Raw genomic sequence first — 231,397 nt, forward strand, 5'->3', positions numbered from 1 at the left:
CCATCCATTTTATCTTCAGCTGGCTCAAGAGATAGCCTCTCCACCCCCAAAGGATACCTGAGAGAAACTGGAACAAAGGACAGTAACCACAGGGGTCTGAGTGATTGCTGAACCCAGACTAGAAGGAGGCTAGTCTGTAAAAGCAGCTTACTGGAACATCTCTGAGGGTGAGATTTCATCTATAATCACTTTCTTACTGTATTAGGTTTAGAGTTGTGTGTTTTATTTTATTTTGCTTGGTAATTCACTTTGTTCTGTCTGTTATTACTTGGAATCACTTAAATCCTACTTTTTGTATGTAATACAATCACTTTTTACTTATTAATTAACCCAGAGTATGTATTAATACCTGGGGGGATGGGGGGCAACAGCTGTGCATATCTCTCTGTATAAGCTTTATACAGGGTAAAACAGATTTATTTGGGGTTTAGACCCCATTGGGAGTTTGGCATCTGAGGCTGTGGCTACACTTACACTTCAAAGCGCTGCCGCGGTAGCGCTGCCGCGGCAGCACTTTGAAGCGCTAAGTGTAGTCAAAGCACCAGCGCTGGGAGAAAGCTCTCCCAGCGCTGTCCGTACTCCACCTCCCTGTGGGGAATAACGGACAGCGCTGGGAGCCGCGCTCCCAGCGCTGGGGCTTTGACCACACTGGCGCTTTGCAGCGCCGCAATTTGCAGCGTTGGAGAGGGTGTGTTTTCACACCCTGCTGCAGCACTGCAAATTTGTAAGTGTAGCCAAGCCCTGAGTGTTAGAGACAGGAGCACTTCTTAAGCTGTTAGGGGACATGGTTCAGACCTTGGTCTGGGTTTGTAGCAAGCTAGCGTGTCTGGCTCAAACTGGCAGGGTTCTGGAGTCCCAAGCTAGCAAGGAAAACGGGTTAGAAGTAGTCTGAGCACATCAGTTGGCAGCCCCAAGGGGGTTTCTGTGACCCAACCCATCACACTTATCATTTTAAAACTAGGAAATGTCTCCCCCGACCCCAAACCTCCATTCCTTTGAAATCTGAACCTCTGCCACTTGGGAGTTCACCCTGAAGAATCTGATTGTTTCAGATTTTCCAGACACATTCACCGGGAGGAGTCCAAACACATGAGGCTTCATCACAAAAGGACATTTGTTTCGAAGGGTCAAAGAAAGTGCAAATGCTGACGTCCAACGGGAGATTGCCATGCTCTCCCTCCTGCCCCACTTCAGAGATCGGGAGACTTTAAGACAGAAGGGACCATGATGGTCATCTCACCTGCAGAACACAGATTATACAATGTCGCCCAGAGACCTGCACCAAGCCCATACGTTCTGGTTGAGCTCAAGCAGATCTTTCAGAAAGAGACACCCAGTCTTCATGTAAAGACTCCAAGTGATTGTTCCAATGGTTAGTTACCCTCCCTGCTACAAATCTGCGTCTTATTTCTAGTCTGAATTTATCTAGCTTCATCTCCCAACCACTGGCCTTTGATGATCAGGGATCTCTACCCCATGTGGCACTGTTCTGGGGGGAATTCTACTCCCCATTGTCTCCAAGTTCACACAGCTGACATGGGTGGACATTTTGTACTGAGCATGTGCCAAGATTAATTTTTAATTGCTTTTAATTTTGTTATTTTTCAAGTGTGCCTAGGCAGGTTCCCTCCAGACAGGCAAACTCCAAAGGAGCCAAATTGACATAAACCAACTGGAAACTGATACAAGCTGGTCCATGCAGGCGTTTGCAAGGGTTTAACTGAAGGGTTTTTAAACCATGCCCAAGACCCAGCTGCAAACAGATTGCACAGGCCAAGAGTCTGTTGATGGTTTGTGGAAAGCAGAGACTCAACCACAGCTCAATGCATTTTCTGTAACTTGATAAAGTATCAACATAGCCCACCACAAACATTCAAAAATCATGAGTCAGGCCCAAAAAATCATGAGATTGACTTAAAAATTATGTGCTCTTTAAAAATAATAAATTCTGGATTAATTTCCTTTGCTTCCTGGTTTCCAAACCTTTAGGTTGCTCTGGGGTCGTGTTTCCCAGCTTTTCTGCAACCATGAGGGCTGGAAATGTACTTTAAAAAGGCAAGCGGAGATTCTCACCTGACTCCAGGATCTGAGACTGTAAGAAAAACACCAAATGTTATGAAACTGGTGACGAAACCACAAGAGTTGGCAACACTGAAATCTCCACCTTTTAGCTGTTCCGGAGCCGGCAAGAGTCTGCCCAAAGGGAGACCTGGCCGAAAGGTACCAGCAGTGGCAGCCAGAGTCCTGTGAGCGGCAGCCAGGTGCACAGTACTCTGAAATGAAGCGAGCGAACGGACAGAGGGAACGCCAGCGAGTGTGGGCAGAGCCTGCCCTTGCTGCCAGTTAGGGCCGGATGTTGCGGGCTGCCCTGATGTGGGAGCACGCACCCAACGGAGGTGAGGAAAGACTCGAGAAGGGGAGTCCTCAAAGGCTGAGAAGGAGAAAGGTTCCCAGCCATCAATGGGAGAAGGAAGCTGGCCCTGAGGGAAGCTGGCACTGCCGTCACTCGCACGGGGACGGAGGCAGCCTGCAACCCCAGCTAAATGCTGCTGTGGTTCTGGCTTCCCGCTCCTGGGCAGCACCGAGCCTGGGGGAGCCCAGCCCAGCCATAATGGCCGTAATGAGACAAAGGCCAACTGAATGGGTGGGGACCAGGCCATAGAAGGTGATTCTGCTCTGAACAGTGACTGTATCTGTCTAGCTCTGGTGCAGGGCTGGCCCCATTACCACAGCACCTGAGCAGCTCACACCCCTTAACAGGTTGATCCCCTCAACCCCCCTGTATGGCAGGGCAGTGCCTGTACAGATGGGAACAGAGACTAAGTGACTTGGCCAAGGTCGCGCAGGGAGTTTGTAGCAGAGCAGGGATTAATGCTAGTCTCACGCGTCCCAGGCTGGGCCATCCTTCCTGTGAAAAGGCTCCTGTAAAATGCCCTAGCAGGGGTCCATGGTCATTTTGCTTCAGCGATTGCAGCTCACATGGGGTTTTCTCAGGGGCAGCCAAGTCCCATTGAAATGCCGATCTGCAGTGACACTGTCGTGCACAGAGGGTTCCTGACCGATGCCACAGAGCCACGCTCTGTGATCCTGGACTGAGCAAAGCTCCCACTGCAGGCAATAGCTCTGCTTGACCAAGGGCCACAGCATGCGAGCCAGAGGAAGCCGCTCAGCTTTTGCTTTTTGCATTCGGAATCATTCAGGTTTGTTCCACAAGGGTCCACCTGGTAACACCCTCCCCGGTCCCTGCAGCATCCTTCCCACAGCACCAACGTTCTCACTTGTCAGAGAATTTCTGTGCGGGGGGAACGTGTTGGAGGAGAGGTTAGATGGACAAGAATTCTATGACAGGCCATTGCACTGGGAGCAGGGAGACTATTGCTGATCTAGGGATACAAAGTAAAGGCAACAGTCTATCTATTCGCTCCAGGGTATTTCCTCTCCTGCGCTGCTGCTGCTGCGTGGAGCTGGGGTAGGAGGTCAGGTGCTAGGTACAATTGGCTGCTGCCCCTGGAGCAGGCGACCGGCGTCTGGTTCAGGAGTAAAGTCCCAGGGGCCCTCTGTAAGTCCTGAGACCATCCCAACCTCGTACTGAGCAAGCAAATATTTATTAAAATGGCAAACTGTCACCTTTGACAGTTATTTTTGTCACTGACACCAAAGTCCAAGGGCATGTGAGCTGCAGTGCCACATGCGGCACAGAAATCGCTCCAGCACGAGAGGGATTCACAATAAATGAAACACAACAACAAGAATGAACAATCCTAGTGGCCCCAGAAGAGCTGGAGATGTGGGGAGGAGCAGGTGGGCTGGTGCATGAGCCTTGTTCCTCTGGAGACCTCACTTCACAGCCTCTTTCACACCACAAGAGGAAAAGTGTCTGTTGGTCTCACCCAGTCCCCCCTTTGGGCACATTGTGACGCGAGCACAGAGCCTGGCACCTCTCTTCCTAAGGAAGGCCCGGGGCTATAACAGCAGATCAGCTTAAGACCAGGGTTCCCTGGCAAATCAGCAAGGGGACCCAACGCTGGAACAAAAGCAGGGTGTGCTTGTAGGTCAGGACTGAGACGTGTTGGCAGAGCTCTGCGGGCAGATTTACACAATCACAGAAACCATAGAACTGGAAGGGCCCTCGAGAGGTCATCTAGCCCCGTACCCTGCACTGAGGCAGGACTAAGTGTCACCTAGACCATCCCTGACAGGGGTTTGTCCAACCTGCTCTTAAAAACCACCAGTGATGGAGATTCCACAACCTCCCTAGGCAATTTAGTCCAGTGCTTAACCACCCTGACAGTTGAGAAGTTTTTCTTAATGTCCAACTAAATCTGCCTAGCTCCAGTTTAAACCCCTTTCTTCTTGTCCTGTCCTCAGTGGTTAAGGAGAACAATTTGTCACCCTCCTCTTTATAACAACCTTGTATGTATTTGAACTGTTATCATGTCCCCTCCATCGTCTCTTCTCTAGACTAACCAAACTCAGTTTTTTCAATCTCCCCTCGTAGGGGCAGGAAGAGGCAGGGTGGGGGCGGGGGCTTGGGGGAAGGAGTGGAGGTGGGGTCAAAGCAGGGGTGGGACGAGGCAGGGCAGGGGCTCAGGGGGAGGGGGTGAGTGGGGGCGGGGCCTGGGATGGAGGGGCGGGGGTTGTCCCAGGCCCCGCAGCCCCCTAGGGACGGCCCTGGTTGGGGCCATTCCAATAAAATGCATTTGAATAGCGCCAATGACACAGTTATAGAACTAGGAGCAAGGAGCACCGGCCGCAGCTACCGAACGGGTCACTGTCTCCGGGACGCCGAAGGATTTAGGGCCACAGCAACAAGCAGCTGAACACGAGCTCCCAGTGCGACGCTGTGGTGAAAAGGGCTGGTGCAACCCTTGGCTGGACAAACAGGAGAGAAGTGAGGACGTGATTTGACCTTTGTCTACGGCGTTAGTGAGACGAGCCTGGGCACTGCAGCCAGTTCTGGATCCACCTTTTTAAAATAATGTTGAAAAATTGGAGAGAGAGAAGAGAAGAGGCTCAAAAATGATTTGGGGGCCGAAGAAAATGCCTGACTGTGACAGACTGGCAGAGCTCAGGTCTGTTTAGCTGAGAGGTGACTTGATTAGAGTGTCTGAGTCGGAGGTAGTCAATAGGCGGCCCACAGTCCAAATCCGGACCGCAAGAGCCTTTTCTGCGGAGCGCAAGGCTCACGGGGGCTCAGGGCTCCAGCCTGCAGGAGGTGCTTCAGTCCTGAGGTGCTTCCCGTGGGGCTGAAGCTCAGATTCCTGGCGGCGGAAGCCCCACGGGACACCCACTGGGACTCAGGGCTCCAGCCTGCTGGAGGTGTGCGGGGCTTACGGCTTCACGTCCGCAGGGGTGCTTCAGTCCCAGCGCGAAGCTATGAAGCCCTGAGTCTGGGATGCTTCCTGCTGGGCTGAAGCCCCAAGCAAATGGTATTTGGTGGGATCAAGCAAAAGCACCTTTCCAGATGTTGAAAAAGCAACACTCCAGCTGGAGCTTACTGATTTACAAGTGGATGATGTGCTTAAAATGCAGCACTGAAACTACGTCTGAAACTTTCTGGACAACCCTTGTGCTGGACTCCACGTAGCCACACTCGAGGAAGGCGGCATTTACCATTTTGGCTGTGTTTGGCGCGACACGTGTGTGAGTCGCATTCGCAACACTGAACAACATTAAATCTTGTAATCGCTCTGTTCTGACTGATCGTCATCTGTGCAGTCACCTCTGTCTTGCCTGGACTGAACTCACTCCAAACTTCAAGGCCCTTGTCCAGCAGAGGAGCTGTCACTTTTCCCACTGCTGGCGAGCACTACAGACGCTCCCCGACTTACACAAGTGTTCCGTCCCGGAACGCCTTGCATAACTCGAATGTTGCATAAGTCGGAAACGTATACCCGACAATTGAGCAAAAAACAAAAAACCCCTCCTATTTCTAGCTTACGGAACTTTTTCCATAAGTGCAGATTTGCGTAAGTCGGGTTTGCGTAAAGTCATTATACATTATTCACACCTATTTCATTTTAAATTTGTGTTGCTGTATAAAATTACATTTTCAATAGTGATACTACAGTTTAATAGGTATTTCACAGTAATTCATGATTATTTTGCTTAATAAACATGTAGGTGGGTGTGTATTTGTTATTGGAATGATTTGAACCATAAAAGAGAAAGAGTTCATGTGTACAAAGTGTTATTTTCTTTCAAACTCTGATACTTATGTTAAATAAACCACAAATGGCTGAAAAGTTTTGAATATGTTTATCTATCTATATGTAGATATGTCTACATTACAATAATTGTATTTGACAAAACTTATTCACAACTTGAAACAGTTGTCTGAAAGTGTCAGAGGGGAGCCGTGTTAGTCTGGATCTGTAAAAGCAGCAAAGAGTCCTGTGGCACCTTATAGACTAACAGACATATTGGAGCATGAGCTTTCGTGGGTGAATACCCACTTCGTCGGATGCATCCAAAGCTCATGCTCCAATACGTCTGTTAGTCTATAAGGTGCCACAGGACTCTTTGCTGCTTTTACAGTTGTCTGAAAGTGTTTTTAATGCTAATATTTGCATCTGTTTGACATTTTATCTAAGTACTTTCTCAAAGTCTCAGATAAATTACATCTTTCTTGGAGGTTATTTTTATTTTTATACAGTGATTTTATTTTATTTTTCATTGAATGCAGTAAAAATATAAGCAATATAGGCCCTGGGTATATTTCACAGCATTTTATGTGTTCATTGAACACTTGTGGTGTTTCTCCAGAGTCCAGACCTTGACTATATCTTGACCAAGAAATTTGGATCTTGACAAAAAAATAATTGACTATCCCTGCTCTAAGTGTCTTCTTCATGGGGAGAAAACCCTGGGCACTAAAAGGCTCTGGAACAAGAACAAGAACAAATGGCTGGAAGAGGGATATAATAGAGGTATATAAAATCATGAGTGATGTGGAGAAAGTGAATAAGGAAAAGTTATTTACTTGTTCCTATACTATAAGAACTAGGGGCCACCAAATGAAATTAATGGGCAGCAGATTTAAAACAAATAAAAGGAAGTTCTTCTTCATGCAGCGCACAGTCAACCTGTGGAACTCCTTGCCTGAGGAGGTTGTGAAGGCTAGGACTATAACAGCGTTTAAAAGAGAACTGGATAAATTCATGGTGGTTAAGTCCATCAATGGCTATTAGCCAGGATGGGTAAGAATGGTGTCCCTAGCCTCTGTTTGTCAGAGGATGGAGATGGATGGCAGGAGAGACAGCAAAGAATCCTGTGGCACCTTATAGACTAACAGACGTCTTGCAGCATGAGCTTGCATCCGAAGAAGTGGGTATTCACCCACGAAAGCTCATGCTGCAAAACGTCTGTTAGTCTATAAGGTGCCACAGGATTCTTTGCTGCTTCTACAGAACCAGACTAACACGGCTACCCCTCTGATACTTGGCAGGAGAGAGATCACTTGATCATTACCTGTTAGGTTCACTCCCTCTGGGGCACCTGGCATTGGCCACTGTCGGCAGACAGGATACTGGGCTGGATGGACCTTTGGTCTGACCCCATACGGTGATTCTTATGTTCTTATGTTAAGAGGCCAGACAAACTCCAACTGGAAATAAAGTACATTATTAATAGTGCGGGTGACTAACCATTGGAACAAACTCCCAAGAGAAATGGTGGATTCTCCATCTCTTGATGTCTTCAGATCAAGGCCTGTCCAGAAGATGCTTTAGCCAAACACCAATTATTGGGCTCAAGCCAGGGGTAACTGGATGAAGTGTAATGGCCTGTGATATACAGGTCAAATGGGATGATCTAATTCATAGAAGTGGAAGGGACCTCGAGAAGTTAAACATTTACACCTGGGCCAGGTGCAGAGGAAGGCAGGCATCGGGGGGCTGGGGGGGCAGGAGAGGGGGGGGAAGTGGGCATAGATGGGGAGGGAGGTGCAGGGGTCAGGGTTGGGAAAGGTGATTGGGAGCCATGTCTTGGGCCCAGTCTATATGCACAGAAATGTTACATGCAGTCCATATTTCAGCATCACTGCCAAGGCAAATTGCAAAGAGGAGCCTTCTTGCAGATCAAGTGCCACTCGGATCAATCTCTAGCCAGGTCCTTAAGATGGTCTGGCTGGACGCTCAGACTGTGTCCATCACGGGTAATCTTATTGCGCCAGTGTGGCTTTTGGCACCCAGCTGATTGCCCCCGTGAAGCAGCATTCCCTGGCCAACGAGCTTGTAATTCATTGATCTTCCATCTTAATAGCATGTCCAGACCAAGAAAGCCATTGGCACCAGACCAGGGCCGATGGAGGCTTTGAATGTCCCCATTGCGGATCTTGTCCTGTCACTTACTAGAAAGCAGCTGATGAGTCTGATGAGCATAAGAAATGTCAGTCTGTTGTTCTTCAGCCTTCCTCGGTGCCCAGGTTTCACTGCCACAGGACAAAGCTGGTATCACGGGGTTCTCTAGATCTGCACCTTCGTGCAAGCTTGATGTCCTGACATCTCCACTGAGGTGACGAAGGGCCCGGAATAGGGCACGGCTACTGCCGTGTGAGTATCCACGTCTTCTGAACATTCTCCAGCTCCATCTGTGATGCTGCCCAAGTGTTTGATGATTGCCACCTGCTCAATGTCCTGTCCAGACTGGTTAATACTGAGCTGGTTGTAATCTGGAACTGGAGGCTTCTTGCTGATGATAGGGGCCGGGGACTTCGTTTGTATTATACATATATAAGCCCGGACCGAAGAGCAGTCACTGCTGGCTTCATGCCTCCTGCCCCACATGTCTGGCTGTATGGCCTGGTCTCACGTGCCACCTGGTCCCCTGCAGCCTCTGCCATCCCACCCTGCTACTGGACACCCCCATCCCTGTGCACCATTATTCTGCCCCCAAACCACAGCTCACCCCATCTCTGGTATCACAGAGCATTGCTCTACAGTCCGTTCTCCATGTGCACACCTGCCATTCTGAGCAGTGCACCCTGGCTTTGTGCCACCCGTCATCCCCCTCCCAGCCTCCTGCACCAGTCTTGCTCCTGCTCCCCCACCCCCAGCACTTCCCAGTTCTTTGCACCCCCCATTTCCCAGGGGTCAGGGGTTCATACAGCTCTTCTAGGCCAGCGCCTTCCCCTAGGCCATGCCAGCTGGGTCAGTCTTGGCCAGCCCTGTGGGTGAAGTGTTTCCCCACCCTCCACTCCACCCCAACAGGCTCTCTCCACTCAGCCCCATGTTGGCCTGCAGTACTTCGGGGCAACCCCAGTCTGCACTCACCATGCATGTGTATGAAGAGGTTGCGGGGGGCGGGAGGGATGTCACCCCAGCCTCTGGACACATGAGCAGAGCCCAGCTGCTTGCCCTGGGGGTGCTTGCTCAGCGACATTCCAGCATCTAGGGGATACACACTCATTGCCCATGGAAAGGAATGGGCAAAATCCTGGTGCCTTTAAAGCCAATTAACGACTCCCACTGAGTCCCTGGAGCCAGGATTTTAGCCCATGTGCCCAGATCCCAAAGGGTGCTGCAAAATCCCACCTCTGAACTGTGGGATCATGAGGAGTAAGTTGTTCCAAGAGGCTGAGGCTGGGGGCTGCTGGGAGGAGTTTTGTGTAGCCTGGGGAGCTGGGTAACCTTGTAAGCAGCACCTGAGCCCCTCTGATTTTCAGTGGTGGCTTCCGTCACTGACGTTCATCTCTTCCAAGGTAGTTAGGCCCCTGCCTCCCCTGAGCTCAGCTGACACCCCTCGGAGGGCCTATGCAAACGTCACCCTTAGCGCTTATGTTGCTGTTTAAACAGGTTAACTAACCCTCCAGGGGACAGGTCAGCGTTTCCACCCCTTCTCCACGCAGGGAAGATCTGGGAGAGAGTCAGGATCCCCAAAGCCAGGGCCCACTTGGCCGCTGTGTGGCCTGACTTTGTGATTCATTCAGGGCTAAGCATGTTGCTGGCATTTAACACTAACTAGGCAGTGATTCGTCCTGTCCCCACAGGGGCTGACCTCCCCCTCCTGCCCCAGCTCCGGCAATGCTAATGGGCAGCGCCTCGCAATGGATTGTTATTTATTTGTGCTGCAGCAGGATCTAGCAGCCCAACCAATCCCCCAGGGCCCCAGCATACCAGGCACTGTGCAGCCACAGAACAGAAAGCTGCTTCAGCGATTGCAAGGCCAGAAGGGAGCACTGTGAGCTCAGGCTGACCCCCTGCAGAACTCGGGCCAGAGAACGGCCATTAAGTAATTTTTGTTTGAACTAGAGCCAGGCTTGATTTCAAAATGGTCAGTGATGGAGAATCCACCACGCCCCTTGGTAAATTGTCCCGATGGTTAATTACTCTCAATGTTAAAAATGTACAACTTGTTTCCAGCCTGAATTCGTCTTGCTTCCACTTCCTGCCATTGGCTTGTGTGAGACCTTTCCCTGCTAGACTGACGAGCCCATTCATAAATATTTGTTCTTCATGTTGCTAATTACAGACGGTGAGCAAGTCGCACCTTAATCTTCCCGGATGGAGGCAGGAGCGAGATCACTTGTTAGGTTCACTCCCTCTGGGGCACCTGGCACTGGCCACTGTCAGTAGACAGATACTGGGCTGGATGCAGGGGCGGCTCTAGGCATTTTGCCACCCCAAGCACGGCAGGTAGGCTGCCTTCGGGGCCCGCAGCACCGGCAGAGCACCCCCAGTGGCTTGCTGCCCCAAGCACGCGCTTGGCGTGCTGATGCCTGGAGCCGCCCCTGGCTAGATGGACCTTTGGTTTGACCCGGTACAGCCGTTCTTATGTTCTGTTCCCTGCCCTGCTCAGTCGTTGAAGCTGAGTTTCTGTCTCCAACAAAGCAAGACTTGATTTCCTTAGCCTGATACAGGGAGCACTTTCTGCCTCAACCCAACGGAGGACACAGAATTGACTCGGTGGAACCAGTGCCGGTTGGGAATGTTACTAGCTGAATTAATGGGGATGGGGCAGGGCGGTTGTAACTGGTGTTACAGGTAAAGTCAGGAAATCTAGTTGAGCAAATGGGTTCCAGACCTCTTGGAAAGACATGTCACATCTTAAACTAGGGCCTGGGTGGGGGAGGATTTTGCTGCATTCCTTTCTGTGCTACTGACTGATTGGCTTTATTTTCTCTTGGTCCCTTAGCTGGTTCAGCTGAAAAAGTCACTGCTGAGATGAGTAACTCCTGTGTGGACCGGTGGGTGGAGGGATGAGCTGTCAGTGCAGATTTATGCAGGGTGAGAGGAGGCACGTGTGCGGGATGGCTGAACGCTGCTGCTGTCTCTGGAAAGGCAACATTCCAGCCCTGGGGATATGAGTCTGCATCCAGCTGGCTTCCTGCGGCTTTACCAGGCGTCTCGCAGGGAGTGACCCACTGCTAGGGATCTGAACAACACACGGTGGCAGGTGCTTCCAGCCCCCTTTGGGCACCACGCGGGGGTCCCTCCCCTGCACCAGACACTTGGGACCACTCCCTGCCTGTTCTGAACTGAGGTTTTGCAGCTCACGCCATTGGCCTAACACCAGTGCAGCTCCCGTAGTGTTAGCAAGGGCAGGCCAGGGGCGATCTCACGGCAGGAGCAGGCATCTTACCCCTCCCTGGGTCCCCTAGACCAGTAGGTCTCAACCTTGGTGGTCTCAGGACCCATCTGTAAATGGTTATAGCAGTAAATAGTCTGGGGGTGGAGGCCCTGGGCTGGTTTGGGTCAGGTCCTGCCCCATGGGGGGGTTGGGTCCTGCCCGACACTCACCCCACAGTGGTGGCTCCTGCAGCCCTTGTGCTGTGGGGCTGGCTGGGCTTGGCTCTCGGCTCCAGGCGTTGCAACCCCCAGGGTGGCAGCGCTGCTCAAGTTTAGCCCCACCCCCGTGACTGGACCAAACTCAGGGTGTGAGTGGAGCTATGCCCTGGCTCATGGGGTGGCAGTGCCACCCACTGAGATTTGCCCTACCCGGGCTCCCATCGTCATGATGACTTGGCCACCCCAGAGTGGCACTGGGACATCAGAGGTTGCAGTGCCTGCACCAGGGAGGCGAGCCCAGCCAGCCCCACGGGACCGGAGCTGCCATGTGACCCTCAGAAACAGTCTGGTGACCCACGGGCTGAGAACTCTGTTCTGAGCAGGGCAGAGCGACATGGTGATGGGGATGACGTTCCGGTTGCACTAATGCTACAGCCAAGGCCAGAGCTTCATGGGCACAGAGCTGGCTGGATGGGGATTTCTGGGCATGGGAATTTCCTGCTTCTGTTTTTTCCTGCTGTGTTCAGGAAAGCAGGGCCTTGTGCACCACAGAAATACCTGACGCGGGTCACTATCTTCCCCTCCTAATGGCAACAGCCCTGCAAGGACATTGCTAACGGGGCAGCGCTACCATACAGATCTCCTGGATGCAGTCGCTACAGGACGTGCTGTGTGTCAGGTCTGCAAAGAGCAGCTCTCGTCTAATATTTATTATGGGTCTGAGCGTTTCCTGTGCGCTCTCCCTGCAGTTTCACTTGAGAGCTCAGGGAAGATTTGAATTTGCTAAATGGCCAAAAAAAGGCTTTTCAGCAGCACATTTGATCACAAAGTCACTTATCTCGTGAGATCTCCAAGGGGAGATTTCAGGGGCAGCTCCAGGCGATGCAACCTCCAAACACTGTGAACCAGGTTGCTGGTGTAAATACTCATGGTTTGACCGTCAGACTTCACCTGCCTATCCTGGAACAGTTGCAGGAAAGTCACTGTTTCAGGGCAGAATTGCTGGCTAGAATATTCATGGAAAGGGAATGAGACAGGACTCTGAACACAGGCAATGCAAATCCAGCCTTGATCACAGGGAATATTTGCCAGACATTGTTAGAGGGATTTACCCACCCTCTCCAGTGAATGCTCTGAAAAGAAGAGGCAGTTCTGTTGTGCTTTTTCCTAATCTTTAAAAGCAATTCCCACTCTGGTCAAATCGCTCAATGTCTATTATTTGCTTAAGGAAATGGTGCAATTTCCCATTAGTACGAAACGCAGCTGCGATGGTGCTGAGAGCCATACAAATGCCTGGCGAGGGAGAGAGAGCACAAGGTGGTTATGTTACAGGTTTCTATTTTATGTCCTCCTGCTGCTAAAATCATCCAATCTCCTCCTTTCCTTAGGTGATCAGCTTTTATTGAGCTGCTGTCTGCACATGGGCAAATGCATAGTGGTGACTGGCATTTTGTCGGCTCTTCGTCAGCAGAAAGGGCCTGTGCTTTACCTGGCGGATCGGACATGAACCACACTTGAGACTGGTTCGGGGTTTTGCACTTCCTGAGCGTTACACTTAACACTCCCTTCTGGGTAGAGCCCTCCCCTCAGACGCTCAAGAGATGAGCAACGGCTCCCCTTCAGCCCAAGATGTTGGTGCTGAGCCTTGATTAACGGCGCTCAGTTGGTTTAGCCTAAAAGAAATCCCACTGAAGTCATCTTGCAGGGCTAAGTGGTTGCAGACAGGACTGTGATTTCAGCTGAGGCAGTTCCTTTCAACGGGGCTGGTTCCTGCTGCTCTTGCTTGATCCTTACAGTGCATGTGGCCCAAATGGCCTAGACACGGGTATGGGCCCTGCCAAGTGGAAGACGTATGTGACACTGAAGACACCTGCCTAGGTGAGATATTCAGGAGCAGAGGCCTAGGGATGTGATTTCTATAGTCTGGCGTGTGCGATTTCCATTAATATTAATCAGCGTGTGTGAATAGCTCCTGTTCTCGCTGCACCGGATTGTGTCCTTCTGGTGGGTGGGGTGGGCAGGGGCAAAGGGACTCGTCTGTCAGCTCATGGGCTGCCCTCGCACACGTCTCCGAAGCCTGGCTCAGAACTGCGAGGCCTCACGCCAGCCTGCGTCTGGAAGTGGAGTGCTAGGCTGTGAGTCAGCCTCGGGGGATCACAACCTCCCATCCAGGACGTGCACTCATTCACATCCGTGTCGGGAACGAGCGCCCGTGCTGTCAGGCATTACCAGGCTGTCGGCTCCCGTGTGCTGGGGCATGTTAGCACAACGCTGCAGGAGCGGGTGCCTCACTGGCCTCCAGTGCACTGGACCAGAAGTGACCTCACAGGACTCGTCTGTCTCCAGTTGCTGGGGCTCCACAAAAGCCATAATGCACTAGCCACTCAGCCAGGAACACCCAGCGCCCTCTGCTAACCCAGCATCCCTGCGCCAGCAGCCGCTCACGGCTCCATACTCAGTCATTCACACTGAGGCCTGGCCATCGACCCGTCTTCATCCCTTGCCTGACCACAGCCAGAATGTGTGGGATGCAGCACGTTTAAGGCAGCAGAATGGTTTCTGGTTACAGCTCAATTCTGGCTCCTTGCTGAATTCCACGTACAGTCAGCTGAGCTCGGACGCCGTTTTGCCAGGTCAGTGGCCAGCGAGGACTACACTACAGTCTGAACAAGGGACTCCCAATGTACAGTCCCCCCAGATTACCTGCTTTTAAATTTCCAGCACTTGGGTAACACTTTGTGTGTCTGTGAGCACAGACAGAGAACAAACATGGGCCCAGCGCCACATGCCACTGACTGATATTGCTACGGTGGGAGGTGGGAGACAACTTTATTAAGGATCAACTCACTCCCACATGCAGATAGACGTAGGGCACCATGCGGGCTTCAGCCCCATTGACAGGAAGAGGACGGGCACCAAGTCTGCATAGGGGATAATTCAGAAGTTGGTGCCTTTTGTCATGTTTTCATGAGACAGAGAAAAAAATCCCCCCAAAATCAACAGAGTTGCAATGCAAGTGCTGGCAGTGCTGGGAGAGAGGCAGGCCCGGCGTGCACCCACACATTAGTCTACTGCCAGTTGTGTGCCTGGTAACCATGTGTGTAACCATGCCAAGGTCCCCGCCCTGCAATGGGATCTGCATGGATGGACCTTGTGCCTGCCCAGAGCCCCACTGGCATCCCCGGTGGGCCGCCAGGGGTCTGACTGAAGAATGGTTCTTTCTTAATATGTCAGTGAAGATGAATATATGACAAAACCATGGAGCAGCTCCAAGACACAGATTCAGTGGCTGGCAGGGTCAGGGCCGAAGGGGATCACCCCAGGCTTTAATCTACTTTCCCATCATTACAATCCGCCGCCGGGCAAAGTCCCACAGACTGAAAAATCTATTTACAATTAAGAAGAGCAGTGCAATTCTTTTTCCAAGAAATGTAAAATAAACAAAACGCTTCTAATTTTTAGAGCATGTCCTGCTAGTGCAGCTTTATTACCTAACGCTACCTCTCTCCGCTGGGCACATTCCTTTATTAACAAGTATTGATAGGAAAGTAACGCACAGGCTCCAGTCAGGATTGAGGGCCTATTGTGCAAGGTGCTGTACAAGCTAGAACAAGTCAGTCCATGCCCTGGAGGACTTGGCGTCTGAACTGTGTGTCTGATGACATGGTGAGCTACAACCAAAGAAGCTACAAAATGGGACCATGTTGACCGCTAGCACCTGAGAAATAGAACAGGGGAAATCAGCGTTTGCCAATGGAAAAAGTGGAGAGAGCTGGGCGGAGGGTGCAATTTTCAGAGGATGTTTATCCACTCAGGAGAGAAACTATAAGCGCTGTGATGCCCTCAGACTGGGTACTCCCGGGTTATGCCCGAGCCCTGGGCGACTGGGAGTTTGTGAACTCACTCAGCTGGAAAGGAATCAGTGAGATTCGATAGAACATTGGTGTCAGTGTTTATACCAAGCTGTGCCATGAACCTGGTTCAGAGACAATTTGCCCAGCCTACAGGAGATGATGTCACAGGCTGAACCATTCTAAAATCAGTAACTGATAAAGAAAACAAAGGGAGGAATGTCTGTCCAGTCTGCTCGACAAGTCACCCAGAAACGGGCACATTCCCGGGGCCAGCTCAGCACCATTGTCAGGGTCCCTGCATGGCCATTACTGCAGCTCCCACAAAACTATTCGAGTCTGTTCGGCTCAGGTTCTTATCTCACCCTCGTCACCAGCACCTCCTCAGCACCTTCCACGGATGCAGCAGAGGCCGTGACTAACAGCTGTCGTGTGGTTTGTTTCCTCTCTCATTCTCTCTCCTCCAGGGTGAACAGTGTGAAGTGCCGTGTTTTGTTTTGGTAGGATTGTGTTTAAATATGTCCAGGCTGCTCAGTGATGCAAGGCCAGTCGGAGGAGCGCACTTGGCACTTGGAGCAGAAGGCAGGAGGTTTGGGATGATCCTTAGCTCCCAGGCAAGTTCATTCCACAGACAGACTCAGCCCAGCCCCACGAAAGCTCTGTCCTCTGCACAAGCACAGCTCGTGACTGCATTTCATGGCCTCCTAAGCCAAAGTGTTTCAGATTTATCAACCTCTCCATGTAGTTTAGCCACTCAGTGGGGACAAAGAGCCAGGCTGTGCTGCACTGGGTTGGCATGGGTCACTCAAGGTTAGCGAGGAGTCCAGCTGGACCCAGAGTCTGCGAGGGATGGAGGCAGATGGCTTTGCTGGGAGGGAAGGTCAGTGCCTCAGCTAGTTCTCCAAACAGCTCCCCCTTCCCACCAGCATCACCTTGAATCTGCCCCATTGCTGGACTCCCCCTGGCATTGGGACATCCTGGTGGTGGCACTGGCTGCATCTGTGGGAAGTGAGACACCCAGCAGGGCCTCAGGGGAGGATTGCTGGTGGAGAAGCCTGTCACCCTCCCACCTCCCCTAGCGATTTTGTGTAGATACTATAGAGAACAAGTCTTGCAGACCTCCCCAGGTGAGGGCCCTGTGCGGGGCAGGGGGTGGGGGTGTGCTCTGGGTTCTGCTGGAAAGGAATGACTGGAGCGCAGGCCCAGCTATTCCAGCTATGGCATGTAGGCATGTTAGCAGCCCTTGTGTGACAGTTTTGACAGCTGTAGAGAGGTCAGGTCACAGGAGCGTGAAGACGTGGCCATGAGGAGGTCAGCCTGGAGTGCTAGGGGGGCAGCCCCTGTGACTGCAAAGAACCCAGGATGTTGGCAGATGCCACAGCATGATGGAGCCTGGCCGTCTCTGCTTCTGCAGTTAGAGCTAGCGGGGTCCATGGAGCAGGAGCGTAATGCGCCCCATGCAGCAGGCCCCAAGGAAGGTCTGTCTGCACCAGCTCGAGGAGAGCTGCCCTGCTTGAGCTGGGGCGCTGACAATGGAGGGAAGCTGTGGCACCACGAGTCAATCCCGTCTGACATGCTCGTTGCATGTGTGGGGCGGCTAGCCCCTCCCCGTGCCTGCCTTGCCATGGCTGGACCCGAACCCATCAGAGCTAGTGCAGGCACGACTCCTCGAGTCCCAAGGGCAGGCAGAGCCTGTGGGGACCTCTACACTTCAAAGGCGGCAGTGGTGCAGCTGGAGACGGGCGAGCTCTGTCTGACCTAGCGCTGTCCACAGGGGGTATCACTATGTCCCCCCAGAGCGACGCAGTGATGCTGGAAGAGGTCTGTCGAGCAGACCAGACCTCAGTGGTTTTCAGTGGGTCTGTGTGCAGAGTGAGATCTAACTCAGTGCAAGCAAGAGGGGGTCGGCTCAGGCCCTGGGGGCACAGATACATTCTGCAAGCAGTGCCCAAGTTCGGCTCAGGCAGAGCATGTTTTAACATCCCTTCTGGTGGTGCGCGAGGCCTGGCCAGCTGTAGTGAGACAGGAAAGGTCACCCCCTCCTAGCCAGCTCTGGCTGGAAAAAACTTCTGCTGCTACTGGACGCATTTCAGGCTCTCACAGGGGCCTCCTTGCACCAACCTGACAGACCCAGGAGGAGACACAAACAGGGCACTGGCTTCCACCAGCTCACTCTCCTGCATGCCCCCAGCGTGGCCAGGCACTGGCAAAGCAAAGGGACTGCAATGCCCACGCGCGATGAAACGGGGACCTAGCGTGAGGTTCTGCAGGGTGTGGACAGGGACCCCTGCACGCAGCCACCCCACACGGGCTGTCCGTATGGTCACACAGACACTCCACAGGCAGGGCCACCTCGCAAGGCCGGCCCGACAGTTCCCCTCCTGGCCCCGGACTGGTCAGGTGCCCGAGAACAGGGAGTTCCAGGAAGTGTCTATGAAATAAGGGGACTCCCCTGCCAGCTGTCATGACAGACCTGCCTCGCGCATCACTCCTGGACTCCTGACCCCACTCTGACCCTTGGCTCTGACTCCGGCTCTGCTCTGGCCTCTCCAACCACTAGGCCTGACTACCCAAGTCCCTGCCATGACACCTAGAAGTGAGCTTCCCCAGCCACACTGGCAGGCCTGCAACTCACAGCCACCAGAGGGGAGAGGCCCTGCATGGGACAGCCTGGACAGCAAACGAGCAGCTGTCCATGACAGGCCCTGGAATCTGTCAAAGAAGAAAAGGCAGAGTCCCCCTTCCCTGAGGGCAGAACCCACCTGACCTGCAGGGGTGACGGCTGCTGGCAGATCTGTAACTATTAGCATGGTCAGGGGACCTTTAGCCATTCTCAGAGGAGCTCACTGACCAACAGACCCAGTTCTATAGCTACAGCAGCAGAATGAAAGGGACCAAGAAGCCAGGGCTCCTTTGCTATGACTCTCCCAGGCGCCCGCCCTGAAAAAGGCAGGTCAGAGGCTAAGAGGCGACTGGGCAAGACTGTCAGCATTAAGAGTTGGATTCCTGCGCATGGGCCCGGGAGGGCCACTTCCCTTCCACGCAGTCAGCAATCATTCCAGGGAGACCGACTACGAAGTCAAGGGCGCGCTGGCCAGAGCTACAAACGTTGTCTCAGGTCATGGGTTTACCCTGGCGTGTGTGAAGGTGACATGAGGCAAACGGACATTTAGGAGACACTGTATCGCTTGTCAGGGACAAAAGATGCCATGAGCAGAGCAGACAATGCAATATTCTCCTCTAGAGAAATCTGCGACCCGTCTGAGTCCATCTTTCTCTAGGGGCAGAGCACAACTGAGCCCTGACCTGAGCCTGGAAAAATGATAGCCCCAGCATGACACTTGGATCCCCAACCACCCACTCGCCAAGCCAGACCGAATGCAAAGTGCAGAGAATCCTCACCGAGCATCTGTCTGAGCTCTAGGAACATATCGTGTATGGAGGTGCGATACAGACTGAAGTGGTGTCAACCCAGACTACTCTAAAGTTCTACAGACTTTCCAACAGGGAAGCAGTTTAGGGAAAGCATTTCTTTCAAAGAAAGATTCACCCAGAAAGGTACCAGGTCCGCCTGGCTCCTGGAATCCTGTTTACCCCAGAAGTACAGAACTTTCTCTTTCCCCTCTGTTCTGCTTGGAATTAATTACAAGTCCTTCTCAGTTGCAACAACAGATTTGGTGGAGAAGAAGTCAAAGTTATGGAAGGGCTGACCATGCACTTCTAGGGTGGCACTCGCCAACGCTTGCAGAATACAATTGTTTCCTTTCAAAAATCAGCCGACAAACAGAGCATAGAGTGGCATCTAATTCAGTTCTGTATGTAGAGTCTCCAAAATAAACTGAGGGTTGGGGATTCAGATGTGGAACTTCCTCCTTGGGAGGCCTTGAGATCTCTCCATCAATGAACTATGGTCTCCAGCTCAGCAGGAGCCAGTAATTTGAAACGCATGTTGTCTAAATTGAAAGATGATTGTAAAAATAAGGGACTAAATTCTCAAGCTGCCAAGCCTCCCACGTTCACTGAAGACCTGTTTTTCTGTCTTCCGGCTAAACATGACCTTTTACACAGTAACCTTAGAGTCCCAAAGTGAGTCCAAAGAAGAGAGGGCAGGAAGAATAAAGGGTAGCAAAGAACTGCATAACTTCCATTCAATCCAAAGAAGGAAATAAGGGTGAGTTGGGTAAATGGCACTTCTCCATAGCTTTTATGTAGGCTCTCAGCTTCTGCTACATAAACTAGGATTCTAGTTTCAGGTTATTGTCAAGAGAACTTATTGTGTGTTGCTAGAAGAATGTCCTTGTCAATATGTTGCTGCCTGGCAAAGTGTGTGTTCACCACATCTATCCTCCCATGACCCCTAGGAGAAAAGCAGAGTCTGGATTATAAAAAGGTGCAGTTGCATGGCCCTGGGAACTGATCTCTGACAGCCCAGCAGGTACAGTAGGCACAGAGCAGACTCTGGGATGACAAACAGGTTTGCTTGATGGGTGGGGTGCCTCTAAGCAGCACAATACTTGAGGGCCTGAGTCTCACTTACCCTGAGGCTCTTTTATGCCTCTCTGGCATATGGTCACTTATCGACCCGGTACACTGCCAGGGTGGTGTAAAGGAGCCTCAATGTAAGCGAGAATCAGGCCCTTGAGAATTGACCATCCGGCCTGCATGTGCTGGTATTCACGGAGATGGGAAAGCTGGGAAGGAGCCAGCCTTTCCCAATCAGCCCAGGTCAATGACAGCTTTGAACACTGGCGGGCGAGAAATCAGCCCAGTAACAGGCGAGGTGCAAGGATGGGCTAGTGGTTTGGATGCACAGAGACCTGGCTCCAATTCCTGCTCCACCATAGGCTTCCGGTGCGACTTGGGGCTAGTCAGTGAAGGTCAAATTTCAAAAGCACTTAAATCACTTAGGAACATGTTTCATTGAAAATCACTGGGACCTAGGCTCTGAAGTGCCTAAATCCCCTCTGACAATGAGACTTGGCTCCTAAGTTGGTTCTGTGCTTTGGAAAGTTTTATCCTTAGTCTCTCTGTGCCTCAGTTCCTTTTTGTCCAGTGGGGGTCACAGCACCTCCCTGCTGTGGGCGGGGACGGGAGGAAGAGGAGGGGCTCAGACAGGACAGTAATGGTACCAAACCCGATAGATAGAAATGGCCTCCTACCCCCGGGCCTGTGCAGATCAGGCAGCAGACTAGGGATGGGAACTTGGACTTAAGCAGCTGCAAAGCAAAACAGAGCTGACTCCCCCAAGAGTCAGCAGCTAAGTAAGTCGAGCAGGCAGCTAATGGAATTCCCTTCCTCCGCTCTAGGTTTATGCATAATTTGCAAAGGAAAACAGCAAAACATCAGCCCACAGTATTGGAATAGCAGTGGGTGAGAAAACCTTGGCGTTATGCTCATTATGCCTCAGGCTGTGTGAAGTGTGGAAGTGGGAGTGCACCAGGGTGGAAATGAGAATCTGGCTTTACCCTGACGGGGGCCATGGACTCACCTACGCTGTTTAGAAGCATGTGTGGCCCCCTGTTTACAAACGTTCTGCCCCGTGCACACTCGCCCAGGAACAAGAGCCCAAGTCGGTTTGAGCTCTGTCCGTATTGCTGTTGCTAGGTGTTTGCCGAGCGCTTTCCAGCAACAGCTGTCTCATCTGGTTTATTCTCTGGACGTTGAAACAAAACATTTTAATTGACCTGAATCATTTTGGTTTTTTGTTTTGGGGGGATTGTTTTGGTTTGCAAAAGTTTCTACAATTTTGATTTTATTTATTATTATTGTTATTGTGTGTTGGTCCCAAACCAGGAAAGGAAAAAAAATTGGAAACCTTGATAACTTTTGCAGGATGGGAAAACTGCTTCCTGCCCTGCTCTAGTGGGGAGGTTTGGGATAGGTGTTCGTTCCTGGGGGACTCCAGTCCCCCTTGGGCCCCCACGCTCGTTGCCTGAGCTGGAGGAGACAGCCCAGCCCGCTCTAGGATCAAGTGAGGAGACCCCAAAGAGGGATCAGATAACAACAGCTTCCAATCCCTGCTAACCTGGGCTAGATTTGAACCACGGCCTGAGAGGTTTGTCTACACACAAAAGTTGCACCACTTTAACACCACAGTCTAAAGTGCTATAATTCCCTAGTGTGGACACAGTTATACTGGTATAAAGGTGCTTATATCAATATCACTTATTCCTGTCTGTGCAGGAGAATAAATGGCCTCAGAATAAGGTACCTTTGTTCCAGTATAACTGTGCCCACAGGACCGGCCTTAGGCAGGTGTGAAAGTTCATGGTCCAGCTACAAACAGGTGCCTCCAGAGCAGGGGTGCCCGTCCCCCCGCTGGCATCTGCAGCCCCATGGCTCCTGCCCCCTGCCTTGGAGCCGCCCCTGGCCAGCTGCAGGGCCGGCTTTAGGCCAATTCAACCAATTCCCCCAAATCGGGCCCGCGCCTAAGAGGGCCCCGCACCCAAACCCTGCCAGTGCACTGTACCCGGGGTGGCCCAGCTTCCCCAGGGGCAATTTAAAAGGCCTGGGGCTCCCAGCAGGGACTGGAGTCTCAGGCCCTTTAAATTGCCACCACTGCTGGAGCCCTGGGGGCTATTTAAAAAGTCTGGGGCTCCCCTTGCTTCTACAGCCCCAGCCCTTTAAATAGCCCCTGGAACCCCGCTGCTTCCCAGGGCTCCTGTGGCTATTTAATGGGCCGGGGTGGTAGAAGCAGGGGAGCCCCGGGCCCTTTAAATAACCCCCAGAGTCCTGGGGTAGCGGGGGGCTCCAGCTGCCTCTGCTGCCCCGGTCCTTTAAATAGCCCCCGGAGCCCTGCCGCTTCCCCAGGGCTCCTGTGGCTATTTAAAGGGCTGGGGCGGTGGAAGCAGGGGAGCCCCAGGCCCTTTAAATAACCCCCAGAGCCCTGCCGCTTCCCCAGGGCTCCCATGGCTATTTAAAGGGCTGGGGCGGTGGAAGCAGGGGAGCCATGGGCCCTTTAAATAGCCCCCGAGCCCCGGGCTGCTGCTGCTATCCTGGTGGGGGAGGGAGGAGGAGGAGGCACTCACCGTACAGGGTGGGCTGTACCCCCTGTACCCGCACCCCCTGCCTGCACCCAGCCCCTGCCCGCAGCCAGCCCCGCACTCCCTGCCCTGCCTGCAGCCCGCCCCTGCCCGCACCAGCCCCGCACCTCCTGCCCTGTCTCCAGACAACCCCTGCTGCACCCCCCTGCCTGAAGCCAGCCAGTCCAGCACTCCTCTGTCTCCAGGCCTGCCGCCAACCCTTGCCGCACCCCCCTGTGGCCCTGCCTGAAGCCAGCCAGCCCACCCCACATCCCCCTGTCTCCAGCCAGCCCCACACCCCTTGCCCTGCTTGCAGCCAGACCCTACCTCCAGTCAGCCCCTGCTCTGCCTCCAGCCAGCCCCATGTCCACTGGTGCCCTGCAGTTCCCAGGGCAGTAATCCTGCACACCTGCTTCAATGAGAGGGGCAGGGAACAGCTTGGACCCACACCTGTGCACACCCTAGGGTGACCAGACAGCAAGTGTGAAAAATTGGAACAGGGGTGGGGGGGTAGTAGGATCCTATATAAGAAAAAGACCCCCAAATCGGGACTGTCCCTATAAAATCTGGACATCTGGTCACCCTAGCACACCCCCAGGGAGTGGTGGGGACTCACACATGTGAAACAGAGCTCATTTCTAGTTCAGGCTCATCTTTTTAAAAAAGAACTTTAGGTAGGGTTAACGTACATTCGTATTTTCCCAGACATGTCCAGCTTTTTGCTTCTTAAATCGCCATCCGGGAGGAATTTTTAAAAATACGGACGTATGGTAACCCTATTGGTGCAAAAAATACATACTGTGGCACATCCCTTAAAGCAGAACTTTTTACAGGGAACCGGTTGCTAAGAAATGAAAGGCTTTTTTTTTACGTTTTTTTTTTTTTTTAAGTCATTCCTGCCGGGGCCCCGCCGAAAATGTTCGAATTGGGCCCCGCACTTCCTAAAGCCGGCCCTGGCCAGCTGCTCCTGGGAGCTTCCTGTCTGCTGTGGGGGAGGAGGGGCTCTGATGTCAGGGTGTCCCCTGCCCCCCCCCAGGTACCCCATCTCCACAGAGCAGGGTGTGTGTGAGGACAGGGCTCACCAAGAGAGGAAGGGAGCTGCTGGTGGCTGCTGCAGTGTCTGAAGGAGCTTTCCTTCAACTGCTGAGTGCTGCTCTCTTAAAGGGGCAGTGCATGGTCTCTCTCACACTCCCCCAGCTCTCACACACTGTCTCTTTCACACTCACTCCCCAACACATACTTATATTGGTGGTGGTGGTACTTGTTGGTACTTCCTGCAATGTGTATATGTTCTCCGTAATTTTATTCTTTCAAAGTGCTGTTATTTTAGTTTTTTGACTGGTCTGTGCATTTCGTAATTTTATTTCTCTCTCATGCTTACACTGAATTCTTTGAGTAGTGAGTTCTAAAGTGCCTAACCTGTCCTGGCTGGAGTAATTATCATTATTACTGTTATTATCATATTGTGCTTTGTCATTCATTATCTAAAGTGGTACAATCAAATAACAGTATCCTTCTAGAATGTAACTTTAGCTTGTACTCACCTTAGCAGTGTCAGTTTAAAAAACATTAGCTAAACGCATAATTTTAGACCCTGGGCAGATGAAAGTTGCTTATTTTCAAATTGTATTTTTAATTATATCTGTAAAATAACTATTTTATTTGCATGAAAATAACTGCAGTTCCAACTCTGATACCAACTGCAATGATGGAGTCAAATGTTAGTGAGTCACATACATGATTGCGATCGGTAAACATAAATGCCAAAATAATTAGAAAAATTAATTCCCTTTCTTAATAAAAGAGAAAAAATGTAATCACATATGTTAAAATTATGTTTTAAGTGAAAAACAATTGACTAAAATAGAGGAGATAATGGCAGTAACACAGTGTGTCTGTTAGAGAAAGTAAGCAGTATTTATTCATTTTTATTTATCTCTACTAAAGATAGTGTAAAAGGTATCAAATGTGTGTGTGCTGCATGGCCAGAAAGGGTTAAACAGCTTGCAGACTGACTGACCCACACCCCACCTTTAAGGGCATGTTAGAAAGGCATGTGAACGATAATTAGGGCCAGTCACGCTAAATAGGCTGAACTCTGAAATGCAAACCAGCTCTGTTAGAAGTAACTCGAATTGTGTGTAGCTTAGATGCTACCCGCAAACAGACAGTTCCTGTCTTTCACTTTCGATTGGGTAAAATAAGGTCATTGTCTATATGTCTCTGAAGTTTGCAATAGGCTGCCTAATGGATACATTGCCCTGTATCAATTTGTGTAACTAATTACGGGTGGTGGTTAGAAAGCAAAAGGTTCCATCAAAAGCCTATTGTTTAACCAGGACTGTGTGGTCAAGTGGATACTAGAACACTGTATAAAAAGACCCTTGGGCCCTTTTCTGTCACCTCAGATCTGCTTAGGCTTCATCGGGGGAAGTTTGAGTCACAAGACTGAGGTCCCAGTTATGCTGGTACGCCCTGAATATGAGATTTGGACATCAGACTATAAACTCAGCTGCCACCCCCCCTCCCTTTGCTTCTCTGTCACTTTTGAAAGGGAAGCAAAGAAATCTGCAGGGATCTGTTTTCATTCCCCCAGGAGTACCCCACACAGAACCCCCACTGCCCAGACCCACTGCCCCACGCCCTTCCTGCCCCCAGCCACACTCACCGGGCGGCCTGCTGGAAGTGACTGTGTCCATGCATGGGCTGATCCCGCAGCACTTCTGGGGTTGGTCAGGGATCCCTCTGGCCCCTCGGAAGCGGCACAACCAGCCAGGCCAGAGCGGGAGCCCAGTCTGCCCCGGCCAGGCTCCCTCAGGACCCACATGCCTGGAGGGGCCCAGCCCACCACTCACGCCCCAGGGAGCCTGGGAACGATGGGGGTGGAGGGGCCGCAAAATACAAGTTTTCCCAGGGTGGCAATTTCCCTCAGGCCGGCCGTGTGTGTCCATTCCAGGGTTTGTACCAGTCTAGCTATAGTGGTAAAAATCACACCCGTAACCAAAAAAACCTGTGTGTAGAGCAGGCCCCTGCCTGGGCTCCTGTGGGGGCTGGCCTTGGAGGTGGTTTGGAAGCATCCCCGACCCCCAATTCGGAGCAGTTACACGAAACCTGTGCTCCAGGCTGACATAACTTCACTGCATCGGGGATATTTGTTCTTTGGGAAGATCCGAATTTATCTTCCAAACCTAAAATGCCCTGTTCCCCTCTTTATTTGAGTCTTCTCTGTTCCGCGGCAGCATGCCTGTTGCTAACAATAAAGCAGACTTTTGATTAGCCTTCCTGGAAATCAGCAAGTTTCCCATCTTACTCAATGACGTGAGTAACCAGTCACCAGGCTCAGCAGCTGCAGGCATTCATTCAAGTTCAGATCATGCTGAACTTTTACACAATAACCTCCAGGGTCAGCATGGGAAGGAACAGTATGGAGAAAAGATCAGAACAACGACAATAACCACAAACCTCTCCTCCTGCCCTCCACTGAGCACCGCCAGAACCCAGCTCTGCCGAGGGAGACCTACGACAAGATAGCCATGTGTGCAAGAGGGTGCCAGTGTTGTGTAAAACGGGCTGGCTGGCCCTGGCTGTTAGGTGTATTCTAGCAGCACTCACGCTGGGCTAGGTGCTGGCCGAGCTTGTAGGAGGGACGGCCCTGCCCTGAGGAACACATCTGGACAGACCATGCTGGAAGAAGTAAAATGAGAATCCCTAGCTGGAAAACGAAAGCTGGACTCTGAGAGAGAGACACGAAATGTTCCGTGCCTGCCAGGCCACGGCCAGCAGGGGAAATTCAGGGAAACGCTGGCAAAGCAATACAGGGCAGAAAAACCAGCCTCCCCGCCTGCTTGGGGAAGCGGAAGGGGGAGGTGTCAGCGCAGGGCGAAAAGCAGAACTCGGCCCATCCTGGGCCTGCCCTGCAGCCCTCAGGCTGGATTCGCTTTTGATTTTTTTGCCGTTTAATCATTACGGGCCGATCACCCCCTAGCGCCGCATGTGGAGCAGACCCTTCATGCTCCGATCTGCCCCTCTCCTCTCAGAAGGAGGGGCTGAGCCACTGCCTCCTGCCATCACCGCATGCTGCACGGGCGGCTCTGGGTGGCCCAGGGCAGGTGCAGAAGCAGAGAGGAGACAGGGCAGGTCCAAAGGAGGAGTGGGCAGGTCAGGGGCATGGCCAGGGTTGCACATCGTTATTCCCCTGAATCCCCTTCCCCTCCCCACCCCAGTCAAGACATTGTCAGCAGAAAGTATCACAGCCCGGAGTCTCTGGCCTGTGGTGAGGGGGTGGGATTCTTGGCCCTCTTGGAGTCAGGAAACCCCAAGAGATGGTGCCGGGGACCAGCACCAACGCAGAGGCACTTGGCCGCTGCCAGGAGAGTGCCGGCTGCAGGAGAATCTCAGGGGCCCCCTTGGCTCTTGGTCTCCACCACAAGGCCAAGCCAGGACAGTGGGATGGGGGAGAACCTTGCTGGTGATCTCCTCCCCCAGGGACTGGAGGGCCAAGCCCCAGGATCCTTCCCCCCCGACTCGCATGGAGCAGAACCCGACTCCAGGGGTAGCTCTGGGTGAGGGAGGCAGCTGCGCTGTCCTAGCCACAATTCCCTGTTCTTTTGGGGCAGCGGCGGGCAGCCCCCCGCACGTCAGTTCACAAGGCGGGTGGGTCCCAGAGGCTTCCACGGCCCAGGGCAGGCAGAAGAGCAGCAGGGTCTGTTCTGGCACAACTCCTCCAGGAGCACACGATGAGGCGCCGACGTGGGGAAGGAGGTGGGAGGTGCAGGGCTGGCTCCAGTGTTTTTGCCGCCCCGGGCGGCAGGGAAAAAAAAAAAAGAGCTGCGATCGGCAGCAGCTCGACCGCCGCCGCTTCGTTCTTCGGCGGCAATTCGGCAGAAGGTGCTTCCCTCCGAGAGGGACTGAGGGACCCGCTGCCGAATTGCCGCCGAAGAGCCTGACATGCCTCCCCTTCCCATTGGCCGCCCCAAGCACCGGCTTGCTGCGCTGGGGCCTGGAACCGGCCCTGGGGAGGAGGAAGCAAGGTCACAGCTTCTGGGGCAGGACCAGCCAGCACCATCCAGAGAGGTGTGTGGGCCGGGAATGGGGATGTGCCCCTGGGTACTGGAAAGATCTAGGACAGGGGTAGGCAAACTTTTTTGACCGAGAGCCACATCTGGGAATAGAAATTGTATGATGGGCCATGAATGCTCAGAAAATTGGAGTTGTGGTGCAGGAGGTGGTGAGGGCTTGGCTTGGGGGCGCAGGCTCCAGGATGGGGCCAGCAATGAGGAGTTCAGGGTGCAGGAGGGGGCTCCGGGCTAGGGCAGGGGATGGGATGAGGGCTCCCGCTGGGGATGCAGGCTCTGGGGATGAGGAGTTTGGGCTGTAGGAGGGGGCTCTGGGCTGGGATCGAGGGGTTGGGAGGGCGGGAGGGGGATCAGGGCTGGGGCAGGAGGTTGGGGCGTGGGGAGAGGCTCAGGAGTGCAGGCTCCAGGCAGTGCTTACCTCAAGCGGCTCCCAGAAGCGGCAGCATGTCCCCGCTCCAGCTCCTATGTGGAGCTGCAGCCAGGTGGCTCTGTGCGCTGCCCCATCCACAGTCGCCCCTGCAGCTCCCATTGGCTGCAGTTCCCGGCCAATGGGAGCTGCAGGGGCAGCGCTTGGGGCGGGAGCAGTGTGCAGAGCAGAGCCCCCTGGCTGCCCCTACATGTAGGAGCCAGAGCGGGGCCATGCCACTGCCTCTGGGAGCCATGTGGAGCGGACCCCGACCCTGCTCCCCAGCTGGAGCTCCAGAGTGGGGCAAGCCCCAGACCCCGCTCCCCAGCGGGAGCTCGAGGGCCGCTTAAAATGGCTGATGGGCCGAATGCGGCCTGCAGGCCGTAATTTGCCCACCCCTGCTCTAGGAGATGTGGGGCAGCAGGGCTCCATGGCTCCCCTTGGTGCTGGCCCGGCACAGTGCAGCTCTAAGTGATCCCATACTCGAGTTATTGATACGCTTGGAACATCCTTCATCCGCTGGGTGAGAAGAGACCGATGGACCGACCCGTCCCAGACACGTCACTCAGGCACCTTTTCTGCTGGGCTTTCCCGTCCTTCTTTTGTGACAGTCGCTGTTAGGGTTGGGGGTGAGCACCAGGGGGCATTGCTCTGTATATCGTAACCACGGCTTACACACCTGCCTGCTGAGGAATGACACATTGTCATTGCGTGCTTCTGAGGCACCTTTGAGCTGGGGAGCTCAGAGCATTCACAGACATCAATTGCTTGGGCTACAGAGGAAGTGAAGACAGATCCGCCCATTTCTAAGAGCAGAGTGAATTTAGAGGCAGACCACAGCTGCCAGGGCTAGAGTTTGGGGCTAACACTGAAAAGCACCTAGGGCTCTTTAATGACCCCCAGGGGTCAGGCCCTCCATTGTACAGCTCCTCTGAAAGGCAGGACCCCCGCAGCACAGCCATACACTGGTGCAGTTATTCAGTACAGACTCCCAGCTCCATTCTTTCCTTCAGCATCTGAGTGCTTCTCGGGGAGCTCCTTCCCACGCAGAGGATCACAGCTCAGGTGGCTGCAAGACAGGTTGAGCCCTGCAATTTCAGCTGTGACTGTTTATTCCTCTGTCAAAGCTAATCACAGTGACTCAGCCAGTGATGGTGAAAGAATGGATAAGAAACCAGCCCTGGACTGGACAGCCGGGTTAAAGCCGACAACCATACGTAAGCAGAGACCCACAGCTGAGCAGAATAAGGAGCTATGTTTACTCAAAGCTCAGAGTCCGAAATTTCATTCCCACTCAGATCGTGGGCAGAGCCATAACCAAAGGGCAGAATCTGGCAGGTGTTTCACTGGAGCTCAGAGATTGTAGAATTATGCACATTTCTCTACAAAAGGGCAGAAGTGAAGCGGACTCCGAGAAACCTTGGATCCTAGAGAAATACATTGAAAAATAGAACAGGTTCTGATGCATCCTGCTAAGTGTATCTGACTTTACCAAGATCAGAGAGCCACAAACCCCAGTGGTTTACAGCACTAAGTAACTCAGAGCTTTGGGGGATTTTCCATTTTTGTTTATTAAAAATTAATATTTCCCTTCTTGGCATATCAGAGATTTTTCAATAGTAAAATACACATAAAGTAAAATGCAGAACTTTTGTGCTTTCTAAACAGTGTTTTGCATCTTCCATTATATCTCCCTCATTTCAGTTCAAGCACTAAAAATACAGAAAAAAAATGCAGGGGAAAAGTTAGTGTGAATAACTATATGGACCAAATTCATCCATTCATCCTCCGGTGAGGTCGATGGAGTTACACCAGGGATTCATTGCCTCCATGTCATTGACCTAGACAAATGAGCCACTTTAAAGAGAGTTTCTTTCTTTGTCCCAATGACCCACAAGTGTTCTCTGATTCCTGTTTTAGAGAGCTCTGAAGAGCTTGTTGACCCTCAAAGTGCGCTGTGCGATTGCACGCTCCGGAGGAGCTCACTTCTCCATGCTGGTGCCCATTCTCAGGAACACTGGGAACCTGAGGAAAGGATGAAAAGGAAGAACAATTTCCACATTTTTTGGGGGGGAGGGAAGTTGGAGGGAATTTCTCCATGTGTCTTGCTGTTAGCTGGGCCTTTTGCATCAGACCTGGCGTCTAGCGGCAGAACCAACGGGAATCTTCAGGACGTGTGAACAGACACAGCCCAGCTCTACAAAAGGACAATGAGTGTTGTTAGTGATTACAGCCAGGTAAAAGGTTTTGAATGAAAAGGGTTCTCCCCCCTTTTCTTCACAATCAAACAGAGCCAGGGAGAGCAGTGAACTTCACCACGTTTTACCATTTTTTCCCCACCCTTTTTTCATCATATTCATCATTTCTTTTCATTTGGGGTTTTCTCTTCTTTGCCTTCAGCTTCTGGGCCATTTTCAAAAGTAGAAAATCCCACCCACCCCCTCCCAAAAAGTGACTGATGGTAAAAAGAGAGAGGAGGAAGGAGAGAGAGCGAAAAGGTGGAGCAAAGGGGGGGGTTGGGGTAGGGCTCTTCAGTGGGGAATTTTGGGGGGATGAGGGTTGTTTGATGGAAGGGGGACTGGTGGGGGACGGGGCTGCTGGGGTGAGGGTTGTTGGGGGAGGGGAGGGGATACAGAAGGCCCAGTCGGGGTTTTGCTCCCCCTCCCACAGGCCAGGACATCTCCCTGATTTCTCCTTCTTGCCCCATTTCTGGGTCCCTGAGCCAGCCCTTTCCCCCTGTGGTTGGGTGTTGGCAGCGGTGGGGGTGGGGCAGACAAGGTGGCTCTGGAGCATTTGTTTCTTGCTCTTTTCCTTCTGCTGTCTCCTCTCTTTTCCCACCTTCTCCCTTTGTCCCCTGCCCAGCCCTCCTCTCTCCTCCGAGTCTTCCAGAGATCTGGAGAGGCCCTGCTCCCGGCCGCCGCCTCGGGCTCTGAGGGCTGGCTACACGACAGACCTTATCCTGTTGGCACACACAGGGTGCAGGGTGCAGTCTGCTGACATGACTGACCGACAGCCCCGACCTGGGCACATCGCCCTTAGGAGCAGGTCAGTGAATGTGACTCCCGCCGTCTACAACCCCCGGGATATGGAACGAGCCTGGCGGGGGACAGGAGGCTCCTGGTCTTCATGGGGAAATCTGGGGAGGGAAAAATCTAGTGCAGACCAGGCCAGAGCAACTCGAGGTGCCTCTCCCCTCACCTCACTGCATAGTGGCCCCCCAGAACTCAGTTGAGGACAGGGGGGCTGAGGATTTCAAGGCAGCCACCCCACGGACATACCCAAGTGCCGGGGACTGGAGAGTGAAGGCAGCAGCCACTCTTCTGGGAGATGCCTTTGGGAAATCAAACAGTCCCAGAGGTTAAACAATATATATTTCAAAAAATCTTCACAACCCCCTGTTGATAAAATGACCCCTGGGCTCTGTGACCAGCACCGGCTCCTCCTCCATGCAGAGACAGGGCAGGCACAGAGCAAGGATCCAGAAGGGAGCAGGCTGCAGGGGGCTGCTGGGGGGAGGTGGACCAGACAGGCCCGAGAGAGAGGGATGGAATGGGGGCACAGGAGGAGAGAAGGCCTGGGAGATGACGAAGAACGCAGACCAAGGGAGGCAGAGGGGAAGGGAAGGCTGGAGCAGCAGCTTTCTGCCTGGTCATTCCAGCCCATGACCCCTTGTGACAACAGAAAACAGTTGGTTAGGCCCCTCCATTTAGTCATGGGGAGCTGTGACCCCAGCTGGGGGTAGAAATGGGGCTCGCATCCACTCCCCTCCTCTGCTTGGACACTAGAGCCATCCTGTACGGCTATTCAGCCTGAGACCTCAGCTTTTCCCAGCATTACCTCGAACCATTGCCCTGTCACTGGCTGAGCGTTGTTGGAATGGATGGGCTTTGGCATTTATTGGTCAAAGCTGACCCAAGGCACTAACCACCTGATAGAAAATAGGAATTAGGCCAACACAAGGGAAGTGGGAGATTATTGCTGAGCAAACATTAGGGATTGTGCAATGCGCAGCCTCTTATAAAACCCAGACAATTATATCCCGCTCTCATTTGTGTATTATTTGTGAATAATCACTTCCCCCATTGCAAAATCTGACTGGCACTAACGCCCTGTGATGGAGGGGAGAGAGTGGTGAAGCCTTCCCTTTGTGGGACATTGTGCTGCCGGGCCCTGCCTGTGCCCTGATTTCTGATGGCAGAAGATAACCTACAGCAGACACTATGGCCCAGGCCACATGTTCATTGGGGGAAAACAACGACTTTCAGTTAAACTCGGCACCTGCAGCTTCCCCAGCAACAGTCATTTCTCATCACCCCCAACTTCTGTTCTCACCAACAATCACCTGCACCTGGCTGTACTATACTAATACAGAACCAACCAACCCCCTTACCCAAGAATAGGGCAGAACCACTCAATGCCCTCTGGGAACAATGCAGAACCACCAAAAACCCATCAAGAATGGAACAGAACCACCCAACCCCCCCAAACACACCCAAGGACAGGCCAGAACCACCAAGACCCATAAAGAATGGGACAGAACCATCCACTTCCCCCAAGAATGGGATAAAACCGCCCAACCCCACTGATAATGGGACACAACCACCAAAACGCATCAAGAATGAGGCAGATTCACCCAAGCCCTTAAGAATAGGGGGAAAGTGTTCAATAAATATTTCTGTTCTGCGTTTAGAAAGAAGCAGGATGATATGTGTATCTCATGACGACGATGAAGTACTTTCTAATCCATTAGTAACTGAAAAGTGTGTTAAACAACATCTACTTGAGAGAGAAACCTTTTTAAATCAGTAGGCCTGATAACAGTCCTTACAGAACTGGCTAAGGAGATCTCTGGCCCACGTAGGTTCATTTTTACTAAACCTTGGAATGCCAGGGAAATTCCAGAAGACTGAAGAGTGCTAATGTTGTTCCAATATTCAGAGCGAGCAAGTGGGGTGACCTGGGTGACTATAGGCCTGTTAGCCCGACATCAATCCCAGGCAAAACAACAGAAAGGCTGATATGGGATTCAACTGATAAAGAATTAAAGGATGGGAATATAATTAATGCCAGGCAACATGGAAAACTGGTTTTGTCAAACCAACCTGATTTTATTATTTCATAAAATTACAAGCATTAGGCTGGAAGGTGTTAATGGCCCCATCAATCCCAGACATGGTTTAAGCTGATAGATGTGGTAACTCCCCCTCTCCCCCCTTCATTCAGGCTAAGTGGAAGGAACAATTAGTCCCCCTTTACGTGGTGATAGCTGAAACAATAAAAGCCACCACCCAAGGCACTGGGCCACATGGCAATGACGGAGCAAGAATTAACCCAGCAAGAATAAGAAGGGTTTCCTGGGGCTGCTGGCAAAATGCAGGCCTAGGGGATGTATTGGTTGAGAGAGAGAGAGCGAGAGAGAGACAGACAGACAGACAGACAAAGGAAAGCAAGAGAAGCTGTGAGTGTGGCCCTGGGGGAAGCAGAGTGAGAAAGAATTTATTCGGGGCACAGGACTCATAGAATCATAGAATATCAGGCCTGGAAGGGACCTCAGGAGGTATCTAGTCCAATCCCCTGCCCTGCTCAAAGCAGGACCAACACCAACTAAATCATCGCAGCCAAGGCTTTGTCACTGTGGAGGCCAACTGTAACCACGGAAACTGTTACTACTGTTAGTTCCTATTGTGGACAGGGAAACAGGACTGTGTGGACATCCTTTGTAAACAAACAGGACCACACCAAAGCAACGCCTGACTCATCAACTTCTCCTCCTAACAGAAACCACCAAGCAATGCCCTCAGTACTGGCTAACTTAGCGGTTTTCAAACTTTTTGAGCTGAGCCCCTCCACCCTGCCCTCTTTGAGTCAGAATTTTTGGTTGCTCTCCCCGAACCAGACAAAAATAGACACAATACCTGCTCCCCTCAGCTCGGGTTTTCTGGGTGGGGGAAGGCGATGGTCTCTGGGGGAGGAGCCAGTGCTGGGCACAGAGGCTGCTGGGAGTGGATGTTCACACTGAACCACAGGCTGGGTGGCCTGCTGAGGTGAGTCGGGGTGGAGGTGGCAGAGCTCCCTCCCCGAGCCCCATTGCATGGGGCTGGTCCAAGCTGCCTGGCATCGCCGCTCACCCCCGCAAAGGTTCCTCCATGCCCCCCTAGGGCAGAGCTTAAGGGTCATGCCCCACAGTTTGAAAACCACTGGGCTACCTGACCACAAGTTTGATTGAAGAAGATAACTGCGTTGATGTGACAGACTTAGACTTACCTAAGGCATTTAGCTTAGTACTGCACAACATTTTAATTAAAAAACTAGCTCTGTACCACTTCAACAGCGCACACATTACATGGCTTAAGAACTGGCTGACTGACAGGTCTCAGAAAAGTAGTAGTCAATGGGGAATCATTGAACAGAGGTGAGTCTAGTGGGGTTCTGCCTGGACCAGGACTTTAGATGTATTCAGTGTTTTTAGCAGTGATCTGGAAATAAATGTAAAATTGCTGCTCATAGCTTTCGACGATGACCCAAGGAGTGGCGGAGTGGTAACTACCAACCAGGGCAGGGCAGTTATACAGAGTGATCTGGGAAGCTGAGGCCCATTCAAACGAGATGTTTTTTAATACAGCCACATGCACAGTAATGCAACTAAGAACAAGAAGTGTTGGCCACACCTACAGAATGGTTCGCTGTCTGGAAAGCAGGGACTCCAAAGGATTTAGGAGTCATAGTACCAAGCAACTCAAAAGGAGCTCGCAGCGTGATGCTGTGGCAAAAAAGGCTAATGCAATCCTGCAATGTATAAATGGGAGAGTAGGTGTAGGGAACCCATTTTACCCCTGTGTACAGCACTGTGAGACAATACTGTAATACGGCATCTAGGTCTGGGGTCCACGTTTTAGAAAGGATGTTGAAAAATTGGAGAAGATGCAGAAAGGAGGCACAAAAATTATTTGAGGATTGGAGAAATGCCGGACGATGAGAGATTTAAAGAGCTCAGTCTACTTAGTTTATCCAAAAAATCATTGGGTGATGACTTGATTACAGTATAAGTATCTTCTCTGGTAGAAAACAGAGGGTATTAAGGGTTCCTTAATCTAGCAGAGAAAGGCAGAATAAGAACAAGTGGCTGAAAGCTGAAGCCAGACAAATTCACATCAGAAATTGGGCACCAATTTTGAACAGGGAGGGTGATCAACCGTCAGAACAAACTACCAAGGGAAGGGTGGATTCTCCATCTCCTGAGGTTTTCAAATGCAGCCTGATGCCTTTCTGGAAGATGCTTTAGCCAAACACAAATTATCAGATCAATCCAGGGGTAACTGGCCCACCCAGACCACCAGAGGACAGGGCAAACCTCCTCATACCCCCAAGAATGAGACAGAACCATCTAAACCCACTAGTACCAAGGCAGAGGCAGGCACCCAAACTCATTAAAACAGAGAGCTGGCTAGACAGTGCCACATGCTGCCCCCCGGGCAGCGCTGTGCCCATCCGTGGAGTGCCCCAGTCAGCACTGCCCCCAGCATGCCCCCCGCAGCCAGTCCCTGGGCCAAAAACAGAGAATCTAGCAGGGAACTGAGAAGGCACAAGGCCTTATCCCTGCACAAAGCATCCAGATTGAGCCCTAGGGCACCCCCTCCTCTCCGGGTAGGTCCAGGCCAGGGGAGGCTCCAGGCACCAGCAAGCCAAGCGCGTACCTGGGGCGGCAAGCCACGGGGGGCGCTCTGCTGGTCGCCGCAAGGGCGGCAGGCAGGCTGCCTTCGGCGGCATGCCTGAGGAGGGTCCGCTGGTCCTGCGGCTCCGGTGGACCTCCCGCAGGAGTGCCGCCGAATCCATGGGACCGGGGATCTCCCGCAGGCGTGCCACCGAATCCACGGGACCAGGGACCTCCCTCAGTCGCCGCCGAATCCGCGGGACCAGGGACCTCCCGCAGGCTGCCGCCGAATCCGCGGGACCAGGGACCTCCCGCAGGCTGCCGCCGAATCCGCGGGACCAGGGACCTCCCGCAGTCGCCGCCGAATCCGCGGGACCAGGGACCTCCCGCAGTCGCCGCCGAATCCGCGGGACCAGGGACCTCCAGCAGGCAAGCTGCCAAGGGCAGCCTGCCTGCCATGCTGGGGGCAGCAAAATACCTAGAGCCGCCCCTGGTCCAGGCCTGCAGCTGATGGGGCTTTTGCTTCACAGTGGAGGTGACATTGTCAGTGGCACCCAGGTGTGCCCATGGGCTGGATGAGAGCAGCCCAGCCAGGCTCCCCCCAGGCCCAGGGGTCTTGCTGGTGGTTTGCTCTAAGGGGGATGGGACTCAGCCAGGGCACGAGATGTTTTTGTTGCGATTAGCGATTAGCGCAGGCAAAGGTGCTGTCCCCTGGGTTGTGTCTGGGAGGCGGGCTCGGTACGTCCTTCTCGGGAGGAAACCCACAGCGGCCGGCGCCCCTGGGTGCAGCATGGTCCTTAGCGGGCTCCTAGGGAGCAGCGGGGGGCGGGGAGGGCAGGTCTCCGCTGCTCCCCCCGAGAAGCTCTGCTCCCCCTCAGCCCCTCCCACCGCGCAGGGACCGGGGACTCCCCGCTTTTTCCAACTCCGCTCGCCAAGCAGGGCCCGGCCCCGGGAGCTCCTGCGTGCCCAGGAGACCGCAGCTCCGGCCTGGCGGGAGACACGCGGGCAAGGGCGGCTGGCTGCACGCCTGGAGCTGGGCTCAGCCTCAGCCCCCCTCGCCGTGCCAGGCTGGGCTGGGCTGGGCTGGGCTGCGCAGGGAGGCAGGAGGAGAAACCGGAGCCTCCCTGGCCGCTCCCCAGGGCACTCCCCCGCCATTATGCAAAGCAGAGTGGCGAGGTGCGCGGGGAGGCTATAAAAGGGGAGCGGCCGCGGCCGGGTGTTTACTGCGCTTCGGCTGAGCCGGCTGCTGCACCGGGCCGGCTGCGCTGCGCTCCCACGCGCCAGGTACCCAGGCAGCGCTGCGCTCCCACGCCAGGTACCCGCGCTGCGCTCTGCACCGGGCCGGCTGCGCTGCGCTCCCACGCGCCAGGTACCCAGGCTGCGCTGCGCTCCCACGCCAGGTACCCGCGCTGCGCTCTGCACCGGGCACCATGCGGCTGGCGGGGGCAGCCCTGATGCTGTGCGCGGCGGCGTGGCTGGGCCCCCGGGCGGGCGGCTTCCCGGCCGGCAGCAAGGAGCGGAAGGTGCATTTCGCCTCCTGGGACGAGGTGAACGTGATCGCGCACGGGCTGCTGCAGCTGGGCCACGGGCTCAAGGAGCACGTGGACAAGACCAAGGGGCAGCTGCGGGAGCTGGGCGGCCGGCTGAGCGCCCACAACGGCTCGCTGGGGCTGCTGCTGCGCCAGGCCCGCGAGGCGCAGGAGCAGGGCGGGCAGCTGCGGGCCGCCGTGCGGGAGCTGCAGGGCCGGGACCAGCAGCTCTTCGGGCTCTCCGAGGCGCTGCGCGAGAAGCTGCAGCAGATGGCCGGGGACAAGGCGGAGATCCAGGGCCGGCTGGAGCAGCTCGAGGGCAAGATCCGGCAGGTGCTGCAGGGGCGGCCCTCGGAGAACCAGAGCGCCAAGGAGCTGGGCACGCTGCAGGTGAGTCCGCTCCCGGCTGCCCGGGGGTCCCCCCGCCGCCGCGCTCCCTGCCCCTGCTCCGGGGGGTCCCCCCGCCGCCGCGCTCCCTGCCCCTGCTCCCGGGGGTCCCCCCGCCGCTGCGCTGCCCCTGCCCCGGGGGTCCCCCCGCCGCTGCGCTGCCCCTGCAGGGGGCTCTCCGGAGGGCTGCGTCCGTTCAAGCAACCCCCGTGTCAGCCAGGGGCGCGCACAGGCGCCCGGCCGCTCGCTGCTCTCCCGGGGACAGCGGTCTGGCGAGTCCCCGAGTCCCCTCCCCTCTCCCAATGCCTAGGCAGTGCGGCTCCGGGGGGCTGCTGCCGGGAAGCGGAGGCAGCGCTGGGGCCAGCGGGCTGCGCTGTCAGCTGAGGGCTTCATGCGCTACGTGCCGGACAAGCCTAGAGGCAGGAATCCTAGAGGCAGCGAACGTAGCCTGGGAAATTCCCAGCCTTGGTCTCGGAGCTCGGCAAACGCGGGGCAGAGCAGGGCTCGCCCGCCCCCGAGTGACCCTCGCCCGGCCGTGGGGACAGGGGTGTGCGGAGCTCATCCTTTCCTTTGTGTTTTAGTCCCTAATGGATGCTCAGAACGCGAGAATCGAGGAGCTTTTGCAGAAGGTCAAACAGCAGCAGTACAAACTGGACAAGCAGAACCTGCAGATTAAAAGCCTGCAGAGCAAAGTAAGTTCCGCGGGGGCTTTTCCTGAATCCTAATAGCAGTGGGAATAGGGAGCAGGCTGGGAGCTTCTCGAGAGCCTAATTTAATAATTCAGGACCCAGCCTAGGGGCTTGGCTGCCATGGGACGGTGGAAGGAATCCGAGCCTCTGTGTCATTTAGCTTCACAGGGCTTTAAAGGTGCTTGTTGTGTTGGCACAAAATATTGTGTGTGTCTGACCCAGAGGCTCAAAGGCCACAAGTTGGAACCATTTATCCAAGCCCCGGCATGCTCTGAAACGGGGGGAGGTTCAGCTAGATTGGACCTGGACCTGGACCCGAGGTGCTCGGCTCTGCCACCTCTTTCTTTGTTTGCACAATAAACCCCTGGCTGACAGGGTTGTACAAAACCACAGCCACTCAGAGCACCAGATCTGTTGTATAATCTGCCCAGGGGAGTTCAGCCATGCTAGGGGCTGATCCTGGAGCAGGCAGGCAGTGTCACCACTAACTGCTCTGGGAGCCGTTAGACCAGCTCTCCTATGGATCAAGTCTGCTCTGAGTCGCTAACTCATCCATGTTTTTGGCACAGGTCAATCTGTTGATCCCTCTGCATCTTAAGGACAACAAAACTCAGAGTCTAAAGTGGAGGATAAACCTGAAGAAAAGCATCAGACACACCAACCAAAGCCAAAACGCCAGTGTGGAACCTGCACAGCCACAGAGTGAGTATCTGTCACCTCCCTCCCACCCCGTTAGCCGAGTCCTCCTGTCAGCAGTTCCAGCTACAGCCCAGAAACAAAAGGTTCAATTGTCCTGATTCAGGATGTGAAATTGGCTTTCACCGGAGTTGAGTGGAACTGGAAGGATCTGCTGTGTGGGCAGGATCTAGCCTCCAGGATCTAGCAGGGATCCAGGATCCAGTCTGGCAGGGATTTAAGGATTTTACATGAGTGTTTCAGCCTCATATGGAGAATGCCTGTGGGAAGCAGATGAATTCTGCCTGAAGGTATGTAGCTAAATGGGTGAAGTGGCTGAATGAGGCTGGCAGGCCATGGTGGTAGCACTTGGTCATTGGTTTTGTGCAGAGGAGTCTTGTTCTATCTGGAGGTTGAAATGCAGCTGAGGAGTCTTCCCATATCCTGTATCCCTCGGGGTGGGGGTGGGGTTCATCTGCCACCAGCGAAGGACAGGAATTAGATGGGAAGCTGTGAGTCTATGTACCTGCGTCACTGTGGGGTCTGAGCACCTCACCCCCACGACCAGGGAAGTACTGGGGCTGTCCCCATGGTACAGAGGGAGAGTGAGGTGCAAGGAGCCAGAGGCTAACCTGGGAAGCCTGTGGCTGAGCAGGGTTTTGAATCCCAGTCTCCGGAGTCCCAGGTTAGTGCCTTGAGTGCTGGACAATTCCCTGCACGTTTGCGCACACACACTTTCATTGGGCCTGTGACCTTTAGAGCGACCTCCTTCAGGCCACACAAAGAGCCTGGCTCTGCTTCCATCACACAGAAAACTCCCACTGAGTTCAGTGGAAGCAGGACCAGGGCGAGTGGCTTAGTGGCTTGTTGGGCCATGTACTGCAGGCTGCTCCCCAGACAGGAGCTCTGTGCAGACTAGGGAAATGCCTACGCTCTCCAGCTGGCTGTGTAAAGGGTCTGACCCAAATAGGAACAATTTAGAAGGCAAATGGGTTTTCCCTCTGTGTCAAGCACAGGAAGCTCTCCAGGCAGAAAGGCTGCAGAGGGGGGTAGTTAGTTAGCACATGGGAAGACTGAAAGCAGAAAGTGCTGTTACCCGGCTGCTGCTGCCCCTGCAAGAACAAAACAAAGCGCCAGGGGCTAGGCAGAGAACAAAGAGCATAGGAGATGAATGCAGACAGGGAGAGGCCAAAATATAGCGCGCCACACCTGGGGGACTTCCAGCCAGCTTTCAGTTGAGCTGGGTTAGCCCTCGGTCACACTGGGTTCTTGGGACCAGAGTCCTCTATATTAGGACAATGGGGAGCAAACTAGAGCACCACATTCCTGAAAACCTTTCCCGAGTCCCCCTCTGCCCTTGCCCCACATGGCTGGCATGAGACTGGGCAGGGAGGGAGTCCCTAGCCTCTGTTTGCCAGAAGCTGGGAATGGGTGACAGGGGATGGATCACTTCTTGACAATTGCCCTGTTCTGTTCATTCCCTCTGGGACACCTGGCATTGGCCACTGTTGAAAGACAGGATACTGGGCTAGATGGACCTTTGGTCTGAGCGTTCTTATGCTCTTATGAGGGCAGCATCTCCCCACACCCTGTCTCTACACTGGGGCACACGGAGTGCTAGAGGAGGTGGCAAAGACTGGTCAGGATGACCAAGAGTGACAGAACCTTAGGTCTTTTTCACTGTGGAGCAGGCCATGATTCTTCTGTTGATGGCAGTGGTGGTTCCACTCAAGAGAAGGTTCCCCTTTTAGGTCAAACCTTGAGTTCCTCTTCATTTGCCTGATCACTTTTGTTGACTGGCAACTGCAATTCAATTTCCTCCCTGATTAGCAAGGAGAAGGAGCCTTCCGGCAAGTACTGGCCCCAGTGTCCTCCCCGGGCTGTTTGCCCCCTGCATTCCTAGCAGCCAATCACTCAGAAGGTTGGTGCTCAGGGCTGCTCCCTGCCTATGGAGAGCCAGTCCCCCAATGCTGCTGCATTGGGGGTCGTGTGGGCAATGAGCCCCGTAAGCAACTTCTTCAGAATGGCCCTTTTATGTACATCCAGCGAACACAAGTTAACAGACTAAGCATGGCACTCGGCCAACTGTGCAAAAGTTGAAGATTTGAAACAACCTCAAGAGCAAGAGGTTTAATCACTTGCAGAAGGTAGAGCATGTCTTCAGGCGCTGCATACGCTCTCCTCCCTGGCAGCTCGCCAAGTAGGCAAAAGTTAAACCCTATCTCCCAGCAGTGCTGGGATTCCAAAATAATTTGGTTGGGGAAGGCGGGGTGGGGGAAAGCAAAGCAAACAGTTCCTAGTGGGAGTAAAAGAAACACTTGAACAACTGAGCCTGGAATGCAATCCTGTGTTCAAGGAACAGTGTTTACTCTCTGCTTGACGGTGGTGACCTTCGCGTTCCATAAATACATGGCAATCCAAGGGGTAATTCTGCTGGGCCTTGTTGTTTTAACGTTCCTTGATGGGTTTATTTTTTTAAACAAACACTTCACTCTTCATTTTTACTAGCCCATGGGCTCATGCTCTTCCACCGGGGATTTAAAGCGGCACAGCTAACAATGCTAAAAACTAAAGTCAGAGCTACCTGTAGTATTTTTCTAAAGCAAAATGAGCTGAGGTTATGGAGCCAGCTGCAGTTAGTGGGAACATTGCTGCTCCGGTAGGGGAAACAAAGCAGCTGAGCAGTGCAGTATGTCCGGCAAAGCCCAGCAAGGAGGTAACTGTTCAACAGGAGCTGCTCAGAGATTCTTGGCCCCAGCAACCAGCAATCTCTTTGGGGCAGCGTGGTGTGATCTGCCTGACTTATGGATTGGCAAGAGATCCAGGCATCCTTTCTGCAGATAGTTAGGACAGATTAGAGAAGGAAGCAATGAGTAGTCCTGAGAAAATGCAGGATATGATCTCTTCTGGCCACTGGGTCTATGTCCTAGACTGGGAAGCAAGCCCACCCTGCTGTAATTTCTGCTGCCTCACCTGTGTCTGGCCCTGTGTGACACGTCCACCACCCTGCTGGTCAAAAGCTTTAGGATGACAGTCAATCAGTGCCTGCACCCAGCCCCATGGCAAACTAAAGTAATGGATAACTCTAACAATCCCAGCCCCCTCCTCAGCCCTCTCTCCAGACCCTGTTTGCTAGGCCCAGCAGAGGGAGTTGGTGCAGGATCTGGGATGAGGGTAGGTGAGTGAGTTAAGGGTGGTTTGTGGTTTGGTGCCATTTGTCACAGCCCTGACCTGACTAAACAGCCCCTCTGGTAGCTCGCTCCTGGCTCGGAGTGGCCTGGTTCGGTCTGGTCTTGTCTATGAATGACTTGGTGGGACTCAGCAGTGATGGCCTAGCCCAAGTGCTGACGCTAATCGAGAGGCCAGTGCGTGAACGGTCGCCTGTTCTAATGCTGGCGCTGGCGTCCTTGCAGGCTTGAGCCGTTTGCATGGGGAGAGGTTACCCTGCTGCACCTCCTTGGTGAATGGTGATTTCAGCTCTCAACCCACCCCCTCGCCTGTGCTCCGGGCATCTGGTTTCATGGTGTTATGGGGGAGGGAGGAGGAGTAATGTGCCCAAAGAGTCAACTAGGTAAAAGTTCAGACCTTAGCAAGAAAATAGCTCTTATGACGAAGTCAGGGTGCAACCCACACTGGTTGGGGAAGGGGAGCATGGCTGATCAGAAAGGCAGCACGGTGATTGGCTGGAAGGAAATTGGGTGAAAGTTAAGTCCTTTCTAACCATCCCTCCCCCTTCCCCGGGAGCAGGCTTGCTTCATTGTTTTGGGAAGAAACCCCTCCCCCAGCGCGTTCCCAGGCTGGGCTCACCTTTCCCCTACTTCAGACTCAGACGCTGATGTCAGAGCAGGGAGGGGTGGGTGCAAGGAGGCTGCGGGGAGCCCTTGTCCTGGCGTCAGCCTTTCCTGGAGAGTGGTATTGAAAGCCTGGCCAGGGGTTTCCATCCCTGCAGCATCTTGGTGTCACTTGCTTTATCTTAAAAACAACCCCACAGTGCTCAGCGGAGGTCAGGAAGGGCTCTTTTGTCTGCTGGCCTGGACACATGGAGAGTGCTGGCACCGAGTGCCACTCCTTGCGCTTCCCATTGGGCCTGCTGCCCAGACACTACGGTGAGAGAGGCCTTAGTGATACTCTGGGTAGCATTCAGCTTGAGCTCTGACAGCATGAGCCCAGCATGGCTCGGGGCCAGCGTGGGGATCAAATGGACACTCGGGGGGCAGGGGGGCGATCCCTGAAACCTCGCTCCTGTGGGGGCAGCAACAGAACCTTCTCATCAGCACCTCAAGAGATGGGAATGGAGGGGGGACCCCCATATCCCACCCAGCCCCAATTGTTGGGGGGGAGCACCATCCTTCCCTCCCAGCTGGGGCCAGCCCCCTCCTGCTTGCCTCCCTTCCGCAGCAGCTGGAGGGGGTGAGTGGCTGGGCTGTGCTGAATGGGGGTGTGAGGCTGAAGTGAAGGTTTGCTGAGAGCATGCTCACTTGCAGTCCCGCCGTTTCCAGAGCCCTCTGCACCAAACCCGACAGATAGCTCCAGCGTGCGCTGGAGAACAGTGGAGCCAGTTCAGAGCCCGGTCCGGTGCCACCCCCGGTGCTGTCTGAGCTGGAGCCCAGCGAGTTCTCGGAGCCCTCAGTGCAAGGCTAGCTTCCCGCTGCAACCCAATATCGTGTGTGAAGTGCTGCACGTCCCGCACCAGAGCTCAGCTCCTCTGCATGACGCAAGACATACTGTACCTTGCTTTACAGTAAAACTCCTGCAGGCCCAGGAGCTCCGTGCTGAGAACGAGGTCCCTGCGCTCCCCAGTGGAGGAACAAGGCATAGGAAGTGGGGGAAAGTTCATGTTTACTCTCAGGTCCCTGCAGTCCCTCTTGAACTCGCACTCATGGCAGCTGCACAAGAATCCAAGCTCCAGTTAGCCAAACCCAAAGGAGGGGGCTGTCTTCATTTACAGACATAGATTTATTTTGTCCTTGCAGCTCAAGGGAACAAAGACAATATGTTTTAAAGCTGAATGCAAAGGGCACCGTCCCAGCTTCCCTCAGGCAGCTACGTTAGGAACAGACCTCGCTTTGTTTGGGGAGATGCCGGGAAAGGGGCTCTTGCCACCTGTTGCAGGCAGACAAAGAGCGGTTTGATTTTGTGGCTGTTCCTCGATGCTCTGCAAAGCTGGATAAAGTCCCTGCGTGTCCTGACACCTTCCTGTCCTTTCGACTCAGGTTTTATAACTGGATTCTTCTTAGGCCTGTTGGACTTTTACCAGTTCTGTTGAAATGGTGCTTTGCTGGCAGTTACAGTAAAGCCGAGGCCAAAGTCCAGGCATCTGGGGACAGGAGGAGCAGAACTTCTCTTCGCTTTACAATTAGTCTTGCTGATGCTTTGCAGGGAATGGTCAGAGCCTCTGGCCAGCGGCCTTATGGCAGCTGTGGGTTGGTGACTTCTTATGGGCCCTGGCAGGGCAACCCCTCAGTGTCTGAACCAGCAGTGGCGGCTCCACGTCCAGCACCAGCGCTCCAAGCATGTGCCTGGGGCGGCAAGCCGCGGGGGGCACCCTGCCGATCCCTGTGAGGGCAGCAGTCAGGCAGCCTTTGGCGGCAATTCAGCAGCGGGTACGCCGAAGCCGCGGGACCGGGGACCTCCCACGGGCAAGCCGCCGAAGGCTGCCTGACTGCCGTGCTTGGGGCAGCAAAAAAGCTAGAGCTGCCCCTGTGAGCCAGTCTTGGCCTGCAGCTGGGAGTCCCACAGGGTTGTGCCTGGTCCCTCACTTCCCCCCATTCATTGCTTATGGGGGGCTTATGAGGGCTCTGGGCAAAAGGGTCACCATATGCTGATGGTCTCTGCTCCGCACCTGCTCCAGTGTCAGCCAGCAAGCAGTGCACCAGGCCGTCCGGCAGCAGGTCCTCACTAATGCTGTGCGTAACTGGCTCAGCCTACGGCTAAAGTCCCATTTGAGAGCCAGGTGGAACTTGCAAGTGGTTCGTGCATTAGTGGTAGTCGGGGTGAGTTAGAACAATATTCTGCACCTATTGCCCTCTGCAAGGCATTACCCCTTCCTACCATCTGCCCTCCTCGTGTCCTGACTGAGCTCCCCCAGAGATGTCTGGAAGCCGCACAGTGCTGCTGCCTCTGGTCTGCAGACTCTGCACAGCTCATGTGACCTGTCTCACCAGCCCCTCCTCCTGAGTTACACACTTGGCCCAGTTCTCTGGGAGGCTGTAGCTGTCTGTTTTCCTGGGCCCTCTGAGTCCAGTATTAACTTCTGTACAAAATGAAACAGAAGCCCAAGGGCCTAGAGAGAGCTGCCTTGGAAAATGTTAGGGCTTTTTATTACTTCTTTATATTGCCACAGTGCCTAGGAGCCCTGGTCATGGGCCAGGCCCCATTGTGCTAGGTGCTGTACAAACAGTCTCTAGCTTTAGCATTCAAACTGGTGATTAAGCTGGGTTCATCTGTAGATGTGTGTAGCCGCTAGGACTGTGGTGTGAACAAACCTGTTTGAGAGTAGCATGCTGAGACGGCTTCTTCTAAATTCTCTCTCTGTCCATTTGCAGAGCTCCCGCTGGACTGCCAGCAGCTCTTCCTGGCAGGGGAGAGAAGCAGTGATGTGTTTCAGATCCAGCCCTTGGGATCTCAGCCTTTTAAAGTCTACTGTGACATGACTGCTGGTAAGTGAGGGGAGCACCTCGGGCTATTCTGAATTCTGCAAACAGGTCTTGCAAATAACAGAACTGAAATAAGTGAACAATCTCTTCCACCTGCAGAAGGTGGCTGGACGGTGATCCAGAGGCGTCTGGATGGCTCCGTGGACTTCGACCAGCTTTGGGAAGCCTACAAGAATGGCTTTGGAGACCTTAGCGGTAAGCAGATGGTGGAAGACTTTTATTCTTTTTATTCTAGCTTTCCCTGATCAGAAAGCAAATTCCATCCCCACACTGCCCCAGAGGTGGACCAAAGATCTCCACCCAGCATAATACCCGGCTGGACGAGTGGGCACAGCTGGCTGAGAATGGGTTGAGGAAGTTCACCACACAAGGGTGCATGCACCCACTGACCTCCCTAGGCACTTTGTGCACTCCAGAGAATCTCCTAGCACTGCATGCTAACATCTTCCTTGATTTGCATAGCGCTTGTGTGTGATGCCAACTAATGCAAAGTTTCTTGTGTTTCAGGTGATTTCTGGTTGGGCCTGGAGAAAATATACCACATTGTCCAAGAGGGAAGGTACAATCTCTCGATTGAGCTGCAAGACTGGGAAGGAAACTCTCAGCTTATTCAGTTCCTCTTTAGCCTGGGTGGAGAGAACACAGCCTACACACTCAGTCTCCTCGGACCTGTGTCAGGAGAACTGGAAAATGCCCTTGGGGACTTCAGACAGCTGCCCTTCTCCACTCGAGATCAGGACAACGATTTCAAAGCTGACACTAACTGTGCCAAGCACCTGTCAGGTCAGTACTGGCAAAGGCAAGGTGCTGTGTTCCTAAGCAAGAGTCTGGTCTTTCTCGGTGGGGATGTAGGCGGCAGCAGTCTTCCTGCATCTGCCCCAAGCTGCTTGAAGCCCAGCTCTCCTTTTCCAGTGTAAGACCCGCCTTGTTTCGGTGCTATGCAAACACAACTCTGCTTCCGACAGCTTGGGGCAGATGGCACTGGTGAAAAACGGCCATTTGGGTATTTTGACTCTGACCTTGTCCCCTGCTTCACCCTCCTCCTTCTCCACAGGGATGGGACCAAGTGATCCGCAAGGGGAAGCGGTGTGAGCAACTCTAATCAAACCTGAAACCAGGTGATATTCTCATGGTTCCAGGTTCTGTTACAAAGTCAGAACTTGGCCCAGCTTGTTCCCTGTGACTCAAACTGTCCAGGCAAAGAAGGAGCCAGTTCATGGGTTCAACAGAGGAATTCACCCATGTCAGAATGTTTGGCTTGTTTGAACTGTAAATTGAATACAAATGAAACAGACAACCTGTGTGAAGCAAAACCGTGGCATTTCCCACAAGGCTAGCTCTGCTAGCGGTGTAACATCCATCCAGAGTCTACTCCTTTCTCTTGGCCTACCTGTGGCTCCCAGCTGCTACAACAGTTCCACTTTTGCACCCTCTAGTGGCCAGAGATTGCACACATGGGGCGTGTGCTCGCAGATGGGAGTGGAATGGTCTTGAGCCACAGCGCTGAACTGGGACATCTGGTGTCAGTTCCGAGTGCACATGCGCACACACGCCCCGTGTCTCTCTCCCCGTCCACCCCATGCTGGGTGACACTGGGCAAGTTGCTGCAATTCAGCCTCCAGTCCCTAACTGCAAAATGGAGCTAATAACAAGTCCTATCACATCAATGGGTCTGCCCCACCACCTAGGGCTCCGTATGACTGGGATGGGGCTAGAGAAGTATTTGCATTCATTTGGCCTCTTTGATGGTCATGCAGGCCTAGCTGCCTGCGTGGCTTGATCCCCTTCAGACCTGGAAGTAGTGCTGGAGTTCCCTGGAGCATGGGACCCTCTGAAACCCCTGTCACGTACACACTTCAGGTCTTTTAACCTTCCAGAGCTCTGAGGGGGGTGGTGAGCAGACTGTGCTTGGAAGGGAAAGTGCAGCAATAGCTCTGAATCTGGGGTGATCTTCTTATCCTGTTATGGGACTTTTTAGCTGTGAAAATTCCCATTGGCTGAAATCTGTCCCTTCCTTCCTTCTAGGAGGCTGGTGGTTCAGCACTTGTGGCCATGCCAACCTCAACGGAAAGTACTTCCGCTCCATCCCCCGCCAACGGCATGAGCGGAAACAGGGCATCTTCTGGAAGACATGGAAGGGGAGGTATTACCCACTGAAATCTACCACCCTGAAAATCCGACCCACAGAGCTGGAAACAGAATCCTAACCTAGCTGCCACTTGAAAGACTCAAAGGAGCGCAGATTTGCAGCTCCGTCACTTGGTGTTTACAGAAACCAGAAATGCAGCCCTCACAATGACAGTTCAGAGGGGAACCTTTCCTCACATTAGCAGCTGTTTAGCTGGCAGAGTCTAGCACGGAGCAATGCAGCAAAGGCTCTTCCTGTAGGTATAACCACTTAGTGTTACTGGGGTCCAATGAACTCAAAGGATGGGAGCTCCCAGAATGGGCAAGAAGCCCTGAACAGGGTCACTGTGGAACGCACAAGCTGAGAGAGCAGTCACAGACCAGCTCTGCTGCTGCCCAAGTCAATGATGTACAAAGCTTTGTCCTAAGTCTTGGTTGATCAGTTACCTTTGCAGTTAAAGCCACTATGCTTTCAAGGGGCTCGCTTGGTCCCAGCACTGAAGCTGGGGAGAGGTGAGATGAATGGGGTCCTCTTACATCATAGATAGAACAGCTGCACCCTGGGCCCATGTGCCACTTTAATCCTCTCCTCTCACTGGGATTCCCACCTGGCTCATGGGGGCTTTGTGAGCCTCCTCCAAGAGGCTGCTGATACTGTCGGGCTTTTCTTCGCAGAGCTCAGCAGGGAGCTAGCCTAGGTTTGGAGCCGCAGTAAAGTGCTGCTGCCAAGAACCCCCCCCATCCCCCCCAGACCCTCCTCGTCTGCCCCACCTCCAGCCATGGCTGGTCAGTTACACAGCAGCAGCATTAGAGGCAGCAGCAAATGTAACTCAGGTCTGACACCTTGTTTCTCATGACTCCCGCCCAGCTGCCCCCCTGTCTCCTCAGTTACTTAAACACCATTTGACTGTTTCCTCCAAGGGGAAGGTTCTGGGGGCCCCTCTTGAGGAATGGGGACTGAGGTCCATCCAGCTTTCTTCACCCTCAAAGATTATATGCAACTCCTCCTTCCTGGCCTCCCCACCTGGGAAGAACAGTTTCCTCCTTAGGAATTCTCCCAGTAATTCCTCCAATTGCCTGTTACCAGGAGGCCAGACTAGATCATAGACGTCCCTTTTGGCTCTGTGAATCCTGAGCTTCAGAGAGAGCCTACCGGTGCTGCTCTGAGTCAGCTAGAGCAGCCTCTAGAATGGCATGAGGTGCAGTCTGCCCTTGCGGTCCTTTGGGCCTGGGCCCAACCCTGAATTCACAGCAAGGGATGTGCTTCCCCTCCATCGCCTTACCCTGGAGGTTTAGTTTCTCCTTGCAAGATTCCAAAATCCCAGTGTGGAGAAGACCCTGTCCCCTGGCTGTGACCTGAAATTGAAACAATCTCCCTGAAAGGTGAGGTACAGTAGGGTTCCCCCAAGATGCTGGGAGCAGCATCAGTCGCACATGGTGTCTGCCCTAAACACTGCACATATTATTCTGGTGTCTTCAGTGACTGGATTTGAGGATTTCCCAGAGTGTCTTAGAGGCAGGGAGCAGGTGTTGTGGGATGCATCTGATCTTTGGGGAGACCCTAGGTCAAGTGATAATCACTGAAACTGTTACAGGCCAAGTTTCCCTCTTGGGTGTTCCCAAGTATCCTGTTCTGTTTGAGTCATATTGACTGACTTGCTAGAGCTCTTAGCTGCTGGATACTGTAAATAGTCATTTGTAGAATGCTGGATCTTTTTAATGAATTTACTGTTTAATTTGTTTCTGTATTTAAATGCAGTGTTAATAACAATGTGGTGTAATTTATAAATGTTGGGTTTGAAAAAGATCATCAGTAGTTTGTGTATTTTCAGCTCTAACCCTTTTATACTAAAATCTGACTTTCTGCAGATGTCTTTTAATAAAACCCCCACCAAACCGATCGATATCGCACATGTGTTCTGAGTTCTGTCATATGACTGCCAATGAGGTGGTGGAGGCCACCTGGTGCACTGCTGTGTAAGGGACTCACCTCTTGGTCCCAACTATGCTAGGTCAGTTCTGGTGTTCACATGTTAAAGGATGTCAGGCAAAACTGGGGAGAGCTCAGAAGAGCTACAAGAATGATGCAGTCTGGAAAACAGGCCTTACAATAAAACGAAAGAAGCTCAATCTGTTTAGCTTATTGGAGAGAACATTAAGTGCCAACGCAATCCCCCCATAATTACCTATGCAGGGAGGAGATCGCTCATATCAGAGGGCTGTTTCTTCTAGCAGCCAAAGGAAAAATAAGATCAAATGGCTAGAAGCTGAAGCTAGACAAATTGGAAGGGTCAAACTTGACCATTGCTTCTAGTGGAGCACCCTTTCAAGAGCTGCGTTGGATTCTCCGTCACTTGGTGTCTGAGACATCCAATCTCTATTTAAAAGGATAAACTAAGTCAACAAATGATTGGACTCAACACAGGAATTGCTGTGTGAAATTCTCTACTAGCGTGGAAGTGCTCATACAAACCATGCAACGTACACCTCCCCACACACCTTATCTGTGTCCCCTTGTGTTCTGAAATAGTACCTTGGTGGATAGATACAGGGGACAAATGGAGTTAGTTTCATTCAAAACTAAATTGGTCCCAGCATGTGTTAAGATGTCAGAGGCCCTGTGTGCTATGTTCATTGAAGTAAGATGCTCCTACAAATCCTACAAAGAGCAGTGAAATAGCCACACCCTTATCTGTTCATTTCTGGATTTTCATTCTATGGCAGTTGGAATAAATTTTCCAGCTTTACTCTCCAATGATACTCAACCTTTATTTCCAGCACCAGCCAGAAATAGTTCCTGTTCTGAGCTACTGGCACGGGGGGCCTAATGTGCAGAAATTGGCTTTCTGCAAGTCTCCAGCCAGAAGAACAAAGCTAATAGACCATCCAACCTCTCACAAAAGACTAGCACCAGGAAGCTTGCAAGCTAGCCAGAAGAGCTGACCCTGACCAGCTGGAGAACTATCCCGGCTGTTCTCACTTATTCCTTGGTCCTGATCTACCCAATTCCACTTCTTGCCGTGAGGGATGAGGCCCTCTAGGCAGAGACCATTCACAAATTAAGAGTGTTACTGGGCCTTCTGTCTCTGGGAAATTCCACTCTTGTGACAGACATTAACAAGGACGGGGAAGTACTTGGACTCTTAACTGGAATTCCCTCTGAATCCTCCCTCATCTATTTTCCAATGCATGCTTTGAATTCTGATTTCAGTTTGATCTTCAGGTCCAAATGAAAGATGAGGGCTCCCTCTGGTGATGAGAGAAATGACACCACATGCAGTGCTAACGAGGAAAGGGCAGTTTCAAATATTCCTGTTCATCTGTGGATGTGAAACGCCCCCTTCCCAGGAAACAGGCCAGCACCAAGTTACTGGTTGTAACGTGATATCTGATGCTGTGGCCTTATAACAATTAAGAAGAAGAAGCATTTATGTAGCAGCTTCCATCTAAGGACTGCAGCGAGTTTATTTGTGCAGCACAAGAGTGTCCTGAATTCTAGCGCCCAGTGGGGCAGAAAGCTCCACGGCCTTGCTGGAAATAGTTGCCCTTTTTCCTCACCCATCCTACCTGTGAATGAACTGTTCCCTTGGAATAGGTTCTCTGCCTTGGAGAGAGAAGGGTTTAGCTGAATGGCAGCTATGCTTAAAAACCCCACAAGAATTTAAAAGTGGTAACAGACTCTAAGTCCAGGCTTTAAAATGAATAATAGTGTATATCTGAAAATCAGTTCTCCTTCACTCACTGCCATGACCTCTGTTCAGGTTCCTCCATGTCCCCTGGCTGTAGAGCAGTGCCCAGGCGGTTCTATGATAGAGAGGTGGAGCATGTGGCAAGGGGAGGTCCTTTGTGGGGATGACCACATAGAGGCCTCAATGAGTCCTGAGGGGATGTGATCTCATGCAGCACACTGGTGATTAAAAGTGCAGTGAGAGGTGGGCAGATGGGAATGATGTGGGGCTGATAACTAGAACCTGTGCAGGTCAAGAACGGTGTGGGCCTCAGAGTCAGGGCTGCCAGGAGTCAATCGGCTGGCTTGGAGCCAGTGGCCACAGACAGATCCAGGGTGACACCGGAGTGGTGTGTGCCAGACTACGGATGGATCAGTGCTGATGCCCTGGTGTGGCTCAGCAATGCAGCTGGGCTGGGAGTCAGGAGCTCATTGGACTGGGAGTGGCATGAGACTGATGAGCTCTCCCAGCACACTATTAAATTGGGAGGATTTGACATAGCCCCAAGGGCCTCTGGGTAGGAAATGTGGTTTGCTTATATACCACACACTAGCTCCTGACAGTGAAAATACCCCACATAGCATGGGAGGGCTCTTGGATTAGCTCTCACACCATAGTAACTTCTTTGGCAAGAGTGAATCAGAATCTCAGGGTTGGAAGGGACCTCAGGAGGTATCTAGTCCAACCCCCTGCTCAAAGCAGGACCAACCCCAACTAAATCATCCCAGCCTGACCTTAAAAACCTTTAAAGGAGATTCCAGCACCTCCCTAGGTAACCCTATACCCATGATAGGGCCATGCTGTAGCCTAGAGAAATAGCTGCAAAGGAAACAACTGTTGAATCAGAGAAACGACTGCTGGGATCTACATATAAAGCTGAACAGGTTTAATTCAAAGTGTGATGTTAAATCAGGGGTAGGCATCCTATGGCACACGAGCTGATTTTCAGGGGCACTCACACTGCCCAGGTCCTGGCCACCGGTCCCGGGGGGCTCTGCATTTTAATTTAATTTTAAATGAAGCTTCTTAAACATTTTAAAAACCTTATTTACTTTACATACAACAATAGCTTAGTTATATATTATAGACTTATAGAAAGAGACTTTCTAAAAATGTTAAAATGTATTACTGGCATACGAAACCTTAAATCAGAGTGAATCGATGAAGACTCGGCACATCACTTCTGAAAGATTGCCGACCCCTGCGTTAAACCAACTAAACCAGTGCAACTTTGTGTGTGGATGCTCTCATTCCGCTACCTGTAGCTAAACCAATATAAACCAGGTTTAATCCAAAGTAAGAGTGACCGCACGAAAAGCTGCACCAGTTTAACTAGGTCAGTTTAACTGTTGCTCCTTTAGTTAAACTGGTGCAATTCTGTATATGGATGAGCCCTGGCTCCCTGCTAGTCATGAGAATGCAGCTAAAACACAGGAGGTTTGTGAAGATCCTGCTCAGAGGACCATGTGTCAACCAGGCAAGGTACTAACAAACTTCAACAGGACTTTATTTTTAAAGTGGAAACCTCTTTACCAAGCTGCTGCTGCACCCTCTGTAACTCTCACTCTGCCTCCTCAACTCCTCCCCCCTCCCCCTTGTTTCCTGTCCCTTCAGACTCCCAACAGCCAGTTCTAATAATTACAAGCAACATCTAAACACCACACATGTGTATGCTGGAGCAGTCATGCCAAGCAGCCATGATAACTGCAAGCCCAAAGACTTGCTCTCCACGGGAAAGGGCCAGCCCAGAACCAGGGACGGTAGAACATCCTGTTACAGAGAAACTGACAAGTTGAATCTGACTCTGGTGTGAATCCTGGAGAAACTGGCCAATTGCACAATAACAGTTAAGTTCTCCACAACTCCACCCCTTCCAAGGAGCCCTGACAGCCCTCCCCAGCCCATTACAGCCAGACCCATTGCCAATCACCACAAACACCAACATTTTCAAAAGTGGCCTTTTGTTGTGTGTGAGACTGTTTTTGGGTGATCAGCCTGAAACACTTGAAGCCTGATTGTCAGAGGTGCTGAGCACCTGCGACTCCCATTGACTTCAGCTGCCATTGTGGTGCTTAGCACTCATGGAAGAAAGGCCTTCGACATCTCAGGGTGCGCACCCAAAGGCAGTAGCTACTTTGTAAAACTGTGGCCTAAATGTCTTCTGGTGAGCTGCTCTGTGGCCTGGAAGGCCCCTCCCCTTCCTAACTCATTTTGGAGGAGTCCGGGGGCAGCTCCTCCCTTTTGCAAGGCCTGCTCCCCACCCCAACCCCCTCACCTAAGCTAGAAAAGTCATTATTATGGTGCCACACAACGGGTCTGCCCTCTCATTCTGCATTGGTGGACCAAGAAGTAGTCTGTGCCCCATGGCTTCTTCTGCAGAACCAAGAACAGGCCATAGAGCCTGAGACATTGCAGATCTCCTTGCAGCAAGGGGTAGAGACTGACCCATTACTGTGAAAACCGGGAAGCTTGGAGCTGATGTGTAACTCTCCATGTCATCAGATGGTGCTGCAAAGTAGTTTTCCTTCAGGATAAGGTTACCGTTTTCACACATGGTACCTAAAGTTAAGCACCTAAAGCCACTGGTTTCTCAGAGATGCTGAGCACTCACAAAACCCACTGAAGTCCAGGGATCTGTGGGTGCTCAGCACCAGTACAAATCAGGCCTTTTTAGAGTACATTCCTAAATATAGATTTAGGTGCCTAACCTTAGGACTCTGCTTTTGTAAATGGTGGTGGTGACCCGTAATCGCCTCAGTATCCCTGTCTGTGAAATAGGAATAACTCTACTTACCTCCTTCCCAGTGATGTGATGACACTTGTAACACACTTTGAGATACTTGAACAGAAGGTGTATTCCCAAAGAAAGATTTTATGTGCTCATTGTTCAGGTTCCTAAGTGCAGTTCAAGACAAGACAAACCACTATAAGTATCACTAAACAAAAACAGAGAGCCATTAACATCCATAGAAATCACAAGCTGTAACTGCATAAACAATTCTGATACCACCTGTTCACACACAGAACAACTCTCACCGAGCAGGCCCAAACACCGATACCAGGTCCCCTCGACTGCAGCATCTGAACACCTCCCCAGCGAACTACTATCACAATTTTACAGGTGGGGAAATGGGGCAGTAAGAGACTAAGTGACTTGCCGAAGGTCAGACAGGAAGCCCATGGCAGAACAGGGAACTGAATCCAGATCTTCAATATCCCAGCCTAGCACCTAACTACTGGACCATCCTACCTTTCACAAGGGTTCACAAAACCAAGTCAAATTAAATCTCTCTTCCCCTCCCAACTGCTCAACCTTCAGTCTCAGATGATATCAAAATCCCTCTAATTCTTCAGCCAACTGTATAATACTCCAGCAGAAGCAGAGTAGGGAAGACCTGATATTTCTAATACAAAACACAAGCCAAAAAAGATATTTTAAAAACAGTGAGACAGGACTTCCTTGTACATCATAAAGAGCAGGGAAGGGGGCATTGGAATCTAGACCTAGACAAATTGGAGGATTGGGCCAAAAGAAATCTGATGAGGTTCAACAAGGACAAGTGCAGAGTTCTGCACTTAGGAAGGAAGAATCCCATGCACCACTACAGGCTGGGGACTAACTGGCTAAGCAGCAGTTCTGCAGAAAAGGACCTGGGGTTACAATGGATGAGCTGGATATGAGTCAGCAGTGTGCCCTTGTTGCCAAGAAGGCCAACAGCATATTGGGCTGTATTAGTAGGAGCATTGCCAGCTTTTACCTTAAGAATCAATTTGCTTGCTTAGACAGAGCTGGGTGGTACCTTGGAGAGTGAAATACAGGTGCAGTTACCCTGAAACTATGACAGGAACTAAACTCTGCTAGATCCATCCTCAAAAATCTTGTTTGAGGGCAGGAGGTTTCTTCTCCCAGTTTAGACGGGATCTGAGAGGAAAGATGTGCTGTTAGGGGCTATGTTTGCTTGGTCCTTGGGGAGGGGAGGCAGATGTACAGCAGACGGGTGAATTCGTCATTGTGTTTCCTTATTTCCCTCTTAAATGGTACCCTACTTGTATCTCAATACAGCTGACTCCTTTTACATCTCCCCTTGGCAAAACACCTCCTCATGTTGCAGCGTCTGAGTCCCTGGGATGGAGGTGCCAGACACTTCCTCCCATTAGCTTCACTTTCACGCCAAACAGTCATTTGTTATTTACGGAACTGTCGCTTCCTTCACGCGACAGCCCTTCCCCGGGGCTAGTGCTGACACAGGTGTACGGAGGTCCCTCTCAGAGAGAAGATTAACAGGCAGGTGGTGATATTCCTGGCTAGCAAGCCTGACTTTAGGACTTTTGAGTCCCCATCAGAGTTGTTCTTGGAAGGTGGCATTCTCTCAATACCTGTCCTTCACCCACAGCAAATACCCCCAGTTTCTTCTCCCTTGTTTCCTTCCACCCTGCATTGGCAATGGTTAAGAGAAAGCTTGCAGGACACTGGGTGACGAACACGCACAGCTGCAGAAAGGAACAAAAAGGGTTGCAGGGCTATAGTGGGGGGAGCCAAATGAGGGGGGACCCTGGGTGGAACAGGGGCAACACCCCTGAGGAAAGGGCAGAAAGGGGTCGGGCTGTGTGCAGGGCCACAGGCAGAAGGGGTGGAACTGGGGCATGGCCACAGGTGGAACACATGGGGAGGGGACCCCCACTTGCTCTGGCCCAGGGCCCCACAAAACCTTAATCTGCCTCTGGTCCTGAGAGCATGTGGCCAGAGCAAAGGGTGTGTGGCCAGGATGCCTCTACACTTTGCGGATCCCTGGTTGCCATATGATCTCCTTGGAGACATTGGCAGCTGGCACAAATCAAAGTAACCTTCAGACAGCTCTAACTTACATCAAGGAACCACCCTAGCTCACAACCACCTTTCCCCCTGCTTCAGAGTTGCATTGCCTGCTCCTCAGCTGCAGCTGAGTATCTGGTCCATTACCTTTATGCACCACATTGGTGCTAATCATGTCGTGTACAGAGCTGGACAGAGTGCATCACTTATTGGTTTTGCCAAGAGCAGAGTAGTGTCCATCTTGACAGAAAAACATTCATTCAAGGAGCCATCCCCCACTCTCTCTGTGAAGCAGCGATGGCTGCTCTCCTTCCTGGCACTCCTGTGAGATTGCTCCTCTGACCACATCTGAGGAGATCTCTGCAGGAAGGAGAAGGGATTCCTGAAGGAGGTTAACTCACTGGAACCGAGAGAGCCTTGTTGAGGTGTAAGAGGGAGGCAAAAGCCATACGTCTGCTTCCCTTAGCACCACTCCTCCTTGATCAGATGGTGACATGCTGAGTGGCACCATTGGTGGGCTGTGTTCTATGCTGTCTGCCAGTCCCCAAATACTGAGGCTCTCTGCCTAGGCCCCCCAGCTTATCAATTACTGAAGTCAAAGAATCATCAGGAAAATATTATTCTGGAAAAATGCAGCGTGTGTTCTCTGAAAAGAAGACAATCCCTGGAGTATGTCTGTATTGTTAATGCTGAGTCCCTCCTATTATCTTTCTCCTCCATGTCCTGGTCTTCCCTCCCACGACCTTCATGCCCATCTTTCTGCACAGGAGTGACTGCATTATGTTAGCATCATCTCTTCCAGAAAAGAACTCTCTGCCATGAGTCATCCTCAGACGACTCTTCCTCTACAGATACCCGACCACTTCTGCACCATCCTGTGACTGTACCACACACCCTCTACTTGCATAAGGGGCCACCAATCCATGGCTGCTTAGTTTTCCCAGTCAAAGCATGGACAATAGACTGGTACTGCCTGTCACAGAGTTCACTCACTGCTAGGGCACCTCCTGGCTCCTCCGGGGATTAGCTCCTACCAGATCCGATGCCCCCTTCTGTCACTCGTTCATGTGCCCTGCCACCTCTCTCTCTCTCTCTCTCTCTCTCTCTCTCTCTCTGTGACTCAGGGTGCTCTCTCTTCGTGGCTTGGCCCTCTGGCCAGGACACTGTGTGCTTTCCCCTTTTGGGGGTTATCAAAGTCTCTTCATCCAAAATGGCAGTCTTCTTCCTCACTGCCCAGACTGTGTCACTTCCCCAGTGGTTGGTATGGAAATCTGGGCCTGTCTCTTCTCCAGGTTGCAGCTCAGGGACCTTCTAATTAACAGCCAAGGTCTGCAGTGTCCTACCTTGATGCCATTTCACGGAGCCTTTTCCCACTCTGTCTCTCTCAGGCTTTTGCTCTGCCACACTTCTGGATAAACCCTTCCCTAGGGCCTGGATTCCCTGGGGGTTTCTACTCTCCCCCCTGGGTTTCCTTCCTTCCCTCTTTAACATCCCGAGAGTGGATGCAGGCTCCCGCACTGCAGCCTTTTCTGCTGCCAACTTCCTGGCTTTATACCAGCCATGCCTGTTTCTTCTCAGATGGGGTTACTTAGGCCACCTAATTCCCTTCAGGTGTGGCCTATCCATTTAATTGGCCTCTTCTCAGCCTCATTAACTTTTCCTAGGCTATTGTGGGGTGAAACACCCCATCACACTACCATGCTGTATACTGCAGTATGCTGTCACTGGCACAAGTGTCAAGGGAATAGGGGTTAGCAGAGCGGGAAAATGAGAGGGGTAGGAAACTGTAGAAGATAAGAGAAAACATGTTTTGGAACCAAAACTGCTTCAGCCTTACTGAAGCTATCAAAATGAGTCCTATCTGATTTTGCAGAGCTCTCTGGGAAGGAATGGGATCAGTGGATAGATGTATAGTAGACCCCGTCTACAAGATTAGGAAGGCATCAGACACGGCACCTGGGCTCACGCACCCCTGGAACAGAAGACCTTGTTGTTTTGTGTTGCAAACAGGTCCACTCAAGAATAACCTCAGTCCAAAAAGATGTTCTGGAGGATGGATTTCCCACTTGTGGTTTGAAGAGAAGTGTCTACTCAAATGGCCTGCTATGCTGTTTTGCAGACCAGGTAAGAGTACCGCAGAGTGAGAGATCTGGTGCTTGATGCACCAGATACACAACCTGACTGCTTCTTGACAGAAAGGGGAGGATTTTGCCTGTCCACTTGTTGATATAAAATATGGTCGTTGTATTGTCTGTCATTATATGGACAGTCTGACCCATAGGTTTTGTGGACTGCTCTGAAGTCTAAGAGGCTGAAGTGCATTTGTGCTTCTCAAGGCACCCACAGGCCCTGTCTCTGTAGACCATCTATGTGTGTTCTCCATCCCCAAAGTGAGGCATCTTTCATCTTAATTCTGAATGGGAGGGGAGGAGGTGTAAAGGGAACTCCTCTGCAGGCTTTTTAGGGTCCTTCCACCATTTCAGGTTGACAAAACTATTAGAGGCATACAGAGGGCCATATCCAGATGATATTTGATGGGTGTACACCAATCTCAGCCAGACTTGCATGCATTAGAGTCATAGTCTGCCATGAGACATCTTGAAGGTACACGAAGCCATGTGTCTGGAAAGAGTGAAGCAAGTTCTCACTATGGTGTCTGGATACTTGAATAATAAGAATATAGCAGTAGGAATATACTGCTAACCACCTGACCAGGATGATAACCAGCAATTGTGAAATGTTCAGGGAGATTAAAGAGGTTACAAAAACAGAAAACCAAATAATAATGGGATTTCAACTCCCCCCATGTTGACCTGGTATATGTCATCTCAGGATGGGATGCAAAGATTAAATTTCTAGACACAATTAATGGCTGTTTCTTGGAGCAGTTAGTCCTGAAACTAGGAATTCGTGATTTAGTCCTAAGTGGCACACAGGATCTGGTCTAAGAAGTGAATATAGCTGAACCACTTAGTAATAGCAATTATAATGTAATTAAATTTAACATCCCTGTAGGGGGCAAAATACCAAAGAAACCCACCATAGTGGCATTTAACTTAAAAAAGGGGAGCTACACAAAAATGAGGAAGTCAAACCATGGACTTATTTGAATCTAAAATTGCTCCGATGAATTTGATTCTCTGGATCGGAGTCAGATGGGCTTTTGAACATTGACTTTCAGATGCAGGTTCTAGAACAAACTGAGTATGTAACTAATGGCTTCTGAGATGTGTTGAGGAGATCGTCCCTGTACCAGCCAACCATCCAGGTAAGGATACACCAAAATATTCCTCCTTCTTAAATGTGCTGCCATGACTGCTAGCACCGTGGTAAGTATCAGAGGGGTAGCCGTGTTAGTCTGGTTCTGTAGAAGCAGCAAAGAATCCTGTGGCACCTTATAGACTAACAGACGTTTTGCAGCATGAGCTTTCGTGGGTGAATACCCACTTCTTCGGATGCAAGTGTGGTAAATACTCTTGGTGCGTTCAATAGACCAAAGGGTAACACTTGATATTGATAGTATATGTGTCCTATCATGAATCTCATGTACTTCCTGTGTGATAGTATTATTGCTATGTGGAAGTACACCTCCTGAATATCAAGAGATGTGAACCAATCCCCTGGACTAGATACCTCCTGAGGTCCCTTCCAACCCTGAGATTCTATGATTCTATGCAGAGTAGGAATTATGGAGGTGAGTGTGATGGGTTCCCCCCAGGGTGCTACCTGGAACTGGGGTACAATTGAGCTCTCTGACACACTAATCTGGGTTCCCTCTCACACTGTGCTGCTGTAACAAACTGCAGACTCACTCCGGGTCCTACACTTCCTCCAGCATTCACACATGTAGGGACACACCCAGCTGCAGTTACATGCAGGCTCTCTGACCAGCCACTGCATAAACCAACAATAGAGAAGCTACGGTCAAAATAACCACCAGCTTCCCAGACAAGGACTCCAGAGCCCTAGTACAATCCTGCCCTGGTCCAAACCCCAACCAGTATGAATTTATTATCTAGTTTGCCTCCCCCTCAATGTGGAGTGGAAATGCAACAAGTCTGTGTTAAACCAAACTGAGATTTTTCCCCAGACACTTCACTTAAAGGCACACTGGGTTTAAATTAAAACATAAAACAACTTTATTAACTACAAAAGATAGATTTTAGGTGATTATAAGGGATAGCAAACCGATCAAAGAAGATTACCCAGCAAATAAACAAAAATGCAAACTAAGCTTAATATACTAGATAGATTAGATATGAATTAGCAGTTTCTTACCCTAAGAGATGGTACAAGCAGGCTTGCAGATTCTTAAGAGATAAGCTGCATTTGCTTTGCAGCTTGGGATCCCCAGGTTTTCATACACAGGCTAGAAATCCCTTTAGCCTGGGTCTGGCACTTCCCCCAGTTCGATCTTTGTTCCTCAGGTGTTTCCAGGAGTTTTCTTGTGTGGGGAATGAAGAACAACAGACGATGTCACTCCCTGCCTTATATAGCTTTAGCGTATGGCAGGAACCCTTTGTTCCAAAACCAGTTCCCAGACCAGTGTGTGGAAAAATACAGATATCTCAAAGTAGAATTCAGAGTCATGTGGCCTTTGCTTACCTTGCTGAGTCATAGCAGGCATTACTTATAGGCTGTCTGGAACGTTTACAGGAAGGTTAAGTTCTTCCAGGATCCATTGTCTTTGCTGATGGTCCAACAGCACTGTTTGGCCTCTTCATTGTTGTACCTGAAAGGCTAGTTGTGGGTGTCACCCAGAGTAAGCACATTATAAATTCAGATACATAGTTAATATTCATAACTTTAGATACAAAAATGATACCTGCATACAAATAGGATAATCATATTCAGCAAATCATAACTTTTTGGATGACATCTTACATTCCCTAATCTTGTACAAAATGTATCGTAACTATGCCATAATTATAATATCACTATGGAGAATATGAGGTGCGGTGTCACAGTGAGGGTAACCGTTCTGAACTTCAATTTGTATATGAATGAATTCAGCTTTCTTAAGTCCAAGATGGGTTACCATCCTCCTTTCTTATTTGGGATTTGCTGTAGAACCTTTTTCCCCCAGTATTGAGGTGGGACCTTTTCTATCATTCCAAAAGAGAGGAGTGAGAGGACCTCCTGTTATAAAAGATCCTTGTGAGAAGAGTCCCTGGAAAACGAAGGGTAAGGGGCTTTGGAGGTAAGTGTTACGCTATACAAAGCACACAGGATTTTTTATAGAGGAGAAGGCAAAAACGTTGCATTTATTGAGAATACAGCAGTTAGCATATGCTTTTTAGTCATACTCATGCACACACAGATACCTACACACACAGAGTCCTGCCAGCTGATGTTTATAGTTATCAGTCCAGAGTTTGGATTAATCTAGTGGCCAGCCAGACTGGTCGCAGAGGGGAGCTGGGCTCTGTCGGTCGCAATCTGATGCTCCTGGAGTATAGCAAGACGAACCCAAACCCCATGGCAAAGTACCCTGTTCTTATAGTTGTTCTTCTCTGTTGAAGTTTATGGATTTTGCTGTGTCAATTTCTGACCGGTTACTTTTTAATTAGTGTAAACATTTTAATACACCTCCAAGAGGATCATCCTGTCCTGGTTTAGATTTAATCAATTGTCCTTACGGGTACCAGCCTTCACCTCAGGGTCGTTAATCTGCCCTTTCTTTATTATGGATGCACATTGATGGTGTCGTTAAGTCTCTTCACTCCTTTTTCCTTAACCATTTGGCTATAATAATGGCCTTCACACCTTATCTCTTCCTGATGCATACATTCCTCATTCACACAGTTTTTTACAGTTAAAGGTATACAGCAGTTTTTATGTTGAGCAAGAAAAGGCATCGTAAATTAAGCCTTCCTAAATCTTATAATTAAAACAATTTACATTGGGGCCCAGGCCTTTAATGTTCCTCTAATCTCCTTAACATAGACACAATATGAGATCTTGTCTCTACTTTCTAAACTTTAAAACAAAGAAATGTATATTTAACTAGAGTGCCTAATTTGTGATACATATAGGAAACCATAGTAGACATTATAACTTATCCTAAAACAAAAGGGTGACCATAATCAGTCATAAGGATTGTTCTGGTCTGTCATTCCTTTCTGCTATTCAAAAAGGGTGGCTGACAGGATAAAATCAAATTATACATTAATTCTCATAGTACAATTATAAAATCCTGCTCCTACATAGGCACAGTGAGAAATCAGGTGGTATAGGCTGATATGCCCATAAACCCCTGGTTTGTGGTGACAGAGGACCACAAGTCCCTGAAGAGGGTTAGGTGATTCCCAAAAGACAGGATTGGTTCTAGATCTGAAGAGGTGGGTTCATAGCTCTCAACAGTCCCACCAAAATTAATGCTTCTGTTCTGTGATGCTGGTAGTGACGGGCGGGTTGCTGAGTGTGTCAATGAATATGTCCTTTTTAGAGGCCCCGTGGACCTCTAATGGAAGAAGGGTGGCGGAGCATGAGATTGCTGTCTAAAATGCTCCATTTTCGGGGCCAGAGTGTAGACAGAGATCACAGAGTTGCTCTTCTTCAAGGTGTGAAGAGCCTCATCTCTTCTTGCACTAAAGAACACTGAACCTTTGAATGGTATGTCCTCAATGGTGGATTGTATTTCCCAAGGGGAGCCAGAGCCTTTCAACTTTGAGGTGTCCTCATGACCATCACTATGACCACTGATCAGGAGGCCCTGTCTGCAGCATCCAGCGAAGTCTGGAGACTGGACTTTGCCATGAATTGGCCTTTGTTGATTAAAGAGAAGAGCTCTTCTCTGGTCTCTGGGTGGCTGTCTGTAATGGCTGCCAACTTTTTCAAGGCTTGGAAGTCATATCTGGCCATTAGAGCATGATAGTTGGCACCCAAAATTATAGTCTTGCTGAGGAATATGGTCAAATAAATCAATTCATATTGGTACTCAGTCTTTTGGTGTGGCTTTGTTTTGCTGTGACTTCTTGTGTGCAGAAGTCACGACCAGTAAAGATGGCACAAGGTGAGTATAGAAGAATTCAGCTCCATTAGGAGGACTTGGTACTTTTTGTCCACCTTGCAGGAAGTTAGTGCTGCTGTGGGTGGTGTTTGCTGGGTCCATGTAGAATGTCCATTAATTTGTGGATTGGCCTCCTGGATCTCTTCTATAGGAATCTGTAATGCTGTTGTGATTCTCCTAAGTAGGTCCTGAACCCCTTGAAGTTGGGAAGGACAATGGCCTTGTCAGGGGAGAATGAGAATGAGGATAATATCAGCAGCAGTGGGTGCAACCTCTTCTGGTACCCCCTCAGGAACAAGTGAAGGCTGATCTGGTGAAGGTTCCAGAGCAGCCAGGGTGGCCAAGACTGTGGATGGAAGTGTCCTAGTACACAAGGTCTGAGGTTAATTATTCCTCTTTTTTGCTGACCGAGGCCCCCAGTACAGCCACACTGGCATTGAGAGTTATGGACCAGTGGCCATGGTATTGGGATCCACATTCCACATTCTATGACCTGATTGATGGATGTCCCAGTGCCTGTCTGCAGAAAAGTCTCTAGACCATCTGTAAGAGACTGAAGCTCTAGGGAAGTACATGTGCTGCAACCTCTCCGAGTTGTGACTGTCATCTCAGGCCATTGAGGAAGAGTATGTCAGCTCTGTAAGTGGTGTTGTCAATCTTGGTGGGGTAAGTAGAGTCACTGAGGTAGTTAGTGCCACGGTTGCTGAATGTTTTGGCACCAGCAGGGAAACTGATGTAGACAATAGAGGTGATTCAGGCTCCTATCTGCCAGTGCTGTAAATCTCTCTGATGCCATCTGGTGCTGTAGACAGTCTACATGGTGCTGTGGTCTCTTCAAGTAGCAATGTCATCCCAAACTGCTGGGATTGCTGTGCCTGATGTAGCAATACCACAGAAACTTTTGGTGGTGCCAAATGTGACATCAAGAAGGAAGAGCCCCTGACTGGAGGCAGCTTCATCAGTGACAATTGTGATGATTCCTCAGTGTGCCACTTTGGTGGGAACCACATTAGGCCACAAAATCTCGGTGGAAGAGTGGTTTGGGGGAGGAGATCTCCTTTTGGATTAGCTCTTTGTAGGGGATCTGCCCCTGGAACTCCCTGAGCCATAAGGGAACTCTGAAGTTCTTTTATTGGGCTTAGTCACTGATGCTGAAAAGGGAGCCCCATGAGTCAGTGAACCCATGCTCATGCCAGAGGCGCCGTCTTTCTAAGTTGCCGGTAGGTGCTTGACCCCCACTCCGCCCCAAGCCCCACCCCCCTTGCCCCCTGACCCAAGCTTCCCCCCACCCAAGCATGCCCTGCCCTTGCTCTGTGCCTCCTCCCCAGCACCTCCTGCACGCTGCTGAACACGGTGTGTGGGAGGCACTGGGAGGGGGGGAGAGGAGCTGATGAGGGGCGGCTGGTGGGTGCTCTGGACTTGGAATTGGGAGCCAAGCAGGGCCTGGCCCGGGTGGGGGTTGGGCAGCACTGAACCCAGCCGGGTGCCCTCGGGGCTTGCCAGGGCGGGCTGGGCAGCCGGTGCCGGCTAGAGCGCGCCTGCAGGTCAGCACGTGACGTAATTCAATTAAAACTTTATTGGTCAGGGCCGGCGTGGGCAGTGGCCACGGGCCGTGTCCGCGCCCTGCTCGGGGTGGGGGGCTGCAGCAGGGACCCCCCCCCCCTCACATCACAGCGCGCCTGCCCTGCTCAGCTAGGCCCCGCCCCGCCCCCACCGTCCTGAACTGATTGGTTGGGCCGCCTGTCAGCCATCTTGACGCAGCCGCCCATTGGGTGGTGTCTGCGGAGGTCGCGATGTGCCCACCCTCCGGCGTCCCTGGCGGCCGCTGATAGGCGGCAGCGGGAGCGGTTCTCCCCACCCGCACCGCACCGCGTCGGTGCCTGGCAGCCAGAGGATCGGCCCCGCCGCCATCGCCATGGGCACCCGGGACGACGAGTACGACTATCTCTTCAAAGGTACCGCGGGCGCCCCCCCCCCCCCTCCCCGGCCCAGGGGCCGCCGCCGGGCTCGCGGCGCTGCCTTGGCCCGTCGGCCGCCATGGCCGCCAGGCAGCGGGTCGGGGCGGCTGGGCCCGGAGGAGGCGCAGGCCGCTGGGCATGTTCGGAGGGGCCGGGCGGGCAGCGGGGCGGCGTGTCCCGGGCCGAGGGACGGTGCCCGCCAGGCTTGGCAGCCCGCGGGGAGTGCGGGGCGGTGTGTGGGCTCTGCCGCTGGGAACCGAGCAGCGCTCCGCGTCTGGCGCCGCCCGTCCCGCCTGCCCCCCTCGGCCGGGGCCCCCAGCACGTCCGCTTTGTTCCCCAGAAGTCGGGGGGCTGGTGGCGGTGCTGGCTCGATGCACAGCGCACCCATGTCACTCCCGTAGGTGTGTTCAAGCACCTTCGAAAACCCAGTATTGTTAATCTAGTGAAGAACATGTTCCCCAGTAAGCGCTTGGAAGTAGAGGAAAAAGGTGTGAACACAATTTTGTTCTGTTCTTGGACTCTGGCTGCCCCTCTCTCTGTTTTTTAAGCACTTAAAAATGTGTGTTTAATGCTTGGCTACCTAAGGCTGTCTACACTACACAGCTCTCAGCGACACGGCTGTGCCGCTGCATCTGTGCCACTGAACGTCGGGCAGTGTAGCTGCTGTTTTGTTGGCTCTCCTGAGGGCCAAGAACTTCCACCCCCAACAAGCGCACCTGCCAACAACACGCTCTTCACATTGGTGCTTGTCGTGGCAAAACTGTTGTTGTTCTGGGGATGGGAGGTGTTAACACCTCTGAAAGACAAAGGTTTTGTCCTTCACTTGCCAGTGTAGACATAGCCTTAGAAACAACAGGTTAGCATTAATTTAAATTTTCCAAAAAACTACCTTTGAGTTGAGACAAAGGGCAAGAAACTTCAGCTCAAATGTTGCTCAAAAATTGCTAAATGAAAATGGGGGTTAGAGTAGAAAACTCTTATCCACCTTAACTCTAGGACTCTTTGTCGCTTAACTCTAGAGTTGCTGTAATAAGCAGAAATTCCTTTATTGCTATCCCAATAGCGCTGCAACTTTCTAACTACTGGGCAGCTTTAAACTGAGATTGCTCAGTATATATTTAATGCCCACATGACATTAACTTCATAAAATTCTCTGAAGCCAGTTGCTGAACCTCTGCAGAAGTTTTTCGTATTGGCAATTTCTCTTTAGAGACTGAAATGACTTTGTGCTCTCATCCAAAAAAATATTGGTGGTGGATGCTCTGGAGTTTTAAGGGAGTGTCTGTGAACACAAATATCTCATTGTCACAACTTCACTGGCAGTAGCAATGATGGTTGCACTAGTGCAGACTGACTGCTGGCCCCAGCTCTGAGCAGGTCTGTGACACTGGCAATAACAGCACTCTCACTGTTGCTACCACCAGTTGAGTTGCAGCAGTGTGATATTCTAGGACAGGGGTTGGCAACCTTTCAGAAGTGGTGTGCTGAGTCTTCATTTATTCACTCTGATTTAAGGTTTCACGTGCCAGTCATACATTTTAACATTTTTAGAAGGTCTTTTTCTATAAGTCTCTCTAATATATAACTAAACTATTGTTGTATGTAAAGTAAATAAGGTTCATTTAAAATTAATTAAAATGCAGAGCTCCCCGGACTGGTGGCCAGGACCCGGGCAGTGTGTGTGCCACTGAAAATCAGCTCACGTGCCGCCTTCAGCGTGCCATAGGTTGCCTACCCCTGTTCTAGGAAAACAAGCTGTGGATTGATGACATCTAGGTGTGTAGTTGATTTTGGAACTGGAGTAGGATGTGTGTGTTTTCTCTGATGAAAACCTTCCTGAGGATTTGAAGTTGATGTGTATTGAAGTATTGCTATTTGCAACTGTCCTACAAGTGGTACTCCAGGACACACTTTACACTGTAACACAGTGGTCCCCAACCTTTTTCGTCTGGTGGGCGCCAGATGAAGGACCATGGTGGCGGCTGAGCATCTGCCAAAATGCCACCGAATTTCGGCGGATGCTCGACTGCCGGCCAGGACGCGGGTGCCGCGTTGGGGACCCCTGCTGTAACAGTGTCCTCACAGTGAGTTAGTGTGCTGTAGATTAACACGCTGTCTTGCCATGCTGGAACTTGCTATATAGACAAGCACTTGTTCTTTTCATTGGTGTCCATGCATAAATATTTTGCTTGCCAGGGGAAAATTGAGGGGGTTTTTTGGTTATGTTTTTTTTTCCCATTAGAAGCAGTTTACTCTGTCTCTTATTTTCATGTATAGTTAATATGTATTGCACTATATGACCCACTCATTTTAAGAGCTGCCAAACAGTTGGAAAAACTTTTTTCTTTTTCCCCTCCTCCCTTAAAGCACAATTGATTAACTTCCAGAGTATGCTAAATTGCCAGGCCTGGTACTAAATCCCATCAGCTTTCTAAATGACTCAATATCCAAAGACTTTAAAGCTTGACAACTGTCTTATTCTTTTCCCCCTCAAAAATAATTTGATACGTAGATGAAAGTACACAACATTACATGGATCTTGTTTAAAAAAAATCTACACTGAGAAATAGTTGAACTTAAATTAGACTTTATATTTTCAGGGAAGAACTTGGTTTTGTATTTGTATTGTAAAGTACTTTCTAACATTGTTTAGTGAGGGGGAACCCTGTTCTATGTGGCTGAGAGCCTAAATTCCTTAGGGTGGGGACCAGGTCTTCTATGTGCCAAATGGTGCTGGAAATGCACTGATGTTGCTTAGATGATATTTTTTATTATTTATCTCTTGGCCCAGCAGTAAAAATCTGTTGTGCTGTTCCCCTTCTAGCTATGGGATCATTGATACCAGAGAAGGAATAATATAGTGGCTTATGAGTCTCACCTGGAAAGAGATGGGGCTGCTGCCCAGGCTGTGCCCCCAAAAGTAATAAAAAACAATGGGTAAGACCAACTTCAATCCCCACTGCCTTGTGAAACTATATATCATGTGTTGTGCAGGCATTGAAGAAATAACTGGTGTCTGAGTGAATTTTTTGCTGGTATTCTGACCTGCCCTTATTTTTATCTGTGCACTGGCTTTTTGAGTTGTTTCTACCTCTGTTCCAGCGACCATATATATGGTGGTCTGAGCAGGAAGGAGATGATTGCATTTCAGGAAGGATTTCTGATTTTTACTTTCTGTGTTAAGGGGACAGAATACGCTAACCACTTTTTCTGAAAGAGACCTGGTATTTATCTCCTGGTGCATCTTTAGGGTACAATTTAACGCTAATTTTAGTTTTACAGACACATTTTGCTAGCAAAAGATATGTACTAATCATCCTCCCGATTTACATATTGGAGTGGCTTAGTAGACCTAAAGAGGCTTAAAAATGTCAGGTTTTAGAGGGGTAGCCATGTTAGTCTGTATCAGCAAAAACGAGGAGTCCTTGTGGCACCTTAGAGACTAACACATTTATTTGGGCATAAGCTTTCGTGGGCTATAACCCACTTCATTGGATGCATGGAGTGAAAAATACAATAAGCAGGTATAAATATAGCATTAAAAAAATGGGAGTTGTCTTACCAAGTGGGGGTGTGTGTCAGTGCTAATGAGGCCAATTCAGTTAGGGTGGATGTGGCCCATTCCCAACAGTTGACAAGAAGGGGTGAGTATCAACAGAGGGAAAACTATTTTTCGTAGTGACCCAGCCACTCCCAGTCTTTTCAGGCCTAATTTGATGGTGTCAAGTTTGCAAATTAATTCCAAGTCTGCAGTTTCTTGTTGAAGTCTGGTTTTGAAGTTTTTTTATTGAAGAATGGCCACTTTTAAGTTTGTTGTTGAGTGTCCAGGGAGATTCAAGTGCTCTTCTACTGGTTTTTGAATGTTACAATTCTTAATGTCTGATTTGTGTCCGTTTTATTCTTTTGCACAGAGACTGTTCGGTTTGGCCATAGTACATGGCAGAGGGGCATTGCTGGCACATGATGGCATATATCACATTGGTAGATGTTCAGGTGAGCCGAGCCCCTGATGGTGTGGCTGGGTCACTACAAAAAATAATTTTCCCTCTGATACTCACACCTTCTTGTCAACTGTTGGGAATGGGCCACATTCACTATGATTGAATTGGCCTCATTAGCACTGACCCCCGCCCCACTTGGTAAGACAACTCTCATCTTTTCATGTGCTGTATATTTTATACCTGCTTATTGTATTTTTCACTCCATGCATCTGATGAAGTGGGTTATAGCCCACAAAGCTTATAACTAAGATTTATTTAGTTCTTTTCTTTTAAAAAAAAAAAGCTTCAGAATCACACTTCAACTGTTATAATATTTACTGCTCTAGAACTTCCTTTATGAAATTTTGACTTCAGTAACTTTTTTTTGTTTGCAAAAATGGTATTCAGCAAAGTTTTATATGAAATTATTGCGTAAACTGACTGTTCAGAATTTGAAAATGGCTGAGAAACTAGAGCATGAGCTGTTGTTACAGCCAGCTCACTGTTTTGGTGTTCCCTCACGCAAGAATTGGCTGTCTTCTGTATGCGGGAGTGGCTGTTCTTTAATATGACTGTAGTAGATATGGAAAGATGGCTGAAGTCTGGCCTCAGGTAATCTGTTGTTTTTGTACTTAGAGGGTGAAAGTGTGGTTATGGTCAGAGAGCTGCTCTGGAGGACTAGCCATTCTTAGAGTATATCTGTACAATAATCTTTAGTGTCATGTTTGTGCATCTTCACTCAAATCTGTTTTTTTGTTGTATTTTTTTTTTATTGATCAAAATGAAACTTTGCCCGTTGTCTGCACTGCCCTAGCTTTGTCTGTTATGCTCTAGCTGGGGAAGAACAAGCTGATGTCTGCATGTGGCAGAACAGAACTAAAATTGCCAGTGAAGGACTTTGAAGTAAGTCTCTTGTTGGTGAATAATACACAAAGCTGAAACTTTGGATTTTTCTATTAGCAAATTAGCTTGCAGTGTGAACATTTTAAAAAGCAGAAACCTTTTGCTTTGAGTTATAAATGGAACATATAGCAGGTGGGTTCACTGGTCTATTTAGAGCAGGGGTGGGCAAACTTTTTGGCCTGAGGGCCACATTGGGGTGCAAAACTGTATGGAGGGCTGGATAGGGAAGGCTGTGCCTCCCCCAAACAGCCTGGCCCCCACACCCATCCGCCCCCCGGACCCCACCCCTGTCTAACCCCCCTGACCCCTAACTGCCCTGACCCCATCCACACCCCTGCCCCCCCAACCTCTGCCCCATCCAACCGCCCCCCTGCCCCATATCCAACGCCCCAGCCCCCTTACCATGCTGCTCAGAGCAGCATGTCTGGAGCTGCCCTCTCGGCTGGAGCCAGACACACTGCTGTGCTGCCCTGCATAAGTGCGCAGCCCTGCCACCCAGAGCACTGCCCATGCAGCAGCATGGCTGCAGGGGAGGTGGGACAGCAGGGGAGGGGCCAGGGATAGCCTCTCTGGCCAGGAGCTCAGGGGCCGGGCAGGCGGTCCCATGGGCTGGATGTGGCCTGCGGACTGTAGTTTGTGCACCTCTGGTTTAGAGTCAAATACATTAATAGTTGTCCTTCAGTGTTTTATAATAGCCCCAAAATGGTCTTTGAGGTGATTCACTGTACCTGTAAAACTGCAAACGCTGTCTGTTGTATTCTAACAAGAAAATCAGTTTTTATAGAAAAGTTCACTCTTAAATAAAAATGTTGAAGGCTGCAGGAAGGAAAAATTGCTGACCTTTAAGAAACTGTATCTAGAGGTAGAGAAATATTTGCCTCCAGCTTTTTTGGAAGTATGGCCGGTATAACTGAAGCTTTAGTAGTAGGAGCAGTAGTAGTAAAGGTAGGTTTGTTCATAATAAACCACTTTAAAAAATGCACAAAGATTTGGCATCCTTATATGTTAAATTATTTGTAACAAGTCTTATTTCTGCAAGCCTTAATGGGAAATGTGCTCTGATATTGTTTAGAGCAGGGGTAGGCAACCTATGGCACGCGTGCTGAAGGCGGCACATGAGCTGATTTTTCAGGGGCACTCACACTGCCTGGGTCCTGGCCACAGGTCCGGGGGGCTCTGCATTTTAATTTAATTTTAAATGACGCTTCTTAAACATTTTAAATGTATTTGCTTTACATACAACAATAGTTTAGTTATATATTATAGACTTGGAGAGAGAGACCTTCTAAAAACTAAAATGTATTACTGGCATGCGAAACCTTAAGTTAGAGTGAATAAACGAAGACTGGCACACCACTTCTGAAAGGTTGCCAGCCCCTGGTTTAGAGTGTTCAAAATACCACAGGCAAAAAATTAAAAGATGCTAACAAAAAATTTATTGATGGATTCCAAAGCCAGAAGGGATCACTGTGATTGTCTAGTCTGAATGTCTGTATTACTAGGGTCCTACCATCTTCACGGCCATGGAAAACATGTCACGGACCATGGAATCTGGTCTTTTGTGTGCTTTTACCCTATACTACACAGTTTTCACCGGGGAGATCAGTGTTTCTCAAATTGGGGGTCCTGACCCAAAGGGGAGTTGCAGGGGGCCACAAGATTATTTTAGGGGGGGTTGCGGTATTGTCCCCTTACTGCTGTTCTGCCTTCAGAGCTGGGCAGCTCGAGACAGCTATGAAGGCAGTGCCCCACCAGCAGCAGCGCGGAACTAAGGGTGGCAATACCATACTGTGCCATCCTTATTTCTGGGCTGCTGCTGGACCAGAGTGCTGCCCAGCCAGCAGCTGCTGCTTTCCAGCTGCCCAGCTCTGAAGGCAGCACCACCGCTAGCAGCAGCGCAGAAGTAAGAGTAGTAGTACTGCAACCTCCCCCCCCCCCCCCATATCTCCATTTTGGGTCAGGACCCCTACAGTTACACATGAAATTTCAGATTTAAATAGCTGAAATCATGACATTTATTTATTTATTTTTAAAGCGGCAAAGAATTCTGTGGTACATTATAGACTAACAAACGTATTGGAGCATGAGCTTTCGTGAGTGAATACCCACTTCGTCAGATGCATTCACCCACGAAAGCTCATGCTCCAATACGTTTGTTAGTCTATAAGGTGCCACAGAACTCTTTTTTTTTTTTTTTTTTTTTTTGCTGCTTTTACAGATCCAGACTAACATGGCTACCCCTCTGACACTCTTTTTAAAAATCCTGTGACTGTGAAATTGACCAAAATGGACCTTCTCATGGCCAGTGATTGGTTAGCCTCAAAAAGCTCAATATATTTAGCTTATCACTATAAGGCATGTTTTCAAATACTTTACTCATTCTTGTGGCTCTTCTCTGAGCCTGCTCCAGTTTATCAATATCCTTCTTGAATTGTGTGCACCAGAACTGAACACAGTATTCCAGTAGCGGTCACACCAGTGAAATAACATCTCTCCTCCTGTTCTGGATTCCTCTTTTATAAATCCCAGGATTGCATTAGCTGTTTTGGTCGCAGCAGCACACTGGAAGCCTACCCCTAAATCTTTCTCAGATTCAGTGCTTCCCAGATAGTCCCCCATCCTGTAAGTATGGTCTATGTTCTTTGTTCCTGAATAGATAACTGATATTTAACCATGTTAAAACTACAGCTGTCAAGCGATTTTAAAAAAAGTTAATCACAATTAATTGTGCTGTTAAATACTTAATAAATGGTATTCTCATTATTTTTGACGTTCTCCACATTTTCAAATGTATTATTTCAGTTACAAAACAGAATACGAAGTGTACAGTGCTCACTTTATATTTTATTACAAATATTTGCACTATAAAAAAGAAACAAAAGACACAGTATGTCAGTTCACCTAATACAAGTACTATAGTGCAGTCTTTATAGCAGTAAAGTTGACCTTACAAATGTAGTTATGTACCAAAAAAAAATGCACTCAAAAATAAAACAATAGAAAACTTCAGAGATTACAGGTCCACTCACTCCTACTTCTTGTACAGCCAATCGCTCAGTCCAGGGGTCGGCAACCTGGGGCTCCAGAGCCCCATGTGGCTCTTTGGCTGCCCCCTTGTGGGCAACCGTTTTTTGAGGGGGTGCAAGGTGGAGGCTCTGGCTGGGAGGTGCTTACCACAGGCGGCTCCCAGCTGGCAGTGCAGCAGGGCTTAGCAGGCTGGCTGCCTGCCCTGGCCCAAGCCACTCCAGGAAGCAGCTGGCTGCTGGCATATCTCTGCACGCCCCTTGGTGGGAGGGGGGACAGCGGGTCTTCATGCGCTGCCTGTGCCCACAGGCACTGCCCTTTCAGCTCCCATTGGCTGGTTCCCTCCCCCCCTGCACCCCAATCCCCCTGCTTTGTAATCAAGGAAGACTGGCACTCAGCGGAAGAGGTGGGAGGTTTGCATGCAGGGGCTTTGGAGGTTCACGTACGCACTGCAGCATGGGTGTTGTCTCAGGTACGCAATGCTTCTGGCACCCCATGATTCAGAAGGGCAGAGACCACTCAGTCTCCAGGGAGCGCATTACTGTGACCCCCCCTGCCCTTATTCAGAGCCTCACTTGAGGGACTGTCAGGTCACTTGCAGGCCCTGTAGCGATGCATTTTAACAAACCCAAATGTGAATGCAAGTATTTGCAGGAGAGATGGGTCCAAACTTGTTTGTATATCAGTAACGTCAGTAGGCCCCAACTGAGATCAGGTCTCCATTGTGCTAGGTGCTGTACAAATGCAGGGGGTGTGCCTACATTGCAATCACGCTCCTGATTGCAGCTCTGCTAGCTTTAATTTAGCTACCCTGGCTAAAGATATCTGTGAAGATGCAACGGCCTGGACCCAGCATGGTTTAACACTGCGGCCACATACCCAGGCTGTGGGCAGTCTGGTACAGTCCTTGCTGAAGCACCTCGATTCTAGCTGCATTAAAAGTATTGGCGAGTAGTAATAACTTGAAAATGTTCAATTATTATTAGTTGATACATTCTAACTCTAGTAGCTTTGGGTGTGATGCAGCTCTCGAAATATTTTGGTCAAAGACAAAAACAAAAAAATGACTTCTTTGAAAGTTGCCAACCCCTGGCTCAGACAAACAAATTTGTTTACATTTGCAGGAGGTTATGCTGCCTGCTTCTTGTTTATAATGTCACCTGGAAGTGAGAATAGGCATTCGCATGTCACTGTCACAAGATATTTACATGCCAGATGCACTAAAGATTCATATGTCCCTTCATGGTTTGACCCCCATACCAAAAGGACATGCGTCCATGCTGATGATGGTTCTGCTCAATAATGATACAAAGCGGTGTGGACTGATGCATGCTCATTTTCATTATCTCAGTCAGATGCTACCAGCAGAAGGTTGATTTTTTTTTTTTTCTTTTTTGGTGGTTCGGGTTCTGTAGTTTCTGCATTGGAGTGTTGCTCTTTTAAGACTTTTGAAAGCATGCGCCACACCTCGTCCCTCTCAGATTTTGGAAGGCACTTCAGAGTCTTAAACCTTGAGTGCTGTAGCTCTCTTTAGAAATCTCACATTGGTACTTTCTTTGCGTTTTGTGAAATTTGCAGTGTAAGTGTTCTTAAAGCAAACAACATGTGCTGGGTCATCATCCGAGTCTGCTATAACATGAAATATATGGCAGAATGCAGGTAAAACAGATCAGGAGACATACAGTTCTCCCCCAAGGAGTTAGTCACAAATTTAACACATTTTTTTTTATGAGTGTCATTAGCATGGAAGCATGTCCTCTGGAATGGTAGTCAAAGGATGAAGGAGCATATAAATACCTTGCAGTGACAGCTACAAAAGTGCCGTGTGAACACCTGTTCTCACTTTCAGGTGATCTTGTAAATAAGAAGCAGGCCGTATTATGTCCCATAAATGTAAACAAACTTGTTTGTCTTAGTGACTGGCTGAACAAGATGTAGGATTAAGTGGACTTGTAGGCTCTGAAGTTTTACATTGTTTTGTTTGAGTGCAGTTAGGTAACAAAAAAAAATCTACATTTGTAAGTTGCGCTTTCATGACAAAGAGTGCACTATGGTACTTGTATGAGGTGAATTGAAAAATACTGTTTCTTTTGTTTATCATTTTTACTGTTCAGATATTTGTAATAAAAAATATACACTTTGATTTCAACTACAACACAGAATACAATATGTCAACATAGGAAAAACATCCAAAATATTTAATAAATTTCAATTGGCATTCTATTGTTTAACAGTGCGATTAAAACTGCAATTAATCACAATTTAATTTTTGAGTTAATCACAAGTTAACAGCGATTAATTGACAGTCCTAGTTAAAATGCATTTTGTTTTCTTGGGCCTAGCTTACCAAGCAACCTACTTCACACTGTATCAGTGACCAATCCTCTTTATGTACTACTCCTCCAATTTTGTCATCCTCAGATTTGAGTGGTGGTTTTGTTTTCTTCCAGGTCATTACTACAATTGTTAAATAGTGCAGGGCCAAGAACCGATCACTGTGGGTCCCCGCTGGACACATACCCGCTTGATGATGAGTCTCTGCTCTCAAGTACACTTTGAGATCTATCAGTTAGCCAGTTTTTAATCCATTTAATGTGTGCCATATTAATTTTAAATCATTCTAGTTTTTCAATCAAAATGTCTTGTGGTACCAAGTCAAATGCCTTACAGAAGTAAAAGTAATTGTGTTCATATAATGTACTTGGATCAGCCAAACTTGTAAAATCATTTAATATAGCAAGTTAATTTGACAGGATTATTTTCCAAAAATCCCTGTTGATTTGCATTAATTTCCTTTAATACTTATTAATCAATTCCCATGTCAACTGCTCCATTATATTGCCTGGGATTGGTCAGCTGACCAACCTATAATTACCCTGGTCATCCTGTTTACCTGTTTTTAAAAACTGACACAACGTTAATTTTCTTCCATCTTCTGGAACTTTCCCAGTGTTCCAAGACTTACTGAATGTCAGCATTAATGGTCCAGCAAGCTCCTCAACTTGCATCCAAGAGTTTTAAAAGAGCTATTTTGACCTGCTGATAAGTTTACCTTTAGTGGCTGCTGTTTTCCACTCTACAGTGGAATAAAAATTGTTAATCACCATGTGATGAGTCTGTATAGTCTGTATTTTCCCAAATACAGAACTGAAATAATTGAAAATTTCTGCTTTTTCTGCATTATTTCTGATGCTTCTACAAATGATAATGGACCAGATCCTCACATTGGTATCTTTTTTTGTTCCTAGTATATTTTAAAAAATTCTCCCTTATTGGCCTTAACTCTGCTGGCCAGAGATTTCCCCTTGTGCTCCTTTGCATCCCTTAGGAATTGTAGAAAATTAATAACTACTGATTTTATATTAATTACTATCAACCTCCCCCCCCCCCTTTTTTTTTTAAATATCTGCCTTCACTTCCCATCTAACCAGCAAAGCCTTCTTCCTCAATTGTGGCTTTTTGGGCATCTAGTAAGGTGCTCTTAAATAATCCCAATTATCATTCACATTCTTCTGATTGGTTGCAACACTTCTTGAGTTAGGAGACTGTCCTCCTATATATTTTAGAAATTCCAGGGATGATCTAATACTGGCAGCATGATACCTCCAGCATATGTCACTGCAATTGAAGTCATGTCTCCCTGCTCTTCTCTCTTCTCTCCCCCCCCCCCCCCCCCCCCAATGATCACCCAGAACTTTTTCCTGCACATTCTAGATAGGTACCTAAGGAGGTAGTCATCATGTTCCCTAGTGTGATATGATGGTCTATAGCAGGGGTCAGCAACCTCTAATTTAAGGTTTCACATGCCAGTAATGCATTTAATGTTTTTAGAAGGTCTCTTTCTAAGTCTATAATATACAACTAAACTAATGTTGTATGTAAAGTAAATAAGGTTTTTTAAATGTTTAAGAAGCTTCATTTAAAATTAAATTAAAATGCACAGCTCCCCAGACCCGGGCAGTGTGAGTGCCCTTGAAAATCAGCTCACGTGCTGCCTTGAGCACGCATGCCATAGGTTGCCTACCCCTGGTCTATAGAAGACACCAACTAATACCCCATCTTGTGCTTTATCTGTTAAGACATTGATCTGTAAGTATTAAGGATCATTTTCTTCTGAGTTATCAGTGACTCTGAAACCGGTAATGCCGTTTTTGACAGTGCCACTCCCTCTCCCCTTTTGCCCACTTGATCCTTCCTAACTAGGTTATAACCATTGATGTTAACATTACAGTTGTGCAAATCATTCCAGTGGGCTTCAGTAATACCAGCTAGACTGAATTTGTGCATAAATGAGCAATTCCAGTTCTTGTTTGTTACCCAGACACCTAGCATTGGTGCATAGGCAATTCAAGGCTAGTGAATGTCTCCATGTCCTTTGGTTCCTTGGTTAATTATTTTCTCCACATCTCAATTTTTGTGCTGAGCACTCATATCTTCCCTTTTATTAGCTTAACCCCATCCTGACTACTCGAGCCAGCCTGTCCCAAGGAGATTGGTCCCGCTTCTACTGAGGCAGAGGTCAACCAAACTATATAGTCCCTTCTCCCCATAGAAGGTGGACCAATGTTCCACAAAACCAAAACCCTCCATCATGCAACACTTACCTATCCAGCGGCTGACTTCCTCAATCTTCTGTCTTCCTTTGCTTGTGGGACAGGAAGGATCTCAGAGAAGATTACTTGGGTGTTTATCTTCAACATGCTTCTGAGTTTCCTGAAGTTATCTACTATCTGAGATATTCCATGACAGTGTCATTAGCGTCAATTTAAGCTGCACAACTGTAAGAAAATCAACTTTTGTCTTTGTGCTCAATTTTTTTTTAAATCCGGTCTTCCGTCTTTACTGCTCTAGCTCTGCTATGAGATGTGTATTTTTAAAGTCAGGATGTCTATTTTTGGTTCTTACTGGCTGAACTTCGCCATTGGTACTTCAGTTATCTGGAATTCAGTATGAGACTTGAATCTTCTTTTTGTGAGCTAGGTAGTGTTAGTAATGTTTCTTGCACCTCCAGATAGGCAGAAGGCTTCAACCACTTCTCTGGAATGAGGACCTAGCAACAATAATGCATTAATTCATTACTTCTAGACTAACGCACAACAGTTCCCTCTACACAATGCACCTTCAAGACCAGTCTGCAGTTCCGGCTTGTCCAGCACACAGCAGCTTGCCTTCTGGGTGGGACAAGCTGGGGTGTGTGTAATATAAAAATACATCTCTTCTACACCCTCAACTCTGTCCAATTCAGGGTCCTTATCGTAGATTTTTAAATGCCTTTAATGACCTGGGAACAGACTATTTCAGCAACCAGTTTACCATTTGTGCCCCCTTCTTTCTTTTGCTCACTTACTGTACTATGTGTGTTTACAGAGCACCCATTACTACAAGTACCAAACAAAGTAAACTGATGGCAGCGTGTAGCTAGGAGAGAGAAGGAAGTACAGGAAAGAGGTAAGCATCACTGTAGTTGAGGATGCAAGCTTGGGTTAAACTGATTTTTACATGCACTTTAACCAGTGCAAATCCCTAATGTAACTAAATTAAAAATCTATCTAGTTAGATCAGTGCAACTTTTTTAGTACTTTTAAAGCCCATTCATGCTACTGTGGTTTGGTATGTTCCAGTGTAGGAGCATTTGAAAGTGATGTATAATTTTGCAAAAAAACCAACACCTAGAACTCAGTCATAGACCAGGTTCCCATTGTGCTAGGCCCTGTAGAAACACAGGACAAACTGTCCCTACTCCAAAGAGTCTTTACAATTTGAGTTTTGCCCTACTTATTTCATGTTAATTTATTATTAAAAATAATAATAAAAAAAGCTTCACACCACATCCAAAACAAATTTTATCATTTTACTCCACCAGAAAGCTCTGCTGATAGAAGTAGAGCAAACATTGTCTACTGAATTGTTCCTGATGCTAGGAACCTCCTGAATTCTAAACTCATGTCTGACTTTGACATGTTGTGTGACTTGCTCAAAGGTCACACTTCAACCTTTGTCTTCTGCTTCCCCTTGCTTAACTCACAAGGTTATTATGCGGATTGATGTTTGTAAAGTACTTGGAGACCTTTGGATGAAAAGTAGTATAAATACTAACTAGTACTTACCCAAATTATATAATGACTGATAAAACAAACTTGATATTTGCAAATCGACCCTTTTCTAACCAAAATGTCATTCAAAACACAGAATATCCTTGTGACGGGTTGGATCACAGAAACCCCCTTGGGGCTGCTAACTGATGTGCCAAGACTACTTCTGCCCCTGCTTTTCCTGCCTTGTTGAGCCAGACATGCCAGTCTGCTCCAACGCTGACCCAGCGTCTGAACCACATGCCTCAAAGCTGCAGACTTAACTGAAAGCAACTTAAGAAGTGTTCCTGTCTTAACACCCAGATGCTCAACTCCCAATGGGGTCCAAACTCCAAATAAATCCATTTTAACCCTGCATAAAGCTTATACAGGGTAAACTCATAAACACTGATAGAGAGAGATGCACAGCTGTTTTCTCCTCTCCCCCCCCCCCCCCCCCGTATTAATACATACTCTGGGTTAGTTAATAAGTAAAATGAGATTTTATTAAATACAGACAGTAGGATTTAATTGGTTCCAAATAGTGACAGACAGAACAAAGTGAATTACCAAGGAAAACAAAATGAAACATGCAAGTCTAAGCCTAATACAGTAATATTACAGATAAAATCTCACCCTCAGAGGTGTTTCATAAGTTTCTTTCACAGACTGGACGCCTTCCTAGTCTGGGCACAATCCTTTCCCCTGGTACAGCCCTTGTTCCAGCTCAGGGGGTAGCTAGGGGGTTTGTTATGATGGCCACCCCCTTTGTTCAGGTCCACCCACTTGTATCTCTTTTGCATAAGGCAGGAATCATTTGTCCCTCTAGGCTCCCACCCCTCCTTCTCAATGGAAGAGCACCAGGTTACAGATGGATTCCAGTTCAGGTGACATGATCACATGTCACGGTAAGACCCCCAAGCCTTCAGGAAGGCCTGTCTGCAAACAGAGCGATCAACGGTCAGTTGTCCTGGTTGGTGGGAGCCATCAAGATGCCAAACCACCATTAATGGCCCACACTTTGCAGAATTACAATAGGCTCTCAGAGTTATATTTCATATTTCTAGTTTCAGATACAAGAGTAATACATTTATACAAATAGGATGACCACACTCAGATTATAAGCTTGGTAATGATACGCTTCATGCAAAAGGTCTCTTGTAAGGTATTTTAGTTACATTATATTCACTCATCAGCATACTTTCATAAATTCATATAGAGTGCAATGACACAATCTTGATACAGGTGAAATGCCACTCCCTCTTAGCAGGATTATGGCAAGACTAGGGAACTAAGAATTTTAGGAGGTCCCTGAATTCGCTTGTCATGGGATGGATGCAATGACCCCTTCCTCCCCCCCTTCTCCATTTGTCTATGAATCTGATAATCAAAAATACTGAACATATGTCTAGATCAGGGTGTTAATCTCACCCTAGGGATAGGGCAAACTCCATTTATGGTCTGTGGAAATTTAAGATTGCTTACCCCCAAAATCCAGAGTGTAACTCCCCTTGGAATCAGTGGGAGGTGGGCCATTGTGTAGTAACTAGCCTTCAAGGGCTGCATGAAGCTGACTCAGGGCATGGCTACACTTCCAGATGTAGAGCACTGAGTTAAACCCGCCTTCGGAGAGTGCAGTAGGGAAAGTGTTGCAGTCTGTCCACACTGACAGCTGCTTGTGCACTGGCGTGGCCACATTTGCGGCACTTGCAGCAGCATTGGGAGCAGTGCATTATGGGCAGCTATCCCACAGAGCACCTCTTTCCATTCTGGCACTGTGGCTTGTGGGAAGGGGGTGGGGGGGTGCAGGGCATTCTGGGTCCTGTCCCAAACCCTGTGATGCATCAGTTCGCATCCTAGCATTCCCTGTGCTTCTGTCCACATTTGGTGCCATTTTTCAATGTTTTTTGTACTGTACGCTCTGTCTTCCCTTTCGGTCTACGGGAATGGAGCCCAAACTGCTGAGTATGCTGCCGAGTCTCGCCAGGGTTTGGTGGTCGAGTTATTCCTTAGGATCCAAAGTGATAGTGAGGGTTCCGACGACGATATCGACTCGAGTAATGCATACAATACGAGTTTGCTTGTGGCATTCATGGACATGCTCACCACCGTAGAACGCCACTTTTGGGCTCAGGAAACAAGCACTGAGTGGTGGGATCACATCGTCATGCAAGTCTCGGATCATGAGCAGTGGCTGCAGAACTTTTGGGTGAGAAAAGCCACTTTCATAGGACTGTGTAAGGAGCTTGCCTCCACCCTGCAGCACAAGGACACGAGATTGAGATCTACCTTGATGGTGGAGAAGCGGATGGCTATTGCAGTCTGGAAGCTGGCAACTCCAGACAGCTGTCGCTAAACAGTTTGGAGTGAGAAAGTCGACCGTTGGAATTGTGTTTGATGCAAGTTTGCAGGGCCATTAATTGCATCCTGCTCAGAAGAACGGTGACTCTGGGTAATGTGCAGGACGTTGTGGACAGCTTTGCACAAATGGGTTTCCATAACTGCGAAGGGGCGATAGATGGCACACACATTGCAAGTCTGGCACAGCCCACTTAGCCCTGAGTATGTTAATCGGAAGGGGTATTTCTCTACGGTTCTCCAAGCGCTTGTGGATCACTGTATCAGAGGGGTAGCCGTGTTAGTCTGGTTCTGTAGAAGCAGCAAAGAGTCCTGTGGCACCTTATAGACTAACAGACGTTTTGCAGCATGAGCTTTCGTGGGTGAATACCCACTTCTTCGGATGCAAGTGGGTATTCACTTGCATCCGAAGAAGTGGGTATTCACCCACGAAAGCTCATGCTGCAAAACGTCTGTTAGTCTATAAGGTGCCACAGGATTCTTTGCTGCTTCTTGTGGATCACTGTGGACATTTCATTGACATTAATGCAGGCTGGCCTGGAAAGGTGCATGACACACATCTTTTGGAACACTGGCCTGTTCAAGAAGCTGCAGGCTGGGACTTCTTTCCCAAACCAGAAGATCACCAGAGGGGAATTTGAAATGCCCATTATGATCCTTGAAGACGCTGCTTACCCTTTAATGCCGTGGCTCATGAAACCCTACACAGGGAGCCTTGACAACAGCAAGGAGCGGCTCAACAGGCTGAGCCGGTGCAGAATGACCGTGGAGTGTGCTTTTGGCTGTGTAAAGGACCGCTGGCGCTCTCTGTATGGGAAGCTGGACCTGGCAAATGACCACATCCCTGCGGTTATATCCGCGTGCTGTACCCTCCATAACATTTGTGAAGGGGAAGGTGAAAGATTCACTCAGGCATGGAACTCGGAGGTTCAACACCTGGAGGCTGAATTTGAACAGCCAGAGAACAGGGCTATTTGAGGGGCCCAGCGTCGGGCTGCAAGGATTAGGAATGCCTTGAGGGAGCAATTTGAGGCCAAAAGCCACCAGTAATGTCTGGTGTATAGTATGTTGATGTTAAATAAAAAATAATTCAAGCAGTACATGTTTACTGCTGAAGTTTTAAAGAGAGTCAAATCACTGAACTGGTGGCAGTCACAGTTAAGCACCTGGAACATGCAGAAGAATATTTTCTTTTATTTCAGTTCATTCAAAGCTGTAAAAGCAGGAAAGCTTATTTTCTGCTTCCAATCTCTGAATTAAAGAGGTCTGTGATGATGAAATAAAATTTTTCGTTCTAAAATCTTCAAGGCTATGGGGACCAGAAACAGTTCAATTCACTGGCTACAGATAATACGTCCTTTTAATAAATTAAATTATAAAATGTTCTCAAACTTCTTATGTATCCAGAAATATTTGCATAACCTAATAAAACATTTTTTTAAATGTCTTGTGTATTTTTAATTGAATTTAAATTACCATCCAAATGCAGTTTAACATAGATCATGAGTAGAGAAATTAATAATCTAATAAATAAAAAATCCTATTTTCTAACCATACAAAAATTTAAAAATTAAGACTCTTCAATTATATTGCTTAATATACATTTCTTAAATGTGTATGGATATGGTGTATGCTCCTGGCTAGCAGGCAGAAGTACCACGTTTAGTGAAGGGAAGTCTGTGAGGCGACCTGCGACCCACACATTATAATTCACCCTTGTTATTGCAATAACGGGATGTCCCACCTGCAGTCTGTCTGTCTCTGTGCCTCTTTGACCCACCTTCAACTTCAGTAACCTCTTTTGGAAAAGGGGCGAATGATGCTCATATTCTTTGCTGTGATTGGTAAGGGTGGCTTTTGTTGATTTGACCATGAGTTTCCATTTATTGCTTGCTAACTTGTGCACTCCCTAATGTAGGGATTTAAAAAAAAAAAAAAAGAGAGAGTAGTCCTTGTACCTATAATTTCCCCTCATGGTCCCACAAGAGCCTCAACTCTAGGCTCCTCAGCCATCACCTCTCTTGGATGGAGACCTTTTTGTCTTTGTCCCTCCTAACCAGGGTTTTTCCGGTCTTCGTAGTTCCTTGCCTGCACTGAGAGTTGCTCCAGGAAGGCAGACTGCCGAACAGGCCTATTTCTGCACTTTGCTACCTCCGCAGGCTCTAAACAGTGTAATTGCCGCAGTTGAGTTACCACACAGCTCTTTCTAAGCAAGTACATTTATTCTTAAGGTAAAAGCATTAGAACATTAAAAAAAATAAACAGGCTTGCATGGATACCAATAAGCTTAACAGAGATCATCTCTCCAAGAGCTCCAGTTGGTGTCAGTCCTTTCAACCATTCCCTAAGGATTGGGGCCCTCCCCTTTGACAAATCTGATCCTGTCTGTTTTGCTAGATCAGAACAAAGACTGAGTAAGTTTAAACTTAGACTCTCTAGTCCTTCCTTTTGTCCATTGGCCTCTGGAGAATCCATTTTGAACTAATAAAAGGGAACCTCCTCAGGGGGTGGTACCTCGCTCTGGAGGTGTTACAATGTGAGGGAATTTGCCGAATTACCCCCTGCTGTTCGTAGTTCCTAAAAGGATGTGTTTACCCTCCCCCATGGAATTATATATAATCCCTGTCCCATAATGATGCATAAACTTAATATGGTAGGATCTCACAAAGAGATTGACAGACATTTTAGGCAATTACCTACAAAGTCCCTGTAATGTTCTGTTAAAGAAACTTTTGTGTGACAAATCTGGTTGAGAAAATAAGTTGTTGATTTGGGGGAGAGGGGATTGTATCTGGAGGTCATCAACTGACCAAAGAATAAAGGAGCAACCTGTTTATCTCAGAGTGTGAGTACAGGTGCAAGCCAGGACTGGGTTTACTCTGAATACATGTAATGTTAACTGTGGCTGGTCCCAGATTTAGGAAACGGCATTGGGATCTGGCATTAATTTAATTTTAATCTAATTGCAAGTATTTTTGTAAAATTGATCTGTTTTGTAGTAAAGATCTCTTCAGTGCTGTTTATACCAGTGGTTTGCAACCTATTTACCACTGTGATAAGTGTTTTATATGGGCCTGTACGACCCATATGGCCCTGAGGATGTCACATGGACTGCAGCTGTGTGCTGACTGGCCCGCAGGTTAAGAACTGCTGGTTTATACCATTTCTCTACAACGTTTAGTTGGAACCTTGCCACGTTCAGGTGGAGACTTTCGAATGGTCATTTACCAACAAAGAGGTAACCTACTAGAAACTGGCTGCTGGATGAATTACAGTTTTACACTATGAAACATGAGTTTCTTTCAGATCTTGCTCACAGTGGTAAGTGTCTGACTATCTTAGGCTCTCCTTATGCCTAAGGATCAGAAACTTCTTAGAATGAAACCTGTACTGAAGGGATTGCAAATAATTGTTTTAGGGGTTTTGTACTCCACATCTGGGCAAGCAGTGAGTGGCCTGATAACTGTGTTGATTGGGGACTCTGGCGTGGGGAAGAGTAATCTTGGGTCACGTTTCACATGGATTGAGTTGAAGTTTCCCAAGTCATAAAATATTATCATTAATTCCTCCCTCAAATATCAAGATAAACGATTAATTTTGATTTCTTCCAGTTGTGTTGATTGGGGACTCTGGAGTAGGGAAGAGTAATCTTCTGTCACGCTTCACTCGCAATGAGTTCAACCTTGAGAGTAAGAGCACCATCGGGGTGGAATTTGCCACCAGAAGCATCCAAGTGGATGGGAAGACGATAAAAGCTCAGATCTGGGACACTGCAGGGCAGGAACGATATCGTGCCATAACCTCAGCGTGAGTATTACCCAGCAGCAGCTCTCTTCTGCTCCACTTCTGCTGTTGGTGGAAACGCATGAGAAGGAACAAAACCAGTTTTACTTTCTACTCCCAGGGTTAATCTGCACACTAAATCTGCAGTCAGTGAGGCTCAGTAGAGCAGTGGTTCTCAACCTTTCCAGACCACTGTACCCCTTTCAGGAGTCCGATTCATCTTGCACACCCCAAGTTTCACCTCACTTTAAAATTACTTGCTTACAAAATCAGACTTAAAAATACAAAAGTCGCAGCATACCTATTGAAAAATTGCTTGCTTTCTCATTTTGTGTATGACATTTTAGTTTGTACTGATTTCACTAGTGCTTTTTATGTAGCCTGTTGTAAAACCTTGCAAATATCTAGATGAGTTGATGTACTGCCTGGAAGACCTCGGCATATCCCCAGGGGTATGCATATCCCTAGCTGAGAACACTGCAGTAGAGAACCACCACAACGCTACTTGTACAGTCTCTTTTCAGAGTACACAAACACTATAAAAAGAATGACTGGGGGTGGGATGGGGAGGAGTCTAGATGAATATGGTGGAAAGTATTGCTCAGTTGGAATGACACTGTATTTAAAGTAGACTAGGCCATTTTGGGATGTAAGAGTTTAACCAGTTAACCAATAGTGTTGATGCTTATCAGTTTCTGTTAATAATTAAACTCCGTCCAGGGTCCCTGTTGGCTGCTGGCCATGGGTGCCTGGGGAGCCCTGGGCGTGAGGGTGGCAGCAGGGAGCCCCGTGTAAAATATGAGGGTGCTGCAGCACCCTGTCGCCCCTAGTTCCCCAGGTGAGTGTTTAATTGTGTAACTGAATTTTAATGGGTTACACGGTTACTGTTTTTACATGTTTATATCCCTAATGCCATTAGGTAACCCCGAAAGTTCTGTCTGATTCTCTTGCTGCCTAAAACGTACTACCTTCGTGAGGGGTTTCAGTCGCATTAATAGTCTCTATTAATCAATGGGCATTATTTGATCCTTTAGTCCAGGCATGCAGGCCCAAAAAAATTCAAACGTGTCCACTGACTTGGTTTCCAATCTGAGACACCTGGGACTTAGTTTTCAGAGGTGCCAACCATCACAGATTCATTTGAAGTCAGTAGGAGCTGTGGGCGCCCTATACCTCTGGAGTCACTGAGTTAAGCACCCAAAAACTGGAAGCCAGTTTGGATAATGTTGGCTGCTAAGCATTGGGCATGTCTCTCTAGACACCTAGTTCTGAGATCCTTTCAAATAAGAGGCCTTCTCAAAAGTGAAGGATGTCTTGATGATATCTGCTGGCTTTGCTGCAGGTTGCACACTGAGATAAGTGCGTGGTTTGTCCATTCATATTAATTTACATATTTGTATTGCAATAGCTCCTAGGACCCCAAATCTGTAGGCCTCGCTATAGAAACTAGATCCTGACTACTGCAGAGAATGCTGCGCCTTGGTGGAGTGTAGGTGTATGTTACTGTTTTGAAATGGAGCGTGAGAGAAACAAGTAAACAACCTAAAGATTTAAACTTGAGTCTAATTTGGGGGGGGGATGTTCTGTTTAAAAAAGTAGACTGTTCAGATCCCAATTTCAATTTGCCTGTCACATACAGGCAGAATGCTGGCATCCCAAAACACAGGACTTTCCTCTTTTAGAGGAAGACAACTAATGTGGTTGGGAGGTGGGTTATCCAAAGCCACATTCTGATGAGCTGATTGGACCTTTCTGATGTCATCAATGGACTTTGTCACTGAATTGTGGACAAAAAGCATCCATGTCCATTGTGTTACATTGGATGGGGGTGTGGCTGAAATGTTGACTTTTGGGGTTTTGGTATTCTTTGGGGATAGGTGTGAAGAGAGGAAGTTGCAGGAGCAAAGAGCCCCTGACTAAAGGAGGGAGTGATTATTTTAAACTACCCCATCTCCCACCTCAACTGCTGTGTGTGTTTGTTTTTTTGTTTTTTCCAGCCCTATGTTGTCCCTTTTAGCCACTCAATTCACTTGCCCTGTAGAAGTCAAATGTTAAAGAAATTGAGTTGAAATTGGCTGCTGTGAAAAACTTGTTGAAAGGACAGCTCAGGTTCTGGGATAATGGGCCAAGGGGGAAAGGGTCCAAATACCCCAGAGAATCTCTTAAATTTAAAGAGAGAGAGAGATGGGGAGGGGTTAGTCAAATGTCCATATTGGTCTTTTTTTTCCTAGTAATTTATTTTCATAGTGGAAAGATCGATTACATAAACTCAGCAAAACCTTTTGAACAGAAGTCTCCTGTCTATCTTATTCTTTGAAATGATAGTGAGTTTCCCTTTATCCTGCTAATATGTCCTGCTTAAAATAGCCTTCAGATTCTTCAGTGTTTTGTTAAATACATTTCAGTTTTCTGAAAATCCCATTTTTAAAGTTGAAACTTCTTTTTATCTTTTTAAAGAAAAAACCAAACCCGTAGTGCCCTTTTTTTTTAAAATAAACATTTAAAATAGGAAAACTAACTGTAAAATGAACAGGAGTACTTGTGGCACCTTAGAGACTAACCAATTTATTTGAGCACAAGCTTTCATGGGCTAAAACCCACTTCATCGGTTGCATTCAGTGGAAAATACAGTGCGCGCACACACACGCACACACACACACACACACACACACAAAACAATGGGTGTTACCAAACACACTATAACGAGTGATCAGTTAAGGTGAACTGTAAAATGTCTGTGTAGATCCCTGAGCTGAATTCCTTCTAACGCAGTGTATTCTTCATGGTTTCAGCTATTACCGTGGTGCGGTTGGGGCCCTCCTTGTCTATGACATTGCCAAACATCTCACCTATGAGAATGTCGAGCGTTGGTTAAAGGAGCTCCGGGATCATGCAGACAACAATATTGTCATCATGCTGGTGGGAAACAAGAGTGACCTGCGCCATCTGAGAGCTGTGCCCACCGACGAGGCCCGGGCTTTTGCAGGTTTGTGGACGGTGTGTTTTATCTGTTAAGCTGGTGTTTTAACTTCAGCGTGTGGTGTGTGGCAGACTCCAGTACTGCATCTCGGACAAGGGGCAGCCTTCCATTTCAAAGTTCTGATGTGAGGGGTGATGTATTTTAAAAAAAACTACCTGGCAATGGAAAAAGTGCACTTAAAGGTCAAACAGTGTTTGGCTGAACTCTTTTGAGACCCAGAGCTAGGAAGATGTCTGGCAAACCAGTGATGATCCTGTTCCTGGGCTGCCTGATTCTTGAAGCACAGACTCTTACTCTCCCCAGGCTGACAAGGAAATAGGAACAAAGATCTGGATGGTTTTTATCAGCAGCATTTTTCAATCTTAAAGGCTCTTGAGGGATGAATAAAGAAGAACATAAAACACCAAAAAACTAAACGTTCTCTGAGTATTACATTCAGTAAAGAGCGAAATATTTGTGTTGAACAGAGACTTACCTTTGGCTGTGGAAATGGTTTAAAACCCTCCCTGCCTTGGTGTTGGCTAACACAATGTAACGGAGCAAGTCACAAATCTCAGAGACTAAATGAGTCTTTCCCCTGCGTGTCCTACTGAAACCCAGTGCAATATGGAATGAGAGGCTGCAGCTCCTACCTCGGCTGTTCCGTCATAGTTAATGATGGGGGCGGGGGCTGCAATGCAAACTTCCAATTTAAGGTCTCACATTTTGGCAGGCAGGACTGTAACATCGTATGTGCAGCATTTAAACGTTGATGGTGGCAGTGGTACATGATCTCTGTGGAGGGAAGGCACTCCCAAGGGCGGCAAGTTGTATGGGCCCGTGGTCCCCAGGCTCCAGCAAATTCAGGGCCTGGAGGGGCCCAGCTCCACCAATGTAAGGGGCCGGGTCTCTCTCCCCCAGCCCCACCTGCCGCCCCTGCACGCCTTCGCCAAGTGTCCCTGCCTGCCCTGGGCAGCTGCCCTGCCACTCCACGCTGCGCTCCCTCGCCTGCCGCTGCCGGCTACAAGGGAGTGGTGCCGGGGGCAGGCTGAGGCGGCTGCTGCACCTGTGGAGGGAGGAGGTGCATGGCACATGCCTCTTGAGGCAACTCTGGGGGTGTAGGGGGTTGGGCGTATCCTGGCTGGACTTCCTGAGCAGCAGCCTGGGTGGGGCTTGGGTGAGTGTCATGCCAGGGAGGGGCCCCCCCCTTCCCTAGAGCGCGCTGCTGCCAGTGGGGAGAGGGCTGGAGCAGCCTGCCTGCTGCACCCCAAACTCCTTATCCCAGCTCCACACCCGCTCCTGCATCCCAACCCCTGTCTCAGCCTAGAGCCAGCACCCCTCCTGCAACCACCCCCTGAGCCATACTCCATACCCCCTCCTGCACCCCAATCCCCTATCCTAGCCCAGACCCCTCCTGCACCCAGACTCCCTCCCAGAGCCTTAGGGGAGTGCGGGGTGGTGGCACTTGGACCCATTCTGGGTACCACCAAAAATTATACAAACCTGCTGCCCCGGGCACTCCTGTTTCGTTGTTTCCTGCCCTTGCTAGTGTGGTGTCTCCAGGGAATTATTGGATGTGGGGTCACAGAAGTCCTGCTTTTTCCAAGTCAGTCTCTCTGGGAGTGGAGTGAGGATGAATCTTGCAGTTACCCATCTACATGACTGTGCCTGTGCTATTGCTCAGAGGTACTTCTGTGTTGCTGGGAGCTGCAGCACACTGGTACACCTCTACCCCAATACAACGCGACCCGATATAACACGGTAAAGCAGTGCTCCAAGGGGCGGGGCTGCGCACTCCGGTGGATCAAAGCAAGTTCGATATAACACGGTTTCACCTATAACACGGTAAGATCTTATGGCTCCCGAGGACAGCGTTGTATCGGGGTAGAGGTGTAGTTCCAAACTGCTGTTGGCAACTGTAGAGCAATAATAAATAATGTGCAGGGCAGGGACCCTGTTGCCTGGCAGAAGAGGGACTGAAAGGAGGGAGATGTGCTCAGACTCTTGGGACTGGGGTGCCAGATCCATTTGAGCTAGTAGTGGAGCTTCTCCTGTCACACAGAAAACAAGACGGGGGTCCAGGCCGGCTATACCAAGAAATCTAAGCCAAGGTCTATAATTCAAAAGTGCTGCTAAAGTCTTTAACTGAATGATCTGTTTCTTTTTACAGAAAAAAATAACTTATCTTTTATTGAAACTTCGGCCCTGGATTCCACAAATGTAGAAGAAGCCTTCAAGAACATCCTCACAGGTATGGCTTTGCTTTTTGGCTTGCGTGTCTGCAGTATGACAGTATGTGGGAAAAGCTCATGAGAACCTCTAAGAAAGGCACCTATCAGCTGGGTACAAGGCTGGAGTCTTACATGATGATGGGTACAGTGGAGACAGACCATTAGGGACAGCAGTTCAACTTCTGAAGCCCTTTTGCTGGTTTATAATGCCAAGGTGACCTGGCAGGGATTTGTGTCCTTGCAGTTGCTGCCGATGGATACTAGTGAACAGAAAGGTTCTCATATTTTTAAATCCGGGCACTAAGGGCTGGATTTGGTTTTGCTTGAACTCGGGTATGCGATGTTTTCTTGGCACTGATCACCAAACTCTCTTAAAGGGACCCACCAACTGCATTTTCTCCTCTGGGGGCCCACCTTTTTATAGATATACTGAGTGTGCCGGTGCATACACATGCCACTGTCTTTAAATTTAATCTGAATTTAATTGAATCTTTCTTAATGTTTTTTAATTCAAACATGAAAGAAAACGACAATTCTGTGCTAGCCGCACTAGCACTGTACATGCTGTCATACAGGGCTGCGGAGCTCCATTTAAAAGGGGGAGTGGGGCGGCCTCTAACTTGGACTTGTCCCCGCTCAGCTCCTCCCAGCCCCCTTGCTCTTGCTCTCTCAGCACCGCCCTCTCTTGTGAATAGAGGACTCTATTAGGGCTTGTGCTCCCTGTAGTCTAAGGTCATCGCTGCTTTCTTTACGGGGGCGTGGAGGGCAGGCTACATACAACAAAACAAAGGAACACACACAACATCCTGCAGGCTGTCCTTTTCCTGGGAGAGAATTAGCCTCTCAAGATCCTTTAATGCTTGGGGGACCCAACTGAAACAGACACCAAACACGGATCCCCTCCCAGCAAGGATGGGGGCACACAGGGCCAGTCTGCTTGGGCATCAAGGCGAGAACACTCCTGCTGCCCTGCTCCCAGACCCTCTGCTTGGCTCCCCCAACCCTTTGCTCTTGTTCTCCCAGCTCTGTCCCTTTCTGCAGCTCCAGTCAGCACCTGTGTGTCTGTGGCTGGGCCATGATCACTGCTGACTGGCCACTTGCTGGCTTTGGCTGTGTGCTCCAAACTGCTGCTGCTGCCTGAATCCCGGCTCCCAGGCGGAGTGAGAGTGGGCTCCAGATGATCGCAGCAGCCAGAGCCATCTACCAGACAGCCAGCAGTCTGTGCATGCCCTGGAGGCACTTCCTCTGTGCTGTGGCTGCTGCCATCCAGATCCCACTCCTTGCGCTGCTGCCCGCTGGCCAGGGGAAGTGAGAGTGCAGCGGGGGAGTGCCTCTGGGGCACATACAACCCACCTAGACCCCTCCTGCAACCCACTGGTGGGTTGGGAAACACTGCAGTAGTGAAACAGTGGAAGTGTTGAATCTTAGACCAGTCTGCACTAGAAAAGATTTTCTAAATATAGCTATACCAGCAAACCGCCTCAGTGGAGATGCAGCAAAGGGCTCTTGCTGGTGTAGTTCACCACATGAAATCAGCTATACTGGCAGAAGCACTTCTCTGCCAGTATACATGCATCTACACTAGGGCTTTTGCTGGTATAAAAAGCCAGTAAAATATCACACCCTAACCACTGTTGTTACACAGGCTAAAGTTTCTAATGTTTAGGGCCAGGTCTACAGGAGGTGATTAATGCAGTTTAAGATGAGATTTTTAACAAAAGCACCTTCCCAATCACTTTTCACTCCCATTTTAGGATAATTCTACCGGTTCTGTAATTCAGCGTAGTTGACAAGACTTGAATTTCTAACAACAATGTTTTCATTAAAAGCATTTTGGAAAGGCGGGACAGGCCCAATTCTGTTTTCCTCGGCTGTGCTGGTGACTTTTAGGACCCCCTGCACTCTATAAAATGTCAACATTCCTGCACATTCACAAAATATTTCATGCTCTCAAGTGCTCCAGTTCCATACCAAACTGGGATTCAGGTTTGCTTTTGTAATTGGGAAGCTGGTGAAGATCCATGTCTGGGACATGAGACGTATGAAAGGGAAGCCAGAAGCAGGAATGCTAGTAAAACAATGTGAAGCTGTCCTTTACATATAAAAAGCTGTCCCTCCTTTTAATTATAAAAAACAAATATATTTGGTAGGGCTTTACCTACCATTTATTTACCTTGCTGCAATTGCAAAGCACAAATTACTCCTGGGGGAATTCTGCACAATGCAGAATTTATGCAAAATTAATGTTCTGTGCAGAATTTCACTTCCCCCGCAGAGAATTTGTGCTGTGGAGCTGCTGGATGCCACTAGGGGCTGCTGGACCCTGCAGAGCCTGGCTCCCCAGCTTGCAAATAGAGGCCACTGCGGGGGGTGGGGACTAGAGGGTTCCCAGCAGCTGCAGTTCCCAGCATACCCTGAAAGAAGGAGGTGGTGTGTGGGCCACAGCCCTGCAGTGAGTGGAGCACCCAGCCTGGCCAGGGTGGAGGCCCTGTGGAGTGTCAGCCCTGCACATCCCAATGCTGAAATTGCTACAGGGTACCCCATACAAGTCCTATCTGAGCAGCATCAGGCTGTTTCTCCCTCTGGATCTCTGGGGGTGGAGGGGGTACAGGTGTCTGGGTCAGGGTGGGGGGCACCCTGCAGCTGGATCTCTGCAGGGGGAAGGGTATGGGGGTATGGGCTGGGGGGTGTCCCATGCAGCCCCCTCCAGTATCCCCCAAATACCCCCTCTCCCAATACTCAGAGCCCTTTAGGTGTGGTGTCGTGTGTCGTCCCCCCGTCCCCTCCCCCCAAGCAGTGTCCTCTATTTGGGAACCTTTATATGGCAACACTACATGTGCAGGGTGAAAAAATGAGACTAGACTAAAAGACTGGAGGGGCAGAGTTTTCTCCCAAGATGTGCCCAGCTGGCGCATGTGATAGACCCAGACTGAGGCACCTGACAAAAGCATAACCGAGAAACAGGAACTGGGTTGTCATAGGGGTTTCTTTAACTCACTACTCCAGGGGAATCTCTTTCGTTGTCTGTATTGTTACAGACATACTTGCTGGGTGGTATTTTGAAATGAATAACCAAAATAAGTGAAACAGGGGTGATTACAGTGTTGTCTTTCACAAATAAAACCTGCTGAATTTTAAAATATTGTGTGCAGAAATTTAATTTTTTTTGGTACAAAATTCACCCAGGAGTAAAGGCCCCAAGGGACTAAGTGTGTGTAGCAGAAAGACAGTAAGGAGACAAAGGGAGTCTTGTACTAGAAGTTGCTCACCAGTGACCAGGCCTTCCTGGTTCCCATCTCTGGATCAAAGGGGTAAACATGAGAGAAGGAAATACAAACTTAAAAAAAAAAAAAATTCTACCGATCTGCACAAACTTGCCTATATTCTGGGCAGTACCATCTCTATGCAAGGGCAGGTTAGTGGGTGACCAGAGCTGGCTGAAGGCAGTGAGAACAACCTGGACAAGCCTCCACCACTGTGCCACAAAGAGTAGTGTCGGGATCTGGCTTCGTGGAACAGATATGTGGATCCTCAGCCAGGACAGTCAATAGGGAACAAACTTTGTACTAAACCCTTTGGGCTACAAGCCAAACTGTAGGAAACCTCACACACATTGATGAAAGATCATACACCAGGGGATGAAGGGCGTCTGCCATATGTTAGAATATAGTCCCCTGTCATTAAAGGAAGGACTCTAATAACCACAAGTCCTTTTCAATCATGATTCCCAAACTCTCTTTCGCCATAGCATCACACTGGGCTAATGTGATCCTTGTATGTATAAAGAAGGAAATAGCAAGCGGGTGTAGAGTCGCTCCCTATAGTCTGTTTCAACAATCGCTACCGCAAGATCTGAATCTGGTTCTAACAAAGCTGATGGGGAGCCCCCATTCAGACTATCAGACTCGTATCGCTACCATATCTTCTTCCCATTGTAACATCACCCTGGAGAGCAAGTGAGGTCCAAAACCTTACAGATTCTCTCTTCCCCCACGCTTCCAACATTAACCTTCTGGAATGCAAAGTGTGTTTGTGTCCTGCCCCAGACTCTTGTCTAAAGTAGCCTCTGACTTGTTAGTCAGGTCTGCCTCTGTCTTCCAGGCTCATTCATATCCACAGATTGTCAGGGTCCGTACATTGGTTAACAAGGCCCTTAGCTGTTACCCAAATAGGACCAAACAGTGCACAAATCTGTCTTTGTTCTGTGAGGCATCTGAGTATAAGACCACTAGTCAGCCCCTCTTTGGACAGTGGTGTCCTTCATTAGCCTATCTTCCAGAAGAGGGAAGACCTGCACCCCCAGGCTGTGCAGAAGCAGGCAGTGGTGACATCTCCTGCTGTGTTTCATGAAAACATGCTGAGCCAACATCAGCCCCAACAACAAGATGAAATGAGATGATGCTTGAATGTGAGATACTTTTACTGTGAGTGCCTGAGCATCAGCAAGGCCTAAAAGTCACCCTCCTCTAGAAAAGGCAAGATTGATCCCCAGGCTGGCTGTCTTAAGCTTTTCTTTGACCAGCTCTACTGATGCAGATCACTAAGATGGGCCTGAGCTCTAGGACCTTGTGCTATTTGATGCTAATGCTTTCCTTCCCTGGTGTCAGATGTCTAGAGGGACTGGTTTTGTGGCATCTTTCCCTAATATATAGGTGCTTCAAGGTATTGCAAGGGAATGGGCCTGAGATGTAATCTGGTGGGTTTTTAAAACCTGAATTTCTGTAGCCTTATTGAATTACACTCGGGAGCTGTGAGTAGAAGCTGATGGGCCATTTGGATGGGTTCAAGGTTCCCAGTATATCCAGCATAGACCCTGGTGGGCTGCATGTTCTAGAGCCTTTCAAAAACTCAGCAAGTTTTGATGGTCCATGGACCACAGCTTGAGAACCTCTGGCACAGAGAGTACACTTATAACGTTTGCGAATGATACCAAGCTGGGAGGGGTTGCAAATGCCTTGGAGGGTAGGATTGTAATTCAAAATGACCTGTACAAACTGGAGAAATGGTCTGAAGTAAATACGATGAAATTCAATAAGGACAAATACAAAGTCCTCCACTTAGGAAGGAACAATCAGTTGCACACATACAAAATGGGCAATGACTGCCTAGGAAGGAGTACTGCAGAAAGGGATCTGGGGGTCAGAGTGGACCACAAGCTAAATCTGAGTGAACAGTGTAATGCTGTTGCTTTTTGTTCTTTGGGTGTGTGGTTTTTTTGTTTGTTTGTTTGTTTTGCAAACATCATTCTGGGATGTATTAGCAGGAGTGTTGTAAGAAAGACACGAGAAGTAATTCTTCCACTCTACTCTGCTGATTAGGCTTCAACTGGAGTATTGTGTCCAGTTCTGGGTGCTACGTTTCAGGAAAGATGCAGACAAATTGGAGAGAGTCTGGAGAAGAGCAACAAAAATGATTAATGGTCTAGAACAGGGGTCCCCAACGCCCGGTCCGCGGCCCGGTACCGGTCTGCGGCCTCTTACAAACCGGGCCGCGAACCGACCCAGTGGCCTGCGGGAGGTCTACCCGAGCCGCGGGACGAGCGCTCCCTCCGCAGTCATGCCTGCGGGAGGTCCGCTGCTCCCGGGGCTCCGGTGGACCTCCCGCAGGCATGACTGCGGACGGTTCGCTGGTCGCGCGGCTCAGCTGGACCGCCCGCCGGCACGCCTGCGGGAGGTCCACCGGCTCCGGTTGAGTTGCCGCAGGCATGCCTGCGGGCGGTCCAGCTGAGCCGCGCGACCAGCGAACCGTCCGCAGTCATGCCTGCGGCAGCTCAACCGGAGCCGGTGGACCTCCCGCAGGCACGCCTGCGGGAGGTCTACCCGAGCCGCGGGACGAGCGCTCCCTCCGCAGGCATGACCGGTCCCTGGTCCTGAAAAGGTTGGGGACCCCTGGTCTAGAAAACCTGACCTATGAAGGAAGTTTGAAAAAACTGGGTTTGTTTAGTTCGGAGAAGACTGAGGGGACACAATAAGTTTTAAAGTGCATAAAAGGTTGTTACAATGAGGAGGGAGAAAAATTGTTCTCTTTAACCTCTGAGGATAGGACAAGATGCAATGGGCTTAAATTGCAGCAAGGACGGTTTAGGTTGGACATTAAGGAAAAACTTCTTAACTGTCAGGGTGGTTAAGCACTAGAATAAACTACGGAGGGAGGTTGTGGAATCTCCATCATTGGAGATTTTTAAGAGCACCTTAGACAAACGCCTGTCAAGGATGGTCTAGAACAGGGGTCTCAAACACGCAGCCTGCAGAGTTATTTCCTGTGGCCTGCCACAGCTCTCCTCATCTCTCTGCCCCTCAGAGCATGCCCCATCCCCGCTCCTCTGCCTACCTCACAGTGCTTCCCACCGCCAAACAGCTGTTTGGCAGTGCTTAGGACTTTCCATGAGGGAGGGGGAAGGAGCGGGAACATGGCACACTCAGGGGAGGAGGCAGGGACTTTGGGTAAGGGGTTGGAATAGAGTGGGAAGAGGTGGGGCAGAGGGTGGGGCCTCGGAAGGAGTGGAGTGGGGGTGGGGCCGGGGGCAGAGTGTGGGGGGCTTTTGTATCTTTGTCCTCATGTGGCCCTCGTGGTCATTTGAGTTTGAGACCCCTGGTCTAGAAGATAACCCCATGAGTGCAGGGGACTGGACTAGATGATCTGTGTCCCTTCCAGTCCTACAATTCTATGAATCTATAATAACACAAACAAACAAGCTTATTGCTGAAAAAGCTTTTAACCTGACTATGTTCCGTCTGAAGTGTTACAAGGCCATTAATCCTCCTGCTTCAGGGCAGAATTGATTAGTTTTGAATCAGAAAGAAATTACTTTACTTTATGATCTAGTACTGCATTATGGGACTCATTGGCTTCCACTGACCTGTGTGTTTAGATCACCGGGGGGGACAATGGCTGTTACGGCACAGCGATAACAGCGTTCTGATATTATTGTACCATTTGACCAAAGTAGAAGTGTGCAGTGACCACTGGAAAGAGTTGCTGAAGCATAAGTAGAAGTTTAACAAACATCCTGTTTAACAATAATGCTTCTAGATGGTGTGACCTTTTCTCTTTTATATAGGACATGCCCTTGAAAATAGTATCTCTGTTTAGGGAATTAATCTCCTCTTTCTGCTTATACCCCCACTAAAGGCCTATCAGCCATAGCCTCTGCAAATTGGTGTCAAGCAGCAGTTTGGAGGAGGAGTTGGCAGCAAGAGCAGATTACTTCGCTAAACAAAGATCTAGTTTTCATGATGTCCTTATTAACAGAGCATGGGCAGAAGAATACAGCTATACAACTGATGAGGAAGCTGTTAAAAAAAATAATGGCTTTCAGAGGTGTCAGTGGGTATTAACGTTCTGCCCTGTATTGGACGAAGCAAAACCAGAATTTATGACTAAACTAGAAGAGATTTGGGATTAGCTAGATAACACTGTATAAACCGTTTTGGCAAGGTAAACAGCCTCCTTTTTGGGCCAAAAGGGTCTGCTGTGGGTAAGCACCGGGGCTGGTCAGACTAGATTACCCTTGAAACTCTTCAGTACCACATTCTACAATGTCCTTTCTGTGGAATGTGCAAATACCTTGTTGAAGCAAATGTGTTTGTCTAGGCTCTCGCTAATGAGTCTGTTCTCATGTACAGAAATCTACCGCATCGTCTCACAGAAGCAGATTGCAGATCGATCTGCACACGATGAGTCTCCCGGCAACAATGTAGTTGATATCAGCGTCCCGCCAACCACCGATGGACAGAAATCCAACAAACTCCAGTGCTGTCAGAACCTGTGACCTGTAGATGCTGTTTGTGTGCCCCTCACATCTTCTGTGCTTCAGTTAGAAACTTGTGTGGGCTTCTTTCAAATATTTCCTGTGATTCAGTGACTCCCTGTGTTCCTCTTCTCCACACCCCTCCCCAGCCCCCTTCTGTCATCTTAGAGCTTTAATTGTAGGGCTAACATTCCCTTGCCTCTGAAATTCCCTTTTGAATGTGATGACGTTTGGGCTTGAAATGTAGGCACTGATCTGGTAGACATACTTGTTGTGGAACATCTGCTGCTGGATGTTATCCCGTGAAGCACTCTCCTCAAATGTATATTTTTATTTTTGTGTGGGAGAGGAGGCATGGGGACTTGGTTAGAATGGCTGAAGAAATAACTACATTTAGGTTTTCATTTGTCTCGTAGTCAGACTTTTTCACAGCCCCTTATGTTTCTGTAAACTAGAAGATACCTAGTCTACCAAATGTTCTGTTTTCTGTCCAGCTGAAGTATCACAGTGAGGTTTTTAGTGGCCGCACACACGAGTGGTGTTGAAAATAACCTTACTTATTATGTAATTCCCCTGAATGCAGAGTTAGTCCGGCTGTGCAGTTTACTGTTTCCTGCCTGGGAAATCTTCTCTACTCTTAATTTGTTTTATTTGGGATCAATGAAGTATGTCTGCATTGCATTATTTGCCACGATGGATGCCTGTTCAGCTCTGGGCAGGCACTATGAAGTGGCTTAATATTTATTCTTGGCTTTGTTAATTAACATTAATGTACAGTAAGTGCCAGCATATTAATTTTAAGGTCCTTTTGCAAGCTGTAGAACTAGGTTCATTTTATACTGTAGATCAGTGTCTGGAGGAGAAATCATCTCTAGTCCCAGAATTTTTTTGCATGCTGCTTTCTCACTAGGTCTATCCCTAAATCCGTTTGAGTGAGAGTAAAGCACTATTTTTCATGTCATGTCCATACCTGCACTTGTAAGGTTTTTTGGTTGTTGTAGAGAAACCCAATACTTTATACATTTTGTAAAGCTTATGCAGAACCATAGCATCTTGGATTTTCTTTCCATTATCGTTCACTATTGACCTGGTGCTTAATTTTTTTTCTTGACCTCTACTAAACTGTATAAAATTCCACATAATACACACTGTCCTGCTACTTCACTCTTAGCCTGTTTTCTGAATTGCAGCTTGTAACTTCCAAATGACTAATTCACATGAAATGACTGATTATCTGTCATCAGTAGGGCTAACAACTATTAAACTTGTTAAATAGGAATAATTTTATCACAAACTTGTCAGTCGCTTGCTTGCTTGTGAAAATCCTCTGTAGGGAAGGGTTCATCGGTCACCAGTTCTGGTACTGTGCATCTTAGCAGTAAACAGTGTTGTGTTGAAAGAGTACCAGGTGAAATGATCAAAACGAGGCGTTGGGAGCACCCGCTGTTCTTGGGAGGCTAACTAAAGCAACTTGCTTCCAAATTCTGAGTTCAGGCCTCACTTGACGCATCCTACCTTGCATGTCAGTGAGTTGTTGATTTTTATGTTACAAAGTGAATCTGAAACTGTACATTGTGTGCTTGGGGTGGGGGGTGGGGTGGGGGGAGTTGACATTCCAGTCTCAACTGTTTTGTATCTGGTTATGTAATAAAATTAAGGGCAGTGAACTCTGATGGCTTTTCTTTATAAGATGTCCAGCCAAATGCATTAAATTTTACAAATAGAAGGCCAGAGTTTTAAGCTAAGCAGTCACATGGTCTCAGTACTTCATAGTTTAACATAAATTATTTAAACTTAACCAGTTTTCTAGTACATTCACCACAGTCATTGGCCAGGGTTCATTTCAGGCTGAGGGACTATGCTCTAGGACATTGAACGATCCTCATCTCCTGGGGAAGGTATTTATCTCTCCTGGGAAGTGGTGGGGTGCTGTCCCTGCAAACTCCCAGTGCTAGAAGCACTCTCAGCACATGACACTAGCACTAATAACATCCTGAGAACAGGACTCCTAGCAAGCCTGAACTGGAACCTTCTCCTTCTGGTGCGTCTGAGACATTGTGTGACTTGCAGTTGGTATTTGGAGGCTGGCAGGGGAAGCACATCATGCATAATATATTGAAAACAGTCTCACAAAGGTTTGAAAATATTCCTTTCAAGAGCAGGCAGCCACTCTTGGAGCTGGAGTCTTTTTTTGTTTTGTTTTGTTCTTTTTAAAAAGCTCTTTCAACAGAACACTTGATGTAAGGAGAGAGGAGCATCCCTGAGTACTTTGATGGCATGAGGAAGAATTGTGCTGTTAAGAGGCCTTAGTCTGGGGTAATTTACTAATACGGCGATTACCCTGCAAAGCCTTTGTTTCTAATGGTGAACTTCACCTGCCTCTTCTCTCGTTAGCAGGTGAGGGGTTTTCTGGCTAGTTTCAGAAGAGTTGAGAGAAGCAGGAGGGGTCAGAATTGGTTAAATTCCTAGGCTCTGGCATGGAAACACTTTTACTCCTGGGATTTGTACAGCGCTCTGGAATTTGGCTCAGAGCCCTAATAAATCCTTGTCCAGGGCTCAAAAACAACCAAGCATCCTGCTTACTGAAGAGATCCTGTGCTAATTCCACCTGTCCTGAGGTCCTGGCATAACGAGCTGCTCAGTTGTGCTCTCCCCCAGTGATGAAGCGTGACTGCACTGCCCACGTCACCGTGCTGTAACATGGGCAGTGTAGACATATACCCTTAGTTTTCTGGTTGCACTCCAGCCCATACTTGACATGAAGTTGTTTTTGTCTGAATTGGTCGGTTGCTTCATTAGCCTAGTTCTGGACTGTTTCCCACAGGCTGTTCTGCAATTGTTTGCAAAGTCAGCAGAGCACAAAACTCTTCCCCCTCCTGTGAGGATGAGATGATTTTGCCCAAGGTATGCCAGAGGCCGTTAGCACTAGAGAACGGGCACTTACTGTAGTCTTAAGTCTTAATAGCTCTTAGATGTCTTCCCTGCCTCTTCTCTCGTTAGGAAACCTTACAGCTAGGAAACCTTAATGGGGTTACCGTGTAATCTAAAGTATCTTGATTCTCCCCCATGCCAATCCCTTACACTTCTGAAATTTAGTGTGATTAGAAAGCACTGCAGGTGCCTGCTCTTGGAGTGCTAGACAAAGGAATTCAAAGGCAGCTTTCTGATACTCAGACCTGGAGCAGCTAGAACAAACCTTTAAATAAGCTGTACAGTAGTGCGGGCTATTACTACACTTTCTTGACATGAAAAAATTGAGCTCAGCTTAGCTGCAGCATAACTCCCTAGGAGTCCCTGGCATAACCTCATTAGCTCCATATCCCAAAATTGTAGTGCAAGGAAAAACAAGAAGGGGTACACTTCTGTCACTTGTCTGCAGTGGGGGCATTTGCATGTCAGTGAGAGCAAAATTTGTCTCATAAATTAAAACTCCTTTTTACAGAAAGCTGCCTGTTCAAGGAAGCAAACAGGTTCTGTGGGAGTTAAAGTTAAATCTTCACAAAGCTTGTTCTCCAAGTCCCTACTTCACCCAGACACTGCAAACAGTGTTAGCTTTCAAAACTTAGCTAAAACTAACTTCAAAAACAACTTCCACCATCAAATGTGGATGGTCTGGTTGTTGTGTCCATTTTGAAGGTCCCTGCTGACTTTAAATTTATTTCTGTCTTGGATGGTGCCATGATAGCAGCATCTTTTACTAATTAAATAACTAGCTAATCGCTGTCTATTGAAGCTGTTTTGGAGAGGAGGCAGAAGACCAAAATTAACCAACACCCAATGTTTGTCATTGAACACATGCACAGTGGAACCTCATTACATTGGCTCATCCTATTCTGATCAGGGTTTTCTCGTTAAATCTTGCATTCATTTCTGTCACATGGGGAAGTCTCAGTAACTGCCTACATGTCTGAGTTCAGTGACAGATAGGAGCTCAGCCGGTCTTTATGGAGTTCATCTCTGATGTGCAAAGCAAGCAAGTGTGGTCCAGGGGAAAGTTTAAATCACTAAAATTGTTATTGCAAAACTCCACAATGACTCTGCTCTAATTGTTGAATTCCTTTATTAAAAGGACTCTGTGTGTGTCTGCTGTAGAAGTGTTTGCTGAGGGGAAAGGAATATGATTTCCTTTCTTTCCACCCCCCACAGCTCATCAGAGCTATATCAGAGGGAGCTGACTATATGTGGTGCCTCTACAGAACCCCCAGCCTGTGGGAAAAGACCTAGTATCTTTGTCCATTTTAAAAAAAAAAAGAGCAAAGTGGGAAATGCATATGAATCAAGAGGTATCTTCACACTGCAAGACAACTGGAATTGTTAGGCTGCTGTCTGATTTTGAGGACAGGTCCATGCCTTTGCTATTTGAATAGGTCACTCATTAAAAGAAGCCAACTTGCTTTGAAAAATCTGCTTCTCTGTTTGGCCAGTAATATTTTGATTTCTGTGTGCTAGCCCTGTGGGCACAGAGTGCTGTCATGGCCTTGATCTATCAGTGGTGTGAAACGGAGCCCATCTGTGATAGGAGAGTCTCCATTCTGAGCGTCAAGGAAGAATACCTTCCTTAGACATTTTGATCTCAGTAGAAAAATACAAACCTAATAAGGTATTTCATAGGCACCTACTGAGGCCTTCGTGCCCCAGTAAAGGAATTTACACTAATTAAGGACCTTGCTCTTTTTAAAGAGGCAAAAATCAGGCAATTTGGAGTGAAGGCTGAAATTGTCCTTCTCTGGTCTCCAGCCTGTTAGGGCTGAGCTTGGATTCTCATGGCTTCTAGAGCAGACCTTTAACAGGACTGTAATGTAGAATTTTGTAGTTCAGAATGATGATCAGTGGGGTATTTCCAAATGTGATTCCAAGGCTGCTTCATTACAGTTATTTACACTATCATCAGTTTTTGGTAGAGTGTAGTCTGTCGGGCTTTGTGGGCTACCACACTGGACCTTTATGCAACTGGGAAGAGGTTCCTGTCACTTACTTTTATTCATGGTTAATGTGTTCAGTTAAGTGCAATTCACTTTGTAAATATATATATGCATCACTTGATTTTTGTGCATGGTTATTATGTATTGTGGCTATAAAGATTGCCAAACCAAATTGTGTGTGTAAATTATTTTGTTCTTAGAATAAGATGGGAATCTGTTGTCTTTGGAACTGGCAGGGTAACAGGACTGAACTACCAGAATTGAGGTTAACAGATATCACATTGGAGGGGATGTCTGATTAGTCGGTGGTGCGGAGTCAAGGGGAGTTCACAGCACAGAGCTATTCAGGACATTCCTCGAGAAGCCATTGGACTGACCCTTATCCCTTGGAGCAGTGGGAGCCCACCACTCCCCTTCCAGCTGAGCCTTTGGAACCTCTTATGATCCCTTCTCACTCAGCCTGCCCAGTGGGGCTGCTGAACAATACCAGACACTCCAGCTCAGTGAGGAACTGAGCATGTTAACATCCAGTGGGGACCTGGTGTGGGTAAGGGGGAATCCAGCTAGAAGTGGGCAGAGCCATGAAGTCACCGGGAAGGTGTTCTCTGTCCTTTGAATTACTGGAGCTGAACAAGTGTAATCTTCTTGTGGTTACTTTTTAGTTGGTTCTGCAGCAGCAGCAATGATTTCACACACACTGTGTGTATTTTATACAGAGCTATTGTAATGTCATTGAGAATCTGCCTTGAACAGGGCCTGCCTGGGGATTTTATGCTCTTTTCTACCCCCTGCACTTTTTTTTTTTTTTTTGAGGGCCTGAAAGCTTAGAGCCTTTTTGGGCTTGTTTTGAGCGAGGGTATTGTCACACACACATTGATCCTAGCCCTTTGCTTCTCCAAAATCTGTGTGTGTCAACGTCTTGTGGCCAAAACCAGACCTTTAGCTTATCCAAATCTGGGCAGGTCTTTATGAAGTGCTGCCTGATGTAGTGGAGGGCTCCCAGTTTGTCCTCAAAATGCCAGTTAATGAATTCTCTGCTCCTGCCCTCTACCCAGCCTCATTCCCCAGTATGCACATCAATTAGCTTTGTCCTTCCACCCCTCTCATTTGCCCCAGACCGTCACCAAGGGTACTCACCCAGTCCCATGTCAACTTTGTCTGCATATACAGCCCTGATATGGAACCTGTTGCCCTCAAGCACACCTGTAGGCTTCCAGCAGCTGTGAAGATGCTTCACCCCCTGGGAGGGTGGGGGCAGTCTCAGGGTTCTTTGTGCAGGTCTCCCAGATCTGAGGGGGTGGTCAGCTCTAACAGGGGGCTGTGGCTTCAGCCTCCCAGGCCTGGTCCCATGCAGTGAGGGAAGAGAGCTGCCAGCTCCTAGTGGTTACTGCTTCCCCTTTCTGAAAGTGGCTTTGGCTGGGCTTTCCCCTCCCCTATACCAAATTTCTGTGGGCCCCTGACGGGGCATGCTCTATCAGGCTCAGGCAGTAGCTGCCACTGGTTGCTCTTCCTCCGGAAGTAGGGAAAACAGCCCCTCGAGGTGGTTCCCCCGGGGCAAGTCTGAAAGCTGCAGGAAGGGCTGGAGCTCTATGAGGCACAAGACAGACTGTAGTAGGGGCCAAAATCACAAGAGTTAATGATAAAGAATTCCATATCTTGCTGCATTCTGAATGCACAAAGTCCCTTTAACTGCCAGTCTTCCTTCCTGGTTTTAAGACCAAAGTAATTTGAATTTCCTTGAGTGTCTTTCCTTTTCCAGTTCCATTGTTATAACAAAAATGGAAACTCAGAAGTTGGATAGTCCCCCTGTTAATAAAAAGATTGCTTCTATCATTTTGTCGTGAGCTAATTTCTTAGCAAAACTTGTGGTCATCTTGCATATGGTTAAGTGAAATCTTACATTAGGAATGTGTAATTTAAAAACTAAAGGTCAGGGCAGCAGAGAGATTAGCAGTAGCTATAGTCGGATCTTAGTTGGGGCAGGGGACCAGGGAGCCATAACCTCATCACTTTTAAAAGGGGGGGCTATGCCCTCACACTTTTTACCATCCGTAAAGGCGAGCGATGGGGGGGAAGGGGGTGAAGAGGAGCAAGTGGGGGCAGGGCCTCAGGGGAAGGGGTGGTGCAGGGGTACAGGGCCATGGTGCAGGCACTGATGACCTCCCCACTTTTAGGGAGCTTCCATTGCTCCTGATCTGAGTTGCATGGCTGGCTAATGTAGCAACAGTCAGCCATAGCATGCGAGCTGCCCAGGGCTGTTCTGATGGGTGTAGAGACAAAGCTATGTTCAGTTCCAACTGATCCGAACAAGGTTCATAAATCCCTGCCTTGCCACTTGCCCTGTACTAGAAATGCCCCCTTATGCATCCATCCTGTGCCCCGAATGAGGCAGTGGGGTGCAGGGGGAAGTATGTGATCATGTAACTGCAGGACTGTATCACAATGCAACACACAATGGGGCAAAACATATGTAATTTCCTACTTCTCCTCATCCCACCCTTCTTTTAAAGGAGAAAGGTAAAATCATGCAATTGTAACTGTCCCTGCCTTCAAGTATATGTCCTACCATAGGCTGTGTATGTGCCCCTGTGCTCTCAATTGGAGATTGTAAACAGCAGCATCCATGCCTCTGTAGAGCAGCACCTTATGCTCCCATGCAAGAACATATAAGCAGCATGGAGCTTCTGCCCCTCCAGTTCCTTCTCAACCAGCTGTGGCTCAAGATGGAACAACTGCATTGTCTGCTGCTGTGATCCTCAAAGCACCCCAATATCAGCTGGCACACAGTTGTCTTGCTATTACATGCCACCTTTTGGGTATATATCACTGGAAAACTAATAACTCACTGATAATTAATATTTTCTCATGATGTAAATATGGTAACTCAAAGGACCTAAATATATGCTGGAAATGTTATCAAAATATATTTGGCAAGCAGCCCCCAGGACATCCCTGTTCCTGACAAAGGAGTGTAGTTCCACCTGCTTGAATGTGTTTCTGATATAAATTAAGAAAGGTGTGACAAAGAAAAGCACATTTACATGCAGGAGAAACAAAGTCATCAGGAGAGCAAGTGGGGAAAGATGACCACTTAACAATCTTGATAGGGGATGGAAACTCCACCCCGAGGAAGCCTTGCTGCCCCTGGATGCAGAGTCAATGATTTTGGAAAGATACAAGGGGGGGGGGGGAGCAATTGTAGCCTTCACCAGAGGAGACAAAGGCACCCAGCACTCAGAGCTCTGTGGAGGGTCAGGGCCAGAGTCTAGTCAGCCAGGCTGGAAAGGAAACTTAGTGAGAAACATCTTTGAGCAGTCAGGGTTTAGGCTTAGCGGTGTATTTTTACTTCCGTTTTCTTGTCACCCTTTCTATCTTCATTCCTTATACCTGGTATCAGTTAAACCTCTCACTTTTTGTTTAATAAATTTGTTTTACTTCTACTATAAATCAGTTCAGTACTTTGATTAAAAGAATGTGTGTTAATGCCACTTAAGGTAATAAGCTGCTAGGTACTGTCTCTTTAAGGGAACAACAAATGAATAACTTCTGTAAGCATTCAGCAATAGAGCTGAACTCTACTGGGCAGAAGATTTGGGGGAAATTTGGGACTGGGAGGTTGTGACGTTCCCCTCTGGTGTTATCTGGACCGGTGATCTGCTAGGTCATTCCAATCCTTGACTCAGAGCCAGCCTTACCCTGGTCTGCTGTGAGAACCCCGCTCCTGGGCTGTTCACGCACAGCCTCTGGCATGTAAGCTGCTCCCAGGTATTTGCAACTGAATGACACTAGCCAATATCTCCGGCCTCAGACGCAACCCTCGGAATGTCCATCTTGCAGTGTCCAGTTATGCCTGGCACTCTAGTTGTCTCCGTTGTCTGAAACACTCACGTCCCATTGAAGTGTAAAGTCTGTGTGGAGTTCAAAGGCAGGTCTTGTTAGAGAGGTTAGGCTGAAGCTCCTCTTAGTGGAACACTCCCTAGTCCAATAGGGGCCACTCACTTGCACCCCCGAACATTGGCCTCAATCTCTCAGGCTACTCTGCTGACTTCTGGAGCCTCAGAGGTGGTTCCAGAGATGAAGATCTCTAAAAGGAAGAAGCCCATCTCATCTACCAGAGACTCTAGAAAGTGGGATATGTCACCTCATCAAGCTGACTCTTGGGAGACCTCACATCCCATAATGGGTCCCACTGAGGCTCCAGCTGATGCCAGTACCAAAGCTTTTGTACCATCTAAGAAGTCCTAATCAGAAAAGCCTTCAGCTAAGCAGCACCAAGAAGCCCCTATCTCAGTAGCATCTCATCTTTTGGCACCAAGATGCATCTAAAACTGGAGACCATCCAGATTGGCACTTGGCTATTCCCCCCACCCCCAGTACCATCTTTGGAGCATCAATGCACCTGAACACATGCTGCTGGCTGTGCATGCTCTGCTAATCAGCTGGGTAGCATTTGAATCTCTCCTGGGCAGCCACGCAAGCACACAGCTTACAGGGAACACAGCCCCGACCCAGCAGCCTGGGCTCCCAAAGCCTCCAGCCAGCACTTTCACCAGCATACATATAGGTAGGGACACACCCAGCTGCAGTTACATGCAGGCTCTCTGACTAGCCTCTGCATAGGAAGGCTACAGCCAAGACAACTCCCAGCTCCCCAGGTACACACCCCCTCCGGAGTATAACCCCAAAATGATACCCTCTTGCACTGCACAGGGAACTGTACAGCATAAGGTCATGAAGTTCGTCCCCTCCCTCAATGTGGAGAGGAATATGCAATAGCCTTTGCCCCTTGAGTTATGATTCCCATATACTTCACTTCAACTCACTGGTTTAGATAAAGCAAAAAAAAAAGTTTATTAACTACAAAAGATAGATTTTAAGTGATTATAAGTGCCAGCAAGCTGTCGTGTTGTCGGTGAGGACGGACACGCAGCGACCTTGGAGTTGGGAGCAAAAGGTCTGGCACGCCAAGCGAACCGCTCGCTGGCAGGCCGAGCACGGCTTAAATCCTGGTGCCTTGGGCATGAGCCCGCACCGGGTTGGGAAAAAGAATCATGATTTGGAGCATTCAACAGCAGAGTCAAAGGAGAGAATTAGTTCAGGAGTGGGTGGATCGGCTTATGTGGCCTGCATCTTGCAGGAGGTCAGACTAGATGATCATACTGGTCCCTTCTGATCTTGAATTCTATGATTCTACATCAACAAGCAGGTCAGAGCATGTTCCTCCCAGCTTTGCACGGAAGCGATGCAACTGTGGGACTTTTGCATAGCCCACTCCATCCATCTAGTAGCATCGTTTCTCCCGGGAGTGCAGAACACACTGGCAGACCGCCTCAGCAGGTCTTTCCTCTCCCACGAGTGGTCGTTTCGTCCCGATGTGGTGCACACAACTTTCCAGAGGTGGGGTTTTCCCCGGATAGACCTTTTTGCCTCCAGAGAGAACAGGAAATGCCATCTGTTCTGCTCTTACCAGGGCACCTCCCAGGGCTCCCTCTCGGATGCATTCCTCCTCCCATGGAAGGATCGCCTGCTGTATGCCTTCCCTCCCTTCCCCCTCATACACCGGGTACTGCTCAAGCTCCGGAGGGACAGGGCCCACCTCATTCTCATTGCTCCGGCGTGGCCGAGACAGCACTGGTACACCCTGCTGTTCGACCTCTCAGTAGCGGATCCTATTCCCCTCCCGCTATGGCCGGACCTCATAACGCAGGACTTCGGCAGGCTTCGCCACCCGGACCTGCAGTCCCTCCACCTGATGGCTTGGCTCCTGCATGGCTAACCAGAGCAGAGCGGAACTGTTCCGCTGTAGTGCAGCAGGTGCTGCTAGAGAGCAGAAAACCTTCCACTCGGTCGACCTACCTCGCTAAGTGGAAGCGTTTCACGCTCTGGTGCAGTCAGAAAGGTCTCAACCCTCTCCTGATCCCTATTCCCAAGATCCTGGACTATCTCTGGTCCCTCAAAGAGCAAGGCCTCGCGATCTCCTCCTTGAAAGTGCACCTGGCGGCAATTTCCGCCTTTAGGCCCAGCATAGGGGAACGTTCCATCTTCTCCAATCACATGGCTTCCCGTTTTCTAAAGGGGCTAGAACGCTTATACCCTCTGGTACGGCGCTCAACTCCTACCTGGGATTTGAACTTGGTCTTAGCCAAGCTTATGGGAGCCCCCTTTGAGCCCTTGGCCACGTGTTCCCTTCTCTACTTGTCCTGGAAAATGGCCTTCCTCGTCGCTATTACTTCGGCGAGACGAGTCTCTGAGCTTCGTGCCCAAACGGCTGACCCGCCGTATACTATCTTCCATAAGGACAAAGTGCAGCTTCGGCCACATCCCACCTTCCTGCCTAAGGTGGTGTCGGCTTTCCATGTGAACCAGGACATCTTCCTCCCGGTCGTCTTCCCGAAGCCGCACGCATCCCGTAGGGAACAACAGCTTCATAGCCTCGACGTGCGTAGGGCCCTTGCTTTTTACATAGACCGAACGAAGCCTTTCCGCCGTTCGCCCCAGCTCTTTGTGGTGGTAGCAGATCGCATGAAGGGCATGCCAGTCTCTTCCCAGCGGATTTCGGCCTGGGTGATGTCATGTATCAAGACATGCTACGACCTCGCTCAGGTTCCAGCTGGTTATCTCTCCGCTCACTCTACAAGAGCGCAAGCCTCTTCTGCCGCCTTCCTGGCCCATGTCCCCATTCAGGACATCTGTCGGGCAGCAACCTGGTCTTCCGTTCACACCTTTGCTTCCCACTACGCATTGGTGCAACAGTCCAGAGACGATGCAGCCTTTGGCTCAGCAGTCTTACACTCTGCCATGTCTCACTCCGACCCCACCGCCTAGGTAAGGCTTGGGAATCACCTAACTGGAATGCATTGGAGCAATCACTCGAAGAAGAAAAGACGGTTACTCACCGTAGTAACTGTTGTTCTTCGAGATGTGTTGCTCCTATCCATTCCAGACCCGCCCTCCTTCCCCACTGTCGGAGTAGCCGGCAAGAAGGAACTGAGGAGCGGACGGGTCGGCTGGGGTATATATCTAGCGCTATAGCGGTGCCACTCCAGGGGGCGCCCAGCTGACCCACCGAGTGTTGCTAGGGTAAAAATCTTCCGACGAGCCGTGCACGCGGCGCGCACACACCTAACTGGAATGGATAGGAGCAACACATCTCGAAGAACAACAGTTACAACGGTGAGTAACCGTCTTTTATTGCCTGCATGCACTTCATGATAACCAACTGCCACTATTTCACCCACTTGCAAGTGGGCAGATAAAAATTGTTACATTCCGGCCAAGGTAATGGAGTACTACTTTTCCTATCCCAGCCCCAACTCCCTGGTTATGGACACAATCAATGAAAGGAATCGTCAAGCATGCTCCAGATCCTCTCTGTTCAACAGAGAGTCCAGATGCCTAGATCTCCTGGGTAGGAACTGTTATGTGTTGTTGGCTCTTCAATTTTGAGTCATAAATTACCAGGGCTTGATAGCAAAATATGATTTTAATAGCTGTTCATTGTTCACTTATTTTATTGAACATTTGCCAGAAGACCAAAACAAATATTTTCAGCCTCTCATTTTGGAGGGTCCCTTAATCACCAAAGCTACCCTACAGGTCGCTCTTGATGCTGCTGACATGGCTTCTTGTCCTTAGCCACCACAGTGGTTATGCAGTGAGAATACTGGATCTAGAGCTCTGGCCTCCTGAAGGAGGTGTAAAACACTGAGAGGACTTCTCCTTTGAAGGGCCCAAATTCTTCAGCAGTGACATGGATTCCTGGCCCCACTCCCTTAAAATCTCAAGGGCAACATTGTGGTTCCTGGGAATATATGTGCTTCCAACAAAGAGACATTTCAGCAAATCTGAAAGAGGTACAGTAGTCTGGAAAGGTTGAGAGCCACTGCTCTAAGAGACCATTTTGATAATCTCATCAAGGGCCTTAAACAGCCTCTACTGCACAATTCTGCTGTCTCCCCCCCTTTTGGAGACTGCCTGTCCCACTTACTACCTACCTGGGAATATATCACCTCAGACAAGTACATGCTGGAGGTGGTCACTAGGGGATACTCCATTCATTCCCACTCTATTCTCCCCTCCCAACTCCCTCACTGTCCCTCATCAGGGACCCTTCTCATGAGGATCTCCTAAAGCAGGAAGTCTAGTCCTTCTTGCATTTTGGGGTGATGGAGCTGGTTCCCCCCAAATTGTCCAAAGATGGTTCTGTTCCAAATGCTTCCTGATTCACAAAAGAAAGAGCAGCTGAAGGCTGATATATGATCTCAGAAATTTGAACACCTATGTCTTATTGCAGTACTTCAGGATGGTAACACTAGCCACCATAATCTCATCCCTAGATCCAGGGGACTGGTTTGTCTCCTTTGACCTTCAGGACATCTACTTTCATATTGCTAGTGTCCTCTCCCACAAACACTTTCTATGCTTTAGAATTGAGAACTTTCTATTACACCAATATCGTGTCCTCCCCTTTGGGCGCTCTGCAGTGAGGGTTTTCAGCAGTAGTGGCTCACTTGCATCAGTGGGGCATCACAGTCTTTCCATATCTGGATGGCTCACTTCTCTGGGGCTGCTCCACCCAAGAGACTCAGTCTCTATTTCAGTCCCTGGGCTTTTGCATCAATCTAAGGAAGTCTACACTATCATAGAATATCAGGGTTGGAAGGGACCTCAGGAGGGCATCCAGTTCAACCCCTTGATCAAAGCAGGACCAATCCCCAGACAGATTTTTACCGCAGTTCCCTAAATGGCCCCCTCAAGGATTGAACTCTCAACGCTAGGTTTAGCAGGCCAATGCTCAAACCACTGAGCTATCCCTCCTCCTCCCTAAAACAAGTTGGGGAAGCTACATGGGTAATAGAAACCAGTGCTTCAGGTAGGGCTTGAACTCATAACCCCAGCAGTATTCCCCTGTGCACTAACCAGTTGCACCACTGTCCAGTGGCTAGACTTCATCAGAGCCACCCTAGTCTCCCCATCCACCAGGCTTATCTCCCCAAGGAAAGATTCTTCACTATGACCAGCCTGATCTCTACTCTAAAGCACAGCCTCATACAACTGCAAGGGCCTGCCTAGAACTCCTGGGCCATATGTTGTCATCCATATTTGTTACACCGCATGTGAGACTGCGCCTCAGACGTCGTCAGGCTGGGGCAAGGACTATGTAGACCCCAAATAGGCAGGGTCTTTCCAAACTAATCACAGAGCCTGGGCTGGTGCTAGACTCTCTCAGGTGGTGGAAAGACCCACTGAAGGTTTGTGGGGGAGCCCATTTTCACATCCTCCACCTTCAAAAATTCTCATGACAGATGCCTCTCTCCAGGGTGGATGGGCCAATCTACAAGAAGTCACAGCAGAGGGCAAATGGTCCCCCAAGAGATTGTTCCCTAACAGCATCCTAGAACTAAGGGCAGTCCACTATACCTGTCAGCACTTCCTTCATGACATACAGGGCCACTCTTGCTGGACAACGAAGAAACTATATAAACCATCAAAAGGGAGCAAGATCTCTCAGTCCTTATGCACAGAGTCACTGAGACTATAGAACTCATGCATCCCTCATCACATTGATCATCTACTCAGCCTTCAGAACACAATTACAGATTGCAAGAGCAGGCATTTCCATCAGGACCATGAGTGGGAGCTCAATGACTGTCTTCCAGAGCATTTACCAAACCCGGAGCCTCACACATGTATACCTCTTTGCAACATCAACCAGTGAGAAATAGTTAAACTATTCTGCTAACATTCAGTCACTTCTCTGCTCCCTCAGAGGATGTGGCTGCAACTCCTTGGGAGATGTTCTGCTAATATGCTGGCCCCGCTCTACACGTACCCACCTAGACCTCTCATCTTCAAAACTTTGCTTAGACTGAGACAAGGAGCGAGTGTTAACCTCATAGCACCTTAATGGCCAAAAAAGTGCAGTACCTGGACCTCCTTCACCTCTGTGTGGCAACCCCTCTCAGTCATCCCTTCAGGCACCCTGAACCATCCCGACCCCCCGACCGGCTCCCCAGAGGTTCTCGGGCACAGAGTTAAACGTTCAGTCCGTTCTCTTGTCCAGACAGGAATGTTCCGTGGTGGGTAAGTTTTGCGACCCCAAACCGTCCCTGGGTTTGGGTTTGGGTTCGGGGGCTGGCGGAGGCAGAGGCCGCGGTGGAGGTGACGGCTCAGCCCCAGCTGGTCCGCATTGCCTGGGCCTCAAGCCCGGCCTGGCTGCAGCCCGAGGGCCCCGGCGTGGGCCTAGCCAGGGCCCCCAGACCCAGCTCCGACCGGCCTCCCCAGGGCTCCCCGAGGCAGCCCCTCCCCCAGCAGTGGGGGCGGGGCTAGGGGGCGGAGGAGAGGGAGGGGTTCACGCCCTGCCCCAGCTCTAGGCCCCGCCTCCTCCAGCCCGGTACGGGGCCGAGCCTGACCTGTCCCCGCCACTCGGCAGCCTGCGCGTCCGTGGCCACATTACGCCCTTCCCCAGGCTGCTAGTAGCTGGTGGCTATGTCCATCAAGGTAATACCATGACGTCTAGAGTCGGTTCTGGCAGACGATTGGGCGAGATGTCTATCCGTCTGTGTAATCCCGTGCGCTGATTGGCTGGTAATGGTGTGGGCGGGGCTATCCGCGTGCGCTGCTCCATCCGCCGTGACAGCGGGAGGGAGGCAGTAGGCGGCGCCCGGCGGCCGCTGGAGCCGGGATATGGGGCGGGCCAGGCCCCGCTGAGACTCAGCCCGGGGCGCCGGGACCGGCGGGTGTCGTGCGATAGGCCCGGGCGGGTGCTGCTGGGACGGTGAGGGGGGCGCTCCAGGCGGGCGGTGCGTGGCTGCGATGGGCGGGGGGAGCCCGGGGAGGGGTGACGGGGCTGAGGGGGACCTGGCGTTGCTGGGGAGCGGAGGGGATTCGGGGGAGCAGCGGCAGGAGCGGAGGGAAGCCGGGGGCACAGGGGAAGCGGGGTGGGGTTGAGCGGGATCTGGGGGCTGGCGGCCTAGGGAGCTAACAGCTGCCCTCAGAGGATGGGGGCTTGATCGGGACCATCTTCCCTGCGTAGGCGGGGAATGCTGGGGGCGAGGGCTGGCTGGGGGCGGGCTGCCCCGGGGGGCTCTGGACTGGTGCTGGAGAAGCGGCTCCCATTCCCCCCACTGCCCGAGGTGCTGCGCCGGCCCAGGGGAGCTGGGAGGGACAGTGTCAAGTCAGTTAGTGTCTAAGCTGGATACTTCTTGCCCTGAACCCCCCTAGGCTGGGGCAGGTGCTCTGGGGCAAGGGACAGGAGCTGGTGCCTCACATTGCCCTGAGGTTGCTAGGCTGTCAGTCTGTCTAGTTGCCCAGTGAAATTTGGGATTCCTATCTGCCTCTTAGAGTGTCTAATTGTTTCTTTCTAGCTGTAGTTGTTCCCCCATCCATTTCAGGGTCTGGTCTTTTGTCTTTAATGCTGACAGTGGTACTTGGTCTGATTTTAACGTGCCCACCTTTGCCAGGCTGGATAAGCTTTCACACCTCTCCTCTTCCAAGCATCTACAAAGTAAATAGTGAGATGTCTTAAGTATATTTAGTTCCATGATTAAAATATGTAATATAATAATGCTTAGCTCTTAATTTCCTTTTTCATTAGCTCTCAAAGCACTTCACAGTCCTTAATGTATTTCTCCTGCCAATATCCTTGTGAGGTAGGGAAGTAAAAGCCATAGGTTTCTCCAAGATTAACATTTAGATTAGACCTTTTGATTTCTGTCATCCAGTGTTGTGTTGTCTTTCTGTTTTTTTGTTTGTTTGTTTTTATTCTAGGACAGTTGGGGGGGAGGGGGTAGGACCTTGTTTTCTTAGTACTCAAGTGAGCTCCAGCATAGTCAGAATTCAATTGAGTGCTCTCACAAACTTCTCTGGGGTTCTGTCCCCAAATACAGTAAGATTCATCTTGAGTTCTCCATAGTGGACTCTGCTCTTCAGCTCTAGTCTGGGATCAGTGTGAGCAAGCCTCCCTTTGTCCAGGTGTTGATTTCACATAGGCAGTGTGACACCTGGTGGTGTCCAGTCAATACAGTTTGCTGAGGAGATGCAAGGCTGGGTGGTTTTGGTATGTTGTTGGCAATTGAGCCTATGTTACTTGCAACTTATCCATGAAACTTATCATATTGAAGGGGAAAGAGGCAGGAGCAGCACTGATTTCTGCAGATCTGTGCATGTGAATGCTCTTGGGGATGGGGAGCAGCTATGCTCTCGGGCCAGTTCAGGAGGAATTATTGCATCAGTGACAATGCTGCACCATCCGCTCAGGATAGGTCTTGTAAGGTCAGCAGCATCTTGTAATTGACTGCCTTGAACACTGCAAAGAGACTGAATAGTATCAGTGTTGAGGTTTTTTCTCTTTCAGTTGCCATAAAGAGGTTGTTGACTAGATTTTAGGGCTTGTCTCTGTGTCGCATCATGGGTTGAAACCTGATTGTGGAGAGTCCATGTCAGCATGGCTCAATGGGGAAGGTTGGAGACAAGATTGGCTTTTTAAGACCTGGTGGACTGTTGCATTCTCCAGGTTGCCTTCTCTCAAGGAGTTGTAATTTCCATTGTATGGCTCCATTGTTGTTCACTGACTTTCTCTACTTGGAAGAGGCAAGGATCTGTTTCAGAAATAGTGTCCAGATGTGTTTCAGAGCACCCTAAGGCATGTATATGTATAGTGGTACTGAGTTCATTCAGAATTGTCAGGATGGATATTGCTCTATATTCTGGTCTGATCCTCTTATCTTGTCCTCCAAGATCTCAGATTTTAAAAATCTAACACCCCGAGCGAAGACCTTATCTACACTAGCACTTTTGTCAGCAAAACTTTTGTTGGCCAGGGGTGTGAAAAAACACACCCCTGACTGACAAGTTTCACGACAAAAGTGCCGGTGTGGACCAGCAAGTTTCCAGTTTAGAACTAGCCCTTGTGCCACAAGGGGGTGGCATTTAGGAGATACCATCCCACTTTTCCACCCCCATTCAAGAAGGAACTAAATCCAAGGGGCCAGCAATGCGCATGGGTGTATTGAAGCCTGGCCAAAGGAGAATCCAGTTTAAGGAGTCCAGGGGAGCTCAGAGAGCAGCACAGTCATATTTTAGTATTTGCTCACTTTATATTGAGTGGTGTCTTATTTTGGCATCTCGGATGGGCAGAGCTTGGAAGAAGACTGCCACACTTTAACTTACGTTGCTCATGGGTGTGGAATTTTCACTCCCTGAGAGACCTAGCTAAGCCAATGTAACTTTTCTCTGTAGCCCACCACTTTTCTAAAATAAAATCTGAGATTCTGGAGGACAATTTAATATTAGGGGGGACATAACAGTTTTCAAGTATATAAAAGGTTGTTACAAGAAGGAGGGTGAAAATTTTTTCCCCTTAACCTCTGAGGATAGGACAGGAAGCAGTGGTCTTAAATTGCAGCAAGGGAGGTTTAGGTTGGATGGTAGGAAAAACTTCCTAACTGTCAGGGGAGTTAAGCACTGGAACAAATGGTCGAGGGAGGTTGTGGAATCTCTGTCATGGGAGGCTTTTAAGATCAGATTAAACAAACTCATGTCAGGAATGGTCTAGTTATTACTTAGTCCTGCCTTGAGTGTAGGGGATTGGACTAGATGATCTGTTGAGGTCCTTTCCAGTCCTACACTTCTGTGATTCTGTGCTTGTTGTAATGAGGATTTTATTGAAAATAAACATTGGGACCTCTTGTGTTGTAGACCACATACTAGAAGACTTATCTGCTAGAAAAGACAGTTGAGCCCGCAGAGGTGTGTAGTCTAGCAATCTGAACAGAGCTGGAAATCCTGGTGTTCTGTCACCGACTTAGCCCTCTGTGGCTCAGTCTTCTCATCTGCAAAAAAAGGTCATCTACCACTTGGGCTGTTCAGAGACTTAATGTTTGTGGTCTTCAGAAGAGTGATACAAGTGCAAAGTATTGTGACTGACGGTAATCTACTACTTGTTAGTACAACTGTGTAGTCAGGCAACCTCAATATCCCTTCCTTAAGCTTTAACAATGAATCAAGTGGACTCTTCCCCCCCCCCCCCAAATCTTTCATGTAAACATCCTACAGAGAGGCGCTTATGACCTAATGGTGTTAGCCTCTTGTAGGGAAATGGAGATTACATATTACATGTTGAAAATGTAGCTTTTCCAGAATTAACATAATTCTAACAATTTCTATCCCCTCCTAGGAAGCCTTATGTTCCACTTCTTCAGCAGTGTATGAACTCTTAAAATCTGGGCCATCATGCACGACATGTTTAACACGAGGTTAATTAGCTTTTGAAAACAAGAATCAAATATTTTGTATCCGACACTATATTTTAAGGAGTAGGCCCTAGATATGCTTAAAAAGTGTTGAGAATCTTCAGTTCCCATTGAAGTCAGTGGGAGTTGAGGGTGCTCATCTCTTTCCGGGAGGCTTTCAACCCATTACACAAGTGGGCTCTTAATGATTTAATGTTGATACTGTATGTAACAAAGGTTTTGGAAGATAGTATAACATCCTCCTCTTCTCTTTCAGTCTGGTGTCACTGCATCATACTCATTTTTTGAACAAAGAAAGAACTTGGAAACTCATTCTTTGTTCTTTAATTTATGCAGACATAAATATTATGTTTGTATTTGAAAGGATTTTTCTTATAATTGGTTTTGTATGCCTGTTGTCTCCTCCTGTCTCTGTGGACTCATACTGAATCTCATTTGTCAGACTGTGTTGCTGTTGACTAATTGGTCAAGCTTACGAAAGTACAGAAACACATATGATTGTTTGTAGAACTACCTGTCACGGCTCAGTTTCGCCTTCCTCTGCAACATAGGACATGGTCACTTGCAGGTTTAGACTAGAGTAAATGGCTGGTTTTCTGTAACTTGAAGTCTTTAAACCATGATTTGAGGACTTTAGTAACTCAGACAGAGGTTTTAGGTCTATTACAGGAGTGGGCGGGTGAGGTTCTGTGCTTTGCAATGTGCAGGAGGTCAGACTAGATCAGTGGTCCCCAACGCGGTGTCCGCGGGCGCCATGGCATCTTAATGCGCCTGCATCCTGGACCCTGGAAGAGCACCCGCCGAAATGCTGCCGAATTTCAGCGGCATTTCGGCGGGGACGCCACTTGATGACGACACTTGTCTCCAACAACTGATGTCATCGAGAGGCGTCACCCCCGAATTTCGGCGGGGACGTCTCTCGATGACGCCGCTTGCCGTCGACAAGTGACGTCATCGAGAGGTGTTGCAGCCGAAATTCGGTGGCATTTCGGCGGGTGCTCCACTGCCGCAGTGGCGCCAGACGAAAAGGTTGGGGACCACTGGACTATATGATCATGATGGTTCCTTCTGACCTTAAAGTCTGAGTACAATTGCACCTATGTTCCCCCTCTTGTGGTCCCTTGAGGGCTCCCAGCTTCTCAGCCATCACCTCTCTCGGGCAGAGGCATCTCTCTCTCTCTCCTGACTAAGGTATTTCCAGTCTGCACAGTTCTCTGCCTAGATAGTAATTTCCCCAGCAAGCCAGACTGCTTAAACAGACCAGCATCTGTGCCTTGCTTTCTATCTGAAGGTTATGATCAGCTTTAGCTGCCAGCATCACAAGTTACCACACAGCTCTTTGTAGGCAAGCACATTTATTCTTAAGATGAAAGCATTGCAGTGAAAACCTATTAAAAACAATAAAAGAACCTACACCGATGTTAATAAGTTTACCAGAGATTATCCCCCAACTCCATCAAGGGCTCTGTTAGGAGTCAGTCCTTCAGGCCTGTGATGGGGTATACAAACCCCACACTGGGACAGAAGGGGTTAAAGAACAGTACTGGGCCTCATTAGCCTTGCTCCTCCAACTGTGCAGAGCACAGTCCAGCTGCAGACAGGGTTGAAAAGCCACCTCAGAAAGCTCTGGAGGCTGGGGAGGAGTACAGACCTACTCGGAAGGTCCCTGCCAAAAGGGTTGGAGATGCCTCCTTGAAGTACCTGGACTGTATGCTGAGCCTGGCTGGGACTGACTGTTTGGTTTCCTCTTCATTTTTCTATTTCCTATTTGCGACCAGAAGCGGAGAGACTCAGGGAGGGTAACTTAGAGGGTGTTCCTGGAGGTCGAATGCTGCCGACCCTCCTAAGGCCCTGGTTTGGAGTCCAGTGGAGTGGGTGGGCCTGGGCTCCCCTACCACTGCTCCACAACTGACTGGACGCTAACCACTAGGCATCCCAGCCCACCAACAATCCTATTACAAGTTCCTGCAAAGGGCTTTTTCTGTGATCACAAGTTCATAACAGCTCTAGCTCAGAACCAGTACAATCATGAATAGTTAAGTCTTCCCTTTATACATCTGATTGTTCATACACTTGGAATCTGTAAATCCATGTTGTAAGATTAGCAAGTACTCCATCCCAAGAGAACTTGTTTAGTATTGCTTTCCATCACCACTGTCCTCTGCTCCTTCTCCTCTTCTGTGTCCATTGCTCCAATGACAAACTTACAGCTGGATGATGGGTTTGTGACATCAGAGGCACTTCTTCCTCACAGGACAGCTCATTGGGTGGGGAGACTGGTTATTGGGTGGGTAGACTGCGAGATAAGAGGATTGCAACTGTTTTTTGAGGCCTGTTAGTCTGAACAGCTCTCCAACAACTCTTCTTATACACTTACGGGTTATGGACTTTCTAATGACTACCAGAGCAGAAAACCACTTTACCAGAATTTTATTAATTCAGACACATGTGACATGCAGACTCTACAGTATAGATACCATAGTAGAGATGTGATGGATTCTTCTCCCCCAGACTCCTCTGATCTTGTGTCCACTGGATACAGTGGACTGAACTGGAATGACACAGGAGAGATGGGGTCGTGGCTGTCAAAGGGAGCCACAGCAGGTACAAATGATGAAAGGAGTCTCTGATTCCTGTAGGTGCAGGAGACGGCTAAGCCATCTTTAGGATACATGCCATGTATGTGTATCCTAATCCAGATGTCACAGCATGCATGTACATGCTTGGGTAACTGTGTGGCTAAGCTTTTTTTTAAAAAGTATACACTTAAGGGGCTTTCCTGTTTTGTAAAGAATCAGTGTGCTCCTTGGCTGAACAAGCTCAGAGAATGAGATTGGCTGTTACTCAGTTCATGAGAGCATCCTCAGATTAATTAAATGCAAAACAAACCTGTTAATGAACACTAGTGTTGCACAGTTCAGAACTCATTTCAGGAAGTGCTAATGTTAAGGTTGAACATGAAACTGTAGCCTTCTGTTGTAACATTGTAACAATCTTCAGTTGCATGATCTCATGTTCTATCTTTATACTATCATATATGTGTATCGAAGTTCGTAGAAAAGATGCCACAGATCAAATCGGGTTCCCCTTGCTGGCAGCCCTCCAGATTGCTGTGAAGGGATCTACCATTGAATACTCATGTGTTTTTTAGCATCTGGAGTCTGAACAGAGCCCAGGCATTGTCCCTGTCTTGGGTCTCGGGGCACACACTTGGGATGCAGATCCCTTGTCTAGCGCCCCCATTCGGATAGCTTAGACCATGCGGTTCCTCGGTCCAGTCCCTGGAACCAGTGCTGATGCCTCAGACTTCTGGGAGAGGCTATGTTTAAGCTACAGGAGAACACCACCCAAAGGTGTGAGCCTTCTGTCTCTCTCCTCTTCAGGGGGGCTGGTGGTAGGTGTAACACTTAACATGCACAAAATTCTGTATAAAAGTGTCTAACACCATTGCTCTTTAATTAACAAATAAAGCATAAGAGAGTACAGATAATCTAGAAAACCTCAAACATCCTAAATGCAGTGCCCCTGGCTAGCTCATCCTTCCCTTGGGAGTCCTTGGAAGTCCTCTTTATTCAGAGGAGCAGCCTTCCGCTTTGGGCCCTACATGCAGCTCTTCTCTTCAGCCGTTTTCACAAGCTAAAGCTGAAGGAGCGTCCTGCCCTTTTTAACCTTCCAGGCCCTTTGTCAGGTGACCACCTGGTCAGTCCCAATAGGTGATCTCATTGCTAGGTGTGGTGGGCTGTACAACCCCCCTACTGGGCAACACAGAGTTAATAAACTAATGCATCAGGTATAATAGGCCAGGGAAGGCTAAGCTTCTCCCAAGCCAAGCCCTGGCCCTGCCCGCTCCCCAAAACTGGTGCCAGCTCAGCTCCAGCCAGATACCAGCAGGTGGTTGGGGCCAGTGAGCAGCCTGGCACTGGGGCCAGCAAGCAGACCAGGACTGTTCGGATGGGGCTTCTCCAGCCGTGGGCTCGGGGCTCTGGCAGGCTTTGGGGGGATCGGGCTTGGGCAGAAGGGACGGGGCTGCATGGCTAGCCTCCCCGAAGCAGGGGCTCATGCACTGTCCATGGCTAAGGGTACCCTACCCTGCCCTGCCAGTGCACCTGTGAGAGATGTCAGAATTAGAAGGAAGAGCTTAAAAGTGAGAAGCCCAGCCCAGTCAGTGGCACACTTGTGAGAAGAGTAGGTCTCCAGTCTTCAGCTCCTGGAGCAAGGGCTAACTAAAGATTAAAAACTGCTCAGCTGATCACTGCCTGGTGACCCCTCCCAGGAGGGAGGAAGGGAGGACCTGTTGTGGATCCACTTGTGATGCCTTTACACTAGCCAGTGAGCCTAGTTGGGAGAACTTGCCCACATCTGAGGGGCAATTGGTTTGTGTTTATTGACAACCCCTGGAAGGGGTGGACTATCTGGGGCTCAGCCCTCCCCCTGAGCCTCTTGAGACTGGGCAGGTATACAGGAACAGCCACTTACCCCCCCAGAGCAGAATGCTGGTGCAAAGGGACTTTGTACTGTACAATATGGTCCACTTGCTACTGATTTAAAAGTCATTGGCATATTCTTAAGAGGACAGATGTAAATAAATTGAAAACTAAATTCTTTCCAAGAAAGTTCTGACATAAAATTGGTTTACTTTGGTTACTATATTAAATAGTAGTTGTGTAAAGACTGATGTGTTAATGAAAGATGATTGGTACATGGCTTATGAAAAGTGTTAATATTGTAAGTTAATGGCAATTTCCTGTGTATGCTAACACTTAATACTGTTTGCTGCTTCTTATACAGCAGATGTAGCGTGACTTATGTTTTTCTGTGTACTGATAATTTTAAATTACCTTCAGTGAAGATGCTATACGAGTGTATTTAAAGAAAATGTAGGAAATATTGAATTCGAGAGCTAATATGTGATTGTGCAGTTTGTATCATGATACAAAGTGGAACTGAGGTAAGGTTTGTATGGACAACTTTAATATTAACTCTTTAAAATATAAATTTGTTATGCACTGTTAAGGTTGCAGGGTTAAAGTGTGTGTGAATGTATAGTTACGTTATAAAGATAAAGTTGAACTGATATCAGCGATTCAACTTCATGTGTGAAAAATACAGTATAATCATCCCAAGCTCACAGCACTTACTCTTGGAGTAATGAGTGAATTTCCATTCAGGAGCTCCACATGGCCCCCCCTGGCTCCCAAAAAATCTGCCACAAGTTGGCTTCCTGCTACTACCCTGCTCCCAAAGTTTCACACCATGATTCCAACTCCACCTCTCAGCTTTGAATTCCCATGGACTTTCTGAAGACCAGAGGACCTGCGGTGGATATTAGTGCATTAAATGGTGTCCCTAGCCTCTCTTTGCCAGAAGCTGGGAATGAGTAACAGGGGATGGATCACTTGATTGATCACCTGTTCTGTTCATTCCCTCTGGGGCATCTGGCACTGGCCACTGTTGGGAGACAGGATACTGGGCTAGATGGACCTTTGGTCTGACCCAGAAGGGCAGTTCTTATATTCTTATTAGTGCAGCACACAGCATCAAATATGGATCTTGTAAGGTCCAGAGTAGCTCCTGTCACCCCTTTAAAAATCTGCTATTGTGTGGCCAGGGAGGTTGATATGTTCTCCTACAGGTTTTTGTATATTGCCATTCCTAATATCTGACTTGTGTCCATTTATCCTTTTGCGTAGGGACTGTCCAGTTTGGCCAATGTACATAGCAGAGGGGCATTGCTGGCACATGATGGCGTATAACATTGGTGGATGTGCAGGTGAATGAACCGGTGATATTGTAACTGATCTGGTTAGGTCCTGTGAGGGTGTCGCTGGTGTAGATATGTGGGCAGAGTTGGCATCGAGGTTTCTTGCATGGATTGGTTCCTGAGTAAGAATTGTTACGGTGCGGTGTGTGGTTGTTGGTGAGAATATGCTTAAGGTTGGGGGGTTGTCTGTGGGCGAGGATTAGCCTGCCTCCCAAGGTCGGTGAAAGCAAGGGATCATTGTCCATTATTCATGAGACTCTAGTCTCTGAAGAAAGTCATTTATTCATGAATCAGAGGGGTAGCTGTGTTAGTCTGGACCAGACTCCAAAGAGAAACTGCTGAGCTTAAGTTCATTTGCAAATTTGACACCATCAACTCAGGATTAAACAAAGACTGTGAATGGCTAGCCAACTACAAAAGCAGTTTCTCCTCCCTTGGTGTTCACACCTCAATTGCTAGAAGAGGGCCTCACCCTCCCTGATTCAACTAACCTTGTTATCTCCAGACTGATTCTTGCCTGCATATTTATACCTGCCTCTGGAAATTTCCATTACATGCGTCCGACGAAGTGGGTATTCATCCACAAAAGCTTATGCTCCAATACATCTGTTAGTCTTTAAGGTGCCACAGGACTCTTTGTTGCTTTTTACAGATCCAGACTAACACAGCTACCCCTCTGATTCATGAATAAATGACTTTCTTCAGAATTTTCCATGGAAAACAATATAAAATTAAAATACTGTTGAGCCACGCCTTCCCCATTTTTAACTAACACATGACTCTATTTTTCCTGTGACAGAACAGTGACACTTCCATTTTTATTTTATTATTATTATTATTATTTTTGCCTGGGCAAACAAACACGTTTGTTCATAACTGGTATTTTAACTTTTGCAACACATCGACCATGTGTGAGACAAGTTTCAGGTGCAAATATGTCTCCGTCATTGTCTGTCCAACAATTGTTATGACTTTTGGTCCATCTAGCTCCGTGTCTTGTCTTCCACCAGTGGCCAAGTGTTTCCGAGGGAATGAGCAGAACAGTCAATCATCAAGTGATCCATCCCCTCCCAGTTTCTGGGAAATAGAGCCTAGGGACACTCAGAGCCTGGTATTGCATTCCTGACCATCCTAGCTAATTGCCATTGATGGACCTATCCTCCATGAGCTTATCTAGTTCTTTTTGGAACCCGGTTATAGTTTTGGCCTTCAGAACATCCCCTGGCAATGAGTTTCCACAGGTTGAATGTGCATTGTGTGAAGAAGTACTTCCTTTTGTTTGTTTTAAACCTGCTGCCTTTTAATTTCATTGGGTGACCCTTAGTTCTTGTGTTATGTGAAAGAGTAAATAACATTTCCTTATTAACTTTCTCCACACCTGTCGTGATTTTATAGATCTCTATCATATCCCCACTTAGTCATCTCTTTTTCAAGATGAACAGTCCCAAACTTTTTAATCTCTCCTCATACAGAAGCTGTTCCATACCCCTAATAATGTTTGTTGCCCTTTTCTGTACCTTTTCCAATTCTAATATATCTTTTTTTGAGATGTGGTGACCAGAGTGGCACTCAGTATTCAAGGTGTGGGCATCCCATGGATTTATATGGAGGCACTATGATGATAGGCATGGACTCCATGGGTGCTCTGGAGCTGGAGCACCCACGGGGAAAAATTAGTGGGTGCTCTGCACCCACCAGCAGCCAAGCTCCCCTCATGCATTTTGTGATTGCAGAGCCATTGGCCATTATCTTTGAAAACTCATGGCAAATAGGGGAGGTCCCGGATGACTGGAAAAAGGCTAATGTAGTGCCCATCTTTAAAAAGGGGTAGGAGGAGGATCCGGGGAACTACAGGCCAGTCAGTGTCACCTCAGTCCCTGGAAAAATCATAGAACAGGTCCTCAAGGAATCAATTCTGAAGCACTTCGAGGAGAGGAAAGTGATCAGGAACAGTCAGCATGGATTCACCAAGGGCAAGTCATGCCTGACTAACCTAATTGCCTTCTATGAGGAGATAACTGGGTCTGTGGATGAGGGGAAAGCAGTGGATGTGTAATTCCTTGACTTTAGCAAAGCTTTTGATACACAGTATTCTTGCCAGCAAGTTAAAGAAGTATGGGCTGGATGAATGGACTATAAGATGGATAGAAAGCTGGCTGGATCGTCAGGCTCAACGGGTAGTGATCAATGGCTCCATGTCTAGTTGGCAGCCGGTTTCAAGCAGAGTGCCCCAAGTGTCGGTCCTGGGGCCGGTTTTGTTCAATATCTTCATTCATGATCTGGAGGATAGCGTGGACTGCACTCTCAGCAAGTTTGCAGATGACACTAAACTGTGAGGAGTGGTAGATATGCTGGAGGGTAGGGATAGGATGCAGAGGGACCTAGACAAATTAGAGGATTGGGCCAAAAGAAACCTGATGAGGTTCAACAAGTACAAGTGCAGAGTCCTGCACTTAGGACGGAAGAATCCCATTCACTGTTGCAGACTAGGGACTGAACGGCTAGGAAGTAGTTCTGCAGAAAAGGACCTAGGGATTACAGTGGACGAGAAGCTGGATATGAATCAACAGTGTGCCCTTTTTGCCAAGAAGGCTAACGGCATTTTGGGCTGTATAAGTAGGGGCATTGCCAGCAGATCGAGGGACGTGCTCATTCCCCTCTATTCAACATTGGTGAGGCCTCATCTGGAGTACTGTGTCCAGTTTTGGGCCCCACACTACAAGAAGGATGTGGAAAAATTGGAAAGAGTCCAGCGGAAGGCAACAAAAATGATTAGGGGGCTGGAGCACATGACTTCTGAGGAGAGGCTGAGGGAGCTGCGATTGTTTAGTCTGCAGAAGAGAAGAATGAGGGGGGATTTGATAGCCGCTTTCAACTACCTGAAAGGGGGTTCCAAAGAGGATGGATCTAGACTGTTCTCAGTGGTACCTGATGACAGAACAAGGAGTAATGGTCTCACGTTGCAGTGAGGGAGATTTAGGTTGGATATTAGGAGGGTGGTGAAGCACTGGAATGGGTTACCTAGGGAGGTGATAGAATCTCCTTCCTTAAAAGTTTTTAAGGCCCTGGCTTGACAAAGCCCTGGCTGGGATGATTTAGTTGGGAATTGGTCCTGCTTTTGAGCAGGGGGTTGGACTAGATGACCTCCTGAGGTCCCTTCCAACCCTGATATTCTATGATTCTATGCCCCGCCCCACCTCCTCCCCCTCCCCTGAGCGCGCTGCGTCCCGACTCCTCTGCCTACCTCCCAGCACTTCCCGCCTGGCCGCCACCAAACAGCTGTTTGGCAGCGTTAGCACTCTCCAGGAGGGAGGGGAGAAGCGGGAACGTGGTGCGCTCAGGGGAGGAGGCAGAGAAGAGGCAGGACTGGGGCAGAGATTTGGGGAAGGAGTTGGAATAGGGGCAGGGAGGAGGCGGAGTTTGGGCGGGGACTTTGGGGAAGGGGTTGGAATGGGAGCAGGGCAGGGCCGGGGTAGGGCTAGGGCCTTATGAAAGGGGTGGAGCGGGGGCAGAGGCAGAGAGGGGGTCAAGCACCCATGGGAAAGAAGGGAAGTTGGCACCTATGATTATGATAGTCTCTGACTTATCTGTCCCTTTGCTAATGGTTCCTAACATTCTGTTGCATATGTGTTGCTATGTTGGGAAAATGTAAAAATATTAACTACAGGTGTATGAACGTGATTGGACAACTGAACAATACTCTGCTCATGTTTTATGACGATGAAGGCCTATCAGCGTCTAAATAGTGTTATGCAAAGAGAAGACCATAGGTCTGATTCACTTAAAATAATTAGTTAACTGTAACTGTTTTGAAATTATTATGGAACCATAGTAATGACAGCGTAGTTCTTATAGTGAGACAGTTTCCATTTGATGCAGTTTTAATTAGTAAATGTAAGTATTTATCAATTTGGACTGCACCCCAAAAAACTGATCCAGGGATAAGGTTGTGCTATAACCACCAATATCAATATAAGGTGATTTCAAGAAAATCTCTTCCCTCTATGGAATAAGCGTACACTGTGTGAATACACAGTAGGCTCCAAACTGAAGAGCAAAAGAGAGTGCTGTGTGTAAATATGTACTACAAGCTCTGTGACAGTGCAGTGGTAAAATACACTGCAACCTGCAGGCAGCTGCTAGTTTCCAGAAACAAAGACAATTGAAATCAAGTAAATGAAATACTTTACTTCAGTCTAATTTGGAAAATAATATCTAAATGTAAGATTCAAATTGTTTGGTAATAAAACATATTGATTATAAATGATCAATATTGCCCATAAAAACTGAAATACACTACAAATCAAATCCTGCCAAGGCTTGAGCTTGACAAGTTAGTTTTTCTAATCTTTTTAAGACTGTATTCTCTATGGAAGACTGTCTTCATCTGTGTTTGGAAAACAAGCCCATTTAAAGCCTGACCACAGTATAAATAAACCAAGTCTTCAAACATTCTCTGGAACATCTCACTAAAGTGGCCTGTCTAGGAACTATAGGTTGTAGTCATCTGTCTCCACTGCAAGATAGGCAGGCTTAATTTTATTACTATTTAACACACTAACACTGTGGCAGCTCTTAGAAGCCAGCCAGGCCGGATTGCTGGGCAATATACAAACACATAGAAAGTGACAGTTCCTGCCCTAAAGTGCTTGCTAGCTCTTCAGAAGGTCATGTTTTGGAGTAATTTGTTATGAATATTTGAAATTTCACTCCATGAGTGAGGCAAATAGTCCTGCTGAAAAAATATAGTAGCTTATGGCATTAAGTCTGTGGGCATTGCCTTTCGAGCCTGCAAGGTGTGCTGGTACAGCCTCTTCCTTAGCTAAGGCTTGATAAGAAGTGTACTGAGTCAGTGGGAGACTTGTTCCCTTGGCTTCAGTGATCTTTGGATCAGCTCTATCCTTCTGTGACTTACTGCTATGAAGCAGTGCCTAAAGAGGTGAGTTCATGATGGGAATCTTAACTCCATAAAGGTTCTGATTCTCGTGCATTTAGATTCTCAACCTTTAATGTTGCATTAAATAAACACAAGCCAGGAAATCCAGAAGTGGCCTGGTGAGTGATTATCCCATGCATGTGCTCTACAGAAATGCTTTGAGATCCTTCAGGCTGAGAGCTGCTGTACAAATGTAAGTTATTGTCGTGAGCTTGATTGGCTGGATTGATGTCATAAAGCACTATAGAACTATTATCTTCATACTGAAAGGGCTCTCCTCAATTGCATGCTCATTCCAGGTCCGTACTATTCTTATGACTTACAAGTTTGAGTTAACCAGTATCTGGAGACCTGAAAATTCCAGGTGTATTTTCCTGCAACTTCCATTTTTGTTTCACTTTTGTAATCTCCTGATGGGGATCCCTCCTTTGTGTGTGTTACTGAGTACATGTTTGTAACGAAGTTTAAAAGACGTATTAAAATTATTTATATATAAATGTGTGTGGGGCCCAGCCAGATATCTCTTCAAATGCTTTCAGAGTATGATGCAGTGGGTTAAGCCAGATGAGTCATGTTGCTGAAGCAGGAGAATGGCTTTTTGAAGCTATGCCCTTGAATCATTAATCACAGCCCATAAAACTCTCTGCAGCAATTTGGGACCAGTGTTTGTAGTTGGGTTAAACCAGTTCTGAAGCTTTGCGACCATAGGACTATCTGGAAATACACACATGTGCACATGCTGGAATAAGGGGGAGGAATAAACCAAAATCTCCTCACCCCAGAATGCACATGACTACAGGGCGCTATAGGAATCTGCAAAAACATAGTTTTGTGAGAACCTGTCTGGAACTACCCCAGCTCCATCAGTTGTACAGGGTGGGAGGTGGTGATGACCATTTCAAAACAGCCTTCCCCTCTTCAGAAACCCAAAGGCACAGGGGTCTGTGGAAGACTCTCCAGAATTTGACTTTCGCCAGGGTCTGATTTTATCTTCTGTAGCGTGTGTGTGTAGTGTTCCTACTGTCACACTGCAGCAAAAAGTGCAGACCTTTCTAGTGTATTCTTGAATAAAACCGTGTTAACATGGAGTTTAAGGTTGAGAGCAGAGATTTTATGAAATTACCAGTATTTTAGGGGGGAAAAAAATCACAGGTTAGTTGTAATTATTCCAAAAAACAAGCATCAGGAAATCCAGTTATGGTTTAACTTCAAAGCTATCCAAGCATATTGAGGTAGGGAAGTGCATAATTAAGGCACTTGATTCTGCTCTATAGTGACACCATGCAGTAGGGGGAGAAGAATTACTTGTGGTTTGTTCACAGTGACTCTTATAGTGTTCTGGGGTGTGTTAATGTTACTGGAACTTAAACATTTCCCTACTTTATGGTATTCAGGTGTCAAATCTTGCTTGCTTTATTCACACAAATGGGACTGCTCAAGTGAGTAAGGCAAGCAGGATTTGGCCACTAATCACCACTGTAACATTGCCTGAACGTAGAGTTTGTTTCTAGTATCGATGCACTAAGGTAGCACTCTCCACTCCCAAAATACGGAAGAACTGCATCCAGGTAAAATGGGGTGGGGGTAGGGGGAGAAGAATTACTGGTGGTTTGTTCAGTGGCTCTTACAGTGTGCTGGGTGCTGTACAAAGGGAAGCTCGGTCCCTGCCCCAAACAGCTTTACAATAAAATTAATAAACAAAAAGTACTTATCTGAGAACCACCTAATCTCGCTGTATATGTGAGAGAATTCTGAAATCCTAGGCATAACTCGCACTGCTGAGCTGAATTTCTAACACACGTGGTTTAGCCCTTTTAAAATCTGAGGGAGCTCTACAAACCAAACCAGTTTTGCTGCAGATCTGTTCAGGTGTTGAGTGTGTGAAACTCCCATCTGTAACATTGTGGAGACCTTTATTCACCCTCACAGAACAGCTGAGGAGATCTTATTTTGTAAGCTTAAAAAAAAAAGAAATTTCTGGGCAGACATTGAGCATGGAAAATTCCAGCTACTAAGGGCTATTAGAGAAAGCTATGGGTGACTGAAAAGGAGGGGGTGTTTTTTGAAAACAGCACTTGGTGTTCCCATGATAGGATTGGGTTTGGGTATGACGAGCTGTGGAAATTCTTGAGGAGAGTGAGTGTGTCGAGGAGGTTGAGGTCCTTAGGAAGTCAGGAAAGGGATAAACTTGGCTTTGCATACAACATGTTCACCTGTGTATGAAACTGGAATTGGAGTGCACTGGAGATGTTCTCTATGGACTTCAGTTATTTCCCCACTAACTGTAACTGTGAAATACTAACTGCTTTTCCTTTGCGTTTATTGGACGGCATTAGTCAGATACATATTAAGGCAGTGACTTCAGGCTACACCCTGCCATGGACCATGTTGGGAAAATCCCAAATATTTTGTAACCGGCCACCCATTTCCTGACAGACTGTAGTGTGTGTCAATTCCCCTGCAGCACTGAATAGAGGCAGGGGGTGGGGAAGATTCTGTGCTGCATGTATTTCAGCAAGATGCAGAACATGGAAGAAATGCAGTGTTAAATATCCTCAGGATGTTAGGAGGGAGTACAGGTCTTGTGCAAAGGGGTATTTTTCTCCTGATTTAAAACAAAAAAACACATGTTTTGGCTGAGCAACTCTAACTGACCTTTCCAGGAAGAGCATATATTTTTCACCCATTTAGGTAAAATAGATTTTAAAAACTTAAAAGAATGCATTTTTATTATTTGCAAAGCAGCTGGTTTGATAATCACCGTAAATGATATTATCTGTGATGGGATTTACTTTTTGCTTCTTTAGACTCTGGGAGATCCTGTGTCTCTTTTAAAAGAGGAAAAAAAAAAAAAGAGAGCAAGAGAATGTTACAGACATGTACTTCTAGTCCCAGACGCAGTCTGCCAAGAGGCAGAGGTGAGTTGAGTGAAAGCCAAATAGCCAAATCCAGTTCACATTAAAGTCCGTGAAATTCAGTGGGAACTGGTTGGGCAGTGGTGCAGGAAGATTCCTGTGAGGATGTGGAGAAAGGTCTCTAGATAGCTGTCCAAAAATAGTTTTGCTAAACAATTCAAATCAGAAACATTAGAAAACTGTTCATGAGTTCCCTATTGAGGGCCTTTGGTGTCCGACATTTTCCAGGAACGCTCAAATGAGGTTCTTGTGGAGTGATCAGTAAAGCAGAGGTGTGTGTGTTTATGGGGACAGGGGGTACAGGGAGTAAATGAATTATTTATGAATTACTCAGAATATGATTAACATATAAGACTTTCTGTGAATTGAGGGAGCCCTTTGCTAACCAAAGGGAAGTCAGGTAGAGATGCAGATTTGCTCCTGGATCTGTTCAAAGGCAACAGAGCCATTCTGAAAGATACGGTTTTCCACTGTGCAGGACTTACTAAAGGTGTTGTAAATTCCTGAAAAGGAAAGTTCATCCAAACAAGTTCTTCCATTTTTAATCTTCTGAATAAGACTTCTTAGAATCTCCTTAATAGTCGTGCTCTCATCTTTTCTCTGCATGTCCAGCCAAGCATGTAACCAGGGAACAGCCTCTCTATTATTTTTCTTTGTCTGTTTTAGTCTGATTTAGGCCCAGCTGTGACTGATAAAACTATGCTGGTTCATGGTCCTGGCTGACTTCCATAGTGCAGAAATTTGAAAGCAAAACAATTTCACTTCAGTGTAATCGGTTATTTCAGGATCTCCCATAGGTCCAGAGCCCTTCCCGGATATGCCAGTCAGCTGCCAAACACTGACTTGTCCCAGCAACCACCCACCCCTTTGAACAACCTCTCATCTACACCAGCCATGCCTGACACATTTTATGCTATTCCATGTCCTAACCTGCCAGTGCTTGTGGCAGGGTTTATTGACCGAAAGCTTATTGTTATAAGCAATTTATTTGCACATATGGAAATTAGTTTATTAATTTGCACACAATGACATATATGGAGCAGAACAAAACTTGACAGCTATGGAGGAAACTGAAGGAGTGCAGGGGTGTGGAGATCCAGGGGTTTGTGGAAGGCAGACTGAAAAGGAGCAGAATACGGCTTAGGAGGTGCAGAGGAGTAGGGGTGACAGATGGAAAATGTGAAAGGTGCAGTATTGTAAAGGAAAAGGGAGTGAAAATGTGGGGGCAGGTAAATATAGACTGGAGGCAGGACACTGTCAGGGAGCCTGGAGGGGGATGAGAGTAAAGAAGAAGACTGGGTGGGCTGGAGAGGAAGACGGGAAGAGCGACGGAGTAGTGATAAAGGAGAGGCAGAATGGCAGCTCCCCCTTTGCAGGGATTAGCAGGGGCGAAGGAGTGCCCTCCAAGAAGCCAGAGGGGTAACATGTTTTTGCATGTGTGTGTCACCTTGAGTTTTGACCCTGAAATGTTTACACACTGAGGGGGTGGTCCACTTAAAGTCTGGGGGTAGAATGAGAGGAGGGGGGCTTTAATTAGACAATAATGTATATTAGGTGCCTTGTCTACATTATATCACATGCGTCTGACAAAGTGGGTATTCACCCACGAAAGCTCATGCTCCAATACGTTTGTTAGTCTATAAGGTGCCACAGGACTCTGCCGCTTTTACAGATCCAGACTAACACGGCTACCCCTCTGATACTTGTCTATATTAGACTTTTCAAATATGTTAGCTAACACATGCTAGCATCACACCTTAAATCCTAGTCTAGACAAGGCCAAAATGGCCCCATGGGGCTCCCTGATTAATGTCCCATCATTTCCACACTCAGTGTGCTCAGTTTCACAAGCTAGGATGGCTATTCTAATTGCGGGTACTGTGAACTCTCCCTGGGGAGCAAAATCCATAACATCCTCCCCAAAATGGATGAAAAGGCCACTTCATCTGGAACCTCAATTTTATGTTAAGGCAGCCTCACAAAATTCTACTTCTACATCTCAAGGACAAGTACAGGCTAATAAAATATCATTAATGGCTTTTCTTTATCACAAGGGTGGACAAGTCAGTTTTGTGCCTGGGCCAGTAAGGACAAGTGTGCAAGGCTTTGTTTAGGGTTCCAGTTCCCATGTATGTAGGAGGACAAGGTAACAATAGCACAGTTAGTGATGCTGAGGCCAGAGCAGGATCCTAAACGACTTGGAGTCAGTCCCGCCTTTGCCCACTGACTGCAGGTAACTAATCCTGTGTGACAGACTTGTAGAGCAGTGTAAGAAACAGCACACTGCGGGAAGGAGAGTCTGATGGCATGGGTGCTATATGCCTCAGGAGAAAGGGGAGAGGCTGGTTGTGTGAGAAGCTAGCTGGAGCTTGAACAAGGAGTGAAATGGCTTAGAAACCTCTTCATCGGCTTTGTCTCGTTTTGTTCCAGGCCTATCATGACTCTGAGATTCAGTCTCTGAAGGAGTAGGTGCTCTTTGTTGCCATGACGACAGGCGACTGCTGCCACCTACCTGGCTCATTGTGTGACTGTCCAGGAAGTGCTGCTTTGTCTAAGTCAGTGGAGGACTCCGACATCGGGCGACCACAGTATGTCACCCAAGTGACTGCAAAAGATGGCCGGCTGCTCTCAACAGTGATCAAAGCACTGGGAGCACAAAGGTAAAGGAACGTTGCTCGCTGCTTGCGCTGGGCTGCATCAGCCTTTTGCTCTTAGCTGTTATTATATCCCAGCCCATTTGCCCAGGAGCTTCATGGTAAACTAACATTGGAGATGATATCTGTTTAGCCAGACCTGTCCAGGGAAATAAACCCTAAAATGGAACCTAATACTAATCAAATACATACAATTAATTAGGCTCTCAAATGTCCATTGCATCCTAACCAGACTACCTAGCGCTGACCAAGCCTAGGCCGTGTGTGCTACAACTGGCATCAGCTGGGGCTACAGTGAAGGTGAGACATCCACCACCAAAAAAGGCCAGGAACTAGGCTTACTGTCATGGTTATTTAAGCACCAAAGACATAAGACAAAATACAATCCTTGCTCCAACAAGCTTGTGAAGTAAAAAGTGCACATGCAGACTGTACAATGTCCTTTCTCCCCAGCATACTGGAACACCAGGGCACTTATATCTGGACACCATGATTTCTTCAAATATAACTAGTGTAGGATTCTTGCATATTTAAATATTCCAGCTACTCACAAAAATGAGCAGGCAGAACAGAGGGTCAGTCTGATGTGCCTGGGAGTCAAAGAGGGTGATGTGTGTCAGTTGAATCTAACCAAGCTAGTAAAATTTAAAGCTGTATCTTTATAGAGCATTTGCCAATTCTTTTTTCCACATCTGACTTCCAGTTTTGTCCTCTGCAGACTAAATTGTGTCTTAGTAGACCTCCAGGATTGTTGATTCAACAAGCAAATGGCAGCAAAATGTGCTGAAACTTTTTTGCTTGAAAAAAGCTCAGATAAGCTCTGCAGCGAACATTGGTATCACATTCAACTCAGCTAGTGAGTTGGTCAGAGATCTTAGTTTCAAATCCTACCTGAGTGTCAGTTATTCTATTCCATTTCAAATCTATCCATAAACTACGAGTAAAGAATTGATGAAGTGTGGAAAATGATGACTCTATGAATATGTGGAAGGAAGAGCTAGACACAGACATTGACGAAGGCAAAACCGAATGCTTTGTCTAACAAACCTGGAGCAGAATGGTGGAAGTGAGACTTGAATTTCTTTTCTTGGGAATTGCAATGGGAGTTCATGTTCCACTCTGCAAACAGACCATCTGGGTTTTATGGGCCGGGATGTAGGAAGTCTGGCCTAATAGTCAGAGAAGAAATAAGCTCTAGTGGGCAGAGCAGGTGTCCAGGGTGGGGAAGGCAGTCAAGGATCAGCATCAGAGTCAACTGCCAGTTACCAGAGCCATGGGTCAAGCCAGAGTCAGAATCAGGAATCGAAACCGAGTGTCAGAGCCAAGGTCAGATGCCAAATGTCAGAGCCAAGGGTCAAGCTGGAGTTGGAGCCAGGACTGGTCAATGAGGATTGGAGGTGAGGCAGGGAAGAGCCAGGAACAGGAAGAGAGGGAAGAATCAAGCATGGAGCAGGAGCACAGTGGGAACAGGAACGAAGGTTGGGTAAGGCAGGAGCAGAGCAGGAACAGGGTTGGGTGCAGGAAGCAGGCACAAGCAGGGTCCAGTGCAGCCATAACAGGAAACCACTTTGTTGCTTGGACAAACTTCCTATTCCTCCTCCTTGTTTAAATAGCGTAATTGGATCAATCAGTGGAGCCAGGCAGTCCTCGAATCAGAGCTCCCATGGGTGGTGCCTTGACTGGGCTATTGCCCTAGTAGCTTCTCAACCCACCTAGTTTCAGTAGCTGTTGGATGGAGGCCAGGATGTGACAGTTGTCTGGGGACTCCCAGGCCTGGGTTCAAGATCTGGGACTTTACATCACCCCACTTCTTATGGCAGCAATGGGATGGTTCTTGTGGAATGTTCTTACAAATTCGGGGGCATGGACATGTTCAGCAGGCTCCCAGGGACGCCCCTCAGCCCTGTAACCCTCCCAATCAATCAAATGCCACAGCTTACCCTACTTGGTTTTAGAATTGAGGACTTCGTGGACAATATACTCTTCATGGTCCTGCACACACGTCCGAATGGGAGGTGGCTGGGTCCGGTGGGGAAAAGGGTTAGTCATATATGGCTTCAATAGGGACTCATGAAATGCTGGGTGGATTTTGAAGGAACAAGGCAGGTAGAGTTTGAAGGTGACAAAGTTGATCTGTTAGTGGATTCGATGTGGGCCAAGGAATTGATGACTGAGTTTATGGGATAGTTTGTTGGTATGGAGGAGCTCTACTGAGTGCCATACTTTATGGCCTACAGTGAATTTGGGGCCTTTTTGTTGCCATTGGTCTTCATATCGCTTGTTGTCCTGTTTGGCTTCCTCAGGTGGGTTTTTAGCTCCCTCTGGGTACAATGGATCAGTTGTACCCGATCTGAAATGGCTGGAGTAGGGAAGGTTGGGGGTAGTTAAGGATGGAATTGGGGATGGAATGTGTAGTTTGCAATAAAAGGGCTTCGTCCTGTGGAAGCATGTTCAGTGTTGTCATATGTGAGCTCCGCATAGGATAAAAGTGAGGGCCAGTCATTCTGATGGTGGTTGCTGTAGCTCTGGAGATACTATTCCAGGATTTGGTTCACCCTTTCTGTCTGGCCGTTCGTTTGCGGGTGATAAGATGAAGAAAGACAAGAGTGTACTCCCAGCAATTGGAGGGCCTCCTGCTGAAAGCAAGTAATTAAGTGAGCACAATTGTCAGAAATAATGCACTCAGGGAGTCCAGAAGGCAGATGACCTGGTTTCCCTGTAGCTAGGCGGTCTCCTCAAAGGAAGGTAACCAGGTACAAGGCACAAAGTGGGCTATGTTCATGAGGTGTGTGATAAATGAAGGTGGGGGGTAGCTCCCTGTTATGGACATCCAGCCAGCCAGTTAGCCATAAAATCTCTCTTAATAGCTATTCTTTACTTGCTTTACCTGTAAAGAGTTAAAAAGTATTACTGCTTTGCATAGGTAAAAGGAAGTGAGTGGGCACTTGACCAAAAGAGCCAATGGGAAGGGTAGAACTTTTTAAAATTGAGAAAAATCTTCCCCTTTGTCTGTCTGTGGTGGTTCTCCCGGGGAGAGGGGGACAGAGCAGCAATACTGTAAGAAGCTTTGGGGCACGTATGAAAAATCATTTGTATCATACCTAAAAATTACTTCTTTAAAACCCCAGAGATGTAATTAGATCAGGAAATGTCTAGAAAGATGTGATTAGGTTTATCTTTTTTATTTCTTTATGGCTTGTGGATTCCTCCGTGCTAACCCCAGGTGCTTTTGTTTTGCTTGTAACATTTAACCTGCACTTCAAGAAAGCTATTCTTGATGCTTAATTCTTTTATTTGCTCTTTTTAAATCTACCAATAGCCTGAGTTTTCCGATGTATTTATTTATTTTTCTTTCTTTTGTTCGTTCTTAATAAAATTTACCTTTTTTAAGAACAGGATTGGAGCTCTGTGTTTTAAGAGGTTTGTGCACATACTTTTTTTTTTATTAGCTGGTGGCAACAGCTGACTTCCTTGTTTTTTTGTTTGTTTTTTTTCCTCCTCAGCTCTTCCCCGGAGGGAGGTGAAAGGGCTTGAGGGTACCCCACAGGAAGGAATTTCCATGTGCGCCTTCCTGGGTTCTCAAAGGGGTTTTGCACTTGGGTGGTGGCAGCATTTACCCATCCAAGGTCAGAGAAAAGCCGTAACCTTCAAAGTTTAATACAAGCCTGGAGTGGCCAGTATTAATTTTTTGAGCCCTTGAGGGCCCCCAACTTCTGCACTCGACGTGCCAGAGTGGGGAATCAGCCTTGACATGGTGGCAGAGCAGTGGGATCATTTTGAACCAGAAGCACAGACCTCGGGATTTTAAAAGGACACATTTTTCCTTTTGGAAGCCTGCAAAGCCAGAGCGTTTTTTATTTATTTATTTATTTTCTTTGCTGGCTGAGGGGGAACAGGCATGCAAAGGGTTCAGCCTACCAAGCCAGAGAGCCCAACAAGCAGTTAATTTTTTTTTCTAGCTTTGTGGCAACAGGGCAGCCTGTGCACGAGGTTGCGGTTGGGCACCGAAACCCTAGAGCAACCAGTCTTCCGAAAGTGGTACACCACAGAGAAGACCGACCCAGATCAAGCCCAGATATCCAGCTCCATGACAGAAATGCAGGGAGGGGATGGGTGACTGGGAATTTCCCAGGGGGAAAGGGTCAGCCCTCCCCAACCCGAGATCCCGGTGCCAGGATGGAGGGATGCCCTTAACCCAGGCTGAGTTCTAACTGCAGAAGACAGGAATTTCTTCCTAGAGATGAAGTGCTTGGAGGTGGAGCACTTGGAGGCTGAAGCAGAGGAGAAGCGCTTGGAAGCGGAGGAAAGGAATGAGATGAAGTGCTTGGAGGCGGAACTGGAGCTGAAGCGCTTAGAGCTGGAAAAGGCTAAGCTGAGTCAACCAGGTAGCCCTAGCAATCCTCCTCCAGGTACCACTCACCATTCCAAGAAATTCCCCACATACAAGGTAGGCGATGATACAAAGGCCACCTTAGAAAATTTTGAAAGATCCTGCCTTGGGTACAACATCCTTCCAGACCAGTATATGGTGAAGCTGAGGCCACAACTCAGTGGACCCTTAGCAGAGGTGGCAGCTGAAATGCCTAAAGAACACATGAACGCATACAAACTTTTTAAACAAAAGACCAGAATTAGGATGGGGCTAACACCCGAGCATGCCCGTCGGCGGTTCAGAGCCCTAAGATGGAAACCAGATGTGACATTTTTCTGACATGCCTACCGCATTGTAAAAAAATGGGATGCCTGGATATTGGGAGCAAATGTTAAGTCTCTGGAATATCAGTCTCTCCTAATACAAATGTTGCAGTTCTTAGAGGGTGTGCCTGAGGAAATAAAAAAGTACATCCTAGATGGGAAGCCCAAAACTGTAATTGAGGGTGGGGAGATTGGAGCCAAATGAGTGGAGGTGGCGGAGAAGAAAGCTAGTAGCAGTTGGTGCAGATACCAGAAGGGGCAACCCAAAATAACACCCCACCATCAAAGTCAGCCCAAGGCCCCATCTCACAATGAGGAGCCCTCCACACAGCCAGGAAAACCCCAGATGCCCTCTCGTCCTACCACCCTACTCTCCAACCACCCACCTCTCCCCAGCCCACAGTCAGCTGGGCGATGCTTTAAATGTAATGAGCTGGGGCATATGAAGGCCGACTGCAACTCATCACCCCGGGGTCCCACCAAGAGCCTTCAGGCCCAGAGGCCTCGCAAATACCCACAGAGCGAAGGGAAACTGTGAGTGTGGGCGGGAAGAAGATTACTGTGTGGAGAGACACTGGAGCACAGGTGTCAACTATCCGCCAGTCCCTGGTAGACCTCAAATTCGTCGACCCAGAGGCCCAAGTGACAGTGCAACCCTTTAAAGCCAAGTCTTTTAACTTGCCTACAGCCAAGTTGCCTGTCCAGTACAAAGGCTGGTCAGGAATATGGACTTTTGCAGTCTATGACGATTATCCCATTCCCATGCTGCTGGGAGAAGACTTGGCCAACCATGCGAGGCTAACAAAAAGGGTGGGGATGGTCTCCTGCAGCCAGGCTAAAGAGGCCTCCCTACATAACCCCATTCCTGAGCCTCCTACAAGGACCCAGTCTGAGTCCCCCGATACCACAGGCCTGGGGACCCATCCAGAGGTGGTGGAACCAGACCCCAGACCAAAGTCTATGACAGCAGTTGTAGATCCAGTTCCTGGGACTCAGCCAGAACTAGCCCAAGGATCAGAACTGGCGGAGCAGTCAGCACCAGAGCCCGTGCTTGCAACCCCACCAGAGTCAGGGGAGCCAGCACCAAAGGGCGCCACAGAGCCTGCGCCTGCAGCAGCAGCAGCTAAACCGGCAGAAGAAGCTCAACCAGAGCCTGAAATACAACCCAGTGCACCAGCGGAAAGCGGTTCACAATCGATGGAAACACCCCCATCACCTGCATCGCTTCCAGTGGGTCCAAGTCCACAACCCAGTGAAGAACTAATGTCTCCAGCATCAAGGGAGCAGTTCCAGGCAGAGCAGGAAGCAGATTAAAGCCTCAGTGTAGCTTGGACGGTGGCACGGAGCGACCTACTGCCTCTCAGCTCTTCCGATAGGTCCAGGTTTGTTGTAGAAGTAGGACTCTTATACAAAGTAACCCTTTCTGGTGGGTACAAGGAGGACTGGCATCCTCAGAGACAGTTGGTAGTTCCAACTAAGTATAGGGAAAAGCTCTTGCGCTTAGCCCACGATCACCCTAGTGACCATGCTGGGGTGAACAGGACCAAAGACTGTTTGGGGAAGTCATTCCACCGGGAGGGAATGGGCAAGGACGTTTCTACCTATGTCTGGTCTTGTAAGGTGTGCCAGAGGGTGGAAAAGCCAAGACCATGTCACGGCCCTTCTCCAGCCACTCCCCATAATTGAGGTTCCATTTCAGCATGTAGCTGTGAATATTCTGGGTCCTTTTCCTAAGAAAACACCCAGAGGAAAGCTGTACATACTGACCTTCATGAATTTTGCCACCAGGGCTAAAAGCATGAGCCAGGCATTGGCAGACATTTTTGCTAGGATAGATTGGCCATCAGACATCCTTATGGATTCGGGAACTAACTTCCTGGCAGGGATCATGAAATGTCTTTGGGAAGCTCATCGGGTGAACCACTTGGTTGCCACCCCTTACCACCATGGCCTAGTGCAGAAGTTTAATGGGACTTTGGGGGCCATGATACATAAATTTGTGAATAAGCACACCAATGATTGGGACCTAGCGTTGCAGCAGTTGCACTTTGCCTACAGGGCTGTACCACATCCCAATTTGGTATTTTTCACCCTTTTTAACTCGTTTATGGCCACAAAATTAAGGGGCCATTACAGTTGGTGAAGCAGCAATGGGAGGGGATTACATCTTAGAATCATAGAAGATTAGGGTTGGAAGAGACCTCAGGAGGTCATCTAGTCCAACCCCTTGCTCAAAGCAGGACCAACACCAACTAAATCATTCTTCTCCAGAAACTAGATCAGGAAATGTCTAGGAAGCCGCAATTAGGTTTATCTTTTTTTATTTATGGCTTGTGGATTCCTCTGTGCTAACCCCAGGTGCTTTTGTTTTGCTTGTAACCTTTAACCTGCACCTCAAGAAAGCTATTCTTGATGCTTAATTCTTGTATTTGCTCTTTTTAAATCTACCAATAGCCTGAGTTTTCCAATGTATTTTCTTTCTTTTTTAATAAAATTTACCTTTTTTTAAGAACAGGATTGGTGTTCTGTCTCAAGAGGTTTGTGCAGATGTGGGTTTTATTTTATTTTATTATTATTATTTTTTATTAGCTGGTGACAACAGCTGATTTCCTTTCCTTCCCCCGCCCCCCCCCCCCGCTCTTCCCCAGAGCAGGGGGTGAAAGGGCTTGAGGGTACCCAACAGGAACGAATTCCCAAGTGCACCTTTCTGGGTTCTCAAAGGGGTTTTGCACTTGGGTGGTGGCAGCAGCATCTACCCATCTACGATCAGAGAAAAACTGTAACATTAAAATTTTAATACAAGTCTGGAGTGACCAGTATTAATTTTTAAAATCCTTGCGGGTCCCCACCTTCTGCACATGAAGTGCCAGAGTGGGGAATCATCCTTGACCAGGTGATTGACAATAGTTAAGATGGCTATATCTCTATTGTACTCAGGCAGCTGCACGATTAAGTCTAGTGAGATGGGCAAGCCCACAAGGTTTGTTGTGTGGCACCTTAGTGCAAACACGTAAGTCACAGAAGGCTACATGTGCTTGTGAGGCCACCAAAAGAAATAGGAGGCCAGGTACTATGTTTTGGAACAGCCAAAATGCCCCACCAAGTGGGAATCATGGCACATCTGCAGGGCTGCCACACGGAGACTGCCAGGGGGAACATATATGCGTCCCTTCACAAAGGTCAGTCTGTCTTGGAGCTCATGCACTTCCTGGTCGATGGCTTCTTGATCGTCGGGGAAGTCCCATTGGCAGAGGCTGAGCAGATTAGGACATACTGGTCCAGGAGCATTGTCACACTGAGGAAGTTATGGGACTTTAGGATGTAGGAGATCTCTTGGGTGGGTTTCTTCTGGTCAGAATAGTACTCCACTTTTTGGGACAGGGCATCTGCTTTGCCATTCCCACCACCTGCATGATAGGAGATTGTAAAATTAAAATGGGAGAAGAACAGGACCCATCGGAGCTGTCTGTGATTGAGGGCTTTGACTTGCTATAAATATTCCAAATTCTTATAGTCTGTGTATACTTGGACCGGCTGTCAGGCCCCTTTAAGGTAGTGTCGCCACTCCTTGAAGGCTGGTTTGATAGCCATAAGTTCATTGTCTAGGATTTCATAATTTTGCTTGGTGGGAGTGAGCTTTCTAGAATAAACAGCATGCGGATGCATCACTTGCTGGCACCCATGCCTCTGGGAGAACCCTGCTCCAGTTGCTACATTAAAGGAGTCCGCTTCCACAATTAAGGCTTGTGTAGTATCAGGGTGGGCTAGTAAATGCAAGTTTTAGGTGCTGGAAGGCACATTGGGCCTCCAGAGTCCAACTGAACTGGATGTTCTTATGGAGTAAAGCGGTCAGAGGAACAGTCTGCTCTGAGAATTTCAACATGAACCAGCGGTAGAAATTCATGAAGTCCAGGAAACGCTGAACTTTGTGGATGTTCCGAGGTACTACCCAATTTCAGACCGCCTTTACCTTTTCTGGATCCATTTTAACTCCTTCCACGGACAGGCTTAATCCCAAGAAGTCAGCAGAAACACAGTTGAAGGCACATTTTTCGAACTTGGCATACAATCCATGTTGGCGAAGCCTCTCCAAGATGGTGCGAACATGAGTTGTATGCTGTTTGGAACGGTCTGAAAAAATAAGTATCATCAAGGTACATTACTACGTATTGATCTAGGATGTCCAAGAATACATCATCAGCCCAATGGCATCACCAAATATTCAAAATGGCCATAGTGGGTCAAAAAGATGGTCGTCTACTCGTCTCCATGCCTAATGTGCACAAGGTTATATGCGCCCTGTAGGTCTAGCTTTGTGAATATTCGAGCAGGTACCGATTTCTCACTGTTATCTGGTTCAAGGCCCGGTAGTCTACACAGAGATGGAGGCTGCCATCTTTCTTCTTCATCAAGAGAAAAGGCACCCCAGCAGGTGAGGTGGATTTATGGATGAAACCCTTGGCCAAATTCTCTTGGAGGTATGCATATAAGGTTGCTAGCTCAGGTTCAGACATGGCATAAAGCCAGCCAAATGGGACTGTTGCTCCGGGCTGTAAGTTTATAGAACAATTGTAGTCCCGATGGGGAGGTAGGGAGTCCACGTATATTAGCAAAATCACTGTATTTGGTGGGGAGTTAAACAAGGATTCCACCTCCCATCTCTGTTAGGCCAATCACTACCTCCCATGGGGCCTGGGTGTCTTCTGGGTGTTTCCCATCCATCAGATCCCAGCAGTGCTGTTGACAGAACTTTGAGGAAAGAGAGACTCATGGCTCCTGCAAGTGAATGAGGGGATTGTGATGGATTAGCCAGGAGATATCCAGAATTGGGGGAAATGTAGGGAGCATATTACACTCTATTGCAGCATCTCTTGATGCCCCCAGATTGTGACCTCCCAGGGGGATGGTTTCAGTGACTACAGGCCCTGAGGATATTGGGGGGCCCCATCAATGGTTTCTATCAGGTCCTGGACAGACTTGGACTATAAGGTCTGGTCTGTTGTCTTGTCCATAAAGTTTTCTGCGGTGCCTGAATTGATGAGGGCCTTATGCACAGGGAGTTGTCAAGTCTGGTGCAGGATTCTTAGCCTAACAGGCACTTGGCGTTGTGCCCCCACCTGGTGGGATTCGGTTCATGATCCTGTCAGGACTCAGCCTTGGGACTTGGGGTTATATCTTGCCTTTGTGCCCAGCTCAGACCAGGACTGGGTTGGCTTGTTCTCCAGACCCTTTTGAGTCAGCTTTCAGGCCAGGCAGGTGGAGACGAAGTGGCCTGGCTGGCCATAATAGAGGCATAGATTGAGGTGATGTCCATTGGGTGGAGGCCAGGATATGGCAGCTGTCTGGGGACTCCCAAGCCTGGAGGTTTCTTCAGGGTTAAGTTGCCAGTGGGCAGAGTCTATCTGCATCTGCTTGGTGTGCTGAATAGTGTGGTGGTTGTAGCAGGTGCATGCAGGGTAAGTGGAAACTCTCACTTCTCTTCTCACGCCTTTCCCACAACTGGTTGTCAAGTTGTATAGTCAGCTCTATAAAGGTGTCCAGGCCTGCTGGGGTTTTCACTGGGGTCAGAGCATCCTTGAGCTCCTCACTCAGACCCCCTTGGAAGTGGACTAGGTGGTCCACCTCATTCCACTCTGTGTCCGATGCCAGTTGGCAAAAGTGGGCCGCATATGCGGCAGCAGTACCCTGCCTCTGCTGGGCAGCCTCAGCCATTCCAGCATGGTGGGTGTCAACAGTACCTGTAGGAAGGTGTCCCAACTGGTTAGTACTGGAGTAATGCCCTCTAATAGTGGGGAGGTCCAGTCCAGTGCCTCCCCCGTTAGCAGGCTGACTACCAGGCCTACCTTGGCCTGGTCAGAAGAGTACATTTGCAGCTAAGGTTGGAACTGGAGGCGATACTGATTTATAAACCATTGGAACTTTCCATGGTGCCCATTGAAATGTTCTAGCAATGGAGTCACAGGTCCTTGCGTGAGGGGTGCCACAGCAAGTGGGACCCAGAGGTCAGTGTTGAAGAGCCCATTAGTGTAGTGCCTGATTCGCCTCAGTAAACTGAGCAAGATAGGCCTGTGTTGCCTGGTAGTCTGTCTGGAGGTGGGGTACCCACTCAGTTCTCCAATTCCCTTTGCGAAGAAAGAGTGAGCCTTGCTGATTCCATTCTGCTCGGCCCTCCCTAAGAAGCAGTCTGAGCAAGCTCTTATGGACTGGGATTCAGGCAGTGTGGCCTAGCAGAGCTGGAGACACATCTAATGGGTGGAGCAGACATATAGGGTGGGGCAGGAAGCCAAGCAGCACCAGAGTCAACTGCAAGTTTCTAGAACCGGAGTCAAGCCAGAATCAGAACCAGGAATTGAAGCTGAAGGTCAGAATAGAGGTCAGATGCTAACTGCCAGAGCCAAGGGTCAAACTGGATGGGAGTCAGGGTCAGATGTTTGAGGCCAGGCTGGAGCCAGGACTGTATTGGAGGTGAAGCATAAGGTCAGGAGGAGAGGCAAGGATCAAGCTCTGAGCAGGAGCACAGTGGGAACAGGAGTGAAGGCGGGAGTGAGACAGGAGCAGAGCAGGAACAGGGTTGGGTGCAGGAAGCAGGCACAAGCAGGGTCCAATGCAGCCATAACAGGAAACCACCTTGTTGGTGGGACAAACTTCCTGTTCTTCCTCCTGGTTTAAATAGCGTAGCTGGACCAATTTGTGGAGCTAGGCAATCCTCCAGTCAGAGCTCCCATTGCTAGTGCCTTGGCTGGGGCTATAGCCCTCGCTTCTGAGCCCATCCAGTTTCAGTAGCCACTGGGTGGAGGCCAGGATGTGGCAGCTGACTGGGAACTCCCAAGCCTGGATTCAAGACTTGGGACATCCCAGTGGGTGGGAAACAGCTTATGCCTTTAAATTAGGTGGGGGAATGAGGCTCAGTTAAGCAAACTCTGTCTGGAATTCCAGAGCATAAAAATGCAATAGTATCTGTAAAGCGTGCTGCTTTTAGGGCTCTTGGTGTGAGGGTGTCTGTGGCTGTAATGGAATCCTACTCAGCCATCACTGTTTCAGATCTCTGCATTTTCACAACTACTTCAGGTTAGGTGACCAGACAGCAAGTGTGAAAAATCGGGATGGGGTAGAGGGTAATAGGACTCTATATCTAAAGACAAAGCCCCAAATATTGGGACTGTCCCTATAAAATTGGGACATCTGGTCACCTAACTTAAGGTGTTGGTGAAGTCAAACAGAGCCATGTGGCTGAACCTGATTGTGAACATGGCCAAACCAAGAGCAAAGTAACCGCAGAACCAAGTGAAATACAGTAGAACCTCAAAGATACCAACACCAGAGTTACAGACTGACTGGTCAACTGGACACCATGGGGAACCGGAAATAAGCTATCAGGCAGCAATGGAGACAATCCCCCACCCCCACAAACAAACCAATAAATACAATACTGTACCATGCCTGTATTGCATTTTAAAGGTAGGCACATCTGGACTGCCTGTCCCCACTCCCTACTTACCATGGGTTGGGGCAGCCACTTACAGGTAGGAAGTGGTGAATGCTGTTTTCTCCTCTCCCTCCCCCCTGGCTGGAAGAGGAACAAGCTTGCAAGCTCAGAGTCTAGGAAAGTATCAGAGGGGTAGCTGTGTTAGTCTGGATCTGTAAAAGCAGCAGAGAGTCCTGTGGCACCTTATAGACTAACAGACGTATTGGAGCATGAGCTTTCGTGGGTGAATGCATCCGACGAAGTGGGTATTCACCCACGAAAGCTCATGCTCCAAAATGTCTGTTAGTCTATAAGGTGCCACAGGACTCTTTGCTGCTTTTACAGAGTCTAGGAAAGAAACTTTCCGAGTTGCTACTGAAACATGGCCTGGAGTTTAAGCTGCTGGAGCTGGAGCCAGAGCTCCTGCCTGCACACTGCACTCTGGAGGAGCAGCTCAGTTTTAAAATACCAGGTGCCTCACTCATCAACTTTGCAGCCAGGGGGCTAGAACCAGCTGTCTGTCCTCACCTCCACCTGCTGGGAAGCCACTGCAGAACTCTGAGCCCTTGCTCTGAGCAGTCCGCCCTGAGGAGCATCCCATAACAGCTTGTTCAGAGTTACGAACAACCTCCATTCCCGAGATGTCCGTAACTCGGAGGTTCTACTGTACTTAGTACTGCTGCTTTATTTATTTGGCTCAGATAAGTATGTGAAATGGAAGAGTTGTTGAAAGCAAAATAGGAAGAGAGGGAAGGAACATTGCTACTGATAATGTAGACTGTGTCCTGCCACAGTAACTGACCTCAAGATCTCATGAAACCAAACAATACCAGGAACAGCGTGACTGATCTTAAAACCGTGAGAGACAGGGGCTAGGTCAGGGTTGCAATTTCTCCACAGAATGGAGTCACATTTGAAATATTTCCTTTGTAGTTCCAGCAAAATTTTGCCTTTTTATTTTAAAAGCTTTCCAGATGTTATCCACTGGATTGCTTATTGGTAGTCAAGGTTCTATTAGGACACTGGAAATCTGAGACTTCTCAAACAGGAAGAGAGTAGATAAAATATCTCACAGATGCAATTCTTAGCAAATAACAGAGAAGCATGAGAATATTTGAGATGGGGTGTTTTTATTTATTTATTTTTACTACCTCAGTTGTTAATGCTGCTTATAGTTTATCTGAGCCATATTTATATAGCACCATAACTGGACTTGGTGCTTAACTGAAATAAGACGCTGCCCCGTGCCCTGAAGAATTGCACTGTGGATCAAAAGAAAGGAGCAGAAGTAGGGAGAGCCAAGATACTTTTATGTTTTGCATGAGGCTTTTAAGCTATGGTGTTCGGGGTTTTTTTTTCATCCAAGGCCTGGCTAGGGCAAGAAAAGAGGAGTAGCTGGTCCAGGAACGGAGTCAAGCATTGTCAAGTAGGATTTGAAAGCGAGTGAGGGTTTGTGGCACACTGGCAGAGGGTTCCAGAAGCAGGAGGCAGAAGGAGGTGAGAGTATGGAGAGTAGATGGAGCAAGGAAGTGAGAATGGGCAGAATACAGTGGGGGATGTGTATCCTATGGAACGTTCAGTGCCCTGGGGAGCTCCGAACTTGACGTGGAAGGTGACGGGTTGGTGAAGTGATGCCAGGGTGTGGCAACGTGGTCAAAGTTGCAGGAAAGCGGGGACACTGCACATGACTGTTGCATGGCATGAAGACTGGATAGTCAAGGGCTGAGAGGAGCAGCTGATGGAAGTCTCAATGAGCGAACTATGGCATGAGCCAGGGCTTAGCAGTATGGGGGAAGGGAGACGTCCTTCAGTGCTAGCACAGACTGGGTAGAACAGAGCTGCACCTCCTCATTTCTACCCACTGGCAGCAGTGGGAGAGTGGTGCTGAACCTCCCCAATCCCTACTTTTTCTTTTTGTTTAAGGCCCTGACCTACCCTCTCTCTAGCAGAGAAGCTGGATGCAGGGTGGCACCTGCTGCTTCCTGCTCTCCCCACTCCCTGTCCCAGCTCCTGTCTATCTTGGGTATTTTAGGGTACCCAGTATCTAGGTCTGTGTGGCTTGTGCACACCATTCCCTGCCCTTTTGGGGTATAGGATTTCTTGTGTCTGTGGCATGCTCCCATCTCTGCAGCAGGGGCCCTCCCGCCGGCTGCTTCTCTCCTGTCCTCAAGTTCAGCAGTTTCTCATTGGAGTCTGTTTTTGAAGTTTTTCTGTTGCAAAATTCATAGAATCATAGAATCTCAGGGTTGGAAGGGACCTCAGGAGGTCATCTAGTCCAACCCCCTGCTCAAAGCAGGACCAAACCCAACTATATCATCCCAGCCAGGGCTTTGTCAAGCCTGACCTTAAAAACCTCTAAGGAAGGAGATTCCACTACCTCCTAGGTAACCCATTCCAGTTCTTCACCACCCTACTAGTGAAAAAGTTTTTCCTAATGTCCAACCTAAACCCCCCCCTCTGCAACTTGAGACCATTACTCCTTGTTCTGTCATCTTCTACCACTGAGAACAGTCTAGATCCATCCTCTTTGGAACCCCCTTTCAGGTAGTTGAAAGCAGCTATCAAATCCCCCCTCATTCTTCTCTTCTGCAGACTAAACAATCCCAGTTCCCTCAGCCTCTCCTCATAAGTCATGTGTTCCAGCCCCCTAATCATTTTTGTTGCCCTCCGCTGGACTCTCTCCAATTTATCCACATCCTTCTTGTAGTGTGGGGCCCAAAACTGGACACAGTACTCCAGATGAGGCCTCACCAGTGCTGAGTAGAGGGGAATGATCACATCCCTCAATCTGCTGGAAATGCCCCTACTTATACAACCCAAAATGCCATTAGCCTTCTTGGCAACAAGGGCACACTGTTGACTCATATTCAGCTTTCCGTCCACCGTAACCCCTAGGTCCTTTTCTGCAGAACTGCTGCCCAGCCATTCGGTCCCTAGTCTGTAACAGTGCATGGGATTCTTCCATCCTAAGTGCAGGACTCTGCACTTGTCCTTGTTGAACCTCATCATATTTCTTTTGGCCCAATCCTCTAATTTGTCTAGGTCCCTCTGTATCCTATCCCTACCCTCCAGCGTATCAACCACTCCTCCCAGTTTAGTGTCATCTGCAAACTTGCTAAGGGTGCAGTCCACACCATCCTCCAGATCGTTAATGAAGATATTGAATAAAACCGGCCCCAGCACCGACCCTTGGGGCACTCCACTTGATACCGGCTGCCAACTAGACATGGAACCATTGATCACTACCTGTTGAGCCCGACCATCTAGCCAGTTTTCTATCCACCTTACCGTCCATTCATCCAGCCCAGACTTCTTTAACTTGCTGGCAAGAATACTGTGGGAGACTGTATCAAAAGCTTTGCTAAAGTCCAGAAATAGCACATCCACTGCTTTCCCCTCATCCACAGAGCCGGTTATCTTGTCATAGAAGGCAATTAGGTTAGTCAGGCATGACTTGCCCTTGGTGAATCCATGCTGACTGTTCCTGATCACTTTCCCCTCCTTTAAGTGGTTCAGAATTGATTCCTTGAGGACCTGTTCCATGATTTTTCCAGGGACTGAGGTGAGACTGACTGGCCTGTAGTTCCCTGGATCTTCCGTCTTCCCTTTTTTAAATTGCCACCTTTTAGGTCTGTTACTGAGTGGCCAGAGAGGTTGAAGTGTTCTCCTACTGGTTTTTGCATGTTATAATTCCTGATGTCAGATTTGTGTCCATTTATTCTTTTGCGTAGAGACTGTCCAGACAAATGCTCAAATAAATTTGTTAGTCTCTAAGGTGCCTCAAGTACTGCTGTTCTTTTTGCAACAGAAACGCTTCAAAAACAGACTCCAACGAGAAACTGCTGAACTTGAATTAATATGCAAATTAGACACTATCAATTTAGGCTTGAATAGAGACTGGGAATGGCTGAGCCATTACACACATTGAATCTATTTCCCCATGTTAAGTATCCTCACACCTCTTGTCAAACTGTCTGTAATGGGCCATCTTGATTATCACTACAAAAGTTTTTTCTCTTTAATTAATTAGCCTCTTAGAGTTGGTAGGACAACTCCCACCTTTTCATGTTCTCTGTATGTATATACATCTCCTCACTATATGGTCCATTCTATGCATCCAATGAAGTGGGCTGTAGCCCACGAAAGCTTATGCTCAAATAAATTTGTTAGTCTCTAAGGTGCCACAAGTACTCTTGTTCTTTTTGAGGATACAGACTAACACGGCTGCTACTTTGAAAACTTTCCTGAATGGGACTTTCCTGCCACATTGCCCCGCCCTGTGCTCCTTGGCACTTCCCCCAACATGCTCTTTCTGTTGCAGTTTCACTGCAGTGTTTTCCTGATGCTGTGGAGAGGTGCCTGGGGGGATTCCACTATGTCTTTTTCTGTTTCTGGCACATTGTGATCCCTAAAATACTTCTTATATTTACATTGAATTTAAACCCTTGGCAATATAACAATTAACACTTAAATGTAAGACCAGATCCACGAGAGGGAGAAAGGGCAACGTAAGCAGGCAGTCAGCATGACCAGGCCAGACTCCTTGAAGACAAATTGTTTGCATTCTGGAACTGACATTTCACTTCCATGCAATTTAATTTTATGCGTTGCATTGATTCATCACTGAAAATGCAAATTCTACCTAAGCCGATGTGAATCTTTGAGGCAGAAATTCTGCCTCATTTTGCCAGTTCTCTGTAGATTTTGTTGTCACCGCCCATTCCTTTGTGCTTCTCTGTCTCTCTCTTTCTGTAATTGTAAATGCGCTTATGAGCTACTTGGACGGTGCTAACAGTGCACAAGAACATAATTCCAGAAAGACCCAGAGAAAGGTACTCTCAGGAATATATGAACAAACTGAACTATTTTCATTTCCATCAACAACCCAGGACCATTGCTTGGAAAATTTAAAAGGCCCTGAAAGTATTTGTACTAGTCTTCCAAAGCTTTTCTAGTCCTGGCAGGTCAGAAGATACTTGACCTTTAAAATCAAATCTCTCTGATTACTGTGTTGGCTTCCTCCACACTTGATTCCAATATGTCTGTCTTATGTGAGATTTCAAACCGCTAGGGGAATGATTAATGCATTGTATTATTCCTAAAGTGCAATCTGTGTACTAGGCCCGGCCTCTTCTAGACATGTAGGAAGAAATAGCCCCGTAGCCCTGCAGAGCAGATACTATACATGGACAGTCTACAAATGGAGGGTGGAATTGATTGCAGTGTGGTGGACAGAGAAGCTTAATATGCCGCTAATTTTGCTGCGTGGTCTTTTATTTATTAGCACATGATATGCCTTTTGGGAGCATGGCTTCTGATCTGTTTTTATTTCAAATGCAACCTTGGTCTTTAGTTCTAGCTGGTTTTGAGAAAGCAGCTGCCAAAATCACATCTGAACATGAGTAGGTGGGAAGGGGGAAAGCAAGTGATGGTCTCAATGATCTGATTTTTAACATTGCGATTTCATGACTTGGATATGCATGATTGCTGTGTATGCCATAGAGCTCAGACCCTAAACTCTTTAGTGAGATATTTCTGTTCACAGCATACGCTTGAAAATGAAGACTCTGAATCGGTCCGTAGCATCTTAATCTGGTGCTTTTTAGAAGCCTCCCCAGCAGTACAGGTAGCCATTCTGGACTCTGGGCCACTGTAGTTTTTGCTCCTTCATTACGTACTAACGTAGACTAAGACGTAACTCTTAGTAATGCCCTTGCAGTTATTGACATGGCCCACATGCAGTCATTTACTGTGTGTCTTTTTCAAGCTATTTCTGCTGCTGCCACAGCAGTTTGCTTTGAAGAGTCCCCCAGTCTCCAGCACAATGCAGCACCTTGTCTAGCATTAGCATGCTCTTGCAGGGCATGGCGGGATGTGTCTCAATGTTCTCTGGACATGGCTGTGCCATTCTTCCCAGTCTGACAGCAATTTCATCCCATTATTTGCCTTTTTCTTTAGTGATGGTCCCATCTGTCGAATTTGCCATGAAGGTGGAAATGGGGAGGGGCTGCTTTCTCCCTGCGACTGCACAGGAACACTGGGGACCGTGCACAAGAGCTGCCTGGAAAAATGGCTCTCCTCCTCCAACACTAGTTACTGTGAGCTCTGCCACACTGAGTTTGTCGTAGAGAGAAGACCAAGGCCCCTCACAGAGGTACCACTTTCCTCCTGCTTGGCTTTTCATGTGTTATTTTCTTTACCTTTGAAGGAAAATGACTGATGTAACAGTTTTTAATTCGGTACTCTGGGGTACCGTCAGGCTCTGCATTCAGCTTGTCTGTAAAGCTGTGTATTTAGCAAAACAGGAACCATCTCTTTCCTTCAGTGTGTTTTTTAAAATTGAACCTGCATAGTTTATTTTTAAAGGTTGAATAACTTAGTTTAGGCCCTACATATAGATGAAACAGTCTCCCAGAGTCACATGGTGGATCATTCTTAACCAGAGCTTTGTTTTGGACATAGACAATTTGATCATATCTTTTAATGCACTATAACCAGCATTGATTAAAAAAATTACTAGGAAATAGTCATTTTTCCTCAATTTTAATAAAACTAATATAATGTGAGGAGAATATATGACACATTATAAAAATGCCCTGACATAGTAACTTGAGCTGTAAGAAATCTGTGGAAGAGCAGAGTTCATGCCTTTGGTCTGGCCGGGAGTTGGCTGAGAGTTAGGTGTATCCCGTAGAGGAGGGTTGGAGAATGGGGATTAGGATATTTGTTGTTAGCCTCCTTAGAGGCAGACAAAATTGGGTGAATGAGGAGGCCAGAGAACTATAAATTTGCCTTTATGATTGAGACTACAAACAAAAACACTGTGGAAATGCAGAATTGTTGTTTTCATTTGCCCTGTTGTCCATACATAGGTAGAATTCTGTCTTGTTGTATGTGGTGTCCCCTTTATTAACTTAATGTTCATGTGTAATGTGGCTTCGAGAAGTGTAATTTTTCCTTCTCTATCCTCCCCAGTATTTTGATATCTAATATCTCAATGTTGCATTAACTTAGTTCTCTTGCATTTAATTTCCTTGGTGTATCTTGCCCATAAATATGAGGCATGGTATACTTTAGATGCTGTGTGTCATGGACCAGTCCTTGGTGAGTGACCCTGACACACACGAAAGCATTTGGTTTGTAGGTCAGAAAGTTCGGTTCCTTCCCCTCTTTAGATAGGTCTGTTCTGGCTGTTTGTAGTGTCACATCTCCTGATCATTGTAGAGGTCATTCCATACAGGAGAGGAAGATATCTTTGACCAACTGATCTTTCAGACTTATTAAATTGCTGTGCAGCTACTATACTATACCTGCTGAAGAGCTTGGGCCTCTTGCTTAGGGTGAGCATATCTAAAACATCACTGAGCTTGCAGATGTTTCCCCTGGGATGAATGAATAAATTGTGAGTTACAGTGCAAGGGGGCAGTAGCTGAGTTAGTCAGAAAACATGATTTTACTAAATAGGCCTGATGAGCTTTCAAAGCTAAATAGATTTGAAACTTATTAGAATCATAGGGGTAGAAGGGACCACAAGGGTCATCTAGTCTACCCCCCTCCCCCAAGATGCAGGATTTATTGTGTCTAAACCATCCCAGACAGATGGCTCCAGCGTCCTTTTGAAAACCTCCAACAGAGCACCTTCCACAACCTCCCTAGGCAGTCTGTTCCATTGTCCTAACAGTTAGGAAGTTTTTCCTGAGATTTAATCTAAATCTGTTATGCTGAAGTTTGAATCCATTGCCTCTTGTCCTGCCCTCTGTGAAAAAAGAACAACTTTGCTCCATCTTTTTTATGGCAGTCTTTCAAGTATTTGAAGTTGCTCACCTCTGGATTCATTCTAGTTTCTCCATATCCTTTCTATACATTGGTGACCAAAATTGGACGCATACTCCAGCTGAAGCCTAATCAGCACCAAGTAGAGCAGTATTCTCACTTCCCATGACTTGCATGTTATGCCTCTGTTAATGCAACCTAAAATTGCATTTGCTTTTTTTGCAACAGCATCTCATTCTGACTCATGTTGAGGCTGTGATCCACCACAACTCCCAGATCCTTCTCAACAGTGCTGCAGCCAAGCCAGTTATCCCACACTTTGTTCATTTTTTCTTCTTCTCTAAGTGTCTTTGTTGAATTTTATTTTATTGTCTATAGCTCAGTTCCCCAATTTATCAAGATCTCTTTGTATTTTAGTTCTGTCCTCCAAAGTGTTGGCAGCCCCCCTAGCTTTGTGCCATCTGCAGATCTGATCAGTATGCTCTCTGTTCCTACATCCTGGTCATTAATAAAGACGTTAAACATCACTGGAGCCAGAACAGACCTCCGTGGAACCTCACTTGAAACCTCCCTCCAATCTGACATAATTCCATTAACAGAGACCAACACCTACAAAATCTTCACCAAGCATTCTCAAAACTACGATACCCACACAAAGAAATAAAGAAACAGATCAACAGAGCCAGACGTGTACCCAGAAGCCTTCTACTGCAAGACAAGCCCAGGAAAGAAACCAACAGAACTCCACTGGCCATCACATATAGTCCCCAGCTAAAACCCCTCCAACGCATCATCAGGGATCTACAACCCATCCTGGACAATGATCCCTCACTTTCACAGACCTTAGGTGGCAGGCCAGTTCTTGCCCACAGACAACCTGCCAACCTGAAGCATATTCTCACCAGTAACTACACACAGGAACCAATCCATGCAACAAACCTCAATGCCAACTCTGCCCACTTATCTATACCAGCGACACCATCACAGGACCTAACCAGATCAGCCACACCATCACCGGTTCATTCACCTGCACGTCCACCAATGTGATATATGCCATCATATGCCAGCAATGCCCCTCTGCTATGTATATTGGCCAAACTGGACAGTCCCTAGGTAAAAGGATAAATGGACACAAATCAGATATTAGGAATGGCAATATACAAAAACCTGTAGGAGAACACATCAATCTCCCTGGCCACACAATAGCAGATTTAAAGGTAGCCATCCTGCAGCAAAAAAACTTCAGGACCAGACTTCAAAGAGAAACTGCCGAGCTTCAGTTCATCTGCAAATTTGACACCATCAGCTCAGGATTAAACAAAGACTGTGAATGGCTAGCCAACTACAAAAGCAGTTTCTCCTCTCTTGGTGTTCACACCTCAGCTGCTAGAAGAGGGCCTCATCCTCCCTGATTGAACTAACCTCACTATCTCCAGCCTGCTTCTTGCTTGCATATATATACCTGCCTCTGGAAATTTCCACTACATGCATCCGACGAAGTGGGTATTCACCCATGAAAGCTCATGCTCCAATACGTCTGTTAGTCTATAAGGTGCCACAGGACACATTGCTGCTTTTACAATTCCATTAATAGTTACTCTTTGTTTGCAGTTGTTTAACCAATTATGTATCCACCTAATGGTAGTTCTGCCAAGCTTGCATTTCTCCAGCTTACCTATCAGAATGTTATGTGGGACTGTGTCAAAAGCCTTGCTGAAGTCCAGATATATTATGTCCACTGCATTCCCCCAGCCACCAACCCAGTTGTCCCGTCAGAAAAGGAAGTCAAGCTGGTTTGGCATGATTTGTTTTTGGTGAATCCATGCTGGCTGCTAGTGTTACCCCCCACATCCTCCAGGTATTCGCAAATTGAATATTTTATACATTGCTCTAGTAGCTTCCCAGGTATTGAAGGTTAGGCTGGCTGGTCTATAGTTCCCTGGCTCCTCCTTTCCCCCCTTTGAAAAAATGGGTGCTATATTAGCCCTTCTCCAGTCTTCTGGGACCTCTACTGTCGTCCATGCTTTTGCAAATATTGCCAGTGGCTCCGAGATTTCTTCAGCTAATTCCTTCAGTACCCTCGGGTGCATAGCTTCTGGTCCCACAGATTTGAATTCGTTCAAATTGGTCAGAAGATCTCTGACATGTTCTTTGCTTATCCAGATCTGCATCCCTTCCCCTTTATTGTCTATGGTAAGTTCACTATGGTCGTCCAGTCACATGCTATTTTCTGTGAGAAGATTGAAGCTAAGTAAGCATTAAGCAGCTTTGCCTTCCTATCATCTTCCGTTATCAGCTCACCTTCTCCATTGAGCAGCAGATCCACACCATCCTGACATATTTGAAGAACCACTTCTTGTTGTCTCTAACATTCCTTGCCAGCTGTAACTCATTCTTTGCCTGGGCTTTTCTGATTTTTGTCCCTACACGCTTGTACTATTCCCGTGTATACTTCCTGGGTGAAATGCCCCTCCTTCCATTTCCTGTATGTATCCATTTTGGTTTTTAGATTGTTTAAAAAGCTCCTTGTGCAGCCATGTTGGCCTCCTCTGGCTCTTCTTACCTTTTCTCTGCGCTAGAATAGCTTGATGTTGAGCCTCTAGTACAGGGGTCAGCAACCTTTCAGAAACGGTGTGCCGAGTCTTCGTTTATTCACTCTAATTTAAGCTTTCGCATGCCGGTAATACATTTTAATGTTTTTTAGAAGGTCTCTCTCTACAAGTCTACATATTATATAACTAAACTACTGTTGTATTGTAAAATAAACAAGGTTTTCAAAATGTTTAAGAAGCTTCATTTAAAATTAAATTAAAATGTTGATCTTACGCCGCCGGCCTGCTCAGCCCACTGCCGCTCAGGGGTTCCCCACCGGCTCCTGCCAGCCGGGATCTCGGCTGCCGAACCCGCTCACCCCGCTGCCGGTCTGGGGTCCCGGCCCTGCCCACATACAGTGGGTACCTACTTTCTCCCTGGTTCTGGCCCATTCTCTTCCTCTCTCTCTGAGCTGAGGGTGGGAGTGGACCGAGCACAGGGCTGGGGGTGAAGGGTCGGGGCAGGAGGTTTGGGTGTGGGGGCACTTACCTGGGCAGCTCCCATTTGTTGTGAGGGTGCAGGTGGGAATGTGAGGGGGGCGTGCAGGAGCTCCTGTTCGGTGCTCAGGGTGGGGGTGGGGATGTGCGGGGTGCATGGGATGTGGGGGGGCTGGGGATGTGGGGTGCAAGAGTCAGGGTAGAGGGCTGGGGGCATGTGAGGGGGGTGCAGGTGTCAGGGCAGGGGGGCTGGGGATGTGTGGGGGTGCCAGAGTCAGGGCTGGGGTCATGGGGGGGGGGTGAAGGAGTCAACAGAGGGCTGGGTGGTACAGGGCTCAGGGCAGGGGCCTGCGGGGTGGGTGGGGGTGCAGGGCTCAGGGCAGAGGGCTGGGTGTGTGTGTGAGGGGGGGGTCAGGGCTCAGGGCTGGGTGACTGCCCCCCTCAGAACCCCCAACCTCCCTCAGAACCCCCAACCCCCCTGCTCCTTGTCCCCTGACTACTGCCTCCTGGGACCCCACCCCCTATCTGCGCCCCCCAGGACCCCACCCCCTATCTAAGCCTCCTGCTCCTTGTCCCCTGACTGCCCCCCTAGGACCCTACCCCCTACCTGTCCCCTGACTGCCCCAACCCTTATCCACACCTCCGTACCCAGACAGAACCCCCTGGACTCCCATGCCTATCCAACCGCTCCCTGCCCCCTGACAGGACCCCCCCAGAACTATGGACCCATACAACACCCCCCCCGCCTGCCCCAACTCCTCTCCACACCCCTACCTCCTGACAGCCCCCTCCAGAACTCCCGACTCATCCAACCCCCCCAGCTCCTTGTCCCCTGACCACCTCCTCCAGAGACCCCGCACTCTGCCCCCCCAGGACCCTCCTTGCTCCCTGTCTTCTGGCTGCCCTGACCCCTATCCACCCCCTGCCCCCTAACATACCCCGGGACTCCCATGCCCCATCCACCCCCCCTGCTCTCTGACTGCCCCCTCCAGAGACCCCTGTCCCTAACCACCCCCCTGGGATCCCCCCCCCATCCAACCCACCCTGCTCCCTGTCCCCTGACTGCCCCCACTGCTTATCCAACCCTCCTCCTGGCCCCGGCCCCCTTACCATGAGGCTCCCCGCTCATCCGGAGCCCTGCCGCCGTGCGCGCAGCCCCGCCCCTCAGAATGCTGCGTGCGCGACGGCAGGGCTCTGGATGAGCGGGGAGCGTCTTTCCCTCCCCACAGAGACAAACACTGCCCCACGGGAGCGCGCAGCCCCAGCCCCCAGAGCGCTGTGCGCGTAGCGGCAGGGCTCCAGGGGAAGGGGGGGAAGGCGGGGGAGGGACTGGCAGCTTGCTGCACTCGGCCGGACGCTCCGTCCCGGGAGCGTGGACTCTGCATCTTGCCGCGCCAGCAGATTTTTAATGGCACACTGGAGTTCCGGCAGGCCCCAGCGTGCCATTAAAAATCGGCTCATGTGCCGTCTTTGGCACATGTGCCATAGGTTGCCAACCCCTGCTCTAGTATTACATCTTTTAGGAACTGCCAGCCCCCTTTGGCTCCTTTTCTTCCTAATTGATCTTTCCATGAGATGGTGCCTACTATTTCACTGAATTGGTTGAAATCCACATTTCTGAAGCCTAGTGTCCTTGTTTTGCTGTTCTCATGTCCTCCTTTCCATAGGATCTTGAATTCATCAGAGCATAATAACTTCTTTCCAAATTCCTGACCACCTTCACATTTGCAACTAATTTGTCTCTGTTCGTCAAAACCAGATCCACAATGGATGACCCTCTACTTGTTTCCTACACATTTTCAGAATTTGCAGGACATATTAAGTTTTGCTGTAATAGTCTTCCAACAGATATAAGGGAAGTTAAAATCCCCCATTAATATTTGCTCATGTGTGTTAACTAATCTTGTTACCTGCTTGTAGATTGACTCCTCCACTTCCTCTTTCTCATTTGGTGGACTTATCAAACAAATGGTCACAGCAGACAGATACTCAGATATTCACCCTACCAGCCAACAACACAGCCCCTCTAATACAGCACCTACCTCAAGAACACTCACCGTAGCTCCTGTTGGATGGTTCCCAAACTCCCTCTGTTTGCTTCTCCTCTGTTCGCTGCTCCTTAAGATCGCAGCTGGCTGCCTTTTTATAAGACTGCTGGCTTGAAGCAGCTGCCCCTCAAAGCATCTGCTGGTTCACACTTCAATCAACCACTCAAGGCCCACCTGGAACAAAGCACTTCCAATTCACACTTTTCAAACAAACACACACACACACACACACAGTCAAATCGGTACATGACTAGATGATAGTCTGATAATGCCTGTTGTTACTAGTTATGGTGGCAACAACAAAAATGTGTCATATTGCCAGATCACCAGACAAGACGTTGCTTAGCTTGGTGAGCCATTGGCTGAGAGTCCTTCAAAAGAGTCTGTGGAACACTCACCTTTAGTGGATCTTATTGATCTATCCCATCAACTAAGGAAATTCCTTGTAAACTTCTCCCCCCACTATTCGCTTCATATTCGGGTTGGGCAGCTTGGAGAAGGAGCGGATGGGGCCTTTATCAAGACAGTTTTGGGCCCCACACTACAAGAAGGATGTGGATAAATTGGAGAGAGTCCAGCGGAGGGCAACAAAAATGATTAGGGGGCTGGAGCACATGACTTATGAGGAGAGGCTGAGGGAACTGGGATTGTTTAGCCTGCGGAAGAGAAGAATGAGGGGGGATTTGATAGCTGCTTTCAACTACCAGAAAGGGGGTTCCAAAGAGGATGGATCTAGACTGTTCTCAGTGGTAGAAGATGACAGAACAAGGAGTAATGGTCTCAAGTTGCAGAGGGGGAGGTTTAGGTTGGACATTAGGAAAAACTTTTTCACTAGTAGGGTGGTGAAGAACTGGAATGGGTTACCTAGGGAGGTGGTGGAATCTCCTTCCTTAGAGGTTTTTAAGGTCAGGCTTGATAAAGCCCTGGCTGGGATGATATAGTTGGGTTTGGTCCTGCTTTGAGCAGGGGGTTGGACTAGATACCTCCTGAGGTCCCTTCCAACCCTGAGATTCTATGATTCTATTTGTGCAGCTGCAGAGGAGAGCTGGCATGGAGGTTTTATTTCTTATCGTCTTCTGTTTTTGTAAACTGAAGAAAGTCTCCCCTTGGAGGTTTTCCCCAGATCTGTTAGTGACTACTCTATCAGAAGGAAAACTCCTGTCCTGGGATCTCACCCCCACTTTGAGCTTGTGGGTTCAAAGATGGGGACCCGCAGGTATTCTCCCCCCACTCTAACCCTTAGGGTAGGATTCCTTCTCGCTGCCACCAGTCAGGTTAACGTGTCTGACGCACTGCCTGTCCCCCAAGCTTCCCCTGGGGAACCCAGATTCAAACCCCTTGAATCTCTACACACAGGGAAGCAGCCCACTTCCCCCCTCCCTCTCCTGCTCTCTCTCTGCTTGGAGACAATCCTTGTCTCCACAGAGTGGCGCCTAGCTTCCTTCCCCTGAATCCACAGGTAAGGAACTTAACCAAGTCCTGTACTTGAAAGAGTTTATTAAAAGAATAAAAGAAAGAAGAGAAAAAATACACAATCTCTATGAATCCAAGATAGACATTCATAGGGTCTAATCTTATTAATCCCTGGAGAAATTTCTCCCTTTTCCTCAGTACAAACAATACAGGCAAAATTACGAATAATCAATGCAAACACACAGAATTGCAGACACAGGATTCTTATATGCAATTACCCAGTTCTTTTAATACTCACTAGCTTGAATAGAAGAAATTAGTTCAGAAAGATGAGCAGACTTGGTTAAGCGTCTGGTCTGGTGTAGGTCCAGACGGCTAAGAACTCAGAACAAAGAACACAGAGACCCAAGTTCCCGCTCTCTGGGATTTTCAAATTCTCTTCCCTGATTGGTCCTTTGGTCAGGTGTTTCACCAGGTCTGTGTTAACCCTTTACAGGTAGACCTTAACCCTTAACTAACTACTTATGACACGCCCCCCAAATCGTCACAGTGGGATCCACTGGCGGCGATTTCCTCCTAAACTGCAAAACCAACAGAGTAATAACCACATGCACTATTACATATACTACTAAGCATATAACATGTAAAGAACACTTTTTAGCCACTAGATTCTGGGAAACTGTCACGAGAGAGTGCATCAGCAACTTTGTTGGAAGCTCCTGAAATGTGTTGAATTTCAAAATCAAAGTCTTGGAGAGCTAAACTCCATCTGATAAGTTTTTTGTTGTTTCCCTTGTTAGTATGAAGCCACTTTAGTGCAGCATGATCGGTTTGTAGCTGGAACTGCCGTCCCCAAACGTATGGGCGTAGCTTTTCCAAAGCATACACAATGGCGTAACACTCTTTTTCACTGACGGACCAGTGGCTTTCCCTCTCAGACAGCTTCTTGCTGAGAAACACGACAGGATGGAAGTTGTAATCCGGTCCTTCCTGCATTAGTACCGCTCCTACCCCACGTTCAGATGCATCGGTGGTAACTAGGAAGGGTTTGTCAAAGTCCGGGGCCCTAAATACAGGGTCAGACATGAGCATCGCCTTAAGCTGGATAAAGGCTTCCTGACACTCATCAGTCCACTTAACTGCATTTGGCTGGGTTTTTCTGGTCAGATCAGTTAGTGGAGCAGCGATTTGGCTGTAGTGTGGTACAAATCGCCTGTAATATCCGGCCAAACCTAAGAAGGATTGGACCTGTTTCTTTGACCTTGGGACAGGCCACTGTTGGATAGCCTGCACCTTGGCCTGTAGGGGGTTGATGGTTCCTTGACCCACCTGGTGTCCTAGGTAAGTCACTCTGTTTTGGCCTATTTGACACTTTTTGGCCTTAACAGTTAGTCCTGCCTGCCTGATGCGCTCAAAAACCATTTTCAAATGTTCTAGGTGTTCAGGCCATGAATCAGAGAAAATGGCCACATCATCGAGGTATGCAACTGCACAGTCTTCCAATCCTGCTAGTAGACCATCCACCAGCCTTTGGAAGGTGGCAGGTGCATTCCACAGTCCGAATGGAAGCACAGTAAACTCATACACCCCTGCATGGGTGATGAAGGCAGATTTTTCCCTGGCGGGTTCATCTAGTGGTACCTGCCAGTATCCCTTGGTTAAATCAATGGTAGAGATGAACTGGGCACGTCCCAACTTTTCCAATAGCTCATCAGTGCGTGGCATTGGATAGTTGTCTGGACGAGTTACAGCATTGAGCTTACGGTAGTCCACACAAAAGCGTATTTCCCCATCTGGTTTGGGAACCAGAACCACTGGAGATGCCCATGCACTGGTAGAAGGGCGGATGATACCCATCTCCAACATGTTGTCAATCTCCTGTTTAATAGCAACTTTGGCATGAGGTGACACCCTGTAGGGTGGGGTCCTAATCGGGTGAGCATTACCTGTGTCAATGGAGTGGCAGGTTTGCTCAGTCCGTCCTGGGTTGGCTGAGAACAAGGGCGCGAAGTGAGTGCACAGCTCCTTGATCTGTTGCCGCTGCAGACGTTGCAGGGTTGTGGTGAGGGTCACCTCTTCCACACCACCATTTCTTTTACCTTCGTAGTAGACACCTTCAGGCCACTCGGTGTCATCTCCTTCCTGAACTGTAAAGTGACAGACCTGTAATTCTCTGGGATAAAAGGGCTTTAGAGAGTTAACATGAAACACTTTAGGCTTTAAAGAGGAATCAGGGAATGTTATGAGGTAGTTAACAGCTCCCAGGCGCTCCTGGACCATGTATGGTCCTTCCCAGGACGCTTCCATCTTATGGGCCTGTTGCGCCTTCAAGACCATGACCTGGTCTCCTCCCTTGAAGGACCGCTCCTTGGCATGTCGATCATACCAGACCTTTTGCTCCGCTTGAGCATCTCTTAAGTTCTCTCGAGCAAGGGCCCAAGAGTCTCGGAGGGTGTTTTGAAGGTTGCTTACAAAGTCCAGAATGTTAGTCCCTGGAGGAGGTGTAAACCCCTCCCATTGCTGCTTTACCAGCTGTAATGGCCCCTTAACCTCATGGCCATATACCAGCTCGAATGGTGAGAATCCTAAACTGGGATGTGGAACAGCCCTGTAGGCAAACAGCAACTGTTGTAACACTAGATCCCAATTATTGGAGTGTTCATTGACGAATTTGCGGATCATGGCCCCCAATGTTCCATTAAACCTTTCCACTAGGCCATTAGTTTGGTGGTGGTACGGGGTGGCAACCAAATGATGCACCCCATGAGTTTCCCACAGGTCTTTCATGGTCCCTGATAGGAAATTTGTTCCCGAATCTGTTAGAATCTCAAAGGGCCAACCCACCCTGGTAAAAATGTCAGTTAAGGCCTGGCACACCGTTTGAGCCCTGGTGTTGCCTAGAGCTACTGCTTCCGGCCATCTGGTAGCAAAGTCCACAAAAGTCAGTATGTACTGCTTTCCTCTGGGGGTCTTTTTTGGGAAAGGACCCATAATATCCACAGCTACTCGCTGAAATGGGACCTCAATTATGGGAAGTGGCTGGAGAGGGGCCTTGACCTGGTCTTGAGGTTTTCCTACCTTTTGGCATACCTCACAAGACCGGACATACTTGGCAACGTCCTTGCCCATCCCCTCCCAGTCGAAGGACCTTCCCAACCTGTCTTTGCTTCGGTTCACCCCAGCATGGCCACTGGGATGATCATGGGCTAAGCTTAAGAGCTTTTCCCGGTACTTTGTCGGAACTAGCAACCGTTTTTGAGGATGCCAGCCCTCCTGGTGTCCACCAGAAAGACTTTCCTTGTATAAAAGTCCTTGGTCCACAACGAACCGGGATCGGTTAGTGGAGCTGAGAGGCGGTGGGTTGCTGCGTGCCGCCGCCCATGCTTTCTTGAGGCTGTCATCAGCTTCCTGCTCCGTCTGGAACTGTTCCCTTGAGGCGGGAGACACCAGTTCCTCTGGAAGTGATGTAGGTGATGAGATTGTTTCTGTTGACTGTGAACCGCTCTCCGCTGGTCCACGAGGTGTTATTTCAGGCTCCGGCTGAGCCTCTAGGGTAGGCTTGTGTGCTGGTTTTTCCAGTTCAGGCCCGTTGTCGCCCTCTGGCGGTGGAGTTGTAATCGCTGGCGCTGGCGCTGGTTGCTCTTCCAGTTCCGGTTCTGGGACTGGATGTAGTATGGCTGCTGTAGGTGTTGGCATGGGATCCGGTTCCACCACCTCTGTCTGGGTCTCTGGTAACACAGACGGGGTCTTGGTGGATGGCTCAGGAACAGGTATGGGTGCAGCAGCTCGTCTGGCTTGGCTGCGTGTAACCACTCCCTCTGTTTCTGGCGGCTCAACGTGATGGGCCAAGTGGTTGCCCAGTATCATGGGGACAGAATAATTGTCATAGACAGCAAAAGTCCACGTCCCTGACCAGCCCTTGTACTGGACAGGTAAACGCACTGTAGGTAATGTTACAGGTTTTGACATGAAGGGGCGAACTGTCACTTTGGTTTTCGGGTTGATGAATTTGGGGTCCACGAAGGTTCGGTGGATAGCTGACACATGTGCTGCAGTGTCTCTCCATGCGATAACTTCCTTTCCGTCCACTCTCAAAGTTTCCCTAAAGCATACGGGTATTTGAGAGATATCTACTTCCGGGTTTCCTTGGTGTGCAGATGCAAGGAGTTGGACCCGGTTCAGGTTCTTTGGGCATTTGGCTCTGATATGCCCCAGTTCATTGCATCCAAAACATCGCCCACTTGATGGGTCACGGGGTGGTGTTGGTTTACTGGAAACTGGTGAGGTAGAAGAAGAGGTAGGGTGTGACTGTGCTTGGGTTGTAGGTGTGGGCTTGATTGGCCCTCGATGGTACGGTTTAGTCTCGGTGGGTACCTTGTGTGAATCGCTCCCTTTGGCAGTAGCTTTCGTGTTGTCTACCGATGCCATCCATCTGGCTCCAATCTCTCCTGCCTCAGTGAGAGTTTTAGGTTTACCATCTTGGATGTAGCGTCTAATGTTCTCAGGAACACCATCTAGGAACTGCTCCATCAATATCAGGAGGTGTAGGTCGTCTAGCTCCTCAACCTTGGATCCTGATATCCAGGAGAAATAGTGTCTTTCCAGGTAAGCAGCGTGCTCTGGAAATGACATCTCTGGTTTCCATTTCTGGGCTCTGAAACGCTGACGGGCGTGATCAGGGGTGATGCCCATTCTGAGTCTGGCCTTGGTTAGGAACAGTGGAAAGTCGTCCATCTGGTCTTTAGGCATTTCAGCTGCCACAAGGGATAATTGTCCGCTGAGCTGTGACCTCAGCTCCATCATGTATTGGTCTTTAGGAAGATGGTATCCAATACAGGCCCTCTCAAAGTTTTCTAAAAAGGCCTCAACATCATCCCCTGCCTTGTAGGCGGGAAATTTTTTCCGAAAAGTGTGATCAGTAGGTGGATGGGGTGGTGGATTATGCTGCTTAGCCTGTTCTACTTCCAGAGCCTGCCTCTGGATTTCCAGATCTTTCTCTCTTAATTCCATTTGTCTGATGTGGTCTGCCTCTCTGGCTTTCTGGTCTGCCTCCATGGCCGCCATGGCCATCTGGTGTTCTCTCTCTTTGGCTTCCAGGATTTTTATTTGCAATCGAGCAAGCTCTAGTTGGTCACTTGTTTCCGTCATATCTGTGTCTTGGGGTGCTGGACACCCCCTCCCTGTTTATGATAACTTGAGTAGAGAAAGGGTAATTAATTCTGTGTATAGCAAATTGTGTGTTGCAACTCTCTATTGTTCTGTACTGAGCAACAGGGAAAATCTAAAAAACTCTCTGTCTCTCTGTGAGAAAAGACTAGTGAAAATCTCGGCTTCCTGGCTTCTGCATTTCAAAAATCACAGGACAAAAAAACTGGCTTCAGGAGCTTTCTCTCCTCGCCAAACCTGTTTTCCCTGTTGGACGGGATGAGCTCGGAGGAGCACTCCCCCCACCCAAGGAATCCTGATCACACAAAGGAGGGACACACCTCCTTGCAACCTGTGAGGGCACTTCCCCCCACCTAAGGAATGCACACACTTTCTTTTCCTCCAAGGTGCTTTTCTATGCCACCCGAAAGAAACTGCTTTCACCAAAGCCTGCTGGAAACTTAATTCCCTCCAGCCAAACTGCTGGAACTGCTTCTAACAATACCACTTAGAAACAGAAGACTAGTAAACTACCTCTTCTCTCAGGTTGCTTTCCTGCTCTAGAAGAAGAGAATAGCTTCCTTCAGCGTAGCCCAGCTGAAAAAACTCCTTCTAACAATGGATTCGAAACTCCGCTGCCACCATGTCCTGGGATCTCACCCCCACTTTGAGCTTGTGGGTTCAAAGATGGGGACCCGCAGGTATTCTCCCCCCACTCTAACCCTTAGGGTAGGATTCCTTCTCGCTGCCACCAGTCAGGTTAACGTGTCTGACGCACTGCCTGTCCCCCAAGCTTCCCCTGGGGAACCCAGATTCAAACCCCTTGAATCTCTACACACAGGGAAGCAGCCCACTTCCCCCCTCCCTCTCCTGCTCTCTCTCTGCTTGGAGACAATCCTTGTCTCCACAGAGTGGCGCCTAGCTTCCTTCCCCTGAATCCACAGGTAAGGAACTTAACCAAGTCCTGAACTTGAAAGAGTTTATTAAAAGAATAAAAGAAAGAAGAGAAAAAATACACAATCTCTATGAATCCAAGATAGACATTCATAGGGTCTAATCTTATTAATCCCTGGAGAAATTTCTCCCTTTTCCTCAGTACAAACAATACAGGCAAAATTACGAATAATCAATGCAAACACACAGAATTGCAGACACAGGATTCTTATATGCAATTACCCAGTTCTTTTAATACTCACTAGCTTGAATAGAAGAAATTAGTTCAGAAAGATGAGCAGACTTGGTTAAGCGTCTGGTCTGGTGTAGGTCCAGACGGCTAAGAACTCAGAACAAAGAACACAGAGACCCAAGTTCCCGCTCTCTGGGATTTTCAAATTCTCTTCCCTGATTGGTCCTTTGGTCAGGTGTTTCACCAGGTCTGTGTTAACCCTTTACAGGTAGACCTTAACCCTTAACTAACTACTTATGACAACTCCACAATAGAAGAATCTGGAGATCTAGTTGAGGTGCCCGCAGTTCCCATAATTCTCCCCTTGTGTGTGCTCCCATCCCCACCAGGGGATTTCATTGTGATCTTGCTCCACCCAAGCAGGGTTATAGAATGGGATACATGCAACTCAGCTTACAGTAGAAATGTATTTGTCCCAAGGATTCTGCTACATAGCCTGGTGGTTTGGAGCTCACAAGATCATATACTCTATAACATTTACTAGGGCAGGGCCTGTATCTCAGCTGTGATGATACTGATATGCCCAGCAGCACTTGGGTTATTTAACCTTACACAGGGCCTAATTTTCCATATCTGGTACCTAAATAGGACATCCAAATCCTGCACTTAAGTGCTAGTAAAAGCATCAAAGTGCATAAAACAGAAACATATATGTTGATGTGAGCTAAGTACAGCATTTAGACATCCTGTTTAGGCACTTTATGTCTGAGAGCCATCTATTTTAGTGACACTTTCAGGTTTGTGATTGGTACGGGTTTTGAGGAGACATAAAATAGCTTTGCAAAATCTAATGGTGAGGAAACTCACTGCTGCTTTTGCTATTTATTCAAGTCAACATTGGGAGAGGCCTGCATTTGGGTGTGGATCTCAACAGAGCCATTGCTTGACCATGCAAGTACTTCTGATGGCCATTGATAAGAGGCCAGAGCAGGTGAAAGGATGAGTGCTTTAAATTCCAAGGTGGATGAATTAATAGCCAAAGATGATAAACTTTAAATTCTTATTGATGGCTTCAAGGAACACGCTCTGCCCAATTGGATTCTGCAGCCATGATGACATAGTAAGGATACATTCTAAAAACACAGAGGCAGTGCAGTGAAAGAAAACAAAGTTTTGTGGTTACAACTAAAAATGGTTAAATCCAAATGAGACACACATCTCAGTTGTGGTCACCAGGAGGTGAAGAAGCCCTCTGTTATTCTAGATGTGAAGCTCGGCTTGTTGCCCTGTCAAAGAAACCTAATAGGTTGGTTTGACGTGATTTGTTCTTGACAAATCCATGCTGTTACTTATCACCTTATTATCTTCTAGGTGTCTGCAAACTGATTGCTTAATTATTTGTTCCATTATCTTTCCGGGTACAGAAGTTAAACTGACTGGTTTGTAATTCCCCTGGTTGTCCTTATTTCCCTTTTTATAGACTGGCGCTATATTTGCCTTTTTCCAGTCCTCTGGAATCTCTCCCGTCTTCCATGACTTTTCAAAAATAATTGCTAATGGCTCAGATATCTCCTTGGTTAGCTTCTTGAGTATTCTAGGGCCTGGGTTTCACTAGCAGGGGGGTTCGAAGTAAGATATGTAACTTCAGCTACGCGAATAGCATAGCTGAAGTCGAAGTATCTTAGTTTGACTTACCTGGCCGTCCTCACAGCGGCGAGTCGATCGCCACGGCTCCACTGTCAACTCTGCTTACTCCTCCTGCCGAGGTGGATTATAGGCGTCGATTTGAGGATCGATTTATCGCGTCTAGATGAGACACGATAAATCAATCCCTGATACAGCAAAGACGATCCGGCAGGTAGTATAGACCTACCCTTTGATGTATTTCATCAGGCCCTGGTGACTTTGAAGACATCTAACTTGTCTAAGTAATTTTTAACTTGTTCTTTCCCTATTTTCACTGGCATTTACTGTTAGACGTCCAATCACTACTAACCTTTTGGAGGAAAACGAAAACAAAAATGTCATTTAGCAGCTCTGCCATTTCCACATTTTCTGTTATTGTTATTCCCTCCCCCCACCCCTTGCATTGAGTAGCGGGCCTACCCTGTCCGTGGTATTCCTCTGGCGTCTAATGTATTTGTAGAATGTTTGCTTGTTACCCTTTATGTATCTAGCTAGTTTAATCTTGTTTTATGCCTTGGCCTTTCTAATTTTATCCCTAAATACTTGTGGTATTTGTTTATATTCATCCTTTGTAATTTGACCTAGTTTTCACTTTTTGTAGGACTCTTTTTCAGCGTTTCAGATCACTGAAGATCTCCTGGTTAAGCCAGGGTGGTCTCTTGTCATACTGCCTATCTTTCCTACACAGTGGGATAGTTTGCTCTTGTGCCCTTAATGTCTCTTTGAAAAACTGCCAACTCTCTTGAACAGTTTTTCCCCTTACATTTGCTGCCCATGGGATCTTACTTACCAACTCTGAGCTTGCTAAAGTCTGCCTCCTTGAAATCCGTTATCTTCATTGTATGTTTTCCCTCTTACCGTTATGACTGAGTCTTTAATTACATGATCACATACTGTTTTTTTCCGCATGCTCCATCTCACTGAGTGCACAGGAAGGACTTGCTCTGGTGAGTGAATCAGGGTTGGATAGTGAAGGAGCCTGTTGTCTGTGTATAGGTCCTCTACCTTATCTATTTGTTGCAGAAGTTGGAAGATGTTGTTGTTTGCAGAACAGGGACAGGCAGGAGGCCTGCCCAAAATTAAAGGCCTAACCCTCACCAAAGAGGGAGGAACCACTAAGCCCAGGCCACAGTTGAGTATTGGAAAGTGTGCAGCGAGTAAGGCAGAGGATTGCAGGAAGAGAAAGGATGGTCTCATGGTTTAGGCAGTCGAATGGTGCCCTGGGGAATTGGATTCTGTCCCTGCCTCTGTCGCAGAGTTCCTGCATGGTGCTGGGCAAGTCACTTCAACCAGATTTTTCACCAGTGGATCACCAATTGTGTGTCCTCATTTTCTGCGTGCCTGACTTGGAACCACAATGTCTGATTTGCTGAAGTGCTGGGTGCTCACAGCTGCAACTGAAATCAATGGGAGCTGGGCTTTGAACATGTACAGTGCTGTACGATGCTAAGAACTATGAAGAATCTGGTTCTAAGCATCTCAAATTGGACACCCAAAACTTTTCACCTCTCTGTGCCTCAGTTGATCTGTAAAATGGAGATAATATCCAGTCATCTCCCAGGAGTGTTGTGAAAGTAACTAGATTTTTGTGAATCCCTCAGATACTGTAGTGAGGAGCACCATGAAAAAGCCCTTGAGGAAATTAATAATTCTCTGTTCAGAGCAGGATTTGAATAATGTACAGATAAGTCCTGGAATCACACGCTGAAAAATGATAAAACAAAATATTGAATACCTTCTCATTAAGTGAACGCCATCTGGCCTATGCCCTAAATGAGGCAGGGGTTCTGTGGAAGAAAGATTTCAATTACGTGATCACACGCTATATCTTAATGCATATACACAGAGTGGGAGTGAATTAAGGTTGAAGGGGCAATCTTAATTCTGGCATTTCCTAATGTTTGCTTGCCTTTGCTACATGAGTGATCTTTAAACATAGTGTTTTGTATGATTATAGTTGTGATCTGAGCACACTGGTTTCCAGCCAGTGTTGTTCAAGGTCTTTCAGTCTTTAGAGCCTTTAAGAATAGACCCCTGACTATAAGAAGTCAAAGTGCAGAGAATTGCTTTGAACCAGATGTTTCTACTTTAGTAAAACCATGTCAAGTGCAAACAAAAGGAATAATTACTCCGCAGGATTCATCTTAGAAAACACATCTAATATTTCAGGTGTTCAGAGAGGTTTTGCAATAACTAGGAAACTCCTTCATTCCAGAGGTTTGCTGCTTATGACCAAAAGAAGTCTTTGGTCTGATCAGTTGTAGTAGCCCAGTACATCAGTTAGTCTGTTTGTGGAGTCCGTTTGCTCTTTGGGGATGCACTGTGACAACTGTAGAAGCTCTCTCTCTTTTAGGGCTTCAGGCAGAACTATGTGAGCTGAGTCATTCATTGCTGAGTCTGCGCTTCCTTTCTCCTTAGGGGCCGTTCTCCAAGATGCTGCTGGGTCTCTGTTTCTACTGACACGGGCAGCCTTTTCTGGGAAAATATCACTGTTCTGCATGGACTTCATTAATCTCTCTGGCTGCTGCTTACTGCCAAAGCACTGAGTGGTCTGTTAAATGCTTTGGTACTTCCCTCTGCATTCACCCCTCCCTGTGTCCCTCTCCCCTTTTCTGGCTGGGGGGGGGGGGGAGGAAAGGATCCACCAAAATACTTTGATACTTATTTTTCTCTTTTTGTAAATGGTTTTAATCTTTGTCTGTTTTCCCCATTTGTGCCTGAGCCTTGCCCGTTTGCCCTTCCTGGCTCTCAGATTGTCACTGAGTGTGTAACCATCTGTGATTTCTCTTGTATTTGCTGTAGGACTGTAAAATAGTAACCAGTTCACCAGTTAACTGGTAAGCATTAGTCTTACTGGTTAATCCACCCTAAGCATTAACCCCAGTTGTGCCGGCCGGCAGCCAGGCCGCCGGAGCAGGGTGGATATTTAGATATTTCGCTGCCCCAAGCAGGGTGGAATGCCGTGGGGGGCGCTCTGCCGGTTGCCGGTCCCACGGCTCTGGTGGACCTCCCACAGGCGTGCCTGCGGAGGGTCCGCTGGTCCCGCGGCTCCACCGAAGCTGCGGACCCTCCACAGGCACGCCTGCGGGAGGTCCACCGGAGCCGCCTGCCGCCCTCCCGGCAACCGGCAGAGCGCCCCCAAGCACGCGCTTGGCTGCCCCAAGCACGCGCTTGGCGTGCTGGAGTCTGGAGCCGGCCCTGCGCCAGAGCGACCTCAGTCCCGGGCCGGCCAGAGCAGCCCCAGTCCCAGCAGTTAACCAGTTAAACTATATAATTTTAATCCTTTAAACGGTTAACTTTTTAAAATAATATTTACATCCCTAGTTTGGAGCCCTTTGCTGGTTTCCTGTTGGAGGCTATTTATTAAGGCTAATTCGCTCCTCTTTATTTTAACTATTTATTTAAACATTTTAAATCATTTTAACCCTTTCCTGTCCTCTGCTGCAGTGTTGTAAATGGGCTACCTAGAAACTGTGCCTAGCTACCTGCTATTAATAGGACATACCACCCGGTCGATACCTAAGTCAGTGAGAGGCTGCCACTGACTGCCAGCCTCCTGATCCAGGAATGGATGATTTCCAGTCTCCTTTGGTACAAGCTGCAGCCCTAGAAGCTCCCAGCAGTTATAAGTGCTGCCTAAATATAACAACTCACTCCTGTCATTGGGAAGCTCATGCTCCTGGTAATGCTGACCTGCACAGAGTAATCAGGGTTTCCAGGGGGGAACAAAACTGGTGTCTGAACTGATTTCCTACTCTCATTCCTGGGTTTGGCAGATGCGCTGTTGACTTCACAGCAGCAGCTGTTAACAAGCCCAATGACAGATCAGTCCAACTGAAAGAGCAGCACACGTTATCTAAGTACCTAGAGAGAGAAATCATGTGAAGGTCAGGGCCGGTGAGAGAATGGGCACACACTTTTGAGACTCATGCTGAAGGGCCATAACTTTACTAAAGGTATCATGTTTGGGTGATAAAATCCACCCTGAACCATCTCTGGTCTTTCCCCAGTGAAACTAAGGTCTTAGGGTATTTGTTAAATCCAAATATTTCAATATGTGTGTTTCAATAACCATTTTAAATTCCAAAAAGTTTTTCTCTTGCCAGTCACCCAATATTTTGACATTCAGACCTTGTTCACGTATTTACAACATTACAAACTAATCTCTTGTAAATCCTTGCTTTGAAATGTATGAAGCAACCCAACAAAGAGCTCTATTTCTGTATCATCATCAGTATCATCATCAGTTTTGTCCTCCAAATGTATGTCTATTATTGTATGTTCTTCTATTTCACTGCAAAGTGATTGCTTTCATTGCATTCATGACACTGTAACCTTTGGACTGGTCACTTTGCACCATGTTGAACTTGCTTCCATGTTTGTTACACACAAATCTGGGTTTGCAGTTTGTGTACCCTTCCGTTCTGTCTTTATGCCATAGCATCTGTTTTAAATTAAATGCACTCTGATTTTTTTCACTGCATGCAAACAGTTAGGAAGCACAGTTTTCACACACCCTGCAATTATCTGCTGTACTTTGCAAGAAATTAACTTAACGTTGAAATAACCTTGCTTTGACCTGGTTATCAGTTATACTACAAATAATTCAGTCTCTAATTAGTCCTGTTAACTGTCAAATTCACCTAATTTAGTTATTTTATGAAGGTCAGTGTTTTTTTGTCTTGCATGAATTTCAGTATTTTTGATGTTTTTAAATGAGTTTGTCTTGTGGTTTCATTCCCCTTTCTGCTCCAGTTGCAGCGTGTTGCATGGGCCTGCCAACAGTGGTGATTTGGGGAATCTCTACAACTGATGAATTCTGTTCAGTGTTGTGGAGTTATGAAATTGCTGTATCATGGAGTGCCTCTGTCTGTGTGTTCTCCACTGCTGACCAGGATTTAAGCCAGGGGTGGGCAAACTTTTTGGCCCAAGGGCCACATCTGAGTATGGAAATTGTATGGCGGACCATGAATGCTCATGAAATTGGGGGTTGGGGTGTGGGAGGAGGTGAGGGCTCCGGCTGGGGGTGTGGGCTCTGGGGTGGAGCCAAAATGAGGAGTTCAGGGTGCAGATGGGGACTCTGGGCTGGGGCAGGGGGTTGGGGTGTGGGTGTGTGGGGGGGTGAGAGCTCCAGCTGTGGATGCAGGCTCTGGGGTTCAGGAGGGTGGGACCGGGAGGGGGATCAGGGCTGGGGCAAGGGGCTGGGGCGCAGGAGGGGGTTAGGGGTGCAAGCTCTGGGCAAGGCTTACCTCAAGCAGCTCCTGGAAGCAGCGGCATGTTCCCCTTCCGGCTCCTATGCGGAGGTGCGCCAGGTGGGTCTACACCAGGGGCCGACAACCTTTCAGAAGTGGTGTGCCGAGTCTTCATTTATTCACTCTAATTTATGGTTTTGCATGCTGGTAATACATTTTAACGTTTTTTAGAAGGTCTCTCTCTACAAGTCTATATATTACATAACTAAACTAGTGTTGTATTGTAACATAAACAAGGTTTTCAAAATGTTTAAGAAGCTTCATTTAAAATTAAATTAAAATGTTGATCTTACGCTGCCGCCGGCCCGCTCAGCCCACTGCTGCTCAGGGGTTCCATCCCGGCTGCCGGACCCGCTCACCCTGCTGCCGGTCTGGGGTCCTGGCCCTGCCCACATACAGTGGGTACCTACCTTCTCCCTGGTTCTGGCTCTTTCTCTTCTTCTCTCTGCACTGAACTGAGGGTGGGAGTGCACTGAGCACACGGCTGGGGGTGAAGGGTCTGGCCGGGAGCTAGAATGAAGGAGGGGGCTCAGGGTTGGGGCAGGAGGTTTGGGTGTGGGGGCACTTACCTGAGCAGCTTCCATTTGGTGGGAGGGTTGTGGGTGGGAATGTGGGGGGAGGGGTGCAGGAGCTCCCGTTTGGTGCTCAGGGTGGGGATGTTTGGCTCAGGCTTGCTGCACTCGGCCAGACGCTCCGGCCTGGGAGTGCGGACCCTGCGGCTTGCTGTGCCGGCAGGATTTTTAATGGCACACTGGCGTCCCGGCAGGCCCCAGCGTGCCATTAAAAATCAGCTCACGTGCCGTCTTTGGCACGCATGCCATAGGTTGCCGACCCCTGCTCTACACGCTGCCCCATCTGCAGACGCCACCCCTGCAGCTCCCATTGGCCCCATTCGCTGGTCAATAGGAGCTGCAGGGGCAGCGCTAGGGGCAGGAGCAGCGTGGAGACACCCCTGGCTGCCCCTATGTGTAGGAGCTGGAGGGGGGATGTGCCGCTGCTTCCAGGAGCCTCGTGGAGCAAACCCCCGACCCTGCTTCCCGGCAGGAGCTCAAGGGCCAGATGCAGTCATGGGGGCCATAGTTTGCCCACCCCTGCTTTAGGCAGTCCTACCTCAGACCAGGCACAGTGGTAGGTCATAGAATCATAGAACCTCAGGGTTGGAAGGGACCTCAGGAGATCATCTAGTCCAACCCCCTGCTCAAAGCAGGACCAAACCCAACTAAATCATCCCAGCCAGGGCTTTGTCAAGCCTGACCTTAAAAACCTCTAAGGAAGGAGATTCCACCACCTCCCTGGGGAACCCATTCCAGTTCTTCACCACCCTACTAGTGAAAAAGCTTTTCCTAATATCCAACCTAAACCTCCTCCTCTGCAACTTGAGACCATTACTCCTTGTTCTGTCATCTTCTACCACTGAGAACAGTCTAGATCCATCCTCTTTGGAACCCCCTTTCATGTAGTTGAAAGCAGCTATCAAATCCCCCCTCATTCTTCTCTTCTGCAGGCTAAACAATCCCAGTTCCCTCAGCCTCTCCTCATAAGTCATGTGCTCCAGCCCCCTAATCATTTTTGTTGCCCTCCGCTGGACTCTCTCCAGTTTATCCACATCCTCCTTGTAGTGTGGGGCCCAAAACTGGACACAGTACTCCAAATGAGGCCTCACCAGTGCTGAGTAGAGGGGAATGATCACATCTCTCGATCTGCTGGAAATGCCCCTACTTATACAACCCAAAATGCCATTAGCCTTCTTGGCAACAAGGGCACACTGTTGACTCATATTCAGCTTTTCGTCCACCGTAACCCCTAGGTCCTTTTCTGCAGAACTGCTGCCCAGCCATTCGGTCCCTAGTCTGTAGCAGTGCATGGGATTCTTCCGTCCTAAGTGTAGGACTCTGCACTTGTCCTTGTTGAACCTCATCATATTTCTTTTGGCCCAATCCTCTAATTTGTCTAGGTCCCTCTGTATCCTATCCCTACCCTCCAGCGTATCAACCACTCCTCCCAGTTTAGTGTCATCTGCAAACTTGCTAAGGGTGCAGTCCACACCATCCTCCAGATCGTTAATGAAGATATTGAATAAAACTGACCCTTGGGGCACTCCACTTGATACCGGCTGCCAACTAGACATGGAACCATTGATCACTACCCGTTGAGCCCGACCATCTAGCCAGTTTTCTATCCACCTTACCGTCCATTCATCCAGCTCATACTTCTTTAACTTGCTGGCAAGAATACTGTGGGAGACTGTATCAAAAGCTTTGCTAAAGTCCAGAAATAGCACATCCACTGCTTTCCCCTCATCCACAGAGCCGGTTATCTCATCATAGAAGGCAATTAGGTTAGTCAGGCATGACTTGCCCTTGGTGAATCCATGCTGACTGTTCCTGATCACTTTCCCCTCCTTTAAGTGGTTCAGAATTGATTCCTTGAGGACCTGTTCCATGATTTTTCCAGGGACTGAGGTGAGACTGACTGGCCTGTAGTTCCCTGGATCTTCCTTCTTCCCTTTTTTAAAGATGGGCACTACATTAGCCTTTTTCCAGTCATCCGGGACCTCCCCCGATCGCCATGAGTTTTCAAAGATAATGGCCAATGGCTCTGCAATCTCATCGGCCAACTCCTTTAGCACCCTCGGATGCAGTGCATCCGGCCCCATGGACTTGTGCTCGTCCAGTTTTTCTAAATAGTCCCGAACTACTTCTTTCCCCACAGAGAGCTGGTCACCTCCTCCCCATACCGTGCTGCACAGTGCAGCTGTCTGGGAGCTGACCTTGTCTGTGAAGACAGAGGCAAAAAAAGCATTGAGTACACTAGCTTTCTCCACATCCTCTGTCACTAGGTTCCCTCCCTCATTCAGCAAGGGGCCCACACTTTCCTTGACTTTCTTCCTGTTGCTAACATACCTAAAGAAACCCTTCTTGTTACTCCTAACATCTCCGGCTAGCTGCAACTCCAAGTGTGATTTGGCCTTCCTAATTTCACTCCTGCATGCCTGAGCAATACTTTTATACTCCTCCCTGGTTATTTGTCCAATCTTCCACTTCTTATAAGCTGTTTTTTTGTGTTTAAGACGAGCAAGGATTTCACTGTTGAGCCAAGCTGGTCGCCTGCCATATTTACTTTTCTTCCTACACATCGGGATGGTTTGTTCCTGCAACCTCAATAAGGATTCTTTAAAATACAGCCAGCTTTCCTCGACTCCTTTCCCCGTCATGTTATTCTCCCAGGGGACCTTGCCCATCAGTTCCCTGAGGGAGTCGAAGTCTGCTTTTCTGAAGTCTAGGGTCTCTGTTCTACTGCTTTCCCTTTTTCCTTGTGTCAGGATCCTGAACTCGACCATCTCATGGTCACTGCCTCCCAGGTTCCCATCCACTATTGCTTCCTCTACTATTTCTTCCCTGTTTGTGAGCAGCAGGTCAAGAAGAGCTTTTTCCCTAGTTGGTTCCTCCAGCACTTGCATCAGGAAATTGTCCCCTACACTTTCCAGAAACTTCCTGGATTGTCTGTGCACTGCTGTATTGCTCTCCCAGCAGATATCGGGGTGATTAAAGTCACCCATGAGAACCAGGGCCTGCGATCTAGCAACTTCTGTTAGCTGCTGGAAGAAAGCCTCGTCCACCTCATCCCCCTGGTCCGGTGGTCTGTAGCAGACTCCCACCACGACATTACCCTTGTTGTTCATACTTCTAAATTTAATCCAGAGACTCTCAGGTTTTTCTGCAGTTTCATACTGGAGCTCTGAGCAGTCATACTGCTCTTACATATAACGCAACTCCCCCACCTTTTCTGCCCTGCCTATCCTTCCTGAACAGTTTATATCCATCCATGACAGTACTCCAATCATGTGAGTTATCCCACCAAGTCTCTGTTATTCCAATTACATCATAATTCCTTGACTGTGCCAGGACTTCTAGTTCTCCCTGCTTGTTCCCCAGGCTTCTTGCATTTGTGTATAGGCACTTGATAACTCGCTGATTGTCCCGCTTTCTCGGTCTGAGACAGGAGTCCTCCCCTCTTGCAGTCTCCTGCTTGTGTTTCCTCCTGGAATCCCACTTCCCCACTTACCTCGGGGCTTTGGTCTCCTTCCCCCGGTGAACCTAGTTTAAAGCCCTCCTCACTAGGTTAGCCAGCCTGCTTGCAAAGATGCTCTTCCCTCTCTTCGTGAGGTGGAGCCCATCTCTGCCTAGCAATCCTTCTTCTTGGAAGACCATCCCATTGTCAAAGAATCCAAACCCTTCTCTCCGACACCATCTGCGTAGCCATTTGTTGATTTCCACGATTCGACGGTCTCTACCCTGACCTTTTCCTGCCACAGGGAGGATAGACGAGAACACCACTTGCGCCTCAAACTCCTTTATCCTTCTTCCCAGAGCCACGTAGTCTGCAGTGATACGCTCAAGGTCATTCTTGGCAGTATCATTGGTGCCCACATGGAGAAGCAGGAAGGGGTAGCGATCCGAGGGCTTGATGAGTCTCGGCAGTCTCTCCATCACATCGTGAATCCTAGCCCCTGGCAAGCAGCACACCTCTCGGTTTTCCCGGTCAGGGCGGCAGATAGATGACTCAGTCCCCCTGAGGAGAGAGTCCCCGACCACCACCACCCTCCTCCTCCTCTTGGGAGTGGTGGTTGTGGAACCCCCATCCCTAGGACAGCGCATCTCATGCCTTCCAATCAGTGGAGTCTCCTTCTGCTCTGTTCCCTCAGGTGTGTCATCCACTCCACTCTCTGCACTAGTACCTGCGGAGAGAACATGAAAACGGTTGCTCACCTGCATCTGTGTTTCTGGTACATGGATGTTTCTGGTACTCTTTCCCCTTCTGGAAGTCACATGCCGCCAATTATCCTCGCTGGCCTTCTGTCCCCGCTGCGTAGCCTGCTCTGAATCTTCAGAACATTGTGCCCGCTGCAGCTGATCCTGACGTCTATCCAGGAAATCCTCATTTTCTTTTATGGAACGCAGGGTTGTTATTCGTTTCTCCAGACCTTGAATCTTCTCTTCCAAGATGGAGATCAGCTTGCACTTTGTACAGACAAAGTCGCTTCTGTCCTGTGGAGGGAAGACAAACATGACGCATCCTGTGCAGGTCACAACGGCAGATCGCTCAGCATCCATAGTCTCTTCCTTCTACGAGCTTCCTTACTTGTGGCAGAAGCTACTCAGAGAAACCTGCGGGAGGGGGGGCCTCGGTAGGCTCTCTCCAGGCGAACTCCTTCTGTTTGCCCCTCTGCTGTTCGCTGCTCAGCTGGTTCGCAGCTGACTGCCTTTTTATAACAGTCAGGCCCAGCTGGAACAAAGCACTCCCAGGTCACACTGGTCAAACAAGGTCCTTAGAACCCAGCAGCCTCCTATTCAGGGAGAAGCCACTTCCTGCTGCTTATCTGCTGGGGGCTGACATCAGTGGACAGCTCCCAAACAAAGCAGACAAAGGTGACCAAGCAGAGGTTTATAAAGGAATCACAGAGGGAAGACAGAGCCATGCAGGGAGTTTTGGGCAGGAGAGAGGAAGGGGACAGATCAGCCAGGGTCAGAGAAGGTGGGCTGGGGAGAGAAGGCTCCATGTTTGAAAACACAAGCCATGCACTGCAGCAGAGGATCCTGGATGCCCCAGACGACTCTGACCCCAGCCCAACGAATGTTCTGGAGTGGTGAGGAAAAGGAGGCCGAGAAATGTGTGCAGTTTATTTCTGTACAGATCAGTGTATTTCTCATGTGATTAAAGGACAGTATTAGAATCCTGTGCAGAGTGGCTGTGCATTTCATGCATTATACCTGCCATGTGCCCCTTAAAGACATGAACTGTCTGCCCAGAATACCCACATGGCTGAAATTCTGGAAGACTGTGTGTTTAAATTATGGCGGGGGCGGGAGGGGTGTCTGAAGGCTCATCACTGTCCCAGGGCTGGGCAATGGGTCACTTGGCACAGTTCTCTGAGGGGGTGCTAGAGAGAGGTTCTGCACTCCGATTGTGCCTAGGGACCTCAAGAGAGGGGCAGTACCTGGACTCTGCTGAAACTCTGAAAGCTTAAAACGCCCAAGGATCCAGCAGCTGAATCCCCTCAGAGCAGTCTGAGGAGCGGCCAAGTGGGAGCGCTCTCCTGGAACTGTAACAACAGGTGGAGGATTTTATTCTCTTATTTTCTTTTTAATGTCAGTAGCTTCCAGTCAGGTTTGGAAACACTGCAGCAGCCTCCTCTGGTTCTCTGCCATGTTCCTTTCCAGTTCTTGCTGACTTCTTCCAAGAGAAAATTAACAAAATACAATGTGACCTTCCTGTTCTACAACTCTGTCGTCCTCCACAGATGCCGATGTTTCTTGTCTACTGTCCTCCTCTAGCCCCTCCACTTGCCCCAGTGACCTCTCCCATCCCATCTCCTGATCATCCTTGCACCCATTCTCATCCACTCCCTTACTCTCCTCCTGGGCCTCTCTCTCTCTCTCCTCTGCCTCTTCCCCTCACAATACAGGCATGCTTTAGTCTCTCCCAAAAAATAAAACAAAACATCTCTCGCTTGACCTTACTTACTTCCCCATCTTCCTTCTCCCTTTCATCTCTAAGCCCTTTGAACACACTTGACAATTGTTGCCTCTCTTCCAATTCCTCTCCAATTTATTCCACTGAAATAGCTCTTACCAAAATCTCTGATGATCACTTCCAAGCTGAAGTTCAGAACCAGTACTTCATCCTTCTCCTCCTTGACCTGGCCGCTGACTGTGACACCGTCAGCCATGCTCCTCTTCTTGAAATCTTGTTTTCACATGGCTTCTGTGACTCTGTCCTCTCCTAATTCTCCTCCTGCCTCTCGCTGCTCCTTCGGTGTGTCCTCTGAAAGATCCTTTTAAGGATTTTTAACAGAGTAATTAACCATTGGAACAACCTGCCAAAGATCATGGTGGATCCTCCATTACTGCCAATTTTTAAATCAAGATGAAGTTTTCTGGCCTGTGCTGTACAAGAGGTTAGACTAGATGATCATAGTGGTCCCTTCTGGCCTTGCAATCTGTGAATCTCCTCATCTCCTCCTCACCACCATCAACAACAACTTTCTAGGGGGGATTCCACAGGGCTCTGTCCTTGGTCCCCTTCTCTTTACACCTTATCTCTGGACAATCTCATCCACCAATACAAATTTAGTTACCATCTCTATGCTGATGATATGCAAATCTACCTCTCTACAAGAGACCTGTCTCCTTCTGTCCAAACTCAAATCTCAGTCTGTCACTGAGACCTCCTGAATGTCTAGCCATCATTCAAGCTCAACATGGCTAAAACAGAGCGTCTAATCTCCCCACCACGCCCCAGTCTCTCCTTTCTTGATCGTTGTTAAAAACCCACCATCCTGCCTGTCACTCAACCTGGGTGTCATCTTTGACTCAGACCTCTCTCTAGATCCTCACACCCAGGTTATGTCTAAACTTCACTGATTCTTTCTTCATAACATCTCTAAGATAGCCTTTCCCAAGGGTGGCAGAGCCTTCCCAAAAGCAGGGGGATCAAGGGGCCACCCCCTGTGGTCCCACCCCTGCCCCTTCCCCAAGGCCCTGCCCCCAGCCAACCTGGAAGCCGAGAGAAGATGAGGAGCCTGTCCAGGATGGGGCCAAAAGCAGCCCCCTGTCCCTGCCCCCCAGGCTCCCTACCCAGGTGGCGGAAGACAGGCTCCCCACAGCTCTTACCCCAACCCAGCTCTGGCTGGTGGTCAGGGCCTTGGAGCCACAGCCCAGCCATGGTAAGAGCCACGCGGGCAGCTATAGGGGGCTGCGGTGTGGACCCTCCACCTGCCCACGGTGGGGACATGGGCTGGGGAGGCTGCTCGGACCCCCCACACCATGGCCAGGTGGAGGGTCTCCTGCAGCTCCCCACCATGGCCTGGCTGCAGCTCTGAGGCCCTGCCCCTCGGCTGAAACTGGGTCAGGATAAGAGCTGTGCAGGCAGCTGTGGGGAGTCAGCGTCTGGATCCTCCACCTGCACCTGCCCAAGGCTGGGCAGGGAGCCTGGGAGGCAGGGACTTGGGCAGGGGGCTGATTTAGACCCTACCCCAAATAAGGTGTCCCTGCGACTCCCACAACTGCCCAGGCTCCCAGGCTGGGCTCCACCAGCTGCTGGCCTGGCCGGGGGGTGCGGCCTTGCGGGGAAGAGGAGGGGAAGGAGGCAATGTCCACCCTGGAGAAAAATGGATGGGCCAAGCCCCTCCCTGCCCTCCAGCCCTTCCCTGTTCCAGTAGCACTGACCTTTCCCCTCCATCCACAAAGCTTAAACTCTGACCCAAACTCTCAGCATCTTGGGGTAAGTCTACACAGCACCTAGACACCCACAGCTGGCTTGTGCTAGCCAACGCGGGCTCTAGGTTTTGTGGGATGGAAGGGTCCAAGAGCTCAGCCTGAGCCCTTCCACGAGAGGCCTTGGAAGACCGGAGGAGGGCTGACAGCGCCCATCTTTAAAAAGGGGGGCAAGGAAGAGCCAGGGCCTTATAGACCAGTCAGCCTGACTTTGAAGCTACTAGAACAGCAATTCTCAAACTTCCTTGCACCGTGAACCCCCTTCTGACAACAGAAATTACTGCATGAGCCCAGGAGGGGAGACCCAAGCCCAGCCCTGGTGCCCTGGGTGCGGGAGGGGGCCAAAGCTAAAGCCCAAGGGCTTCTGCCCTGGGCAGGGGGGGGTGTAACCTTAGCCCCCCTTCCCAGAGCTGAAGCCCTCAGGTGTCAGCCCCAGGCAGTGGGGTTAGGCTTTGGCTTCAGCCCCGGGCGGTGGGGCCCGGGCTTGGGCCCTAGGTCCCAGCAAGTCTAACACCAGCGCTGGTAACTCCATTAAAATGGGATCACGATCCACTTTGGGGTCCTGACCCACAGTTTGAGAAACCCGGTACTAGAGCAATGTATAAAACTTTCAATTTGTGAATACCTGGCAGATGAAGGGGGTAACACTAGCAGCCAGTATGGATTTACCAAGAACAAATCATGCTAAACCAGCTTGATTTCCTTCCTTGACAGGGTAACTGGTTTGGAGAATGGGGGAATGTGGACTGCACCAAGGCTTTTGACACAGTCCCACATGACGTTCTGATAGGTAAGCTGGAGAAATGCCAGCTTGGCCGAACAACCATTAGGTGGATACGTAACTGGTTAAAAAATTGCAAACAAAGAGTAACTATTAATGGAATGATGGCAGATTGGAGGGAGGTCTCAAGTGCGGTTCTACAGGGATCTGTTCTGAGTCTGATGTTGTTTAATATCTTTATTAAAGACCTGGCTGTAGGAACAGAAAGCATCCTGATCAAGTTTGTAGATGACACAAAGCTGGGCAGGGCTGCCAGCACTTTGGAGGATAGATCTAAAATTCAGAGGGTTCTTGATAAATTGGAGAACTGAGCTGTAGACAACAAAATGAAATTCAACAAAGACAAATGTAAGGTGCTACCCTTAGAGAAGAAAAAACAAATACACCAATACAGAGTGGGGATAACTGACTTGGCAGCAGCATGAATCAGTAGTTTGATGCTGTTGCAAAAAAAAAAAAAATGCAATTTTAGGTTGCATGAACAGAGGCATAGCATGAAAGTCACGGGAGGTGATAGTACTGCTCTACTCGGTGCTGGTTAGGCTTCACCTGGAGTATGTGTCCAATTTTGGTCACCAGTGTATAGAAAGGATGTGGAGAAACTGGAAAGGATCCAGAGGTGAGCTACAAAGATGATCAAAGGGATGGAAAGCAGCCATATGAGCAAAGGCTGAAGGAAGTGGGTATGTTTAATTTGGAAAAGAGAAAATTGAGGGGGGACAAGGTAGCGGTCTTCAAATATTTGAAAGGCTGCCATAAAAAAGATGGAGAAACGTTCTCTTTTGCCCCACAGGGCAGGACAAGAGGGAACAGGTTCAAACTACAGCCGAGCAGATTTAGTTAAATCTCAGGGAAAGCTTCCTAACTGTAGGAACAGTAGGGCAATGGAACAGACTCCTCAGGAGGCTGTGGACACTCCTTCACTGGCAGTTTTCAAAAGGAGGCTGGATAGTCATCTGCCTTGGATGATTTAGACACAAGAAATCCTGCATCTCAGAAGGGGTTTAGACTAGATGACCATTGTGGTTAGGGTGACCAGACAGCAAGTGTGAAAAATCTGGATGGGTTGGAAGGTAATAGGAGCCTTTGTAAGAAAAAGACCCCAAAATCGGGACTGTCCTTATAAAATTGGGACATCTGGTCACCCTAGTTGTGTCTAAGGCTACACAGCAATGAGACAGCCCCGCACACCTAAGTCGGCTGTCACGGGCCAGTCTCTGGCTTTTCTTTGCTCTATAGATATACCCTGTGATCTCGACTATTGCAACATCTTTTTCTCTGGCCTTGACAAATGCAATCTTGCCTCATTCATATCTTTCAGAATGCTGCTGCAAAGATCATACTCCTAGACCGATGCTTTGGCCATGTCTCTCCTCCTTTTGCATCCGTCCATTGGCTTCCCCTTCTCTATCACATCAAACATAAACTGCTTGTCTTCACATTCAGTGCCCTTCACAGCCTGTCCCCACCCTACCTAGCATCTCTAGTGTAACCCGTGTTTCCAATGGGAGCTCCTTCCGCAATGGATTCCCTGGGTACCTACTGCTGCAGAGGCAGACTGAGGCGACAGCGCAGTGGTCAGGCACCCCATGTGTACAGGCTGAGGACATTGCAAACAGGGCTGGTGATTTGCTAAGAGAAGGGGAAATGAGAGTGGAATTAATACAACAGAGCCACTTAAACCGACAGCGGCTTAGAGAAGTGGTTTGCACTAATCCATTGATGTCTCCCTGTTCTTCAGAAGTGGTTTAAGAGGATTATGGCTCAATAGCCCACTCCTCACCCTGTCCATCACCACCACCCTGCAGGCCATCAGACATCCATGTGCTGCCGAGTTAGGGGAGGGCTGGTTGGAGGGGTCCTGGCACGTCTCTTGGGCACTGGCATTGGTCAGAGAGCGGAGCCCCAGCAGCAGGCCTTGCCTTGTTCTGCCCTCTTGGAGCAGCTGTGCCACTGCTCTGGGCCGCGATAGCAGTGAGCCCCAGCTCTCTGTCCCCTCCCTCTCACTGCTGGAGTACTCCGCCTGCAGCACGGCTACTCCCTCCCCAGTAGGCGGAAATGCCTTCAGCTGGAATCGAAACAAAACTGCAGTCTCCTCTAGTGGAATACCCAGCCCCACATGATAGGAATGGGGCTTGGAGCATTGCTTGGTGCCACTCAGTGAAGGAATGTATTGAAGGAAGCCAGTGGCTGCAGTATGGCCCAGGGAAGCACACTGTGAAGGGGGAGGGCAATGAGCAGGATCCCACTTTCTGTAGCGTGGTGAGCAACAAAATACTCCAGGAAGAGGGAAGAGTGAGAGCGTCACTGCCGGGGCCTGGCCAAGCAGTGCCCAGGTGGAGGGAGTAGCGGTGGAGGGATGGCCTGCAGGGTGGTGGTGGTGGTGATGGACAGGGTGAGGAGTGGGCTATTGAGCCATAATCCTCTTCAACCACTTCTGAAGAACAGGGAGACATCAATGGATTAGTGCAAACCACTTCTCTAAGCCGCTGTCGGTTTAAGTGGCTCTGTTGTATTAATTCCACTCTCATTTCCCCTTCTCTTAGCAAATCACCAGCCCTGTTTGCAATGTCCTCAGCCTGTACACGTGGGGTGCCTGACCACTGCGCTGTCGCCTCAGTCTGCCTCTGCAGCAGTGGGTACCCAGGGAATCCATTGCGGAAGGAGCTCCCACTGAGACAGAGATTACGTTCGCTTAAGCTGCCATTACCCTGCAGTGTTTAATTATACAGTCACCCACAGCATAACTGCTTTTTGGGACTCTCTTATTCCCAGTGACCCTACCATGGAACTCACCCCACTACAATCCTCTCTGTTACAGTTCTTATGCCTGGATGGCCACTGGCTCTTTTGGCATGTCTTCCCTTCCCGGGACTGTGGTGCTCTGTCTGTTGGTTTGGTCTCGTTTTGTTGTTTGTTTAATAATTTTTGAATGAGAAGAAACCCAACAGTTCTGGAGCATGGACCAAGCAGGAATCCAAAAGCTTGGTCTGCATTACACCTCACCATAGAAACCTTGGCTAACGCTAGCACCTACAGATTCCTTCCGTCCTTTTCTTTTCTTTTTTTCTTTAAAGAAGGTTAAATATAGTATAATCCTCGGAGGAGAGCAACTCCTGTTGTAAAACTTGGTGTCCAGCATAAAAATTACCCAGCACTTTTACTAAATCAAGACCATTCTGGAAGAAACAAATAATGAGGTGTCAGCATCCTCTGTCTGGAGGGTTCTTACTAAAACAGCTTCCTACCTTTGGGTTGGAACAGTAGAAAGAGAACCTTTATGCAGACTCACCCTCGTAACACAGAACAAGGGTTCATTGCGGGGGGATCACCGCATCACCAAATGCACAGAGGGAGGAAGGGAGCAAGTCTGTAAAGAAGGGAGAGTGTCCTGGCAAAGAGTGTCTGTCTGGTGAGTGTCTCGTGGCCCGTAGCCCTTGCTTTGACGGTGTCTTCGGGACGGCTGTGCAATGCGGTTGCCAATGGCTCCTCACACAATGGAAATGACATTGACTTTGAGCTTTGTCAGGGCGAAACAAAGATTTCAACTCCTTTGCCCACAAGTTTATCTGTGCAAATAGCAAAATCCCTTCCCCAGCCTATGTGGCTGGGCTGAGACCGGGGGAAAGAGTAGTCGAGTCCCTTGGGGGGAAGCTTTCCCTAGTAAACAGGGTCATTTTACAGCTGAGTCAGAGCTTTTGACACAGGCTGCGCTGTAAGAGAAGGTGGGTCTGAGTCGCCTTCCCCTGACTGTACTTGGTTTTCTGACACTCAGCAGCCAGCCTGCCCTGTTCAGGCAAGAGGCTTTCAGTCCACATCCTGCGTGATGGGGATTTTTTTTGTTTTTTTTCCTTCTCATCCTGGTTTCCTACTTAGTTAATTCAGCAGGGATTCTCCCCTCCCCCCAGTTTGCTGTCCTCGCCTCAGAGGCGGCATCGAGAATATCTTATTTGGAGTTAATCATCCCCTAGACAGAAGGGTCTGGGTAAGCATCGGCAGGGGCAATGGACTGCAGCGAAGTCTTGAAGATCTCTCAGTTTTAGAGCTGATGGAGAAAGGCAATTCCATTTCACGGAGGATTTCGAAATTTGGTTTAATTAGGAACAAAACCCCAAAATGTTTAGATTCTCCAGATGGGAATGGCGCCCCACTTCCGGGCTGTCCGGCTGCTGGGCTGTGGACCTGGGAGCCAAGGGTCCCCAACAGCCCACCAGGCAGGGCAAGTTGGCAGTAAACCAGGCAGGCTTCCATCAGAGCCCTGCCTGAATTCCATCTAACCTTCAGCAAAATCAGACTGTCCGCGGGTTTGTCAGAAATGTTCTAACCAGCTCTACTCTGATTTGACTGTTGTGGCATGTTTGATATGAGGCCTTGTGGGTTATTGTTATAAAGCACCAGGTGCATTTATAGGATGCAAATAATGAGAAGCCGAACACACTACTCCTATTTCGCTCCCACACATGCATATGTATTAGCTCTTGTGTGCCACTGCCTAATCACCTCTTTCCTCTTCTTCCTGTAGTGGCTGAAGGATCCTGGCCCTCGTAATGAGAAGAGGACCCTCTTCTGTGACATGGTGTGTTTTCTGTTCATTACTCCCCTGGCGGCAATCTCGGGCTGGCTGTGTCTTCGTGGTGCCCAGGATCACTTGCAGTTCAACAGCCGGCTGGAAGCCATTGGACTGATAGCACTTACTATTGCACTTTTTACTATCTACGTCCTTTGGACACTGGTGAGTGAACAGCAAAATGCCACCCAGTGCCTGAGCCCAGGGCCCTGTTACATTTAAAGGTGTTTCTCAGTTACGGGAATTCAAAGCAGAGTATCCCAGGAGGATAGTTTGTGTTCCCAGAGCTCAGTCATGGCTGTGTCTGCAGTTCCTCCATAGCTGCCCAGCCCTTAGTCCAAACCAAGAGGCACATCGTTGGCTGTTCCCATTAAATACAAATAAATAAATTTTTAAAACGTAACCTGCTGAGGTCAATGACACTTGACAATGAGTTTCTGCCCGTGCATGCTAACTCACTGCACATCATCAGGAACGTCTGCAGATGGACATTAGGGCAACATGCCTTTTTGGTGCAGTGTGTGCAGTGTGGGATGTAGAAGTGGACAGACCAAGCCTGACATTAGCATGGGGACCGGTGTGGTTAGCAAGCATGGGGAGAGGAGTAAGAAGCCCAGCTGTTCTTTGTCTTCCTGTTTTCAAATAAAAATCCCTGAATCTTGGCACTATGGTAAAAACAATACTGTGAATAAAATACTGTCTGAGACACCATAAGAGCATAGGAATCTGCACTCCTATCAGCCTGGTCAAAGGCTGTATAAAATATAGCAGTGAGGTATAGTCAGGCTCTGTCTAAGAGCAGCACTGTTATGGCGAAGAGGGAAAAGGAGCACAAGCGTATAGAATGGTTTGTGGGACTCCTCTTGGAGATCAGCTGGGGTCACTGAAATTCCAATAGCTATCAAAAGGATTTCTTAAAAGCTCTGAGAAAATGGCCAGGGGCCACAAAGTGGTCTGTTTAAAAGTCAGACTCCAGCCAAGCTGGAGGAGACCTGCCCTCCTCTTCTCACTTGAGAAATTGTAACAGTAAGTCCCTTGTAGCAGAGCAGTCCTTCCTTCTTCGAGTGATTGCTCATGTCCATTCCATTGTAGGTGTGTGTGCTCGCCACATGCACCAGTGCTAGAAGTTCTTCTTCGAGTGCTTGCTCATATCGATTCCAATTAGGGTGTGCACGCGCCACGTGCACGTTCGTCGGAAGATTTTTACCCTAGCAACACTCGGTGGGTCGGCTGGGCGCCCCCTGGAGTGGCGCCGCTATCGCACCAGATATATACCCCTGCCGCCCCATCCGCCCCTCAGTTCCTTCTTACCGCCCGTGTCGGTCGTTAGAACAGTGGAGCGCGGCTTAGCTGACCTCCACTTCCCTAGCTACTCGTAGTTCTCTCATTCCTTGTTGTGTATATAGTTAAAAACTTTTTATATAATTCACTTTAGTTTATTACTTTATAGTATATTTAGTATAATAATAGGGGCTTGGGGAATAGCCCCTTTCCCGCACGTGGTGCCGGGGCCCATGCCCGGTTCACCGGGTTTCAAACCGTGCTCGGCCTGCCGCAGGCCGATGCCGACAAGAGACCCGCACGACTCCTGTCTGAAGTCCCTCGGGGAGTCGCACCTGACAGCTAAGTGCCACATTTGCAAGGCTTTTAAGCCAAGAACAAAAAAGGAGCAGGACATTAGGCTAAAGCAGCTCCTCATGGAGGCGGCTCTCACCCCTCAGCCTTCGGCACTGAGCGCTGGTCACTCTTTGAACAGAAGCACCTCCTCGGCACCGGACCGCGCAGGTACGGCCAAGGCTCCTTGGCACCACCCGTCGCCGGCACCGAGGCCGGCTCGACGCCGCTCCCTCTCCCCGAGGTCGAGGAAGTCTAAGACTCCTGCTGCTTCTGTGTCACCTGCACCGCAGCCAGAGAGCTCGTCCAAGTCGGACCGCCTGGCGCCGACACCCGACGACGTCTGCACCGTCGATTCTGGTCCCACAAGGGCCGTCGAGTCCGGTGCCTGTCAGCTCCCCGGCTAGACCCGTGGTAGAGCTTAATATCCCTTCCACGCTGGAGACGTTCTCAACAGCGAGGGATCTGATTTTGATGACAGAGTCGACGCTGCCTCCGCCCCCGGCACCGCCGGTGTGGGCGATACAGTCTATAGGCAAGCCGGCCTTGATTCGGCCACCCTCTGTCGGCACAGCAGACCGGCACTGTTCTAGATCACGGTCTGGGCCCTCAATACAGCGGCAGCGGGGTATATCCTCCAATTTTGTTCTATCCCCCCTTCCCACACCCTTCCCCGTACCACCTCAGGGACCCTTCTCACGAGCAATTGCTCACCCAGAAGGTGCAAGCCCTCCTGTGGCTGAGGGTCATGGAGGAAGTTCCAGCAGAATGAAGAGGGAAAGGTTTTTACTCCCGGTACTTTCTCATTCAGAAAGCCAAAGGAGGGCTAGGGTCATCCTGGACCTGCGAGACCTCAACAAATATCTCAAGAAATTGACATTCCACATGGTCTCCTTGGCCTCCATCATCCCCTCCCTGGATCCTGGAATGCCGCCCTCAACCTAAAAGGTGCTTACTTTCACATCTCAAGATTTCCCGGACACAAGAGATTTCTACGTTTTGTGGTTGGTCAGACATATTACCAGTTCGCAGTGCTCCCATTCGGCCTAGCAACAGCACCAAGAGTGTTTAGAAAGTGCATGGCAGTAGTTGCAGCTTACCTCAGACATCGAGGGGTCCAGATCTATCCCTGGCTGGATGACTGGCTCGTCAAGGGTTGCTCCCAGAAGCAGGTGCAGTGCAGTATCGAGGTGTTGCAAACCACTTGTCATGCCCTGGGCCTGTTAATAAACAAAAATCAACACTGGTCCCCGCTCAGAGGATAGTGTTCATCAGAGCAGTCCTCGACTCTACCCAAGCCAGAAGTTCTTACCACAAGCCAGGTTCAGAACAATGTCAGATCTGATTGCCCAAGTCATCACACACCCGGTCACCACAGCTCAGGTCTGTCTCAGACTCCTAGGGCACATGGCTGCGTGCACCTACGTAGTCCAGCATCAAAGACTGCAGCTGAGGTCCCTTCAAAGGTGGTTGTCATTCCACAGCCAGACACCTCTTGGAGGGGTTCCTCATGATCCTGGCCCAGTTACTCACCTCCCTCCAATGGTGGTGCAACCCGAATCCGGTGATGGAAGGGGTTCCGTTTGCAGCTCCATGGCCCACAGTGTCCCTGGTCTCGGATGCGTCCAGCCTCGGCTGGGGAGTACACCTTGGTGCCCTCAAAACTTAAGGACTATGGTCGCGGGAGGAGCTGTCGCTTCATATAAAGGTCAGAAAGCTCAGGGCCATTTGCCTGGTGTGTGAGGTGTTTCTTCCCCCATCTATCTGGTCAAGTGTAACAATGTAAATAGTGGTTTAAAAAAGTAAACGTTTAAACTTTTAAAATTGTACTGGTTAAACATTTAACCATTAGGATCCTGGCTGCGCTGCATCCCCCACGCAGTGCCCTGGGTGCAGGGCCGGCAGCCAGGACACTGGGGCACAGGTCGGCAGCCAAGACCCCGGACCCGGGAGGCCAACAGCCAGGGTGCTGGGGGCCGGCAGCAGAGTCCCGCAGCAGTTTAAACGTTAACTGGAATACCTTACTGATAAGACTGATGCTTATCGGTTACCCGTTTAACATTTTACATCCCTAGTCAAGTGATGCAGGTGCTGACAGACAACACGGCCTCCATGTTCTATGTCAACATACAAGGGGGAGCCCGGTGGTCAGTCCTGACCTGTGGGACTTCTGCATCCAGCACACTATCCACCTGGAAGTCTCGAACCTCCCTGGTGTCTGGAACATGCTGGCGGATCGCCTCAGCAGGTCCTTCTTCTCTCACTACGAGTGGTCCCTCCACTCAGAGGTTGCCCAGATGCTCTTCCAGAGATGGGGAGCTCCCCAAGTGGACCTGTTTGCCAGAAGACAGTACAGGAAATGCCACCAATTCTGTTCACTACAAGGCCTCGAAAGCAGCTCGCTGTCGGGTGCCTTCCTTCTGTCGTGGTCAGAGGGTGCCTTTCCACCGGTCCTGCTAATCAGCAGGGTCCTTTCCAAGATCAAGAGGGACCAGGCATAAGTCATTATGATCGCCTCAGCCTGGCCTCACCAGCATTGGTTCGGCACTCTCATAGACTTGGTAGTGGCAGCCACATGGACTCTTCCTGGCCGTCCGGACCTGCTCTCTCAGGATCACAGACGGTTGCTGCACCTGAACCTCACTTCTCTCCACCTCACAGCATGAATGCTGCGTGGCTGAGCCCCAAGGAGCAGGCCTTTTCCCATCAGGTTCTTCTGGAAAGCAGAAAGCCTCCCCTAGAGCCACCTACCACATGCATCCAATGAAGTGGGAAAGCTCATGCTCCAGTACGTCTGTTAGTCTATAAGGTGCCACAGGACTCTCTGTTGCTTTTTACAGATCCAGACTAACACGGCTCCCTTCTGACACTTGACTGCCTTGCAAAGTGGAAACACTTCTCTTGCTAGGCTTTGGAGTGGAATATTTCCTGTTAGTGTCTCTTTACAATCAATCCTAGATTACCTCCTGCATCTAAAGCGCAAGGGCCTTGCCTTTTCATCGATCCAGATGCACTTGGCAGCCATATCAGCCTTCCATCCGCACATCCAGGGAAGATCAGTATTCTCACATAAGATGATCAGGTTCCTCAAGGCCCTCAAGAGGCTGTTTCCGCCGGTCCACAGGACCACCCAGAGGATTCAGGGGGCCTGGGGCAAAGCGGGGGAGCTGTGGCACTTGTACTCACCCAGCAGCAGTCCGGGTCTTCGGCAGTGGGGGGCCCTTCAGTCGCTCCATGTCTTCAGCAGCACTAAAGGTTACCCCGCCGCCAAAATGCTGCCGAAGACCCGGACCGCCGCCAGGCCAGGGCTCATGGGGCTCCTGCAGGGCTCGGGGCAAATTGCCCCACTTGCTCCCGCTCTGGACGGCCCTGCCAGTTTGGGATCCGATTCCCCAATGGGACCTCAGTCTAGTCGTTTCCAGGCTTACCGGTCCTCCGTTCGAGCCTCTTGCTCTCTCTCTCTCGCACCTGTCATGGAAGGTCGCATTCCTTGAAGCCATTACTTCAGTGAGGCGAGTCTCCGAGATTAAAGCCCTCACTTCGGAGCCCCCGTATACGGTGTTCTACAAGGACAAGGTGCAGCTGCAGCCCTATCCTGCTGAAGGTGGCGTTGTGCTTCCATGTCAATCAGGATATCTTCCTCTCAGTGTCCTGTCCCAAGCCTCACAAGACCAACGAGGACAGACACCTGCACACTCTAGACGTCAGGCATGCCCTGGCTTTCTACTTGGAGTGCATCCAGCCCTTCCGCAGATCAACTCAGCTCTTTACTGCGATAGCTGACAGGATGAAGGGTCTTCAAATTCAAACTGGATCACCACCTGCATCTGCACTTGTTGCGAGTTGGCGCAGGCTGTACCTCCACAGACAGTGAAGGCTCACTCACCTAGGGCTCAGGCGTCTTCGGCTGCCTTCCTGATGCATGTTCCTATCCAGGACATCTGCAGGGCTGGCACATGATCTTCAGTACATACATTCACCACGCACTACACCATTACTCAGCAGGCCAGAGATAACGCTGGATTTGGCAAAGCTGTTTTGCAGTCGACACGGCCATGAACTCCTGCCCGCCTCCAGAGGTACTGCTTGGGAGTCACCTACCATGGAATGGACATGAACAATCCTTGAAGAAGAAAAAACGGTTACGAATCTTTCATAACTGTTCTTCGAGATGTATTGCTCATGTCCGTTCCATGACCCACCGTCCTTCCCCGCTGTCGGAGTTCTGACTAGAAGGAACTGAGGGTGGGAGGGGGCCAGCAGTGCCCCTTATACCAGTGCATACGCTCGCCACTCCAGAGGGCGCCAGAGCCGGTCCCCTACTGATACCACTGAGGAAAAAACTTCCAGCGCCAGTGCATGTGGCGAGCACACACACCTACAATGGAATGGACACGGGCAACACATCTCGAAGAACAACAGTTACAAAAGGTTAGTAACCATTTTTTCTTACTCACAGTACGCAGAGTTCTCTGTTGTAGCAGAGCAGCCCAGCAATACTGCCTTAAAATTGTCTGTCACTGCCTTGGCGTTAACAAGGCCCCATAGACTACTGGGAATCTGTAACTGGCACTGTTTCCGGGCTCTCTGCCTCAGCTGTGCATGGGATGCTCAGGGCGTTGTTACTGGGAACAGGATCTTCCTGCATGCTCCCCACTTGCCCACCTCCAGGGCATGTTGGCGAAGTCAGTCAGGAGCACATGGCCTGAGAGAGGGGGAAAATCAGTCTGAATGTGACATCTAAAGGCAGTGTCATGTCATGTTGTATCTGTGTGCCCACCCCCACCCCCTCTTTCAGAAACACAAAGAACTGACCAAAGTCTGGGGCTGAGTTCCCAGCCTTCTTTGGTTGGAGCCTTCCCCTCCCCACATAGATTGTTGCCCCCTTTCTTCAGTGTTATGCCCCTCACTGTGCTGTGGTGCCTCTGTTTTCTGTCCAGTTTCTCTGTGGGTTTGTGGATGTGGCTCTTTATTTTGTTTTCGTTCTCTCTCTCCATCCCTTTTCCGCTCCCCAAACACACACCCGCTGTCTCTGCTGCCATATGGCCAGAAAAGGAGAACGTTGGAGGTGGAGAGCAAACAGGCAGGTGATGGTTCACAACTCTGTGGGTGGGCCACGGCAAGTGTGTTCCCCTCCCCTTCAGCTTTGGGAACCCCAGGTCCGGTGTGAAAACTTAGCCCAAATCGCGCTGCAGCGTCCTGATTTGAAACAGTTTGTGGAGTCCCATGTCCATCATCCCAGCCTGCTTCAGGGGTTCCTGTTCCATCCAGCCTGGCAAACTTCAGTTGCATCACTTCTGGGTTCAGGCTGAGTCATGCAGGAATGTTTAGAGAGGGAAATGAGGAAAGGCTGAAAGCGCAACCGAAGTGTAGTAACTGCAGACAGGAAAACAAGTTACTGCAAGAACTTCAAAAAACCGAGCTTGGGGCCAAGCTGCACCATCGCCTGCCAATTGTAGGGATTTGACCATATGAGATTCACTCACCCTCCTGATCCTGAGCCTTGCTGAATGTTCCCTCCCAGAATGCCTAGTGGGACGTTCATTCTAACCCCAGATCTGGCGCTCTGGTTAACTCATGCACAGGACTAAGATTCCTGTTGCAGTCCCTTACAGAGACACCCTGTACTTCCATGGCATCTCCATAGATCCTCTCCAGAGGGCACTGGGACTGGTGTAAACCAAATCAAGCAAACTCTGGCCCAGGAATGTGTGCTCTCAGCAAATCCAGCTGGTCTGTATTACTAGTTAGGGACAATTTCTTAAAATAAGAAAACAACAGAAATCAAGGTCTTGAGTTTGCAAACAATCAGTAAAATTCCTCAGCAAAGGCCTGAAGTGATGTGTCCCAGCCACTTCCGGCACAGCTTTGTCTCCCTTAGCTTCCGTGGGCTGTGGAAAGAGTGCAGGAATCCATTTTGCAGGGCTCAGGAAAGCAGCTAGTGCTGCCATTATATCTCACTAGCATTGTCCTCTACTGGGCACAGGCATTTACCTCCCATCCATTCTGTGGCAGGCCCCGGCAGCTCAGTAATCAGACTGATACTTTGTTGTCCATCAGGTTTCATTCCGTTATCATTGCCAGCTGTATTCGGAGTGGAGAAGGACCAATCAGAAAGTCCGCTTAATGATTCCTGACTCCAAGAGCCCTCATCCTGTCCAGCATTCCCTGCTCTCCACCAAGCTCATGAAGAAGAATGCAGATGAAACAACTGTGTGAGTTACCCCATGCCAGGTATCCTCCGAATGGGGCAGCTGTGAGCAAGGAGAGGACGAGAGCGGCTTTGCAGGAATGTCGCCAGAGAAGCGGATTGAATCTTTTTCTGTGGACAAAGGTGTGTGGAAGCTGCAGCGACCTGGCAAAACAATCATCCCAACCAAAGGGACTTTGCACTCAGCGAGTACAATACTTCAGTTTGAGGCAAACAAACAGATGATAAACATTTGGCTGTGTGAAATGGCCCCAAAGGGCTCTGAGTCCATAGAGACAGAAAGCCATGTGTGTTTAGCTGCCAGAATTCTTTCTTAAAACTAAATACATGATGTGGAAAAAATCCCTCTATATAGCTATATATAAATATTATTTTTAATGGCCATGCATATTGTGTTTCAGTCCTTTTGTGTTGATATAGACATTGTTCTAAGCTTCAGTATAGAAGCTGGCAGCCTGATCTCACTCAGAGGTTGAATCTGGGCCGTTTCTCAATATGAGCATATAAAGAACACTTCTCATTGGACATTGCTAAAAGTTCCCCTGTCCTTTGCACTAAATGGATTTTGAGATCATTGCAGCAGGTTTTCTCCTTTGTTTTCTGTAGTGGTGGTATTGTCCTTTTGACAAGGTTGTGTGTGCTTTTAATAATTATTATAATCCCAGAAGGAGTAAAATGACATAATACTGAATGGAGACATTTTGTATTGTAAAATACTATAATCTTGAAAATTTCACAATGTTTCAGAATATGAAAACTCTCACTTGAAGCTGTGAGCTCATAAAATATGAAATTATCACTTTATCCCTAGGACTCTGCTGTGTTCAGCTGTTGGTATAATATTATTTCTGCTAAACATAACACAGCGAGTGACTCCAGGTGCTAAGAGGATATGATCCTAAAAATCACTGCATGAGCCAGAGGCAGCCCATTCAGGAGACCCTTATTTGCTTAAAACTATCTGAAGGCTAAGAGAGGAGCTGTCGCCACCCCCAAAAGAGCAGAGCTGGGTTCTCATTGGCTAATGTATCCTGTTCATGTTCCCTAAGATCAACATATACGCTGCTAGAAGTGGGAGCTACACTACCATTAGCTCCTGCATGTACCTTCCTAGACATGTTCATGTTCTGCATCCTGAGCAGCAGGGAGGGGAAGCCTTAGGACTCCCTGCATAGTGACCTTCTGTGCACACAGCCCCTGGTGCTGCTATTTGGAGAGTCACTGAAATCACTGCCTGGACCATTGGTGGCCCTAACACAGGTATTTTCCTGTGTTTTCAGGGCTGAATGGGCTCCTGAGTCACTCTCTAGTGCAGGACATGGGTTCCTCTTCTTGCCACCTGGTGCATCCAGTTGCCTCTGCAATAAGCTTAGCAAATGGCCCTTGACACATTGCAGTGGAAGATCTGCCAAGGGATTTCCAGCAACTCTTCCTTAATAGCTAGTGTAAATGTTTGGGGGGGAGGGATAGCTCAGTGGTTTGAGCATTGGCCTGTTAAACCCAGGGTTGTGAGTTCAATCCTTGAGGAGGCCACTTAGGGATCTGGGGCAAAAATTGGTCCTGCTAGTGAAGGCAGGGGCTGGACTCAATGACCTTTCAAGGTCCCTTCCAGTTCTAGGAGATTGGTATATCTCCAATTATTACCTATTTCCTCTTTGGCCTTCAGTCCTTGCCTCATCCTCTTCCATCCCCCACTTCCGTGACCCTCAAATAATCCCTCCTCTATTTAATATTCTACTGTGCACAGTGCTTTGCTTCCACATCTCAGAACAGATCTAGTCTGCAGGTGTTCTGTCACCATGGTCTAGGCGAATGCAGCCTTGGCAAGTGCTCTAATTATAGAGAGCTATTTCGGAGAGCAATATTCTGAGATCCAAATACTGCAACTGTTAAGGGAAATAGCAAAGAGTAGGCAGGCTTGAATTGTAGCCCTATACTTGCATCCATGCGCCATGATTCTGAGACTCGAGTCGCTGACTCCGGAGATGGAATTTAGCTTGGATAGCACAGTTCTGGGCCTTAGCCCCATAGTTCCCAAATTGCTGGATTCTAAATCCAACCTCCCCTTTTCCGTGTTCTCTCCTGTCTGGCTGAGCTGGATCCTTTCGCCAGAGCGGCCCCCTCCCCTCCCTTTCAGTTTGGATCAAATTAAAAAAATCCTTGATGGGCAATGGTTGCCTAACTGACCATGCAAAATGCTCAGCTCTCTCTACTGGGGTCAATGGTTCCATGTGGCAGGGCTTTGCTGTGTGGCTGGCTTCCCTCCTGTGTCTGCCTTGCACTATTCATTTGTGATTGGGCAGTAGGTTGCTGTGGAACATCTTTCACTCTTTTCTCCCAGGGTTCTCTGCGGGTTTGTGCATGTTCCCATCACTGATTGAGGGAAAGTCTCTTCTCTCATCTGATAGCTGAGCAAGTGTGCCTTGTTCCTTGGTACCTGGGACAATAGTTCTCTCCTTTGTCACATCCATACTGTCCAGAGGCTTTGCTCCCCTCTTCCCACTGCTGCCGTTCTCCCCAACTTCCTGGGAAGGCCCTTGTCTCGTCTCTTCTGCTGGTTATCCTTCATTCTAGGAACAGCCTTCCCTCACCCCTTCAGTTCAATCTAGACTCTCCAAGGGGGCTGGCATACCCTACTGAATTCCTTCCAGCCCTGGTGAGACATGAAAGGCTTCTTCAGCAGAGGTGCAATCTGAGGGACTAGTGGGTGGCTGCACAACAGTAATCAAAATCCTGTTAGCGTTTGTGTGAAATCACGAGGAGCCCATTCAGACTCCTGGCAGCTCCTGAATGCAGCTGCAGGCTGCTCCACAGGTTTGGCCAGGTCTCTCTAGTGCTTTCCAAGAGCCACCAGAACTCACTGACACTGGCTGCTGGGTTATTGGAAAAGCACAGCCGCACTTCCAGGCTTAACTGCTCTTCAGTAGAATAGAAGCTGCTGCCCACTCCTTGCTGTTTTCTGCATTCGTGTGTTGCACATGCTGCTCCATTCCTCCCCCGGGGTGTGAGATCTGGTTACAGCCATTCACTGTGCAGACACCTGTGTCTTGGGTGCATTTTTCTCCAAATGTGTTCCCTTTTATTTGACCTCCCCAGATCCAACCAGCCCCTGGAAGGTGGTTCCTATGACACATCTAGCACAGACCTGTCTCAAAATTCAGCCCATAGTCATGTGCATTCCTGATAATAGTAATGACTCTAATGTAACCAGTCTTTCAAATAGAAACCCAGCATTGATACAAGTCTGCAACTGTGAAACCTGGGAGTCCCTCTCTCAGGTGATAGGGGTGGCTGATCCTCTCCCATGGCACCGTAGCTTTATTTTCTCTCTGCATCCTTGTATTTATAGTACTTTCCAAGTAATCTGAGTTGTTGCATGTGCCCCTGTAAAATGGTGATACTCACTTTTTAATCCTCTAGGGCCTCCTCCTTCCCAGCGGAGACATTTAGCTCTTGTGGAGTCTGGAAAATCAGCGTCTCTGCTCTCGCACGTTCTAGTGTCCCGGAGGAAACACACCATGTGATTATGTAAATAAAAGTGAAACAACTTTTGGGTTGTTGTGTTGTTATTGGAAGAGGCAGGATGTGCTCAGGGACAAATGCTTGCTGGAAAGAAACAGCCTTCCAGTCTCACTTAGCCAGGCCATGATTATAGAGCGCTGTGAAGATTGTCGCAGCCCTGCTTCTGTAAAGCCCCTGCGCTGGTAGGCTACAGCTGAAAGCTGCCTTCCTCTGCTTCAGAGTCCAAAAAACCACAGTCCAAAAGAAGGCTGTACTGGTTAAAAAAAACCCTTCTAAACCAGGTTGAAGTGATGGCAGCTATAAGAAAACGATATAACACATGGAAGAAAAGGAAAGATTTATAGTAATGACCATAAATCAGAAGTTAGGACTGAAAAGGGACACAACGAGAAATCTGTGGCCAGCAGAGTTAAGGACAATAAGGAGGAGTTTTTAAAATATATTAGGAACAAAAAGAAACCTGGCAGTGAGATTGGTCCATTACTAGATGGAAATGGTAACATTATCAATAATGCAGAAAAGGCAGACATTTTCAATAAATATTTCTGTTCTGTAGCTGGGGGGAAACCATGATATAGTCTCATCATATGGTGGTATCACTCTTTCCCTTGCACTAGTATTTCTGGAGGATGTTAAACAGCAGTTACTGATGTTAGACATTTTTAAATCACCAGGCCTGGACAACTTGCACCCAGGAGTTTTAAAAGAGCTGGTGGAGGAGCTCGCTGGATTGTTAATGTTGATTTTCAGTAAGTCTTAGAGCACTGGGGAAGTTCCAGAAGTCTGGAAGAAAGCTAATGTTGTGCCAGGTTTTAAAAAGGGTAACCAGGATGACCTGGGTAGGTATAGGCCTGTCAATCTGATGTCGATTCCAGGCAAGATAATGGAGCAGCTGATACGGGACTCAATGAATAAAGAAGTAAAGCAGGGTAATGTAATTAATGCAAATCAGCATGGGTTTATAATAAATAGATCCTGTCATACTACTTGATGCTTTTTTTATGAGATTACAAAGTTTGGTTGATAAAGGTAATAGTGTTGACATAATATACTTAGACTCCTACAAGGCATTTAACCTGGGGCTGTTCAATATTTTGGTTAAAAAACTAGAGTGATATGAAATTAACATGGTACACATTAAATAGACTAAAAACTGGCCAACTGATAGGTCTCAAAATGTGTTTGTAAACGAGGAATTATCATCGAGAGGCTGTTTCTCCAGTGGAGCCCTGCAGCAATCGGTTCTTGGTTGTATGCTATTTAATATTTTTAGCAATGACCTGAAAGAAAATAAAATCACACTGATAAAGTTTGCAGATGACACAAAATTTGGGGAATTGGCAAATAATAGAGAGCAAGTCACTGATTCAGAGCGATCTGGATTGCATGGAAATTGGGTGCAACCAAATAATATGGGTTTTACTACAGCTAAATGTGAATGTATAGAATCGTAGGCCTGAAAGGGACCTCAAGAGGTCATCTAAACCAGTCCCTTGCACTCAAGGCAGGACTAAGTATTATCTAAACCATCCCTGACAGGTGTTGCTCTAATCTGCTTTTAAAAATCTCTAATGACAGAGATTCCACAACTCCCTAGGCAATTTATCCCAGGGCTTAACAACCCTGACAATTAGGAAGTTTTTCCTAATGTCCAACCTAAACCGCCCTTGCTGCAATTTAAGCCCATTGCATCTTGTCCTATCCTCAGAAGTTAAAAAGAACAATTTTTCTCCATCGTCCTTGTAACAACCTTTTATGTACTTGAAAACTGTTATCATGTCCCCGCTCTGTCTTCTCCAGACTAAACAAACCTGATTTTTTTCAGTCTTCCCTCATAGATCATGTTTTATAGACCTTTCATAATTTTTGTTGCTCCTCTCTGGATTTTCTCCAAATTGTCCACATCTTTCCTGAAATGTGGCACCCAGAACTGGACACAATACTCCAGTTGAGGCCTAATCAGCGCAGCGTAGAGCAGAAGAACTTCTTGTGTCTTGCTTACAACAGTCCTGCTATGAATGATGTTTACTTTTCTTGAAATAGTGTTACATTGTTGATTAATATTTAGATTGTGATCCACACTGTCCCCCAGATCCCTTTTTGCAATATTCCTTCCTAGGCAGTCATTTCCCATTCTCTGTGTGTGCAACTGATTGTTCCTTCGTAAGTGGAGTACTTTGCATTTGTCCTTATTGAATTTCATCTTATTTACTTCAGACCATTTCTCTAGTTTGTCCAGATCATTTTGAATTAGGGTGACCAGACAGCAAATGTGAAAAATCGGGACAGGGGGTGGGGGGAAATAGGAGCCTATAGAAGAAAAAGACCCAAACATTGGGACTGTCCCTATAAAATCGGGACATCTGGTCACCCTATTTTGAATTTTAATCCTATCCTCCAAGCACTTGCAACCCCTGCCATCTTGGTATCATCTGCAAACGTTATAAATGTACTCTCTGTGCCATTAGCTACATTATTAACGAAGATATTGAACAGAACTGGACCAGAACTGATCCCTGGAGGACCCCACTCATTATGCCCTTCCAGCATGACTGTGAACCACTGATCACTACTCTCTGGCAACAGTTTTCCAAGCAGTTATGCACCCACCTTGTAGTAGCTCCATCTAGGTTGTATTTCCCTAATTTGTTTATGAGAAGCTCATGCAGACAGTATCAAAAGCTTTACTAAAGTCAAGATATACCACGTCTACCACTTCTCCCCTATCCACTAGGCTTGTTACCCTGTCAAAGAAAGCTAGTAGGTTGGTTTGACATGATTTGTTCCTGACAAATCCATCCTGACTGTTATTTATCACCTTATTATCTTCTAGGTGTTTGCAAATTGATAGCTTCATTATTTGCTCCATTATCTTTCCGGTACAGAAGTTAAAACTGACTGGTCTGTAATTCCTCTGGTTGTCCTTATTTCCCTTTTTATAGATGGGTAGGATATTTGCCCTTTTCCAGGCTTCTGGAATCTCCCCCGTCTTCCTTGACTTTTCGAAGATAATCGCTAATGGCTCAGATATCTCCTCGGTCAGCTCCTTGAGTATTCTAGGGTGTATTTCATCAGGCCCTGGTGACTTGAAGACATCTAACTTGTCTAAGTAATTTTTAACTTGTTCTTTCCTTATTTTAGCCTCTGATACTACCTCATTTTCACTGCCATTCATTATGTTAGATGTCCAATTGCTACTAACCTTTGTGATGAAAAACCAAACCAAAAATGTCATTTAACACGTCTCCGATTTCCACATTTCTGTTATTGTTTCTCTCCCCGCCCCCCATTGAGTAACAGGCCTACCCTGTCCTTTGTCTTCCTCTTGCTGCTGATGTATTTGTAGAATGTTTTTTATCTCGTATTGTGCCTTGGCCTTTCTAATTCTGTCCCTACGTACTTGTGTTGTTTGTTTATATTCATCCTTTGTAATTTGACCAAGTTTCCACTTTTTGTAGGACTCTCCTTTGAGTTTCAGATCACTGAAGATCTCCAGGTTAAGCCACGGTGGTCTCTTGCAATACTTCCTTTCTTTTCTATGCAGTGAGATAGTTTGCTCTTGTGCCCTTAATAATGTCTCTTTGAAAAACTGCCAACTCTCTTGAACTGTTTTCCCCCTTAGACTTGCTTCCCATGGGATCTTACCTACCATCTCCCTGAGTTTTCTAAAGTCTGCCAACTTCCTGGTGCAAGTGCTGGAGGAACCAATTGGGGGCTGTGCTCCTCTTGACCTGCTGCTCACAAACAGGGAAGAATTGGGAAGGGAAGTAGAAGTGGGTGGCAACCTGGGCAGCAGTGACCATGAGATGGTCGAGTTCAGGATCCTGACAAAAAGAAGAAAGGAGAGTAGCAAAATATGGACCCTGGATTTCAGAAAAGCAGGCTTTGACTCCCTCAGGGAAATGATGGGCAGGATCCCCTTGGAGGCTAATATGAGGGGGAAAGGAGTCCAGGAGAGCTGGCTGTATTTTACAAGAGCCTTATTGAGGGAGCAGGAACAAACCATCCCGATGTGCAGAAAGAATAGCAAATATGGTAGGCGACCAGCTTGGCTTAACAGAGAAATCTTCAGTGAGCTTAAACACAAAATGGAAGCTTACAAGAAGTGGAAACTTGGTCAGATGACTAGGGCGGAGTCTAAAAATATTGCTCGAGCATGCAGGGGTGTAATCAGGAAGGCCAAAGCACAATTGGAGTTGCAGCTAGCAAGGGAGGTGAAGGGTATCAAGAAGGGTTTCTACCAGTATGTTAGTAGCAAAAAGAAGATCAGGGAAAGTGTGGGACCCTTACTGAATCGGGGAGACAACCTAGTGACAGATGATGTGGAAAAAGCTGAAGAACTCAATGTTTTTTTTGCCTCGGTCTTCACAGACAAGGTCAGTTCCCATACTGCTGCTCTGGGCAGCACAGTATGGGGACGAGGTGAGCAGCCCTCAGTGGTGAAAGAACAGGTTAAAGACTATTTAGAAAAGCTGGACATGCACAAGTCCATGGGGCCGGATGCAATGTACGCGTGGGTGCTGAGGGAGTTGACTGATGTGATTGCAGAGTCGTTGACCATTATCTTTGAAAACTCATGGCGATCGGTGGAGGTCCTGGACAATTGGAAAAAGGCAAATATAGTGCCCATTTTTAAAAAGGGGAAGAAGGAGAATCTGGGGAACTGCAGACCCCTCAGTCCCTCGAAAAATCAAGGAATCCATTTTGAAGCACTTGGAGAAGAGGAAGATGATCAGGAACAGTCAATGTGGATTCACCAAGGGCAAGTCATTCCTGACCAACCTGATTGCCTTCCTTGAGGAGATAACTGGCTCTGTGGATAGCATGGGCTGGATGAATGGACTATAAGGTGGATAGAAGGCTGGTTAGATCGTCGAGCTCAACGGGTAGTGATCAACGGCTTCATGTCTAATTCGCAGCTGGTATCAACCGATGTGCCTCAGGGGTTGGTCCTGGGGTCGGTTTTGTTAAACTTCTTCATTAATGATCTGGATGATGGGATGGATTGCACCCTCAGCAAGCTCGCTGGAGGGAAAGTTAGATACGCTGGAGGGTAGGGCTAGGGTCCAGAGTGACCTAGACAAATTGGAGGATTGGGCCAAAAGAAATATGATGAGGTTCAACAAGGACAAGTGCAGAGTCCTGCACTTAGGAAGGAAGAATCCCAGGCACTGCTACAGACTAGGGACTGACTGGCCAAGTGGCAGTTCTGCGGAAAACGACCTGGGGATTACAGTGGACGAGAAGCTGGATGTGAGTCAGCAGTGTGCCCATGTTGCCAAGAAGGCTAACGGCATATTGGGCTCTATAAGTAGGGGCATTGCCAGCAGATCGAGGGAAGTGATTATTCCCCTCTATTCAGCACTGGTGAGGCCACACCTGGAGTACTGCATCCAGTTTTGGTCCCCCCACTACAGAAGGGATGTGAAGAAATTGGAGAGAGTCCAGCAGAGGGCAACAAAAATGATTAGGGGGCTGGGGCACATGACTTACGAGGAGAGGCTGAGGGAACTGGGCTTATTTAGGCTGCAGAAGAGAAGAGTGAGAGGGGATTTGATAGCTGCCTTCAGCTACCTGAAAGGGGGTTCCAAAGAGGATGGAGCTCGGCTGTTCTCAGTGGTGGCAGATGACAGAACAAGGAGCAATGGTCTCAAGTTGCAGTGGGGGAGGTCTAGGTTGGATATTAGAAAACACTATTTCACTAGGAGGGTGGTGAAGCACTGGAATGGGTTCCCTAGGGAGGTGGTGGAATCTCCATCCTTAGAGGTTTTTAAGGCCTGGCTTGACAAAGCCCTGGCTGGGATGATTTAGTTGGGTTTGGTCCTGCTTTGAGCAGGGGGTTGGACTAGATGACCTCCTGAGGTCTCTTCCAACCCTCATAGTCTATGATTCTCAGTTCCCTTTTCTGACTGGCTTCTGCGGCTGGCCTCCTCAGTGAGAAGCTACACTGTCTGCCCTCCTCCAGCACCATGCATGCAGGGACCTTGCAGCCCTTTGCAAACATGAACGAAGAGCCCTGTGAGGTGAGGAGGTAGCATCATCTCCATTACACAAGTGGGGAAACTGAGGCACAAGGGTCGCCCATCAAGTCACTGGCAGAGCTGGGAATAGACCTGTTCTCCTGATTCCCAGTCTTGAGCTCTAACCACTGGACCAAGCTTCCTGTCTCCTCCCTCCCAAGCTGATCCACTTTCCTTGTGGCAAACACTGACCTCCTTGTACATTTCACCTAATGCGTGTCGATTCTGGCCCTTGCCATGGGGCCTGGGCCTGCTCCCACCAGCACCTGCCTCACCTCTGAGAGCAGCTGGGTTGTGGGGCTAGTGCTGGTTCAGAAGGTAGGAGCTGCCTGGCTGGATCAGACCCCGAGTGCAGTGTCCTGTCTGGGTGAGCGACACCAGATGATCCAGGGGAAGGTGCCGGTCTCATCTGGCCTCTAGTAGTTAGAGCCTGGCTGAAGCAAGAGGTGGCCACTCTCCTGCCAAGCTCTGTGTTTTAGTGTCACCTGTTATAATGCTGACGATTCCTGTTCTTCACCGAAGTGTCCAGTCCCTCTTTGATCATAGAACATCAGGGTTGGAAGGGACCTCAGGAGATCACCTAGTCCAACCCCCTGCTCAAAGCAGGACCAATCCCCAGGCAGATTTTTGCCCCAGATCCCTAAGTGGCCCCCTCAAGGATTGAACTCACAACCCTGGGTTTAGCAGGCCAGTGCTCAAACCACTGAGCTATCCCTCCCACTGAGCTGATGCTTGGTATGTTCTTGGCAACAGTTGATGCTTGCAGCCCCCGTCCCTCCAAGGTTTCAGAGGGATTTATGAGGAGGGAGTTCTCCAGGTGAAGGAGGAGCTAATACAGCATCTGTGGGGTAAGTGACTGTCTGTAGTGTGTGTTTGTTTGTGTTTGGGGGTTACTTGCTGTGTGCTGAGCTTGTGTTTGTCAGTCTGTTTGTTTGGTTGGTTGTTTGAGGGACCATGTGCTCTGGCTGGCAGTTGGAGGCAGGTTTGAAAGCTCGAAGCCTCTGGTAATTGGCTGAGCCTTAATCAGTGGGCGGGGCATTCACTCAGGCCAGGGCTTTATAAAGCCGCGCACAAGCGACCAGGGGCTGCTAACAGGGAGTTTCGCAAGGGAGTTGGGAAGGGAGCGGGAGTCCCTCGCCGGCCATAACCCCTTCCCTGTGGCCCCCCCTAAAATCCTAAAACCTATAAACCAAACTACATTCCAAAACTACTTTCCGTAAACCACCCTTTCACTAACTAGGAGACAATGCAGGCAGAAGCCCAGCAGCAGAGTGGGGGCTATCCAGTTTATTGCACTGACTGTCGCATGTATGATTACCTGCCCTGTGGGCGGGTGGCGTATGTGTGCAGTCGGTGCAAGGAGCTCCTGGCCCTCAGAGACCATGTACGGACTTTGGAGGCCAGGGTGGCGGAACTGGAGGAGCTGAGAGAGGCAGAGAGGTATGTTGATGAGGCTTTCCGGGACACTGTAGAATTGTCCCACCTCCGCTTAGACAGCTCCTGTGCTGTTGAGGAGGAAGAAGGGCCCAGGGAAGTAGAGCAGTCAATGGGAGCGGAGGGAAACCTTCCCGTAGTTGGGACCCTCCTTCCAGATGGTGCTGGGGTTGCCTCTCGCACTGAGGTTGCCTCTCCGGGGGAGGGAACTCCAGTTGCTAGGAAAAGGCAGGTGTTAGTAATGGGAGATTCGATTATTAGAAATGTAGATAGCTGGGTCTGTGATGACCGGGAGAACCGTACGGTGACTTGCCTGCCTAGTGCGAAGGTTGCGGATCTCTCGAGGCATCTAGATAGACTTATGTATAGTGCTGGGGAGGAGCCGGTGGTCGTGGTACATGTAGGTACCAATGACATAGGGAAGGGTAGGAGAGATGTCCTGGAAGCCAAATTTAGGCTGCTAGGGAAGAGACTGAAATCCAGGACCTCTATGGTGGCATTTTCAGAAATGCTCCCAGTTCCACGCGCAGGGCCAGGTAGGCAGGCAGAGCTTCAGAGTCTCAATGCGTGGATGAGACGATGGTGTAGAGAGGAGGGGTTCACGTTCATTAGGAACTGGGGAAACTTCTGGGATGGGAGGAGCCTATACAGGAGAGATGGGCTCCACCTAAACCAAAGTGGAACCAGACTGCTGGCACTAAACATTAAAAAGGTTGTAGAGCAGTTTTTAAACTAGGAGATGGGGGAAAGCCGACTGCTGCAGAGGAGCGTGTGGATCGGACACAGACTTCTCTTAGGGGAGAGTCTGATGATAGAGAATCTCCAGGTTATAGTCAGGAGCAGAGGAATGAGAAGTATAATGTAAGGGCCGGATCAGATGATAAACAGTCACATAAAAAAGAATCTGGCACATCAGAAAAAGGCAGGCTAATAAACAGGAACAAGTTTTTAAAGTGCTTGTACACAAATGCCAGAAGTCTAAATAATAAGATGGGTGAACTAGAGTGCCTTGTGATAAAGGAGGATATAGATATAATAGGCATCACAGAAACCTGGTGGACTGAGAGCAATCAATGGGACACAATCATTCCGGGGTACAAAATATATCGGAAGGACAGAACAGGCCGTGCAGGGGGAGGAGTGGCACTATATGTTAAAGAAAGTGTAGATTCAAATGAAGTAAAAATCTTAAGCGAATCCACAGGTTCCATAGAGTCTCTATGGATAGAAATTTCATGCTCTAGTAAAAATATAACAGTAGGGATCTATTATCGACCACCTGACCAGGACAGTAATAGTGATGATGAAATGCTAAGGGAAATTAGAGAGGCTATCAAAATTAAGAACCCAATAATAGTGGGGGATTTCAATTATCCCCATGTTGACTGGGAACATTTCACTTCAAGACGAAATGCAGAGATAAAATTTCTCGATACTTTAAATGACTGCTTCATGGAGCAGCTGGTACAGGAACCCACAAGGGGAGAGGCGACTCTAGATTTAATCCTGAGTGGAGCGCAGGAGCTGGTCCAAGAGGTAACTATAGCAGGACCGCTTGGAAATAGTGACCATAATACAATAGCATTCAACATCCCTGTGGTGGGAAGAACATCTCAACTGCCCAACACTGTGGCCTTTAATTTCAAAAGGGGGAACTATACAAAAATGAGGGTGTTAGTTAGACAAAAGTTAAAAGGTACAGTGACTAAAGTGAAATCCCTGCAAGTTGCGTGGGCCCTTTTTAAAGACACCATAATAGAGGCCCAACTTCAATGTATACCCCAAATTAAGAAAAACAGTAAAAGAACTAAAAAAGAGCCACCGTGGCTTAACAACCATGTAAAAGAAGCAGTGAGAGATAAAAAGACTTCCTTTAAAAAGTGGAAGTCAAATCCTAGTGAGGCAAATAGAAAGGAGCACAAACACTGCCAACTTAAGTGCAAGAGTGTAATAAGAAAAGCCAAAGAGGAGTTTGAAGAACGGCTAGCCAAAAACTCCAAAGGTAACAACAAAATGTTTTTTAAGTACATCAGAAGCAGGAAGCCTGCTAAACAACCAGTGGGGCCCCTTGATGATCAAAATTCAAAAGGAGCGCTTAAAGATGATAAAGTCATTGCGGAGAAACTAAATGGATTCTTTGCTTCAGTCTTCACGGCTGAGGATGTTAGGGAGATTCCCAAACCTGAGCTGGCTTTTGTAGGTGACAAATCTGAGGAACTGTCACAGATTGAAGTGTCACTAGAGGAGGTTTTGGAATTAATTGATAAACTCAACATTAACAAGTCACTGGGACCAGATGGCATTCACCCAAGAGTTCTGAAAGAACTCAAATGTGAAGTTGCGGAACTATTAACTAAGGTTTGTAACCTGTCCTTTAAATCGGCTTCGGTACCCAATGACTGGAAGTTAGCTAATGTAACGCCAATATTTAAAAAGGGCTCTAGGGGTGATCCCGGCAATTACAGACCGGTAAGTCTAACGTCGGTACCGGGCAAATTAGTTGAAACAATAGTAAAGAATAAAATTGTCAGACACATAGAAAAACATAAACTGTTGAGCAATATTCAACATGGTTTCTGTAAAGGGAAATCGTGTCTTACTAATCTATTAGAGTTCTTTGAAGGGGTCAACAAACATGTGGACAAGGGGGATCCGGTGGACATAGTGTACTTAGATTTCCAGAAAGCCTTTGACAAGGTCCCTCACCAAAGGCTCTTACGTAAATTAAGCTGTCATGGGATAAAAGGAAAGGTCCTTTCATGGATTGAGAACTGGTTAAAGGACAGGGAACAAAGGGTAGGAATTAATGGTAAATTCTCAGAATGGAGAGGGGTAACTAGTGGTGTTCCCCAAGGGTCAGTCCTAGGACCAATCCTATTCAATTTATTCATAAATGATCTGGAGAAAGGGGTAAACAGTGAGGTGGCAAAGTTTGCAGATGATACTAAACTACTCAAGATAGTTAAGACCAAAGCAGATTGTGAAGAACTTCAAAAAGATCTCACAAAACTAAGTGATTGGGCAACAAAATGGCAAATGAAATTTAATGTGGATAAATGTAAAGTAATGCACATTGGAAACAATTACGCCAACTATACATACAACATGATGGGGGCTAATTTAGCTACAACGAGTCAGGAAAAAGATCTTGGAGTTATCGTGGATAGTTCTCTAAAGATGTCCACGCATGGTGCAGAGGCGGTCAAAAAAGCAAACAGGATGTTAGGAATCATTAAAAAGGGGATAGAGAATAAGACTGAGAATATATTATTGCCCTTATATAAATCCATGGTACGCCCACATCTCGAATACTGTGTACAGATGTGGTCTCCTCACCTCAAAAAAGATATTCTAGCACTAGAAAAGGTTCAGAAAAGAGCAACTAAAATGATTAGGGGTTTAGAGAGGGTCCCATATGAGGAAAGATTAAAAAGGCTAGGCCTCTTCAGTTTGGAAAAGAGAAGACTAAGGGGGGACATGATAGAGGTATATAAAATCATGAGTGATGTTGAGAAAGTGGATAAGGAAAAGTTATTTACTTATTCCCATAATACAAGAACTAGGGGTCACCAAATGAAATTAATAGGCAGCAGGTTTAAAAGAAATAAAAGGAAGTTCTTCTTCACGCAGCGCACAGTCAACTTGTGGAACTCCTTACCTGAGGAGGTTGTGAAGGCTAGGACTATAACAATGTTTAAAAGGGGACTGGATAAATTCATGGTGGCTAAGTCCATAAATGGCTATTAGCCAGGATGGGTAAGAATGGTGTCCCTAGCCTCTGTTTGTCAGAGGATGGAGATGGATGGCAGGAGAGAGATCACTTGATCATTGCCTGTTAGGTTCACTCCCTCAGGGGCACCTGGCATTGGCCACTGTCGGTAGACAGATACTGGGCTAGATGGCCCTTTGGTCTGACCCGGTACAGCCTTTCTTATGTTCTTATGAGGGACGGGTGTTTGCCCCACTTCCCCAGAAGGAAACCACAGCCCAGGGCGGGGGATAGTCCACAGGTCTCCTGGCTTCCAGGCATTTCCTTTAACCCCTGGGCAACGCTGTTCTGTGATTGCGGCTTGGGGATGGCCTGGGACGCACACAGCATCCTGCCTTGGCAGCTGAACAGAGCTGAGTGAATACACCCCATAAGGCTGGCCCTTCTCTGCAATTGACCCTCTACAAAAACCTTGCTTAGAAACAAAACAAGAAAGGCCAGTTTCCTGCTGGCTTGGTAGCCCCAGACACTGAGGTGCCGGGTGGATCCAAGCAGTAGCAGGGCCCAGCAGCCTATGGCACAGAGAGAAACCGACCTTTGGCTGGCAGAGCAGAGGTTACAGGAGGAAGCAGCAGTGAGGTGCCGCTGACTGGGCCTTTCAGCCCCACGGCATCCAGCTGACCCCACAAAGGAGCAGAGACCCTGGAGCATCCCATTCTGGTCACATCTAGTAACAATCACACCCGGCGATGGAGCATCAAACGCAGAGGGACGTGCTGGCTGCTTGGGGCAGCTCTTGGTGTGTTTGCCCAGAGGGGCAGCTCCCGGACTCGGAGCCATTCCTCAGTCTTTCCATGCTGAGAGTATTCTGCCGTCACCCAGGCTTTCCACCCGGGGTCCCTGGAGCCCCTGCCTGACTTGCCAGGACCTAGCCAGGACCCCCATCCCATTTATAATGTGAAAGGTGGAGGGGGGGGTCCTGACACACCTGTGGCACCCTCGTCTCCCCCCCCAAGCACCCGCAGTGGTGCCCCACCCTGTCCTGCTGTAATAGCCAGTGCCTAGAGCAAGGCTCGCGAGGACGGGATCCTCCCTCAGGCCCCCTTCACATCACAGGGCCAGTGTAGCCTGCAGAGGGGACCATTGCACTGACCCTCCTGTGTAGTCCCACAATGTGCCTCTGTGGAATAGGTCCCACAATGCACTGGGGCTGCAATCGCTGGAGAGAGGACTGTGTGTGGCTGTCACAGTTTGTCTGAGCAGCAGAAATGGTGCCATTTGCCAGCCCAGGGGTGCGTCTCCACTCGACCAGACAACCCAGGAGTCAAAGCTCCTGCGCCTGGCCCCCACTGCAGGCACTCACAGCCCAGGCAGCTTTAGCCCGGTGCGGACGCAGCTGGGGAGAGACGGGGGTCTTCACAGTACGGAAGCTGGTAACTCCCTGCAGCGCCCTGTGACTGTAGCTACCCCTGGCAGATTGGGGACATGGCCAGCTGTTCCACCAGTGCCAGGACAGCCCCAGGGGTGGGAGTGAGTCAGGGCCGCGTGCAGCCTGTAACAGCATCTACTGTGGTGCAATGAGGCTGGCAGCCTGTCTACACTAGCGCCCCCAGCTGGGGTTGCAGCTGTGCAGGTGCTGGAGCTAGTGCAGTGCGGTGGGGTTTTCCACTACAGTCAAGTGCAGACGCAGCCTTCTCCCAGCGGGCTCAGAAACTGCACTAGCTGCAGGAGGGACACTCGGTATAGACCCCAAACAGACATTGAATCCAAGTGCCTGCCTTGCAGCACCACCTGCTGGGCATCACTGACACTGCCGATGCCACCATTCTTGGGGGTCCATTGTACAGACATGGCCTGTCCCTCCCTCAGATACATCCCTCCCATGCGACTCTTGACCTTCCCCCAGGAAGCATCAGCCTGCTCTGGGGAGAGACTGAGCCGGGCGCCACATAGGCCTGCCTGTCTCATTGCAGTCTGGCTCCGCTCCCTCCCTGGGAGCTGTGCAGTGCTGGCGTTGTGCTGCTCTAACAAGGACCCAAAGGGTACGCAGAGCCCCTGCAGGGCCATTACATTGCATACGTCCACAATCCCTCTGCCCTGGGCACCCGGACCTGCCTGCAGCTGATAAGGAAATTTCCCAGTTTGCAGCCGGGTGTTTTATATTTTTTCCACTTGTGCAGCTAATGAATCCCTGAATAGACAGGACAAGTGAGTCACCGCCCCAGCTCCCGGCATTTCCTGAAAAGCAGCCCTGGCTGGTTACGAGCTCAGCTAGGAAAACATTCCCCGGCAACAGGGTTCTGGCTCCAGCTGCTTCGCTGATGGAAAATCATGTCTAGTTTCAAGGAAAGTCTCAAATTTCTGCAGCCTCTTCCTGTTCTTGCCCTTGAAAACTGCCTGGTGTGCAAGTCAGTGTCACCATCTCCTGGGTCTCAGATGCTGTGGAGTGATGGGATGTTGCTGAGCAGATGGAGGGATATGATGAAACTTTGGACACTCAGCAAAACTGTCTAAAAGCCTTTTACTTGGCAGACAGGCCTCCCCATTAAGGTACTGGTTCCAACCCCCGCAACTGTCAGTGAGACGGCCCAGGACAGGAAAGCAGGAGGTTGTTTATTCCTGGAGTTATAATTCACCAAAGTCACAGGCTTGGCAGTGGCACGTCTCTGACTCGTGTGATGCTGGAGGGTCTAACGGTCTTGCCTGGCTTGGAAGCAATGACTCCATGACACCTGGGTGCCCAGAACTTGAGGCACTTTAAATCAGGGGCCACTATCAGAATTGGTCTTTAGTCTTCTGGTCTAAAGCCTCTCCCCACCCCCCACTTCAATCTTGTGCATGAAACATGGCTCCACCCCCCGCCCAAGTTTGTCCCATTACCAGGATTCTGTTTCAGTTCACCCTGTGGCTACTGCGTGAACACAGTGTACACGACATGGCTCGGCTGCCACCCTTTGCCGGTTGGCCAGAGTCAAGTGCTGTAGGGAGCTGGTGCATCTCAGAGAAGGGTCCCTCCCTGGCTGCTGCTCAGACAGTGGCTCGTTCATGCAGAACTGGCAGCTGTGGATGACTTTATCCAGTAAAACTTGGGCGAGGCAGAGTCAGGGAGAAATGTTGCACCTTTCCCTAGATCAATGAGTCAAAGAGCCAGAAGGACTGTTATGACCATCCACTCTGACCAGCTGCCATGGAGTTTCACCCAGGGAGTCCTGTACCAAGCCCATATCTTGTGGTTGAGCTACAGCAGATCTTTTGAGAAATGTCCAGTCTTGATTTAAAGAGTCTGAATGACAGAGAACCCTCCCATCCCTGGGGATCTCAATGGAGAATTGCCCTGGTAGAAATGTTCCTGACTGAATGTTTCTGACTTATTCTGTAGCTAACACGAGGAGTCTCTTCCAGCATCCCAGAGCTCTGACAGCACCGACGGACCTGCTGTGCAGAGGGCCATGATTCCAATCCAGCCAGTTCTGCTGGGGACGGAGCCCAGCAGCCCTGGCAGGTGGGGATTGTGGAAGATCCCTGCAGTGCTGCATATCATTTGGGCAGATAAAGTGCTGTGATGTCTGGCAGAGGCTGGCTGGGACGCTGCTCAAAGAGGGCAGAGGTCGAGTTGTCAGGGCTGGTGTGTAACTTCATAAGAACTCAGGGGCTGTGTGTTGGGATTGAGGCATGTGAGGGGCAGAGAAGCTAAAGGTGGATTGTATCAGAGGGGGAGCCGTGTTAGTCTGGACGACGAGGTGGGTATTCACCCACGAAAGCTCATGCTCCAAGACGTCTGTTAGTCTATAAGGTGCTTTGGGACTTTCTGTCACTTTTTAAAGGTGGATTGTGGAGACTCAGTAGAAGATGTGGGCTGCCGGTTGAGCGTAAGAGTATCAGGAAGAGAAAGGGGCTGTGCGCTGGGACTCCACAGGAAGGGGCTACATGCCGGGACTGAGAGACTGTGGTTTGTAACCTACCATCTAAATCAGCGTCTGTAGCAGACGGCAGGAGCATAGCTCATGTGATGCCAGTTTTTAAAAAGGGCTCCAGAGGTGATCCCAGCAATTACAGGCCAGTGAGCCTGACTTTTTATATGGGCCTGCTTGACCCTGATTGGCTGCTCCCTTCAGCCCTTCTCTGATTGGCTGCCTCTGGGGTGTGGCCTCCCTAGGGCTGCTTTTAATGCCTTTTCTGCCAGTGAGGGGCAGCCTCCCCATCACAGGGCCCCTCCCCCAGCGCTGCTCCATGTGCCTGGGATATGGGCCGGGCCCTCCCCCCGAGCTGACGTGCCAGGGACACGGGCCAGGGCCAGTGATGAGCTACCAGTTCCCTCCTCCTCACCCCACGAGGGGGTCATGCCCCCCCAACCCCCCGGGACTCCTGCCCCATCCAACCCCCACGGTCCTTGACAGCCCCCCCCTCCGGGACCGCTGCCCCATCCACCCGCCTTCCCTGCCCCCTGCCGCCCCATCCAACCCCTCCTCTCATTCCTGATGGCCCACCCGGGACCCCTGCCCCATCCAACCACCCCTTCTCTTTGTCCCCTGACTGCCCCTGGAATCCTTACCCCTGACTGCCCCCCACCGCCCCATCCAACCCCTGCTCCTTCCTGACTGCCCCCCCGGGACCCTTGCTCCCGTTCAATCCCCCTGTTCCCTGCCCTCTGACCGCTCCGACACTAATCCACCCCCCAACTCCCCTGCCCTCTATCCAACACCCCCTCCCTGCTCCCTGCCCCCTTACCGCGCTGCCTGGAGGTGGTGGCCGGGCCGGGGCCACAGGCCGGAGCCACTCAGCCAGGGCCGGGGCCGGGGTTGGGACCGGAGCCGCTCGGGCGGAGCCGGGGCGCTCAGCTGGCCAGGACCGGGGCCAGGCCAGAGCTGTGCTGCCTGGCTGGCCGCAGCCGCACCGCCCGGCTGGCTGAGGTCGGGGTCAAGCCGGAGCCACGTCACCCGGCCAGCCGAGGTCGGGGCTGGGCCGGACACGCACCGGCTGGGGTCGGGGTCAGGCCCGGGCCGGAGCCGCGCCACCCGGGGACGGGGTCGGGGGCCAGGCCGGAGCCGTCCGGCGCCTGGAGCCGTCCTCACACCCCCACCCCCCTGCCCCAGCTCACCTGCGGGAAGCTGCTGCTTCCTTCTCAGCCCTCCCAGGCTTCCCGCGCGAACAGCTGATTCGCGGGAAGCCAGGAATGGGGAGGAGAAGCCGGGGGAGCGTTCGGGGGAGGAGGCAGAGGCGGAGTGAGGTGAGCTGGGGGCGGGGGAAGGGCAGGGAGCTGCTGGGGCTTTTGTTAAATTTAAAAGCCCTTTTCGAACCGGTTCCCGCGAACCGGTGGGAACCGGCTCCAGCTCACCACTGGCCAGGGCCCCTCTCCCAGGGCTGCCCCACATATCAGGGACACAGGCTGGGGCCTTTCTGCCAGCGCTGCCCCATGTGCCAGGGCCAGTGGCCCCGTGGAGCCTGGCTGTGGAGAGCATCTGCCCCTCACTCGTGCACAGGCCTCACTAGCGTTTGCCTCTGAATCCCAGCTGGGGCCCCCAGTGCTGCTGCCCCAGTGCCCATGCCACTGTCCCCGCATTCCTGCGCCTGGGGATTGGCTTCTGCAGGGCAGCGCCCATCCAGGCTCCTTTGCCTTTCTAAACCTCGCCAGGGCATCCATGTATTGTCCTGTCCTGCTGAGTTCAGATCCATCCTCCTGCGAATCCCTGGGATCCCCCTCCCCCTGCAGTCCCGCAGCTCCCTCTGTCAGAGCTTTCAGCCTTTCCTCAGAGCGCTTTGCCCAGCTGAGCACCGCCGGGACCAGGAAGGTGCCAGCATCCCCCTGGGGCCCTGGGCCGTCTCGTTCACTCGCCACCCCTGAGGGGCCACCGAGGCCCCTCTTGCCCAGCTCTGCAGCAGGTGCCTGGCGCATGCCACCCTCCTGCCCCTGGTGGCCAGACCCTGCGCCCCTTTCGGAGTCAGCACCTTGTGCCTGGACCCAGCCATGCAGGGGGCACATTATGAGCCTGGGATCCAACATGTGTCTCTGTCTGTTGACTCCTGTTAAACACACACACCTGTGTACCCCCCCCCCACCATACACACACGTCACGTGTCCGTCTTACTGCGGTGCTAGGCACAAGACTGCCAGTGCTGGGGCCAACAGCGAGGCTTACCCAGCCCCCGCCCGTGCTCACTACATCTTACCCAGTGCACCTTTCCCATCTCCCCCCACCCTGGCAGGCCTGCCGTAGCTCAGGAAGGCCTTTTCCTTTGGCCAGCCTCTGCCTCGCGATCGCTCTCCTTTGTGTTTGGGTGGTTCCCCGTGTGCTCATTGTCCGCTGCTCCCTGGCCGTCGGGGAATTCCCATTCTCAGGGGTGGGGTGAGATGTGGCTGGGCGCTTCTCCACTCGTCCTGCTTTGGAAGTAAGATCTAAAAAGCAAAACCAGAGACGTCCTCCCCCTGCCTGACCTCAACGCCCAATGAAGCTGTTTGCTCCACGGTTTTGCCGATCCAGGGTGAGGACGGCCCATGCCTGCGCCTCTACCAGCAGAGTTACTGCTAATCCTGGGTAAAGCAGGTTGGGGAGGGGAGCTTCCCCCATGCAGACCCCAGCTCTGACCCTCTGCCAGTGCTCACACAGTGCCCTGAGCCCATCCCTGTGTGCCACCCATTCACTGGCTTCCCTGTATTGTGGGTCCCCAGGGTGGTGGGGCTAGGCATGTACCATCACATCCCCCCATCAGCACATGGCCACACACCCAGATGGCTTCTGCCCCGGGGTCAAAGGTCCCTGCCTGGAGGCCCCAGTATTCCAGGATTCTAGTTATAATCCCCGGGGAGGATAGCAACTGGAACCCCCTGTTACCAGTTCCCATGCCCTGGGGAATGCACCGCTCCCATCAGGAAGACTTGCTGTCCTGTCAGCCTGAGCCAGAGCTGCAGGACGGGATCTGCTCCATGCGGATACCTGTGACTCCTGAGCACAGACAGCAGGCGCTGGCTGCTGAGCTGCTGCTCCAGGCGCCAAGGGAGGAAGCGGGGCAGGGCTGGCACCTGACTCCAGCAGATAACAAGCCAGAGGAAACCCTGTCTCCTTCCTGGGTGAGTCAGGACAGCGGGGCGTTTGGCGGGGGGAAGGGGAGGAGGAGCTCAGCACGGGACAGTCACCAGGTATCAATGGGCCTGACTATCCCAGCATTGCACTGGGGATTGAGGCCCCCGAGTCAGAGCCCACCCAGAGCCCTCCCTCTGCTCCCCCCAGCTCATCCCTCTCCCAGGAGAAGCCTGGGGGAAGACATCCCTACGAGCCTGGGACCCACAGGCCCAGTCACTGCGCTAGGTGCTGTACGAACGCATGGCAAGACAGGGGCTAGATTCACAATGGGACTTAGATCCCTGATAGAGAATAGAAGGGGGTTCGAGCAGCTGATGGAGCAATGGCAAGCAGTAACTGAAGGGGAACGCCCAGGAGTACAGGGGGAAGCAGGGGCTAAGGCCAGTGAGGGGGCACAGCCGGATGAGGAAGATGGGCGATGGAAGCATGTGACCGTGAGAAGCAGGCCGAGGAAAAGGAGAGCCAGTGAGGGGGAAATAGAGCTAAGGAACAGGTTTGAAGGTTTGGAGAATGAGGAAGGGGTAAAGCAGATGGTAGCTGACGGTGGGAGGCCAAGGGAAAAGAGACGAGCGGCCAGTCCCATAGAAAGAGGGGAGGAGTCTATGGAGGCAACACCAAGTTTGGGCCCAGGGAGGATACAGGATGGCTTAAGGGGAACCACAAGGGATGATAGGAATGGAAGGAGCTTGCAACCAGGGGGAACGGGGGATAGGTTAGAGGACCGCATTATCCCCAGGCAAAGGCAGATCTACGTGATTGGGGATTCCATACTGAGAAGGTTGGACAGGCCTGTGACCAGGGCCGATCCGGAGAACAGAAGGGTGTGCTGTCTACCGGGCGCTAAAATACGGGATGTGGACCTGAGGTTGAAAAGGATCCTAAGAGGAGCAGGTAAGAACCCCTTGGTCATCCTTCATGTAGGAACGAATGACACTGCTAGATTCTCGCTAGAAAGGATCAAGGGAGACTATGCCAGGTTGGGTAAGACGCTTAAGGAAATTGAGGCTCAGGTGATCTTCAGTGGGATCCTACCTGTCCCTAGGGAAGGGCGCCAAAGGGGTGAGAGGATCGTGACGATTAATAGTTGGCTGAGGGAGTGGTGTTACAAGGAGGGCTTTGGGATGTATGGGCACTGGGAGGCTTTTGGGGACAGACAACTGTTCTCACGGGATGGGCTCCACCTGAGTAGGGAAGGAAGTAGACTTCTAGGAGGGAGGCTGGCTCATCTGATTAAAAGAGCTTTAAACTAGACACTGGGGGGAGACGGTTGGGAGAGGTCCTGGTGCTCTCCACGCCAAATTTATACATTGGGAGTGAGAACAACAAGATAACAACAGATATAGCCAGAGGGGGACGGTTAGGTGTAAGGAAGAGGGGGGGGACGGATACTAGACCGACAAGTCATACTGGTAGTACTGTGTCCCTACCGAGTTGGGTGAAAAGAGTGAGAGGAGCCCATCAGCAAAAATTAGGATGTTTGTTCACCAATGCAAGAAGCTTAGGTAATAAAATGGAGGAACTGGAGCTCCTGGTCCGAGAATTGAAACCGGATATCGTAGGAATAACCGAAACATGGTGGAACGGTAGCCATGACTGGAGTACAGGTATGGAAGGGTATGTGCTGTTTAGGAAAGACCGATGCAAAGGTAAAGGTGGGGGAGTAGCATTGTATATCAATAATGAGGTGAAATGTAATGAAATAACTAGCAATGCAATGGATAATATGGAGTCTGTCTGGGCAATGGTCACATTGGGGAAGAAAACTACCAGAGCCTCACCCGGGATAGTGATTGGGGTGTGCTATAGACCGCCGGGATCTAGCTTGGAGACGGATAGAGAGCTCTTTAATGTTTTTAAGGAGGTAAATACTAATAGGAACTGCTTGATCATGGGGGACTTTAACTTCCCGGATATAGATTGGGAAACAAATGCTAGTAATAATAATAGGGCTCAGCTTTTCCTAGACGTGATAGCTGATGAATTCCTTCATCAAGTGGTTGCTGAACCGACGAGGGGGGATGCCATTTTAGATCTGATTTTGGTGAGTAACGAGGACCTTGTTGAGGAAATAGTTGTAGGGGACAACCTTGGCTCGAGTGATCATGAGCTAATTCGTTTCAAAATAAATGAGAGGATAATCAATATTGCATCTGAGACTAGGTTTACGATTTCAAAAGGGCTAACTTTACTAAATTAAGGCGACTAGTTAGGGAAGTGGACTGGACTAACATATTTAGGGATCTAAAGGCAGATGACGCCTGGGGTTACTTCAGGTTGAAGTTGCAGGAGTTGTCAGAGGCATGTATCCCGAGAAAGGGAAAACGGCTCGTAGGTAGCAGTTTTAGACCGAGCTGGATGAGCAAGCGTCTTAGAGGGGTCATTAAGAAAAAACAGAAAGCGTATCAGGAGTGGAAAATGGGAGGGATCAGCAAAGAAACCTACCTTATTGAGGTCAGGGGATGTAGGGAAGCAGTGAGAAAGGCAAAGCGACGGGTGGAGATGGACCTAGCGAAGGGGATTAAAATCAATAGCAAAAGGTTTTTTAGCCATATAAATAGGAAGAAAACCAAGAAAGAAGAAGTGGGACCGCTTAAAACTTTAAACGGAGTGGAGATTAGGGATAATCTTGGAATGGCACAATATCTGAACGAATATTTTGCCTCGGTCTTTAATGAGGCTAATGAAGGGCTAAGGAATAGTGATAGAGGGACCGATGGGAATGAAGATATGGGGGTAGACATTACGGTATCTGAGGTAGAAGCCAAACTTGAACAGCTTAACGGAAGTAAATCGGGGGGCCCGGATAATCTTCATCCTAGAATATTAAGGGAATTGGCGAGTGATATTGCTAGCCCGTTAGCGATGATTTTTAATAAATCCCTAAATTCGGGGATTGTACCGTTTGACTGGAGATTAGCTAATGTAGTTCCTATATTCAAGAAGGGGAAAAAAAGTGACCCGGGTAACTACAGGCCAGTTAGTTTAACATCTGTAGTATGCAAAATCATGGAAAAAATTTTAAAAGAGAGAGTGGTTACGGAGCATGAGGCCGATGGCAACTGGGATAGATTACAGCATGGATTTACGAAAGGTAGATCGTGCCAAACCAACCTGAGCTCCTTCTTTGAGAAAGTAACAGATTTTTTAGACAAGGGAAATGCGGTGGATCTAATATATCTGGATTTCAGTAAGGCGTTTGATACGGTACCGCATGAGGAATTACTGGTTAAATTGGAAAAGATGGGGATCGAAATGAAAATCCAGAGGTGGATAAGGAGCTGGTTAAAGGGGAGACTGCAGAGGGTAGTATTGAAGGGGGAACTGTCGGGTTGGAGGGGGGTTACCAGTGGAGTTCCTCAAGGTTCGGTTTTGGGTCCGATTTTGTTCAATCTATTTATTGCTGACCTGGGAACCAAGAGTAGGAGTGGGCTGATAAAGTTTGCGGATGACACCAAGTTGGGAGGTATTGCCAACTCGGAAAAGGATCGGGATATCCTCCAGGGAGATTTGGATGACCTTGTAAACTGGAGTATTAGTAACAGGATGAAATTCAATAGTGAGAAGTGTAAGGTTATGCATTTAGGGATGACTAACAAGAACTTTAGTTATAAGCTGGGGACGCACCAGTTGGAAGTAACGGAGGAGGAGAAGGACCTAGGAGTCCTGGTTGATCGTAAGATGACTATGAGTAGGCAATGTGATGTGGCCGTTAAAAAAGCTAATGCGGTCTTGGGATGCATTAGGCGAGGTATTTCTAGTAGGGATAAGGAGGTGCTAGTCCCGTTATATAAGGCGTTGGTGAGACCTCATTTGGAGTATTGTGTGCAGTTTTGGTCTCCCATGTTTAAGAAGGATGAATTCAAACTGGAACGGGTACAAAGAAGGGCCACTAGAATGATCCGAGGAATGGAAGGCCTGTCGTATGAAAGGAGACTTGAGGAGCTCGGTTTGTTTTCCTTAACCAAAAGAAGGACAAGAGGAGATATGATTGCACTCTTTAAATATATCAGAGGGATAAATACCAGGGAAGGAGAGGAATTATTTCAGCTCAGTGCTAATGTGGACACGAGGACAAACGGATATAAATTGTCAGTCAGGAAATTTAGGCTTGAAATTAGACGAAGGTTTCTAACCATCAGGGGAGTGCAATACTGGAACAGCCTACCGAGGGAAATAGTGGGGGCGAAGGACCTCCATGACTTTAAGATTAAGCTGGATAAGTTTATGGAGGAGATGGTATGATAGGATAACGGGCTTAGTCAATAGGTCAATTAAGTGCCACACTGGTAAATAGTACAGTGGGTCAATGATATGATATTCTTAACCTTTTTCCAGAGGGTATGGCTGGAGAGTCTTGCCCGCATGCTCGGGGTTCAGCTGACCGCCATATTTGGGGTCGGGAAGGAATTTTCCTCCAGGGTAGATTGGCAGTGGCCCTGGAGGTTTTTCGCTTTCCTCCGAAGCATGGGGCAGGGGTCGCTTGCTAAAGGAGTGGGGGGATCGGCTTATGTGGCCTGCATCTTGCAGGAGGTCAGACTAGATGATCACAATGGTCCCTTCTGATCTTGAATTCTATGATTCTATGATTCTATGCTGTTAGAAGTCACTTCCCTCCTACTGCCGCCCAGTGTGATTCCCAGCCCCAGACGGGCACCCAGGCTCCCTGTATGATGCCTGGGAGAGTCAGCGCCTTGGAAAGGGATTCTCAGTAGCCAGCACACTGCGCTGGGAGCTGCCTGAGCCAGCCAGTGGGCAATGCCGAGAACAGGGGAAGGCTTAGGGCCCAGATCCCCCAAGGGACCTAGACACCTCACTCCTACTGACCGCAGCCTGAGGAGCTGAGAGACGAAGCGCCCTCTCCAAGTCAGCCCCATCTCACACAGAGAGTGAGCGAGAGCCCAGGCCCGTTGCCCACACCTGGGGCGTGGGGGGACCCAGGCGCCAATCCCAGCTCCAAATCAAGCCGAGTGGATTGAACCAGCCTGGTGGTGGTTCTGGGCTGGCTCTCATTCGGTCTCTCCTGTTGTAGGTGTCCCTCTTGGCATGAAGAATGAAACAGTTGCTGGGCTCTGGCTCTGTCGCCCAGTGGCTGGGGGCACTCACCTGGGAGCTGGATTCAAGTCTCTGCATTTGAACCCAGCCCACAGTTCCTGGCCTTAGAGCCCAAGGGCCCAATCCTACAAGGCTCATACACATTGCTTTACTCACATGAGGAGTCCCTACGTCTCTGCAGGCTCAGGCCCTGATTTATGACAGGAGCGGGGGTGGGTGTCCCCCTGCTTGGGACGAACACAGCTTGACGGAGCTGAATCACTTACAAGTTTTATTCCCCCCTATTTCTATTTTGTTTTTCATTCCTCTGCCCACCAGGCTTTGGAGATTCGGAGCAGGAAGCACATTCCAGAGACAAGGGTATGTCCTGCCTCTAGGGTGACCAGATGTCCCGATTTTATAGGGACAGTGACGATATTGGGGGCTTTTCCTTATATAGGCTCCAATTACCACCCCCCCCACATACACACCGTCCCGATTTTTCATACTTGCTGTCTGGTCACCCTACCTGCCTCCAGCCCCATCTCCATTAAACCAGGGCCTGCTAGGGACAGTGTGCTGATGCCCAGGGCTCTGCTGTTCCCGCTGGGAGAGGCACGACCCAGCCCAAGGCAATGCTTTGGGCTGCTTTTCATTACTTGGGAATTTTAGCTGGGGAATGAGGTGGAGGGGGGCACCATTTGCACCAGGACTGAATTTGGCTCAGTGGTTTACTCGCGGGCTGAGCCCATATACCTGCTCTGGGGGTGCCTGATCTATCACAGCCTCGCCAACCCCCCAGGGCTCAGAAATCCTGAGTCAGGGCACCCAAAATCATGAGATTTTAAAAATTAATTATTTGGGGATCTTCAGGTTTTTGAGTCTTTGGGGTTCTGTGGAAGCTGGAGCATCTTGGGTACTCGTGTGGCTCCAGAAACTGGGGCTTTAGAAAAATCACCAAAGATCAGGAGCCTTGCTATAAAACCAAGACAGGAGGCTGCACAGCTATTGGAAGGTGGTTTTCTGAGCACCTCGGCCAGTTCAGACCCTCTGGTTCCACAGGCAAAAAGCCATTCTGTAACCGGGTAACTTTGATTGTTTAACTTCGCAACCTTAGCATTCTTCTAATGTAGTTTTTACTTGTCTGTAGTATACAGTGAGTTGTGTTGCCATTATAATGAATAACAACTATTAGCTCTTAGTTAGCTAACGATTTGTCCATTCTGTAGTACTGTTAATACTGTCATTCTCAAAAGAAATGGAATTACTTAGTAATTTTAAAATAATTCAATTACTAATGTGACGGGGAGGCAAGGCCAGACGGCTACAGAAAAGTAGTGGGAGATAGATATATTAGCCCCAGGTTAAACAAATCCATGGTACCAGGATAAGTAAATGGCAGCTGCTCCAGGTCAATTAAGACACCTGGGGCCAATTAAGATCTTTCCAGAAGGCAGTGGAGATTGCTAGGTTGATTGGGACACCTGAAGCCAATCGGGACTGGCTGAAACTAGTTAAAAGCCTCCCAGTTAGTCAGGTAGGTGTGTGTGTGTCAGGAGCTGTGAGAAGTTGTGCTGGGAGCTGAGCTGCAGACACCATATCAGGTACAAGGAAGGAGGCCCTGAGGTAAGGGTGAAGTGGAGCTTGAGGAAGTGGGGGCTGCTGTGGGGAAGTAGCCAAGGGAATTGTATGTGTCCTGGTCCTAAAAGGTCAGCTACTATAGCTGATACTATTAGTGTCCCTGGGCTGGAGCCTGGAGTAGAGGGTGGGCCTGGGCTCCCCCCCACACACACCCTTTGCCCCCTGATTAATCACTGAGACTAGGAGACAACAGAGACTGTGCAAGGGAGGAGAACTTCTCCTCACCTCCCTCCCTGGCTTATGATGAAAATGGCTCAGTAGACTGTGACCCTAGAGAGAAGGGTTCAGGGGAGGGTCACAGTGAGCCTCTGAGGCTAGCAAAATCCATTAGGAAACACAGGACCCACAGAGACCAGGACAGAGCTTTGTCACACTAAGCAAAAATATACTTAAGTAATTTAGTTATTTACTATTTAATTACGCTGAGCTACTACACATGTCTCACAGAATTAACTTGTGTTTTGTTTCACCATTCCTAGGAATAAGGAGTAGTTACATTTCTTAAGTCATCTTTGGAAGCAAACTCCCAGCCCTTTGCACAGACAGAGAGAGCAAACTGCCTCATACAAGCCTCTACATTATGAACAGATGAATGATCATGTGCATGCACTGACACTTTTTTAAATAAATGCTTTTTTTATACTTTCTAGGCATGTCATAGGACAGCCTAAGTGACCGGTCCCCATTGAAAATGGCCTTGTCTGACAAAGTGCAGAGATACTGCCAGATGAGTTGGTGTGTGTTACCTAATCATTAACTGCTATTGCAAATGGCTCTCTAGAAAATTGTTTCTAAAGATAATGAAAGAATGAACAGGTGGATACTGAATGACTGATTTCGCTTGGGAGCTCTTGAAACAAATTAAGTTTACTCAAAAAATGAAATAGGCAGAATTGTGTCTAACTCCTTACTGAGCCCTCAAAAGTTAGGAAATGCCAGAATTAAGGTGCCTGTGTTTTCATTTGGCCCCATGGTGGGTGTGCGTTATGATACAGCCTTTAATTACATGATCACATACTATTTTTCCATAGGATCCTGCCTCATTCATTTCCTTAGACATGTTCTGCTTCATTCCTACAGGTGGGGGGTGTTGATGGTTATGTCTCAAGATGGCCCCCTTGTGGTGAGGACAGGTGCCTCATTTCCCTCAAATGTCATTCTCTAGGCAGCAGCAGCCCTAGGCTCCCATTCTGGGACATGGGGTACAGCCCTCCAGCTGCATCTGTAAGTGAGTCCACCCCCTGCCAGTGCTATGGAGAATCCTAACAAGAGGAAAATACTTCCACAGCCCTCAGGAGGTCAGGCCCCTTCCTCGTGCCAGGGTGTGGGAAGCTGCAGGCCAGCTCAGCACCCACTCTGCGGCATTACTAAAGGCTGGGCTGGGATTTAGTTCTGCGGCCCAGCTTCTTCCTCAGGGGCTCGGGCAGGTGCCATCCTCAAGCCACCCTTCCATTAGTATCACAGGGCCCTAGCTCAGCTTGCTTCCCAGCACCACCCCAAACTGTCACCCACAAGAACCAGGCCTGACATGCCTCACCGGTGCGATGGACGGGGGCTGAAGCTGACCACAGGAGTCCTTTAACCCCTTCTGAACAGCTGGTGTGGGACGGGTCATCTGCCCCTCCACAGGATGATGTAGAAATTCAGCCTCCGCATGTCATTAAGGACAATAGATAGCGTTCTGCCTCTTGCCCTTTCCAAAGATTCAGGCTCTCCAAGCTCCTCTCAGCAGCCTCTGGGGGAGATGTGATTATTTTTTTCATTCTTTTTTTCTTCTGCCAGACTACATACAAATGGAGACAGGTGCCCTTCTGTTACAGAGGGGTCTGATTTTGTAACAATCTTGTTACCACAAAACCCTAGATTTTTTTTTTAATATAAACATTATGAGCCTTATGAGCCCACAGATTTTACACCAGTGTAATCTCAAGGACTTCAACAAAGTTATTGACGATTGACACCAGTGTCACTGCAAGAGGAATCGGGTCCAGCCAGTCTACCCCTGCAAGAGCATGTGAAGCCAGCAGCAGGGATAGATCCTTTGATCCAGAATGGGGATATCATGATGTACCTGGCAAATTGGACAGCTGGTGCAGGGGAAAATGTGGATTTTTATCACTAGCTATTTCCAGTACTAACAGGATTCTCAGTCCCTGGCCATAGGACACCTGCTCAGACTAGGCAGGAGAGGCACAGCGACCACTAGTGCGATTGCTAGACACACTATGTACTCCTGGCTACATGTGAGAGAGAGGACTGAGATTATCTCAGCTCTGCACTGTGACTCCATGCTGTCAGCACGGTGAGGTCAGTGCTGAGATCAGCACTGGGCCTGAGTGCGCAATGCCACCTCGCACCTTTCTGGAGGACTGCCCAGTGCTCCCATTGGGAACTGAGCCCCTCTGTGCAGTCTCTTGGCCACAGGGGCCAAGAAGGCAGAGTGAAGGAATGAGAGAAAACAGCTATAAAGTAATAGAAAGGGATTCAAGAGACAACATGGGAAGGAGAGGAACCCAGAAGCATCCCTGAGGTCAGAGAGCCATCACTTGGGGTGCAGGCAACTCGCAGAGCCTCCCTGGCTGTCCATGTGCCTAGGGGCCACAGGGACCTGGCCGCCGCTTCCAGGAGCCGCACAGAGCCAGGGAGCCTGCCTTAGCCCTGAGCCCCTGCAGCGCCACTGACTGGACTTTTAACAGCCAAGTCAGCAGTGCCGACCGGAGCCACCAGGGTCCCTTCGACCAGGTGTTCCAGTCGAAAACCAGACGCCTGGCAACCCTAGCTGGGACACTGACCTGGCATTCTCCGATAAGGACAACATTGTGTGTATGGGGGAGAACAGGAGAACCAGACAAGAACCTGAAATCCGGCAGCCCATGGAGTCGTATCCTGCTGCTGCATGCCTGTTCAAGGCAGGCAGGGTCCAGTGGAAGTATCATAATGCATACACACAAGGGGGCCGAATTAAGGTTGAACAGGCATCCTTAATCTGGCACTTCATTATTTTTGAGTTCCTGACTTTGCAACCTTAACATTCCTTTAAGTTTTTTTTAAATGTGATTTCCTAATTCTTTTAAAAAACTTAGAATTTGACAAATACAAAAATTCCATCCTGTGGAACCACACTGACCCCTCCCTGGGTGTCACCAACAGGCTGGGATCTTTAGATCCACAGCACAGTTGTCTTGAGCTCATGGAGTAACCGGTTTCAGTAGAAGGCTTTTATCATAGAATCCTAGAACTGGAAGTCCCCTGCACTCAGAGCAGGACTAAGTATTATCTAGACCATCCCTGACAGGTGTTTGTCAAACCTGTTCTTAAAAATCCCCAATGATGGAGATTCCACAACCTCCCTAGGCAATTTATCCCAGGGCTTAACAACCCTGACATTTAGGAAGTTTTTCCTAATGTCCAACCTAAACTGCCTTTGCTGCAATTTAAGCCCATTGCTTCTTGTCTATCCTCAGAGGTTAAGAACAATTTTTCTCTGTCATCCTTGTGACAACCTTTTATGTACTTGAAAACGTTATCATGTTTCCCCCCTCAGTCTTCTCTTCTCCAGACTAAACAAATCCAATTTTTTCAGTCTTCCCTCACAGGTCATGTTTGCCAAGCCTTTAATCATTTTTGTTGCTCGTCTCTGGACTTTTTCCAATTAGTCCACATCTTTCCTGAAATGTGGCACCCAGAACTCCAATACTCCAGTGGAGGCCTAATCAGCTCGGAGTAAAGCGGAAGAATTTCTTCTCGTGTCTTACTTACAATATTCCTGCTACTACATCCCAGAATGGGTGTGGTGTTTTTTTTTTTGTTTTTGTTTTTTTTTTTGCAACAGTGTTACAATGTTGACTCATCTTTAGCTTGTGATCCACTACGACCCCTGGATCCCTTTCCGCAGTACTGGTATTGTCCTCAAACTTTATAAGCATACTCTGCTATACCAATATAATAAAAACCAGCAGGATCTTATTAAGAGGGATAAGGCAAAGATGCCACATTTATTGTAAATATAATAGTAAAGCAAAAGATAAAAGCAAACAATGTTGTTTTACTACTTATTTCTATCACAACTTATTTCTTATACACACACACACATGTGAATGTATGAATATATATATATATTCAATCATTCATTCAGGTTCTGTATAGGTGTTATAGTTAACAGCCTAGACGTTGCTCATGCCAAGTTACTGGCCAGGTATCTTGGTCATGAGGATGGAGCCGAGTTTGTGTCAGATGCACCTGATGCTCTTGGAGGCTGGCAGCAAAACCATAGACTCAAAGTCCCTAGTCTTCAGAGTCCAGTTTTGTAGGAATTTATTCCTATGTCAGTCCATGAGAGTTGCTTCATTCTGCTGTTGCTAAATCAATCAGCAGGTGGCTGACTCCATGTTGTCAGATGTGTTTTTCCTTCCTTTGAGGTGGTGGGATGGATTCCAGTTTGCCCTCTGGGGGGGTCATCTGGTTGATCCCACTTGACACCTTCTTCAGCAGACACTGAATTCTTCAGGCTGGTAACTCCCTAACCATTCATTCATTATTTAAACTAGGCACTCATTCACATACATTCTCTATCTTAATCACATCTATTTCACTTATCAGAGGGGTAGCCGTGTTAGTCTGGTTCTGTAGAAGCAGCAAAGAGTCCTGTGGCACCTTATAGACTAACAGACATTTTGCAGCATGAGCTTTCGTGGGTGAATACCCACTTGCATCTGAAGAAGTGGGTATTCACCCACGAAAGCTCATGCTGCAAAACGTCTGTTAGTCTATAAGGTGCCACAGGACTCTTTGCTGCATCTATTTCACTGTCTCTTTACCTTTTGGGGTGTTACCAATTTATGTGAGACTCCCTGTCTTTTAACATTCAAAAATAAAGTGAGATGAAAACTTAGAGGGTGGGGGTCTCTATCTATATACTATAACAGCTATTGTTTTGGCTTACTTAGAGTTAATTAATGTTTAACAAGTTTTATACAAAGTATTTCTTTGAGCAGGCTTCACACAGACACAGCTGGTGGCTTGCAGGTTAGAGGCTAAATCTTGGGAATCACATTTACTTCTAACATAAACCTTCAGTTATAAAGTATCAATTAACAATAAATCATTTCTAACAATAAATCATTTTTCATATAAACCATGTCTAATATAAACCTTCTTTAATATCCCTACATAATCCCCCTTTTGACACTACGATATACATATACTCGTTAGTGTCACTTTCTATGTAACCTGTTTAAAAGAAGGTACTGTGAGGCAACATGGGTTTGTGATTTCAATCTATTGTACATCCTTCTTATCCAAAAGCACATGCTAAACATTCCAATAATACAAATACAATTCAATACCAAGACAACTATTAAGGGATGTAGCATTACTGATAGAATGCCAGTGGTGGTTGGGGACCATCCAGAGAATATATCATACCAATGATAAGTTATTTGTTTCTCTGCAGTGGCAATTCTTAACATGTCCCCGTTGGCATGTATGATATTAATAGTCCGATTTCCTACTTGGTCATCTGTCTTTTAAAAATTTGGTCACTTCTTTGCTTTTAATTAGGCTATCAGTAAGGTTTTGCCATTTAATTCCAAGGTCAATCGAGAAGTCAGCCAGCTCAGCAGTTAGTGTTAGCTGAGACTTTTTTGGCCGCAGTAAATAGTAAGTGTGATTTTTAGTAAAAACAGTACTGACATTGCATTTACATTCATCTACTGGGGGGCTGCTAGCACTCTGCCCCTTGGTCTATGATCATTACAGTAGTTGTTGTCGTCGCAGGGCACAGGTGATTTGTTGCAAACAACCAAACAATTATAACCAGGTGAATATAACTAAAACCATTACAATTGACTAAACACCAGATAGAACCTAAACACAAATCCAAGCAATTATAGTTATAATAATTGGGAATACAATAAAACTATAACCATTACAATAATCGGGTACATTGACACATAAGATGAGGCCCAAGTTTGATGCTGCAATGGCCATCAAACAATAAAAGTTACTGAGGTCAGGACCTCCTTAAGCACACACAACAAATAAGATTTTGTTGGAGGACCACAGCTGTCATGCAAGGTTAAGCTGATTTGGACTTAAACTAACATTTATTTGCTAAAATGTTGCAGAATTTCCTATTTTTAACAGTTGTACTTAAGAGGTTTTTGGGGACCTGAAAGATGGGGCCCTGCAATTATGGGCCAAGGTCTTACAGGTTATGGGGGCCCAAGAACTACCCTTTAGGACTTGGGGAAGTAGAACCAGAGTGCATAGAGAAAAGTGTGGAATTAACAATACAAGCAAATGTAACTAACAATACAAATGTATTAATTAAACCTAACAAAAAATAAACCTGATGCACTGGGGACCAAAGTCTTTTGGACACAAGTGGTGATTGATAAGTTGGATGGACATGGGGGAAGTAGAGAGAGGAAAAGACATTTGCTCTGTCTAGTGTAGTATTTTTTTTTCTGGACCCAATGCTAGCACAGGACACCACTAGAGACAGACACAGAACATGCAACACAGAACACTGAACACAGACTTTGTCGCGACACTATAACCATGGTATTTTATAACTCTTCAGCTGGTACCAGCTCTCCTGATGTTCTGGTTTTAGAGCCTGAAAGATAAAAGCTTAGAAATAAATTAGCACAGTGCTTCCACATGGCAGACCCTGCTTAGTCTCTGCCACAGTGTGTTTGGTACTTGGGGCTGCACAAATGCTAATTAAGTGGTGCAAAAAAATTTTCATTTTAAAATTTCCAGCCACTTTGCCATGGCCTGGAGGTCTGAGGCAGAAGCAGGCACTGTTGTTACTGTTGCAATGGCATTCTGGCCCTGGGAGGAGGAATCTACCCAAATATTCCCCTTTCCACTCTCCAGAGGGGTCCCAAAAATTTGCCCCTTCTGGGGTCTCAAATGTTCCTTCTTCTGATGTTACTGCTGCTGTAAGATGTGAGAGTGCTGTTTTAACTCTCTGTACCCAACCTTAAGGGCACTTAACTGGGTTTGAGTACTACATACATTTTCATTTCGCTGCTTTTGCAGCAGAGGCTTGTAAATCTTGGTGCAGTTTTTTATTTTTACATTTAGCCAATTGAAGGAATACCTTATTACAGGTTTCCCATAGAAGCCAAACTGCAGCTGCTTCCTTTTCATCGGAGTTGAGGGTTTATATATTAATAAGTACCTAGTCAGTTTGTTTTTGTTTTTAAGGATCTCTTTAGACAGTGTTTTCTTAAACATTTTCCCAACAGTTGTGAACAACAACCAACCACAACAAAACCAAATTGATAAATATTAAGCACTATAACCCCTAATTCCTAAAAGAGCAGCTTACAAAAGTTGTTTCATATATTTTCTTCCCACGTTTCCCGGGGGTCCCAAGCCTCTTTTTCCCAATGAGCCATTACTTTCCAATTTTCTACCCCTTTTTCCAGTTGGGATAGTTTTTCTTTTAGAGATATTTTCTCCTCTTTACAGGCTGCTAGGCAGAGGTAGCTGTCATTACAAGCCTCCCACAGCAGCCAGATCCCTGCAGCATCTCTTTTTGCTGCATTTGGGGGTTTACATATGAGGATACATTGGGCCAATCTATTCTCTAGATCCAATATAGACCAAGCATCTGCGAGGGCTTGTTCAGTCCAAGGACTGTGCCCATATTTCTGAAGGATTTGTTTAAAGGGTGTTATTTCTTTTACAAAAGGTGAGGTTGGAGCTCCTTCAAACTGCATTCCTCCCTCCGAGACTGTTCTCCCTTGTCTTTTCTTAAACATTTTTAACATGTGTATGGTTTTATTCGTCACCCGTGAACCCTTGCAGCGAGTGTATAGTTTCCTTTGTCACCCCTGAACCCTTGCAGCGAGTGACACAGCCTAAATTATCATATCCTGCTACCCCTGATCTCATTCAGCGAGCAGCTTTACCTTGGCATATAGGCTCTTGTTACCCCTGATTTTTCAGTGAACACTTTGGATATGATTAATTGTAGCTTAAAGTTTCTATGAGCTCTTTATTTTCCTGCTACCTATCCGGAGGCCACCAGGTTTGGTTAACCAAGAATAGAACCGTGCTCTG

At 48.7% G+C, this 231,397-nt stretch overlaps 3 protein-coding genes across 5 annotated transcripts; all 3 read left to right on the forward strand.

The window, feature by feature from the left end:
• Positions 1–36,958: 36,958 nt before the first annotated feature.
• ANGPTL4 (angiopoietin like 4) lies at positions 36,959–49,694 on the forward strand. Its single transcript, XM_044998738.1, has 7 exons — positions 36,959–37,650; positions 38,229–38,339; positions 38,906–39,038; positions 45,557–45,670; positions 45,767–45,862; positions 46,175–46,450; positions 47,693–49,694. Exons 1-7 carry the CDS (start codon positions 37,162–37,164, stop codon positions 47,872–47,874), a joined length of 1,401 nt encoding a protein of 466 aa, XP_044854673.1. The 5' UTR covers positions 36,959–37,161; the 3' UTR covers positions 47,875–49,694.
• Positions 49,695–65,130: 15,436 nt separating this feature from the next.
• RAB11B (RAB11B, member RAS oncogene family) lies at positions 65,131–98,810 on the forward strand. The gene is made up of 5 exons (XM_044998362.1): positions 65,131–65,302; positions 85,253–85,448; positions 88,217–88,410; positions 90,554–90,634; positions 98,240–98,810. The coding sequence occupies exons 1-5, from the start codon at positions 65,263–65,265 to the stop codon at positions 98,383–98,385; spliced, it is 657 nt and encodes a 218-aa protein (XP_044854297.1). The 5' UTR covers positions 65,131–65,262; the 3' UTR covers positions 98,386–98,810.
• A 15,113-nt stretch (positions 98,811–113,923) lies between these two features.
• MARCHF2 (membrane associated ring-CH-type finger 2) lies at positions 113,924–198,849 on the forward strand. Of its 3 annotated transcripts, XM_044998595.1 has the most exons (6): positions 113,924–114,063; positions 131,043–131,153; positions 133,581–133,810; positions 151,923–152,118; positions 187,016–187,225; positions 194,735–195,684. In XM_044998595.1, exons 3-6 carry the CDS (start codon positions 133,635–133,637, stop codon positions 194,891–194,893), a joined length of 741 nt encoding a protein of 246 aa, XP_044854530.1. In that variant the 5' UTR covers positions 113,924–114,063; positions 131,043–131,153; positions 133,581–133,634; the 3' UTR covers positions 194,894–195,684. The 3 variants fall into 3 exon arrangements, with proteins under 3 accessions (XP_044854530.1, XP_044854531.1, XP_044854529.1); XM_044998596.1 differs by lacking the exons at positions 131,043–131,153; positions 194,735–195,684 and adding an exon at positions 198,306–198,849; XM_044998594.1 differs by lacking the exon at positions 131,043–131,153.
• The last annotated feature ends 32,548 nt before the right edge of the window (positions 198,850–231,397 follow it).

This window comes from Mauremys mutica, chromosome 24, assembly GCF_020497125.1.
Source record: "Mauremys mutica isolate MM-2020 ecotype Southern chromosome 24, ASM2049712v1, whole genome shotgun sequence".
Classification (NCBI taxonomy): Eukaryota; Metazoa; Chordata; order Testudines; family Geoemydidae; genus Mauremys; species Mauremys mutica.

What these genes read in the sequence shown, in the direction of transcription:
- ANGPTL4 (XM_044998738.1), top strand. Translation starts at nt 37,162, where the DNA reads ATGCGGCTGGCGGGGGCAGCCCTGATGCTGTGCGCGGCGGCGTGGCTG. An exon ending in GGAACCTGCACAGCCACAGA is followed by an intron (nt 39,039 to 45,556) that starts GTGAGTATCTGT and finishes GTCCATTTGCAG; the next exon opens with AGCTCCCGCTGGACTGCCAG. An exon ending in CTACTGTGACATGACTGCTG is followed by an intron (nt 45,671 to 45,766) that starts GTAAGTGAGGGG and finishes TTCCACCTGCAG; the next exon opens with AAGGTGGCTGGACGGTGATC.
- RAB11B (XM_044998362.1), top strand. Translation starts at nt 65,263, where the DNA reads ATGGGCACCCGGGACGACGAGTACGACTATCTCTTCAAAG. An exon ending in CGAGGCCCGGGCTTTTGCAG is followed by an intron (nt 88,411 to 90,553) that starts GTTTGTGGACGG and finishes TTCTTTTTACAG; the next exon opens with AAAAAAATAACTTATCTTTT. An exon ending in CTTCAAGAACATCCTCACAG is followed by an intron (nt 90,635 to 98,239) that starts GTATGGCTTTGC and finishes TCTCATGTACAG; the next exon opens with AAATCTACCGCATCGTCTCA.
- MARCHF2 (XM_044998595.1), top strand. Translation starts at nt 133,635, where the DNA reads ATGACGACAGGCGACTGCTGCCACCTACCTGGCTCATTGTGTGACTGT. An exon ending in AAAGCACTGGGAGCACAAAG is followed by an intron (nt 133,811 to 151,922) that starts GTAAAGGAACGT and finishes CTTTTTCTTTAG; the next exon opens with TGATGGTCCCATCTGTCGAA. An exon ending in GACCAAGGCCCCTCACAGAG is followed by an intron (nt 152,119 to 187,015) that starts GTACCACTTTCC and finishes TTCTTCCTGTAG; the next exon opens with TGGCTGAAGGATCCTGGCCC.